Genomic DNA, 288,358 nt, shown 5'->3' on the forward strand with positions numbered 1-288,358 from the left:
GGCACTCGGTGCCGCGCTGTGAGCTTGTATATCTGCTGTTTTTCAATAGTTAAAGCATAAAATAATGATACACAATAATGTGTACCCGTTCTAAATGGGTTAACAAGAGCTTTTGTGACTAATAACTACATTGGAACATTCTACATTTGGACATACAATGTTTCCACCCAGCAGCAATGAAATGCTGTATATATATTAACTAGACCTTACCCGTTCGAATATATGTGCTGCAAAATATGTGCAGAGTGTGGGTTTTGGGGAAAGTAACTGTAACTGCATGGTGCATTCCTAACTGTGAGAGAGGTGTGTGTGTGCCCGGGGCTACAGATCCCATGGCCTGGAGGAACGGACCGTAACCCTGACAACAGGCTGTAGAGCTGTAGAGTGAAGAAACGCTAAGAAATCGCTAGAATTTGGGAAAAATGAAATTCGGGCTCCGTCATTGTGTGTATAATGCTAATGACCAATGCCATGTTAAATTTGAGATCAGTCGCTGAAGCGAGTGAATAGATAATGCATTTTGTGACTGAGTGACTGACTGACTGACCTCTCTCTAAAATTATATGTTAGATTATATTTGTATGAGGGAAGGCTGAGGTTGAGGGGGTGCAACAGCTTGTCAGCGTGGGCAGTGGCACTGACGAATACACTGGTCGTACACTGACAAATGTATGACCCTTCTGCAGTAGTGGTGGCAAACGTACTCAAATATAGTATAGAGTAAAAGTACTATATTTTCCTCTTAGATGTAGTGGAGTAGAAGTACAGTAAAAGTATTGGAAATTGCAAATACTCAAGAAATGTACCAAATACCTCAAAATTGTACTTAAAGGAGGACTTCACGACTTTTCAACCAATCTTCATATAATAGGTCCTCACTAATGTTCATGCTAAAATATCACAATTTTTGAAGCGGTGAAAGCCGCTTCCAATGAGTGGCTTTGTGTGTCCCATGTCCATATATGGTCATTTCAGTCCAGAATAAACAGGTTTTTTCAAAAACAAAATGTGTGTCCCATATCCATATATATATGGTCATTTCAGTCCAGAATGAACAGGTTTTATCTGTCCCGTACGTCCAGAATATGTGTGTAGTGTCCGTCGGTCTGATGATTGGATACTTTGAGGATTGGTCAAGCTTCACATGACAATTTGGCCCTCCAGATAAAATCATTCATTCATTCATTCAGAATATAAAGAATGTACAGATCACAGAGTTCATAACTCTAGAACACATAGAATAACAGTTCACCGATTCACTTCGAACCGAGGTTTGATTTTTTTCTACTCAGTCTGGGTCTCATAGGAGAGCTGTGGGTGGGTCAAATCCTTCCACCGGTGACATCATCAATGGGAAATGCAAGCTAATAGAAACTGCAGACTTTCTATTCCTGAAAACTTTTTTTTTTTTTTTTTTTTCAAAAATATGGTTTAAAAAATATCTGTCAAACGATGATGTCACCAGTGGAAGGATTTGACAGCTCTCCTATGAGATACCCAGACTGAGTAGGAAAAAAATTTGCTATTTTATTATGAACATCAGTGAGGACCTATTATATGAAGACAGGTTGAAAAGTGGTGAAGTCCTCCTTTAACAAGTACAGTACTCAAATAAATGTACTCACTGTAGTTACTTTACACCACTGCCCTTCTGAGGCCCAGTTACGAAGTGTACGGTTGCGGAAAAACAGAGTGTGTTTTCTTTCAGCGTTACAGATTGATATAATACTGAAAACAAGTTGCCCTGTATGTTTCTCGGCCCACCTCAACAACCTGAGTGCTGTGCATTTTTATAGCGTCGACATTCTTGTGCCAGGAAATGTGTGTCCAGGAGTGAAAAAGTCTCAAGCTGTCTTTTTTCCTTTTTTACAGAGAGCTTGTATCGTTGAGGTAGAATGTCAAGGAGGCCCCCGGGTATCCAGCTCTGTCTCTTTGAATAAGCAATGAAGAAAAGTCAAAGGAGTCACTCTTAAGTGTGAGTGAGTGAGTGAGTCAGTGAGTCAGTGAGTCAGTGTGTGTGTGTGTGTGTGTGTGTGTGTGTGTGTGTGTGTGTGTGTGTGTGTGTGTGTATGTGTGCAGGGGCGTCACAAGGGGGGGGGGGGGAAGTGGGACTGAGTTACTAGGGCCCAAGATGGAGGAGCCTTAATTATTTTATACTTTAACACAAATTTTCAAGATTTTTCTAAAAATAGCAGATCTACAAGCTCGCAGCGTGGCACTCGGTGCCGCGCTGTGAGCTTGTATATCTGCTATTTTTCAATAGCTAAAGCACAAAATGTGAGTGAATCCTTGTACCCAGGGCCCAGAATTTGGTGCAACACCCCTGTGTGTGTGTGTGTGTGTGTGTGTGTGTGTGTGTGCGTGCGTGCGTGCGTACGAGTGTGAGAGAAAGAGGGAGATATATCTGAGTGCAGATGTGACTGTGTAGTGTGTATTTAGGGTTTAGAGTCAGCTCCACTCTTTGCCTCCCCCGCTGCTTAGGTTGTCTTTATGGCCCCCAGAGAGGCACAAAAGCACAATATTGACTTATCCCGGCATTTGCATGGGGGGCCTACTTCAATGGCCCATGAAGGAAGTTCCTGAACATTAGAATGGTAAAAAAGCTGCAGTGGTAACATTAGCCGACTAGCTTCCTTAACCGGTCTAATCCTGACAGACTTTTTTTTGCCAAATTAGTGGCAAGGCTTAGAGCCAGCTGGATTGTCATGGAAGTTGACCTTTCTGTGCACCGTCATGCTCCCTGTATGAATGATGAGCCATCAACTGTATGAGTAGTTTGATGTGAAATAATCGCTGGCGTAATCGCTGACGGATTGTTTATTCATGACGCTCCCGGTGTGCAAAGACCTTTAGGTCGGAATTTCCACCTGCACAAACCAGCTCTCTTAAGAGGCTTTTCTTAACACAGGTGCTTTCCTACTTGGTTGCGCGACTGCTAGTGCAGCTCTGAAAAGAACTGATCTACATGCTCACCAGTCACCACTAGGCATCGCGCTGTGACACATTGTGGGCTTTTAGATCAGATATGTTTGGTGCACACAACTAAAATTGAGCATTACCGTCTGGCTCTTTCCATCACTGCTCGTCTGGTAACAGGCATAGCAGCGGCAATTGCTTAGTTTTATTTCCTGGATTAATGAAGAATCAAGTGCTTTAAATGCCACCTCAATTGTTGAACGTGAGTGATGAAGTGTTGTTTTTTACAGCAAATTTTGATTTAGTTTTAGTCATAGTCTTTTGAATAAAATGTCATTTAGTTTTAGTCTAATTTTAGTCGACTAATTATCATAAGATTTTAGGCGACTAAATCTACAGTTGATTTAGTCAACTAAAATGTATTTTGGCAGGCCTTGATGACATTGTAATGGCTGATTTTTACGCTCACAACGTGTCGCGCTGCGACGCGTTGTGAGCTTGTAGATCGGCTATTTTCAGCAAGCAACACCTGAGAGCAACCAAACATAAAATGACTCTTCTCCACTAGTCCCTCCCTAACGTTTTAGTCTAGTTTTTATTTTGTTGACGAAATTGTCAATATATTTAGTCTTTGTTTTAGTCATCACAGCTTAGTTTTTATTTAGTTTTTGTCAGTGAAAAAAACTCAGTCGACAAACATTTTTTGTCATAGTTTTAGTCGACGAAATCAACACTGGAGTGATGAAATGGAATGAAACGTGTTGTGCTTCTGCTTTTGTTACTTGCGCCAGCAGAGCCCGCAAGTACTGTTTGGTGCTGTCTGTAAAGGCAGTGCCAATGAGCGTTCTCGACACGTTCTCGACACCAACAAGTGTGACCTGATATAATTAACAGGAGCAAGTTGGCACCAACAGAGTGCCAACTTGCCCACCCACATACAGTACATCAGGGTTCCCCAATTAGTTTTCCCCAAGGGCCGAATTATGTCTAGGGTACCACTACCAAGCCGAGGGCCACAACATTGCAGGGGGCGACGGTGGCGTTCCCGCTACTCCAGCGACAGTTCAGATATCGTCGTTGTCTTATATGTCCAAAACCGTTTGTTTTGCATTTATCATTTAAAAAAATATTTAAACTAGTGAAAACAGCCGATCTACAGGTGCAAGGCGTTGTGTGCTTGTAGATCTGCTGTTTTCACTACTTTTGTGAGACGGCCTTGTATGATGAAGCAGGGCTTTACTTTGCGAAAGAACGTTCAAATTTGGAGATACGAGATTTCCACCCGACAACGACGATATACTCGTGTTGTTGCTGCCCTTATACCACCATTATTACTGGGGTTGTTGGGGGCCAGACAGTAGCCCCCCGCGGGCCGCAAATGGCCCGCGGGCCGCCTATTGGGGAACCCTGCAGTACATACAGACAGCACTCATGACCCAACTTGCGCGCTCTGCTGGTCGCACTTGTCGCTTTCTTTGGAAGGGAACTATGAGTGCACAAAGCGCAAGTTGGCACCTCGACAGAGTGCAGTCTAGCTGCCTGTAGCTCTAATATCTCCTCATATAAACCTAAGTTTGGTTTTGTTTTTAAACAAGTCATTGAAGCATGATGTAATGCACGGAGTGTCCTTGTGCTGTGTAGATCCTGACGAAGCACCTGCACCTCACAGCGCCATGTGATGATAAGAACAGGTTGGAGCTGGTCTTAACTTGGGAGCGTGAAGTCTGTAGGAAGACTAGAATTGCACCCTAATCTTGCCACACCACGCCTCATTTTAAAACCAACACACCCCTACGCGCAAAATCGGCACATGCTGATGTGGTATCTAGACGTGGGCCACACAGCAGTTCCGCGTGGGGAAAATCCCATGGGCAAATCTTTTTTTTTTTTGGTTTGTTTAAAGGAGCTATAGTCAACTTTTTCTTGAAAAACTGAAGCTAAAATAAAAATGTCTATTCTTTGATAGTGTTAGACTAGGATGAAAACAATGTGTCGGCCCGACAATGGCCAAAATGATTATTTTATCATTATTTTTTGTGGTCATGTTTGAATAGAAACACATATATGAAGCTTATTTTTTTATAAAATATTTTCGAACAAGAAAAAGTTGACTATAGCTCCTTTAAGTAAAGCTTAAGAAAAACACCACAAGAGCATACATTCTGATAAACATTTTCCCCATTTTATTTTTTAAATATAAAACCTTTCCCAGTTGGACAGGGCTGAAAGAACAGAAACGGAAAAAAAAAGAAAAAAAAAACAGATAAAGAAAATAAAACACTATGGTGAGTGTGCAGTCATTCATACCGTTACATTTTGTCCAATAATAAATTAGCCCATGGCCTGTTAGGGGCTGGACTAATAGCTGAGGAATGCTTAACCCAAATCAAGAGGAGCACTGCAATGGTCCTGCCTACAGCGACCGTTAGGCGACGAATGACCATAGAATAGAATTAACGCAACCCTTCAACTTTATAATTAGAACCCACTGGAATTTTGAGATATCTATCCGTCAAACCTGTAGAAAAGGATTAGACGATGGTGCCAAGAAGACACCACAGAAGTGAACGAAGAACCGCTATCGGTACCAGAGTTCTTTTGACTACGACCGACCACGACAGTTTTTTATTCAAAGATTAAAAAGGAACTCATTAAAAAGAGAGAATGATGCACGTGACTCAACCTGGCACTGGTCCCATGTTAGCCCAACAAAACCTGACTCAACATCATCGTTAGAAATCCCCACAAATGCTCATCGGTATGGTCTGGGAATACAGTTTGCTCACTCACTCGCTCACGCCACTTTACAATAATTTTCATGTTTGTGCCTGCACCACCTAGAAAACAAGACACACACGCACACACGCACACACACACACACACGCACACGCACACGATGATACCTAAAGCAGACTGTGCAAAAACTCTTTGGTAATAATGAGAATGAATGTGGGAAAAGAAAGCTAAAATAAAAATAAAAAATGCTATTCAATGACTGAGATGGTTATACAATCTTTCTAATATACATATTCCAACAGTCAGAGAGCAGAGAAATGGAGCCTACAAATTCAATAAATTAGACAGCGGAAGATGAATTGCAGATATTAAATCCAGCAGTTGGGTTCACAGAAATTAATCATAAATGGAAGTACAAGTCCAGGAGGAACGATAACAGTGTTATTCTGTATTATTAAAAAAAAAAAAAAAAAACATTGCAAATCAAAAGGAATCAAACGAAATGGCCCTCGGTCATAATTAAGATAGCTGTGATTTAAGTCAACTTTTTTCATTGATGAAATGTTGTTCATAATCACCCTCTTGTAAACATTCACAATCAAGAGTTCAGTTTTCTTTAGAGCACTGCTGGTCTTAGAATACATCATCATAAAGTCTATTTTCTCCACACAAGACAAATGTAATACTTAAGGACCGCATGGGTGTACTTCATTGAGGTACACATTAATAACCCCTGGTATTCCCCGTCCCCCCATTGTCTTTACAGATAACACACAATGGTCTGGTTACAGACTTCGGAGGCCTCCAGGCCCCCCATTTTAAAATCAGGCTCACATCCGGAGGAAAATTGGTCATCAATATTCCTTCTTGTATTATTAATTAAAAACATACTTATATGCTAGGGTCAGGCTGTTCAAGTTCACTGTTCACCGTGGAGTGTTTTTTCTTTTTCATATTTTCTTAAAAAAAAAGACACATTTTCAAAATATATCCGTGTGAAGTCTTTGATTCTCGATAAAAAATAAATTAGGTAGTCAAAAAAACACCACTAGGAGGAGGGAGAGAGAGAGAGAGAGAGAGAGAGAGAGAGAGAGAGAGAGAGAGAGAGCCCGGGCCGGGCGGCTCCGTGTCCTCGACTGTTCTAGCGGCCGGGGCCGTTCTCTCACGCTGTCCTAACCGAGCCATTATTGGGGCTGCTCGCCAGCCTCCGGAAGCCATGGTCGTTCTTCTCGAGCCACAGTTCAGCCAGCTGCTGTGTCGAGCCGTGCGACGAGGCTTTGGAGCCCAGGCACATCTTGTACTGCTTGGCCTCCAGGTTGGGGTCGCACAGCACCGGGTGGTGCACGTGCACGATCCCCGTGTCCGTGCTCCGAAACAACTGGAGCCCCGACTGGACGAACTTATTAAAGAGGTCCACGTCCTCCAGGCCCCAGCCCTGGATGGACGTGTCGAAGCCGCCGGCGCGCACCAGGTCGCCCTTGTAGACGCAGACGATGCCGAAGCCGTAGTGGCGCCACAGGCCCGTCTTGGCGGTGAACACGTAGTGGTTGTCGCTGGGCACCTTGCCCGCGTACACCACCTTGGGGTCGTACTGGCTGAAGATGATGGGGAAGTACGTCCGCTCGCCCGGCGCCGTGTTCCCGCGGCACCGGTTGAGGAAGTCGGCCGTGAAGAGCAGGTCCACGTCGCAGTAGAAGAGCAGCGAGTCGTTGGAGAAGTGCGAGGAGCCCACCTCCAGCGCCAGCGCCCGCGAGAAGGAGCCCGACACGGGCTTGATCTCCATCTCGGCGCGGGGGTACTTCATGTGGTACTCCCGCATCAGCTCCACCTGCTTCACGCGCTCCGTGTTGTTGTCCGTGCTGAAGAGCAGCACCAGCAGCTTGACGTTCTGGTTGGGGATGAGGCACACGCGCTCGAAGTTGGCCATGAAGCGCACAAAGATGTCGTAGCGGCCCGACAGGGGCACCAGGATGTTGACTTTCTTCTCCTTGGGCTCCCGCTGGTCCTGGCCCGAGTTGGACAGCTTGAAGGGCACCAGCATCTTCAGGGAGTTGGAGATGAAGGAGAGCGAGTCGGAGTCCTGGTTGATGCGGCCCGCCAGGGACTGGGCATCCATCTCCTCCTCCTCTCGGAACTGGATCTGGCTGAACGTCTGCTGCAGGTAGGCGTGCCTCCTCACGGGCACCGTCATGGTCTTCCCTTTGTGCTTCTTGTAGAGCAGCAGCAGGTCCAGAACGTACTCGGCGCCGTACATGGGGTTGATCCTCCGATAGCCGTACTGGATCTCCTTGAAGTCGATGACGCGGCCCCGCGTCTTGGCGTTGGCGTTGATCATCTCCATCACCTGCATTATGATGTCGTCCAGGGCCTGCCTCTGGGAGGAGTCCATGCCGCGGCGGGGGGGCTGCCCGTCAGACGAGGAGAACAGGTACTTCCCCGTCAGGAACTCCCACTCGAGGACCTCCTCCCTCTGCCGCGGGTGGAAGCGCATGAAGGACGGCGGCATGCCCAGCTGGAGGTCCTCGCGGCTGGGCTCCGCGGCCCCGTAGCGGCCCATCTGGACGATCTCGCGGTGGAGCTGGATGGTGCGGTGGCGCAGCTCGGCGATCTTGCGGCTCAGCATGTAGCTGTGCAGGCGGTACTGGTAGGGAGGGTTCTTGTTGGGGTGGAGAGTGATGGCGCGGTGGATCTTGCTGTTGTGCAGATCTCGGATGTATCCCTTCTTGTTTGGCTCGTAGTTCTCATAGAACAGCTGCTGCATCTGTGGAGAGAGAGAGGGAGAGAAGAGGGGGGAGAGAGGACAGGATTAGGAGGAGATAAGCATTGCACATTTTATGTCTAGGACCAAGGACTACAGTACAGTTCATTGTTAAACAGAAATCCACCTGCGACCATGCAAGTACACTGGTAGATGCTTCAACCCATGCAGAAACCTTTCCAGCCATGACCCAGAAATATGAATCCAAGTACGTATTTATGATGACAAATTGTTTGGTTGCTGACATAGCCTGCTCTTAACAGTTCATACTATTCATACGTATTAATACATACTGTATGTATTGTATAGCAATGTTCCCTTTTGACATAAAATAAATCTCAATGAGGTTTAAAAACAAACATGTGACTAAAACTATTACGTGGCTCATGTAATTGCATTGCCGTTCTAAATCTGCACACAATTCTGCATCGCGATCCAAGGTCTGGTCCCAACCCACAGTTTGTGCATCATTGCCTTTGTATATTGACCCAAGGTGCCACAACTCTTGTCTGATTGCAAACACAAATATGGCTTTTGTGTATTAGCCAAGTGTGCGCCAAGATACCGTGTTTAATATAATTCAACTAAGGCAAAGTACAAATTATGGGAGGGCTCAAGGAGTGCACTTAGTGACTTAGCTCCAGCACTGACGAAGAGACTCGCTTCATTGAGTGAGCGAGTGTTTACCGCGGACCTGTTGAAGCTTTATAAACCTAATGTTCCCCAAAATCACAGGAGGCCGAATGTGTAAACAGTGGGACAGCTGCTTAGGCCCCCGTTGGCAGCGGCTCAACCATGGTCAAGAAGGCAGGGTCTGTGTTTGTTGCCTTCCTAATGAAGGGAGCATCAGAAAGCCAGAGGTTCTATTTACGAACGACGGCAGCCCCCAGAAAGCCCAATTTGGGAGGACTGCTCTGGAATGCAGCCACAAGCCCCCCTCCCCTGGGGAAAAGCGATACATAGAATTAAGACAGGACAGGCACAGAGGCCGGGCTGAGCCGTGGAAAGCGATACCCAAACCTGAACACGGTCACAAGAACTGCCTGAGTAACTCTCTTTGCTTTTCCACGGGCTCTGCCCCCGCGTTCCTCTGCAACTAGGAGCCGGCACGCTGCCAACCACAACAGGCTGCAGTCTGTCATCAATGGAAGTCTTGAGCAAACCTGTGCTGGTTGAGTGTGAGGGGGTCAGCCCATTACATCAGAAGCCAGAGCGCCGCATGCATGGCCGTTTTTAACGGGAATCTGTGTAGTGCGTTCCGGCCTGCCCATATGAAACATGCATGTGGGTACAGCATGCTGCTGCATGGTTTCGCGCAGAGAGCGCGAGCCTCGCCGTGTGTGTGGCACGTCAAAGGCTCCCCGCTAAAACCTTCCCTCCGTGTCCGTTCCGTCAATATTCCTTCCCTTCATCCGCGCCAACAGGAAGCACTTCGAGGGAAAACCGGCTATCTAATTTCTCAGAAGCGTGACAGGTTTTTGTTCGGGTGAGAAAGATGTGGGGAGATGAGAAGGGGCGGGGGGCCGCGGGGGCTGGAGAGGGTTTTGGGAGCGCTACTTCAGCCCTGCTCAGAGGCAGGCCAGGTCACAGGCTGCGTCCAGCTGGGAGACAACAGCAGCCAGTCAGGATGTTTATGCCCCTCTCTCCCATGGCTCCCATCGTCATTAGCACCCCCTAATTATCTGACCTCTGCCGCTTGTGAGCCACTGCAACGTATGACTCATTACCACGATTTTTCACAGTCATTAGCCCCACCACGCCGCTGCCCGCCTCCCTTTCATCTAATCGCCCCGTAATGGCTTGTTAACAAAAAGGAGAGAAAAAGATAAATCAGGAGTTATTGCCGGGAATTGAAGCCTCGTGCTTCAAACGGGCCCCATTATGTGGATTGCTTGGGGGATCGCTGCTGATAAGCAAGCGATCACTGCTCTGAAGCCCCGACGCTCTTATGTGTCCCACGGATACAGAATGTTCCCTGGGACATCACCACAAAACTCTTACTACAGTGTAGCAAAGGTGATGTGGGTGATTACTCAATCTCTATGGGAATTTAACATAAGACCATGAGTTCTGACATTGGAGACCTAATTCAGCGGTAGAGTATGTCGTCGCTGTCGGGCAGAAACCTCGTAGCTCCACGTTTGAAAATGTGTACGTTTCTTCGTAAGGTAAAGCCCTGCTTCATCATAGAAGACTGTCGCATAAAACTAGTGAAAATAGCAGATCTACGAGGACACAACGCCTCGCGGCGCGAGGCGTTGTGTCCTCGTAGATAAGCTATTTTCACTATTTTAAATCATTTTTTAAAAGGATAAATAAATGTTTTGGACATACGAGGTTTCCACCCGACAACAACGATATTATGACTAAATCAACCATGTCCATCTTATCTCCCCACCGCACCACATTAGCCCATAGCCTCAAGTGAGTCAACACACACACACAATATCAAAACAAAGTAAAACTAACAGTATTATCAACTGACAAAACAGCCGACTGCAAACACACACACGCGCACACACAAACACAAAAGTAAAGTTAACAGTGTTATCAAGCGACAACGCGGTCAATTACAGAGGACAAAGCTATCTCGGAGAAGGTAGATGATTGCCAACCGACTAGAACGCGGTGGTGAAGTGATACCATTATCCCGTAGCACGCCGAGGCCTAAACAAACACATTACTACAGGCCAGAGGCTCGCGAATGCACTGAAATAGACTAGCTAACACAAAGGAGCCCTCTCTCCGCAGGGATGACTCCTCGGCCTGGCTCTCTTCAGAAGTAACTCACTGGAAGTCTCTATTAAACCCACGATAATAAAGCTACAGCGCGGCCCAAAAATAACAACACAGGCCGCTGACTCAATTAACAGTCTAATGGATATCGAAGATGACGAGTCGTCTGCAATTACCGTTAAGCATGCAACAGCATGTGATTGATTGTAATGTGGTCAGTCTTTCTGTAATGTGGTCAGTCTTTCAGGTATTGGAACGTGTGAATGGAGACGGAGTGCCACTTGCCTGATGCAACAGATACATGGCCATGGTGCCGCTTTGAATAATGAATGTGAAGATGAAGACTAAAGGCCTGGGCGAAGAACCAAGGTACAGATTGGAACATGTTGGGAGTTTGGTACGTGTGTTCATTTGATATTGATATCCAGATATTCCTGCTCTTTGTACAGTATATGACACATTCATTAGCAATAGCAGGCGGCGGCACACAGGCTCCATGGGAAAGAAGCATGCATTTCATCATTAGACTTCATTAAGCCCAGGCCTTTTAGTGTCGAAAGATTTAAGTAACAGGCGCATGGCTCGAGTTGATAAACCAGCTATTTTGAGTTTTATTAGCCTAATGTGATTTCTGATTACTGTAGCTAGGTGATTACTGAATCTATGCGTGTCTTGTGTGTGTGTGTGTGTGTGTGTGTGTGTGTGTGTGTGTGTGTGTGTGCACACGCGTGTGCATGCATGCTTGCTTGTGTGCGTGCGTGTGTCCTTTGTGTATACAAAGTGTGTGAATATCAAGTGTGTAAAGGCCATTTATTGAAAGAAGAACTGTTACATTAAATTATATATAAACGCGTCCCGCTGTCGAGTCAGCATGTGTACCCTGGCCAGCTGCAATGCTAGCTCCCAACCAGCTGAGTGTGTGTATATATACGTGTGAAGGGGTAAGTCAAATCAGACTGACTGGAATGGGCCTGTTGCAGTGAGCAGGAGAAGACCAGGAGAGAAACCGTCATGGCGGGGGCCTTAGACGAGCAGAGTAGCGTAACCTCTGCCTCGGCCGCGTTTAATCTGGAGCACAAAACCCGGCGCCTGCTCCCGCATGCTCCATGCAAATCTAATTGGAGCCGCCATTATGTGGCTGTAATTGGCTCTCTTGTAGTGGAGGGTGGTCTGTCCAAACTCATTTCTCTGCCCAGCACCTACAACCGGCTAGCGGCTTCGTTGTGACAGCAGACGACTTCATCAATATTAGCTATATAGCCTATTCACTGCAGGGACCGCGGCGTAAAATGAGAACTGAGCGAGGCTGTTTAAATCAATAGCTCTCTGGTTTGTCGGACAGCATATAGCAGGGGTATTCAACAAAATTGTTCAGGGGGCCACATTGACAGAAAACCAAGGGGCCGGGGGCCGCACTAACGTACCCCCCCCCCCCCCCCCCCCCAAGCTATTAATCTAATGAACACTTGAGACAACGGGCACGACCACATTTTCACTACTACATTTTCACAAACAACCACATTTTCATCTACTTTTCATGTCAATGTGCTTAATTTCTGTTCAACAAGTTGACAACTGTACACATGCTTTCTTGTTTAAAACCTAGTGCTAACTACATCACACTAGTGATGGCCAACCTGGCTTTGATGCTATCTTAGAGTAGATGTCGACCTTATTGCAGTGCACACACAATTGCCTTCTTTGATGCTTTAACGATGCTCAACGAGGATCAGGTGGTCAGACACACACACACACACACACACACTCCACTCTGCTGCAGTGCTCTGACTGGAGTCTCTTCACTTGACTATGATGGAATATGATTAGGGATTACTGTGATTATGGTAAGATGAAGCTCACGTTTCATATCGCGCAAACCATACATATAACGTTCATTAGTCTCCACAAAAAAAACGATTTTGGATTTTTTTTTCTTTTTTTTTTTCAAAATTTTTTTTTTTTTTTTTTTTTTTCAAAATTGCTCCAGGGGCCACAAGGAAGGTCCCCGCGGGCCGCATTTGGCCCGCGGGCCGCCAGTTGAATACCCATGGCATATAGCCTACAAGAAGTGGATGATGGATATGCAGGGCTTACTGTATGTTATTTAATCAGCGGCTTTAAAGGTGGGCCAATTCAATTTTACCTGCCCCATAAGCTGCTCACATTTACAGAATACACAATCATCACTCCCTCCCTTTCAGATTCAGATTGCACCTGCTTCCAGGTCTGGTTTGACAACAAACCTGATGCCACTATGCTACACCATAACGAAGTGATAAACATACTGTAAAAGGAGGATCATATTATGTACCAATACAGATAAAAACATCCCTATAGACTACCTCAAGGGAATGATTGTGTTTCAGCTGAGCCAGCAGCACAGGAAGTGAGAGAGGACGGGTCATTTGACTAAAACACACACAAATACCAACAAAAGACTTTGACTCGGGCTAGTTCAGGATATTTGAAAGGCAGCAGGCAGGATATGAGAACAGCCCCAGAACCTGACAGATGCCAAGCCCAAAGACTGCTGCAGAACAGAACAATATTGTTATCCTATCCAAACTATTGTATAGGAAACAGACACGCAGTAGTGTATTTCAAATGTTCGTTTCTTCATAGCGATGATATAAGATACAAGTACACTTAAAAAAATGTCATGCAGTGAGTTGGATATTGGTTGCGACCGTCAGGTCGCAGTTACTATCAAAACCTCGACCAGCTGTCAGTCAGTCACACGTCACACGTCACACTTTTCTCCTGCTCATAATCCGCAACCGTTGCCCTGATCCAAGCCACATTTTGCACCTACACTCCTTGCCTGCCAAACCACAACCTCCACCCATCAATTCTCACATGACCCTCTTCTAGCGCCACCATGAGGCCGGTTCTTGCAAAACACATTTATGGACACAGCTCCTACAATCTTTGGCCAAAGATCACGCAAATCGGTACACAGTATGTCTACACTCATGTCATCAACATGGATCTGTCACATTTAACGCCCCCTTCAGGCCGATTTTTTAAAACACATTTTTGGACACGGCTCCTACACATTTTGCCCTAAAATCACGCTGCGGCCTGGCGGTCGCTTATCTCCTGATTAGGGAGTCTTACTGGTAAATAATATGTTGACTTGACACACAAAGAGAAGACTTTTTCTAAGACTGCAGGGGTTGTAGGGAGCAGGCCTTGTAGTGTAGGGTAGAATTATCTGGGGAAATGCCTCGGCATGCACTGACACGCTACTGACAGTACTCTGGAACACTGCAGAGACAGTGGCACTTAACCCACAATAACTTTATCTAAGATTACATCAATCCGCCATGGCCCGTTTGAAGTCACAAAGTGCAGACTGAATATCTTGCGACGACATCAAAAGCACATCTATAAAAATCTAAAAGAGGAGGAGGCATTCCAGAGGAACAGTGCTACTTCAGAAAATCGGAATCAGATAGCACAATTCTGCAGTAAAAGTTACAAGCACAGACAATCACATCCCAGGACCAAGTCCGTCACAGTTCATTAATCCACAACCTTGGCCCATCCTTTTTTTGCTTTCAACTGCTGTCGCAGATCCCTTCTCTCGCAAATTTAAAACGCAGCCATTTTGTGTCCCTTCAAAGTAACAGGCTTTTTTTTTTTATATAATTCATTTTGAGATGGAAAATGTTTGCCTGCCGGCCCGTGTCTGGGTAGATGCCAAATCAGGTGGAGTGACGAGTGCTCCACTGAGTCACCCTCTGGGAAGTGAAAGGGAGAGTACACACTCATGCCTTTTCTAGTCCATCACAATGGCTCTCGCCACATTCCCTTGTATTAATGCAAGGTGGGAACACAGAAAAAGCCTTGCCAGGCAGCGTGCCATGTCCAAAATACTCCACGATTAAATGGGTTTCCCGTTATACTGCCTTGACTTCATCTTGTTATCTCGGTCGTAAATAATGAAAACAGCCTAAACGGAGGAAGGAACGGAACAGCAGAAAGTGAATATAGTCTAGCTGCCAAACCCCGCTGGCCTGATAGCCTTATGTATACTGCATACTCCGGCCTGAAGACATATACAGTATATACACCTTGATGTGGGCCTTGTCACTCAGCGCTGCCAATTGGTGTCGAGCTTCGGCTCTTCCAGTGTCCTGAGAGGACCGGCGATGCAGGAATGTAAAAAAAAAAAGCCCCCTTGGTCTGAATCTCCCACTGGGGGCTGGACGGAACTGGGTGACAGAGAGCAGAAAAGGCCCTTTGTTCCCTGCAGCCGTTCCCTCTATCCACCACCACCAGTCCTCTTTAGCTAAGGCTCTCAGGGAGAGCTGGGAGATGCACAGGGCTGACAAGCAGGCGAGCAACAAAGCAACGAGGACATTCCAAACCACTGCCTTTCATCCCCAAACCGAACTTAATTAATCGTAGCCGCAGTCACTCCAGAACGCAATGATTGTAATTGGAGGGGAATGGACCCGCCCCCCCCAAGCAACATTTCAGGGAAACTAGAAAGCCAATCTAGTTTTATTGTCCATACTGTTTTGACAGCGCCATGGCTTGTCCCACGCCCCGGAGTTGAGTAAGCAGGACTGAACATGCCTGATGACCACATAGCCGTGTCACTGAAGTGTTTCTGTTGTCTCCTCTTGTGGCGTCAGCATCGCCACAGCTGACGCAATTGCACACGCATGGTGGAAGATATGCTCGCTTTTGGTACGCAGTGTTTGTATCATTGACATGTGTCATTGATATACACACAGAGTAAACTTGTTGGATTGGGGGCATTCTGTAAACCAGTCCACTTGATGCTGGAGGCAGCCATTCTGTTGGTGTTATGTTTGTGGGAGAATAAGCATAAAGCTCTTACAAGATATTTTCATTTGTCAATACAACTAAAAACACACAACATCACACAGAGCATTCACCAAGCTACATTTTAAGCGAAGCCAGCTACATTTTAAGCGAAGCCAGCTATATTTTAAGCGAAGCCAAAGTTGAACAAAAGATTGTACTGACGATCTAACCATGCGTGGCAAGCCAAATTAAGGCTTCCACCCGCTGCAAATAGTTTATTTAATATTTAGAAAAGATAACTATTTATGCTATCCTCTTCAAAGCCAACGATTGGTTATAAGTCTCAATTTCTTTATCACTCTGATATCATGTCTTATAATTATTGGGTAACTACATGAACTTAAGAAAACATGACTTAACCTAACCATTTCAAAGAGGCTGTCACACTGGCTGTTATTTGCCAAACACCACGCCACCCAATCTGGATTTGTCATTGGGAATACAATAAATTCTGCTCCAGGGCCTGGCATTGATTTGCTGTTAAACCCCCTTTGGCAGCCTGATGAGAGATAAAAGACAGAATAGAGTTGCAAAAGCAAAAGAAAGGCCTATAGCGAGGGTGGGATTTGATTGAGAGGCGAGGACAATAAAAAAAAGAAGCAAAACAATATTCTTATCTTGTTCCAGAGCTCCTATCGAAAAACTTTAAAATAAATACAATGGGGGTGTTATCTGGAGAGATAAGCGGGTTACAGCAGAGACATTTCTGTCTCAACTTAACTCGAGTTGAGGGCTCCAAGTGCACCCCTTACGGACCCAGCTCTGCCCTCATATCACAACCCCCAAACGTTAACCTTCCCCTGGGGAGACCAGCAGGATGGTAGAGGGACAGCTGATAGCGTATCCAAACACTCCAGGAGGGGATTAGAAACCCCACTAAACTGTGCAATAGACCAAAAATAAACAAAGAGCTAATCAGGAGACTATTCCCAAAACCACTTGAGAATGAACAATCGACATATCTTATAATAAATAAGCTCATCATAGACCTAGAGGGTATATGCAGCATGGATCAAGTGAATGGCAAATCGAGTGGTTAAGTGAATTTAACGTTGTTTAATGCAATCGGATAGGACTTTTCTGTTTGGATGTATGGGCTGTCAAGGCCAGAAAGTCGTTTTTTTTGCCACTCGGTAGGCGTTCCTGCATAACTTCTGGGTATGATGAATCATGATGATGTCACGTGCATACCTTCTATTGTATGTGGCTTCATATAACCCTTACATGAAGCCACTTTTCATTTACGTAGACCAGGTTTAACCTAGTCTAGGTTTTTAATTAGAGAACCAAAATGTGTATTTATGTCAATTACCTAATTTATATGCACCCCGAGAGTTTCTTTCCTGCTCTGCTGAATACGCCCCAGCCCCCAAGGCGGCCAACCTAGCGGAAACACTCGCCGACTGGTATTTGGTATTCCATACAACCGAATAGTAAGATAGCTTTATAGTCTTTCAGGTGCAGTATGAAAATGAAAAGATCAACAACATCTAAAATCCATATTGTTGCTGTTTGGCAGAAACCTTGTATCTCCATATTTCAACTTTTGATGTTTTTATATTTGATAAATGAATGCCCTACTTCGCTGTACAAAAGTACAGAAAGTGGTTTAAGTGTGTCTAAATATTGAACCAAAGAAAGGCATTAACAAGAGCTTAAATAATATACACAATTACATTATTATTATATTCAATCTTTTCCATTTCCTGAAAAGTGCATGAACCGTTTTGGACATATTGCTTCTACCAGGCAGCAACAACATGTACAGGTACTGTAGTGTTATCCAACCTGATTTCCCCAGATTCTACAGACTGAACAAGGAACACAGCCAACAGAAACAGAAACAGAAACAGTAGCTCTAAAGTGTATCACAACAGCAGCAGCCATTCAAATCGCTGATACCCAGAATGCATTGTCCCATTCCTGCATTGAAGGGGCACTTCTCTGCGCCAAAACAGGAACTCGTAAAATTAGCAGGGGGCTAATATATCTCCAGAACACTTAATAAGCCAGACCTGGCCACCATCGCGAACCTGTTGATGAATATCTCATGTGACTCAAATGTTCCATTATCCAATATATACAGCGAGCGGTACCAGAGAAGGATTATCCCCAGTATGACAGCAGTAACTCACAAAGTAAGAAAAACGGATGAACATCAGCAGTAGTGGAATGCAGGCAGATGGAAACAGATGGTGAATCAAAAATAAAACAAATAAATAGCCCGACGCGGTCTGTTATGCGTAACGGTGTCATAACAGTTTCGATAAACGCCATTTTTCATCAACGCTGTGGGATGTGCAGCCAGCGTTGGTATCGTAATGCAATACATGGCGGCGACTCAGGCCATCAGTCAACGCAGCACGGCTACTTCAGCGGTGCTGGAGGAATCCAAAGAGGACAAGATGCCAACCGAGAGGCGTCACCCAAACGCACGACTAGAACCACTCGCCTCAAATCCTTCCAGATTAATAAGAATCAATTATTTATCCATCCCTTTTCCGTGTCAGAATTGATCAATGTTGTTAGAAACCGCCTCGGTCTTGGGACTTAACCCATTTAGGCCTAGAATTAGAAGGATTCAAAAGACACTTATAGAATCGGGTCAAAATTCTAATGTTCACGACTTTTCAAAAATAGCAGATCTACGATAGCTTGTATATCTGCTATTTTTCAATAGTTAAAGCATAAAATAATGATACACAAAATGTGTACCCGTTCTGAATGGGTTAATATTCCAGCTCAACAAAAATATTTCCCTGCTAACTTGAGTGTGAGGTGACAGAGAGAGTGTGTGTGTGTATTTCCAGCACATTGTTTATGCGGGAGCCTTGTTGATCCTGTAGGGTAGATACGACAGCCTTGCAGGCTGTTCTACCCACAAAGAGAAACAGAGAGAGAGAGAGAGAGACAGAGACTTCACTCTCTAGCATGTCCCTCAGGACCACGGGAACACACAGGCAGGCTTGCATCACTCTGGGCTCTTTCTGCATGAACAAGTCGTTCCAACCAAGTCGGCAGGAGACGACTGACTTCTGCAGCGTAATTGTCTTAAATACTTGGTTGCGTGCCATATAGTGCGCCGATGCAACACGTTGTGAGGTTGTACATCTGCTATTTTGGGCATGCGACACTGCTGGCGTGCAACCATGTATAAATAAGCTTTTAGTCCAACACATACTAATAGACAGATGTCATGTATTCGACAAGTGGCGTCGAAAATACGTAATGTTTGGACAAAAGGGTCAATTTGACAAAATACAAAATAAGCATTAGTGCTGGGAAGAAAACCCACTGGTAGTCTGAAGTCATGACTTGAGGTTCACGCCTGCTGTGCAGGCTGTCATGGTGAGCCCGGAGCAATGAATTAAAAATAAATGTGCCATTGCAGTCCATTTTCCCAGGAAGGCCACAGCACAAAAAACGTCACAGGCCGTACTGCTGAGTAATCAATCAGAGAGGGAACCAAGAACGTGTGGAGAATTAATGCATCTGTTACGGTAGATGTTAGAAGATACTGTCCTACCCCTTATCAGAAAAACAAACAGCTGCTCAAGGTGAACTGGCACGCATGCAAAGGATTCAGTCGAGACATTACGATACCGTGCAGCAGGAATAAATGAATACTAATGAATGAGCATGTTGAAAGACAAGTATTCTGTGGGCAAACACGACTGCAATTTGCATTGCCAACGTGTCTATCTAATATTGTTGCCCATTTCTGCCCGCAGCGTGTCACATTAATCATACCGCGCTTCCCTTTCAAACAAACTTAACAAACTTCAAGAATCAAACAGGAACTTGAAATGTAATTGCGCTTTCGTCTCGTATTCAAAAACAACATACCAGAAATGTCCACCCATGGAGAAGCTCATAAAGGATCTAAGTGAAGGCTGGGGGGGTCAATGATTCTCGCAGCATTCTAGCTGTGTGTCTGTGTCTTCTTCTACAGCCACAGACAACACCAGCCCTGGCATGGGGTGGTGCTCATCTGACAGATGTACAAACATTCACCATTCTACAGAGAACACTGGTAAGGAAAAAAGAAAAAGCTGTCCAGCTGGTCCGGTGAAAGAAACGCTAATGGAACAACGCCAGGTCTTTCAATCGACCTTCAAGCACCTCACTTCAAATTCTGAGTCCCTATAGGACTGAAGAAGGCTAGTTGTGCATCCACACACACACATTGCCACACACACACACACACTAGGGCATTCACGAATAGTGATTTTTAGTATTCGAAGTATTCGACCTCAAGTATTCGAATAGTCGAATATTCGACAGGACTGGCCACATTGCAAGTAGGCAAGAGGCAAACATTGTGAAAATAGCCGATCTACATGCTCACAACGCCTCGCAACGCGAGGCGTTGTGAGCATGTAGATCTGCTATTTTCACAATATTTATCTGTGGAACCGAGTCACATTAATACCTACAATTCCAAGTGCTTGTCAGGGTGGGTGTCCCCAGTTCAAATATGTTTATTTTGGGGGTCACAGCCTAAAAAGCTTTGAGAACCCCTGGTATAGAGCATTAACAAAATTCATCCACCAGGGGCACTGACAACTCATTCTTATGACTTCCCATCTAGCCAAGCTTTATAAACTATATCTATTTTAAAGAGAAAAACAATACAAAAATAAAAATAAGCGGATATTCGACTTCGGAGAACAACGTCGAATAGTGACTTTGATATTCGAATATTCGAATAGTTGGTGAATGCCCTCACACACACACACGCACACGCACACACACACACACACACACACACACACACACACACACACACACACACAAGAGATACAACCAGAGTATTGTGTTGGAGCGGTGCATGAAGAGAGCAGCCACAAGAGACTCTTCCATGACTGTGACAAACCTGGCGGGGCTCGGGGAGGGACGTGTCATGTCAGGAGGGCGAGTCTGCCCTCGACCAGAGCAGCCTGGCAAGAGAACAAAGGGATGCTACCCTCCTTCTATCTCTCCTCTCCGTCCATCCTTCACCACCCCTCTAAAAATACCCAGCAGGAGCATTTTGCTAACTTTGCCTGTGTGGTATCTGTAATTAGGGCTGTCACAATCATTACATAATCGTCTAATCGTGACATAATCGTGATTATTTTTCATAATCGTCATAATCGTTTCCATGTAAAAAATAGTGGAAATAGCAGATCTACAAGCTTGTAGATCGGCTATTTCCACTATCAATGTTCTTTTTTAAGTATAAAGTTGTCAAATATGTCAAGTAATTTCTTTGTATATTTAGGTTATGTGTCATATCTAACATGTGCGACTTCAAAGCCTAAAAGCCAAACAGAAATGTAATTATCAACGACAAAAACACAATTAAATCGTTAATCGCAATTATTTGAGAGAAAATTAATCGTCATGTAAAATGTCATAATCGTGACAGCCCTATCTGTAATACCACAGGCAACACAAACAATTCAAACGATTAGAATTAACTAATTATAGGTTCCCCGGCAAATGGGAAATGTGTATGCACATTTCGCAATGCGTCGTGAATGGCCCTCCAGCCTTTTCTTATGTACACAATAAATCAGACCTTAAAAGAAACACTCAAGGCATGAGTAAATGCTATGTGTACATATCACACACACACGCACACGCACACACAGGGCTGTCACGATTATGACATTTTATATGACGATTCATTGTCACTGAAATAATTGCGATTAACGATTTAACTGTGTATTTGTCGTTGACAATTACATTTGTTTGGCTTTTAGGCTTTGAAGTTGCACATGGCAATTATGACACATACCTTAAATATACAAAGAAATTACTGACATATTTGAAAACTTTATACTTAAAATAGAACATTGATAGTAGCAGATCTACAAGCTCACAAGCTTGTAGATCTGCTATTTCCACTACTTTTTGAAAGTGTTTGAAACTATATTAACATTTCTCAACATGGAAACGATTATGACGATTATACAAAATAATTGCGATTACCTCAAATAATTGCGATTAGACGATTATGTAATAATTGTGACAGCCCTACACACGCACGCACGCGCGCACACGCGCACACACACACACACACACACGCACACGCACACGCGCACACACACGCACACACACACACATGCACATACATACATACGTGCACACACACACACAGACACCACACAATGTTTTGCATTAGAGCGGATGACAAGGGGGAAAGTCAACATAACACAATCAGGGAGCCATGCATCAATGGCATGCACTCACATCTCAGCCACACCAACTCAAAACGGCCAAAGACGGATTCTGTTCGGCGGTTCCCGACATTCGGTCGTGTTGGAAGTCACCATTATTACAGAAATATATACTGCATGCTATGCTGAACGTAATCCACTTAGTGTCATCTTTTCAAAATGCATATTTACCGTACAGTTTGTGTTTGTATGCTTATTTCGCAATACCTATTGCGCAATCCTCTGTAGAGTGAGTTTGTCATCATGGTCACAAGAGTATCGGGTTTCAAGAGGGAAGGGGGGGGTTAGAGAGAGAGAGAGAGGAGAGAGAGAAGAGAGAGAGAGAGAAAGAGAGAGAGAGAGAGAGAGAGAGAGAGAGAGAGAGAGAGAGAGAGAGAGAGGTACAGTAAGATACAGTAGATTACAGTACAGTAAGATACAGTACAGCAAGGTACAGCATAGTACAGTACAATACGGTACAGCAAGGTACAGTAGAGTACAGCAAAGTACAGTACAATACGGTACAGCAAGGTACAGTAGAGTACAGCAAAGTACAGTACAATACGGTACAGTCAGGTACAGTAGAGTAAGATACAGTAGATTACAGTACAGTAAGATACAGTACAGCAAGGTACAGCATAGTACAGTACAATACGGTACAGCAAGGTACAGTAGAGTACAGCAAAGTACAGTACAATACGGTACAGCAAGGTACAGTAGAGTACAGCAAAGTACAGTACAATACGGTACAGTCAGGTACAGTAGAGTAAAGCAAAGTACAGTAAGGTAAGGTAAAGTAGAGTACAGTACAATACGGTACAGTAAGATACAGTAGATTACAGTACAGTAAGATACAGTACAGCAAGGTACAGCATAGTACAGTACAATACGGTACAGCAAGGTACAGTAGAGTACAGCAAAGTACAGTACAATACGGTACAGCAAGGTACAGTAGAGTACAGCAAAGTACAGTACAATACGGTACAGTCAGGTACAGTAGAGTAAAGCAAAGTACAGTAAGGTAAAGTAGAGTACAGTGCAATACGGTACAGTACAGTACAGTACAGTACAGCAAAGTACAGTACAATACGGTACAGTCAGGTACAGTAGTGTACAGCAAAGTACAGTAAGGTAAAGTAGAGTACAGTAGAGTACAGCAAAGTACAGTAAGGTAAAGTAGAGTACAGTAGAGTACAGCAAAGTACAGTAAGGTAAAGTAGAGCACAGTAGAGTACAGGACAGTAAGGTAAAGTAGAGTACAGTAGAGTACATTAAAGTACAGTACAGTAAGGTAAAGTAGAGTACAGTAGAGTACATTAAAGTACAGTAAGGTAAAGTAAGGTACAGTAGAGTACATTAAAGTACAGGACAGTAAGGTAAAGTAGAGTACAGTAGAGTACATTAAAGTACATTAATGTACAAAGTACAATACAGTAAGGTACAGTAGAGTACAGTACAGTAAGGTACAGTAGAGTACATTAAAGTACAGTACAGTAAGGTACAGTAGAGTACATTAAAGTACAGTACAGTAAGGTACAGTAGAGTACATTAAAGTACAGTACAGTAAGGTACAGTAGAGTACAGTAGAGTACAGTACAGTAGAGTACAGTAAAGTACAGTACAGTAAGTGGATGGATGGATGTGGATGGATGCATGGATGGATGGATGGATGGATGGATGGATGGATGGATGTGGATGGATGGATGGATGGATGGATGGATGGATCGATGCATGGATGTGGATGGATGGATGGATGGATGGATGCATGGATGGATGGATGGATGGATGCGAATGGATGGATGTGGATGGATGGATGTGGATGGGTGGATGGATGTGGATGGATGGATGGATGGATGTGGATGGATGTGGATGGATGGATGTGGATGGATGGATGGATGGACAGACAGACAGATGGATGGATGGATGTGGATGGATGGATGGATGTGGATGGATGGATGCATGGATGGATGTGGATGGATGTGGATGGATGGATGGATGTGGATGGGTGGATGTGGATGGATGGATGCATGGATGGATGGATGTGGATGGATGGATGGATGGATGTGGTTGGATGCATGGATGGATGGATGGATGGATGTGGATGGATGGATGGATGGATGTGGATGGATGGATGGATGGATGTGGATGGATGGATGTGTGGATGGATGGATGGATGGATGGATGGATGGATGTGGATTGATGGATGTGGATGGATGGATGGATGTGTGGATGGATGGATGGATGTGGATGGATGGATGTGGATGGATGGATGGATGGATGTGGGTGGATCACTGCTGCAACGTAGCTGTGAGCGCCTGCGAAGCAGGCGCGATCTCTAGATGTGAGCGGCCCGAAGGGCCGCGAACCTCTAGTAATCTCAAACAGTGTGCACTCAATCAACGGGACATGAAGGAGGACTGGTGTGATCCACTTGTAAATATCAAATTAGGATTGAAGTTTGATCAGGTGCGATCAGGGACTCGGCCTGCAATGTCAAGGCCTCACCTCCAGCCCAGAGCACTCAATCAGCATCACAACTAGAAGGTAAGGTAGTGGCTGACATCTACTTCATTACTGCCTGCCGGCGCGCACAGGAGGGTGGATTCCACGCCATGATAAAATACTCCCCGACATCAAGGCGCAAAGGCCTAAATTAAAACCCTCCGTAAAAAACGAAGGGCAAAGACTAGCCGATATTGGTTGAGTTTTTTTTCTTATTTTTTTTATATCGTCGATGGTAATTATAGTTCTGTGGCGGGCACAAGCATACTTGTGGAGTCCCGGTGGTCCGTGGAGCTAGCATTTAGCGAGTGCCGCCCAAGGAAGCCGGAGGAAGAACAGGAACTGGGATGTGGGCGTAGGAAAGGAGCGCAGAGACGAACGTTTATACACACAAACTCCAATGACTGAAAGTGAATATGTTTAAGTAAGGCTATAATCTTCGCCCAAGTCTCTGCCCTAAACAACTCCCCCCGTTCCGAAGCCACTCTCTCTTTGAAGTCCAATGTTTCAACTTGGCAATGTTTACAGGTTTTATAACGGTGTGTAAACTCGGTGAGGAGGGGCACAAAACGGCACCAATAAAAGCACCAAGACCAGCTGGGCCCCCATGTGACAAGCAGGGGCCACCGCAGAGATTCTCCAGCTGGACCCCACCAATCAACCAATAAAAAGCTACTTAGGCCTGCATGGGGCCCCCCCCGGGGGCTGGACAACCACGAGAAAAGAGAAGACACAGGAACACATCATCTGATAAACACAGATGCAATCTTTGATATGGGCCTGGCCCCAGGCTATACTACTATGCTTACATCTGTTTTACTAAATGTTTACAAAACATCCATGCCTAAATAAAGGGTCCATGAAGACGAATTACACTCATCACATGAATCGCCTTTACCACCCTTACTACTCAGTGCCTGCCTTCCTAAATATTCCCATCAATGTTGACACCTCTTGCTGAGTCAGCGCTGACTGATGCACGTCTCAACTCGGAAAGTCTCTTGTTTACTGAGAGGTGACGGTGCCCTGTGTGGGCAGCTCCACCGTCTGAGGCAGAGGCCACACTCCACTACGCCTTAAGAACACGGAGTTCCCCCCGAGAGCTTTATTCAGGGCAACAACACCTTCGACACCCTTAAACTTTCATATCTCCATGGCTCAAGCATGTCAGCCCAACCTCCGGAGGAACAGGCTTAGTTCCTGGAGCATGAAGCCTTGTCTTAGCAAACAGACACCACTCCTACTGTAGGTCTCTTCCCACGTGAACCTTGCTGGATGGATCGGATGGAACGGTTCAAGCAAAAGCACTTGGTTTGCTAGTAGTCACAGTTCAGGGCATGTATACTGTATAGCACTGTTTCCCAAACACTGGGTCGGGATCCATTTGTGGGTTGATTTTTACGAATTGAAACAATAATTTTACTTTTATTTCATTAATAAGAAATTACATAAATCAGAAAACAGATGTTTAACCCATTTAGGCCTGAACACATTATGACGCAATATTTCATGCTTTAACTATCAAAAAATAGCAGATATACAAGCTCACAGCGCGGCACCGAGTGCCGCGCTGCGAGCTTGTAGATCTGCTATTTTTGAAAAATCGTGAAAATTTGACTTTTGACCCGATTCTATAAGTGTCTTTTGAATCCTTCTAAGGTTTTTGGAAAAACCCTATGTTTCTAGGTCAGCAATCTGGCCGGCCATCGTCAAAGAAAAGGTCCTTTTCACTTAACTGGAGCTCAGTTAGTCTGTTCTTGAGAGACTACTATGTCAGTAGTTCTCCAAATTTTAGGTGAAGGACTCCCAAAATGATATTTATTTGGCCACGGACCCCCATCTCAAAATATCTAGTTCCAGGGACCACCCAGAAGCAAAATTTGGGTTACAAACTTTTGCTTTGAAAATACATATATTCAAAGATTTGCACACATTTTCACGACTTTTTCAAAAATAGCAGATCTACAAGCTCACAGCGCGGCACTCGGTGCCGCGCTGTGAGCTTGTAGATCTGCTATTTTTCACTGGTTAAAGCATTCAATAATTCTAGGCCTAAATGGGTCCTGGGCAAATGTCTAATGTCTCTTTTGGTAACCACTGCTGTATTATGGGGGGTGGGGGGGGGGGGACTTCTCAGTTGATACGGAAGAAGTGCTGAGTGCAGCTTTCAGTCCGTCTCGAAAATGAAAAGTGGACAAGACAAAGTAGTTGCCAGCATAATTATGAGAATGACGGGGGAAAAAAAGGAGTGCACGAAACAGCAAGTGTTTGCAAGCAATGCGCAACACGAATGCATTAAATGATAGCGGAAATACATCCAATGTTATTCAATATTCAAGACGCACAAGAGTAAATTTAACAATACAGAAGTAATTAATGGCAAAAATAACTAAATATATACAGTACAATAATAAAGACTGCACACTGTGAGATGCCTTTGTTGTAGGTGTTGTGTACGTGGGTCCTACTTCTAAATAGTATGCACTGTATACTGTATGTACTATACATACTATATGTGTATCTGTATGTGTGTCTCTATATAATTGTTGTTTATAAGTATAATTATAAATATAAAGTGCCAGTTGTTTGTGTGTGTGGGGTGTGTTTAACGTGCGATTGTGTGTGTCCACAGCTGCCTCTGCGTGTGTGTAATAATATGATGAACCATTTATGAAGACATCATCCCAGTGTGTCCGTTCGTTGACAGACCAGTGCAGGCAGTAGAGAGTAGCTCTTTTCTCTCCATAGCATTCAAGCAGCCTCTCCAGTCTCCATGCATATTCAGGTGGGGCAAAAGGCATAACTTGTGCCCCTGTAATGTATATGCATGCGTGTAGAATTATTGAATGCTTTAACCAGTGAAAAATAGCAGATATACAAGCTCACAGCGCGGCACCGAGTGCCGCGCTGCGAGCTTGTAGATCTGCTATTTTTGAAAAAGTCGAGAAAATGTGTGCAAATCTTTGAATATATGTATTTTCAAAGCGAACGCTTGTAACTCAAATTTTGCTTCTGGGTGGTCCCTGGAACTAAATATTTTGAAATGGGGGTCCGTGGCCAAATACATATCATTTTGGGGGTCCTTCACATGAAAAGGTTTGAGAACCACTGACATAGTAGTCTCTCAAGAACAGACTAACTGAGCTCCAGTTAAGTGAAAAGGACCTTTTCTTTGACGATGGCTGGCCAGATTGCTGACACAGAAACATAGGTTTTTTTCCAAAAATCTTAGAAGGATTCAAAAGACACTTATAGAATCAGGTCAAAATTCTAATTTTCACGATTTTTCAAAAATAGCAGATCTACAAGCTCGCAGCGCGGCACTCGGTGCCGCGCAGTGAGCTTGTATATCTGTGTTGTTTTTGACAGCAAATTTTGATTTAGTTTTAGTCATAGTCTTTTGAATAAAATGTAATTTAATTTTTGTCATAATTTAGTCACCTGAAAAGTTTTAGTTTTAGTCTAATTTTAGTCGACTAAATATCATACGTTTTTAGTTGACTAAATCTACAGTTGATTTAGTCAACTGAAATGTATTTTGGCAGGCCTTGATGGCATCGTAATGACTGATTTTACACTTGGTTGTGTGCTGAAAATAGCAGATCTACAAGCTCACAACGCGTCGCGCTGCGGCGCGTTGTGAGCTTGTAGATCTGCTATTTTCAGCACGCAACACCTGAGAGCAACCAAACATAAAATGACTCCCTTCTCCACTAGTCCCTCCCTAACCTTTTAGTCTAGTTTTTATTTTGCTGACGAAATTGTCAATACATTTAGTCTTAGTTTTAGTCATCACAGCTTAGTTTCTATTTAGTTTTTATTTAGTTTTCGTCAATGAAAAAAACGCAGTCGACAAACATTTTTAGTCATAGTTTGAGTCGACGAAATCAACACTGTTCCCGGGGTTGGGATTGCGTGATTATAGATTGTTGGGAGGGAAACTCAATCCTCCGGTGTCAGTTAGAACAGTGTTTCTCAAATGGGGGTACGTGTACCCCTGGGGGTACGCGGTGGTACTGCAGGGGGTACTCAGAAAATGCCCCCACCAATAATAATAGAAGTAGGCCTATACAATATGTTATGTTTAATGATGACACTTGGAGAAACGTGTTGTGAGCCTGATAGTTGCTAACCCAAATGACATGGTACCAGGCAACTGGGATGTGTTTGAATGATCTTTGAATGTAAGTTATTGACATGAAAACCGGACTGAAATGTTATGGCCACAGTGTTGAAAGTAAACCTGTTCAGGAGGCACCGTTTCAAACTCTCACTCCCTTTCTTATTTGCGACATTATATTCTTGAAAGGGGGGGGGGTTATCATGGCATCATATACCACTAGTTATGGTTTTAATTGCAGTTTTATAAGGAAAACGTTGTCGGGTAAAAGGGATACTTGGATTCAAAAATCTGGGAAAGGCGGTACTCAAGCCAAAAAAAGATTGAGAAACACTGGGTTAGAAGAACGTTATACATTGAACAGTCGAGAGTTGATTGCATGGGCGGTTGTCAAGAACGCTGCAAGCATCACTTCCAGGGATGAAGCAATGGGACCACCGCTCCAAACGGGCGTGCGTTCTTCCGAGCAGTCACATGACTGCCTGGAGCCAAGCGATTGGCCCGCTCCGAATGGGCGCTGCACTAGCACGATTAACCCATTTTAGGCCTAGAATTATTGAATGCTTTAACCAGTGAAAAATAGCAGATATACAAGCTCACAGCGCGGCACCGAGTGCCGCGCTGTGAGCTCGTGGAAATGTGTGCAAATCTTTGAATATTATGTATTTTCAAAGCGAACGTCTGTAACTCACATTTTACTTCTGGGTGGTCCCTGGACCTAGATATTTTTAGAAGGGGGTCCGTGGCCAAATAAATATCACTTTGGGGGTCCTTCACATGAAAAGGTTTGAGAACCACTGACACAGTAGTCTCTCAAGAACAGACTAACTGAGCTCCAGTTAAGTGAAAAGGAGCTTTTCTTTGACGATGGCCAGCCAGATTGCTGACATAGAAACATAGTTTTTTCAAAACATCTTAGAAGGATTCAAAAGGCACTTATAGAATCGGGTCAAAATTCTAATTTTCACGATTTTTCAAAAATAGCAGATCTACAAGCTCGCAGCGCGGCACTCGGTGCCGCGCTGCGAGCTTGTAGATCTGCTATTTTTCAATAGTTAAAGCATAAAATGATACACAATATGTGTACCCGTTCTAAATGGGTTAAAGTACTTAAGCCGTGATATAATATCACACGACTGTGAAAAAAATACATAAATTCAGACCTCTACAGGGATACCAAGGACGACCTACTGTACAGTGACAGCACAATACTGTACATCACTTCGAAGTGGGAGATAAAAAAGCTGTTTTGCAGACACGCCTGCTTTATGAGAGCCACAGACACAACTGAGCAATCTCTCCGACAGCACATTGGAAACAGTGAATGAGGGAACCGCGTAATCCTGTCACCACAGACAATACAAAGACCGCTGTGAATAATGTCACTGAAACAGCTGGACTGGAGCCTCAGATTGGGTGCTTTGCACATGTTAGCACTAAACCAGGTATCCTGCCTCCTGGGGAAGGTGGTGGCGGTAACCTTTTTCCAACGCAGGCAGCACAACAGCTGCTCAAGCCCTGAAAAATCACACCCAATGTGAAGTGAGCGGTGGTCGTGCTTGCATAACATCTTCAGACTAGGATTTAAGTCTAGGATGTACAGGCTATGCTACACACACACGTTTTGCTATGGCAAAACGCTGAGGAAAAAGGCTATCTATCTAGTGATGTCATATGTCGTATGTCTGTAGCCTTTTTCACACACACAAACATGATGCTATGTACACACATTTTACTATGGCAAAACGCTGAGGAAAAAGGCTACAGACACACGAACAGCCACTCTTAGGAGCGGTTTACCACCGCTCAAAAATACAGTACTAAGTAATAAAGTAAACCTAAAAGGTGTGGTGAGTGACCATAGAGTAGGTATAAAAGGACATTGAGTATTGTCCTTTCATCTGTCCGTATACATCTAGATTCTAGAGGCTCGCGACATGTCGAATTGTGACAAGTTGTGAGAGTTTGCAGACCTGCTATTTTTGCAGAATCATGTCAGCCCCAGAGAAAAAGAGGGATGCTCAGGTTCAAGTGATCACGATTCTTGAATCTCTGTAGACTGTGACAACGCTCATGGGCATAGAGATGTCCTATGTCATGTGACATCTGTGTCAATGATCATCTGCAGAAATGTATACCGAAATCTGTGACACCAAGAGATGTGGTAAGCTCCACCATCTAACCCAGGGGTGGGCAACTTTGATGATGGCGAGGGCCACTATATTTCCACCTTCACTCCAGAGGGCCACAATGCATATTGCCGTGTCCTATGTCATTCTAGTATCTCATACAAAATAAGCAAAAATAGCAGATCTACAAGCTCATAACGCATCGCGCTGCGATGCGTTTTGAGCTTGTAGATCGGCTATTTTTGCTTATTTTGAATTGGAAATCTGATTTTTTTTTTGTAATTTTTTAATTGGAATCCTGAAATGTAACATTTTGATTTAATTTCAAACGCATTATAGTTATATACTCATGTTAACTTTATGAACCTAAATACAAATTCATTGGACATAAAAAAAAAGTAAATTTTAATACTACTAGTCATTAAGCTGACAGAATTAAAGCAGGTCATGTTTGGAATTGTAATTGTAAATCAATACTATATCAGTATTCCGGTATTAACCTGCAGGCCACATTAAGCGAAGGTGGGGGCCGCATGTGGCCCCCGGGCCGGCCAGGTGCCCATGTATGATCTAACCCTATCCCTAATGACAAGGCAGTCATTATTTACGACATGAAAGGCAGATACACAAACCCTAATTCTCAGGACTATCTGCACAGAGCAGACAGCTCTGGATCCAAGATTCAAGTCCCTGTCTTAACCTGGAATCATGGAGGAAGCCTCTCATCAGAAAATATACACATCACCAAAGAGATTCTGGAAATCTAAGTGCAGAATTGTTTTATCGTGAACGCAATTTTAATGCAAGCATGACGTATGTTTTAAACCAAATACAACATAATGCATTACCGATCCTTTCCCCATGAAAGTGTTGTTTAGAGGGGAAATTCAGTTGTGAAAGCGGAACGGCAGTATGAAAAACAGGACAGGATACCGTACACATAGTGCTAAAGAGTTACATCTAAGCTTCAATAACAGGTAGACTGTACAGTACAGGGATAAGAAACAAACAAGGTACCAAAATCCTATATTTAACCCATGGGAGCCCAGATGGACAGTTCGTTCAGACGGAGACGTCATCTTCTCCCATGACAGAGCTATTAGGAGAGCTCTCTACAGAGGAGAGCATCAACTAGACTTTGTCCGGGGCACCCGCTGGCATGGTGGTCAAGGCGCATACCACATACTAGGCTATGATGCCTGCTGGCGTCGCTGGTTCGATTCCCGATCCGGACGACCTTTGCCGCATGTCATTCCCCATCTCTCTCCCCATTTCCTGTCAGTCTACTGTCCTATCGAATAAAGGCATAAAAAGCCCAAAAACTAATCTAAAAAAAAAAAAATACTTTGTCCAGTATCATAGCAGGAAATCCAGACGACATCATACAAGTCGACATACTGTGACTCCAAAACCATGATATAAACTGAGACCGTTCCACCCATAGTGACAGCGTAGTATACATACTGTAAACCGTTGCATCTGTAAGCCACGGATACGAGCCAGAGAGATAGCAAGCAACCGGACGATTTGTGTCTTTGGGGGACTTAATGGGGTCATTTTCTTTCTTTGTATTCTTTTTTAGTTAATGGGGAAGTTGAGGCATGCACTGAGCGGCCAGCTACTCAGAACACCCTACCACCCCCCTCCTAATCCCCACCCAACCCCACAGCTTGCCCCGGAGGGAGATGCCGGGATTGGGAGGCGGCGGGGCGGTTGTAATTACAACCCCTGTCCCCGTTTGATCCTGCCGACAGCCGAGGCCATCCGACCCTCCGGGAAGAGGTAGCAAACAGCTGCAGGCCCCTGGTTATACTGCCCCTGGTCCAGATGTCACCGCTCGCACGTGGAGCAGGCCAGGCCGCCTTGGGAAACAAACCGTGGTCTCTCTGGCCTGGTGGTGCCTTCGTCCCTCTCAACGCTTCTCACACCACCCGGTGTGACAGCTAGCAGCTTGCCCCGCGCTCGACACATCACACCCAGAGAGCCAGAGAGAGAGAGAGAGAAAGAGAGCGAGGCTGCATGCATGGCCTCAGTGGCGTCGGTTCAGCAAAAGCTAGGGTATGGCAAAGATGGGAGTCCTCGTGGAAAAGAGGCATTACATTTTGGATAACACGGTTCTATTGTGAAAATAGCCGATCTACGTGCTCACAACGCCTCGCACGTAGATCGGCTATTTTCACAATGTCTGGGAAAAAACTAGTATTTTCATTTTTTTTACCCAGGTTTCTACGGTTTCTTGGGCTGGATATGGCAGCCTGGAACGGTTGTTCAAGTGCAGCTAAACTTAGCATGTTAGTAAACGTGCCACAATTAACAATAATGCGTTGCACCTGTGCAGCTGACCTGCGGAACCTGGGAATATACCATTTTGTCAAGCTGGGGAGAATAAAAGTGTGGAGAATATAATTATAATACCTTGTTAAAGTGACCATTATGTAAAAATTTGCATTTGTAGTTTATTTGACTGTAATTTAACAACATAATAACCAGCGCAGATAGACAAAGAGACATTCATGGATTTATATTTAAAAGTAACTTTTATGGACACAGGGTATGGCAGCTGCATACCCCTGCCATACCCAATTGACGCCCCTGCATGGCCTGCTGCATGCGCAGGGCTGCCCTGGACAGAGTGGTGGTGAAGGATAGTGTGACGTTACCATGGTGATACTCAATTAAGCTCATCAGACTTAGTATCATCATCATCATCATCATCATCGTGTTTGTCTACTTTTGTGAGGGAGATAATATTTCAGTGGGCTGCTTGTCCTCGAGAAACCACTTAAACACTGGTGCTGAATACTTGGCCTAATAAGCAAGAAACCTTATTTCAAAGATTGGACCACACACAGACACGGGACAATTAAGTGGGTCCAGGATGAAATACGCTTTGGCCTTCAGCCTATGGTACGGTACCATCAGAGGGCCCCATTTTTCCTGCCAAATGACCAGCAGTGCTCCTGACACATGCACGGTAGGGAGGCAGGTACAGCAGGGTTTTGGAGCACAGCCCTGGCTAAAGCCTGCAGATGGTCCGAGGAGGGCTGCTGAGGGCTAAAGGCTGGCTGGCAGGAAGGCTGAGCATTTGGGAGGATGAGAGATGGGGGCTGACAGAGTGAGGATTTACTGAGCTCTTCCTCCGTCGCGGCAGAGGAGAAATGAGAAGCCACCGTTCTCTCTCGCACACATGCACGCGCACACACACACACACTTCAAATACACGTGTCAGGTGCTATTGCTCAGAGAAGAATACTAAACAGAAGGCTAATGGAGGACATTCAGCACGACTCCGGAACACTCATTTTGCAATCATGACGCCTGTCACCAAGGAATTTCACTGGCTCCCGAATCAGTCGAGGACTAACATTGTGGAATGTCTGACAGACAAATATATAACCCCTATTCGTCCCCCTCCCTTCCTACTTGATCAAGTAGCTTTCAGCAGAAGACGTGGAGTTATGACCAGTGGCGTCAGTTCAGAAAAAGCTAAGGTATGGCAACAAGACTGGTGTCTTGCGCGCGTGCAAGACACCAGTCATGTTGCCATACCTTAGCAACAGGCATGATTCATTTATTTTAAGAAGTACTATTTTTTTCCCCCAAAAAAATCTATGGTTATTGGGCTGGATATGGCAGTCTGGAACAATTGTTCAAGTGCGGCTAAACTTGGCATAATAGTAAACGTGCCACAATTAACACTAATGAATTGCACCTGTGCAGCTGACCTGCGGAACCTGGGAATATAGGCTACTATTCTATTAAGATGGGGGAGAGAATAAAAGTGTGGAGAATATAATTATAATACCTTGTTAAATTTTGCATTTGTAGTTAATGTAATTTAACAACATAACCAGCAGTCCAGCACAGATTAGACAGAGACATTCATGGATTTATATTTTAAAGTAACTTGTATTCTCCCCCCCTGGACCAAGGGTATGGCAGCTGCATACCCCTGCCATACCCAATTGACGCCCCTTGGTTATGACTGAGCTCTGGCTCTTGCCGTTCCTGTTCACGAGATAATGAGGTTTAACGCATTCAGAACGGGTACACTATATTGTGTGCATCATCATTTTATGCTTTAACTATTGAAAAATAGCAGATATACAAGCTCACAGCGCGGCACCGAGTGCCGCGCTGCGAGCTTGTAGATCTGCTATTTTTGAAAAATCGTGAAAAATTAGAATTTTGACCCGATTTTATAAGTGTCTTTTGAATCCTTCTAAGGTTTTTTTTGAAAAACCTATGTTTCTACGTCAGCAATCTGGCCAGCCATCGTCAAAGAAAAGGTCCTTTTCACTTAACTGGAGCTCAGTTGGTCTGTTCGCACCAGGGAGATCCTCATCTAGCTACGGGTGGTGGTCTTAGCACAAAACTCAGCCTAATTAAATGTGTTTATCAGTTGTCGGGCAGGAAGGCATGACACGGGGCTGTACAGAGGACCCCATGCTGTGCCCAGTCAGGGGGAGTGCCCAGTGGAATTGGCGTGGCCCCTTGATAAGCTTGCTGACTCTCCCCAGGTCAGTACCACCACGTGCTGGAGAAAAAATAATTGTTGAAGGATAATGTTGTTGCCCCCGTAACGAAGCAAGCTTATTAAGGTGACGGGAGAAGCAAAGGTGTTCAGTAAAAGATGTCTTCTGTCTCAGCATGGCAACATGTTTAACCCATTTAGGCCTAGAATTAGAAGGATTCAAAAGACACTTATAGAATCGGGTCAAAATTCTAATGTTCACGACTTTTCAAAAATAGCAGATCTACGAGCTCGCAGCGCGGCACTCGGTGCCGCGCTGTGAGCTTGTATATCTGCTATTTTTCAATAGTTAAAGCATAAAATAATGATACACAAAATGTGTACCCATTCTAAATGGGTTAATTGACTGTGGGTTGGTGTGCGGGGGTGTGTGCACAAGGCACGAGCAAGTGTGTGCATGCTGTTCAGCTTTGGCTAAAAAACGAAAGAACTTTGGGTTAAAAGTTCCATCTCAGCAACAGTGAAATGATTTCCAAATGTCTGAGTGAATGCAGCACTGGTCTGGTAGATGGGAAGCCACTGTTAGCATGTGGGACTGGCAGAACCAACCAGAAACAAACACACACACACACACACGCTTGATAAATGTTATGTCTGCGTGTGCCACTGCGTTGTATGTGTGAACAGTTTGTTCCTTATGGAGCAGCTTAGACGCCTCACTATCGAGGGAGGTTAATTGGTAATTCAATTTTGTAGGTTATTATTATCCGGCATTAGCAATGCCGGTTGTTCTGCTTCACTACCACCCTCTGTCTTTGACTATATTCACATTTGCAATCGAAGGCTCTTTAAGTGAAATCATAATCTCCATTCTCCGCCTGAGGCTACTATAAACAAAGCGGCCGAGTCCATTGGGCTGCAGTGAGGTCCCTCCAGTTCCTAATGAAACATTGTTTCTCTTCCGAGGCAGAGGAAACACATTGTGAGGAGCAGCGGTGCCAGCGAGTGCATTAGCCAGCGGCGCAGAGCAAAGAGGCATCTCATTGTTTAAGTCACTAACCAGCCCCACCGCCACCACAGCGAATGCATTGTACCGTTGCGTCTCAGAGGATTTATCAGCTTGACTATTGATATACTGAACGGCACAATGACAGATGTTTTCTGTCTCTCCATTAGCTGTACCCCCAAGACGCTGTCTTTGCTTACATCTATCCCACTGCAAAAAGATGGCCCATGGTCTCATTTGGACACATGATGGGACGAGGGGGTCTGTCATCTCACTCATCTGTGCAAGTGTCATGACTGATGTGGGTCTTCTGGAAGTCAGGAAGACCCTTTCAGTGCACTTCTGTCAACGTTTTAACCAACCAGGGATTGGTTCACTCACTCACTCAATAAATTAATAAAATTAGCATAAAAAAGGAGCCCTAGAGTGCCCTAGATTCTTAATAGATAGATTCCTAAATTCAACCAAGCCTACCCATACTTACTGTACACACGCAGACACACACACACTCTCACATGCATACACGCACAGACAAAGACAGACAGACGCACACACACAGGCACAGATGGAGGACTCATCACTCCAATGAGTCCTCATCATTCGGTCAGACATTGCCCTTTAAGGATGAGGGACGGGAAGGAAAGGGAGTCATTAAGCAGCACACGCTATGGGTCCTACTACTTCCACTGTTGGGAGGTGGTTTGAGTGCTAAAGGAACAAAACAATGGGCCTCGTTTGATAAACAAGTGAGAGTAATGGAGAAGATTAAAGCAATAAACCCCATTGTCACAGTCAGAAGACATGGTGGACTTGGCAGTGGATTAAAAGAACATTTGGGACTCAAATTTAACCCTGCAAGACCCGAATTAATTTCTACTGGCCAAAAAAAAATCAAAAAAAAAATCAGATGGTGTTGTAGGAGTCCTAATCACAGGAAAATGTAATGTTAAAAAATGAATAATGTTTTTGTAAGGTTTTATAGCCATAAATCATAAATCATGCTCTAATTTGCATTTTGGGGATTTTTTTTCACAATAATAACATTATGTACATGTTCTAGACATTCTAATGATCACGAAAAACAATATTACAGGCATTTTACTTATGTTTTAGTGAGGAATAGCTTCAGTTAAAAATTGAGATGTTGTTCGTCCAGACGCTGGAATTTCAACTTCTCTGGGAGGTGTGAATGTCAGTCTCTGTGGGGGGTATTTATATGCAAATATCGTGGCCAATGGCATTGTAATACTAAACAATAGGATTTAATGGTGATGTTAATGTGAAAAAAGAACAGGAAAACTAATTATAACATTTTTTAAAAAATAATTTAAAAAACGTTGCCAAAAAGCAACGCTGGGCCTTGCAGGGTTAATGGGCCAGGCACTGCAGGGTTTTTACAGGGAGACCGAGCCCCGACAGGCGGTTTAACAACCCATTCGAGAGGATTAATAGGTAAATTGTACGAGCTTAAAAGGGACATGCAGATGCCGCCCTGACGTTCCTGTTCACGAGATAATGAGGTTTAACCTATTCAGAACGGGTACACTATATTGTGTGTATCATTATTTTATGCTTTAACTATTGAAAAACAGCAGATATACAAGCTCACAGCGCGGCACCGAGTGCCGCGCTGCGAGCTTGTAGATCTGCTATTTTTGAAAAATCGGTGAAAATTGGAATTTTGACCCGATTCTATCCACGGGTTTCCAACGCCCCATAGTGCATTGCGCAGACGTCTGCGTCGAGCTTCCGCCACCGATTTACAAGCTCACAACGGGTTGCATCTGCGACGCGACGTGAGCTTGTATGTCTGCTGTTAAACCCGGAAGTTTGGTCCTGATAGTCTCCAGTAAACTCCCGGGGAAACTTGTGGATAAGTGTCTTTTGAATCCTTCTAAGTTTTTTTTTGAAAAACCCATGTTTCTATGTCAGCAATCTGGCCAGGCATCGTCAAAGAAAAGGTCCTTTTCACTTAACTGGAGCTCAGTTGGTCTGTTCTTGAGAGACTACTATGTCAGTGGTTCTCAAATCTTCTCATGTGAATGACCCCCCAAAATGACATGTATTTGGCCACGGACCCCCATCTCAAAATATTTAGTTCCCGGGACCACCCAGAAGCAAAATTTGAGTTACAAACGTTCGCTTTGAAAATGCATATATTCAAAGATTTGCACACATTTTCACGACTTTTTCAAAAATTGCAGATCTACAAGCTCGCAGCGCGGCACTCGGTGCCGCGCTGTGAGCTTGTATATCTGCTATTTTTCACTGGTTAAAGCATTCAATGATTTTAGGCCGAAATGGGTTTTAAAGGAGAAAACGGTGCTGAATCGCTGGTCAAATAACTTTCTGCTCAAAAGTAGGTCTTCTGCCATTAAAAAGGAGCCAAGTCTTTCCCATGACGATCACGCTCATCTCCCAGTCCAATTAAAACATGGTCTCGTTGAGGTGGGCGAATTAGTGGGGGGAATAATGTGACTTGCCTTGAAGAGGAACATTGACAGGCGTGTCACTTTGTAAAATCGAGCGCACGCTTGAACGATGCATCGCGGTGTCGTCACATCCAATCTGGGCTGTGACCAGTAACTCGTCGTAGCACAAATTCCGACGATCAAGTATAAACAATAAAGAATCGTTTGATCCATTGCCTTGTGCTGTATGTACTATTCTGGGAGAATGCTTTTAGGAATGCGTTGAATGCAAGGCAGGTTGAAATGGGCAACACAGCTACTGTAGCTACATTTCATCACATGAGACACTTTGCTAGGGGGAAGATTATACACCGCCAGAGAGCCCCAAATGGATGTCTTGGCCAGGAGGGTCGATACCACAGCAAACAGTCTCTGCTGGTGTAACTACATGATAGATTAGAGAGGGAAGAGGGACTTTTGATGTAGCAGAGAGCCAGATGCAAGCTTAAATTCAACACAGAGCATAAAAAAGCTCTCGCTGGTGCACTGAAATACTTCAGATAGAAAAGCTGTGCATCAGACATCACAGCATCACATCATCCACCCATGGTGTGGTGAGTGGCCTTTAGCCTGCCCATGAGTCACACAACCCTGATTCGACACAACTGGCCCAAACCAAATAACCATAGGTAGACAGGAATAGGTTTGGTAAGAGCAAATACAGGGCCAACAGCTTGGAATCATATGTCTGGCACGTGACGGAAGCCTTTCCTTTTTCAAGTAGCCTAAACAGTAGAGTGGCTAAAACAACGGCAAAGCAACCTGAATCCTTAAGCTGTCCTGCAAACATTAGGGGATGTTTAAAAAATAAACCGTCTGAAATTAAGTCCACGCACCTGGAATTAAAAATAATAAACGAATTGGAGACGTTTCTCCATAATTACTTCCTGGCTACTAACAGGCATCAGGAAGGAGGAAGAATTTGATACACTGAACTAATGTAAGCTCTTACTACAGTTTTATATAATCATAACTACGGGCTGCTGCTGCTTCTTTATTTATCTAGTAAGGCAACATTTGGGAGGCAAATTCTGATGCAAAGAAAGTTACATAAAAAAAATATAATAATGACCACAGTATATAGCTGTTAGGTTTTGAACCGTTTGGCAGTAGCGTTGTTTCATCTCCTGCCTACTGGCAGACTGACAGCAAGGGAATACTGACGTCCCGGAGTAGGCCAGATGGGAATATCACCACCAGGCTAATGGAAAAGTGAGAGCAGAGGAGAGGGGAGGGGAAAGGGGGGGGGGGGTGTCCTGGATTTTTGAACAGGCTCAAGTTTGGGGTTTGAGGATTTGCCCCGTCATAACCGAGGATTTGGTGAGACAACTCTTTTCCGCTGAGCAGAGCAGCGGGGAAGAGAATGAGGAGATGGAAAAAGTGAGCTGCTTCTTCTAGATGGCCAGTACAGGTTTGGAACGGATCTAGACTGGAGGGAGAGAGACGACGAGGGTTGAACCACTGGTGGACGGCCCGTTCTGGACAGCAGGGCCAAGGGGCATGATTTAAATGACATCTCCCGTTTGAAAAATAAAAATAAAATAAATATCTGTTCACGGTTAACCTTTTTTCCCCTTTCCTCTGCCTCTAGTTATTACTGTGTGTGAGCTTTGTTCTTTGCAGTCTCCATATACTCCAGGGTTCAGCTCGGTGCCTCCCAGGCTGGCTAGACTCCTGCTATCTGTGATAGAAGGGGCTGAATTATTAAACAGAATCTCATACAGCAATATCAATAATTGAAGATGTTTGATGTGGCTTGACTCTCAAGCAGTTTAAAGACATTGAGAGACTATTCAGGCTTCAACAATATGTCACCCCTGACCCAACTGCAATTAGAGTCTAAAAGCCCCACAAATAGCCCCCAGAGGCCGCTACTACCTCAAAGGGATGGCACTACAGAAAAGGCCTTGGGTTAACCTGGAATCAGTAGGGAATGGGGATCATCCATTGGGAAGCACGAAGGTGCACAACTAAGTCCATAGAAATACACTCATCTTGTTTGGAGTAAAGTATTGAACGGAGAGCCCCGTCGCTAGATGGAGAAAAATAAAAAGTCACAAAAAGTCACAAACAGCATGACAGTGTTAACTAGGGCTGTCGCAATTATTACATAATCGTCTAATCGCAATTATTTGACATAATCTTGATTATTTTTCATAATCGTCATAATCGTTTCCATGTTGAAAAATGTTCAGATATTTTTCTTAAAGTCAAAAATAGTGGAAATAGCAGATCTACAAGCTCACAACGCGTCGCATCGCGACGCGTAGTGAGCTTGTAGATCGGCTATTTCCACTATCGACGTTCTTTTTTTTTTGTATAAAGTTGTCAAATATGTAATTTCTTTGTATATTTAGGTTATGTGTCATATCTACCATTGTGCAACTTCAAAGCCTAAAAGCCAAACAGAAATGTAAGTGTCAACGACAAAAACACAATTAAATCGTTAATCGCAATTATTTGAGTGACAATTAATCGTCATGTAGAATGTCATAATCGTGACAGCCCTAGTGTTAACACAAACAACACATAATCAGACCTCTGCACAGCGACTAACATCGCCAATGAGACCATCATGCTTGCATGATATCAACAGAAAACAGGCTGTAACTGCTGAATGTGTGCTGTAGTAGCAGTGGCAGCCAAGTGCCCTCTGCCATGTCTATGGCCCGCATCTCAGCCAGCAGTGACAGTTGGGGGACGGTGATGAATCACTATGCTGGGGACCATCCAGACTGAAGCGTAGGCATCAGGGCACAGGCTCAACAGCATAGTCTGGCTCTCTCTCCTGCTCAGCACAGAGCCAGCCCCACGCTCCACAAGGCTTAATGAGTTTCCAGTGGCCTTCAATCTCTCCCTGACGGTCTCCCTCGGCGTTGACGACGGAGACGGTCTGTACTGTTCACTAGCATTATATTACCTCCTTGTCCTTCACACTGGATGGCCTTTTAACAAGGTAAGTCAGTTATGTTGGGTAGCGGCCCATCTCTAATGTTTTTCTTTTTTAATCAACGTTGACCTTTGGTAGAACACCCTCTTAGCTATCTGGGCATGATATAATGCAACATATTGTCCAACATCCTTATCTGTTGCGGTGACACTGTATTTTGAAACGGTGCTAAATGATTGGCATGAGATAATAAACAAAAAGCCGAATTATCTGTCCATTTGGGGTTAAAGTGACATCTTTTGGCATCAAACCTTCAGTGCTTGCTGCTGCTCATTGCTGCAAGCAGTCAGGTGAGCAATAGTATTGCTATTAAATGTAATGTAATTGACGGCAATCAGTGCTGACTCAGTTTTAATTGTTTATGTTAATTTATGTACTTAAACCTTTCACTTATGGAACTGTTCCACCAAACAATGAGAGTGAATGGAATGGAATCGCATCTCCCGGTTCCTTGTTGCAGAGAATAGAAGCAACAAAGACGATCGACAATATTTTGACTTGTGTCACGACCAGGTAGGTACAACCCAAGGAGGGCCTAACTAAATGTTTTACATAAAATTGAAGGTAGGTCTGTGTACAATTATGCTACTGTCCCAAGGACTCTTTCTCCGGGCCCTCCCTCCCTCCTCTCTCTCTCTCTCTCTCTGTGTGGCATCCTTTCCTCTGGCCTCCAGTCATCCTACCAGAGGCAGGTCCCCTGGGACGTTACTGCATAGCCTCTGCAGCCTGCAGCACAGAGCAGCAACCTGAGCCCTGCCTTCACACAGCTCCAACCTGCTTCAGCTCAGAAACAAAGACAGCTTTCTAACCAGAGCCCCACACACACACACACACACACACACACACACACACACACACACACACACACACACACACACACACACACACACACACACACACACACACACACACACACACACACACACACACACACACACACACACACACACACACACACACACACACACACACACACACACACACACACACACACACACACACACACACACACACACACACACACACACACAACTTGGAAAGGGAGTAAGGAAGTCCTTCCTTCTTCGTGCACGTATGCACGTACGCGTGCACACACCTATTTGACCCTCGCATATATTTTCCAGTGCCGACATACTGAGGGGAACTGTGTTCTACACATGCACAGGTCCATTAAGGCCTCAAAATCACATTAAACCCTCCAGTGATTCCTCTGCCCTCTCAACACAAGGGAGGAGGGTAGGAAGGGAAATGCCCGGTTGGTTCGCTGTTCTGTCACCGGCTAGGCTAGACACACACACACACGACCAGACAAGGTTACCCCACCCCCACAACCATCAGCCTAGCAATGACAGTAATTCATCTAAAGAGGAACTTGGGGGAGAGAGGAACCAGGGCTAAGCTGCTGCCTATATAGCAACTCCCGAGAGTCAATCCCTGGAGAGAAGAGGCTCCGCTGTGCCCAAAGAGACGACCACAAAACCTCGGGCTGTGACCCGGAGCGAGCGGAGCAGCCATAACAGGACGGAAACGGGACATGGAGCTGTTGTTCTCCGGCAGCAGCAGCAGCAAGTTAATCCATTTAGAACGGGTACACATTATGTGTATCATTATTTTATGCTTTAACTATTGAAAAATAGCAGATATACAAGCTCACAGCGTGGCACCGAGTGCCGCGCTGCGAGCTTGTAGATCTGCTATTTTTTGAAAAATCGTGAAAATTAGAATTTTGACCCGATTCTATAAGTGTCTTTTGAATCCTTCCAAGGTTTTTTGAAAAACCTATGTTTCGATGTCAGCAATCTGGCCAGCCATCGTCAAAGAAAAGGTCCTTTTCACTTAAATAGAGCTCAGTTAGTCTGTTTTTGAGAGACTACTATCTCAGTGGTTCTCAAACCTTTTCATGTGAAGGACCCCCAAAATTATATGTATTTGGCCACTGACCCCCATCTCAAAATATTTAGTTCCAGGGACCCCCCCAGAGGCAAAATTTGAGTTACAACCGTTCGCTTTGAAAATACATATATTCAAAGATTTGCACACATTTTCACGACTTTTTCAAAAATAGCAGATCTACAAGCTCGCAGCGCGGCACTCGGTGCCGCGCTGTGAGCTTGTATATCTGCTATTTTTCACTGGTTAAAACATTCAATAATCCTAGGCCTAAATGGGTTAAATTTAAACTCATTATGTTCCCCATCGGAAACAATAATGTGTCGTCTGGCCATTCTGGGAGACGCAGAGCCAAGACATCAGTGTTTGCATGTTTTTCCTCTTTTCATTTCTCCGTCTGTCTGGACGAAGAGAAGGTCACTGAGTTACACACGGTAAAAATAACGTAAAAAAAAATAATAACATATAAATAGCTACCTTGAAATGGCAATGGTATGGCTCGCCTGGGAAGACAGCGGAATTCAGAGAATTTCTGCCCTTGTCCTTTAGCGGAGCCCTCACGCAATTGAGACATTTCTTTTTACTTTACAGAGGAGCTGCGATATGGCCGTGACAGTCGGGATAGTTTTATCAACGTGGCCTACAGAACAACAGTGGAGACATTCATCACGACGTGACCTTCACACCTGAAGCAATGGAATGTTGAGCCCAGGGACTTCTGGATGCTATACGAGGCATACTCGTGGTGTAATTGATTTGATGGCATCTTGTGAGCTAAAAAGAAAACTATTCCTGGGGAATTTCTACGCGAGCCCCGGCCTCGAAAACACAATGATACGCCGTGTTCTTTTTAGTATGCCGGTCTATATCAGAGAAAGGTGCAGTGAACCGAATCATTTTCACTTGCATCTTCCGGAACGCATCGACTCGTATAATCAATAAACTGTACTGGCCATGCATTCAAGTTGGCTATTATAGTCCATGTTCTTGTGGGCTGTACACTGGCGGTGTGACAGTTTAAGTTACCAGTAAGACTCCCTAATCGGGAGATAAGCGACCGTTGGTCGCTTATCTCCATAAATAGAGCAAAAATGTGTTTTTCCAAAATCTTCCTGATCCATGTTGTTGACATGAGTGTAGACATACTGTGTAGTGATTTTCGTGATTTTAGGGCAAAATCTGAATCGGCCTCATGGTGGCGCTAGAGGGCCATGTGAGAAATGAGGGGTGGGGTCTCCTCGCCGCCAAGGCGGACGAATAGGTACCGGCCCCGGCTCTCCCGGTCGCTCCTAGCCCGAGTTACGGCATTTTATGTGAGCTGCAGTGGCAGGGGGTCCTCCACTGGGGGCGCCACCACTTTTGCATCCGTTCTGGAGCACCAGGAGTGGGTGGTCCCCGGGAATGCCCCGTGAGCAGCCCCGTTGGGGTGGTCATTTGGTCATTTTTGCACATTTGGTAATTTTTTACACCTGGGGGTCCCCCAGGGACCTGGGGGTCCCCGAAACTCCGGGGGTCCTTGGAGGTTGTAGTTTGGCAGGCAAGGAGTGTGTGTGCAAAATCTGGCATGGATCGGGGCAACGGTTGCAGAGATATGAGCAGGGCAAAAGTGTGACGTGTGACGTGTGACAGAGGGAGTGACGGAGGGACAGCCGGTGGAGGTTTGGATAGTGTGCAAGTAACTGCGACCTACGGTCGCAATCATGGGAAGCTTGTTACTCACAAGTTCAAAGTAAAAATGAACCCATCCATTTTTACACTCACTTAACCACTTTCAACCAGGTGTCCCTATTTTAGGCATGTCATTATCGGAGAAGATTTTCATTTCATTTCTTTACCCAAAGACATTTCAAAGATTTTGGGGGAGCAATGTGATGCAATGCATTGTGAGCTTGTGATCTTAATTATTTTGGATTTTTTTGTTTTTAATTATAGTAAAGCTTGAATAGTGTTAAATTAACACCTTTTTGCTCTGTGGTGCACCTCTCAAGGTCTACTTATGTGACCACTGACCAGGGTAGGCATAAGTCATGCAATGTTTAGAAACAATGATGCAATGCATGCACATCATCACACCAAATGCTGTGCAGGTCAAGAATAGGATGTATGTCAACATACAGCATATCGATGGCAGCTCTTCTTGCATGGTCCGAGTATCTTTAGGAAACACATGGTGGATTCTCGTATGGTCTTTATAAGGCTCTTACAGACTAATCCCCTCTAATTGGATGTTTGGGACTTAACTCTCAAATACCTGGAACGCGCCCGAGTCGCGTTAGATTTTAACCACTTTAACCATTATTTCATGTTTTAACTATTAAAAAACAGCAGATATACAAGCTCACAGCGCGGCACCGAGTGCCGCGCTGCGAGCTTGTAGATCTGCTATTTTTGAAAAATCGTGAAAATCTCTGCAAGTCTTTGAATATCTCTGACCCGATCTTTTACCCGACTTTTAAATCCTTCCTCTAAATCAGTGGTTCTCAAACTTTTCCATGTCAAGGACCCCCAAAATTACATTTATTTGGCCGCGGACCCCCATCTCAAAATATGTTGTTCCCGGGACCCCCCAGAAGCAGCGATTTGAGTTAGAAAAGTTTGCTTTGGAAAATATATATTGAAACATTTGCACAAATCTTTCAAGATTTTTCAAAAATAGCAGATATACAAGCTCACAGCGCGGCACCAATATGTTTCAATAGTTAAAGCATTCAATAATTCTAGGTCTAAATGGGTTAACCACGGCGCTGTGATCGACTGTGATGGGTGTCGCGATGGATCGAGCATGGTGAATGGGCCAGCCACAGGGTTCATGGCACCTTCTCTGCCAACCCTTATGCCTCATTCACACACAGAAAAGCCAAGCCAATGGTTGGCTCGGTAATTCAATGTAATCTCTATGCAAACCAGCTTTTAAAATTTCCATGCTCAAAAAAAAAAAAGCTTGGAAGTTTTTAAAGCTGGTTTTCATAGAGATTACATTGAATTACCAAGCCAACCATTAGCTTGGCTTCTCTCGGTGTGAATGCAGCATAAGAGGCTGCTTGACATGCTGCGGACCAGGGCTGAAACAGTTAATCAAGCTAATCAATAGACCATACTCACACGGTGGCCATTTTGCTATTAAGTCAATGAGATGCCACCCCGTTGCCATTTGCCACACTGTTTCTTCAATGCAAAATGCCAAAATGGCCACAGTGTGAATATGGCCTATATAACTGAATTATAAAAGAAATCAACAATTGATCATTTAACAAAATACATTACTAATCGGGCAGGTCATTATAGGCAAAAGGTTTTTAAATGTTCAAAATGTCTCAGAAATGGTAAAACAAACGTGAAGGGTGAGAGAAGAATGTTTCCCTTTTCTTCTTTTTTGCCTCACCATAGCAGCTCCTGGACTTTATAACTACCGGTAGGTAACTTTGCGAACCGCTGCCCAACAAGGTTACTTGTTTTATTTGGTATCCAGGTGAGGAATCAGAACAGAAGTTCATTCAATGTTGCTATCGTTTGTCCGTTTGAAACCACCTGTAACACAATCCATTTGATATATTTTTGCAGCACGGCCTGCAAGGTGGACAGAGCGAGAGAACAAGGGTCGGCATCAAAGGTTTCTTAAGCCATTTAGGCCTATAATTATTGAATGCTTTAACTATTGAAAAATAGCAGAGCTACAAGCTCACAGCGCGGCACCGAGTGCCGCGCTGCGAGCTTGTAGATCTGCTATTTTTGAAAAGTCGTGAAAATTTATGAAAATCTTTGAATATTTATATGTATTTTTTAAGCGAACGATTGTAACTCAAATTTTGCTTCTGGGGGGGGGAACTAAATATTTTGAGATGGGGGTCCGTGGCCAAATACATATCATTTTGGGGGACCTTCACATGAAAAGGTTTGAGAACGACTGACATAGTAGTCTCCCAAGAACAGACCAACTGAACTCCCGTTAAGTGAAAAGGACCTTTTCTTTGACGATGGCTAGCCAGATTGCTGACATAGAAACATAGGGTTTTTCAAAAAAAACCTTAGAAGGATTCAAAAGACACTTATAGAATCGGGTCAAAAATTCTAATTCTCACGATTTTTCAAAAATAGCAGATCTACAAGCTCGCAGCGCGGCACTCGGTGCCGCGCTGCAAGCTTGTATATCTGCTGTTTTTCAATAGTTAAAGCATAAAATAATGATACACTAATACTGCGTACCCGTTTTGAATGGGTTAAGCCTAGGATTTATAAACAGTGGAGTGATTTTCAGCGGCCAGGTGAAAGGTGGCATGGGGAAGCGACGGGGCAGAGCCAGGCGGCCCTGACCTCAGGTCACCGCGATGCCCTTCTTCAGAGGGCTTTACGCCAATCAGCCCAAGGGTCAGGCCTTGTGCCTGACCGCTTACTGTTACTGGGGATTACCGCAGCAGAGCCGTCGTGATTTAGGCCACCAGTCTCGGCCGTCCCCTCCAGAGACCCCAGCCACCGCCTCCGCTGGAATTTAACCCGACCGACATACCTCGAACCGTAGTTTCTTGAATCTATAAAAATGCCCAAATCCACTAAATCCGCTAAAACCTGCAAGCTGAGATCTGATTGTCTACCACCTCGATGGTGTAAGAAGAGGTACAGAACTAATGTTGGCTATTGTTAATTAGTGATTTAGCTCTTTTATAATGGGGGGAAAATTATATATATTTTGTTTTTAAACCTGCGTGCCAAAAATAGGGACACCAGATTGAAAGTGGTTAAATTATTGTTCCAGTATTTGGAAATGAGTGAGAACAAAGTACTGATAGAGTATATAATAATAATACAAAATCACACCCAATGTGAAGTGAGCGGTGGTCATAACGTCTTCAGACTAGGATTTGAGTCTAGGATGTAGAGGCTATGCTACACACACACGTTTTACTATGGCAAAACGCTGAGGAAAAAGGCTACAGACAGACACCCAGCTACTCTATGGAGCGGTTTACCACTGCTCAAAAAAGAATCATAACTTTTTGTATAGTTGTATAATATTGCAACAATGTGCGGTTGTCAAAAGATGCCAAGGGTTAGGGTTAGGGTGTGCATCGACACGCCATTTGGACCATTTCTCTAACACAGAACAGACACAGTACAGGCCAGACAGTGAACCAGTGGCTAACACAGAGCTTTCCGGCAGGGAGGCAGAGGAGTGCGGAGTTTAATTTGCCGGCGACAACAAGACGTTTCGAGTAGCACGCCACACTCACCCTGTAGACAATAAGCCTTCCGGTTGGTTACAAGATTTCTAGCGGAAGTGCTGCGTTTAACGGGCGTTACGCCATGCGATGCGGGTCTGTTTACATTCCCCAGCGAAAAAACTAAAATAGATTGTAGCTCTTAATAGGTGTAACATTGCTTGAATCAATGTTTTTGTTTGTATATTGTTTATTTGCGAGCGCAACCGACGGAGCAGGAGACGTAGACCAGATTTTTTCGTGCAGGGAATACGTTTGCAGGAACACCGCACTGTGAAAAAAATACAGCTTTCGGGGAAAATTCAGCCCCACCTCCTAGAACGGTTTCTGCCTTCTATTGTCACCAGGCTTTTCTCTTCGCAGATGAGTAAGCCTGGCTACGCGAGGCTACACCACACTACACTACACCTGGGTGTTGATTGGGTCATGGAGGGCACATTAACCTGCAGCTCCAAGTCCCAGACAGACAGACAGACAGATTAAGGCCCGTTGCCTGCTACCAACGCCAACGCTCCCTGTGGAGCCTGACGTCAGCAGCATGGCGATCAAATAAGCTTTATGTGCTGGGCTGACAAAAGAGCAGCACATACTCTGCGTGGCTGTGTGTATCGGTGTAGGGACGGGACCATAAGCGATATTATCGTTTATCGTGATAAAAAAACACTCACGATAATCGTATCGTGGAGATTTAATTTATCGCGATATCGTCCTCCATCATGCACTGGAATCAATTCACCTTTGATTTGCCGAGCTGCATCTACGACTTAAACCTTCTATAATTGGTAAAAGGTATTTATAATATACTTACTTGGTAATATTTTTTTCACTCTCTATCAAATGTCTTTGCCAAAAAATAGCCGATCTACAAGCTCACAACGCGTCGCAACGCGACGCGTTGTGAGCTTGTAGATCGGCTATTTTTTGGCAAACGTTCCGCCCCAGGATAACGGATTTTGATTATCGTGATAATATCGTAAATTTCGATTTTATTTTGTCACAATAATCGTGATATAAAATGTTCATATAGTCCCATCCCTATATCGGTGTGTCAACCAACGTGACAGAACAGACCCCCCCCCCCCCCCCCACAACAGGGGGCCAGAGGGTACTCAGTGTGACCCTGAGGTCACACTGAGTCACAACCCAAGGGGGGGGGGGTCCACGTGTTCTGTGCAGAAAGGGGACGAAAGGAGTGACGAACCGGCAGGGGGAGGACAAGTGGGCAGGGTTGAAGAAGCTGTGAGGTGATAACGGTTTAAACAGTGGAATGTAAGGCATCAGAGAGGGAGAAACATGTTCTGGGAACATCAGGGTCAGAACTCCACCTTTTACGCAGGCACATCACAACTACCTGAGATGACTGCTGCTGAGGGACAACCGGCATTCCTGCCATTCCAGACATTATGCATGTCCTTGGAAACAGCTGAAGCAGCAAGACAACGCCAGTCGTGGACACACACACACACACACACACACACACACACACACACACACACACACACACACACACACACACACACACACACACACACACACACACACACACACACACACACACACACACACACACACACACACACACACACACACACACACACACACACACACACAATTTTCAAATATCAAAGTCACTATTCGGCGTTGTTCAACGAAGTCGAATATTCCCTTTTTTTTTTCTCTCTTTAAAAATATATATAGTTTATAAAACTTGGCTAGATATGAAGTCATAAGAATGAGTTGACAATGGTTCTCAAAACTTTTTAGGCCGTGACCCCCAAAATAAACATATTTGAACTGGGGACCCCCACCCTGACACGCACTTGGAATTGTAGGTATTACATTTAATGTGACTCGGTTCCGCAGATAAATATTGTGAAAATAGCACATCTACATGCTCACATTCGCCTCTTGCTTACTTAATATTTGACAGTTTGGCCGGTCCTGTCGAATATTCGACTATTCGAATACTTTGAGGTCGAATAATTTGAATACTAAAAGAACAGAGCCTTCTGCAAACAGTCTGGTTAGCTAGATGGACAGGATAGCAATGATACTTCTGTCAGATGAGCAACGTACATAATAGATAGCCTGGCATTAGCCAGACTGATAACGTGGATTTCACCCACACATTCCTCCCCGGTATATGTCTGGACCTCGGCCCATAGGGAGCGAGTATGAGAAATCAGAAAATGACCGGGCCAATCAGTGACTGCATTTCAACTGAACAGTGTAACGCAGTCTAGACTGATACCGTGGAGGAACGTTTGAGTGAATCCACGTTATCGGTCTGGCTAATGCCAGGCTACATAATAGATAGATTCCCATCCCAGAGTCCCATATGTTTGTTTTTAAATGGCCAGACAGATAAACCTAAATACCCATTTGGCAGTTTTGCTAGCCCGTCATGTTACGTTATCCATGTCAACTCTTAATTATCTGTCTGTCTCCCCCTCTTAGCCGACTTTGTCGTGCTAACAACTGTACACACACAGAGACCTGTGTGTGTACAGTATATGTATAGCCTAGCACCACCTTCCCAAAACATCTCCTAAACAATATTTTGCCTACAGATGGTGCTTATAGTCTACTACATAACAAAGAAAGATGAACCTTCAAAGCCCAAGTTACAAAGAAAGATGAAACTTCAAAGCCCAAGTTCCACTTCTGTACTTCTGTATTTACCAAACACAGAGTGGCATTTGCCTCCAGGTTGTTCCCTATATATAGCCGTGGTTCTCAACCTGTGGGTCGGGACCCTGAGGTGGGTCCACACATGACTTTAATACATGGACAAAAATGCCAAAATATCAAATGTAATCAACAAACTAAAAATCACACCCAGTGTGAAGTGAGCGGTGTCTTTTACTAATTAAAGCTCTGGGGTATGGACATAGGGACATACTGTACATAAACACAAAGCCAGATGTAGGAGCTGTTAGTACCGCTCAAAAACTGGTCAAACATTGTCCGAATTGGGGCGCCCGCTGGCCTAGTGGTCAAGGCGCATACCACATACTAGGCTATGATGCCTGCTGGCGTCGCCGGTTCGATTCCCGATCCGGACGACCTTTGCCACATGTCATTCATTCGCTCATCTCTCTCCCCATTTCTGTCAGTCTACTATCCTATCAAATAAAGGCATAAAAACAAAAAAACAAATCTAAAAAAAAAAAAAAAAAAAACATTGTCCAAATTGTCAAATATTATAAGAAAGAGGCAACATTTTTGTTGAGGAAAAAAAAATGTAATGCCTCAACTCCCTACTTTCCAAGTGCTTATCAGAGTGTGTGTGTGTGTGTGTGTGTGTGTGTGTGGTGTGTGTGTGTGTGTGTGTGTGTGTGTGTGTGTGGGGGGGTGGGGGGGGTCCAAGTTTCACATGTGATTATTTTTTTGGAGGGGGGGGGGGGGGGGTTGATTAGTGTTGACTGACTCATGTGTCCAAGCTCAGCACGACAGGTTGAATTGAGGACACAAGGAGTACCAAGACCTCATTAGTCAGTGTGATATAGCTTTGTTTGTCTCTGTTGACAGCATCCTTAAGATCCCTACTTTACGTAGATCACACGATAATCTCCTCTCTTGAGGATCTTAAGCCCCTTCTTCACAATGCATGGAGGAAAATTAAAGTTATGTTAGAAGAAACACGTTGCGTCATGGGGAAATGCCACCGGCACACATTTGTGTTCGAGATGAAAAAGGATTCAAATTATAAAAGAACAACACTCATTTAAACAGCCACGCTGACTAAGACTTATTTGCCGTAGTTACGGGGGGGGGGGGGGGGGGGGGGGAGGAGGGTAGCACACACTCGCCACCTGAGAATAGCCTTGAGCAAATAGTGACAATGACAACAATCACTAAGCAGGTCCCTGGGGTAATGTAAGACCTCGCTCAAAAGGAGATGAGATGCTTGCTGAGAGATGCTTAACATTCCCCTGCCCAGTTTGTCTAAAAAACAAAGCCTCAAAGCACGCATAAGCTTACTTATCAAAAGATTACAGACACATAGGGGCTGTTAAGTCTGACATCATTTTGTGAATCTTTTTACTATTTACGCATTTTTCTTCTCTTTGTTGTTGAAAGGAAAGTGTTAGAATTATACTTTAGTCGTTATTTTTTGTCTCGGATCTGTTGAAATAGCGAGGGATCAGATATTGATAATAAATCTGCTTGGAGGTCTGACTACAAAATGATGTCACGGCTTAAAAGCCCCATACACACAACCCCATTTCCTTCTACACATAATATACAAACTTTTTACACGTGTCTCCTGTTAAGAGGACCATCCAAAAAGTCTTAGACGTGACTGCGAGTAAACAGTGTATCACATCACTGGTTACAACATCGACATCTGTGAGTGAGAACACAGTTTGGCTGGAAGCTCCAAATGTGATAGTAGCAGCCAATGACTGCAGAGGCCAGGTGTTTTCTAAGATGAGAAAACTTTATTTTTGAGAAATTACAGATTTAGTTCTAGATTTGCTATGGCATTTATACGTGTGACTGCTCAACAAAAACATTAACAGGTCTGGAAGAAGGAAACAACAAAATGGGAGAGGAGAGTTCATTTCACATGAGACTGACATCTAAGAAGACAAATATAGAGGCTTTGAGGAGAAGCAGAAGTATAGAGCAGAGAACAATGGGAACGTTTTTTGGAACTCAGGCCAAAGCAACGAGACTTCTCTGTGTAAGGGCTCCAAACCTAGCCTACAACCCCATATGTTGGACATGTGCATTTAATGATAACATAATATGTTAAAGCATATCGTCGTTGTCGGTTGAAAACCTTGTATGTCCAAAACTGTTCGTTTTGCATTATCATTTTAAAAATGCTTTTGTGCAACGGCCTTGTATGATGAAGCAGGGCTTTACTTTGGGAAAGAACGTACAAATTTGAAACTTGGAGATACGAGTTTTCTGCCCGACAGTGGCGATATAGTAGTATAACCCATTTTGGGGGGGGGGGGAGGGTAGCACACACTCGCCACCTGAGAATAGCCTTGAGCAAATAGTGACAATGACAACAATCACTAAGCAGGTCCCTGGGGTAATGTAAGACCTCGCTCAAAAGGAGATGAGATGCTTGCTGAGAGATGCTTAACATTCCCCTGCCCAGTTTGTCTAAAAAACAAAGCCTCAAAGCACGCATAAGCTTACTTATCAAAAGATTACAGACACATAGGGGCTGTTAAGTCTGACATCATTTTGTAGGCAGAGGAGAACTTTTGGGGCCAAAAGGCCCCAGCGCCCGTGAATCTTTTTACTATTTACGCATTTTTCTTCTCTTTGTTGTTGAAAGGAAAGTGTTAGAATTATACTTTAGTCGTTATTTTTTGTCTCGGATCTGTTGAAATAGCGAGGGATCAGATATTGATAATAAATCTGCTTGGAGGTCTGACTACAAAATGATGTCACGGCTTAAAAGCCCCATACACACAACCCCATTTCCTTCTACACATAATATACAAACTTTTTACACGTGTCTCCTGTTAAGAGGACCATCCAAAAAGTCTTAGACGTGACTGCGAGTAAACAGTGTATCACATCACTGGTTACAACATCGACATCTGTGAGTGAGAACACAGTTTGGCTGGAAGCTCCAAATGTGATAGTAGCAGCCAATGACTGCAGAGGCCAGGTGTTTTCTAAGATGAGAAAACTTTATTTTTGAGAAATTACAGATTTAGTTCTAGATTTGCTATGGCATTTATACGTGTGACTGCTCAACAAAAACATTAACAGGTCTGGAAGAAGGAAACAACAAAATGGGAGAGGAGAGTTCATTTCACATGAGACTGACATCTAAGAAGACAAATATAGAGGCTTTGAGGAGAAGCAGAAGTATAGAGCAGAGAACAATGGGAACGTTTTTTGGAACTCAGGCCAAAGCAACGAGACTTCTCTGTGTAAGGGCTCCAAACCTAGCCTACAATACCTAGCCTACAACCCCATATGTTGGACATGTGCATTTAATGATAACATAATATGTTAAAGCATATCGTCGTTGTCGGTTGAAAACCTTGTATGTCCAAAACTGTTCGTTTTGCATTATCATTTTAAAAATGCTTTTGTGCAACGGCCTTGTATGATGAAGCAGGGCTTTACTTTGGGAAAGAACGTACAAATTTGAAACTTGGAGATACGAGTTTTCTGCCCGACAGTGGCGATATAGTAGTATAACCCATTTTGGACTGAAGATGATTTGAAAATGAAGTAACTTTAAGCTTCCTTAGAGCACAAATCACACATCACATGTGCCTGACTACGTGCAAAATGTGTATAAAAATAGAATCTATTTATGTAGATCTCTGTATTCACAATGGAAATGGCGATGCTCCAATGTGGACCTCAGACTTCATGTGGCCAGCCCAACCAGACCATTATGAAATTAAAGTTACATAAATAAAAGATTGTGGGGGGAAAAAAGCCTGGATATACTAAATTGTCCAACTGGCAGAGTGCATACACAGTATTTTAGACGGCTAGCCTCCCCGCAGAGCCACATTATATGAGCATTCCATTATAGGCCACCCTCCTTTTTTTCCCCCCTCTACACCATTTTTTTTCCCCACCGAATGCTCGCTCCCGGAATATGAACGCTAGGGGTCATGTGGTTAATGTGCGACAACGCTTCATTTAACGCAGGGGTCGGCAACCCAAAATGTTGAAAGAGCCATATTGGACCAAAAACACCCAAAACAAATCTGTCTGGAGCCGCAAAAAATTATAAAAGCCTTAAATATCGTCGTTGTTGGGTGGAAACCTTGTATGTCCAAAACTTCGTTTTGTATTTATCATTTACAAAAATGAACTAAACTAGTGAAAACAGCCGATCTACAAGCACACAACGCCTCGCACCGCGAGGCATTGTGTGCTTGTAGATCTGCTGTTTTCACTACTTTTGTGCGTCAGTCTTGTATGATGAAGCAGGGCTTTACTTTGCGAAAAAAAAAAACATACAAATTTGAAACTTGGAGATAACAAGGTTTCTGCCCCAAAGTGACGATAAAAAAAATCGTTAAAACAAAAAAAAAAAATTTTCCCCCCCATCTTTTTTCCATTTTCATACATCTCTGAAAAAGCTCCAGGGAGCCACTAGGGTGGCGCTAAAGAGCCGCATGCGGCTCTAGAGCCACGGGTTGCTGACCCCCGATTTAACGGAAGTGAGGAGCCGCTGAACTGATAGAAAACGAATGTCTCGTATTGCAGCTTGAGATACGCACGAGTCGCGTAACCTTCTCTTCTTTCCGAGTGAGGTTTTGATCCCTGGGGAATCCCCGCTCTGCTGCCATGATCAACATGGGAATCACACCGGCCACCTTTGCCAGCTTCGTCCAGTCGGGATAAAATGGCACTGTAAATTCTTGGATCAGAACTTCACAGTCGGTTTGAAATCGTTCTCCTCTTTAGCCCATGAGAGCGGTCGGCATTGGAAAACATAGGAAAACGAAAAAAATAAAAAATAAAATATTGTCTTTATTCATAACCACCCCCCCTGTCAAAACCAGCATTTGCCAGTCTAACGTGACCCCTGACACACACACACACACACACACGTGCGCTAGGGTGGCTCAACAACAATACACGCAAGACAGTTGTAGAGATGTGCCTGTGTGTCCATGTGTGTGTAAGACTCGCGTGATTCCTAAACCCACCAGGATTGAGTTAAGACCCGCCTCCTCTCGATAATCTTAAATATGAAAGTGCCCATGAACGTTAGTGCTGCTGTGCTCGCTCAAGTGCAAAGTACCTACTACTGATCCATTACAATAATACACGCTGCATAATATGCCCAAAGCCATATCCAAACCATAACAATTTAACTGATAATCAGTAAGAGTTTTTATTTTGAGCACAGTAGTGACAAATTAATAGCTTTCTCAGTACGTTTTTCTCTTTAGAAAAGTTACAAAGTTTTCCCTTTATTACCACAGTACAATTAAGTCATTTTCAAGTTTTTTTTTTAGCACAGTTTATTTTGAGCACTGTAGTGAGAAATTAATACCGGTAGTTGTGCATTGTGCAAATGCAGGCTTTTCTCAAGTACAAGTCTTCATGCCTCTGACTTTATCCACCCTCCATGTGTCAGGCAGGGATTCAGCCACTCCTGGAAGTCCTCGCGTTTCCGCGAGGCGGGTCTTAACTCAAGCCTGGTGGGTTTAGGAATCACGCGTAAGACTCGCATGTAATACCCCCACGCTTGTTCCTGTGGTCCTCTTACGCAGCAGAGCTGCTGCTGACTGACTCACCCAGTGACCTGGCCTTCTCTCCACAGCTCTAAGCTGGATTCTCCCCCCCCCCCCCCCCCCCGTCCCAGTGACCAGCCCCTCTCTCCACACTACAGCTTATAGCCATCATGCTCCTCCCAGCCCCCAATGGTAAACAAACAGAGGCCCGTCAATCCGTTTCCACTGATTTTGTTACTGACATGTCCTCTCTCACTCACAAGCCTGAGCACTAGTCGCCACAAGCCAAATCAGCAGATGTGTAATCGGAAGCGTGCATGTGCGCGCACACACACACGGCGCGCGCGCACACACACGCACAGCTGTGGCCATCTGGATGAGCATATCTTGCAGTTAACCCTCCCTATCCGTCACCCAGCTGGGCTCCGAGGCGAGCTATTAAATAATGCAATTCGAGTCAATAAAAGCACATTGCAACGTTAACGTCAGGGCTCCGGTGAGTGGTGACTCCAGTACGTTACTGGAGCCTACAGGGTAAATCAAGTTGAGTTCACACAGAGGTTTAACTAAAGGCCTGGAGATCTCAAAGGTTAATTAGCACTCCAGATTTGAATGTGTAAGGCAAGCTAAGTGTCTTCATTTATTTTAAATGTGCCGTGATTTTCTTTGGTGAAAACAAAACGTTTCCTTTTTCTTGTTGGTTTTGTTAAAGAGTTACAGCTCTGCAGTATATTCCATAAATAAGCATTACTATCACTATAGTGTTTGCTCAGTAAGTATAACTCATATCCCATATCCCACACATAATCCCTCCTGATTAGATGAAATTGATATCCAGACATGAACATTTATTTTCTGTTTAATAAAGAGCTGGAGTGACAGGGCTATTGAACACACACACACTAGCTATGATTGTTATGGGAATATAGAGCTATTTTGCACTTCTTTAACAAACAAAGAAAGAAAAATCACTTGGAGCATCTTTAAGTCCAAACGGAAATAAATGATTTTCTGTAATCGCTAATGAAAGACATTATGTCCTCCCAACTTGAGTCCAATCTAAACTAAAGCTGAGAAAATGAGAGAGAAGCGCAGCCTGGTCCTGACAGCTGCAGTTCAGTACCGTCAGGTTCAAGCATACGTAGGGCTGTCACAATTATTACATAATCGTCTAATCGCAATTATTTGACATAATCGCGATTATTTGACATAATCGCGATTATTTTTCATAATCGTCCTAATCGTTTCCATGTTGAAAAACGTTCACATATTTTTTTTAAAGTAAAAAATTGTGGAAATAGCAGATCTACAAGCTCACAACGCGTCGCATCGCGACGCGTTGTGAGCTTGTAGATCGGCTATTTCCACTATCAGTGTTCTTTTTTTAAGTATAAAGTTGTCAAATATGTCAGTCATTTCTTTGTATATTTAGGTTATGTGTCATACCTACCATGTGCAACTTCAAAGCCTACAAGCCAAACAGAAATGTGATTGTCAACGACAAAAACACAATTAAATTGTTAATCGCAATTATTTGAGTGACAGTTAATCGTCATGTAAAATGTCATAATCGTGACAGCCCTAAGCATATAGTCTAGTAGCCAGCCCATAGAGCCCCATTGTAGACCCGGACATTTTGAGTACCCTAAAGTTTTATGTTAGAAATGTTGAGTATGGGTCCCCAGCATGTAAAAACCACCGGATGCTAACTTGTATATGTTGGGCAATTTTCATAATCAGCCGCTAGAGTTGGTGTCCCATTAACTTTACATTACAGGAAAAATAAGCAAAAGATTAATCTGCTTTAAGTAGCATATGAGGGGTCTAACTAGGGGTATTTCATGATTCTGAATCCATTGCAAGCATCCGTTTTGCACGAAAAACATTCCTTGGCGAAAAATCGGCCTTGGTTTAGTGATGAAAAGTGCAGAGTCATCACTTTTCACATGTTTCTGGGGTCCGTTTTAGCCCAAGGAATGTTTTTCATGCAAAACGGATGCTTGCAATGGATTCAGAATCATGAAATACCCCTAGTTAGACCCCTCATATGCTACTTGAAGCAGATACATTTTTTGCTTATTTTTCCTGTAATGTAAAGTTAATGGGACACCAACTCTAGCGGCTGATTATGAAAATCGCCCAACATATACCAGTTAGCATCCGGTGGTTTTTACATGCTGGGGACCCATACTCAACATTTCTAACATAAAACATTGGGGTACTCAAAATGTCTGGGTTCACATTCTGGCTACTAGACTAATACGTTTCAGGCTCTGCACAGAAGGGCTTTCTAAATATGGTCTCACTCATTGTGGTGCCACAACATGTTCTTGAGCATAGCTTCAAGAGGAGAGGAGTCCATTCATCTTCACAAAGCCGCAGCATGAATGACATAAGGAGCAAGGGCAGCCCGCCCCACCGATACCAAAGAAACAGATGCTCAGTCCAATTAACCAAACTGAATAGCCTTAAGTTGCTTCTTCATCATAGCAAATAATAATGTGGAAAATAATGACCTGCCTCCCGAGTGTTCCGTTTGGTACATTATATTTGATCTTTAAAGCCTTCAAAAATATAGATGGACTTTTGAAAATGCTCTTTTTTTAAGTACTTAAAATGATGGTGGGAGATAAAACAACATACAGTTCATACCAAGACGAGAGACAGAAAGAAAATACGGACATAGCAGAAAATTGCAATAGACATTTTGTCTTGGTGTTGCATTAACAACGCTAATTGTATAAACTATTATTCCAAACAAAACAAACAAACTGTGCCATTGTGGCTCAGGCCCCATTCTTCCACTGACCGGTTCGTCTCATTACCTCATATAGGCTACTATGGTGGCCTGAGTCGCCTTCTGTGCAGTCAGCAGAAGGCATGCACAGAGAGAGAGAGAGAAAGAGGCAGAGAGAGAGCCAGAGAGAGCAAGAGAGAGACAGAGAGAGGCAGAGAGAGAGCCAGAAAGAGAGCAAGAGAGAGAGAGAGACAGAGAGAGGCAGAGAGAGAGTGAGAGAGAGAGAGAGGGAGACAGAGAGTGACAGACAGACAGACAGGGAGAGAGAGAAAGAAGGGGGGACAGGGCTGCGGGCCAGAACATTAACAGCCTCATTTACTAGAGTGGATTCATCCACTGTACGTGTTCTGTTCAGGCCAGCCATGGAGCAGCAGCGCAAAGAGACCCAAACCCCTGCAGACAACTTAGGCCTGCTGCAACCTGGACCTAATCTCCCCCCCCCCCCCCCCCCCACTGCATGCTGGCACGCACACACACTCACTCACTCTCTCTCTCTCTCTCTCTCACTCACACACACACAAACACACACTCACACAGAGCTAACAGTCTGAGCAGCCACGGATAGCTACATACCTATGGTTAAACCTTCTGCCACATGGCTATGCATGACGCAGCCCAGGCGTTTCTCTACTGCTTTATCTAACCGCCGCATGAATGGGAATAAAAGTGTTACAGTCGATTCACTTCCACGTGTAGAAAGCAGCAGCACACGCTTCTGGTTTCTCGTTTCACCCCAAAGACACTCTGAGAACGACGAGGCAGAAGAAAGTGCTCAGAATGAAAAGAACCGAATGAACCCGAAAGGAGAGGGGGGGGGGGGGAACTAGGCAAGGAGAGAGTGAGAGAGAGAGAGAGGGAGGAGGCAGACACCGGGAGCATGACGAGTGGCTACGGTGGCATGGCGGAGGGCCAGTAGTCACCAGCCTGGCCAAGCGTGCAGAGGCAGAGAGAGGAAGGAAAAGACGAAAGGGCCGAGATATTGGACGCCGTGGACGGAACGTAGGAAGGAGAGACTGAGGGAGGGAAGAGAGGGAGGGAGGGAGAAGGAGGAAGAAAAGAGACACACAGCAGAATTGACCAAACAGATGGAAAGGACAGGAGAGGAGAGGAGCAGGACAGGCAATATTAAGGCTGAGTTGTCTGCAGGGCAATAGAGAGAGAGAGAGAGAGAGAGAGAGAGAGAGGGGGGGGGGGGGGGAGGAGGAGGGTAAAAGGCTGCCGTCTGCTAAACGATTCCTGGCAGAGCCGGTAAGGGAGGAGAGGAGACAATTAGAGAGGAGGGAGAAGGGGAGAAAGAGAGGGAGAGAGAGAAGCCCGAGATATACTTAGTCGCGCCTGGTTGTCGTGCAACCGAAAATAGCCGATCTACAAGCTCACAACTGGGGTGCAGTGCACCGCGTTGTGAGCTTGTAGATCTGCTATTTTCACTGGCATACAACAGAGTATAAATCAGGCCAAAAGAGAGAGAGAGGGGGAGAGAAGGGGGAGTTAAGCGAGACCGTGAGCTGGCAGTGGGCTGGGGAACAGTACAGTACAGTACAGTAGGGAGGAGTCTGACTGTGGCTGCTTTGACTCAGCTCACCCTGGCTGGGCCGGGCTGGGGCACTGGGGTTAACCACAGCCATACAGCAGCCGGGCTTTCCAAGAAGAACCAGAAGATCCAGCAGCTCCATGCCAGAAATGGAAAAGGGCCAAACCTGACTCTTGTCTTTGGCGTCTGTATTTTGCATTCAATACGGTGGACAGATTAGCTTATAGCTAGAGGTCCTTCCTTAACTAACAAGATTCTACCGTACCTTATTGGGGCATGGTAGCTTTCGGTCTTTGGTGATCCAGAAAATAACTTTGACGGAGCTCAAAAAGCACTAAGCAGTCATCATCCAAAAGAATTCGCAACAGTTTACAAATTAGGTATGTATCAGTCATTGTTGTCCAGAACGAATGACTAAGTGCAATATTGGAGTAAAGCATTATGAACCCTAATGAACAAACAACAGGGTAAATGGTCAAGTAAATACAGTGCAAAGAAAACTATTTAGTGCCAAGTAAATATGATACCAGGTGAAAAACATCAAAGCTTGCATCGATACCGTCTAAATAACAGCTGATCAATCATTCTAGGAATCTCCGTAAGTATGTCTGCTTGCTTATCTCAAAAACCGTTTCATGCAATCAACTTCACACATGGTGGGTGTATTGCTGAGCAACCCAGGCCAGGGGAGTGCTGTGCCAGTGAAGAGTGTGAAGTTTATTGGATGAGCGGTTCTGCAGAAAGTTCGGAAAGCATGCTCTAGTCTTACTGTATGTTGATGAACGGGCGTGCGCATTTCAGCATGCATTCTGAATAGTGGCCACACCCTGAACGGGCACTTCAACTTTTCGATCTGTCGATCTATTCATGGAATCTGTGTATGTCTGTAGTCTGTGCTTCGCATAGCTGTAAGCAGCCACAATGCTGCGAGCTGCAGATCAGGCATGCTCTCCAAACGTACACTTGCTCCCAACGGGCACTACAATCTAAATATATTATGTGAACAACTAACCAACATACAGTACATCTGCATAGCATACTGTAAATAGCATCAACAAGATGTGATACAGAAGGGAAAACAATAACAGGCCTAGTTGTTGTTCTGAATCTGCACCGTGACAAACTGCCCCCATTGCACACCAAGGCTACAGTGCTAGTCAGGGGCGTCACCAGGGGTAGGAAAGTGGGACTGAGTTACCAGGGCCCAAGGTGGAGGGGCCCTAGTAACTTTAGCTATTGAAAAATAGCAGATATACAAGCTCACAGCGCGGCACCGAGTGCCGCGCTGCGAGCTTGTAGATCTGCTATTTTTGAAAAGTTGTGAAAATGTGCGCAAATCTTTGAATATATGTATTCTTTAAGTGAACTTTATTTTTTTTAAGTGATCAAATTTTGCTTCTGGGGGGTCCCTGGAACTAAATAGTTTGAGATGGGGGGGGGGGGTCCTTCACATGAAAAAGTTTGAGCATCACTGACATGGAAACATAGGTTTCTTGGCACACATTTTCACGATTTTTCAAAAATAGCAGATTTACAAGCTTGCGGCGCGGCACTCGGTGCCGCGCTGTGAGCTTGTATATCTGCTATTTTTCAATAGTTAACATTCATGGGGGGCCCGCAGTGAATCCTTGTACCCAGGGCCCAGAATTTGGTGTGACGCCCCTGGTGCTAGTCCTTCCCCTTCTGCCGTTGATCAACAGGCTCACAGTTTATCCCCTGAAACCGCCAGTCTTGAAATGTGCCACAGGAAGTAGCGTCAGCACCTTTTCGAAACCGTCATCGCAGTCTGTGGTCTAATAACCTACCTAGTACTGGCTGCGTGACGCAAACCGGGCCAGACTGAACCCCCGCCTCCCCTCGCTTTCGCTGCATTCCATTTAGAGACGAAACGACAAATCAATCATCGACACAACACCGTGTCTTCTCCCCCTCCTGTGCTACACGCCGCTGGGGCTGAAACTTAATATGCATCAATGCATATCCCAGACATCCTACCCGGTGACGGAACAAATAAACCCTGGTGATTATATAACCACTGTTAGGCAACATATTCTCATCTCTACACTTTCGGCTATCCTTTTTTAATGGAAAGGTGTATTCCCTTTCCAAGTCAGATATTTAAGTAATACAACCAGTAAGACTCCCTAATCGTGAGATAAGCGACCGTCAGGTCGCATACACAAAATTTAGAAGGCAATCGTAGCCAATCAGGAGGGAATATGGGACAGATCCATGTTGATGACATGACTATAGAGATGGTGGTGTACCGCTTTGTGTGATTTTTAGGCCAAAATCTGTAGGAGCAGTGTCCAAAAATGAGTTTTGCTAACATCTGCGGTAAAATGGTGGTGCTAGAAGAGGGCCATGTGAGAAATGAGGGGTGGAGGTGATTTGCCATCCAGGAAGTGTGTGTGCAAAGTATGGCATTGATAGGGCCAACGGTGGCAGAGATATGACTAGGGCAAAAGTGTGACGTGACGTGACGTGACGTGACATGACAGACTGACAGCCGGTGGAGCTTTTCATAGTAACTGCGACCTGACGGTCGCAATAAAGCTCAACTCCACAACTTTAACATAAATCAAGCTCTAAAAGCTCACTTGTATATCGGCTATTTTTGGAGAAGAGATCTGGTGCCGAGGGGAAAAAAGAGCGGGTCAGAGTATAGAGCTCTGGGGACCTCGTCAGCATATAGGGTTTAGTAGTAGCCTGGCATTAGCCAGACTGATAACGAGGATTCACTCACACATTCCTCCACGGTATCAGTCTGGATTTCGAGAAGTCATACTGTCCGCATTTCAACTGAACAGTGACGCGCAGTCACTGAATGGCCCGGTCATTTTCTAATTTCTCATACTCGCTCCCTATGGGCCGAAGTCCAGACAGATACCGTGGAGGAATGTGTGAGTGAATCCACGTTATTAATATTATCAGTCTGGCTGATGCCAGGCTAGGGTTTTAGTGGTTAAAAGTGGTCGTGAGGAACCAGCAGGGATCACAATCCAATAGCATCCCACCTATCAAGAGCTTACCTCGTCTTCTCAGCAATTTCACGAGACGGCTATCAGAGAAGCTAAGTGGTTTTAGATAATATTGCCCTGTAACTGAATCACAAGTTTTATCAATTTAACAGTCTGATAACAATCAAATCCCTTCCATAATACACTTAATCACTGCCTAGTGCCCGTTCATTATTAGTATAGGCTCTGAAATTCTGCACGGAATAAGGCTCAGAACGTAGGCGTCGAAGCATGCCTAATTCGCCTCTCCACAGCGCTGCAGAGCTATGAATGGCAGTAGATTAGACGCGGCTCAGTCAAGAGCAGTCATCATCAGAGCAACAAAGATGCTTCCAGGCAGGGACGTGCTGGGCCCCTGATTCAGCCCGGGAAAAAGAGTTGGAGAGGCCCTCATTGCGCGCTATAGAGAGAGAGTTCTCTCTCTATAGCGCTGCTGCTACTCAAAGATTTGCCATTTCAGATCATGACAAGTGACAAGCCAGTGGGCCAATTACATGAGTTATATTTGGTCATTGTCGGGTGGAAACCTTGTATGTCATTTAAAAAATGATTTAAAGTAGTGAAAACAGCCGATCTACAAGCACACAACGCCTCGCACCGCGAGGCGTTGTGTGCTTGTAGATCTGCTGTTTTCACTACTTTTGTGCGACAGCCTTGTATGATGAAGCAGGGCTTTGCTTTGCGAAAAAAATTACAAATTTGAAACTTGGAGATGCGAGGTTTCTGCCCGATAGTGACGATTTACTTTGTTGGCCGCCCAGCCCCCAAAATGGAACGAAGGCCGACATTTCATTTTTATTTTTTTCCTAATGGCTGGCCTGGACCGGCCAGGAATGAACCGGCCGTTCGGGAGTTGTCCCGCTTTTCCCAATGGCCAGCACGTCCCTGCTTCCAGGACAGCTGCAAGAGAGTCACTCCACGTCTGCATCCTTTTTTCCCAGCAATTGATGTGGAAACCCGGGCTCACACGAGCACAGGGTGTGGCACGGGCAAGGAGGAAGGTCCGTGTCTGCCATGCACACATGCACACCTGCACAAACACACACAAACAAGCAGGTATGTGCCGACTTAAGCAGACCACTGCCCCGCCTCTCTTCACATCACACAGGTGCCCCGAGGAGGATTACAGCACAGCCCGGGAGACAGCCAAGAACGGAAGACGAGAAAGAGAGGCGGAGTGCGAGAATGTTGGTCAATAAGAAAACGAAGATGCCTCTATGATGATGCATGAGGATGCTAGTTTGAAATAAATCATCCACACCCTCTTGGACGTGTCCCATGTTGTTATTGTCTGTAATGTAAACACATGCGTCAATGGGATGATGCATTAACCAACACCAGAGCCTGGAAACAGCCCAGCCAGAGAGATAAGACAGAGGTCCACAGGGAGAGGGAGAGGGTAGGAGACGGGGAGCAGCACCCGAGTTATAGAGGGAGGGAAAGAAAGGGAGAGATAAGTGATGGTTTCACGATGACGACTATAAGAATACCCATTCCTCACGAGAGAGAACCAACAGTCAAGGTCGCGGGCATTCATTCTGTCTGTCAACGTGATCCCGAATCAGACATTTCTTCCCCGCTGGCGCATGCCGACGTGCCATCGGCGGGCACCGCGGAGAGTCCATCATTTACCGAACACAAACGTCTGTTGCTGCTGTGCGCCGCTGGCAGAGACCCCAATTTAACAGAGATCTATGAAAACAAACAGTTGGGGAATCGACATCATCATACAGCCCCCTAAGGCACTGGTTCCCAAACAGTGGGTCGGGACCCATTTGTGGGTCGCGGACGAAATGTTATGGGTCCCTTTATTTTTTGTTTCCTACATATTATTATTATTCGATGAATAGACTTTTTTGATATATTTTTTCATGAATTAAAAACTAAATTCAATTATTTTTTAGTAATTTCAGAAAAAAAACTAAGAAATTCCATACATTTGAACACAAATGTTTAAGAAGTAGTGAAAATGGTTGATCTACAAGCCCGTACAAGCTTGCAGATCTGCTGTTTTCACTAGTTTGGGTCCCGTGCAAACATCTAATTTCTCCATTGGGTCACAGGCTAAAAAGTTTGGGAACCACTGCCCTAGGGGATGCTTATCTCTGGAATCTGGGGGGCGGCGGCTGCTGGTGACTGTGCAGCACTGACCAAAAGACGAGGAGCGCAACCGTTTTTCCCACCCTCCTCCCCCTCCCCCATGGCAGTGACTGTTGCCAAACGGACAAGCTACTAGAACAACACGTATTACTTCCTATTCCTTTGTACTGTGTTTAAAATCAACTTCCTCCGAGTCTGACCTTGTGTGGCTGTGTGCGCATTTTAAGCAGGCGAGTTAAAGAGAAGAGATGGTAGCGGAGCCTACATTGAGTGGATTCCTTTGACACAGTGACAGTAGCTTGGAACCTGCAAAAGGGCTGACTCTTAAGCAGAACAACTTTAAAGTAACTCAGAAACACAAAAGGTGTCAGTCAGTTACAAAAAATAAAAAATAAAATGAAAAGGAGTACGGAATGAGGATATCTTATTTCAGATGCTTGCATCAGGCTATGCAATGCCAACCCAGATCCGTATTCCACCCAGTAAAAACACTGTCCGTTATAGCAGTGGTTCTCAGGCTGTGACCATCATCATTTTAACCATGACACTTTGTATAACACGGTTATAATGTGAAAATAGCAGATCTACATGCTCACAACGCCTCGCGGTGCGAGGCGTTGTGAGCATGTAGATCTGCTATTTTCACAATTTCTGCCTCTAATATTTGATAATTTGGCCAATGTTTAATTTGTCATTTTAGAGGTATTAAAAAGTCCTTAAATTGTCACTTTAGAAATGTGCAGATAACCTCTATAAACTTAAACTTTATGTTGGTTTGTTTACTGTTGAGTGAGAAAACAATATTTCACATTAAGTTAATCATCTGGGGACCCCCCGGTCCCGACCCACAGGTTGAGAACCACTGCGTTATAGAAGAGTCAGTGGCGGAACTTGAACTAACCGCTGCTGATAAAGATCTATAAAAGACACTGCATCACTTCAGCCAGTAGCCATAAAGACGTCGGCAAAAAGCCAGCGAGCGTGAGATGACAACAAACGCTGCCCTTTGAGAGCATCCTCTAAAAGGCCTGTGTCAGATCACATCCCACTTCAATCACGCTCCCCCCAGGAGCTGAACTGAGGTCAGTTTGGTGCCGTTCCTCTAATCCAAGTAAAGGGCAACATGTCTGAAGGAGAACTGCTGGGTAAGCCACTTGCTTTCTCGCCTCACTCATGGCGGTGTTGTTCAGCCGAGTGCCCTTGAGGGCGTCATGAAATCTAGCCACGGGTCCTTTTTCACTCATGCACGCCACAGACCAGACCCACCCTTTCTGTAAAAATGCATCAAACTGTGACAAGTGCAGGGTTATATCAGCTGGAGTGACAATTCGACCTACAGCACCTCTTGGTCACTGACACTTCCGCTGACCCACGGTCTGCTTTCTGCGGGAACTACTTGACATTGAGACGAGAAGACAGGTGGGGTTCAGAGAGAATAAATGATACGTAGCCTGCGAAGTTAGTTCAGGCAGGTGTACTCGAGAGGGTACATTGCATTGCAGTTGTATAAGGACACTAATACACACTATTATGCCAGACCCTACGTCATTGGCCGACGTGGCAGTCAGCTGATCAATTGCCAACTACTTAAGCCCGCCCAGTCGGTCATTCTCCCTGCTGCTCTTGCCCGGACGGTTGCTTGTGTTTGCTTGCCCCCACCGCCTCCCCAGCACCACCAGTAGGCTCTGCTAATTCTGTTCCCTTCCCCATGGGGGAGGGGGGGTTGTTTTATATATCTATTATCTCCCTGCTCATTATGGTTAATGATGTTCTTCTTCTGTGCTGCTTGCTGCTGAGCAGGGAGGAAGCTTAGCAGAGCCAAACGCCAAATTAAATGTGACATACACACTTGTATACTCATTACTAATAAACATAAATATTGTTCAATATATCGTGAGTTACCTGACTGAACTTGAATGTTTTTTTCAATTCAGAACCAGTGCCCAATGCATGAAAGAAGCAGTCATGGTTTTATTTTTACTTTAGCTACCGTTGGCTGTCACGGAGCATGCAATGCTAATTTAATGGTTCAGTTAATGGTGTGCTGCTGTGCTGTGTGGGGTGATCATTATGCAAGCTATGTTACTCCTTGGGGAACCCAAAACACATGTCAGAAATAGAAGCCGACACCCACGACAACCACCTTAGATGAACCATCCTAAATCTTCACAGATTAAAACAACTTTAACATCAAGCACAGCAACCCCCCTGAGCTCAGAAATAATTAATGGCACCAAATGCACCCAGTTACACAAATGTGTGTGCATGCGCGAAGATGGGTAAAAATACAAATCTGTCTACAAATTAAATCGCAGCTACTGTAAATATACATGATAAATATATAATATAATGGGTTCATCACACACAAGGTGTGTGCAGTGAATTATTTGGATTCATGATTAGCTATGATCCAAATACGATTTCCGGCTTTTATCAGCATCCTGAAAGGAATATATCACAATTTGATTAAATACTGTATATATTGAGTTACAAATATAAATAAAGGGTTTCCTTTAACCAATACAGGAACAAACTGTTAGTAATTTAACACGTGAAAAGAGGTTTTCCCATTATGTCTTACTCTTGCAGGCCAGTATGAATTCAAATTTGATTATGTTATATATAAGGGCACCAGAGGTTAATGCACAGTAGTGACTAGATAATGTTGTTTAAAAAGGACATCCTGTACCATCTGCTCTTAATAACAACTAAGCTACATCATTATACACATTCCACACTGGTCCGGCCGGGCGGAGAACAAAATGATCCAATCCAACTGGCAGGATCAGTGTCCCAGTTTGTTTTATCACTGCATAGTTCCCCCAGACAATTACCAGTATTAGGCTAATCGACTAATACTATAATATACAACAACAAAAAAACGTTCTTTGCATATTAGCATTTGTACGAAAATACTTTTTCCAAAGGCAGTTCAACACATGTTTCAAATCACGTAAGGGTCATTTCTGTCTGCTGGCAGGCCAATTTGCTTCTGTACTTTTTGACACGTTTCTCAACTTCTACCTCGTGTAGAAAGAGGAAAAGTGGCAAAGATGCCACATTGATCAGATCACACACGAGGCATGTGCAACAAGCCATGAACACAGAGTCAGATTAACTCTCAAATACCTGGAACGCGCCCGAGTCACGTTGGATTTTAACCACTTTAACCATTATTGTATGCTTTAACTTTAGAAAAATAGCAGATATACAAGCTCACAGCGCGAGCTTGTAGATCTGCTATTTTTGAAAAATCGTGAAAATGTGTGCAAGTCTTTGAATATCTTTGACCCGATCTTTGACCCAACTTCTAAATCCTTCCTCTAAATCAGTGGTTCTCAAACTTTTTCATGTCAAGGACCCGCAAAATTACAGGTATTTAGCCACGGACCCCCATCTCAAAATATGTTGTTCCAGGGACCCCCCAGAAGCAAATATTTGAATTACAAATGTTCGCTTTTAAATAGATATATTCAAAGACTTGCAAAGAAAAATCATGATTTTTCAAAAAATAGCAGATCTACAAGCTCGCAGCGCGGCACTCGGTGCCGCGCTGTGAGCTTGTATATCTGCTATTTTTCAACAGTTAAAGCAGTCAATAATCCTAGGCCCTAAATGAGTTAATATGGACAAATTGAACCGAGGTATAGGCAGGGGAGAAGCAAGGAATAAAGCCTGCCCTGAAGGAAAAGAGCCACGGAGACCTGAGCACAACGGCGCTCTTGTTCCCCAGGCTACAGCGCAGGCAACAGTGCACAGTCCCAGCAGGGACGTGCTGGGCCCCTGATTCAGCCCGGGAAAAAGAGTTGGAGAGGCCCTCATTGCGCGCTATAGAGAGAGATCTCTCTCTATAGCGCTGCTGCTACTCAAAGATTTGTAGGTGGGCCAATTTAATTACATGAGTTATATTTCGTCGTTATCGGGTGGAAACCTTGTATGTCCAAAACCGTTTGTTTTGTATTTATCATTTTAAAAATGATTTAAACTAGTGAAAACAGCCGATCTACAAGCACACAACGCCTCGCACCGCGAGGCGTTGTGTGCTTGTAGATCTGCTGTTTTCACTACTTTTGTGCAAACAGTTTAATCTTTACTTTTGTGCAAACAGTTTAATTTTTTCCTAATGGCCGGCCTGGACCGGCCAGGAATGAACCGGCCGTTCGGGAGTTGTCCCGCTTTTCCCAATGACCAGCACGTCCCTGAGTCCGAGAACCCTGCCACAGGTTTGGCAGGCATGCAAGCCACTAAGGAGAAATTAGGATTAGGCGGTGGACTCATAGCTCTCAGAAATGTAGGCTGCTTGTGACTTCCATTAATTGTGTTCAAACTTGTTTGTGCGTGGCATGCAAAGAAGTGGAGATGTAAAATAGTCTACTGTACTGACTGAGGGAGGAGCCCAGCTGACTGTGAGGACACCCAAAACACACTACCTAGTACCTAAAAAGGGTATAAATAGGTCAGGGAAATAGGCCAGGTAACAAATTACAACACAGTAGGGCTGCAACAAAAGGATGTTGACATTTTTTTATTTAAAAAAGAAAATTGGTTTGGTGATGTTCTATACTGTCACAAATAGCTTTGTTTGCATTCGTTTACAAGCTGGAAAAGAGCCAGCCGAGTGGTCTTGCCGTACAATGTCAATGAGGAGCATAGTTTGAATGATCGATTTCTGTCAATAGATACATTATTTTTGATGTCTTGCATATCTTTGGTAGCCTAGTTCCAGACCCTGAATCGCTAGCCACACACCCCTTTAAATTTTTGTTTTGGCGATTCAGGGGTCTAGAATTGCTCTCATTGAAGAGGCTTTCCTCGTTCGAAAATCCGTACGCCGAATCAGCGTTGTGAATCAGTGTCTAGTGATCAGCGTGGGTGGGGATTTCCCAGAACTCATGTGCAATTCGCCGCCGCCGGACGAGACCGCACACCTCGCGTCGCGGTAAAATGCGGTAAAATGCTATTGTATCGATCTTGCTATGAAACATCAGTAGCAGACATGTTATGTTGTGTTTGATTACTAATTCGTTGTGCTCCTATTCCTGCTGTTTCTTTGGTCAGCAAGTAGCACTAGCAAGCAACAGGCTAGCCACTAGCCAGCCACACATAACACTGCGTCATCTGCTTTGCTACTGTTGTGTTAGTCAGACGGTGAACCAATCGCAGAAGACTGCCTCTTTGGCAACGCCCATCCCAGAAATCGCCCTGGGTGGTAGCAACTTCAGACTGAATAATGGAGTGAAACGAAATGTCAATTCAGGCTGAGTGTCAGGCTAGGACTTTGGAGTTACAGTACATCATGGCAAGGTAACTAAACAACCCAAACCTCCGCCAAAGTGGTCTTGCCCTTTAAACATAATGTGATAAGTCATTGAATAGCACCTTGTGTTCCATCTGGGAACAAGGGGTGTCAAGCAGAGACATCCCACTTAACTCATTGACTGCCAAGGCACGAGTTTCACGAGTTATTACAGTACTCCCAGGCTGCCACAGCCCGAGTTTCCCGAGTTGGAAGACATTTAAAAAAAAAAAAAAAAAAAAAAAAATCAAAACATTTTTTTATAAAAAAAATTCTAAAAATGCCTCAAATGTATTAGGCATGATCGCAATTGCGAAATTGCATGTTTAGCCCCATAACAAACACATCTTTCAAAATGTCAAAAATGGCTGTTTTGTCTGACTTTGAAGGCTTGTATCTCATGAATGCCTGAACGGATTTCCAAGCGGATTTTTTTGTTTGAAAGCTGTTAAAAAGTACTACACATATGGTGCATGATCTAGGCATGGGCGTGCACGATCCGTGCACTAAACATTGATCCGTGCACTAGAAATTTAGGAAGGTGGCAGTGTTTGTTTTGTCTGACTTTGAAGGCTTCTATCTCATGAATGCCTGAACGGATTTCCAAGCGGATTTTTTTGTTTGAAAGCTGTTAAAAAGTACTACACATATGGTGCATATATGGTGCATGGGCGTGCACGATCCGTGCACTAAAAATTGATCCGTGCACTAGAAATTTAGGAACGTGGCATCCTGGTACTTGGCGGCCATCTTGAAAAGGGCATTCAATGAGTTAAGAGCCTGACCGATACCAGATTTTTGTATTATGGATTTTGAAGACTTCTAACCACCGATTAGCGATGTTTGACAACGTGTCGCAAATGCGACACATTGTGAGCTTGCAGAAAATGTAGGTTATAATAATGACATGCCCAAAAAAGTGGAAATAAAATCGGGACACATCGGTTGCATTGTTGCCTATATACCAATGTTGTCAAATACTAAATGAATATACTGATATACTGGTCTGGCTGTACTTTCAAAGCACCTGTCAGCCAGTATGGGATTGGTAGGCTTGTGATGAACTGGTTGAATACTGGAGCATACAAACACTAGCTGAAACAACTGAGTGTCCCTATAAAAGGCAACATTATCCGTGATCCAGGAGTAGCAATCGATCTCTGCGGCGCTCGAATGTGGCAGCAGCTTACAGCTGTATACGGCCTGACGGAAGCAAAATTGCACACAAAAGCGGAGCAGCGGGTAATAGAAAGGCACAGCTGAGAGTACTCATGTGTCTCCCAGAGAGAATGTAAAACAAGAGGCATCACCAAACAAATGACACCGTAAAATCTCTTGATTCTGCGCCTGGGAGCTAAACATACCGGCAGGTGTGAGGGCACCACCTGGAAAACGACAAGATAGACAAGACAGCAGGAAGCGAGAGGTGCAGCAAACAATCAGTCTGTTGAACGAACGGTGGCGCAGGGGGCGTCCGCTTCTGCGACGCAAACAGATGAAGAGACGGCATGGAACCCACAGACAGAATAAGAGCATATGGGGCCACCCGGGGCGACAAAGAGGCTAACAACTTGAAGTCGTTTTTACCCGTGGCTCTTGGTAGACACACATACCGACGTCTATCACATTAACCCAACGCTTTTTTTTTTTGACTCAAGTGTCACTGTCCCACATACCATTTGGATCTGTGGGAGTCAAACAGAGGGTGCATTTCATGCTGAAGAACAGTAATTCATGCAAAGATCCATCTCTTTTGGCCTCCGTTTGTGTTTATTTTTGAGTTGCACTCGTAAACATTTGTTTGCTCATTTGGGGCCCTAATTTTAGCGCAGTGCGAGGCATTGCTGAAAAGAGACAGAATAGCGCACACATACAGCGGCAGCCACAGGATGTCTCAAAATACACAAGGTTCACCGCATACTGGGCTGTCTGAGAAAGAGAAGATGGAGTTTAGAGACAGAGAGACAGACTGGGGACCGAAAACCTTCTCTCAGTCTATCCATATCCCCATAAAAAGGATAGGCTAATCCTTCTGGTCAAATTAAATTAACCTACCAATAGCCTAGTACTTAGTAATTTTATAATGATGACTTCCACCGGTTGTAAAATCTGATGTAGCTTATCCAGTTAAACCCTATACACTTAGTTCACTTGGGTCCCTCAGGGATCTGTGTGGTCTGAATCTTTTCCCCCTACACCACACCTCTTCTCTGATAAAATAGCAGTCTACAAGCCCTCAACATGTTGCTTTGTGAGCTTGTAGGTCTGCTATTTTCACTGTAATGTTGGTCCCAGAATAGCAATGCAAGTGTTCATTATGGTTAACAGGAGAGGCAGGAGGACAATGTTCTGTCTGAGCTCACATGATGGCTCTGGGGAAATTGATACAGAAGCAGTCCAGACTCCAGGCACAAACTATGCACTGTATCTGGTAGGTAAACAAGCCCAAATTGAATACAATAACAAAGATGACTTGAACAGAGCATACAGAAGGAGGAGGGAAGACAAACAGGGACGAGGTGGTAGCAGAGTGAGAAGGAGTGGGAGACAGTGAGATGGAATGAGTGCGAGACGGGATAGAGATAGAGGCAGACAGATGTGGGCTAAGAGACGGTGCGTGTTGAGACATTGCATGGGGGAACGCGTGTGGGCGGCAGACTTCCTGTGAATTGGTGTAAGCATGAGCAAGCTAGTCTTATCTAGAAATATAGGCCTAGTGAGACCGACCACAGGGTGACGCGCGTATCCTGGATTGACAAGCGGGCAAACACGTTGTGAAATGAAATGACAGTGTGAATCAGAGGTCTTTTTTTTCTGGTCTTCTTAAGCCCTATTCTGGTTCGATGGGTTGATAGGCCACGACATGTTGCATCTCAGAGGCATGAGAACATTGATATCACCAAGACCCTGGACGCAATCCCATCAAGAGAGACAACTGGGAAATTCCAAAGCCAATATCAGCATGAGAAAAAAATGAAAAAAAGAACTCTGGGTCACAATATTATGCTCGTTTTTCTATCCCTCAAAGATTTTCCAGAGGAAGTAAGAAAAATGGATTTAAAATAAAATAATAATGTCGATTAAAGGTGTCAGTGTGAGATAAGCATTATAGCGTATGAGTGTTCTGCAAAAAAAATGCAAGAGAAGAGTGTTTTTTGGGGGGAAAGAACTTCTGGAAACAACATCACTGATATCAGTGGTCCGTAACACTGTGAAGAGTAGACTAAGATAGGCCTACTTAGCAGACATCAGTCAGAAATCCACTCTAAACAATGGCACAACTTTATCTGTTTGTTTAAAAATACAGAAAGAAAGAAAAAAAAGGAGATTCTTTGTTTTACGTTCCTGCTGACAGACCACAGCTGCGTAGGAGTACGTGGATAAAACATAAGAGGCCGTCTGCCGGAGGCGAGCATAATGATACGGAGAGCCTTGTGTGTGCTGCTCGTCTTGATGAGAGCAGCAGCTCTTTGTTGTGTGGAGTGTAGGAGAGGAGAACGTCTCTTTGCTGAAGAACAGTGCTCAACAGCTCTCCATCTTTACAAGCAAACTTTAAATGGAGGGGACTCAGCTGCCATAGCAACTAGCTCACGCACTGGCACATGCTCGGGGTGGACGCCGAGGCCTTCCGAGGCCAATAATGTTTCTATTTCCATTGCGGTAGCGAAATGATGGCTCATTTAAGAGCTAAGTCTCGAATCACTGGCAACAGCCAAATCAATTGTAAGGTTACAAAGAGTAACCGCACGCCTGGGGAACCAGCTCGATGGGAAGAAGCGCAACAATATACTGGCGAGTAAGTGGTAATCAGTATCACATTCTCGAGATAGTAAAACCTCACAGAGTTATCAAAAGAGTTAGGATTATCCCGAAACACTAATAGTTCAGCCAGTATTATACATTTGTTTTACTCAAGTCAGAATCTGTATCAACGGTGCAAAATGAGAAACGTACATCCCTGCTCCCCCTCCCTCCCCGTCTCAATGGGGCAGCACATAAGATGGAACTGCAGATAATTTTAAAAAGCCCTTTCATCACTCAGAGGTCAAAACTTCAGAATCTTCTCTTCTTGTGGAGTTGGTGCTCCACAGTCAAACTAAGGCTTTCATCCTTTTCACATGCATGTCAGCCATATGAGCCATACGTCTACGGCATAGCTGTGTCTAGACATGTCTCAGAAAAGGCTACTTGGAATGAATACCCTCCTCAAGGAAAAAACACCCATGAACAGGAGAGTCACCACTGATGACTAAGCAGCAGCTTGTCTTTTATATCAAGCCTGTGTGTTTGGTGTTTTATTAATTTTTGGTTTGGTGGGATGTGATAGCATACTTTCCCACAACCAGCTGTACCTATGATGACAACATCGTTATCAAACCATGTCTCTCCTTCAAGTCTCGACAATGACTAAATGCTATGCTATGACTCAAATTAACTACTTTAGGAACAATTAAAGATGTGGTCAAGCATAGCATTCTGTCAGGAACATCTCTCCAAATTCTCTGTCAAAGTAAGCTCCGTGAGCACCATCCCATTGACCATGCGCAGCGGGTTAAAGCCAGGGTTACGTTAGCGAACATAAAGCCTAATTAATGTTACAATACTCTGTGGTAATATGACAGCCTTGTGTGCGGAAAAAGAAAGAATCTACATATTAGGTCATAAGCTGGAACCTTGCATTCAATATTTGTATGTAAATTAAGATTTTGAGTTAAATATACATGCCCACACACTACATACCTCATGTATATACATATAACCTACCGTATATATGCATACATATTCTTATATACTGTACATGCATACACTCACAACGCCTCGTGACATGACACGTTGTGAGTTTGTAAATCGGCTGTATTCAGACATTTCTGAATAGGACTTAAGTGGTTAAAAGCAGTGCCAGTGGTAAAGGTGGCAAGGACTGAACGCTGGCTGATGCAGTGCAGGTGCCAGCTCATTCTCATTTCAATTGCCAACAAAGCATATGAATTGCAATCTTTGAGCAGAGCAGCATATATGCTGGTTCAGCCAGTTTACACTCAATCCCTTTTATTATATGCAGATTTATATGGATGGAAGATTTAAGTCTGGAACGGCATGTTGCAACAGTGTCTATACGGTGCAAAGAATGATTTATGGATATGCGATTAAGGGAACTTGGTGGAGAATGCGATAGGGAAGCAAAATATGATAAGCAAAATGAGACTGTGTCACACAAACATCACAGACTGGTGCAAGCAGAACAAACTATACCCATTTACAAAGAGCCTTAATGTGCGCACTGCGCAGTGCCAGGTGAACGGTCGGGCCTGAGGTCAGGGCTACAGGCACATCAATACACATGGAAGAATAGTTCTGACCTTGAGGACAGATCTACAATGACCATGATCACTGACACACTTGCACACACATCAGCTGCGATGTGTGTGGACAGAAATAACGGAGTTTCATTAGGGCAGCATTTTCTCTTAAGCTAACCTCAGTCTAATGCTTATAATAGCTTAAAAGCTGAAAATGTGTTCCGTCAAGAACAAAACAACAAGGGTTCCCAGTTAAAAACAGACAATGTTTAACCAACATACAATTTGCGATACCCAAAATTATGGCTCAAAAACTTGTTAAAGCCACTGATTTGAAACAATGCAGCTTAGAGAGCAGAAGTCTGGGATGAGGAATTTTGATTGTAGCTTGGAAGGACATCTTTCCTAAAGCAGACATTGGTATGGCTGAGAGGCAAACTTTCCTAGGGCCAGTCAATCTGCACACATTGATTTAGTGACAGAGAACCATTTTGAATGCATGGGATGCCAAGCAATGGAGTGCCTAGTAGACTTGTTTATACACATTTCTATTCTTGGTGCTCTATAGGGCTGCCTCTTTATTAGTCAATTAGTCGATTAATTGGTTGGTTTGGTCTTAGTTGGCCAAGTCTTTGTTTGTCAGTTAAATTCATTTCCTGCATTATTTACTGGAAAATGATCAGCGCATTTGGCATGTACCAGAGGGGTCCTTGCATTATTGCATGTAGAAAACAAAAATTTGATTGATGAGATAAACAAATCAAGTTGTCAACAAATCCTATGGCTAATGGCTATTAGTCGATAAAGATTTTCTTCAGTGGGGGACAGAACCCATAAGAAAATATCACTGGCCTGTGACAAGTCTTAAACTGCTGAACTGGGCGCCCGCTGGCCTAGTGGTCAAGGCGCAATGGCGCATACCACATACTAGGCTATGATGCCTGCTGGCGTCGCCGGTTCGATTCCCGATCCGGATGACCTTTGCCACATGTCATTCCCCATCTCTCTCCCCATTTCCTGTCAGTCTACTATCCTATCAAATAAAGGCATAAAAAGCCCAAAAACAAATCTTAAAAAAAAAACTGCTGAACTGACAGCATCTATCCTGGTGTCCATCCGGTACACACACAATCTCTTACCTCATAGGACCAGACGCACTGGACGCCGGCGAACCTCCGGACGCAGCGGCCCACCTCCACGTCCTCGTGGGTGGTGTACATCTCCTGGATGCACTCTCGGATGTGGGGGACCATGCGCTTCAGCACCTCGCGGCTCATGATCACCCCGGGCCCCCCCATGCAGAAGTTCTCGCCGGGCTCCAGGGCCAGCTTCCCCAGCTCGTCCCTGGCCCCCATGCCCGTCTGGCCCAGGAAGATGGCCTCGCTGCTGTTCAGGCTGCGCAGGAAGCTCTCCAGCCTGTCGCTCTTGATGTAGACGTCGTCGTCGGCCCTCATGAACCACTCGTACTTGTCCAGGTAGTGGTCGTGCATGTACTTGAGCATCATGAAGGACTTCTTCTGGGGCGGATACGAGTCGTCCACGTTCCTCAGGGCCACGATGGGGATGGGGATGGAGGTGTCCGAGCCCTCGCTGGAGAAGAACTCCACGCGCCCCGGAATGGTCTGAGCCCACGTCCTATAGAGACAGAACGGCGACATAGACAACGGGAGGAAATGGAAGTTAGATGCTTGATACCAACACCTAGGGCTGTCACAATGATTACATAATCGTCTAATCGCAATTATTTGACATAATCGTGATTATTTTTCATAATCGTCATAATCGTTTCCATGTTGAAAAATGGTCATATATTTAAAAGAAAAGTCAAAAAGTAGTGGAAATAGCAGATCTACAAGCTCACAACGCGTCGCGATGCGACGCGTTGTGAGCTTGTAGATCGGCTATTTCCACTATCAAGGTTCTTTTTCAAGTATATAGTTATGTGTCATATCTACCATGTGCAACTTCAAAGCCTACAAGCCAAACAGAAATGTAATTGTCAATGACAAAAACACAATTAAATCGTTAATCGCAATTATTTGAGTGACAATTAATCGTCATGTAAAATGTCATAATCGTGACAGCCCTACAAACACCAGAGACGGGCAAATACAGATTGGTCAATGCATGCATATTATATAGGCTAACTACATAACATTGAGACATAAAGACAATCTATTGGTCTCTCTAGCATTATTCTGCTCTTTTTGCCCAACATTTCCCAAAAGGAGATTCACTTCTGTGTAAAAACTTTCTGTCAACGCATCTCTCACACACATATGGTGTTTCATCTGTGATCATGTTTAACATAAGCCAGCAAAATCAAATAATGACTATAGCGTGCCCACAGCAATTTGTGCTGAATACCAATAAGTCTGCATGTGTGTGTGCATTGACAGAATATATATTTTTGTAACAGATGTTAAAGATCTGCACACTAAATATATAAGAGGGAGATCAAATAAAACTGTAATTGATGGTAAATACGTGTGTAATTCATTGCGTGCTCACAGCAACATGCTTTTTGCAGATGTGCAGTGCCAGTACACGCATGCTGTTCTTCCATAAAAAAGGCCAATACTGTATCTCCCACTCGTGACTCGAAGCGTGACAAAACAGCACTATTTGGATCTGCACGATCTTGGTACACAAGATTTTATTAAAGTCTATTTAAATTATCATTCAGTGCATGTTTTAGGTCACATGTGTCAAGATGATTATATATATATATATATATTATATAAAATACTGTACAGACACACAACTAGCACCATTCTTTTTCAAACAGAAACCAACTGGGTCATCTAGGCCAGTGGTTCTCAACCACATGATTATGGGAGAGTCCACACGTGACAGTGAAGTGACAATTTTAGGACTTTTAAGACCTTTTTAATCCCTAAAAACCATTACTGCATCAAAAGTAATCAACAAACTATACTATAAAACTGGTCAAACATTGGCCAAATTGTCAAATAATATAAGGAGGACAAAAATGGCGAAAATTGCTGATCTACAAGCTCACAGCGATTCCCGGTACGAGGCGTTGTGAGCTTGTAGATCTGCTATTTTCAAAAAATGTTTATCTGTGGAACAGAGTCAAACTGAATGTAATGCCTCAACTCCTACATTCCAAGTGCTCGTCAGGGTGGGGTGGGGGGAGGGGGGTCCCCAGTTCAAATATGAGTATCTTGGGGGTGTCGCGGCCTGAAAAAGGTTGAGAACTGTTGATCACTAGGCCTACTACTTAGGACTGTGTACCCAGAGCCTGGGGCTAATTCAATGAAAGCGCACAAGAGAAGGAGAGAGAAGTCACAACCAGTAAACACACTGCTGCACAAAGATCAATAGGGCTGTCTGCATCCTAGCCTTGGAGGACCTGGATGGCTTAGGCCTTGATCCAAGACTTAATCAAAGGGTTCTTACATTTCAAGGAGATAACTGGAGGGAATATTGCTATTTTAACTGTTTTCTGGTGTTAATGTACACAAATGGAATTTTAAGCGTCAACTGAGTTATATTTCCATATGCCGACTAAGAAGTAGGCTTAATCATACACACAGCGAATTACAATGTCAGTGATGTCATGTTTCATAGATACATGTCACAAGTGTGTTATCCTCAAATAAGCAATAAGGCGGTTAGATATGGAATAAAATGCAGTCCCTGCCTGAGGGATCTTTTCACCAATGTGGGTTAGGATAATACCCTCTACAAAAACACAGGTATTGACTTGACAGTTGAATTAACACCATAATTTGTCAAGACTCCAAATGTATCTCCAAATACAAGAGCCAGGGTGTCGACAGACAGAGAGTGTCTGTCTATGCACCTGAAGCATCTTCCCTGATGTAATCATCTGGTATGGCAGGCTACTATCATCACTGATGTGTTGTTGTACCCAAAAGCTTGACGTGATGATTCACTCACTGTTTGGTACAATGTTGCTTTAAAACAAAGTGCTGTGAGTGGAATGTGGATACAGTAGTCTGACTGGCGATTGCTCCTTTAACGCAATTTCCACGCCAGCAGAAAATTAGAGAGCAAGCTATATAATGAGGGCTGAAATTACAGTTACACAGCTATAGGGAGGAGGACAGCACTCAACTGACGTGTACAGAAAGCACACTGAGATTTATAGAGGAAAAGAAAAGGCAGCATTCCTTCATTGTCATGCCATGGGGTGGGACGCTCTGAAAATGTCATGTCACGGTTATTGTGACCTAAATAATTACGATTTATTATATTATCGCGATAAAAAAAAAAGTGGCATTTAAATACTCTTAAAATGCCACTTTTATTGACCACTTGAATACCCTGCATCCATATCTGGGTGACTGGATCGGAACGTTTGCCAAAAAATAGCAGATCTACAAGCTCACAACGCAGATTTGGTAGAGTGGAACAAAAGACAGTATCAAGTATGTTTACAGGTGTGTTTAACCAATTGTAGAGGGGTTAAGTGGATCAAAAGGTGAATTGATCCCAGCATATGACGAACTAAGGACAATTTCAAGATATATTACAATCTCCGCGATACGATTAGGTCGACTGTCTGCGAGCGTTTTTTTTAATCATGTAGTTAAACGATACTAACGATTATCGTCCCATCCCTACGTCGCACGTACACACACGCACGTACACACACACACGCACGTACACACACACACACACACACACACACACACACACACACACACACACACACACACACAAATGAAATCACCACACATACCTATGCGCGGCCACAGCTCGGTTGTTCAGGTACTTCTGGGCGGTCATGACACCGACGAACAGAAAATTGTTGGACCTCGACACGGGCTCCTTCTCCTCCGTGGCCGGCGAACCGTTATCCTGCGGCGGCCACAGCACCCCGGCGTAGTCCTTCCTCAGACCCCCGTTCAGCCCGCAGCCGGCTGGGTTGGCTTTGCGCTTCTGGCCGGCTTTCTTCAACTCGCTCGCCTTGGGCAGAATGAGCCTGGAAGCCAGCGTGAACCCGACGACCAGCCCCAGAAGAACACTAAACCATGCTCTTCGGCTTCGACCTGCCATTCCCATTACTTGAGCACAACTCCGATCCCCGTTGTCTGTTCTCGTCGGAGCCTCTCTGATGATAGTCTTTGGGGGGGGGATTAAAAAAAAGACTTGTCGTTTTCAATGCGTCTTCTTGTGTCCCTCCAGATGAAACCAGGGCTCACACTCTCTCATGGTAGGAAAGCGTTTTTCTCCTGCTGCCCGCTGCGTTGGTCTCGATCTGCTCCCAGCTGCATACGTAGCATCACAGCAGCCTCCATAAAGCCGCCACCTGAACCGCTCCTCTGCCGCCGATCCCTCTAATCGTCAAGCATTCTGCTGCGACACATCCAGTGGCCGAATCAAAGGCATTCGATCGCATTTATAGCTTCTCTGCCGCCGTGTACGCCGTCCCCCATTCTCTCCGTTATCTCGCCATTGTGAGAAACTGAGAATTGTCGAAGTGGCGACGAGAAAGAGAGGGCTGGCTGCCGACGGACGCACAGTGATTTGAGCCAATGGAGCCGCCGTAGAACTATCTGGGCTGTGAGTGGCTAGCGGTGTACATTGACAACATTGACGCACCCGTTATGAACGAACGTACTTGTTTTTTTTGGGCCATCAGTCTAGTCTAGAGCGCCGCTGTGTGACTATTGAGTGAAGGGCAAGCAAAAACTATGATTGCCGCAGATTGTGATGCAGTTTGCCTTGATCTGGCAATGGCAAATATGACCCCCGTTTTCAGTGGATTGATTGATTGATTGAAGACTTTATTAGAAGTTTGCATAGGAAAAGGTACAGTTTCATGACGGTACAGTTCACTGGTACAAGGTCTACTAAAAGGAGATCCATGAAAAGACTAAGCTTATTTCCACTGGAAACCATTGAAGTATCTCATATAAGGAAGAATGCCAAGAGCACGCAGAGTGAGTCCAATAAATGATACACGTAGCTCGTAGATTTGTAAGACTTTGTCGCCATCTAGTGGAATGTCTGATAACACCAACAGGTGTCAGTGAGTTGTATGTGAACAGTCACAGCTTGTCCGTGTGTATGTACAGTATTAGCTCCTTTCGGAACCCCTCACTTCCGAAAGGAGCTAGTACAGTATCTCTGTCTATAACGCCTGACACTGTGGTTCTATGGGTTTCTCGCTCTGACATCATTGTGGCAAACTCTGTTCTTGTTTTTCTTTTATCTTTTTCTTACTTCTCTGTAACTTTGTAAATAACCTTGTACTGCCTCTGGGCAACTGATTTCCCCCCTTGGGATAATAAAGGTATCTATCTATCTATCTATTGTGATGTCAGGGAAACCACTCTTAACAGAATGGGTTTGCCGCTCTGACATCACGCTCTGGCTTCACTGCGACGTCACACTAACTAAGAATCCCTTTTATGCCCATATATGGAGTTCCCTGATGTCATCAATATTAAGCCCATATCTAACAGGACTTCATATGGGAATGCCCATATATGGAGGCCACATCGGCCACATACCCCACTAACGGAGCCTGTTCTACAGGGCCATGTATGGGCATAAAAGGGTATGATGTCAGATGTCATCTAGGAATTTCACATAATGAATAACTGGGTAAGCATGTTTGGGCTCTCACAGCATATGTCCATTATACAGTACAGGGATCTCCATATATGGGTACCAGGGGTCTCCATATATGGGTAACTGGTTCGATATACAGCACTGGCCAGATGGCCAAGAACTGGCACGACCTCGCCCTTTAGGGTGAGGTTGCATGTCGCCCTAAGGCGTCTTACTTATTTGAATTACTTTAAAATTGAAATTATGATACATTTCACTATCACTTGAGGCAGCACACTAAGAGGATGTATATGTAGCATAAGAACGAATTACATGTTTTGTATTTTTGACGACTACAACCGAGTGGAATGGAATCATATACAGCACATCACTCCTTCTAGCGTAACATTTCTTTAATAAAAGAAACAAACCATGACATCTTGGAAGATTCCTGACAACCTGGGACATCATAAAACAGTGGAGTGACAAGGATTCATGGGCCCAAAGCAAGCCCACAGTATTATGCTGCATTCACACTACAGATATATAGTTGAACGTTTAGCTTGCTTGGTCAATGTTATCTCAATGGAAACCAGCTTTAAAGATACAGGACACACACAGAACGAAGGTTTGGAAGCTTTAAAGCTGGTTTCCATTGAGATTACATTGACCAAGCAAGCTAAACGTTCAACTATATATCTGCAGTGTGAATGCAGCTTTAGTCACCATAAATACATTTTAAGGCCAAGCATAAGTTCACAGGGCCCAACATTCATGTTAATGGGCTGAGGCCCGGCTGAAAACCAAGGACACTGACTTGAGATCTGTTAATATTAATATTTTACCCTCTACAGTCTACACAGGTGCCAGAGGTTATTATAGAGACAATGTCTAATAACATGTTGCTTATGGCTGCCATAGGTCTGGTCTCATTTTTTATTTACCTGTTCTTGTCTCACAGCAATACCTCCAAATTATGGCACAACAAACCTTCTTACAAAAACACACTGTAATTAAGTGTTGTTAATTGCAACTCTTGCTTCTGCACTCAATTCCCTGGGAGACATATTCAGAGAAGAGAGCAGACGGGCCTTACACAAATCATCAAATATAAATTGAAACAACATTCACATTGTTGTCACTACAACATCTTTATTGCATAAAAAGTGCATTACAATTTCCTTTCTTCCCTTGTATTTACAATGAGTCATAACAATAGAGCAATATGAAAATCTCAAACTATATTTGAAACGTATTCTTTTGTGCATTTAATTGTATTACCACCATTTACTACAAGATCACTGCAGTGAAAAGCAGAAGCAATCTGCCAATACCTACTGTAAGCTATGGTGGTACTGTACACCGCCACAAAGATAATAAAAAATATATTATAAAATAACACACAAACTCTGAAATTCATCAGCCAAACCCAGTGGTTAAGTTACCATTTACAGGAATGGCATCATTAGGAGCTTACAATTCCACAACGCCAACACAGTTACACTTGGCAATATCACAGACAATATTCTCTCTTTTTCCAACATTCTTTTTTGTTTTGTAGCATAATCAAAGGCCATATCATCAAGGCAGAAAATAACAATAACAGGGTTCCCACACATTTTTACCAATTAATTTCTCAAACTTTTCCAGAATATTTAACCCAATTTCCAGGACTATATAACAATAATTCAGCTCAATAACAGGTTGCTTAGTTACATCTATGCGCAATGCCCAAAGACATGTAGTGTATGCCAGTGGTTCTCAATCTTTTGAGGCCGTGACCCCCGAAATAATCATGTTTTAACTGACTAGCACCCTGACGAGCACTAAGAGTTGAGGAATTTTGTATGGGGCTTTTAAGCCGTGACATCATTTTGTAGTCAGACCTCCAAGCAGATTTATTGTCAATATCTGTCCCTCGCTATTTCAACAGATCCGAGACAAAAATAACGACTAAAGTATAATTCTACCACTTTCCTTTCAACAACAAAGAGAAGAAAAATTAGTAAATAGTAAAAATAGTAAAAAGATTCGCTTTTTTGGGGGACAAAAGTTCTCCTCTGCCTACAAAATGATGTCAGACTTAACAGCCCCATAACACGGTTCTATTGTGAAAATAGCCGACGCGAGGCGTTGTGAGCATGTTGATCGGCTATTTTCACAATTTCTGCCTCTAATATTCGACAATTTGGCCCATGTTTAATTTGTCATTTCAGAGGTATTAAAAAAATCAATAACCAAAGACAATGCATAGCTATTTTTTCCAGGACCCTTGATAAATTCCCAAACTTTTCCAGTACAGTACAAAATATTTCCAGGAATTTCATGACCGTGGGAACCCTGCAATAAACATTAGCAGTTTCAATTGGATGGTGGGTATTTAAAAAAATAATGTGTAGGCAACTGTGAAGGCAAGGTGATATTTGCCAGCTCCATTCAGTAGATCAGTGTGTTGTGGGCATTATATCATTTGGGTTAGAGTTGACCGGTCATAGTGACCAGTGTGCTCCAACCTCCTTTAACCTCATCCACCACCACCAGCAGATGGTCCTCTCCTCCCAGGTCTCCATGAAACAGACCCTCCTCCATCACCAGTCAGGGGGTTGTAGTCTAATAGATAAACAGGGCACAATGTATTAGTTAGTAGAACAAATAAATAATAAATATGTCTAAAACAGAATGATGGATGACCAACACAACATCCAAGGGTCAATTCCAGCTGGAGACCGGTTGTTTCCCCGTCTCTGTCTCGGTAGCGAGGAGTGGAATCGGAGCGGGTTGTTGCCAAAGTAAGTGTTTCATTTTGTATTTACACTACTACTGTGCTGTCTGCAGAGATGCGCTTGACACAAGAGGTCTCCCTTCGCCTCCCTTCTGCATCGCCCAGTGACTGGGGGGCGTGAACTTTGGCAATAACCTGCTCTGATTCCACTCCTCGCTCGTCTGTACTATCCCAAGTCTAAATAATGCATAAGGTGAGCCCATAGATATCACTCAAGTCAATTTTCAAGCTTTGCAAAAGGGTTGTACTGGTGAAGGAAACTCAAAATGCCATCTTTATATGAGCTACTCAAAATCTGTTAAGTCTAAAATATGCCTATGTGCCATAGAGAATAGGTTAACTCACTATTTAGGTAGGGCCAGGCAGTGACGAGCAAGAGGTGGCTCTTTCATGCTAAGGTATGTATGCTTATTCTCGTGTACTTCAAGAGGAATTGAAACTAAATGAGCCAACAATACGACAAAAAGTGTGCGGAGAAGTGAACATTATCTGTAATGGCCAGACACACTGCAAGTGTCAGACGCTCTAGTCACCCATTGCTTTTGCAGTGTGAACAAGCGGTTTAGCCTGACGTGTCAGTGACACTAACATCGATGGGACTTTCAGTGTGTCAGGGTCTGTCAGCCCGGTGTAGTTCCAGCTTTAGAAAAACAACACCACCAATGCAACTGGAAACAATTGTGTGCGCCAGATTGCTTTAACAAACCTGAATGAATTCACTACATACCAGTGCTCCTTAGAGACTTCTTGTCCGTCTTGGGTTTCAGCACTGTGGTTGAGGAGCTCGCCTCTTCAGTGTTCTGCCATGTTATACACAGGGAGATTCATTAGCGTGGTAATACATAGCTTTACATTTTAGATAACTTCAGTATTATTGAGCCTGGCTTACCTGAGTAGACTTTGCTTTGTAACTCTTTCCCTCTTGCATGCTGTCCCACATTTCTATTTTCTGCCTCCTTTTCTCCTCCTCTTGCTGTTTGGGGCACAAGAGGAAACCAAAACATTTTGTGGTGAGGTTCAAGGACAGTATTGGTGGTATGGCATGTTTAGACCATTGACTATGGCTCACGGTGTACTTGACATTACTGACAATCTTCCCAAGCATACCACATTATTTTATTTTTGTGCATGCCAACGGATTCCGTTCATTCCTATATGCAATGAAAATAAGATACTTGCTTGAGATAGGTAATTCAACACAAAATGTAATTTTGTGGTTATTTTTTTGTCAAAACAATAATTTTCAAGTGCAGCTTTATTTTTCAATTCCAGATGAAAATAGTACCTGGAGAAAAGCTTTTTTTTTTTTTTTTTTTTTTATGAAACGTCTAACATTCATAACCTATCAATTACACAATTATGTTTACCCAACATTTATTCTATTATCAAGTTAGATTTTGCACAATAAGGGTTATTTTATTAGTTTGTAATAATAATAATAAATGCATTTTCTATAGCGATTCATACCTGGTAATTGGTAAAGTATTGGAGAACCTTTTCCCCTAATTTTTCACATCGGTTTGTTATAGCGCCACCATATATTACTCCTACAAATATTTTCCATACATCATGTTAATTGGTATCTCTATAGGGCATACCAGTGGGCATGGTTTACTGGTGCCAAAAAGAAAATACAAAAATATTTATATAAATTATTTTAAGCATAGAATCAAGCCATCCAGGTCCGGATCCTGGTGAATCATGACCATAATACCTTTGATTCTATGGGGGGGGGGGGGGGGGGATATTTAATTGCATATATACTACAATAAATACCCTTTGTTTAGCGGTTTTGCATTTTTATTTTCACAGAATCAAAGGTTTTATGGTCATGATTCACCAGGATCCTGGATCAGGGGCGTCAATTGGGTATGGCAGGGGTATGCAGCTGCCATACCCTGGGTCCAGGGGGGGAAATAAAAGTTACTTTTAATGTAAAATTCATGGATAAACTCCATGAATGTCTCTTTGTCCATCTGTGCTGGTTATTATGTTGTTAAATAATTACAGTAAAATAACTACAAATGCAAAATGTAACAAAATGGTCAATTTAACAAGGTATTATTATTCTCCACACTTGTATTCTCCCCATCTTGACAAAATGGTATATTCCCATGTTCTGCAGGTCAGCTGCACAGGTGCAATGCATTATTGTTAATTGTGGCACGTTTACTAACATGCCAAGTTTAGCTGCAATCCAGCCCAAGAAACCATAGAAACCTGTGTAAAAAACTGACAAAACTCGTTCTTTTTTTTTTCAGACATTGTGAAAATAGCCGATCTACATGCTCACAACGCCTCGCAGCGCGAGAACAGAGCCAGGAACTCCGTCAACAGACCGCTCAGTTACACTGTGGTGTGGTGCACTGGTGTCTGTTTCCTGGTTCTCTCCTAGGATTAATAAGAGAAGGATATCACACTGGGCGTGTCCCAGCGTGGTGCCGGGGTATTGCACATGCGCAGTGTTAACAGGAACTGCCATGGTGGAGTGTTCCAGCAGAGGCACTAGATAAAAAAGATCATGATCCGTTCTCAGTAGAGCGAGGTGTGTGTTTGTTTTGTTCTCTCTCCACTCATCACCTAAACAGCTGCAGGTTTTCTTATATTTTCTGCATAGTGCTGTGTTTTATTTTTTTTAAAGGACCCCAATTGAAACAAGCCCAAGGCTCTTTGAAGGTGTTTATCCTTTTAGTTGACCTTGTACCAGCTGTTATGAAACTACCTTTTCCTATGTAAACTTCTAATAAAGTTTTAAATCAATCAATTGTGGGAAATAATTGGTCTTCAGAGGGATGCTTTTATATAATCCTGTACTTTGAAGTATATGTCAGTCTAACTTGTACTGTGTGCCGTACTTGTAGTCAGACTAATGTATGGTGCAAAAAATTCAACAGACGCACAATTTAATTTATTTATAAGCACTTACACAAAAATCAGTAAAACAGCAGTAGATGAGAATCCGATGGATTTCTATAACTTATATTCATTCAGGATATGCAACAATAAGCCTACTTGTTTTGTGGCATAAGAACATTTAATTTGAGCAAATAGCAAGTCCCCAGCAGGCACTTAAAGTAGGACAAAACAAACACTACCATTTAATGGTCACACGCCGCCATCTACTGAGCCAAAGTGTAGGAGCGGGCCAGATTGTACTGCACATGTGCCATACCCCGGTACCACGGCTGGGACACGCCCAGTGTGATATCCTTCTCTTATTAGTCCTAGGTTCTCTCTCTCCAACACAAGTCAGACAGTTCTTTAGATTTTAGGGTAGTTTCTTCGTATTTGGTGTTTTATCATATTAGTTTTTCAATGGTCGTTGACTCTTTCCGAGCCGAACGGCTGGAGAACGTAAAAAAAAAAACATGGATAAAAGCTCAGACAGCTTGTTTGTAAAATACTTTTTCCACCTGCAGTGCCTAGTTTTAATGGTTTCCTCCCCCCAAAACAACGGATAACCACGCCCCTTTTCATATTCAGAGGCGGGGTGTCTTGCTTGGTCAACATTTGTAGGAGTAAATACAAAACGTGTTTTACAAAAAACAGCCTCCTGGTGGCGCTATAACAGACTGAGGTGAAAAGTTTGGGGCAGAGGTTCTGCCCTGACCTCCATCCTTGCAGAGAAAAAAATAGACGGCTTATCGTGTAAAAAAAGAATCCTAAAAATTACCCGAATGCCCCCGCCCCCCAAATAAAAATCGCTAGAACGATAGAAAGCAATAAAAATAACCCCTGTTGTCCTTTAACTTGACAATTACTGACAATGTAACAATGACTATGGATAAAATATAAATAACTAACTCTTTCATTAGGCTGAAGACTATTGAAACACAGATTCACCTGTTGCTGTTTCTCTCTGAACAGTGCTGCTTTGGCATCAAGCTCATCTTGCATTCTCTTCCTGGCTGCTTCCAGGGCCTCTTGTCTTCTCACAACAGACACAGGATCTTTACAGGAAATGAAAATAGATATTCACTAACATATGATATGAGGGCGAGGCACACAAATGTTTCTGATGTTTTTGTGGTTCCAACTGTAACATTATCGCCTAAATGCATCTGGTCCTTTCGCCTGGCACTTTCGCCGTGGAGGAGAGTCTTTTCACCTACCCTGTCTGGCCGATTCGCCTACCCTCAATTCTGCTGTCAGACTGACTATGTTTGCATATTATCCCTTTGTCGTTTAAATATTATAGTGACAGGGGGCACGGTGGTGCAGTGGTTAGCACTTCGCCTCACAGCTAGAAGGTCCTGGGTTCGATTCCCGCCAGGGGAAGCTGTGGGCGCCGGGGGCGTGTTCCTCCACCGTGTCATCAGCACCCACACCCTAGGTGGGGTTGGCGATAGGGCCTTTCTGTGGTGAGTTTGCATGTTCTCCCCGTGTCTCCTTGGGCATAGGCCCTCACACAAAAACATGCAGTAGTCCTGGTTTCTATACTACCTCCACCTAGCCAGCCGGGTGCTCCCCAATGTCCCCTGGCGCGGCAGGGGGAGAGCGGAAACCAGGACTACAGGTTAGTTAGTCACCGGGTGAGAAAAATGGGTTGCAAAAACCGTGGGATAAAAAATATTAAAAAATATATATATATTATAGTGACAACATCTAATCTGCTATTTTCGTTCTGGAGTCCTGTGTGCTTTTTAAATGTTCTAGCCTCTAGGGTCCGTCTTTTTTATCCATTTTGCCTTAACTGTCCTTAAAACGTTAAGACGGGTGTCTTTAACTAGCCTAGTCTTTAACTAGGTAACGATGACATGCAGTGCAGTCTGTCTGCCTGCCACGCTGTGGGCAGGCAGACAGAATTTGGCACCAGAAACAGCCACGGAAAGTTTATGGTGAATCGGCCAGACAGGGTAGGTGAAAAGACTCTCCTCCACGGCTAAAGTGCTAGGCGAAAGGACCAAATGCATTAGGCAAATATGTTTTAGGCGAAAGTGCTGGTGACCAGTCCAACTGGTAGATGCTGTATCTGTAACAATGCAATTTGTAAGTTGAGTGTTTTGAAAAGGGCACTTACCTATAGTCTCTGGGGCTGAATTCCTGTGGCTTGCTCTCCTTTTGCTCAAGTACTGGATCAACAGGTACACAGCCACAGTAAATACCAGCAGGTGCCAGCCATACTCAGACAGGATTTCCCCCGCTGTGGATGAGAAATACAATAATAAATTCAACAGACAACTTGTACCACGTCCACTTAACAACAGCCACACAATCTCTGAATGATTTTCAAAGTAGCTCTGACTGACTGTAGCAAATTAGCTACAGATTTATCCAACCAGCCACAATCAGAATTAAACAGCATTTGGTCCAAATGCCTGTGTTGGAAAATAGCAGATCTACAAGCTCACAATACATTTTGAAAACTTAAAACGTGGCATTCTGCCTAACGAGTAAACGTTCTACTTTTAGTAATTACATTTTGATTCCAATACTTTCGTACTTTTACTTTTAAGAATATTTGCAGCATTGACACTTTAAAACATTGGAGTACTTTTTCCACCACTGTTCAACAGTTATTAAGAACGGAGCGGTTTAACATTACACTGTTAATAATAAGAAGAAATGAACTGATGCAACATAACATCGGGTTACACTTCCTGGTTTTCAGAAAAGTTAGCAGGCTAGCTGCGTCGATGCTACAGTAGCATGTCGCACCTGTCTATTATAAACCAAGAATAGCCGTCTACACATCCCATTATAAATGACTGAAAGCGTACTATTAATGTTAACAACAAATATATCAGAAAAACAATAATAAAATAGCACACAGCTAGCATGGCGTACCAAGTTGCTGTAGGAAAGTGAGGTCCTGGTTCTGCAGTGGTTTCGGAGCCCTCTGTTATGGGAGGCTGAGGATCACCATGCTCATCTACATCGACAATCTCCACGTCGTCCATTTCTGTCAGCCAACTGCTTCTTGTGTGTATTTCTCTCCGTTCGTTGGCTATACAGCCGTGTCGTCTTCTTCAGCCGTGTTTTTTATTTATCCGTGGTGACCGAGCGCTATCCGTCAACCAACCATCTTTGTTGACATCCTGTTCGGTTTCTGAAGGATGACGTGGTGGTCTCTGAGCTTTAGATACACCACCCGCGCCGTAACAAACACTGACAGCAGGGGGCGATAAAAGTGCCATAACACATTTACAGCTGGTCCGGAGGAAAAGCACTCATATTACTTGATGTTGATGCATTTAATTTGTCCGTTTTTTTTTTTTACACCTATACCTGAACAATATACCTGTGCATACAGTGTGTGTGTGTGTGTGTGTGTGTGTGTGTGTGGTGTGTGTGTGTGTGTGTGTGTGTGGTGTGTGTGTTTGAAATATTTATATCACACACTATATACATACAGTATTGAATATATAACATGATAGTATAGCTATATAGTGTGTATTCATTATTTTTTACCGTAAACTATTTACATTCTCATACTCTCATGGTGGCACATTGGTGACCCTAGCCTAGCTCTTAATGCCATTTGCAATACTAACCCTTGACATCCCATTCATCCCAACATGACTCAGATCTGATTGTATTAAACAACTTTAAACTCACATACATTGCAGCTGTACGGAGAGCTTGGATTAGTCTCTTTGTATCGGTCAAGTAAATCCACTGTAGACATGTTATGAGCTACAGTACTTTCTGACAATAAATACTGTGTGGGTGATTTTTCAGTTTGGAACGTCCTGCTGCCTCCAGCAATATGTGCAATATCAAAACAGGACCATTGACTTATTTCCAACAAGCACTTACCAACTCGAACACTTGCACCTGCACAAAATGTATTGACAAAAAGTTGCTAATAACATAATGGTGTTTTTTTTTCCCCGTAAGGCTGCACTGTTGGTTAGTTAACGTTTTAAATTTAATACGATCATTCAGATCAGACTTTTGTTTGGATGAATGGGCTGTCAAGAGGTGCCACATATTAAAAACGGCATCTAGGCGTTGCTAGCGGCTGAGGAGATAAGTTAAGATAATAAAAAAAAAAAAAAAAAAAATCACTGACAAAGTGAGCTAAACATTGTGATCATCATACCACAAGTTATGCGGGAACGCCTACTGAGTGGCAAAAAATATATACTTTCTGGCCTGTTGATAGCCCATACATCCAAACAGAAAAGTCCAATCTGATCGCATTAAACAACGTTAAGTGACATTTTACTAACATTGCCAGTCGATTTGCTATTCACTTTATGCATGCGCATACCCTCTATATATATACAATTTAAATAACATTGAGAGTCACTTGCCTAATAAAAATGACATTTTTATTAGAAGCCGATAGAATTTACAGTACATACATAATATCAAAAAAAGGGTGACTGGATTCAATTGTGAACTTTCATTGTAGAATAGTAGTTTGTTTAAAACAAATTGGGTCAAATAATTAACAAAAAGACATCACATCCAGCTTCGGCAAAAACAATTTTGTCACGCACATTTACTTATGTTCAATTGGAAAAGAACAAAAAACAAAAACATTTCAGTCAGGGAATTCAGGAGCCATTCACCGGTGCCCCTCATCCATGTCATCTTCATCATCTTCCGCCTCCTCTTCTGGTTCTTCCTCGTCCATCTCCTCTCCCACAGCTTCCCCCATTCTGGGGCTCCATCTGCACCACCTCACTCTCCTCATCCTCCTCTTCCTCTTCCTCCACCACTTCAGGGTTGGCCTATGGAAAGAAACCACGCTCCCACAATGAGTAGCAGCTAAAGCAGGGGTCTTCAACGTGTTTCAGGCCAAGGACCCCTTAGCAGAGAGAGAGATGACGCAGGGACCCCCCCTCTACATATTGTATAAATGTGATGGAGATTCTCATCGATCTTCATAGATAGATTCAGACTTTTTTGACACTTAAACTCATTCCCAGCCATTTTTACAATATGCTTGTGCGCTTATAAGCCAGGAATATTATTAATTTTTCAGAGTCACAGTAGATCGCCCTAAAATGCATGAATTTATAGTAGGCTGTAGTCTATATAATGTACACTAGATGTCACCAACGATTAAGGTCTCTGGCGATTCCTATAAGGCACCCATGATAGCAGCCTGCCATCCACTTAACATTAGCGTTAGCATGGAAAGAGCGTGGGGACCGTGCACGCCATACGCGCGCTTTGATGGTCTAAAAAAACGTAGCGACTATCGCCTGGGGCACACAATAGACGCACAGACACTTCAAACGGATCAAAATCCAACGTATTGACGCTGAGATTTAGCGGAGCTGCTGTAATGGCTTCCAATGCAAAAATAACATGTTTACGTCTGAGAGACGATACATTTCCTGTTTCCGGCGATGACATCATTTCCATCGCAAAATCATTGCTTAAGCCTATATGAACCTAGAATGGTCAGTTATAGCTCTAAAATGTCAAAAAAATACCCAAAAAAATCAGAAAATGATCCCAAGGCGATGTTTGGCGATCATGGCTGCCTCAGCCCTCTGTAAAATGGCGATGGAAGGCGATTTGGCTGGCTAAGAGTTAAAATATTAAATCGTCGATACTTAGTAAACTTGACCTTTCACTCTGTACTTGGTCTGCTCTTTTTTTTACCTCTACACCAAACCTATTTGGCAAAAATAGCTGATCTACAAACTGTCAACGCCTCGCGCTTGTAGATCTGCTATTTTTGGCTAAAGTTCTCCTCAAGAGTATAGGGATGCGAGGGTTCAAGTTATTCAAGCATTTAAATAATTATCCTATCACACAAGGAGTGTGTGTGTGTGTGTGTGTGTGTGTGTGTGTGTGTGTGTGTGTGTGTGTGTGTGTGTGTGTGTGTGTGTGTGTGTGTGCGTGCGTGCATATATGTGTGTATGTGCATGTATTATATATTTTTTTTCTTACCTGCCTAGGGACTATGGATGCATTTTTGCTAAACTTTATTATATTTTTCTAATTATGTTGTTCATTAACTCTGTACCTATAAAATAAACAAATATAAGCAAAGCACCTGAGGAGCAGTTAGGGATTCAGTTAAGAGTCTTGCTAAAGGACACTCCATCACAATGTTAAGGGTTAGATCCTTCAGATTCCCAGGCCACTAATCTACTCCTGAGCCACCAACGTCTCATTGAGTAAAGCTAGAAAATGAAAGCACACAACAACAAAAAAAGGACTGAAGGGAAAAGTCTGATGTTTTTCTTTTCTAGACACAAGTAGAGAAAATGAAAGCGGATTTCTATTATATTATGAGTACCAAAAACAAACCTACAGGTGGGAAATCAGCTGCCGATGCCTGAAACAACATTAATAGATTGCAAAACCTAGACGGAAAAGGACATCCTAGGACATGCCAAAACTGTTACAACACTGGAACACGGTGGTCAGAATGAAAATGAAAGTAATTTTGTGTATCATTATTTTATGCCTTAACTATTGAAAAATAGCAGATCTACAAGCTCGCAGCGCGGCACTCGCTTGTAGATCTGCTATTTTTGAAAAATCTTGAAAATTCGAATTTTGACCCGATTCTATAAGTGTCTTCTGAATCCTTCTAAGGTTTTTTGAAAAACCTATGTTTCTATATGTCAGCAATCTGGCCGGCCATCGTCAAAGAAAAGGTCCTTTTCACTTAACTGGAGCTCAGTTAGTCTGTTCTTGAGAGACTACTATGTCAGTGGTTCTCAAACCTTTTCATGAGAAGGACCCCCAAAATGATATTTATTTGGCCACGGACCCCCATCTCAAAATATTTAGTTCCAGGGACCACCCAGAAGCAAAATTTGAGTTACAAACGTTCGCTTTGAAAATACATATATTCAAAGATTTGCACGTATTTTCACGACTTTTTCAAAAATAGCAGATCTACAAGCTCGCAGCGCGGCACTCGGTGCCGCGCTGTGAGCTTGTATATCTGCTATTTTTCACTGGTTAAAGCATTCAATAATTCTAGGCCTAAATGGGTTAAAGCCATACTGTCAAAATAAGTAGGGTAGGCCTACTTTGTTTTTCGAACTTCACATGCAACTCTTAATGCCCTTTTCCTTATACCCAAAGTTTAAACTGTGTGTTTTCTTGCACACTGTGCAGCAGGCTTCACATTTGTTTTGTTCAATTTGCTTCAACCAAGTCAATGTAATGTCCAGAGCTGGTTATTGTTTTCATGTTGGTCTGTTTTGAAGCTTTGAGTTGTTCATATGAATTGTTGAGGGGAAAAACTACCATGTGGCACTATAGACCACAATACAAACATTGCAGCCTGTACAGCCAAACAAATGTCAAAGAAAGACATAAGTAAATTCAGCATTAAAGTAGTACATTATTTTTGGTGATTTAGGGTTAGGGTTATATTTTTTACCGGGGGTAGCATGGGACCTTGTGTTTTGAACAGCTTTTTATAACGCGTCCCAAAAAGTATTTATCCAATGAGCACTGGGGTAGGTGCATTGATTATCCAATCAGTGCCATTGGACTGTTGTCAAGCTGTGCACAGCCAGGAATTGACAGCTGAGGTGACTGCCAAGGAGTAATAACCTAGTTGTGGGAATTATCATTCCTTTTCAGTACAGTTCACCAAAAAGTGCTTGGCTGCCTGTGTTGTCCCTCAATGAACTCAAACCGACGGGTCACTAGATCAATCATTGCAACAAGTTCAGCTGAAAAGTCCCTTCAGGCCAATCATATTTCAATAATGTAAACACATCTATACTATAATTTTGGCGAATGTCTGAGTGAGTGACGTGAGTGAGTGAGTGTCTGTCTGTCACAGCGTTTCTCCTCAGTGGCTGGAGCAATTGATCTGACAGTATCTCTAGTAGCCATTAAACGAAACAGGTTTCTTACATTGATGCTCCTACATCATGCAAGCACCAGTTAAAGTTACTTTCCATCCCTCATATACTGTGTGCACAGTGCACATCCCATAACCCACACACTGCACATCATTTTGGAGCTCATATCTTTGAATGGGTAAGGGCTAGTTTACTTAATTAACAAAAGGCCCAAAATTACAAAAAGAGAGATCCTAGCACTAAATAAAATATAAAAACTTCATTCATACAAGAAGGTTAAAAGCCAACATGTTTCGACCCACTGGTCTTCATCAGGGCAAATAGGACTTCTGGTCTGTAGCGAACAAGGTCTAATAATACTAACCCAGTAAGACTCCCTAATCGGGAGATAAGCGACCGTCAGGTCGCATGTAAAAATCGGCCTGATGGTGGCGCTAAATGGACAGATCCATGTTGATGACATGACTCTAGACATACTGTGTACGGCTTTGCGTGATTTTAGGGCAAAATAACACTAACCTTGTCTTAGATCACGTCCTGGGATTTGACCAGCCTGAAGCATCCCCTTCAACCTCTCCACTTCTGCCAATGACGATGCATTAGCTATAGCATTCTGAAATAAAAAGAAATTAGTGATGTGCTGGTTAGTGATCTGAATTCCTGCACAGCCCATTATGAGAGCCAAACCGCACAACCCGCAAAAATGGGTTCATCTCTCTAATTTAGCAAACTAGTGTGTTGTGTTCCTGAGGTTCCATTCTCGCAGACATCCTTAACACATATGGTGCCAACCCCGAGTTTCCCGAGTTTGTATTGGTACTAGTGCTGTGCCAACCCCGAGTTTCCCAAGTTTGGGCCGTTTTTGAAAAAGAAAAAAAAAAAATTTTCAATTTTTTTTTTTTTCAAAAATCTTTTTTGGACCTCCAGAAATGTATTAGGCATGATCGCGATCGCGAAATTGCATGTTTAACCCCCACACCAACCCATTCTTTCAAACATGGCAGCCATGTTTGTTTACATCTGTAGAAAACATAATGGCTGATAAATCATGAATGCCTGCACGGATTTCCAAGCGGATTTTTTTGTTTGAAAGCTGTGAACAGCATCTACACACGTGGTGCATCATCTAGGCATGGGCGTGCACTTTTTACACACTTGCACAATTACATGGAAGTCTATGGTAACCATGGCAACGCGGGACATTGGCCGGAAAAAATCATTGCAACATAAGTGTTAACATATTAACGGTGAACCTTATCAAATGAATAGCCTTAGGCTATGTGTAGGTCCCTACTGTAGCAATAGTCGCAACAGGACAGCTAAAGATATGGCAGTCTACAACATTACAGGACATATTCAAAGATTAAGCAGACACAGCTGTAGACCGAGAAGGTAGCGACAAATGCAGCTGTGCAGTGTGCCTAACATCAAAAACCCAGCTTGAAGTGAGCGGTGCATTTTGTTTCAATACAAAGGTTTCCCCCTTGTGTTTAATAAATTACTACCTTGTACGCTGAAATGCGTGCGGCTTTAATCGTCCAGGGCACTCAATGCTTGTTCCACACGCTGAAATGCATGGAACCAAATGGACTTGTACGCGTTGTGTGCATCATGTGTGTGTGTGCTCAACAGCACCACTTGAAGATGGATATAATGAAATCGATGTATGTACATCCAGGATAGGAGAGACAGACAGGACCGCATAGAGAGAAGAATTAGAGGTAGAGAGCTGAGTGTGAGAGAAATCTACAGCAGGAACCCGACCGTTGTGTTTGTGAGTACTTTGTGAGTACGTTTCTCCTTTTATAAATCTACTGACTCTTGGTGGGGAAAAAAAGAAAAAAAGAAAAGAGTATAATAGAATCTTCTGCCGACTTACTAAAAGTCTGCCCACCTGGTCCCTCAAAATAAGCTAGGTTGAGCCATCTCTAGATCAGTGGTTCTCAACCTTTTCAGGCCGCAACCCCCAAAATAATCATATTTTAACTCTTAGTGCTCGTCAGGGTGGGGGGGGTCCCCCCACCCTGACGAGCACTAAGAGTTGAGACATTTTGTATAACACGGTTCTATTGTGAAAATAGCAGATCTATGTAGATCGGCTATTTTAACAATTTCTGTCAATAATATTTGCCAATTTGGCCAATGTTTAATTTGCCATTTTAGAGGCATTAAAAAGTCCTTAAATTGTCACTTTGGAAATGTGCAGATACCCTCTATAATACACTTCAACTTTATGAGGGTTTGTTTACAGTTGAGTGAGAAAACAGTGTTTCACATTAAGTTAATCATCTGGGGACCCCCCCAAAAAAATTTGGGGACCCCCCTGGAGGTCCCGACCCACAGGTTGAGAACCCTACCGTAGGCCTTAAAAAGATCCAGCATAATAGTATCAAAGGGTTAGCCTAGGATAGCGTAATAGATAGATACCCATTTCCTCCCTTGAGGGAAATTCTGTATTTTCAGCCCAACCCATCTGATTCGCTGCCCACAAGGAGCGGGTGAGCAATTAGGGGTTAAGAGTCTTGCTCAGGGACACACAGCCACATCGTGTACCTTGATGGCCTCGACGTCTGCCTGAGACGGCCCCGTCCTCTTCTTCTCAGGTTGAACAGCTCCACCGGGGGTGAACCTGAAACAGACAGAAGTGTGTTAGACATCACGAACGAACACGCTGCTTCTGCAACCTTTCAACCAGTGTAGCATCTCAGGTGTAGTATCTTTTCTTAGGTCAAATAAACTGATACAAAAAAGGGAAATGTCCAGAGACAGCAGTCCTAAGAAACACTGTTGTGAAGAGCTGTGACTAATAGTGGAGTGGGAAAAGAATTGAGCCTCTTTTGGACACCATGGTTGGTGGCGGCTTTTATGACAGGTGCTGCCAGTGTTCGGTATTTCTGCCAATTCCACCCCCCACCGCCTCCACCTGTCGGGATCCAGTGCTTCTAAGGAGCTGCTGTCTATCAGGAACTTTAATCTTACGTTTTCGTGCGCTTGGCAATATCCTTTGCAAGCTGAGCACCACGTTTGCCCTTGAACATTTTCTCTGCCTCCTGGCGTTCCTATGGCGATACATCACACAGTTAAAGTGAAAGCTTATCCTTAAAACGGGAAACCCACATCCAAAGGTACCGTATATAGGCAAGCAGCCAAACAGACAATTATTTTAAATAATAATAAGAGTAAAAGAGTCAAGCTTAAACAATTGCTTTCTAATATTCCCCTCTATGATAATCATTCACAACTTTTAGACAATATAAGGACATGTCATAATAAAAAAAAGGTACCTATAATAAATTAGTATATATTTCTTAATTTCAGGCAAATTACATCCAAGTAAAAAAAAGTTTCTATAAACACATCTCCCTCATACCCAGTAACACTACAGGCACAAGCTTTGTCAACAGGGTAAAACTTGAACCCAAGGACAATGAATGTAACACTTCAACTAGACAGTTGCAGGTAGACAGTTAAAAATCATACTGCAGGGATTATACAAAAGACATCAGAAAAACATAAAAACGTGATTCATCCCCCCCAAATATAAGCCCATCCCTTGAGACAAAAACTCATTTCTCAGTAACCATGTGCACTTACTTTTTGCTTAACCTTCTGGAAGTCTAGAACACGAATCTGTGGGATTTTGTTGATGACATAGAGCCTGTAGTGCTTCTTGTTTGTCACAGGATTCCTTAACAGACTGGATAATGATATTGAATTGAATTATTAAGACCATGTATGTACACTCACAATGGCAGTGCTGGATAACATAAAAATGCACATATATAGTCATCATATGCGGGTCTTCATGAAGCATACCTGAGAAGAGTTAAAGATTTCACTGTGGCCAGAGGATCCAAGTCCCCCTATGGATAAATTATGAATAATTAATGTGCATTATTAATACAAGTAAAAATTACACTTCCCAACAACAACAAAAATCTGAATTGCAATCGCATGTAATCAGGGGGGGTGTCGCACCAAATTCTGGGCCCTGGGTACAAGGATTCACCCACATTTGTGCTTTAAATGTTGAAAAATAGCAAATATACTGTACAAGCTCACAGCACGGCGAGGTTGTAGATCTGCTATTTTTGAAAGTCTTTGAATATTTCAAATCCTTCTAAGGTTTATTGAAAAACCTATTTTTCTACGTCAGTGGTGCTCAGACTTTTTCATGTGAAGGTCCCCCAAAATGATATGCAGGCCACGGACCCCCATCTAAAAATATTTAGTTCCAGGGACCCCCCCAGAAGCTAAATTTGAGTTACAAATGTTCGCTTAAAGAATTCTTGCACACATTTTCACGACTTTTCAAAAATAGTAGATCTACAAGCTCGCAGTGCTTGTATATCTGCTATTTTTCAATAGCTAAAGTATAAAATAATTCCAGGCCCCTCCACCTTGGGCCCTAGTAACTCACTCCCACTTTTCCCCACCTTGCGACGCCCCTAGTAATCAGTGTTCCATCACATCAGCTACCAGCAGCAGGTAATGACTCACCAGCTCCTGGATGCTGTTGCTTGTAAGAATGAGTTCTGTTAGACATGGCAGAGAATGCTCCAGATTCTCACCGATGCGGCTGTGCATAAGAGACAAGGAACCACACGGACAACCAAATAAAATTCCACAATACAATACAAGCACCTCCTCCTGACATTATCACATTTCACATACATTTGTGTGATAGGGGTGACTATTATCCTTACAGGTTTCCATAAACGTATTCGAATTAGGGAAGCGAATTATCAGAAATGCGTATTAAGACAAAGCAAATTTAGCCCGTTTCCATTTGCGGGTGTCATTCGAATTAGCGACGCTCGCATGGTTGACAGAGTGCTCATCCTGCAAGTTTCAGCGTCCTCTGGAAGGTGGCCGATCTGCAAGCTCACAGCGCGGCGCGGAGACGCGGATGCGAGCTGCTGTGAGCTTGTAGATCAGCCACTTTTGGCACGCAACACTGGCGTGTGATGACGAAGGGTTAGCCACGGATGGCTTGACTCCGGGAGGTGAAAACAGGAGGATTTTACACACGGTCTGTCACTCTGTGTGTAACAACAACCGGTTTGTTTTGTGGGCTATAAACGCTATACAATGGACGTTAAGCGGCAGAGTAAAGTGTTAAGTTGGCGGACAATATGGACCCAGAACGTCATAATGTAATGTATTCATTTATTGTCTGACCCGTTTCCATTCACATTTTTTTGCGGATAATTAAAGTTTATTCGCATTTTGAAGTGTTTCCATAAAAAGATTTTGCGAATAAGCCGTAAATGCGCATTAAGAGGCTTTATGTAAACACCACTATATAGACACTGTGCACAGTACAGTTATTGACTTACCATATCCTGTTGTTGTTCATGAGCAGCGTTTTGAGCCTCCGGAGCAGGGGAAAGCCATCCAGCTTTCGGATTTCGTTGTCAGAGAAGTCGATGGTATCAAACTGGTCAAGAGTGGCTCCAAGGTTTTCAAGCACCGGGACCTTGTAACCTACGAGGGGGGAGATGGTCGAACAACTTAAATAGCAGATCTACATGCTCACAACACCTCGCAACGCATGTAGATCGGCTATTTTCAAAGGACAACTTTGTTTTTTTTACAACAAGGGTTCATATTTTAAATTGTAATTAGGGAAGAAAAGATGAGTGTTAAAATGTTTTCATTTACTGCTTTCTATTGTTTTAGTGATTTTAGTATTTTGATTTCAGTGTGGCTAAATGTCTGTTTCAGTAGATCAATAAGCCGGCAATTTCTTTGTTACTATTTACACCAGCCCCCTTAAGTCACATCTGCCATTGAAAGATTGCTGTGCATCTTGGGAATGGGCTTATTGCGTCTAATAAAATACATATTTAGCCACTTGCATGCAGCAGGCCCCCAACCTGGGGCCTGGGGGCATTTGCATGCAAATCAAAATCATTGAAATCACTAAAACGATAGAAAGAAGTAAATGAAAACATTTTAACACTCATCTTTTTTTCTCTAATGACTATCTAAAATACGAACACTTATTGTAAAACAACTAAAGTTGTCCCTTTAACGCTGCAATGCAACTTTTGTAGAACATCTTTCATACAAATCAGTGGTTCTCAACAAGTGGTCCGGGGACCACCACACACCAGTGGTTCCTAGCTAAATGATGGAGAGTTGGTAGGCCTAACCACACTTTGACCCCCTAGATCTTTAAGTCTTGAAAATGAAACCAAATGGACCCTGGAGTTCTTTAACTCTTTCTTGAGTGTTTACTCTCTCAATAGTTAAATTATTGTTAAACACCTGCATTAATTAATTTACAACAAGTCTACACATTTCGAGAATAATAATGTAACGTTGCCTGTCATCTCTCCTATGGCACCAACATCAATACAGTTTGGAATTGTATCCAAAAATCGTATCCAACAATAATCGATAAAACAATATTCAAGTTTTAGGTCTGAGAGGCTACATCTCATCAAATGGTGGTCCTTAGCTCAAGTGACTGTAAAAATATAGCTCAAATGCAGAATAAACGCTTGATATGAAAAGGGTTGAAAACCACTGATACAAATGGTTGTGGTTTAGTCAGCAGCCTTTAGCAAGCAAGGCTAATTGTTCTCAAGAGCTATCAAAACCGCGGGATGAAATCTATCTAATAATGTGATTTACCTCGCAGGTCCAGCTCTCTGTCTCTCACGGTGTTGGTGTACTGAGCAGCCTGCTCAATCAACTCCGCCGTTAACTTCACCATGTCGACGGTGAGAGGAAAGAACAAGATTGTGAAGTTGTTTTTAATAAAAAATGTAGCAACACGCTGGCTGCCGACCGGAAGAGACACTGGCTGGCTGGCTGACTGCAGCCGCTCAATGGTACAAATTGATTAGCAATTTTGATTGCGCCCCCTCGTGTTTGGGGGACGCAAAGCAGTAAAGCGCAAACCTTAGAATTAGATCCTTTCTATCTATCCATCATCAGCCTAAAACTATTTATGATTTTTTTTAAAGGACCATGAAAATGCGCGGAAAATATCACATCATTACAATTGTAATCATTAATAGGGGTCTCCCTCTTTACTAAATAGAACATATTTTCAGGTGGTTTGCCAATCTCATCCAAACAGGACCCATTTATCGGTTCCTATTTTGTATGATCATTTGTTTCATCAATTCCAATTTCACGTTTTCTGTATCCTGTATGAGTTCTTTCTCCTGATTGGGTAAAATTAGTTTCCTTATCCAGTAGCCTACCAGTGCTTACATTACCTTACTTCCTGAACCCCTTTTCTTGTCACGAGTTGGCTCTGACAGGAGAACTTGGGCCATGAGCTCCAGGTGCCTCCGGGTCCCTGAACCCTAGTGTTCATATACTGGGGCGAACATTTGGCAAAAATAGCAGATCTATTCAACTTTTATCTATCTTTATACACTGTATCTTCCTGCATTCAGCCTCCACTTGGAACAGTCATTTTTGCATCTGTGCCACATAATCAGAGAGCCGGAGGTCAAGACCTCCTTTGAGAACTGATAAATCCAAGCTTGGTCTCCTCCCAAGTCCAACTGTGGCTCTCCACACAGTGTGAAGGACCAAGGACCATGATGAACAGGAAAGAGGCTAGTCAATTCAATTTCATTTCAATGGAGCTTATTGGCATGAGAAAACATACGTTTACATTGCCAAAGCAAGTGTCACAAATAAAATAAAAACAGTCGAAAATGGGGAACATAATATATACAGTTGGAGGGGGCACAGCATTGTATAAACAGAGCTATGTCGCATTGTGACATTTTACAGGGTATAAAGCTTTTCGAACAAATAGCATTATTTCTTCTCAAAATGCATGTAAAGGTAGCAGCTCTGTTCCATAGGCTACTGTATGTGCAGTATAGGTCTAAATGTCAAGCAATGGTTTGCATTGTGCATGGCAGACTGACTGAATTACCTATGCTATACCTGGCAACTTAAAAATCTTGCAATTTACACACCCTTTCAACATGAAAGCGATTTACATTTAAAAATGTAGGCTGGCATCTAACATCTACCTGCATACACTTAAATGTACACAAGACAATTTTGAAGACGGGTAATCTCTTCTAATGGCTTGAAGTCAGAATTAGGCTGTATTGTTCCTCTGTTCTGTGGCGTAATCATTAATTTCAGGAAGCTGCATGAAGAGCTCCCAGCAGAGAGACTAGTCTCCCTGTACACTGAGATGGTCATGGACCAGTAACTTTAATAAGATTAATACTGTATCGTTGAGACTTCCCCAGCCATAGCATTTATCAGACTGAGAAATGGGTCATTGCTGAATGATTCAGACACCTGCAAAGTCATTGCCACTGCACAGCTATATCAAACACAGACATCATTTACAGAATCAATAATTATGATGCATCTTTCTGTAGGCTACAGAAGAAAGCACAGGCAGACACAAAAGTGTAGGAATGTATTGATTACCATGATGTGTGTTGGATGGATAATTAAGCTCACAAGGAATAAGGATAAGTGTAGAAAAGCATAGGTTCTGATCCTACAGTACATGTAAAGGGGGTCAGAAATATGTGAAATACAGATGAAAAGAGCACTTTGAAGTAAACTGAAGGCTGTAAGGATTTTCTGCACAGCTCACCCCAGGGTCCATATGCATTACGTACTGTATTTAAGTATGCTTTATGGGCATCCTCAGTGTCAGTTGCCGGTTGGTTTACAATTGCTTCATTTGCTATTTTTAGATCAGTCGTTCCACCCCAATGTAACATGCTTTCTGAGAAAACCTTATGGTGCCTCTAAGTGAAAGCTATTTGGATAAGCTCCAAAGCTTTACACTAGATCTGTATTGTTTGTCAGACTCTGTTTATGCACACTAAAAGGAATGTATGTGAATAATCTCTTAACCAAATATAAGAAGGCCTTAAAAGGCTATTATGCTCAGTTTTAGGAGTCATAGTTCTGGACAAGGCTCACTGCTTCCAAGAAAAAAACTAATCTGAAATGTGAGATACAGTACATCATCCAGATGTAAAATGTGGAGCGGCTCCACTGAGAATAAATTAGGGATGAAAGCAAAAGTTACTATAGGGGTACCCAGGAGGATTTTTAAAGGGAGATGGGTACATTGTCCAGCTTAGAACCCTTTAACTACCTTAAAATATAAGGTCTAAAACAACAAACAAACTCACAAAATCAGTCTTCCAGACGGAGCAGCTCCAAAATCTACATTTCAATTACTTTGGTGCATGTTCAAGGCTTATTTTGTGAGGCTTAGTTCTCTTGTTTATGACTTTGAAAGAGAGTTGCTCAGGTCCACAATTATCGACCCTTGGCTGCCCTAGATTATTCAAATAATTAGTATAAATCTTGTTTTGCTTGAGCAGTGTCTTATATTGCTTGCCTTTGCTCAAAGGGAGATGTATTTTCCCACTTGGACAGTAGAACAAACAGCAAATAAGTCATGTTAAAATCTTGATAAGCCTGTATGCAGTATCGACATTGCCTGGAACGAGAATATGAACATTACCAGGAAAAGCTATAATCCATGTCAACATCTCAACCAATGGGGAAACACACATTCGACGGACAAAAACAACCAGACTTGCAGTCACTTACTGAAAATGAGAGTGCCTTGGACATTTTCCAACGTATACACATAACAAGAGCACATCACAGTTCAAGCAGTCATCGCAAGATGTTATCTCTCAGAGGTCATTCACCACATAACAGTTGTTGTCCTTTTCCTAATTTGATATATTTCAAACAACAGCAACACAACTTTACTGGAGAACAGAAATGCTTTGCCTATGTCTGGCCTATGTCACTTCTCAACGCATAGATCAGTGTGATCATCAGGTTCACTCTCCCTCTCTCTTGATGAGTGAGCTCTGGTCTGAAATCACACACTCCCTTCTTTCCCTCTCCCTCCCCTCTCTCTCTCTTCCTCTCTCCCTCTGAGACCAGATTTTAACTCCCCCCAGGGCCAGCCTGATCAGCCTTATATCAAACCCTATGGATCAAACCAGTTAGAGGAGTCTTTATTGTGCCAAGCAGGAGAGATCTTTTATATTGCTCCTTATTGCAATGTAGGTGTAACAGCCTGTTGCCAAGGGAGCTTCTCTGCCCTGTCAGATTCCAAATTCTGGGCCCTGGGTACAAGGATTCACTGCGGGCCCCGCATGAATGTTAACTGATAAGATTAAAATGTTTAATATGGTATAGATATCATTTTCAGTGTTAAAAGTCAATGCCATGATGTTTTGAACAAATATCTAACGGCCGTGACGAGTTGTTGTTACTACAGGAGAATGACGCTGAGAGATGCCAATCAGGTCATAATGGTCAGGACACTGGATAACAAAATGATATTACCAAGCCATGATATCTGGCCTTGCTACTGGGACCAACAACACGAAAACATCTGATGCCCACTGTTATGCTTAATTGTCCAATCATAATGTGACTAATGTATTTTATGCTGTACACTCACTTATATATGTAAAATCATTATGCCTTGTACTCAGAGATACTATGGGTGAAAATGCTCTATACTGTACTTGTACAGTACAATTTAAACTCTGACTATATTTTCAATATAACTTATCAAAAAACGCATATTCCCCGGTGTGGTCTCCCTTTATTGTGTCTTCAAATCAATATGGGATATTCATTGACTCTGACAAACTGTGGTTTTACTCTGTGGGTGGAAACGTCTTCTGGAAAAGGAATTACAAATATGGGAATTAAACCAAAATCCCATCAGGATATTCATTGACTCTGACAAACTGTGGTTTTACTCTGTGGGTGGAAACGTCTTCTGGAAAAGGAATTACAAATATGGGAATTAAACCAAAATCCCATCATTAACTATTGAAAAATAGCAGATATACAAGCTCACAGCGCTGCACCGAGTGCCGCGCTGCGAGCTTGTAGATATGCTATTTTTGAAAAATTGTGAAAATGTGTGCAAGAAACCCATGTTTCCATGTCAGTGATGCTCAAACCTTTTCATGTGAAGGACCCCCAAAATGATATGAATTTGGCCACGGACCCCCATCTCAAAATATTTACCCCCCCCCGAAGCAAAATTTGAGTTACAAATGTTCACTTAAAAAATACATATTCACTCGGTGCCGCGCTGTGAGCTTGTATATCTGCTATTTTTCAATAGCTAAAGTTACTAGGGCCCCTCCACCTTGGGCCCTGGTAACTCAGTCCCACTTTCCTACCCCTTGTGACGCCCCTGCCTGTCAGTGTTGGTGGTACCAAGGAGACAGAACCAACTTTCCTGATAAGCTTGTTCAGCCTACTGCAGGTGTCACGTTCCTTGATGTCGACCCCCATCGTCGCATAGAGCACTGCACTGCACTTCGTTGAGCTGACCAGCACTGAATGGCAAAACATGTTCAGCAGATTCCCGCAAACGGAAAAGTCTGCTCAGGTAATAAAGCTGTCTCTGACCCCTCTTTTTTTAAGATTTATTTTTGGGCTTTTATGCCTTTATTGATATAGGACAGTAGATCTGGCCCCTCTTGTACGGGACATAATGTCCAGTCCAGTTTATTGTTCAAGTGTACCCCAGATACTTTCAGTATATCAGATATAGATAGATAGATAGATAGATAGATAGATAGATAGATAGATAGATAGATAGATAGATAGATTTTCTTAACTTTTTGTCACACATTTACAGGGTCAACATTTTCATCATCATATTACAGTCCATTTCAATCCTCTGCGGTGTCATTCTTCTGGGTTGTGTATTCAGTCCATTTCTCCCATTTTTCAAGAAACAACAATTCCTGTATCCTGAGTCTATATGTAAATCTCTCCATTACATACATTACCTCCACAATGCACAGTTGGGGAGTCACTTCTATACCACAATCTCGTTATTGCATTTTGCTGGCTGCTAGCAGCACCTTGACCAGATACATGTCGTCTCTGTGTGTGTTTTCCTGCGTCAAGTTTCCTAAATATAATACCACACTTGTCTTTTTTTTCTTTTTCTTTTATTATTATATATTTTTATTGTTTTTTTTTTTTATTGTTTTTTTTACATATAACACACAAAGACATAAAGACATTCACATTCACACACATTCACACACATACCACCTGCACATGCCTATTTTTTTCTTCTTTTCTTCCCCTTTTCTCTTCAACCACATATTGTTCTTGAGCATCATCCCCAAGTGTTTGTTTCCGTAGCATTCATATATATTTCCCAAAGCTGGTCATACTCGTTCACTTGTCTTTGGTATTTCATATTGGTATATCTCTTTTAATACTGACCACACTACATCCCAATATTTGTACATTTTTGGACAGTTCCAAAATATATTATGTTCGTGGTCAGCGTCCATGGTTGTTTCTCTGCTGCGACCTTTCCTCTGATCTTTGGAGTTATGAAGTATCTAATAGCGTTCTTCCAGCAAAACTCCCTCCACACTCTAGAGCAGGGTCATTTGCGGCCCGCAGGGGGCCCCTGTCTGGCCCACACCAACCCCAGTAATAATGGTGGTATAAGAGCAGCAACAACACTAGTATAACGTCTTTGTCGGGTGGAAAGCTTGTACGTTCTTTTGCAAATCATACAAGGCCATCGCACAAAAGTAGTGAATACAGCTGATCTACAAGCACACAACGCCTCGCGGTGCGAGGCGTTGTGTGCTTGTAGATCAGCTGTTTTCACTACCGGTAGTTTAAATCATTTTTAAAATGACAAATGCAAAACGAACGATTTTGGTCATACAAGATTTTCACCCGACAACGACGATATCTGAACTGTCGCTGGAGTAGCAGGAACGCCACTGTCGCCCCCTGTAATGTTGTTGTGGCCCTCGGCTTGGTACCCTAGACATAATTCGGCCCTTGGGGAAAGAGCTGATGTAGGCAAAAATATAATTTTCCAAAAAAATTACATAGGTCATTGTAAAATAGCTACTCAGAAGGAACTGGTTTCTAGGGTTAGGACCCGCCGCAGTGGTGTCCGGTAAGAACTTAACCGAGATGCCTTGAATCGTATGAGAGGCTCTGAAGTCTTGCTGGGAGAACTAGCTGAGTATCTTGAGATGGTTGGAGGCGATGACAAGCCATAAGCTTAGGTGATCCTGGCGATAAGGTCTGAAGAATGCTTCTGGCTTCTCCGGTGTCAAAGGCTCCTATTTATAGGGCTTGTTTGTTTATGAAGGTGACATCAGCATGATGTCATCCTGATGAGGTCACTAACTAGACATTTCCATATATGGGCCGCTCCTTTGTGTACGATGTGATATCAGCGTGATGGGTGACATCAGCATGATGTCATCCTGATGAGGTCACTAACTAGACATTTCCATATATGGGCCGCTCCTTTGTGTACGATGTGATATCACCCTGATGAAGTCAGCAGCTAGATATCTCCATATATGGAGATATCGAATGTGAGGTGAGGTGAGATACGTCAGTCATTTCCATATATGGAGATTCAACTTCAACGGGTAACTATGGCTACCTAACGACTAGCCACGTGATGCGAAGATGAGTGAGGGTCTTTGTAACAGCCACCCCCAGACTTTCCGTGGAAATCTGTACAAGATCGAGAAGGCCCGAACGGAAACCCTTAGTCATCTGGCCACCCCATCAAAGATAAAAGGGACATCTTGTCAACAGGCTGGAGTTGGCCACCCCGTACCGGTTCTGGTCTGAGGTGATAGCCTGCCACCCCGTCAGTATGTAGGGGTCCAGATATCTGCTTTTCAGGTGGGGTCCCATCCGGATGATAGACGGGTCTCTGCCTATCCAGACCTGGTCTTACTGGGGATCGAGACCTACTCCTCTATCCCGATGGCTGATCATCTCCAGGATAGTCGTTATGATCGATGACTTCGATGTTCTGGCAGGTCGGGATGAGCTGAGGTTACAGTCTCGTGCCGCCGCCCCGTTGGGAGGTAAGAGTCCTGATGGTCCTGTACGCTTGGTGGATAGGTGTTTCTCAAGTGGGGTCCCATATCCTCAAGACCTGTGTATCTTGATCCCTGATGCCTAGGACCTCCGGAGCCCTCAGGCTCTAGAGGTAAGGGGGGACCCACATCTTCGGGACCTGGGCTAAGGACCTCCAAGGCCAAGGACCTCCAAGGCCCCCAGGCTCTGGCGGCAACTGAGGTCCCACATCTCTGGACCAGGTCATCTCAACTCCTGATGACTAAGGCCTCCGGAGCGCTCAGGCTCTGGAGACGAATAAGGTCACACATCGTTGTGACCTGATCATCCCATACCTTTACGACAAGGACCTCCAAAGCCGTCAGGCTCTGGAGGCAAATAAGGTCACGCATCTTTGTGACCTGGTCGTCCTATACCTTGACGACAAGGACCTCCAAGGCCCTCAGGCTCTGGAGGCAGTAAGGTCACTCATCGTTGTGACCTGGTCGTCACATACCTTGACGACAAGGACCTCCAGAGCCCTCGTGCTCTGGAGGCAAATAAGGTCACGCATCGTTGTGACCTGGTCGTATAGGTCTATTAGAGTAATGTTTTTTCTTTTTTTCCTTTTTTTTTAAAAAAAATTTTATCCCACGATTTTGTAACCCATTTTTCACCCAGTGCCAATTGCCTATGTAATCCTGGGCTCTGCTCTCCCTCTGCCACGCCTGGGGAGACAACGGACAAACCTCATGCCTCCTTCAATGCATGGGTAGTCCAAGTTGTTTCTTTTCACCTGACAGTGGGGATTTCCCTGGGATGTACGTAGCGCGTCGAAGGAACACGTTATTCCAACCAGTTCCTTTCCCCTCCATCAGGCGCCCCGGCTGGCCAGGGGGAGGCATTATTGAGACCAGGATTACTGCATGTTTTTGTGATGGTACCTACCCTAGGAGACACAGGGAGAACATGCAAACTCCACAGAGAAAGGCCCTTTCACCAACCCCACCTAGGGTGTGGGTGCCGATGACACGGAGGGAGGAACACACCCCCAGCGCCCACAGCGTCCCCCGTCGGGAATCGAACCAAGGACCTTCTAGCTGTGAGGCGAAGCGCTAACCACTGCACCACTATTAGAGTAATGTTAACGCCATAGACACCTGTATACAAAACTATGGCCATGTAAATGCACCATTCAACATTTACAAAGCCACTACGTGGAAGAAAGTATTTCTGGAGGGTTTAAGGAAGTGCCACCTCCTGGTTGTCCACCTTCTGCCCACACAGGGGACAGGTGGTCTTCTTCATGCCACTCAGCCAGGGGTCCAGACACCTGCTGTGGTAGGCATGAGAGCACGGCAGCACCCTCAGCCCGTCCCCTTCCTGGTACTCTGTGAGGCAGATGGAGCACACGTCGTACGGGTCCCCCGTCTGGAACTTGCGGGATTGCTTCTCTCGCAGTTCCCTGCGCCTCCAGGCGTCCACAAACATCTTCCAAAAGGTTCTGAAGAGCACCAGGATGACCAGGTCCAGCACCAGCATGGAGAGAGCTGTCCACACCAACTCTGACAACCAGCCATGTGCCCGCGCAACCACTAGCCCTAGCATGGTGAAGATCATTAACAGGTTAATGATCAGGTTACAGGTTAACCGCCGGGTTTGGCTTGACGTATCCGACTGTAAACCAGCATTCCATATGGTTACTGTCACATACAGTAACCCACAAATTGGGTACCAGGCCAAACCCCGCGAGTTCCAGACCCAACAAGTGAGAATTAACCCTAGAGACATTGACATCAACGCTACCGGGTGTAACAGTGGCATGTTTTTCAGTGCCATGCCGACTGAGATTAGACACACTGTGGCGATGATGACGGTGCCCAGCAGGCAGTGGCAGCCCACAATCTCACCGAGGACAGCGACCATTCTCTCCTGAAGGGCGTCTGCCGTGAGGACGACATGGCCGCCCTTGTCGTGGGTATAGTGGCGTTTCAGAGAGTGGGCGGTCTCGCCGCTCACAAACACGGCAGGGATGCGTATCCGCATCCACGTGCTGACGTCCCAGGCGTATCCCATCCTGACCAGAGCGCCAGGCGACGTCGAGTTGACGTTGTGAACCACGGCGGCCGCGTACCCAGCCCTCTGGGCGTTGAGGACCTGGGCGGCGAAGCCACAGTCGCCCGAGCGCTCCACGAGGGCGACGAAGTCGTCGCCGCCGTCGTCGGTGCGATTGTGCGGCGGCGGAGCCACAGGCTCACACGCGTTCTCCGGCCGCGCCACCACAAGGAAGCCCTTCTGTCCGTCTCTGGGCAACGGGTCACCGAAAAGCGCAGAGAGTCCGTCGAAGCTCCTGTTCCCGCCGTCGGCCGAGTAGGCGACGATGTCGCCCCCTACGGGCGACGGCGGGTGGAGGACGGCGAAGAGCAGGAGGGCAACGATGACGTTCTGTGTGATCGACAGCATCGCTGCGAGCTTCGCTCTGTAGACTCAATGGAACAACTTTATGAGCTTCGCTGTAGAATTGCTACTCCAAAGGGACTGGTTTCTAGGGTTAGGACCCGCCGCAGTGGTGTCCGGTAAGAACTTAACCGAGATGCCTTGAATCGTATGAGAGGCTCTGAAGTCTTGCTGGGAGAACTAGCTGAGTATCTTGAGATGGTTGGAGGCGATGACAAGCCATAAGCTTAGGTGATCCTGGCGATAAGGTCTGAGTCGAAGAATGCTTCTGGCTTCTCCGGTGTCAAAGGCTCCTATTTATAGGGCTTGTTTGTTTATGAAGGTGACATCAGCATGATGTCATCCTGATGAGGTCACTAACTAGACATTTCCATATATGGGCCGCTCCTTTGTGTACGATGTGATATCAGCGTGATGGGTGACATCAGCATGATGTCATCCTGATGAGGTCACTAACTAGACATTTCCATATATGGGCCGCTCCTTTGTGTACGATGTGATATCACCCTGATGAAGTCAGCAGCTAGATATCTCCATATATGGAGATATCGAATGTGAGGTGAGGTGAGATACGTCAGTCATTTCCATATATGGAGATTCAACTTCAACGGGTAACTATGGCTACCTAACGACTAGCCACGTGATGCGAAGATGAGTGAGGGTCTTTGTAACAGTCATTATTAAGAAGGTGATGATAAAAAAAACTAAAACCAAATAATCCAGTAAGCATAACACATGAGAGATACAGTATAAAGTAAACAATGAACATATTTATTTCAGTCCTTGAACACAAACGTAAAAACATCACATACATACTCTAAATGTACAACAGCTTTTGAACGGCATAGTTAATGTTTTACAGATTTCTCTTTAAAAAAAATCTAATTGACATTCTTTCTGCTCTTGGAAAAAAAAGAGAAGGAAAATCAAATGCTTTATCATAACTGATTAATAGGTTATGAGTTTTTTCTTTTTTAAACATCCACAATGCACTTGTACAATGATGCAGTCTTGGGGTACAAAATGATTTGCACATGATTTGTTCTATACATGATGCATACGTTTATAAAAATGACCACTTTAAAAAATATATCTTATGAAAATCACACAATATCCTATGCAGCTTGCAGGATGACATTTGGGGAATCAATTTCAAAAACAGCATGAACCCACTTTGTAAAAAAAGAAAAGAAAAACAAATCAACATTCAATATCTCTATATTATTGATAGCATTATCTTTTTGCCAGCTGACTCAACTAGTGCATTATTCTCGAATCCCTTACACCCTAAAGTATATTTTTTTCCATCTACACCAAATCTCTTTGCCAAAAGTATTCGATCTAAAAGCTTACAACACGTAGCAACGTTGTGAGATTGTAGATCTGGTATTTTTTACAAAAGTTTGCCGAATGTTTTCCTATTATGGCATATACCCAGAATAATGTGGTACATTTCTATTTCTTTTATTTTGTGTTATTGACAATTTGTCAAGAATTATGTTGTACTTCTTTTCAGAAAATTAGTAGATATTTATTTTCAAAAGGTTGTCAGCTTTTCTTTTCCTCTTTCTCCAAAACAGAATGAAGCTAAGTGCGTAGAGTTCATGGGAGATAAGGGATCTTCTCTTCAGCCTGTCAACAGACACATTTGGCAGCAGAACTGACGGAACAACTTCTTTTCACACAGGCGGTTGGACTTCACCATCTCGCAGAACACCTCGTCCGCTGAGAGAGAGAGAGAGAGAGAGAGAGAGAGAGAGAGAGAGAGAGAGAAGAAGAAATAGGCTGTTATTCTTAAAGTTTTGAATTTCAAGGAGCCTCCTTTTGATATGTAATTAGGCCATTGACCCCCATTTGATAAAAGCAGGGTTCCCACACATCTTTACCAATTCATTTCCAAAACCTTTCCAGAATTTCTAACCCGATTTCCAGGACTATATAACAATAATTCAGCTCAGTAACGAGTCGTTTACTCCTATGCGCAATGCCCAAAGACAGGTAGTGTATGCCAGTGGTTCTCAACCTTTTCAGGCCGTGACCCCCAGAAATAATCATATTTGAACTGGGGACCCCGGCACCCTGACGAGCAGTTGAGAGTTGAGGAATTTTGTATAACACGGTTTTATTGTGAAAATAGCAGATCTACATGCTCTACATGCGTTGCGAGGCGTTGTGAGCATGTAGATCTGCTATTTTCACAATTTCTGCCTCTATAATATTTGACAATTTGGCCAATGTTTAATTTGTCATTTCAGAGGTATTAACAAAATCAATGACCAAAGACAATGCATAGCTATTTTTTTCCAGGACCTTCCAGGACCCTTGATCAATTCCAAAACTTTTCCAGTACTGGAAAAATATTTTTATAATTTCAAAATATTTCCAGGAATTTCATGACCGTGGGAACCCTGTAAAAGGTTGAAATATATGGAGCCCCAATCTTCAGGATAATATCCACAGTGTTAATTTAACTCACAGTGACTCAGAATGTAATTACAGTCCATTTGATTCCATGTGTACACTCTCAGAGTTACAGACCCATAAGGGTCCATTTGGACCCCCTGGTGGTAGAGACAGAAAATCCAGTCATACCTTGTTCCAAACTCCTAACATTTCTTTCCGCTCTTTCTCATTCGACACGCCTGCCTCATCCCATCTCTGTTAGCTATGTCCTCTCTCTAAAGAATGTCGGAATGCCGGCATTGCCCTTGTGTGCACCGGTGCACTTGTTGTGATGACGTAAATCTGCACCTGGTGTGATGTACTGTAGGCAGACAAATACTTCTGGTGGACTGGTGGAGCAAATGTCCTCTTCTGTACAACCCATGCCACATCATCTAATCTTCAGTCCACAATACAATCGACTGGCCTTGTTTGGATCGAAGTTCTTCTCTTCCATTCTGGCACAAAAACATTTAGAGGAAGCCAGTTATCTGGCATACAAGACCCCGTGCCCCATTACATAACACCATGGGAGTACGGTCAAACCAAACAGGCCACTGTTTACTCATAGTAAGATTGCTGTTGCCCTGCCAATACTTGCTTGCCAAGTCCTGCTAAACAAACAACCGGTTAAAAATAAAGCCAACATTGTGCCTACTCTTTTCATTGACAAGTCTTCTGTGCAGCCCCTTGCTCTGGTCCATCGCGTCACCTCCCGGTGACGCTCTGACAGACCCGTCGGGAAATGGCTAGACCCCAGTATCTGAGCCCCTCCGAGCGCTCAACATCAGTCAAAATAAACAAAACTATTTCACTACTCACCAAACCAAAGGTAGTTTTGCGTTGTTGAAACTCTATTCTCCGCGGTGGTGAACCCCTCAGCACCCCACCTACTCTGTAAAATACATTATTTTTGTCATGAAATAAAACGCACCCACCTCGAGCCACCTAGCGGCCACCGCAGATACAATGGTTCACAACCCGGAAATAAGCGGCGGTCCAGTTGGATGCTCTTTATTTCATGCCAAAAATAGTGTATTCAGCAGAGTGGGTGGGGTGCTGAGGGGTTCACCACCGCGGAGAATAGAGTTTCAACAACGCAAAACTACCTTTGGTTTGGTGAGTAGTGAAATAGTTTTGTTTATTTTGACTGATGTTGAGCTCTCGGAGGGGCTGAGATACTGGAGTCTAGCCATTTCCCGACGGGTCTGTCAGAGCGTCACCGGGAGGTGACGCGATGGACCAGAGCTATGCAGCCCCTACTACAGTATGTGGGATGTCCATCTATAGCTTTATAGTCTCCAGCCCATGGCTTACAGTAGTAGTAGTAGTCAGTCACCCTCTGAGTCTGCTAGGAGTAAGACAACAATAAACTATTACAAATCAAGAATACCTTGCCTGCCAGTTGAGCCAGACTTATGTCCTACAATAGTTTTGAAACAGGGCCAAATCAAACTAACTTCATTGTCCACTGCTTCAAAGGGAAGACAATAAGCAATATAATTGGCAGTGTAAAAAAAAAAAAACCTACACGCTTGTCGAACTTCTACACCCCAAGTATATATTACAGTACTATGCTTTTTTGTCATTCGTTTTTTTGCTGCATAAAGCCTGTGCTTCACAGATTAGGGGTTGTTATACAGTAACACACTGACCTTCTGAGTGACTGAAACATTGTATTCACTACCAATATATCTTTTTTATAAGTGAAGACAGTGTGCAGGATTCCCCCTTTGTTCTGCTATTCAAGTTCATTATTCCGACGCACCTGGGTAAAAGGACTGTTTCTTCTAGGGTTCAAGCAGCTTGCAATGCACAGGGCCACAAACCCATAGACAAAAGGGAAGGTAAAACATATAAAGAGCCAATAGACTGAAGTTATTGTTAGATAAAAGAAAAACATATTTGTATCTATCTGGATGCTTCCATTCCAGATTGAGGACAAATTCTAATCAATACAATAGCAATGCTTGATTGACAAAAAAGCTTTGTATGATTAGAATGTGCATACTTTTGTAAAAGAAAAAGGTATTTGAGGGCCAGACAAAGCCCAATCGTGTGAGAAAGGCATTTTAGGCCTAGAATTATTGAATGCTTTAACCAGTGAAAAATAGCATAGCTTGTAGATCTGCTATTTTTGAAAAAGTCATGAAAATGTGTGCAAATCTTTGAATATATGTATTTTCAAAGTGAACGTTTGTAACTCAAATTTTGCTTCTGGAGGGTCCCTGGAACTACATATTTTGAGATGGGGGTCCGTGGCCAAATACATTTTGGAGGTCCTTCACATGAAAAAGTTTGAGAACCATGCACTGACATAGCAGTCTCTCAAGAACAGACTAACTGAGCTCCAGTTAAGTGAAAGGGACCTTTTCTTTGACGATGGCTAGCCAGATTGCTGAAATAGAAACATAGGTTTTTCAAAAAAACCTTAGAAGGATTCAAAAGACACTTATAGAATCGGGTCAAAATTCTAATCTTCACGGTTTTTCAAAAATAGCAGATCGAGTGCCGCGCTGTGAGCTTGTATATCTGCTATTTTTCACTGGTTAAAGCATTCAATATGTCTAGGCCTAAATGGGTTAATTAATTAATGGGAAGTACATCTTTCCAGATGCAACACTTGCTTCAGGATGATGCACCAACCAGGTTCATGAACAGCTTCCACCCGGCTGCCGTCAGACTGCTGAACAAGGCATGGGGCCTCGTTCAGCAGTCTGGTGACAGGCAGCCGTGTCGTCAGGCTGCTCTCAGACCTTTGCTCTTCCTTGGACCTACCTGTGGATTATACGGTACCAGGGACAAAGTCACTTGGACTTTTTCCTTTGCTCTTTTCCTCAAGGACCTGTACCTGCGGTCAGTCTAGTCCAGTGGTTCTCAAAACCTTGAAATTTGAAGGTCTCCCCTTAACCTTGACAGTGTACAAATCAGTGTTGTTTTTGACAACAATTTTTGATTTAGTTTTAGTCATAGTCTTTTGAATAAAATGTCTTTTAGTTTTAGTCATAATTTAGTCACTAAAGTTTAGTCGACTAAATATCATAGGATTTTAGGCGACTAAATCTACAGTTGATTTAGTCAACTAAAATGTATTTTGGCAGGCCTTGATGGTATCATAATGACTGATTTTACACTTGGTTGTGTGCTGAAAATAGCGGATCTACAAGCTCACAACGCGTTGTGTGTAGATCTGCTATTTTCAGCATGCAACACCTGAGAGCAACCAAACATAAAATGACTCTCTTCAGCACTAGTTCATCCCTAACGTTTTAGTCTAGTTTTAATTTTGTTGACGAAATTGTCAATATATTTAGTCTTAGTTTTAGTCATCACAGCTTAGTTTTTATTTCGTTTTTATTTAGTTTTCGTCAGTGAAAAAAAACGCAGTCGACAAACATTTTTCGTCATAGTTCTAGTCAACGAAATCAACACTGGTACTACAAATGGAACCAAATGGACCTGTTAGGGTCCATTTGGTTCCATTTGTACACTGTCAAAGTTACAGGCTTGTAAGGGTCGATTTAGACCCCGATAAAGGAACCTAGAGAGTCCCTGAAATCCACTCTGAGAACCACTGGTCTAGTCTACCTGTGGATTATGTGCTGACATTTTGCACCGTAATACCATGTACAGTACAAAACACTGACTTTTGTATTTTTTGTGTTTTCTAGCACCTCAACTAACGTCCATAGTAGGCCTGTATCATGCACAGTATCTGCTGCTATGCTCACATACCTTTATCTGTTGATAATTTGTTTGTTTTCTTTGATTGATCTCTTTTCTCCCTTCCCCCCCTTCCCTTTTCCAGCTAAGTCTTGCCCCATGCAAGATCTCACTATTTCCATAGATAATGCATTGGTGACTTCAGTTCCGACTGCTAGAAACCTTGGTGTGGTCCTGGACACCCAGCTATCATTTAAGGCACATATTGCATCAGTCACCCGGTCCTGTAGGTTCACACTCTATAACATCCGTAAAATCAGACCGTTCCTCACCCAGGAGGCAGCGCAGCTCCTCATTCAGACATCTGTCATATCAAAACTCGACTATTGTAACTCTCTCCTCACTGGTCTCCCGGCATGTGCACTCAAACCTCTCCAACTGATCCAAAATGCCGCGGCACGACTGGTCTTCAACCAGCCTAAGTTCTCACATGTCTCTCCCCTTCTCCGCAGCCTCCACTGGCTCCCGGTTGCGGCCCGCATGGAATACAAAACACTGATGCTGACCTTCAAAGCAGCCAAAGGTATGGCTCCTCCATACCTCCAAAAGCTGATCAACCCCTACACCCCCACTCGTTCACTTAGATCAGCCAACACAGGGATGCTGACCGAACCCTCGCTAAAAACTCCAGGGCAAAAATCCACTCGTCCGATACAGTTTGCCCTCTTGGCTCCCAAGTTGTGGAATAAACTCCCTGTCGCACTTAGAACAACGGACTCACTCGCTACCTTTCGCCGTGGACTGAAGACTCACCTTTTCAGACTCCACCTAAACCCTTAGCACTACAGTAAAATCAATGACCATACATGAAGCTAGTTAACATTTGTTTGTTAGGTTTCTTTAGAACTTGATTATATTGTGTTTTTCTCTAGATAGATATCCATTTACATTGTTATATTGCTGTTAATGTACTGACCTATTATCTTGTTTATTATTGCGATGTTGTATCTGCTTATTGTAAGTCGCTTTGGATTAAAAGCGTCTGCTAAATGCCTAAACTGTAAACTGTGATATGACAATACGATAGAACTTGCATGAAAACAAATGTCCCTTTTTGAAGCGGTGAAAGCCGCTTCCAAGGTGTGGCTTTGTCTGTCCCGTACATTTTGTCTGTCCCGTACATTTTGTCTGTCCCATACATGTCCCATGCATGCCTGACCAATTGAGGATTGGTCAAGCTTCACATGCCAATTTGGCCCTCCAGACAAAATCATTCATTCATTCAGAATTCATAAAAATATAGAACTAAAGAACATAGAAAGTATAGAGTTCTAGAACACATAGAATAAAAATTCACCGCTTCACTTCGAACCGAGGTTTGATTTTTTACTTCTGTAAAAACTAAAAGACGATTCTGATTCTGATATATACTACAGTAGTATATATATCCACCGCTATGACAATGTAAGACCTACTGTATCACAGCTAGCTATGTCTGCCATGAGTGTGATCAATACACAAACTCACCATTGTTACAGGTGGCATTCGCGATGCACATCCTGCTGACCAGATTGTAGCCATCCTTGCATTTGGTACAAGTTGTTCCAGGGCCATCACAGGTCAGACAATTCTCCTCGCACCTGCACACCAAAAGTAAAGAGAGAAAGGTTCATAGGGATGTACTGGACTGTAATCATCATTCTAAATAAAAAACACTCTTCCTTGATACTCCTCCTCCATTGCCACAGAATGGGCTGAATATGTCCTTCCACACATCAAGCAAGGACAGAAAAGTTCTTTGAGAGGGAGGATTCAGTCTCTATGTCAATATGAACAACAATGTCTAAAAATACACTGAATAATGTTCTGAAGTTAGAGGGATATTCCACTTTCAACAGGGAGCAGTGGAAGGGCCTCTCTCCACATACACGCCCATTGTAACTTTAAACTCCATTTTAACCATGATAGATTCATTAAAAACACCCATTATTTTTCCTGGTGACTCATACTACCCTCCTAATACGTGAGCAGGTCGTGTTTTTTCCATTAACTTTTTTTCATTTATTTTTAATAATTATTTGGGAAAATGGAAAAAATACAAAAAAATAATAATTAAAAATAAATGAAAAAAGTTATCGAAAAAACACGGCCTGCTCACATATTAGGAGGGTAGTAGGAGTCACCAAAAAAATATATGGGTGTTTTTAATGAATCTATCATGGTTAAAATGAAGTTTGAAGTTACAATGGGTGTGTGTGGGGAGAGGCCCTGGGCCTGGAGGGCCTGGTAACATTTACATCAAATATCTAAATATTCAATCAAGCTAATTAAAAACTGTTCAGGGTGTTCATAAAAGCCTGATTAGATGATAAAATTACCAAAAGTTTTTTTGAAAGTGAAATATCCCTTTAAATATCCTTTTCTTCCTTTTCAGTAGTAAGATGTGCTGATGTTCTCATATACAGGCTTTCTATCTTTCTTTCCTTCCTTCCTTCCAGACATTGCTTGATTTGTTGAAGAACCCTTTCCTCAAACCTGTGGACCTTGGTGTCCCCCCTCGTCCCTGTCCTCACCATTTAGGCCAGTGGTCCTCAACCTGTGGGTCGAGACCCCCAGGGCAGTCCCCAAATTATTTTGGGGGGTCCCCAGATGATTAGCTTAATGTGCAACGTTGTTTTCTCACTCAACAGTAAACAAACCAACATAAAGTGTATAGCACATTTCTAAAGTGAAAATGTAAGGACTTTTTAACACATATGGTGCCAACCCCGAGTTTCCCGAGTTTGTATTGGTACTAGTGCTGTGCCAACCCCGAGTTTCCCGAGTTTGGGCCGTTTTTGAAAACATTTTCAAAAAAAATTTTGGGACCTCCAGAAATGTATTAGGCATGATCGCGATCGCGAAATTGCATGTTTAACCCCCATACCAACCCATTCTTTCAAACATGGCAGCCATGTTTGTTTACATCTGAAGAAAACATAATGGCTCATAAATCATGAATGCCTGAACGGATTTCCAAGCGGATTTTGTTGTTTGAAAGCTGTGAATAGCCTGCACACACGTGGTGCATCATCTAGGCATGGGCGTGCACTTTTTACACAATTGCACAATTACATGGAAGTCTATGGTAACCTGGCAACGCGAGACATTGGCCGGAAAAAATCATTGCAACATAAGTGTTAATACCTATGAAATGACAAATGAAACATTGGCCAAATTGTCAAATATTAGAAGCAGAAATTGTGAAAATAGTCGATCTACAAGAGCATGTAGATCTGCTATTTTCACAATAGAATCGTGTTATACTGTACAACATGTATTGCTTCAACTCTTATTGCCCAACGCTGCCCCAGCAGAGGGAGGCAGGAGAATCCATTCCCCTCCACGATCGCAAACCATGACCTTCTTTAAGAGCCTCTATTTGCCACTGACGGCCTCCATAAAGCACCGGGATGATTTATGAAACGCACGTGTCAATAACAGGCTCCTGCCACCGAGCCGCAGCCCTGCGCGCAGTGCCATTAATGTGAGCTAAAGGAACACTGATGCGGCCATCAATTCTCCCCTAGTGGCGCAGGTGAGAGATTTACGTCCTCAGTCACTCCTCCCTGTTGTTCCTCCTGAGATTAAAACTCTCAAATACCGGGAACGCGCCCGAGTCGCGTTCGATTTTAACCACTTTAAACCATTATTTTATGCCTTAACTATTGAAAAATAGCAGATATACAAGCTCACAGCGCGGCACCGAGTGCCGCGCTGCGAGCTTGTAGATCTGCTATTTTTGAAAAAACGTGAAAACGTGTGCAAGTCTTTGAATATGTTTGCCCCGATCTTTGACCCGCCTTCTAAATCCTTCCTCTAAATCAGCGGTTCTCAAACTTTTTCACGTCAAGGACCCCCAAAATTACATGCATTTGGCCGCAGACTCCCATCTCAAAATATATTGTTCCAGGGACCCCCAGAAGCAGAGATTTGAGTTACAAAAGTTTGCTTTGAAAAATATATATTGAAATATTTGCACACATTTTCACGATTTAAAAAAAATAGCAGATCTACAAGCTCGCAGCGCGGCACTCGGTGCCGCGCTGTGAGCTTGTATATCTGCTATTTTTCAATAGTTAAAGCAGTCAATAATTCTAGGCCTAAATGGGTTAAGCCCCAGCGCTGATTTATAGGCAATTATGGAAACGAAAAAAGAGAGACGAGAACAAACAAGAGTATATGAACATGGGCTTTTGTAATGGAGAACGGTTGCAGTCTCCCTCAACATCACCACCGTTAAGTCACATCAGTAAACTGTCATAAGCACACAGAGATGGACAGAGAAGAGAGAGGGAGAGGCCTGTCATACATTCAGATTTAGCTTCAGAAAGGCCGGATGACAGACCGTGATTGAGCCAGTGTGGAACCGCTGATGGTGATTCATGGGGTAGGAGTTGAGTGGACAGTGGTCTCGCATAGCCAGACTTTCATAGAGCTCCGCCTACTCCACCTACTTCTCAGGCAGAGTTGTGAATCATCTGGCTATGCGAGACTAGGACAGCAGAGAGAACAGTCCACGATGGTTCATGGACCTTCTCAAGGGGAGCTTAAGTTAGGATTTCAAACATTGTATTTTCAAGGAACACCATAACTCTGAGTGTGTGCAAATCGAAGTGTCCATTTTATTCCAATTATAATTATTATGGGTGTGGGTGTTAGTTTGTATGCAACGTTCAGTCATTTGTTGAAGTATGTTGAAGCAGTTTGTAATGATGAAGCATTGTTGACACAGACGCTTGTTGACGCCCATTTGTGATGTAAATCGCATCACAGGACAAAGCCGCCTACAGGCCAAAATTTGGGGAAATATTTTAAACATTTGGGGATTATGAGAAGTAGAGACACATTTGAAGGTGATAAAGTTGATGTTGGGCAAGGTACATGCGTTATTGATTTTTGTATTATGTTTTTTAGACAATTGAACAACTGCTGAACGTGGAGTTACAGATGGAAACACACACAAACACACAAACACACGGGGCGATTCTAATTAAGGTTGTGGGATAGTTGTTTTTGGGTTATGGTTATGGGTGTGTTGTTCTTTGCTTTGGTGTATTTGTTTGCAATTTAAATGGATTGGTTTATTGATTATTTGCTATTTAAATGAATTGGATTGAATCACTGCATTATAGCACAGATTGTATTTGTAATATTCAAATTTTGTCTTATTTATTCTAAATTTCATACAGTTTTCACTGTGTTCAACGAAGCTTCATCCTGTGTGATAAGTAAAAAATAAAAACACCCGTTGAGACCATCCGACTTTGTATTCATTCAAAACGAGGGCCGCTACAATTATATTTAATGTTTTTCATTTTCCCCAAAACATGATTAAAAATAAATAAAAAAAAGTTATCAATCACACAGCCTGCTCACGTATTAGGAGGGTGTCAAGAAAAAAGTACAGGTGTTTTCATTGAATCTATCATGGTTAAAATGGAGTTTGAAGTTATAATGGGTTTGTTTGTATATGAAGGGGGAGTGTCTGATAAAATGAATATCAAATATCTAAATACTAAATCAAGCAACTCAAAAACTGTCCCGGGTGTTCACAAAAGCCTGATTAGACAATAAAATGACCAAAAGTGTTTTTTGAAAGTGAAATATGCCTTTAATTATGCCTGTAAACCTTTTTCGAGCGGTGCATGCATCGCTCCTAGGAGTGAGTGTATAGTAAGTACACTCACTATGTCTGTCAGTGGCCACACACAGCGCCCCCCTCGGGAGACCGGTTGCAGCACAAATGCCATAGTGCTTTTTCATATTATATTGTAAGTAATGAACTTGATTTTAATACTATACAAAGAAAGATTTACAATGCGTTTAAAGTTAGCAACCCCCCCGCTGCAACCACCCAGAGTGCTGTTGCGCACACTGCACCGCTCAGTTCACACTGGTGTGAATTTTATTAGTGTCCCTACCTTAACAGGAGGGTAACCAGACTATAGTACTTGTTGATATTATTAATTTATTAGTGAATACATTTCCCCCCATTGACTGAAAAAGCGAAGACTCACATTCAAGTATTTTTCTCAGAAACCGTAAGGCGTTATGACATCACCTTTTTCCGCTCTCTGATATGGCCCATAATTGGCTATGGGCATAAACACAGACACACACAGATTTGGCTAATTTATGTACGCTCCATATATGGCCTTTATGTACGATGTCATGATGTCATCACCCAGTTGGTCAAGCTTCTGCTGCTTCCTCATTGGCTAAAAGTTACTGTATAAAGTAACTATTGACTTGAATTGTAACATGCAAAGACGGCAACCACACTTGCAATTTCCCCAAATGTCATTGCCAGACCCATGAAATGGGTAGGCCTACATAAGCAAATGTCTGTCCGGGTTTTCTATATAAAGGGTATATATGATGATGACATGATGATGACATGCCTACAAAAGGCATGATGTCATAAATGATGATGACAGACAGGGGGGTCTGGCACAACCAGGTTGACCTGGTCTAGTTTTTACTAGCGTGCAAGTATTGTGTTCGGCTACTTATGTAGGTAGATAAGTAGGTATGTGTAGGTAGGTAGCTGGGTGTGTTTTAGCCCAATCAGGGAACAGCATTTCTGGCAACATCATCATTAAAAAAACAATGAGGGACCAGCTTTCTTGGTGATGCCAGTGGTGATGCCAGTGGCGAGCACACATCATGGCGCACTCAGCTGGCGCACAAGTAGGCTATACATGGCCTACTTGGGCATAAGGCGCAAGTTGCAGTTCTAGTTCCTTTTTAACTGACTTAAGTCAGTCGAAGGAACATTTTTAGTCAGTTTTAGTCGATGAAATTAACACTGGATTGTTCACCAATCGTCTAATTCTCCTCGTGCTTCTTCCCTGGTCCCTGATCTTCTTCTCCATCTCTGCATCTGTTAGGGTCTCCAGTAGGGGGCACCACTGGTCAGAATCACCTGTGTTTCTCATGGCGGTCACCACTGTGGGAAGGCGATTCCCACTGATGTCATATGTCCTCTGGTGCCAGCTCAGCTGCCCTCGGATGCTGTATGCGACGGCGGTGACGAACTCTCCACCCAGCCCCAAATCGGAGCACAGTTTCAGGGCAAATGTCTCCGGAGGGTTCTCCTTCTCGGACATGTCCCACTCAAACTGGTCCACGAGAGAGACGTTCCCGACGTGGATGTTCAACTTGATGATGACCCTCTGGTCCGTCTGCTCCTCCGGGACGTCGTCTGACGGATAGGAATCGATCTGCTGTCGAATCGCCGAGGCGAGGGCTGGGACGAAGGCCAGGGGGTTGAGGTCCAGGTCATCGCAAAGGATCTCAGCAAACATCTCGGGGCTCATCCGTTTCTCGTTCGCGTTCCACGTGAAAACATCTCTGAGCTTCTGCCCCTCTATCTCCATGTCCAGTCGTATTGGCACCAGCACTTCAGACTGAGCTGCGTCCTCGTGGATCACAGCCGGGTCGTGGTCATCAAAACACGAGGGGAAGGTCCTCCTCTTCCCGTCTCGGCCCAGTTGACTATAGTTGATAGTCGTAGAGCATGGGACAGCATCAAGATGATGAGAGCTGGCCCACTGACTGTTTCTCTTCGCTTTCTGTTCTCCGAGGCTGGCAGGTGGCTCTGTGCCGATTGTGCCGTTGTACTTTTCAGCATTTCCTTCAAATATCTCTTCTACTTCCGAGGCTTTTAGCAGGGTCACACTAGTAGCCAGGGTAGTGTAGCCACCACGATCATGCGATGATTCAATTTTCTTTTTTTCCTCTACTGAAGCCGCTCTTCTCCATAAAGACGGGTACCTCTTGTACAGCGAGCCTCTGAACATACGCAGGTAATTTCCAACGTCCGATCCAAACATATAAAAGTCCCCACCATCCTCGAGCTGAAATTTGACAGGTTTCAGTCCAAATGTCTTGCTAAGCGCCATATCGAAACCGCTGCGTCAGCACAAAACGACCCTGCCAATTCCGCAAATATAATGTCTGTCTGTGGGTTTGCCAACTATGGAGATGCTTGACATCATATTGATGTCATCATATTATTGCAGGAACATCCACTTCGGTTGCTGCATCAAAATAACGTATTTGTTTTCATCTCAATGCTGCAGGACCAACTATGCTTTCCTCCACAATAGGCTTTTGAACCTATACCATTTTCTTTTAGGACTTCAGTTTACTCCACATGTGTCTAGCCTCCACTACTTGCAAAGTGCTTCTAAACATGGTATGGCCTTGAGTGAGCAATCCGACCTCATGCGGTACACATCACGCAATGTTGCATGGAACACCAGGATACAAACTGTATGTACCAAATTAAAATCAGTCTATGCTTGTTCAAGTGGATGTTCATACAAATGCCAAGAAGTTCCTTCAAGGCGTGTCTGAGACATCGCATTAAGAAAGGTTGGGAGGGATGGACAACATGAAAAAGTCCAGCCACGTCTCTTGTGATCCAAAGGCGTAAAAAAGAAAATCGCACCTAGTGAGAAGTGAGCGGTGCTGTTTATGAGTTAATTTCATAAGCGTCCCGCGAAGCTTTGCCAATGTGACCCTGGGCATACAACAAACTGAGCGCTTTGTGCCGAGCTTCACGTTCCGCAAAGCTTGGCCAATATGACCCTGGGCGTATAACAATCTTTGGACAAAGCCAGATGTTGGAGCTTAGCTCTTTTCAGGAGCACCGTTCGAAAATCTCACAAAAGACTATTCAAGGATTTAATTCCTTAGCCTAAGCGCAGTGTCCACAAGACATTTGGTGCTAATCAGCCCAGTTGGCCTGTGGGATTAGTGATGGACAGACGAATGGACGCAAGAATGCACATTCTGCCTATGCCGAGCGCGTTCGTCCTTTTACGCGCCTTCTACACTGCCACGGCGACTGTTCGTTAAACCTGATTTGGGCACGGAAGCACAGGGAAGCACAGGGGGTGTGTGATCCAAACAGCACCGAAGGAGAATGCAGCCAGAAGTCATGTGATTTGAGCTAAATCAAGATGGTTTACTTTTGTTAACAAAAAACTAAAGATTTTTTTTTCTCTGCTTTGAGCTGACTTGGGTGGAAACAAGCAACAGTCAACTGCCTCCATTGCTGCACTGGATAATAGCGTCCGGCAGATTTTTTTCCCGACGCTAGGAGAGCTGTGTCGGTCTTTTAACAACAAAATAATGGATGGATAATATTTTATGAAATTTTAAAGGTACGTGAAAACACTTAGATTTGCTGGCAAGAGGAGAGCAGATGATTAACCTAGCTTAGCCTACATCTGGCAGTAAAATAGTTTAGAAAATAAATTGTCTTTCCTCAGTCCTTCCTCAGTGGGACCGTGTCCTCCTTGATGCCGTCCTTGGTGACGATAGAGATCCTAAGAGCATCTCCAGTGTAGCAGTCTCTCTCTGCGGCTGAAATGAACACGTCTTTGACCAACTGGAGTGCCTTGTCCAGGGTCAGAGGAACATGCTGCACTCCCTCCTGGTTCTGGTTCTTAAAGCCAATCTGGTTGTCCAGCAGTGGCTGTAGCATAGCACTGCCCGATCCCGCGGCCCTGTAGGCGTCTCGCTGGTAGGAGCCCACGGGGTCAAAGCTGTAGATGGCTCCCTTGCCCTCCTCGTCCAGGCCTGCGATGATGTTGTACACGTAGTAGGGGAAGAACCTCCTGCCATACAGGATGGTGGACAGCATGGCTGCTATGGCTCCGCTGGTCATCGTCTTGTTGTTCGAGTGCTTGTACAACTTCAGGCGGGCTTCGATGACCTTGACCAGAGTCAGGCAGTCGCCGTGGAACCCGGTGGAGGCAAGGACAGTAGAGGGGGTTAACTTGTAGGACTTTGGAGAGTCACGACTGTGAATCTTATAGCTTTCGCTAAGCCGGGTGTCTGAAGCAACGATGGAAAAGTCCTCTCCGGCAACAGCAAGCACCGTACCTCCATTGTAAGTATATGGATCAAAGTGACGTTGTACTGGACCTGGGTAGCCTTCCATTTCTCCACTATCTCCGAACTGTGTGAAACTCATAGCTATCATCGACACTAAGCACTATTATAACTGTCTGCTCCTTTTATAACCCCAGCACTAGAATTATTTCGCATCATGCTGACGTGGCAGTTGTATCAGGATCAAATCGTGCCTAAATATGGAGGTGACCGATTTCATAGTACTGACATTGTATTACATCAGAGATTCACACGTGGCGTCAGTTCAGCAAAAGCTACGGTATGGCAACATGACTGTTGTCTTGCACGCGCGCGAAGTTAGCAACAGGCATGCTGAATTTATTTTAAGAAGTACATTTACATTTTTTCCCCCTGTAGCCAAGGTATGGCAGCTGCCATACCTTGCCATACCCAATTGACGCCTCTGGATTCACATGGACGCCACACCATTATTAGACCCCATCTAGTGTGGGAATAAAACACAACACACGTGCATATCTCCTTGTATGGGCCGTTCTGTCTGTGACGTTAGTTATATCCAATACTGTACATGGAGTTCTATGCTATACAGACACTCATACGGACACTCATACATAGGGACCTACACACAAAGCCAGTCATAGGAGCGGTTAGCACCGCTCAAAATTTGTGTTAAAATACATCTATTCTAAAACGGCTAGTTCCATTCCCTGATTCTGATTGGCTGGTTTCCCTTTAATTGCTGTGGTATGTGAGACTAAGCCGGGTGTCTGAAGCAAAGGTGTGAGGTGTGAGACTATAACCCACACCTTTAATCAGTTTATATCAAACCCAGGTGCGTTATTTCTTTCCACAGTGTTGTGAAGCTAGACTAGAGAACTTGATTGCAAGTAACAGGTGTGTTGTTTCTGCAGCCTGGCCGGGAACTATACTTTCTTGTAGCTGGGGACTACTTTCTTGCAGAGCAGACCTTATAGTGAATTATTAGTGACATAGAACAGTTTTAATTGGTACATGTCTATGACTTTTCATGTTGCCATATTGTAACCATTTTAGAAAAGCAATAAGCCACGCGAGGCTTGTGGCCACCGGCTGAGATGGTTGGAGATGCCTCTCAGCCGGTGTAAAATACCAGGTAACCACTCGCCTCTTGTGGCTTATTGCTTCAACAAGAGAGGATTGTACTAAACTAAGCTATTGTGGTCTGCATGTCTGAAGTATTATCATGAACACAGCTTATAAAGGCCCCTACATAATCCAATTTAACCATCCACCCCACCCTTTTAGGCCCCTTGGGTTTCTGACAATGTGGCCCCCTGAACAATTTAGTTGAATACCCCTGCTTTATTAGCACGTTTTTGGAACCCGTACGGCAGTACGGGTTAAAGCTAAGCTATTTATTTATTTTTAACTGGGGTACTTGTTTACATCGAAGTCCTTTGTACTCAATTCATCAAGACATACAATACATACAATACACTACAGTAGGTCAAGCAATGGCTAACCGTTGGTTATTCTGGGGTCATATTCATAGACTGTAAAACAAATATGGACGAAGCGAAGCCATTGGTCTCTATGCTGTGAAAATGATGTTTTTTTGGTCCCTTGTATGGGTGTCGCCATCATTGTTTGAATGGTACCCCAGGAATCATAAGGAATGCTATTGGCGGCCAACGGTCACATGCAACCGCAGGGATACATGGGAGAATGTGGTCGGAGCCTCCCGAAATAAAGCACACAAAGAAGAACACAGCCGGCTGGTATCAGTTTAGTCGGCCCCCGCAACTTTATCATCAATTTTAACATAAATGGGACCATATTTGCACAAAACGCATATCATGGTGATTGAAAGGGAGTTTTTCACTAGCGACAGGAACCATAAAGTATGTATGACAACGTTTATTAATCAAAGGGGAAAGCGAATGGGGTCCAATGTAGACACATTCTTTTTGGTACCTCGCGGGGGGAAAACAGCGCAACTAGCGGCCAAACATAGGAAGTTTTAGTTCCGTATTGGATTCGTTTTAAATCGGCGGAACTATGCCCCTGGTCATATTGTACCTACATTTAGGTTGGCTCTGATCACTCTGGCTGTGTTGTGCAATGCATTGTGGGTATATGATACTGCTGGTTCAATAAATTCCATTTGAATGCCAATGCAGAGAGCAAGAGTAACTCACCGGCGACACATTCGCTGGGGCATCCCTGGTGACTCTCCGGCGTAGTACCCCCCAGAGCATGTTTGCACACACCACCAGTCCTGCTGCAGATAGCCTCTGGCACACTGGATGCACTCTTCCTTCCCTGGCCCTGGGAGGAGATGGACATAATACAGTATGTCAGGGTTCCCAAATAGGCGGCCCCCGCGGGCCATTTGCGGCCCGCGGGGGGCTACTGTCTGGCCCCCACCAACCCCAGTAATAATGGTGGTATAAGAGCAGCAACAACGCTAGTATATCGTCGTTGTCGGGTGGAAACCTTGTATCTCCAAATTTTTATGTTCTTTCGCAAAGTAAAGCCCTGCTTCATCATACAAGGCCGTCGCACAAAAGTAGTGAAAACAGCAGATCTACAGATTTAAAACATTTTTTAAAATGATAAATGCAAAACGAACGGTTTTGGACATACAAGATTTTCACCCGACAACGACGATATCTGAACTGTCCCTGGAGTAGCGGGAACGCCACAGTCGCCCCCTGCAATGCTGTGGCCCTCGGCTTGGTACCCTAGACATGATTTGGCCCTTGGGGAAAACTAATTGGGGAACCCTGGCCTACAGTAATACATATCAAACGGAGGCTCCTTGAAATTCAAAACTTTAAGAATAACAGCCCATTTCTCCTTCTTTCTTTCTCTCTCTCTCTCTCTCTCTCTCTCTCTCTCTCTTTCTCTCTCTGTCTCTCTCTCCCTCCTCGTCTTCTCTGCCTCGGTCAAATATCAATCACTCAGTAATAATAACGGACAGAGGTGTTCCCGTTTAGCCCTTCAATAGCTTTTGACACCATAGTTCCAGGCAAAGTCAACTTATTCCTATAGCTCTCCCCTAGAGCCCCCTCAGGGCGATCTGTGCATAATTTTGGCCAAATCCAAAGCTGGTCTCTAGACACCTAAATGTCAGCCTAGAATTAAATCACAAAACAACAACCTTGCCTGATCATAATGGATATAAACCCACGTCATCACAGTTGTAATGATTCCCTAACTGGACATTGTGCAGTGATTTCCCCCCCCTACAACATATGATTATACTAGGAAGATATGTTTAATTTGTATCAGTCTATAAGTTTTAACATTCTATAGTGTTTCAACATTTTATAGACTGACTATAAACTGCTGATGAGTCTACAAACAGTTTTAACAGTTATAACTCAACAGGAGGTTGCTATGAGATGTCAATATCAGGTAGATTCTTCCTAACACTAGGAAGACATATAATAGGATCAACCCAAGTTGAAAACAACTACAGCTCAGCTCAGAAACGTGACATGTGTAATGTAAAACATGATAAATGTGAACCATAAGTACTACAAACTGTATCGAAAATAACTCTAGAAACATAAACAAGTGCCTGAGAATACACTAGTAAGACACCTCAGGGTGACTTGCGACCTCAGGGTGACATGCGACCTCGCCCTAAAGGGCGAGGTCGCGCCAATTCTTGGCCATCTGGCCAACCACAGCGTTTCTCTGACGATTCTAGTTGTTGTCATTCTGGGGGGAGTTTGTTCATGTTTTTTGTGAGGGTATCAACCCTAGGAGACACGGGGAGAACATGCAAACTCCACACAGAAAGGCCCTATCGCCAACCCCACCTAGAGTGTGATGACGCGGAGGGAGGAACACGCCGCCCATATATGTCCTTAATATTGATAACATAATATCCAAAATAATGTCCTTAATATTGTCAATATAGGAATCTCCATATATGGGCATAAAACGTAATGTCAAGCAGGGCCTTGGTGAGTTAGGGCCTTGGTTTGATGCCTGTGGATCTCCATATATGGGCATAAGGGGGTATCCTAACATTCTCATTTTCGGCCTGGGATTTATGACATCAGAAATCTCCATGTATGGGGCATAAAAGGTTTTTTTCTTTTTCTGGGAATGACCATATATGGATAATTATTTTAATAATAATAATATGTATCCATATACATACAATATATGTTATGCCCATACATGGAGATGGGCATAAAAAAAACGTACGTTAATTAGTAATGCCAAGCAGGGCCTTGGTGAGTTAGGGCCTTGGTTTGATGCCTGTGGATCTCCATATATGGGCCATACGAGAAATCTTGTAGCTTGTCTGACTGTCAGTACAGGAAGTGATGTCACGTGACATCCTTTTTATGCCCATACATGAGTCATTCTGTACCACATCACTGTGACTCATTGACATCACACTGACATCACTTCCTGTACGGACAGTCAGACAAGCGACAAGGTTTTTCAGGGTATAATGCGACCTTCGGTCGCAATGAAAACATATCCCTATAGTAGTAGGTCAAAAACATGTCTATATAGAGTTGCCTCTAGTGTATCTGAAATGGAAAAATAATGTAGTAGTTTTCCAAAGTGGACAGACAGACAAACTGTAAGAGTGTAAGCGACATGGTTTCAAACCTCACGCTTTGGTGAAATAAACTAAACACATTCATGAAGGAAGTTTCCCAGTATACAAACATTATTTTCAATTTCATAAAAACAATCTTATGGACATACAGTATGTTTTGTAGGCCAGCAAATTAGCAAACTGAAAGCTGTTGTTTCTCAGACTAAACTAGTAGAACAATTCAATAGAAAGACATATTGCTTAAAGAAAATCAAACCTCGGTTCGAAGTGAAGCGGTGAACTTTTATTCTATGTGTTCTAGAGTTATGAATTCTGTGATCTATACATCTATACAGTTATGGACTCTGTGATCTATTCATTCTTTATATATATTCTGAATTCTACATTCTTTATATATTCTGAATGAATATATAAAGAATGGAGGGCCAAATTATCATGTGAAGCTTGACCAATCCTCAAAGTATCCATTCATCAGACCGGGAGGGACACTACACACATATTCTGGACGTACAGGACAGATAAATCCTATTCATTCTGAACTGAAATGGCCATATATGGACATGGGACACACATTTTGCTTTTTGAAAAAGTCTATTCATTCTGGACTGATATTCTGGACGTACGGGACAGAAAAAACATGTTCATTCTGGACTGGAGTGACCATATATGGACACGAGGTGACATACATTGTGTTTTTGAAAGAGCCTGTTCATTCTGGACTGAGATGACCATATATGGACATTAAACACACATTGTGTTTTTGAAAAAACCTGTTCATTCTGGACTGAAATGACCATATATGGGCGTGGGACACACAAAGCCACTCATTGGAAGCGGTTTTCACCGCTTCAAAAACGGCTGGTGAATTGCAGAGATTTATTGCAGTACCGTTTACAGCAGATCCAGAGAATCAACAGGCACACTGACCTGTACACGTCCAACAGGAGGAATGGCACGGGCTGCACGTCATCTCTTCCAGGTGGAAAAAGGTTCCGTTTAAACATTCCGGAACACAGGTCATCCCTGCCAGACTGGACGCATACAAAAAAAAACACACTCAGCCAAACCATGGTGTTGGTCTCAAACAAGGGTGGCATAAAGCAATATGCAACTGATGCAGCCTAACTGTTGTTTAATCATTATAGTCTGATAGTAATCATTGCTATAGACTAGACAGGGGTCGGCAACCCAAAATGATGAAAGAGCCATATTGGACCAAAAAACCCCAAAAACAAATCTGTCTGGAGCCGCAAAAGATTATAAAAGCCTTATAAATCGTTGTTGTCGGGTGGAAACCTTGTATGTCCAAAACTTCGTTTTGTATTTATCATTTAAAAAATGAACTAAACTAGTGAAAACAGCCGATCTACAAGCACGTTGTGTGCTTGTAGATCTGCTGTTTTCACTACTTTTGTGCGTCTTGTATGATGAAGCAGGACTTTACTTTTGAAACAAATTTTAAACTTGGAGATACAAGGTTTCTGCCCGACAGTGACAATAAAAAAATTGTTAAAACAAAAAATACATTTTTTCCCCCCATCTTTTTTTTTTTCATACATTTTTTAAAAGGCTCCAGGGAGCCACTAGGGTGGCGCTAAAGAGCCGCATGCGGCTCTAGAGCCACGGGTTGCTGACCCCCGGACTAGAGTGTCTCTCCAGCTCAGAGAATCAGGGTACCCATTTATCACCTTCAGCTAGTGTTCCAGTTTCAATTATGTCTGCTCATTTCTTTGAGTCATCACTTTCTAATTCACTTGTTTAGTGTGCCGTGTGAGTACTCTCTCCTGATAAAATTGGTATCCCGATCCGGACGACCTTCGCTGCGTGTCTGTCGTTCCCCATCTCTCCCCCCATTTCCTGTCAGTCTACTGTCCTATCCAATAAAGGCATAAAAGGCATAAAAGGCCCCAAAACAAATCTTTAAAAAAATATATATATGTATATATATATATATATATATATATATATATATTTGCAGGGTACAAAGGAACAGAACAGGAAGTAATTCAGCTGTTTTTCATTTGTAGCTATTTCTGAATTTGAGTGGCTGCTTTGTCCTTCTCCATCCATTTGTTTTGAGTGGATTTTGCCCATTTTCCATCTTCTCAAGCCACTTGTAGGTTTTACACAGTCCTCTCGTCCTCGTCCTCAATCCTGGGTTGAATGAATGTCTGTCTAGTTTAGAATATTGCTCTTATGAGCCAGATGCTCAAAAAATAATAATAATAATAATAATGATGCGAACAAACACTTCAACTTGCCAGCCTGCCTCCTATATATTCTTCTTCTCACAAAGATACTTCCATGCCAGGGAGGTCTGGGTATATTAGTATAATCAGATTCTGAAATATAATTCCAAATCAATTAATGACATCCATCCATCCATCTATTATAAAGGACTGGCAGAGAAATTATCATATCAAACATTAAAAGGCATGAATGCATGTATGAAGCAGGTCATAATAATTTACCATAATGAACATAATATGTCCATTGTTGTCAGTGGTGTGTTCTAGATTTTTTTGGAGGGTATACGATAATGCTGACATGCGTGTGGTCGTACATTTGAAGCAAATCAGTGCTATGGTTGTATCACACACACACATGAACCACCAGCAAATTAGATCGAAATAAAATGTGTCTTTCCCCCTACAGTCTAAACCCTTGAATGTTTAAAATGTGTGCATTTGAGACTTAAATTAAATAGAAAATGTATTTTGTATTTCAAATACAGAAAATACTAGACCTGAAAGTATTTTGATACAAATTATGTCAAATTTTTCCATCCCAGCCAAATACAAATGACAAAATTAAAAAAAGTATTTCAAATACGTGTTTCAAATACATGTATTTCAAATACTGCCCATCTCTGGATGTATCGATTATTGAGCTATCGATTATTGATATAGTGATTATATATTCAATATTCATCTTACTTCGGTTATATTAATATATGACTGTATGCTGTTGTTATGAATGTAATGGAAGTAAATTAGTATGATAATATGTCTTGTGAGTTTAGTCCACCCTCAGTCAGTGTACTGTACGGTAGCTATGCAGCAGCAGGCTCATACAGCAAGGTCAAGTACACTAGCTATTCCCCTGTAGGCAAGTGGCAGACCCAGACAGCAAGACGACAAGTTATAAGGTGTTATGAACGCAAGGAGAATGTTTCTTGTATCAGGCGTCAGTATTCTGGCTAGGGCTTGGGCTTATAGCAATGGGCCTTCCATTCTCAGTCGATAAGAATGGAACACATTAGTTATTATTTGGTCAGGGTAGTGTCGCTGCTCTTGGGCACAGAGCGTTGAGCAGCACATTTCATAGCCAGGCAGAATTGACCTTCCATACTCAAGTGCTGAGAGAACACATCTTTTGGTCAGACAGAAGGAATGTCAGTCCTCAGAATTATTACACCCCCTGCCATAACAACCATACACCAATCAAATCAATTGTCTGATGTCAAGTACATTTGTGGCAAGAAACATGTGCAGCCATTGGCTGTTAAACCTTTAAGAGCTCAGAGCTAATTGTCTCAACCCTAAAGTGGCCCATTTTAGCTGATAAAGTGTCCCAAATTACCTGAAAACTGCTAATCTAGAAAATGTTTCAAAAGCTGTAGGGCCAAAACTATTTCATCGTATTACATAAATGTAACTCAAACATGTTGAAAACAGTCCTTATTAATCATAACTAGACCAGGTCAACCTGGTTGTGCCAGACCCCCTGTCTGTCATCATCATTTATGACATCATGCCTTTTGTAGGCATGTCATCATCATGTCATCATCATATATACCCTTTATATAGAAAACCCGGACCGACATTTGCTTATGTAGGCCTACCCATTTCATGGGTCTGGCAAAAACTAGACCAGGTCAACCTGGTTGTGCCAGACCCCCTGTCTGTCATCATCATTTATGACATCATGCCTTTTGTAGGCATGTCATCATCATGTCATCATCATATATACCCTTTATATAGAAAACCCGGACAGACAGACCGACATTTGCTTATGTAGGCCTACCCATTTCATGGGTCTGGCAAACACAATTCAGTGGCATGCATTGCTTTTTCTTAGTTTTCAAGGCCAGTTATCAAAAAGTGGCCCAGATTACCTGACACCACCCCTAGCAAACATGTCAGAAATGGTATCTATTCAATCTGACCAGAAGCAGGGAAAACAGACTATAAAATAGAATGACCTGTGGTGGATATCAAAAGCAGAGGCATGCACAATCTCCCCTTCCCCGCGAAACAAATCTCACTCCTCCTACCTGTAGCCATTGTTGCATGCTGTGCACCTGTCTGCATCCTTCAGGCATTCCATGCAGGCGTCATGGCACTTCAGACACTGTCTTTGCACTGGATTAGACACAAGGGGGGGATTTTGAAAAGTGATTGAAAACATGTCATGGATTCAAATGCCAGTGATGACCAGAGGCCCGAAGCAGTGTTGATTTCGTCGACTAAAACTATGACGAAAAATGTTTGTCGACTGCATTTTTGTCACTGACGAAAACTAAATAAAAACGAAATAAAAACTAAGCTGTGATGACTAAAACTAAGACTAAATATATTGTCAATTTCGTCAACAAAATAAAAACTAGACTAAAACGTTAGGGAGGGACCATAGTGGAGAAGAGAGTCATTTTATGTTTGGTTGGTCTCAGGTGTTGCGTGCTGAAAATAGCTCACAACGCGTCGCAGCAAGTGTAAAATCAGCCATTACAATGTCCTCAAGGCCTGCCAAAATACATTTCAATTGACTAAATCAACTAGATTTAGTCGCCGAAATATCTTTTGATATTTAGTCGACTAAAATTAGACTAAAACTAAAACTTTTCAGGTGACTAAATTATGACTAAAACTAAATTACATTTTATTCAAAAGACTATGACTAAAACTAAATCAAAATTTGCTGTCAAAAACAACACTGGCCCGAAGCCAGAAATGCAAACTGACAAGAAGCAGACCCAGTCCTGATCACACACTGAATGTCAAGGAGCTCAGAACTAATCCTGCTGAGCTTGGATAATTACACAGATATATATAAAAAAAAAAGAAACAGCATGATCCTCCAAACATCTGTCTTATTTGCAGGACAAGCTGGACATTAACAGTTCTACTGCCAGATTTATTATTTATTTATTGGAGCTGGTGCCAGCAAAAAGCAGCTTACCTTTGCGATGTTATAGAAAATTATCTATTGATTATTTCCAAACTAATTCGTTTTACAATGGACGCTCATATGTGTACTTTAGCCAAAGTGGCGGCAGAGGGCAGCCTTATGCATAATGTGAATTGGGCCGCTCCGCTTGCCATCCATTCAGAGCATAGAAATGCATTTTCTAGATCAGATCCACAGAAAACAGCCAGGAAGTGATTTGGGACTCCATTATTGCTAACGTGCGGTGGATTTTTGAGAGCAGCGTTACGGGAGATATTTTTACTGTACACGGCGGCGCGACCCCTCATCAGCTTACAGTCATCAGACAAGGTAAAAAGAACAAGCCGTATTGGCAGCGCGCTTGGGGCAAAATTGGGGCGAACGGGAACGTCCGAAGCAGTTATTATTTAGATCCCTGTGTGTGTGTGTGTGTGTGTGTGTGTGTGTGTGTGTGTGTGTGTGTGTGTGTGTGTGTGTGTGTGAGAGTGTGTGTGTGTGTGTGTGTGTGTGTGTGTGTGTGTGTGTGTGTGTGTGTGTGTGTGTGTGTGTGTGTGTGTGTGTGTGTGTGCGTGCGCGTGCGTGTGCGTGTGTGTGTACGTGTGTGCATGCGTGCGTGCGTGCGTGTGTGCGTGCGTGCGTGTGATGGTACACCAACACCAGATCTGTATTTGCGTAATGAAATGAATGGAATCCAATTGCTTTCTCTAAAATCAAACAAACCACTTTGTGCTTTGGAAAATGGTCAGCACTAATGTCAATTATATGGCGACATACAGACCACTGGTATGGCCCTTTTTACCAAACTCACGCAATTACATTTGTGCCTGTGCAAGTCTTTTTTCCAATCACACACAAATAAATGTAAATGTAATCACAGCCTTATCACCCTGGCCACAATATGATTTCCGGTTGGTTCTAGCGCAAGTGCTGTGTTTAACGGAAGTTACGTCATGCGTTGTAGTCTTCCGGCGAAATTCTCATGGCGGAAGTTGAACGGTCTCTGCCTGATATTGTCACCAGGCTTTTCTCTTCGCAGATGAGTAAGCCTGGCTACGCGAGGCTACAGCCTTATTCAATCCATTGTGAAATTATGCGACGTACTGTCATCGGCAAAGTATCCGGCAGGGCAGGCGTCGACGCAGGTGGAATTGAGAGCGTTGAAGTAGAGTCCTCTCCTGCAGGACAGACACTCTGTGTCTGAGCGGCCCACGCACCTCTCACAGCCTCTGTGGCAGCGTCTGCATCGACGAGCCCCTGAGTCCTCATGGTACCCCAGTGGACAGTGGCTCACACAGGTCCTACATTCAGACACAACCCATGTACATGGAGGGACACACTTCATGATCAGCGGTGGGAAAAGTACACATTTACTTTGAACACATTCAACGGGTACACAGTATTGTGTATCATTATTTTATGCTTTAACTATTGAAAAATAGCAGATATACAAGCTCCCAGCGCGGCACCGAGTGCCGCGCTGCGAGCTTGTAGATCTGCTATTTTTGGAGCGGTGAAAGCGCTCCCAATAGACAGGTATGTCCGTGGGTATGTCCGTGGGTGGGTGGGTGGGTGGGTGGCTGGGTGGCTGGCCGTGTCCGTAGCCTGGCAATACCTTGAGTGGCCACACACAACACACTAGTTAAAGGAGGGGCGCTGTTTTGTGCAGGCCAGGCACACTCACCACTCACTCACAGGCACAGTTTACAGTTTACAGTTTAGGCATTTAGCAACACACACAGGGTATAGCTGCTCAGATTCACCGCTCCACTTCGAACCGAGGTTTGATTTTTTTTTTTTATCGTGAAAATCTGAATTTTGACCCGATTCTATAAGTGTCTTTTGAATCCTTCTAAGGTTTTTTGAAAAACCTATGTTTCTATGTCAGCAATCTGGCCAGCCATCGTCAAAGAAAAGGTCCTTTTCACTTAACTGGAGCTCAGTTAGTCTGTTCTTGAGAGACTATTATGTCAGTGGTTCTCAAACCTTTTCATGTGAAGGCCCCCCAAACTGATATTTATTTGGCCACGGACCCGCATCTCAAAATATTTAGTTCCAGGGACCACCCAGAAGCAAAATTTGAGTCACAAACGTTCGCTTTAAAAATACATATATTCATATAAGATTTGCACATATTTTCATGACTTTTTCAAAAATAGCAGATCTACAAGCTCGCAGCGCGGCACTCGGTGCCGCGCTGTGAGCTTGTATCTGCTATTTTTCAATAGTTAAGTATCAATACTGCAATTTAGAAAATACTCAGTTACAAGTAAAAGTCTGGCACTCAAAATGTATTTGAGTAAAAAGTACAAAATTGGCATCAAAATGTACTACCCATTATGGACGGGAACACATTTTTGTGCTTTTATCCCTCAGGCCGGGAACACATTTTTGTGTATTACAGTACATGTGCAGTATGTAGCAACGTTTTAAAAAATATGTATTTGAAGTTTTTTCGAAAGATGTTCTATGAAAGCCAAAGGTGTAAGCTATCAACTAGTTTTGGAATTTTGTTTCTAGCTGCTACAGTGAGTAATAGTTTTCCAGAAAAACAGGGGGTAATTTTCAAATCGGACATACCGTAGGTTTTTAAGGCTTTTTTTTAATCGGACTTAGGCCTAAATGGTTTGTTGCGACCATAGGTCGCACTTACTATCAAAACCTGCACAAACTGTGAGTGAGTCCGTCAGTCCGTCAGTCTGTCTGTCACACCTCACCAGACAATTGGACTCAAGTCATGATGACTCGACTTGACTCGGACTCAAGTCATATTTTTGACGACTTGCGACTTGATCGGACATAAGGACAAAAACTTGAGACTCGACTTGACTTGGAAGACAATGACTCCCGACTCGACTCGACTTGAGACACGCTGACTCGGACGACTTGCCGCTACGCCACTGAACGCCACGCTAGGTTCACACTTTTATTGATTGATTGATTTGATTGATTGGAGACAGGCATGTAAGCAAGAGCACAAGCACGGAAGCAGACAAACACTATGATCAGACTGGGCACCAGACACACACAGCACGAATGGCTACTGCTGCCCCCGAGCCCTCCACTGCAGTTCCAAAAGTAGTGCAGTTTGCATATAAAAACTTCCACTCCGATGGTAAACAGAGTCAAACTTTATCCACCAATTGAAGACTGCGCATGAAGACAAGTGAAACCAAACATAAGAAGATAACATTAGAACTAAGTGTGTGTGTGTGTGTGTGTGCGCGCGTGTGCATGTGTGTGTTGGTGATATACTGTCGGTCGATCGTGTTTTGAACATTAATAAGACAACAATGTCACTCACCACTGTCACGAACGTTGATCTGTGACTGCATAAATAATATATCCATTCATGGTAGCAAGCCTCCTTCCAACACTTTCTCACTTTTCATAACATACATCCAGTCGTCAGCAGGGTTAAGAACTTCACTAAATAACTCCCACGCAAAAGCTTTATTCCTTTTCATTTAGCCTCCGACAAGTTTTCCACTCCACTGTTATTCTTGGGAGCTTTTCGCTGGAGCGTCAGGAGCCTGAAGAGGCATGCATCCGCGCAACATGGCCCGTAATGTTACACAGACAAATGTGACCGACCAGAAATGTGTTGCCAGCCTGTGGTGGTTGCGTAGTCATTCTATAGTTTACGACGGGTTACGAAATTTGGTGTAACTTGGGGTTACTTGCGGTCATGAATGGGACCCCATGCCAGCAAAACAAATGATGCACGTGTCGTGGAGTAGGCAGCTAAATTTGTGCCTGATGAGAAATGACTTTAAAATACAGTACTAGTAGTACAAAACAAAGCATGCACGTTAAGATTATTGTGTCTTGTTTGTTTTTGTTTTTAAAGCAATAGGCCTGTAGCAGTTTTGTAGTCTATTTTTTTTTTCTTTTCTTTTTTCAGAGGATATACCAGGGGTCTAAATTGACCCTTACAGGTCTGTACTGACAGTGTACAACCAAATCCATTTGGTTCTAGGGGAGAGAGACCTCGGAATTTAAAAGTTTGATAACCTCTGCCATGATAGATTATGGTCAGAGGGTAGGCTTGGTGTTAGGCTACTGTTTTTTTTCCTACTGAATGTTAATTACCTAATAGTTATGGTCACAGAGGTATCATTTACTCAACTTGACAACCTTGTGACTTGACTTGACTTGACAACCTTGTGACTCGACTCGACGCGACTCGACTCGACGCGACTTGAAATGACAACCTTGTGACTCGACTCGACTTGACTTGACATAACCTTGTGACTCGACTCGACTTGACTTGCCCACAACAGAACAACTTGAGACTTGCTTGAGACTTGGACCAAATGACTTGTGACTCGACTTGGACTCGGATCAGAGGGACTTGTACAATTGTCTGCACCTCACACGTCACACTCTTGCCCTGCTCATATCTCCGCAACCGTTGCCCCGATCCATGCCAAATTTTGCACACACGTTCCTTGCCTGCCAAACTACAACCTCCAAGGACCCCCGGAGCTCCAGGGACCCCCAGGTCCCTGGGGGACCCCCAGATGTAAAAAATGTCCAAATGTGCAAAAATGACCAAATGACCACCCCAACGGGGCTGCTCACGGGGAATTCCCGGGGACCACCGACTCCTGGTGCTCCAGAACGGATGCAAAAGTGGTGGCGCCCCCAGTGGAGGACCCCCTCCACTGCAGCTCACATAAAATGCCGTAACTCCGGCTAGGAGCGTCCGGGAGAGCCGGGGCCGGTACCTATTCGTCCGCCAAGGCAACGCGGACACCCCACCCCTCATTTCTCACATGCCCCTCTTCTAGCGCCACCATGAGGCCGATTCTTGCAAAACACATTTTTGGACACTGCTCCTACAGATTTTGCCCTAAAATCACACAAATCGGTACACACTATGTCTACACGTCCCCCTACACTCAGGAACCAATGCCACTTACAGCCCTCTTTGTGTATACATGTCACCTGACGGTCGCTTATCTCCCGATTAGGGAGTCTTACTGGTAAGTAGAAGGTACTCAATATGAGTAATATCCCATCCCAAGTTCTCAAATGTATAAGAATCATTTAAAAAATAGCAGTTCTACAAGCTCACAATGTGTTGTATCGCGATGCATTGTGAGCCTGTAGATCAGCCATTTTCAAATGGCTGAAATGTATATAGGGCAGAAGTGGGTAATGTGTTATGTAATACATTATAATAAATCAAAATCTACAAAGTAACTAGTAACTCAAGTTTTCAAATAATTGTAGTGGAGTAAAAGTACAATACATGCCTCTGAGATGTAGTGAAGTAGAAGTAAAAGTACAGAAAATGTGAAATACTCCAGTAAGAGTACTTTTGAGGTATTAAAAAATAGCTCAAAATTGATGACATGAGACCTCTCCCTCCTCGACCAAGTTCCATCCTTTACCTGCCACTCTTCAAACTGCCCAGGCTGAAGTGAATACAGTTGAGACAGTGGTCAGCATCTGGTCCGTCACAGCCCTGGTCCCCACACTCAGTGTGGCACGGCCCTGCATGACAGACACATTTCACATAATACTATATCATCATCATCATCATTATCCTCATTGTCGTCATCCTCGTCATTATCATGTTACCATCATCACTGTTATCCACTTTGTAATCAATCATCATTATCATCATCATCATCGCTACCATCATTGTCGTCATCATTGTTGTCATCATCATTCAACATCATCATACAGTGGTCTGTAACCAAGTATATTTACTCAAGTACTGTACTTAAATTAAGTACAATTTTGAGGCACTTTTACTTAATACTGGGGTATTTCCTATGTCCAATACCTTTAATATTGTACTTTTACTCCACTACATTTATTTGAAAACGTCAGTTACTAGTTACTTTGCAGATATGAATTATAATATTATAAAACACACATACCGGTAAACAACTTTAGCCCTGTTTTATACCGTGGCTATTTGAAAATAGTCGATCTACAAACACACAACGAGTCGCATCGCAATGTGTTGGGAGCTTGTAGATCTGCCATTTTCAAACATTTTGTACTTTTACTTTTGGAACGTTAAGTACATTTTGATGCCAACACTTTCATACGTTTACTCAAGTACATTTTTAATTCCTGACTTTTACTTGTAAGGGTGCACATACACCAAAATATCTATGAGAGTGGAATCCGCGTTCCGCCAATGCATTTCAATGGGAAGGCGGCGGTTTCATGTCAGTGGAGGATATCTGCGCGCCGCGCTGACCTTGCGTTTATGCTGGAGCTCCGGTTCTTCCCCTCTGTCCAATCGGGTGAATCGAAGGCGGAATGGGGAGGGTTCTGGAAGTGACTGACTGTCGCAGTACTGGCTTTGGGACAGAATGCACTCGCTGCGTTTTTAGTCAGCCACACACAAAAAGATTTTATCCGCTGGCGACCATATTTTGGTGTGTGCACCCTAACAGAGTATTTCTATTCACCATATTCCTGGCCCTCTCTATGGAGGCTCAAAAAACATCTTTTCACTTCCTCCCAAGTAAGGAAGTGACACGGAATTGTCTGTTGCCAGATTTTGCCAAAGAAATAAGCCCAACAGAAGCAACTAGGCTATACTACTTTACATTTACAATTGAAAATAGCAGATCAGCAAGCTCACAATGTGTCACATTGCGACGTGTCTCCATTCCGACATTGACTTCTTATTGTCGGAGTGGCAACACTTCCATATAGGGTTAGTTAGGGATAGGGTTAGTGTCGGAAAGGAGACATGTCGGAAAGGAGACATGTCGGAATGGAGACATGTAACCACATTGCGACACATTGTGAGCTTGTATATTTGCTATTTAAAAAATATTGAGGGGAAAAAAAAGAAATTTTCATATTTTTGAAACATTTAACAACATAAATCTGTGTGGAGGTTCCTGGCACCACAAATTGCTTATTATAAGCAGACATGGCAACCCAGGTACATTCAGAGCCCAGAGCCTAGAACGCCTAGAACTACTGACACTTTAATGCAAGGACAACAGGAAACCAAATGATGTTTTTCAGGCCAGCTTTTTCAGCCTCCGCCTCTTTCAGGATATGAACAGGAAGCCGGGGGCGGGGCCAGGAATAACGTGAATATTTCAATATTCCCACCACTGCATACCATTATACTCCTCTTCCTCCTCATCCTGATGCTCGGCGCCCTCTAGGTGCGGTTCTGGTGTCTTGGGCTCCTGGCTGGTGCTGGGGATCTCCAACATCCTGGAGCGGGAGTGCTGAGTGCCATGGGATTGGTAAGGATGCTCAGCGGTGCCATAAAGAATCAGGGCCCACTCTTTTAGTTTGCCTGTTCCAGAAAAGTGTGAAAAGGGACAGGGTTTAAACCAGAGAGAGAGTGTGTGCGTGCGCGTGCGTGCGTGCGTGCGTGCGTGTATGTGTGTGCGTGCGTGCGTGCACACTCATGTGCATGTGGTCTAAGCATAGACTGTAAAAAATATATGGACAAAGCGAAGCCATTGGTTTCTATGCAGCGCAAATGACACATTTTGGATCCTTGGCATGGGTGTCGCCATCATAGATTGTAAAGGCACCAGAGGATGCTATATTGGCTGCCAACGGTCACGTGCAACCGCAGGGATACATGGGAGAATGTGGTCGGAGCCTCCCGAAATACAGCACACAAAGAAGAACACAGCCGGCTGGTATCAGCTTAGTTGGCCACGCCCCCCGCAACTTTATCATCAATTTTAACATAAATGGGATCGTATTTTCACAAAACGCATATCATGGTGATTGAAAGGCAATTTTTAACTAGCGATAGGAACCATAAAGTATTTATGAAAATGTTAATTAAGGTTAGAAAACGAAAGGGGAAAATGAATGGGGTCCAATGGAGAACAATTCTTTTTGCGATCGGCCGGGGGAGAAAACAGCGCAACTAGCGGCCAATCATAGGAGGTTTTAGTTCCGTATTGGAGTCATTTTAAATCGGCGGAACTATGCCCCTGGGTCTAAGTCAGTTTCTAACAACTACACATGATCATCAGGTAACACAATGGGCCTCACTCACAAAACTTTCAATAAATCCTTCTTATTCTTGAATAACCTGTGAAAAACCAACACTTTTCATGCTCTGAAATAGAAGCTTTATTGCTGTGCATGGCTGAAAAAAGAAACGTGGCAAGAAATATGTTGACCTGGACAAGAGAAGTCACTAAACAACAGAAAGGGTTATAAGCTTGTGCTGATTGGTCAACTGCTATATCTTCCCTGGGGGTTATTCAGCAGCTGACTAATCAATGCAAGCTAAAAGCTGTATCTAGGGGTTTCTTTAGTTCTATTCTATCTTATACAACCGTACAATGCTGGTGCTGTGCATAATTAGCGTGGTTGTTCGTTCGCTGTAACCCCAAAACTTTGCCAGGCTACTACAGTTTTGGTGGCACACACAATAATTATGTCAAAACTACCGGCTTCATCAGGAATGGTGTGTTTCCATGCTGCTAAGCAATAGGTTGTATAGTTACATTTATATTAATTTATTTGTGAATACATTTTTCCCATTGACTTGGATGGGAAAATGGGAAAACTCCCATTCAAGTATTTTTCTCTCAACCCACGACTTGCATCAGGTCAACCACACTTACAATTTCCAGAAATTGTGCCTTTTTGTATGTTGCTCCAATGTCTAGTATACAGCATCTGACCAAGTTACAAGCTGGGACAAACTCAAGCAAACTCAGCAAGATTATATTAGAGACCCACTCTCCCCATTTTTACCGTATCAGATTGTAGAATACAGCCTGTCAATATCTCCACCAAACCCAACTTTCCTAATTTTCACTCCCTGTCACACTTAGAACAACAGATGATGAACCTTCGGACTAATGAACCTTCGGCCCATGCCATGGCACCAGCCAATGAGGAGGGCTATTTTCCCTCATTTGCATTGTTCCCCTCACACTTAGGGTGTGGAAGCCTAGGCTATGGGGTAATATTGAAAGCGACTTTCATTGGCGAGGAGCGTATCTATCACAGGTTTGGGTAAAACAGTCACGCCCCCACTCACTGCTTCACCAACAGGCTCGCAATGTAGAAGGGAGGCAAAGGGAGACACACGCAACTCTCGGATGGAACGTGATAGAATTCTTGGCACAGGAAAGACTGGAGTTTATCCCAGTGCAAAGGAATCAAAACACAGAGCAAAAAACAGCAACCTTTGACAGTTCTCAGAATGGTATTGGCGAGGCTGGCAGCCAGCAGCACATGCTGTGTTTTCAAACAACTCCCTCCCTACACTGTGAGGAAATCCCAGCGGGACAACCTTTTGGTTTGCCAGAGCGGTCAACCCAACTTGGCAGAACCAGGGGTCCAGCAATGAGAAGGCACGGAAGTACAGGCATGTGACAGTATTTATTCTAGTGAGGAAGACTAAAGTACCATGTTGATTTATGATCTAACCCAGCGCTACTCAACCTGTGGCCCGCGGGCCGCATGCGGCACATGGTCATGTGTAAAAGAAAGATTGCAGACGAACACAGAGTCTTTGAACAAAAAATGGGAATTATCAAGTCAAAACAACGCAACGTTCTCACTGACTTCGCACAGCAACCTCCAAATACCAGCCATACCTGGGGCGATTAGTGGCGAATATCACATGTAAGTAGGCCTATAGCTGATTTATGAAACTATTCGTTTTTAATATTCAAGCAGTAATATGACTGAACGTCAGATGATGTCATTTTCTCTCCAAAACCCATTTTATTTCATTTTATATTTTATTTTATTTGTTACAAAAGAAGAAATACTTAATTTCATTTCAAGGATATCATTTGAGTCATAGATTTGAATTGTTGCACTCTGACTGTTACAATCTGTTCAATTCAATTCAAAGGAGATTTATTGGCATGAGAAAACATACCTTTACATTGCCAAAGTTCACTAGCCTCACATACCAAGACAATAGAACTGTGGATATTAGTCTGTTCCTTCTCAGTGTTATTTATTTCCAAGGGGCGGTTACAACAAGATTCAACCAGATCTTCTGTTCATTTTCACTTCACATTTTGTGACATAATTTGATAACATTTGATAATTTCATCATTCCATCCATGACAATCTTTTGGTTCAGTGAGGTTTGGCCTGGCTTACTGTCTGTATATAGATGGAAATGTGGCTGTTTTCTGTATGTTTCCTTAATTATTAGACTTGTCAGGAAGTATGTTACAAAATCATTGTAAACGTCCAAAATAGGACCGTCATTTTTTGCTTGCGGCCCTTTGACTTTTGATATTTTGTGAGTGGCCCCTGAGCCATCTTAAGTTGAGTAGCCCTGATCTAACCACTGTTCAGTAAATAAGAAATGAATGGTTAAATGAATGTTCACAGCTTAAAGGCTATTTTCTCATTCTCAGAGTGAATAAATAAGGCTATGGGTACAGTATGTGAAAAAACGAATCAATACCTGGTATTTATTGTTGCTGAGTAGGCTACATACTGTACAACTGTGTAATTAATGCATTGGTGGGGGTGAAGTAGCTGTGATCAAGGTCAAATACCTGATAATCTATATTCAGTATATCACACCAAACACCTTGGTAACAGCTTTGGCAAGAAAAAAAAGGACAAGAAGGTACAGTTTATTAGCCACAGGTGGAGCTGTCAGATTTAGATAAAAGATTGGTGTAATGTTTGGCTGCACTGTCAGGTTGTCCAGTAGTAGTACTATAGTAGTCTAGTAGATGGAAATGAACACATCACAGATTAAACAACACATGATTTGGGTCGCAAACTTATCTAGTGATTTCAGAGCTAGGCCTTAACGGAAATGTATAATACTCTATATGGTATTATGTAGTATGCAGGAGCTTTCTGCCTGTGGTATCCAAGTATTTCCATTGGGCTTTCACTATGCCTGTGATATACCGGTATGCTTATAATCAATCAATCCAAAAAATATAGCAAAATTCAGGTGGGTTCCACTTCATTATATTGTGTGTGGTATCTGAAGAGCATATTATGACCGTGTGTGTGTGTGTGTGTGTGTGTGTGTGTGTGTGTGTGTGTGTGTGTGTGTGTGTGTGTGTGTGTGTGTGTGTGTGTGTGTGACCGTGCATGTGCTTTTAATCTTACCCAGTACTTCATGGTTGCGTAGTTGTGAGGGTGAGTCGATGATCTCAAGAGTCCATGTGCCCTCTGCTCGCTCCCCCCAGCAGTGAACTGTCATGAACTCCCAACTCCTAAAGCCTTCATTAGAATTGTCGAACAACCTGTAACAAAACAATCCAAACAGGGTTGAGAAATGTGCCGGGTTTGTTCATGGTATTGTCTGAGTCATGGTGGCATGATGCCTGTATATGGGCGTACTGTGTCAGAGTGATGTGACCACTATTTTCCTCATTGTACAATGGTCAGCAAAGGGGAAACTGTAACAAAAAAAAAACAAAAAAAACACTTGAATATATAAAGGAGAAAAAAAAGATCTGTATTCAAGGAACACTGATATTTTTCGGACAGCTTCACAGCCAACCCCTCTGACTGCTGAAAACTAGTTTCCCATTCCCAGGGGTGTATCTCCCAGACTAAACTTAACCCAGTGTACAACTGAGAGAGACAGAGCTAGTGAGGTGTGAGAGAGAGGTGACCAGATGTTGTTCCTTCCAAGAGCATACAAGCTTTACCAGAAGTAATAGAAACTCTTTTATTGTTTTGATGTTTGATTACGGTATTTGTTTTTGCTTTTTTATTTTTTAATAGAGTGGTTGAATTGTGAGAAACATCATAATTCATACAGTTTTGCAATTTGAACATGACCAATAAGACAGAATATACGTACACCAGTAAGACTCCCTAATCGGGAGATAAGCGACCGTAGGTCTCGCTAGAAGAGGGCCATGTGAGAAATGAGGGGTGGGGTCTCCGCGTTGCCTTGGCGGACGAATAGGTACCGGCCCCGGCTCTCCCGGACGCTCCTAGGCCGAGTTAGGGCCTTTTATGTGAGCTGCAGTGGAGGGGGTCCTCCACTGGGGGCGCCACCACTTTTGCATCCGTTCTGGAGTAGCAGGAGTGGGTGGTCCCCGGGAATTCCCCGTGAGCAGCCCCGTGGGGGTGGTCATTTGGTCATTTTTGCACATTTGGTATTTTTTTTACACCTGGGGGTCCCCAGGGTCCCTGAAACTCCGGGGGTCCTTGGAGGTTGTAGTTTGGCAGGTAAGGAGTGTGTGTGCAAAATCTGGCATGGATCGGGACAACGGTTGCGGAGATATGAGCAGGGCAAAAGTGTGACGTCTGACGTGTGACGGACGGACTGACTGACTGACGCATGGACACCTGGTGGAGCTTTCTGTAGTAAGTGCGACCTATGGTCGCAATCATCCATAGTAACGAATATTAAGTAATTTGAATGCCCACCAAAAAATACAGTTCAATCTGTGTTTGCAATTGGGAGAATATAAAGTACAACAGCTAGCAGTTTGATTGCAGCAGAAGTCTCCGTGGTTCCCTTCTCGTTCATTCTCACAGGGGATAATAACGAGTGGCGGTGCCAGCAGTAAATACCGTACATCTACACTCTGGCAGGCAGCCCCGAGTTGCAAATGAGCTCTGTCCGAGTCCAAATGACTCTGCACAACACTAGCTATCTATTTTGTTGGGTGACACAGGGCAATCTATGCAGCGGCGTCACACCAAATTCTGGGCCCTGGGTACAAGGATTCACTGCGGGCCCCCCATGAATGTTAACTATTGAAAAATAGCAGATATACAAGCTCACAGCGCGGCACCGAGTGCCGCGCTGCGAGCTTGTAGATCTGCTATTTTTGAAAAATTGTGAAAATGTGTGCAAGAAACCTATGTTTCCATGTCAGTGCATGCTCAAACTTTTTCATGTGAAGGACCCCCAAAATTATATGTATTTAGCCACGGACCCCCATCTCAAAATATTTAGTTCCAGGGAAAATTTGAGTTACAAATATGAGTTAAAAAATACACATATTCAAAGATTTGCACACATTTTCACGACTTTTAAAAAATAGCAGATCTACAAGCTTGCAGCGCGGCACTCGGTGCCACGCTGTGAGCTTGTATATCTGCTATTTTTCAATAGCTAAAGTTACTAGGGCCCCTCCAACTTGGGCCCTAGTAACTCAGTCCCCCTTTCCTACCCCTTGTGACGCCCCTGAATCTATGTGCTTTCACTGTGCAGCAGAGGATATGGAAACCATTCTGCTTCATTGGGAGAAAATGAATAGGTAAATCTGTCTGAGAGTTTGCAAATGGTTTTAAAGGATTAGCTCTAATTCAAGGCAAATGACGTTCCAGACAAGGCTCTCGTGGAATGAAGAGGATGCTTTATCAATTCGACTGGAGGAGCAAGACCAGAAAACATTGCCATCCTACATTTTATTACAGTCTTAGTGGTTGAGTCCCGAGTGCATGTATGCGTGTGTGCATAGGCGATTCTAGCCTCTTCTAGCAGGGGGTGCAAGACTGGGTTCCTCAGGCACGCACACAAACATTTTCGGATTTTGTATGGTTTATCCTGTTGTTTTAACGGGTTTCTAAGGTTTATTTTTTTACCTAATTGTAACACAATATAAATTGTGCTTTTATAGACACCATGAGCATATGCCTACATGATTTATTTACTTATTTTTGCAACAACTTCTGTGTAAAATACACTTAAGAGAGAGGCTTTAGGAGCAGTTCACCACCAAATTCGCCACCAGAGCTAAATAACAGGCACTTTTTTGCTAAATTGAAAATCGGTTGCTTGTCATTGCAAGCTAGCAATGACTTTATGAGGTTGTTCACACCCCTGGCGGCCAGGGGGTACAAGTGCACCCATAGACACCCCTTAAAATCGCCTATGCGTGCGTGCGTGCGTGCGTGCGTGCGTGCGTGCGTGCGTGCGTGCGTGCGTGCGTGCGTGCGTGCGTGCGCGTGCGTGTCTGTGCGTTTGCGTGTGTGTCTGTCAATAGAAATGTGTGCACATAAACGGGTCAGAAGGAAGTAGTGGTGTTTGTTCACCGGAAAGGATGAAGGAAGTCAATTCTAACAGTCTCGGAAGGTGACGGTATAGTGGTAGAAGTAACAACCAAAGCTTTCACAAGTGCCACCAGAAGAGGCTCAAGGGGAAAGTAAAGGGTGCAAGAGAATTGCGCAGCAGGAGGAGAGATGGCTTTTGAAGCTTACTGCAACCATTAGGACCCTGGCGTAATGAGACTAGGCGGGTTGTCTTTGAACCACCGATATCTGACTTTGAGATTTCCCCACAGACAGGCATGGAACCAAAAGTGCCTTCTACAGTACACACTCCAAAAGACTTTTATCCTCCGGTTTTATTCATGAACGCAGGGGCGGCGTCACACCAAATTCTGGGCCCTGGGTACAAAGATTCACTGCGGCGGGCCCCCCACGAATGTTAACTATTGAAAAATAGCAGATATACAAGCTCACAGCGCGGCACCGAGTGCCGCGCTGCGAGCTTGTAGATCTGCTATTTTTGAGAAAATCGTGAAAACGTGTGCCAAGAAACCTATCTTTCCATGTCAGTGATGCTCAAACTTTTTCAAGTGAAGGACCCCCCCCCCCCCCATCTCAAAATATTTAGTTCCAGGGACCCCCTAGAAGCAAAATTTGAGTTACAAATGTTCACTTAAAAAAATACATATATTCAAAGATTTGCACACATTTTCACGACTTTTCAAAAATAGCAGATCTACAAGCTCGCAGCGCGGCACTCTGTGATATACAAGCTGTGAGCTTGTATATCTGCTATTTTTCAATAGCTAAAGTTACTAGGGCCCCCCTCCACCTTGGGCCCTGGTAACTCAGTCCCACTTTCCTACCCCTTGTGACGCCCCTGCATGAGCGTATTAGAATAACAATGCTAGAGTCCCCTGCATGACTATGACACCGCTGGGAGAATATCAACGACGAGGTTTGAAGGTTCATCAGGGAAAGCGGGAGAGAGAGCGAAAGAGAGAGAAAGGGAGAAAGAGAGAGGGATATAGGCGAACTCTTTTGAGTGATGGAGAGATGCTCCCACTGTGACAGGGTTTTTGAGCTCCAAGATCGGTATGTGTCCTTCAGAGAGCCAAGCCCCGCTGAGCGTGTGTGTGTGTGTGTGTGTGTGCGCGCGCGTGTGTGTGTGTGTGTGTGTGTGTGTGTGTGTGTGTGTGTGTGTGTGTGTGTGTGTGTGTGTGTGTGCGTGCGTGCGTGCGTGCGTGCGTGTGTGTGTGTGTGTGTGTGTGTGTGTGTGTGTGTGTGTGTGTGCGTGCACCCCGCGCGCTTGAGTGCATGTGTGCATGTGCTAGTTCCACATCTTATTTGGAACAGATGACATGGCACCAAATGCCACAGCATAAACAAACATGCTCCTAATTAGTTTAACAAACATCTCATAATAACAAATAAACCCACATGTAAAAAAATTGAATCAATTTACAATTTAGGCATTCACGCTCTTCTCTTAGTCCAGAGAGACTTACAAAGTGCAAGAACGGAGTAAGCACTCCATTAACTCCAGCAACCAACGAGGGTAAGTGGTTGAGTAACTAGAATGTCAAGAAAACAGATACAGTAAGTGCTAAAAAGTAACTAGGACAGCAATAGACGTCCGAGTCGATTGTCTCCGAAACGGTTATATCTTTTTGACGATGTAGGCACGTTGTTGGTAGGAGCTTATGAGTTCGCGTCTGCGTCTGGCAGGCAGAAAAGCGAAAAAGAGGAAGATAGACAGGATGTCACCGGTTTTGTAGGGGCGACGCCCTCAACTTGAGTGACATGCCCTTCGGCCAATGAAATTGCCCTTCGGGAGCTAACGTGAGACGTTTTCTGTGATCTGGGCGCCGCAGTAGCGCCACCCATAGGATGGAGTACTGAACTGACAGAACGAAGATAAACATACAGCTGCATAACTAACATCTACGGTATCTAAATAGGCAACAAGTACTAATCCAAGGAAGTTAAGGACTGCTAAGGGATGAGGTGGAGTCTGAAGAGCTGAGATGTGTTGTTGTTGATCATTTCCTTTTACTGGTGTCCCTGGTGTCCAAACCATGGTCGGATTGGGACTCATTTTCAGCCCGGTAATTTGCATCAGACCAGCCCTGCATGCGAGCACGCGCAGCGCGCAATATCTTTTTTTTTGCATTATTTATTAATATAAACAGTAACAAACACCTATTTTCCCATCTACTTTCATTAGAGATGGGCCCTGACAGGAGCAACTGCTCCTGTCAGGGCCTGATTAACCCTGTGTGGTGCCCCAGGGTGACCTCAAATTGAAGTTCCCCCCCTCCTTACTCATACCGGCCGCTGGTGGCACAGCGGCCGATCTGGAATTCTCCAGAGTCTCCAGATGGCCAGTCCGAGCCTGGTCCAAACACTGATAGCTAACCATATGCAAAACGAGAGAGAGTGTGTGTGTGTGTGTGTGTGTGTGTGTGTGTGTGTGTGTGTGCGTGCGTGCGTGCGTGCGTCCGTGTGTGTGCGCGTGTGTGTGTGCGTGTCACCTCTTGGCCAGCAGCTGTGAGCGTGTCCCAGAGGGAGAGATGAGGTTGATCTCCAGGTCTCCGCGTCTCGGGTGGACGATGGTGATCCTGACGACCACGTGCTCCAGGTGGCCCACGTGCTGCACGGCCTGCTCTGAGCACCCTGAGGAGGTGATGGTGCTGTTCAAGCTCTGGTCAGCGCGGATGTACCTGGCAGCAGCGCGGTCCAAGGCACGGCAGACGAAAACACACAGAACAAGAGACATATGGTTAAAGCAGGGGTCGGCAACCCAAAATGTTGAAAGAGCCATATTGGACCAAAAAAAAAAAAAAAAAAAATCTGTCTAGAGCCACAAAAGATTATAAAAGCCTTATATATCGTCGTTGTCGGGTAGAAACCTTGTATGTCCAAAACTTCGTTTTGTATTTATCATTTCGAAAATGAACTAAACTAGTGAAAACAGCCGATCTACAAGCACACAACGCCTCGCACCGCGAATCTGCTGTTTTCACTACTGCGTCAGTCTGTGCGTCAGTCTTGTATGATTAAGCAGGGCTTTACTTTGCGAGAAAAAAAAAAAAACATAAAAATTTGAAACTCGGAGATACAAGGTTCCTGCCCGACAGTGAAGATAAAAAAAAATGTTAAAACAAAAAATACATTTTTCCCCCCATCTTTTTCCATTTTCATACATTTTTGAAAAAGCTCCAGGGAGCCACTAGGGTGGCACTAAAGAGCCGCATGCGGCTAGAGCCGCGGGTTGCTGACCCCCGGGTTAAAGGGATATTTCACTTTCAAAAAAACTTTTGGTAATTTTATCATCTAATCAGGCTTTTATGAACACCCCGGACAGTTTTTAATTAGCTTGCTTGAATATTTAGATATTTGATGTAAATGTACCAGGCCCTCCAGGCCTCTCCCCACAGACACACCCATTGTAACTTCAAACTTCATTTTAACCATGATAGGTTCATTAAAAACACCCATTATTTTTTTCTGGTGACTCATACTACCCTCCTAATATGTGAGCAGGCCGTGTTTTTTCGAAAAAAAAAATTGTATTTCATTTTTTCCATTATCCCAAATAATGCGAAGAGAGTGGAGAGAGGCCCTTCCACTGCTCCCTGTTGAAAGTGGAATATCCCTTTAAACGTATGTATTATTTATTTTCATTGTAGCCGACTATGTATTTTAAATACAGCAGCATTCTGTATACTGTAGCATATTGCATTTCTCTCCCCCTCTGTCAGCTGACACCTTTTCTAAGGCTACAAAAGTCACAGAGTGCGGAGTGATGTTGGCCAAAAAAAAAGCGCAAGAGCTCCCTGCTTTTTTGTACTATTCCGGTCAAAATGTTGCTCCTATAGTAGAATATGAAAAGTGTAAAGATGTAAAGAAGTCGGTAACCTGACTCCATTGTCCAAATGGATAAAAGTTTATTTATGAATGAGGGAATTAAGCTTTAATCTCAAGCCCTATTTTATACTTTTGGCAATCTTTACGTTGATCCTACATCACATAGATCTACATTACATTGTATACGTTGTGAGTGCTTTGAAATAGAACTATTTTGCCTATAGTAACATGCCCAAAAGATGGACATCAGGGTTAAGGTCGTTAAAACATTACTGCTTTTAGTGAAGGGTAGCCCATATCAGAGAGACTGGAGAAAAGGGATAGAGCGGTGGGGGTGGAAAGACAGTGGTTTTAAGCTGGATTCAAGCCCATGCCGTCGTGATTAGTGTCAAGATATTATTACAGAAAGGTCTACATAAAGTGTTTGAGATATGGATCTGAAACCACAGATGGTTATAACAAACTTGGTACAAAGTCATGTCCGAAGAACCTGTCATACATCTCAGGGAATGTGCGAGCATGCCTGCACACATGCGCACACAGAAATAAACAGAGATGCAATGAGTGGGTAATTTCTTTCTCATGAACATTCAGACAGGATATTTTCCACTTCTGGAATGGACATAGCATTCATGTGTTCAGTATAGCAATATGATGGCACCTCTGATGGCAAAACAAGACAATATTAACAAAGGACCCGTGCCAAAGGACATTAGCATTTTCATTATTACAGTCTAACGTAACAACTTTTTACAAGGATGCAAAGGACAAACGAGGCTTTGTCTCAGAGTTTTGGGAGTTGAAAAAGGAAGGTCTGAACTCACTCTTGATCCTGATTAGCACTTAACATAATGATAGCCTATTACAGTATCTCTACTGATTACACATAGTCAGCTACACAGAACCAAAGTAGAATTGTATTCCTTGCTTTATAACACAGCATGAGGTGCAACCCAAAGACTATCTGATGATACTTGTAAAGCCATATTTGTTACACTGCAGCCCTCTGGGGCTCATGTCAATATGATCATCTATATATGTGCACTTAAACCTCTCCAACTGATCCAAAATGCCGCGGCACAACTGGTCTTCAACCAGCCTAAGTTCTCACATGTCTCTCCCCTTCTCCGCAGCCTCCACTGGCTTCCGGTTGCGGCCCGCACGGAATACAAAACTCTGATGCTGACCTTCAAAGCAGCCAAAGGTATGGCTCCTCCATACCTCCAAAACCTGATCAACCCCTACACCCCCACCCGTGCACTTAGATCAACCAACACAGGGATGTTGACAGAACCCTCGCTAAAAACCCCAGGGCAAAAATCCACTCGTCCGAGACAGTTTGCCCTCCTGGCCCCCAAGTTGTGGAATAAACTCCCTGTCGCACTTAGAACATCGGACTCACTCGCTAGCTTTCGCCGAGGACTGAAGACTCACCTTTTCAGACTCCACCTAAACCCTTAGCACTACTGGAAAAATCAATGACCATACATGAAGCTAGTTAGCATTTGTTTTTAGGTTTCTTAGAAACCTTTTTTTTACAGATTATATAGTTTTTTTTTCTAGATATATATTCATTCACATTTGTTATATTGCTGTTGATGTACTGACACTTAATCTTGTTTATTATTGTGATGTTTATTTGCTTATTGTAAGTCGCTTTGGATTAAAAGCGTCTGCTAAATGCCTAAACTGTAAACTGTAAACTGTATAACTCAACTGACACTGCAGTATGTGCAGCCACTGGGAGGCAATGGTCCACATTGTAAACCAAGGCAACACGAATCAAAGTGCTGCAGTCATGAATCATTAGGTTTTAGAAATTGGGAAAACATAATCTTTTATTTACCCTATAGGCTAAATTTATGATGTAAACGCTGGGTGCCATAAAGAGAGCAGCTCCAGGAACAATTTTCCAGTGGTGATGTTAGATGATTTTACAACACCTCCCCTACCGTTATTTCCAGCCAAATGGGGCTCTGTCAGGGGCGTCAATTGGGTATGGCAGGGGTATGCAGCTGCCATACCCTGGGTCCAGGGGGAGAATAAAAGTTACTTGTAAATATGTAAATATGTTGTTAAATTACAGTAAAATAACTACAAATGAAAAATGTTACAACATGATCACTTTAACAAGGTATTATAATTATATTCTGCCCACTTGTATTCTCCTTGACAGAATGGTATATTCCCAAGTTCCGCAGGTCAGCTGCACAGGTGCAATGCATTATTGTTAATTGTGGCACGTTTACTAACATGCCAAGTTTAGCTCCACTTGAACAATCGTTCCAGGCTGCCATATCCAGCCCTAGAAACCGTAGAAACCTGTGTAAAAAACCGACAAAACTCGTTTTTTTTAGACATTGTGAAAATAGCAGATCTACATGCTCACAACGCCTCGCAGCAGATCTGCTATTTTCACAATAGAACTGTGTTATACAAAATGTAATGCCTCTTTTCCATGAGGACTCCCATCTTTGCCATACCCTAGCTTTTGCTGAACTGACGCCACTGGGTTCTGTTTTATTGCCGTTTTCCAGCTACAACCTTTTGCATGGAGATGGCCACACTGCAAATTCCTAATCAGCTAACCAATCACCATCCCCCTCGAATGGCTTTCTGAAAACCATGAGCACTGTGACACACAGCATCTCCCCCGTTGTCTCAGTCATGCCCCAGCGAGCGCCATTAAGCCACATTTCTGCCATCAACATTCCCTCAATATTCCTCTGAGACAGCGCGGGGAGAAGAGACTCTTCATCATTTCTATCACGCTCACAAACTGCGTTAACGGCTTCATTTCAGCTCTCTTGTACTGCAGTGGAACACAAACAATACCGCGTTAGGGGATAGAGGACAAACACAAAATCATGAAGATTGTCTTTTCACCTGTAAATTGAGTTCTAGTTGTTGATTTTCCTTTCTTTTTTCTTTTTCTTTTTTTTTTAAACTCAGCAGCCACTACAATAGATCAACTTACTGCACACAAAGACATCAGGGCCTGCAAAAGCCCAAATTATGGAGTGGAATACACAGGATTTAACTGTTTTTTCCCTGGCAGCACAAAGCCCAACAATGACTAGAAAGAAGATGAGAAAAATAAACATTAAATGTGCAATGTGTTCCGTGTCTGTCACGACTAACATTTCTGAGGAAATTTGGCAACCATTTGCCACTATGAAGACTCCGGGTGGAGTACAATGTTGTCTTTAAGAGGCTATGAAAACAAACATCTCCACCCTTTTGTTGTATGTGCAAACCAGCGAATGAAGTCTAATGTCCTCTTAGAATCACTTTGTATACAATTCATCTCCATTAACAAATTTACAGAAAACGCTGCATATTTCTTCGACACTACAACACTGAGAATCGTTGTGCAATAAAGAGAAAGAGAATCCACTGTGAAACTTGTTGTATCCACATGAATTGAACAAAAGGTTGACTTCAGATCAGATGGGATTATCCTTTAGAGCTTTGAACATGGTATAAATTAAGTCTTGAACTCTCAAGAGTCTTCACTAACAGTATGGTGGCATACATTTCCCAAATAATGTTCAGCGGGAGAAAGCTTTAACTTTCATTAAAGAGTATCAATGAATGGCTTTTTGGACACTTAAGCCCTGGCCTATATACTACTTCATACGACAAATAGTGAAAATAGACGATCTACAAGCTTACAATATGTCGCATGACATCACGTTCTTGTGTGTGGATATACACAACCCAATGGAAATAATTTCTTAGGTTATGCAAACTGATAATTAAGTATTCAATCAATCGATCAATCAGCCATTTTTGCTATTATTTAATTAAAAAAATATATGGATAACAGGGTTAATGTGGTTAATATACATTTTGTGAGGTTATCAAATATGGAACATACAGTATCAGACAGGCTACATTTCCCAAAAGGAATTGCATGTATTTAGTTCAGTCTGACTAGAAGCAGGGATAACAAATACCGCCGGTGCCCCCAGTAAATGTAACCCTGCCATCAGGGACGTGCTGGGCCCATGATTCAGCCCGGGAAAAAGAGTTGTAGAGGCCCTCATTGCGCGCTATAGAGAGAGATCTCTCTCTAAAGCAAACCAAAGCTATAGAGAGAGATCTCTCTCTATAGTGCTGCTGCTACTCAAAGATTTGTGACAAGTGACAAGCCAGTGGGCCAATTACATGAGTTATATTTCGTCTTGTCGGGTGGAAACCTTGTATGTCCAAAACCGTTTGTTTTGTATTTATCATTTTAAAAATGATTTAAACTAGTGAAAACAGCCGATCTACAAGCACACAACGCCTCGCACCGCGAGGCGTTGTGTGCTTGTAGATCTGCTGTTTTCACTACTTTTGTGCAAACAGTTTAATTTTAACTTTTGTGCAAACAGTTACATTTTTTCCTAATGGCCGGCCTGGACCGGCCGGGAATGAAGCGGCCGTTCGGGAGTTGTCCCGCTTTTCCCAATGGCCAGCACATCCCTGCCTGCCATGCACCACACCCCAGTCCCTACCCCTCTCTTCCTTGCTTTGAAGCTGGAGCTACAGCACGTCTATAAATGGTGTGAGCTCATAACATTTAGACATGCTCCAATTACTTACAATGGCCTCTTGATGGAAATAAATTACTCTAATTACAATACATAACAGTCAGATACAGTCTCTCAAGTAAATGAGACCGGAATTTATGACAAATGCATCACATCACAAGCAGTTATATGAGGGTGTGCAACGAACGCCCAAGGGGATGATGCGAGGGAATTAATTCATTCCAGTGATTGATTATAATAGTGTACTTTTTCGAGGCTCAGTTTAGCCTCAGGTGTCTTATATTATTAAGTGAAGGACAGACAATACAGTATAGGTTTTATAAAGGTGACGCATTATGAAGATACAACAGCAATAAGCCCTAAGCATTGTGTGGAAAAAAATCAGAGAACCCTATTAACAAAGTTTGTTGTTTCTATTCCATTTTTATGTCAACTACAACAATGCATCATCCATAATAGGGTTTGTGGGATTATTTGTTAAGAGCTGACAAATGCTAAGGCTTTTCAGTAGGAAAATGCACCATGTCAATTAAAAGAACAACATACATTTGCTGTTGGTAATATTCACAGCAGCACCAAGATGCAGAAAAAGGAGCAGAAGTTAAGAAGGACGGTATAATGTCAAACAGATACCCACCCAGAACTCTAGAGCGCTGCACTGGACCCACCTGCATGATTAGTGACCAGTCACACACGCTCCCACAGAGATTTCTATCTGAAATCCTGCTGACTATTAATTGCGACCGTTAGGTCGCAAGTTACTATGAAAAGCTCCATCGGCTGTCTCTCCGTCTGCCTGTCACATCACGTCACGTCACACTTTTGTCCCTACTCTTATCTCCGCCACCGTTGGCCCTATCGATGCCAGAATTTGCACACACACACTCCTTGGATGGCAAATCACAACCTCCGCCCCTCATTTCTCACATGGCCCTCTTCTAGCGCCACCATCAGGCAGATTTTTGCAAAACACATTTCTGATCAGATTTGAACGCACTCGGTTCAATGGAGAACAAAGCATGTACACACACACACACACACACACACACACACACACACACACACACACACACACACACACACACACACACACACACACACACACACACACACACACACACACACACACACATATATCGTCACTGTCGGAAAGAAAACTCGTATCTCCAAGTTTCAGATTTGTATGAAGAAGCCCTGCTTCATCATACAAGGCTGTCGCACAGAAGTAGTGAAAACAGCCGATCTAAAGCACACAACGCCTCGCACCTTTTTTTAAATGATAAATGCCAAACGAACGGTTTTGGACATACAAGGTTTCCACCCGACAACTCTCTGTGGTGGTTCTCACCTGGAACGTCGGTCAGACATGCGCGTGCAGACGTGCTGCGCTGGAACACTCCTCCACTTCTTGGCCTCCACCACCATGGCCTCCGCATCCACCAGTCCAAAGCCATACAAGTGGCTCACTGAAAGAAATGACCCACACAGATTACACAGATCTGAAACAAGGTAAGCCTACTGTGTGTCAGAACTTAATTTCCACAGCCGTCTCAAATATTGTACATCAGCATGGTGCGACGTGCGTGCTTGATTTAGTAGAGCAGGGTTCCCCAATTAGTATTCCCCAAGGGCCGAATTATGTCTAGGGTACCAAGCCGAGGGCCACGACATTGCTGGGGGCAACACTGGCGTTCCCGCTACTCCAGCGACAGTACCGTCGTTGTCGGGTGAAAATCTTGTATGTTCAAAACTGTTCGTTTTGCATTTATCATTTAAAAAATGTAAACTAGTGAAATTTAAACTAGTGAAATTTAAACTAGTGAAAATGTAAACTAGTGAAAACAGGCGATCTACAAGCACACAATGCCTCGCACCACGAGGCGTTGTGTGCTTGTAGATCTGCTGTTTTCACTACTTTTGTGCGACGGCCTTGTATGATGAAGCAGGGCTTTACTTTGCGAAAGAACGTACAAAATTGGAGATACAAGGTTTCCACCCAACCACGACGATATACTAGTGTTGTTGCTGCTCTTATACCACCATTATTACTGGGGTTGGTGGGGGCCAGACAGTAGCCCCCCGCGGGCCGCAAATGGCCTGCGGGCCGCCTATTGGGGAACCCTGTAGTAGAGTGTACAGTGAGTGAAACATCCAGAAGGCTGATACGATTATTTAGGATGAATACCATCCTTTACTGTGAGTTCAAGTGCAATATATTAGTTTCATGTCTGTTTAACCGTGTCAACAAATTCTTATAGTAAGGACAATCCTAACCTTTATATTTTACCATCACTTATAGTTCACAATACATTATGATATGACATGATATTTGGGAGCCTTTAGAAGCCAAGATGTCCCCACTAGTATTGATTAAGAGAAAGAAGATAGCAGGGGCGCTACTGGTATCCCTCAAACCACCGGTGCTCATGAAAGGGAATACAATGAGCAAAAAGAGGACAAAATGTGCCAGAGAGACACAAAAATCCAGGTCCAGGCACTCAGGTGGATTTTAGAAGTAAAAGGCCTTTATTCAACGGGCTAGAACAGGGTTCCCCAATAGGCGGCCCGCGGGCCATTTTTGCGGCCCGCGGGGGGGTTCTGTCTGGCCCCCACCAACCCCAGTAATAATGGTGGTATAAGAGCAGCAACAATACTAGTATATCGTTGTTGTCGGGTGGAAACCTCGTATCTCCAAATTTGTACGTTCTTTCGCAAATCATACAAGGCCGTCACACAAAAGTAGTGAAAACAGCAGATCTACAAGCACACAACGCCTCGCACCGCGAGGCGTTGTGTGCTTGTAGATCGGCTGTTTTCACTAGTTTAAATCATTTTTAAAATGATAAATGCAAAACGAACGGTTTTGGACATACAGTATAAGATTTTCACCCGACAACGACGATATCTGAACTGTCGCTGGAGTAGCGGGAACGCCACCGTCGCCCCCTGCAATCTTGTGGCCCTCGGCTTGGTACCCTAGACAAGACATAATTCGGCCCTTGGGGAAAACTAATTGGGGAACCCTGGGCTAGAACAATATAATGGGCTAGAACAAAGAATGGATTTTTGTGGCACCTCTGTGGCACATTTTGTCCTCTTTTGCTCAGCGTATTGATTAACTTAGTGATTAACTTTATTAGGAAAGAAACACAATAAACTAAGTTATGTCTACAGGGTTATCAACTTATCATCATGCTAAAACTATAGTGCAGATGTTATCGTTTTAGGAGTAGATTCCGTTATCATAGCAGGACATCAGTAGTAAACACAGGACAGATACAAACAGGGGTAGAGAGATAGATCTAAGCTTCAAGAGTAAAACAATAAAGAAGTAAACATTTGGTAGCACTCAATGACCATACAGGAAGCTAGTTTTAGGTTTTTAGAATCCTTTTTTTTCTTTACTGATTATATTGTTTTTTTTTTAGATTGATATTCATATGCATTTGTTATATTGTTGTTGATGTTCTGACATGTTATCTTGTTTATTGTAGTGATGTATTATCTGCTTATTGTAAGTCGCTTTGGATTAAAAGCGTCTGCTAAATGCCTAAACTGTAAACTGTAGCATACAGGGAGTAGAAATAAGATACACGAAGCAAAGTAGAGGTCTTGCATGGTTGAGTGGTTGGTACTTTACCTCTGTGTCCTGCTGCGTTGGTCTTCCAGTCATTGGCCTTCAAATGGACCGGTCTGGAGGTCTTCACTAGCAGGTGCTGTACATCCCTCCATGTGATCAGCGGGCTGCGGTACACAGTAATACTTTAACTCAACCAACTTATATGATTGGTATAATAAAACATCATTTTTAACAAGCCTGACAGCTAGGTCATGATGCTGAAGCTTCAAGGATGGTGTACGCTTTTTACAGCATGCTTCTGCACTCTGCAGCAGTGTCGGCAGTTCAGAAAAGGTATGGCAACATGACTGGTGTCTTGCACGCGCGTGAGGGCGCGCGTGCAAGACACCAGTCATGTTGCCATACCTTAGCAACAGGCACGATGAAAAGTACATTTTATTATTTCCCCCTGTAGCCAAGGTATGGCAGCTGCCATAGCTTGCCATACCCAATTGACGCCTCTGCTCTGCAGTAGTCTAGCCATCTAAATTATAAGAGAGTATGTCTGTCTGTCTGTCTATCTGTCTGTCTGTCTGTCTGTCTGTCTCTCTCTGGCAGACTGTCTGTTGCTACGTTCACACTAGTAGTGACAAAGCAACAGGCTACAAGTTGGTTTCAAAGGAAGCCAGCAACACGACAAACTGACGTACGACACTTGACGCTGCGTGACCAGCTACAAAAGTTACGAAATAAAGTCGAGCGGGATTAAATGTTTTTCAGCGCTCCAATGACACTATAAAGCGTCATGTGTTTCACCATTTACACTGCCCTATACCGTCATACAATCTATCAGATAAACCACCAAACTCAGTCACTCACGCTCTCACGCTCTAACGCTCTAACGCTCACGCTTATCTACGTTTATCTATTCACTCGCTTCAGCAACTGATCCCAAAGTTCACATGGTATTGGCCATTAGCATTATACCAACGGTGACGGAGCCCGAATTTCATTTCTCCCAAATTAAAGCTGTTTATTAGCGTTTTCTACTGTCTGTTGCCAGGGTTACGGTCCGTTCCTCCAGGCCATGGGATCTGTAGCCCCACACACACACACACACACACACACACACACACACACACACACACACACACACACACACACACACACACACACACACACACACACACACACAGCTCCCTCTCTCACAGTTAGGAATGTGCAGTCTCTCTCTCTCTCTCTCTCTCTCTCTCTCTCTCTCTCTCTCTCTCTCTCTCTCTCTCTCTCTATCTCTCTCACACTCACACTCACACTCACACACACACACACACACATATGCTTTCACCAGGTGCGTTTGATGTGTGTCTCATCTTCCAACGGGTATATATACACTCCTCCATGAGCTGCTCCTTACATTATGATGCTCCCGCACATATTCTCACGCACGCACCAGTTACAGTAACTTTCCCCACAACCCACACTCTGCACATATTTTGGAGCACATATCTTTGAACGGGTAAGGTCTAGTTCCTCCTAATTCTTGCGAGGTGGTCCCTGTTAACCCAAGTAAGTAAGCCTTGCAGAGCCATGAGGCCCATATACAGTAGGGCAGGAGCCCATCTCCTGTTTCTGTAGCGTGAGGCAGCTTGATGTACAAGTACACCCCCTGGACATGACGCTAGTATGTCGCAGGGACTTACCCCTAATCCAACCCTTGATGCTGAGTGCCAAGCAGGGAGGCTTTGGGTCCCATCTAACCACAAGACCACTGAGCTGGTCTTAACCCGAGCCTTTTTCCTTCATATCTTTCACGTTTGTCGCGAGAACGTTGAGGAACACTTCGATGGCGACTGCGACGGCGTAGCTGATCACGCAAGTTTGTTTTGTAGCTTTTGTCGCTGGAAGAGTGAATGCATGAGTCAAGAGCTAATCTCACATACCGCTGTATACAGATCCAAATTAGAATGGAAGTCAATGGGGGCAGGGCACTGATCGGACTGAAATGTTGCCCAAATTAGGAGTCAAACGTCATAGATTTGTCATCATAGTGACATTGTGATTTAATTTCTTGTTAAAGCTGAAATGCAAAACATTTATGTCCTACCTGGTATATGAACCCAGGAGCCCTGTGCGAGTGCCAACAACTGTTCAGCTATAACAGAAAGCCCATTTCGAAAGAAAATGTTCGATTTTACCTTCAGGCAATAACACCCTTTTTCAGTACAAGAGCAGGAAGGCCAAATACAACCACCACAGTTGAGTTAATTAGATTTTATTAACATACTCTACAAAATTGGTAAAAATAGAAATATATTCGCTAACAAAGGCTAGTTATGGATTGCAGATTTAATTAATGTCATCCACAGCAATCTAACAACCCTTGAACTTTACTGTGTTTAATTGATTAATTTCAAACACAAACAAACTGGCTAAGAATGGATTTACTCTGAAAGTTATTGCTACTTTATGGGTTTCATAATTAGTGGCCAAGGCCACGAAGTGGCAAATGGCCACTCATTGATATTGGACTTAGTCATTATTATTCTTCCGCCACTTTTGCTCTAGCGGCTAGACCGTGCAGTCGCTTTTTACGAAACTCGGCAGTATGGCAGAGGACTATGCCAAACGGCTAAAACGCGAAGCTCGCAACAATCGGCCAAAGGGTGGCGCTGTAGGAAGCCTTCGAAAGTGCAAACTTTGAACTGGTGTAGCTCATGCCCTGTTTCAGGTACAGCAATGAAACCTGTATACACTTATGCGTCTCCTCATGCCGAACAACTTTTACGCTCTGACTTTTGACCTCTGACCTTTACTTCTCCCACAATTTTGAATTATATGAAAAACAGTCAAAATCTATCTCCTCCTGGGATTTTCGCGTAACGTGCGCGAAACTTTTTTTTACATGAAGTTTGGACCAATGCGGTCATCGCACAGCGGCCGGATTTCTTTTAAAGCGAAACATTATTTTTTAATAATTCACTCAATGTTGCAGTTTTATGCAAATTATTCTTCTGCCTCTAAATCATACATGCAAAGTGACACGTTCATGGCATTTGGCAAATATGTTGAGGGTTAGTCCAAATATCACTGAAAGCAATCTTACTCCAATTGGCCAAAGGGGGGCGCTATACGAAGCGTTTGAAAACTCAAACTTTAAAGGGGCATAAGTCATGCCTCGTTTCGTTTAAAGACATGCAACTTGGTTACACGCGTGCCTTGACTCAAGCGGAAGCCATCCATGTCTTTGTTAAGTACGCTCCGTCCTTAGATTTTCTGCCATTTTGAGCAGTTTGTAAAACACTTAAACCCGCTTTTATTCCGGAACTTTCGCGTCACGTGCACGGAACTTTTTTTACATGAACTTTGGACCAATATCTAAAGATCTGTTAGATCGGATTTTTTTTAAATTGAAACATGCTTTTTTAATAATTCATCAATATTGCGGTTTTATGCAAATTATTCTTCTGCTTCTAAAACAAACATTTAAAGTAATATTTTCTCACTGTGCAGAGCTGTGCATAGCTCACCTGGTAAGGCCTTTGTCTATCATTCCAGAAGTCCCCTGTTCAAGCCTTACCTCATGCATTTAAAATGCATTTCACAAAATGTTGCCGTGAAAACCCTGGTATTGCAAACATGGCAACCCAACCAAATATGGCAACCCTATTAAGCAAGAGAGTATAAATAACGGTTGAGGTGAGGCCACTTCCTCCTCACTCAGTTTGTTTGGAAGCCGCATGCTGCTGGATGATTGCATTCTGCGCCCATCTACTCAGCGGTAAGTTGACAGTGCAATGGTTTATTGTCAATGGCTTGGTTGGTTAGTTTTGCTAAAGTGTGTTGAAATGTGTCTGCTAGTTGTTTGGTGATTTAGCAAAAAGGCTAACTTTAACATGGGATTTAACATGGAATGGCTCTGCATTTGTACAAGCTCAAACCGCTTGATTATTTCATTAGACAAAATGGAGAACAGTACAAGTATAGTCAATACAATAGTAATTGTAACCCAGGGTTCAGATTGTATATTCATTTTATTTTTCAAATGGAATGTTTTCTTCATTTCCACATGCAATGTTTTGGTCCCGGTCCCCAAGTCACAATCCGTCACACAGCTGCTCAGCAATTGGCAATCATCACCACACCCAGTATAAAACCAGTTGCTCAGTGAGGTGCACATCACTGGAGCTGTTGTAGGTCTGTACTGTTTATTATTTCAACAACTATTCTTATTTCTAACAGCTTTAATTCATTCATTATACTTACCCATACAATAATTTGTTTTTTAGATATACCTCACCTACCTGATCCACCTGATCCACTCGATACACTTGCTGTGTGTGATAGAGGAACAATGTGACTTGGTAAGTTTGCTTTGAAATGTTATGATGTTTTTGGTTTTTGGGATCTAAATGTAAAACAATTTCTTTTGGAATGTAATGCTTGTATGTAAGCTACTAAGTTGACTTTTGAATTGATGTGTTTTAAGTTTAATGACAAGCCTGTAGTTGGGTGGATTAGTAGAATATTTTGTTTCAAGCCTGTAGTGCAGCAGATTATTTGAATTTGTTATTTTTGTATTCATTTGGCCTTTCCTTTGATCCAGGCCAGGTTTTATTGCCTAAGAACTGAAACTTAAAGATGGCCAGCCTGCAGAATGACTGACCCAATCCTGTTCGATTCCTGCATGATCTCAGTGCAGTCCTGATCTATGGTTATGGGTAGGAAAAAGCAGCAGTGACACTCATACACCACATTCCCCCCAGTTCTCTCTCTGGTTTCATTTAATGTTTTTCATCAATTTAATTCCTCCAACCCACACCTACTTCTGCAATAACTGGTCCATTAGCAATGTATACTTTTCATTTACAAAGCATATGCTACATAATGTACAAGTAAACACCCTGCCTAAATGGAACATCCCAAATAAGACCTAATATTTTTTTTTACATTGGACACCCAACTGTATTTAATTCATGGGCTTGAATTTTGATTATTCACTTCTGAAGTATTCATGTTTTGAAGTAATGACGTTTTTGTTTCAGAGCTGGCTGGAGAAGGCAACGCCCACCCCTGGGCCAAGTGATGGGCCAATGTACCTGTTCAATCAGCCTAATCTAAGCACACCTGCAGAGAGCAGGGCTGGGCAGAAGTGCCTTCTCTGCTCCACTTTCCACTGACTCCTCCATGCTGACAGGGGCTGACGGTAAGAGAATTATACACTCCACAAGTCCTTTTAAATGCCATATAGTTAAATGAAATCCTAATGTTGCGTATCTGTCATTTCAGGCAATATAGGAGAACATGCACAGTGATGGAACGAGCATGCTTAAGGACTGAAAGTACGAATCAATTTGACTAGACTGTTGGACTGTTTGACTTTGACCTGAGTTACTTGGCTTTATTGTTTAAAAGGAGTAGTTCACCCCCAAAATGACTTTTTCTATTGATTAGTCATGCCATGGAGACTTGAGTTAAATAATTATTTGTTTGTATTGAAACATTCCAGACAAAAAAATGGATTCGTACACCCCCATTGATTCCGGATGGGGACCCATTTGGGGAGCCAATGGGGGTAAATTTATTGAAAGAAAATTGTTTTAGGAATGTGAATAAACTAAACATATTATTGAATTCAAGTCTCCATGGCCTGAGTAAAGAGTCATTTTGGGGTGAACTACTACTACTTAATTCCTCATTTGATTATCTACTTCATTCGTACTTACTACTTACCTTACGGAGTGGAGCTCCGCTACTGCTTGTCCTCCTTTTTTCTAAATAAATGTGCCAGTGTGGCTACAATGTTCAATTGTTTTGAGTGTCGTTTTGGTCTCAGCCCCCACAATATATATTAAGTATATTACATGGAACCTTTTTTGTTTCTAAACATGACTGCCTATGCTGAATGAAAGAATACGATCACATAAAAATGTCAAATACTCAGGTTACATTTACTCAGATTACTTTTAGTAGCCTCCAAAATATGGAAAATCGATAAAATACTGTGGCAATGGCTATTGAATCATTGTTTAATCGAAGGCACTCAGCCTACATGGAACCTTTTTCTTTAACAAACATGACAGTCACCAAATGTGTGGCTGTCTAGCGGTTAGAGCATATGCCTTTTATGCAGAAGGTTGGTGGATCAAATCCTGTCTGGGGTTGATGGCATAAAACAGTTTGGGTCCTTATGGAGCCTTTCCAAAAATGCCCCTCCTTGATGCATATTTTTATATCCGCCATTACTAAACTATGTGATGTCTACACCTACTGTATGTTGTGATGCCCAAGGATTACAATGATATCATGTACCAGCTCAGTGGTCTAGTGGTTTGAATGTCTGCCCTGAGACTGGGAGATCGGGGTTCAAACCCCAGTCGGATTGTACCAAAGACTCTAAAAAATGGGACCCAGTGCCTCCCTGCTTGGCACTCAGCATCAAGGGTTGGATTGGGGTTAAGTCCCTGCGACATGCTAAAGTCACGTCAAGGGGGTGTACTTGTACATCAAGCTGCCTCACGCTACAGAATGAGCCTCATGGCTCTGCCAAGTCATATGGGCCTCATGGCTCGGCAAGGCTTATTATGTACAGCACCATAAACTGTCCAGGTGAATAGTATCACAGTATTTTATTGCGACCGTCAGGTCGCACTTACTATCAAAACCTCCACAAACTGTAAGTCAGTCCCTCCGTCAGTCTGTCTGTCACACCTCACACGTCACACTATTGCCCTGCTCATATCTCCGCAACCGTTGCCCCGATCCATGCCAAATTTTGCACACACGCTCCTTGCCTGCCAAACTACAACCTCCAAGGACCCCCGGAGCTCCAGGGACCCCCAGGTCCCTGGGTGACCCCCAGATGTAAAAAATGACCAAATGTGCAAAAATTACCAAATGACCACCCCAACGGGGCTGCTCACGGGGAATTCCCGGGGACCACCGACTCCTGGTGCTCCAGAACGGATGCAAAAGTGGTGGCGCCCCCAGTGGAGGACCCCCTCCACTGCAGCTCACATAAAATGCCGTAACTCGGGCTAGGAGCGTCCGGGAGAGCCGGGGCCAGTACCTATTCGTCCGCCAAGGCAACGCGGAGACCCCACCCCTCATTTCTCACATGGCCCTCTTCTAGCGCCACCATGAGGCCGATTCTTGCAAAACACATTTTTGGACACTGCTCCTACACATTTTGCCCTAAAATCACACAAATCGGTACACACTATGTCTCCACTCATGTCATCAACATGGATTTGTGTATACATGTGACCTGACGGTCGCTTATCTCCCGACTAGGGAGTCTTACTGGTGTCTGTTATAGGCCTACAGTCTTTTGCATACATGTTGTGTAGAGGCCATTTTGTGCTTTTACCTATAACCACTGATTAGTGTAAAACTTTGTATGCACACTTCCCAGAAGCCAAGGAACAACCTGTGCCCTGCATTTTTCACATCTGCCATTTATAGCGCCACCAGAAGGCAGACTTACAGTATTAAAACACATTCTTCGATATTACTCCTTCAAATTTTATCCGAAAATCACACAAATCAGTACACAGTATCTCTACAGTGATGTGATCATGACGGATTTGTCCGATATCATATTCTATCTAATTGGCTAAAATTGAATTCCAAGGTTTGCAGGATTGCTCCTTTTTGAACAAATTGTCTCAAACGCAGCCTGCTATGTGTGTGAGATTTTGCACACACGTTCCCACTAGGCCAAGGAACAGATGCCACCCTTCTCACATTGGCCTGTTATAGAGTCACCAGTAGGCCAAAAAAAACACCTGACCTGTTCGGAAGAACACTGCTTCTAGTTTCTCTTTGATGTCTTCTTTGCTTTCCCTTGATGCTTTTGCCTTGGCCACTTTATCGCTGCTTGCAGCTATATTTAATGCTTCATTCTGGTTGTTGTTGCCATGGAAGCAGAACTTGCCACACTGCCATTCAACACTTGAAGAGAAACTGCTGCTGTATATTTTCTGTCATGGGTAATGAAATACCATATTATTTTCCATTGCCCTTGACAGAAGCCTGAGAAGCATCAAAACACATATAAAACTTAAATGATGCATTCAGGCAGAATGGAACAAAAAAATAATACTTAAAGAGGTGGTGCCATGATTTTTTCCCCCCTCTAAAACATGATTATCAGGTATTATGATTATACTAGGAGGAAGATCTTTTCCAAAAAAGTATACAGAAAGAGTTAAAATTGGGTTTTTATGTGGCCACACCCCCAGTTCATTAAGTATGCATGGATGTCATGGTGGGTGGTGACCCAGCTGAAGTTAGCCACATCCCACAGTGTTGGGTGAATGGCAATTAGGGGAGGAGTTGATTCTGTGATGAAAGTATCTGTGTTTTTTAACTGACACTTTTGACCACAAGGTGGCAGCCTCCAAGAGAAATCAAACAAATACCAAGAGAATACATAATTGCTCATAAAAACCACACCAGGGGGTCCAATGATGTACTTTCAACCTCCTAGACACATGAAAAACAGAAAAAGTACAAAACTATGGCACTACCTCTTTAAGGCTAAAGGCATGAGCAGGGATACGTTTTACAAACATTTAAGTAAGGGATTGGGGAAATGTGCTACATTCACAGAAGATGAGGAATTGTCTTTGAAAGCACCACACATAAAGCAAGCTTGACTTAATCTCATCCGTTACAAACCCGACATGAGGGCCTCAGAACATCATTCATATCCACTGAATATTAATAACCAAAGGAGTTACACTGACAGACTATAGTGCTCTATGAATCATGGGTCTGCCATCGCCATTCAGACATAAACATTCCATGAGCATCTCCCTAAACTCATTTCTCCACTAATTAAGGAGACAGATGAGTGATCGCGAGATGTGGCGACAATCTCAAGCAGGGACGTGCTGGCTATTGGGAAAAGCGGGACAACTCCCGAACGGCCGGTTCTTTCGCGGCCGGTCCAGGCCGGCCATTAGGATTTTTTTTTAAATAAAATGTCGGCCTTCGTTCCATTTTGGGGGGTGGGCGGCCAACAAAGTAAATCGTCACTGTCGGGCAGAAACCTTGTATCTCCAAGTTTCAAATGTATACATTTTTTCGCAAAGCAAAGCCCTGCTTCATCATATAAGGCCGTTGCACAAAAGTAGTGAAAACAGCAGATCTACAAGCACACAACGCCTCGCAGTGCGAGGCGTTGTGTGCTTGTAGATCGGCTGTTTTCACTAGTTTAAATCATTTTTTAAACTAGTTTAAAAGAGAGATCTCTCTCTATAGCACGCAATGAGGGCCTCTCCAACGCTTTTTCCCGGGCTGAATCAGGGGCCCAGCACGTCCCTGATCTCAAGATATAACACTTCATAAACAGAACAGCGGAAGACCAAAACAGATATAAGGACAGAGACAGAAGACAGATGGTGCGGTGGTGAGGAGGAGGGTGAAAGTACTGACTTGGCCTCCAGAGCGAGAGCGATGACCCCAGCCACGATGGGAGCGGAGACAGACGTTCCAGTGTGGCTGTCAGTGCAGCGATGCCGCAGATCTGTGGTTACCTGCATTACAAAAACATTCAGACTTGTTTTAGACATTGTTTTGCACATGTACATTTTCACTGTAGGTATGTATACTGTATTTCAGGCAATGTTGTCAACCATGTACATCGGTGGAAATTCGTAATCTTTCAAATACTGTATGATAGGGACACTATCAGGCTGTTGATGTCCATTTTCTTTTAATTGTTGATGTAGCCTATACATAAAACAATATTATGATACAATCTATACTTTTTCTGCAATCCTACATTTTCATGATGCAATTCATGGGTAAGCATCGGCCTGGCATGCCCATACGGCATGAAGTCAAAATCGATATTTGGCCATAAATGCAGTGAACAAGGGGAATGCCACAACCAGCAACTAAAAACCGAGGGTTTTTAGTTGCTGGTGAAAACGAGGGTGTCGTTTTCAAATTCACAGATCTTAAACCTTGTGACATCACTAGGGTAACCTTTTCGGCAGTCGGCACAACATCATCGGTGTCCAAGAGTCAGAGATGATTGTTAGACGTTATGCTGCTGATGGAACATTAGCCCTACAACAAATATACAGACACAAAGTTGAACATCGGGACTGGGTTCCATTAAGGGCCCTACATGGAAAATACTGCAGTAAAAGTCTGTTTATGCTGGAGCACATAACCTCTGCTTGTTAAAAGTCATGACGGATGGGAGAAGGACAGCAGAGAGACACTCCGTGTGTCCCTCCACCAGCCGACCATACTAATGGCAGCTTCACCATAGATATTGTACTAGAGAGCAGATTCTGCTGTACTCTGTAAATATTATGTTTTGGTCTGTGTGTAGAGGCACACACAGAGTAGGCCTGGACACAGGAACACAATGCCTCAAATCATGCATGCAGTGTCCGATTGCCATGAAAGGTCTAAGGTGAAGAACATATGAAAACCCTTTTTACATTGGCCTATTATACAGTAGCACCACCAGGACGCCTGGCCTGGTGGAGACCTGTGCTCGGAAGAGCACTGCTTCTAGTGTTCCATTGCCCTTGACAGAAGCCTGAGAAGCATCAAAACACATACGGTATAAAACTTAAATGATGCATTCAGGCAGAATGGAACAAAAAGATTATACTTAAGGCTAAAGGCATGAGGCATAAGGTCAGTTTTACAAACGTTTAAGTAAGGGATTGGGGAAATGTGCTACATTCACAGAAGATGAGGAATTGTCTTTGAAAGCACCACACATAAAGCAAGCTTGACTTAATCTCATCCGTTACAAATCCGACATGAGGGCCTCAGAACATCATTCATATGCACTGAATATCAATAAGCAAAGGAGTTACACTGTATAGTGCTCTCTGAATCATGGGTCTGGGTTGTAGTACAGTCTGGCACCGATCGATTGAGATTCTATTTCCTCAACCAGCTTCAAGGGTTGGCCAATCAGGGTTGTATGCTTGGGGCACGTGGTTTCTGTAGGCTTGGGGCACGTGGTTTGGGGCAATGACGTAGAAATGAAAACTCTTCCTGAAATCCCAGACTCTCTTCCCAAAACGAAGTGTGTGATAGAGGCTGGCAACGCCAGGCAAGGCCTGTGTGGCAGTAAAGCTCTCTACGGCGGTGCTGGAGAAGAAGATCCTTGGCCTCAGTGATTGTGGTGAAACTTTGTACGCACGCATAGTCAAGTGATCAAGACGGATCCGTCTGATTTTCTCATATTTTATCCTGCAAGATTGGCAAATTACAAACATTGCTGGCCCACAATACCTGAGGAGCTCCGAGGAGCACCTTTTCTAGTTAGAGCATTATTTCATGTATTCGCACTGGTGATGTTACCATCATCTGGTGTTAATGTTTTTGTTTTGTTTTCATCTGGTGTTAATGTTAAAAGGGAATGTGCTTGCATGTTACTGTACATGCAGGTGTACGTTTGCACGCTTGAATGTGCATGCATGCTTGATACACCGATTGCAGCTATGTAGATGTCAAGGTATCACCTTTTAAAGCATTCTGTACACCTTTGTATACTGCCCACTTGTGGAGCAATTACAAGGCTAGCAGTATGCAAAAGCTAAAGGTGGCTTACAATGATGCATTAAGGTTACTGATGGCACAGTGCCAGCCAGCTGTTTGTTAACTTGGGGGTGCCTACTTGTCAAGCCCTGTTAAGAAACTTAATGTATAAATGTATGTGTCGTCTAGAAGAGTCTGAAAACAGCATCATTGTGATCTTAACTAACCCTGTGAAGTGTTCCAATCGGTTCTCGTCCATGCTCAGGAGACATTGGCGTAATAGCCTCTAAAGACTGTGAGCATATATAATTTATATATTCTCTTTTATCTGACCTTTGTAATTTTTTTTATGATTTTATTTTTATGTTGTTACCGTTTTTATGTATGTTTTATGTTTCGTCATTTCTGTGTTATATGGACCTGAGTCTGAAATAAAGATTGATTAATATATCACCCATCCGTTACGTATCCAGTATACTCACGATCTTCCGGTCGTAGAACTCTCCGCTGCTGTAGGTGGTGGCCAGGGTGGAGCTGCAGACCTCCAGGTACCAGGGCCTGTTGCCGTTCTCTGTGGTGCTGGAGATGGAGATGGTATAGATGCTGTTGATGTAGCCGTCGCATGAGCAGTGGTCACCCAGCCGACCACCGTTCCCCGAGGCCCAAACAAAGATGGACCCCAGGCCTTTCCGTCCCTGTGGGACGTAAGTAATGTGATCCCACACAAACCAATGTTGTTTCTGACAGCACATTTTGATTTAGTTTTAGTCATAGTCTTTTGAATAAAATATAAATTATTTTTAGTCATAATTTAGTCACCTGAAAAGTTTTAGTTTTAGTCTAATTTTAGTCGACTAAATATCATAAGATTTTAGTTTGACTAAATCTACAGTTGATTTAGTCAACTGAAATTTATTTTGGCAGGCCTTGATGGCATCGTAATGACTGATTTTACGCTTGGTTGCGTGCTGAAAATAGCCGATCTACAAGCTCACAACGCGTCGCGCTGCGACGCGTTGTGAGCTTGTAGATCGGCTATTTTCAGCACGCAACACCTGAGAGCTACCAAACAAAAAATGACTCTCTTCTCCTCTAATGTTTTAGTCTAGTTTTTATTTTGTTGACAAAATTGTCAATATATTTAGTCTTAGTTTTAGTCATCACAGCTTAGTTTTTATTTCGTTTTTATTTCGTTTTCGTCAGTGAAAAAAACGCAGTCGACAAAAAAATGTCGTCATAGTTTTAGTCGACAAAATCAACACTGACACAAACCTACTGTATCAACAGTTATGCCAATGCCGTATACATACAGCACAAATCCTCAGTGTTAATGAGAGTGTGATTTAAGAGTTTGCAAATCGTCTTTGGGTCGGGTGGAAACCTTGTACGTCCAAAACTAAAAACAGTGAAAATAGACGATCCACAAGCACACAACGCCTCACATCGCGAGGCGTTGTGTACACAGATACAAGGTTTCTTTCTGCCTGACAGTGATGAAACGCAGGGCCGGATCTAGTCATAGGCAAGGGGGGGGGGGGGGGGGGGGGCCCTAAATGCCCTGTCTGCCCCACCAAACATAATGGCATGCGAAAATCTAAAATTTCAAAAATATTAAACTATTTGAAATACTGTATTATGCTACAACTAGGTAGATGGATAGATAAACTGATACGATATGAGAGAGAGATAGATAGGTGTAAGACCTGTTGTTTGTATTGTGTGTTATAGGTATAAGTGTGCCAAAATGCTTAATTTTCTATGCATTTCGGCTTCGCGGCATGGGCTGGAGGTGACCCCCCTATCATTTCTTCCTGCCCCACCTAGTGCTAAAGGCTAGATCCGGCACTGATGAAACGTAACATCTGTAAACTGTTTCAATTGATTTTTTAGATTTAAATGAACATTAAACGGTATACTTTGGGACAGGTGTCGTTACTGCATGAAAACCTTTTTGATGCCCATCTCGAAAGCTTGTTTGGCCAGAGGCCCGGGGCCGTCCACGGTCTTGCCGTCGTCATCCGGCCCCCAGCTGGCGCTGTAGATGTCAATGTAGTCAGGTCTGATCCCCAGAGACTTGGCCTCCACAATGTCAGTCACATCTCCATCCAGCATACGAATACCTGTGCATCATAAGCAATATATTGAGGACTGCAATATGTAGCCTGCAGTAATCCCATTTTGTTTTATACATTTCTTTTGCAGAAAAAAGATACATACAGGTATGGAACCAAATATAGAGTTTTCTCTGTTGTTGTTGCTAATCCTAATTCCTAAACACTTTATTTAACCACTTTAACCATATCTGAAGAATCTTAGATAGGGATCCATGGCCAAATACACACTGTATCAGTGTGGGGGTCCTTCCTTGGCATGAAAATGTTTGCGGACCCTCAGGACCACTGTGTTGCACTTATACATTTGGAGTAGGGGTGTAACGATATAGTAACTGTATCGAAATATCGTTTTTAACTTAAAAAATCGAAGTATATCGAAATGAAAACAGCTAAAATCGAATCGTATCATTTTATTTTGTATCGTATCGAATCGGCAGTGCAAAGAATCGATTGTATCGATACTACCTACTTGTGCATTGTATTTAGTAGAAGAAAAAATGAAAAGGAGGGGTTTAATTACTTTTCCTTTCCATATAGCTACACTGGTCTATTGATAAATGTGTGTAATCTCTGGGTTCATGTCAAGGTGCAGGTTTGTCAATATACAATGTCCATGTATTTGGCAGATAATCACTGTGTTTACTTATTTATATCCATAATAATACATGTTTCCTTTAAAAACCTGCACTATCCACACCTTTCACACAGATTTAATTTCTTTGCTAAATAGTTAATATATCGATTTTAAATCATTAAATCGAATCGTATCGTATCGCCATGAATGAACCAATATCGTCCATGTATCGTATCGTCAACCATGTATCGTGATATGTATCGAATCGCTATTAAAGTGTATCGTTACACCCCTAATTTGGAGTCACAGTCGCTTCATTTCACTTGACAGTGAGGCGTTTCACTGGGAGAATGTAACTCATGCAGAAGAACTATATACTGTATTCCCCAGTTCCGCTCCCGCTGAACAGGCGCGCTGACCACCCTGTAGGACAGGGGTTTTCAGTGGGTTTCAAGTGGGTGACGACGGGGCACCCTGGGGTGCCGCGACGGCAGTCCAGGGGTGCCGCGAGATAATTTGATAATGTTTGGAATTTATTTGGACACTTGAAAAACTATTAAGTATCATTTTTATTAAGTACAAAGTTATTTTCAGTCAGTTCTAACCAAAATGGCTATTATCTCAACGTTTTCCTTGCAACATAATCACTAAAACATCGTCACTGTTGGGCAGAAACCTCGTATCTCCAAGTTTCAAATGTGTACGTCTTTTGGTAGAGCAAAGCCCTGCTTCATCATCATACAAGACTGTCGCTCAAAACTAGTGAAAACAGCCGAGCAGGTGCCTTGCTGGAACCCCTGCTGTAGGAGCGCCCAATGCAGCGAAATACTTGCCTGGTTAATAAACCAGACTCTATCACACACCAGGGGGTGGTGTTGAGTGCAGTCTGGTTTTAACCAGGCAAGCGAAATACATCGCCCTTCTGGCCTTCTCAACTGGCTTCCCGCTCTTTGGAGTGCCTGACCAAGCCAGATGCACTGTGGCGGAATCGAACACCATTTTCCACAGTGGTGGGAAGAAACTTTACCATCTGAACACCTGCAATAACTCACATACTTAACCAGAGAATAATTCAGAGAATAATTGCCATAAAAGCTGTATGTTTCGTGGGATATCTTTTTGCCAGTCTTTGTTTTCTCTACAACCACATACACACAGCTATGCTCTGTTTTGATATTTGTTCTGGGATCCTCACTTGCTTTAAGTCCTCAAACACCAACCCTGCAGGGATTGTTAATCACTTTATTTTACTGTGTTTATTTTCACCAAGCTCCAGGAGTACACACACGCGCACGCACGCACGCATGTGTGAGCGCGCGCGCACACACACACACGCGCACACACGCGCACACACGCACACACACACACACACACACACACACACACACACACACACACACACACACACACACACACACACACACACACACACACACACACACACTACTCTTGTTGTGCTTCTCTTTTCTTTAAAGAAGAGGAGAAGAAATACTAAGAGAAGAAAACTAGATTGAGGCATCTTTCTGTTTTTGAAAAATTATTTTCTGTCAATTACAGACAGTCCAAAACAGTGAATTTGATTGATTACCTAATACCTATAGGCCTACAGTAAAGGTACAGTACCTATAGCCTTTGACGACAGCTGCTACTCTTTCTCTTCACTGATTAACAAAAATACTTCTAAAGGAGAATTTACACGAAATAGTTAATCAAAAGCATTAGTAAGTTGCTATAGCACTAACATAGTATGTGTGGATGTGTGGATGTGTGTGTGCGCGCGTCTGTGCGTGTGCGCACGTGCATGCATGCAATCATACCATAGAGGCATGCTTGTCCATTAATAAGCTGTCTACTGTAAGTAGAGCAAATGTCATGGTGCTTATATTTTAGGCTATGAACTACACTGCCGCTTTTATCCATTTGATGTTTGAACACCTTTCTGAACAGGCAGCAGATCAATGGACCTCTCTATTAGACCTAATTCCGTAACAAGCTCCAGTTCATAGCCCCAGTTCAAAATTGGATGGATTGGATTCAGGATTTCCAAAACAGAGCAAAGTAAACAGATTTCACACAGCCTTGCCAGTTAGGTGACCGAGTCATGTGTATCCAAGGCTAATTATGAGAGAGACAGTGATGTAGAACGAGGATCACCTCAAATGGAGCTTTTTCCGACTGAGTAGAAAATAGTATTAAGCTATAAAGTATGAAACCAGATCTGCCTCAACAATGTTAGTTTTGGTCCTTGGCCAGCCCTTAACACAGTTACTCTAATGATTATTAGGATGCAAATGAAGTATACATCAGATCTGAGCATGTTACTGACTGACTGACTGACTGACTGACTGACTGACTGACTGACTGACTGACTGACTGCACGCAACAGACTAGCCAATCGCAGAGCAATTGTCCCTCCAGTTTGAGTGAGTGGAGACAACTAGAAAAGGTGCTCCTTGGAGCACAGGTCTCCGCCAGGTCAGGTTATTGTGGGCCAGCAATGTTCGGAATTCGGCAATCTGGATGGAATATGACAAATCGGACAGATCCGTGTTGATCACTTTACTAGAGATAATCTGTACTGATTTGCGTGATGTTTGGACACATTTTGTGAGAGAATAATTTAAAAAAAATGTTTTGCAAAAATCTGACTCCTGGTGGCACAGTACATTTTATGTGCGTGCAAAGTTTCACTGAAATCGGACGCTGCGTTCATGATTTGCAGCATTTTGATCAAGACGGCCACTCCTGAAAACTTCAGATGTCAATCTTAGCCAATCAATATGAAAAATCAAACAGATCCGTCTTGATCACATGACTATAGAGATCATCTTTACAGATTTGCATGAAATTTCGATACAATCTGAAGGAGTAATATAAAAAATGTTTTACAGAAGTTGGCCTCCTGGTGTGCTATAAAAGGCAGATGTGGAAAAATGCAGGGCAAAGGTTTTTTCCTTGGTTTCTAGTAGGGAGTGTGCTTACCAAGTTTTACACTGATCGGAGTTATAGGTTAAAAAAAACAAATCAGCCTGTAAAAATTGGGTCAGAGGTTCTGCTCTGGCATCCAGGGAGTGCGCATGCACAGTTTCGCTGTCATCAAGCCAACGGTGCCGGAGATTGGCAGGCTCTCTCCATTCTGACATGTCGCCACTCCGAAATTGACTTCTTATTGTCGGAGTGGCGACACTCCCATTGGGGTTCGGTTTAGGGTTAGGGTTAGAGATAGGGTTAGTGTCGGAATGGAGACATGTCGGAAAGGAGACATGTCGGAGTGGAGAGATGCACTCCCGGAGATTAACTGTCCACAGATGGACGGACACACGGACAGGGTGTAACATAGTCTTGGCCATGCCTTTTGGCCTGGTGGAGACATTATATCCACAACTTGCAACAGAGACAGAAATGTGTTTACTCTTTAGGTTGTCTAGCACAGACACCAACTGCAAATCTCCTCACCACCTGCAAACTCTCCCGTCGAACATGACGGGAGCTGGAATGAGCTGCCTGGAGCTCACATCGGACCACAGTTCACCTATTAATGTCAATATATGAATAGCTGGATTCCCTCCAGGCTATGGGATATTGTGTGTGGAGTACAAGTTATCCACGGTGGCTTCTCTAGTCTAGACTCTAGAACACCCGGTGTGGTTAAATGTGCGAAGATGTTTTGCCTGTGTATCTTTGCTTTTGCAAGACGCAAGCTTCTCTGGCAAATAGGAACAAAAACAATATTGAAACACGTTGCTCAGAATAACAATTGTGTCATCAATCGTTCAAAGAACAAGTGGACTGATTTTAACTGATTTCAACATTGTCATATTGGCATTTCAAATGTGTTGATGTGTCAACTCATGCTTTTGAGTAATATACAAGAATATACTACACACCACCAGCACCGGTAGCCTTTGACAGGCGCAGAGAATTAAATCAAAAGAACATTAGCCTGTATAAGCTTATATTTACCGTTAACTAGTAAAGCTGAAAAGGCCACGTACAAACCATCCTTGCATATGTGGAACAGTTAAAGGGTAAGACACAAAACAGCCCTCAATCCATGTGCCAAGAGGCATGAGGGAGAAGGCATAGTTAAAGGAGACATCCAGACCAAAACACATATAGGGTTAAATCTGCCTTTTATCATACCCCTTCATAACTGCTTTAGTTGATTTTTTTCATAGCTGCCCCTGTTGCTAGATTTCGGCTGCCCCAGATTTTCTAGCCTCTCCTCTCCCTGCTCTGGTGCAGAGCAGAAGCCGTTTGACAAGTAAGGGTGCCTGTGAGGTCAAAACAGCAGTTTGGTTGGTCTCAGGACGTTGTGTAAACACAATCCAATAAAAAAATACTAACTTTGAAGCCAAAGAAATAACCGCACTAGCCTAAGGACAATCCACTGTGTTAGTTATGAGAGAGCCCGCAAAATCTAGCAACAGGGGCAGCCGAAATCTAGCAACAGGGGCAGCTATGAAAAAAATCAACTAAAGCAGTTATGAAGGGGTATGATAAAAGACAGATTTAACCCTATATGTGTTTTGGTCTGGATGACTCCTTTAAAGGAAGCACCCAAATAACAATCACTCTGATAAAACAGAGTGACAGAAAACAACATACAGTACATCCACAGATTGAAACAAATCAAAGAGCAGGTTGTGTCAACAGAAAATGTGCGCAATAGGTATCCTCAATTAATAAGATCTCTTTCAAATTAAACGTTTCTCCGGTGAATGTTAAAGAAAACATCCTCTGTCAAACAAAAAAGCATGAAATAGAAGAATTTAAGTTATTATTATAAGAATTAGGATATCGTCGTTGTCCAATGAAAACCTTGTATAAACCGTTCGTTTTGCATTTATCGTTTTAAAAATGATTTAAACTAGTGAAAACAGCCGATCTACAAGCACAACGCACAACGCCTCGCACCACGAGGCGTTGTGTGCTTGTAGATCTGCTGTTTTCACTACTTTTGTGCTTTTCTGCTCGACAGTGACGATATGCTAGTCTTTGTTGAACATCCCTGATGTGATAAGGACAACGAGACAAAGCATTCAAAGAGGAGTTCTGTATCTGTACACAAGTCTTTTATGGCTCGGTGACTCAGACTCCAACAAGATTAGAATGCAAACACATCAGCCTTAACAAGCTGCACCAACAGCAGCCGGGGCTCTCAGAGGACACACAAACAACGTAAACAATGCCACCTGCTACTACAAAGCAAACGGCAAAAACTGCCCCGCTACAGGCCCTCCAAGCACCTTTGGTAATCAAATACCTTACTTGTAGAAGTCTCTTTTTATTTCTGGATGACAGCAGGACATAACTGAAGTTGTGCCTTGAGAAGGGGTTTGCGAGAGAGAGAGTGTCTGGGGCTGGGCAGGGTAGAAGTACGACAAATCAGTTACTTTCACAAAGTAACACCTTTTCTCATTCGGAAAAACTTCAGCCTAAAGGAAGAACACTTCACCTTTCCCCTCATAGCATTAACAGTGTTGGGGTCTAAGACAGGCAATCAGCCTAGAGGAGATATGGCGAATCAAGGCTGGGGGTTTAATGAAAAAGGCTAGGGCGCAAGAGTGAAGCGTTTATGAGTTATAAATGAACACAAAGTCAGAAATGGGTCGAGGCTCGACCCCGTCTGCAGAGAACTCAAAACCATAACAGAGGGAGCAGCAGATCCGAGATTCTGTCTTTTGATTAAAAGCCCTTGACATTTGACATTACTGAAGCCATGGGGGATTAATGTCTTGTGAACGCATTCATGTGCACTGGTTCGCTGGTCACCAGCTTAGCGCTTTCAGTGAGAGAAACCTTGTTCCGCCACGCAGAGCAGCACAACCCAAGGTTAATCCTGTGCACACATGCAGAATAATGCTGGCTATAAGAAGAGAGACTGGGAAATGAGAAAGACAGACACGCAGAGATAGAGACAGATGGAGAGAGAGACACAGACAGACAGACGCATGCAAGGCGTACACACACACACACACACACACACACACACGCACACACACACACACACACACACACACACACACACACACACACACACACACACACACACACACACACACACACACACACACACACACACACACAAAATACAATTTTAGAGGAAAAAAACTAAGAACTCCACCTCCAATTCTTGCGTTGTAGGCAACTCCCACAATGCAATGAGAGTTATTGGCCACAGCTGCAACTTCACCTGCACACCGGGTCCCATGTCTAGAGGGCAACAAAGAGAGAAGAAAAGAATGGTGCAATTATACATCCTCCCAGTGTCTGTCGAATACTTGTATGCTGCTGCATATTGCTAGCTGAAGTATTCGAACGCGATACTGAAATCTTGCAAGGTTCTGGTGAAAAAGCACTGATCACTACATGTCACATGGGCAAATTATGTAATCCCAACACCAAGGCAGAGAGCTAAAGGTTAACCTTAGTTCACTTGCCCAGCAGGGGAATCATTACTGGTACTCTCGCTCTCTCTTCACTGTCCCCTTTGTATCATAGACGCCTCAGGGCGACAAGCTTGCCTGCCATGTCTTGGCCATCTGGCCAGTGATGTATATCGGACCAGTTACCCATATATGGAGACACCTGGTACCCATATATGGAGATCCATGTACTGTATATGGAGATGTGCTGTGAGACCCCAAACATGCTTAATTCGTTATGTGGAAATCCTATTACGTCTATCACATCTGACATCATACATACAACCCCTTTTATGCCCATACATGGAGATCCCTGTCTGAACCAGCCACACAGATATGGGCTGTCTTCCTCCATATATGGGCATTCCCATATGAAGTCCTGTTAGATATGGGCTTTATATTGATGACATCAGGGATCTCCATATATGAACCAGCCACACCACTGTGATGTCACCTGTTTATGCCCATATATGGAGATCCCCGCCCTCCTCAATGTGATGTCACCTGTGATGTCACCTGTGATGTCACAGTGATGTGTCAGGGGAACCACAGTGTCAGGCGTTACCTGTCCTGGCGGATACGGTCAAGATGTGACGGTTCTGACAGTAAACTGCGACCTACGGTCGCAACAAACAACACCTGAGAAGTTAATGCAATCTAAGGGTGCCTGTCTACAGCAATGGTTCTCAACCTGTGGGTCGGGACCCCCAGGGGGGTCCCCAAATTATTTTGAGGAGTCCCCAGATGATTAGCTTAATCATCGTTAAACATTATTTTCTCACTCAACAGTAAACAAACCAACATAAAGTTTAAGTGTAAAGAGGGTATATCCATGTTTCTAAAGTGACATTTTAAGGACTTTTAATTCCTCTAAAACGACACATTTAATATTGGCCAAATTTTCAAATATTAGAGGCAGAAATTGTGAAAATAGCCGATCTTTGCGAGGCGTTGTGAGCATGTAGATCGTCTATTTTCACAATAGAACCTTGTTATACAAAATGCAATGCCTCAATGTACATAGCATTAAAATGTACTGTATTGCTTACCTCACCACAGAAATACCACTCGTCACCACTAGTGTGAAGAAGTGGTCCTATCTTTAACAGCCACTTAACAGGTGACGTGAAATGCATCATTATACAGACAAAACAAAGAGCAAGATGGCAAGCTGCAGTAAGATGCAGGTGACGACTACAAGGTTGGTTGTTTCAGTCAGAAGAGGGTATGCAAGTGCCCCTGCAAGTGCCCCTGCTGTACTATAGGGCATTCACCATTCACCATATATTCGAATATTCGAATATCAAAGTCACTATTCGACGTTGTTCACCAAAGTCGAATATTCGCTTATTTTTTATATTTTTTATTGTTTTCTCTTTAAAACATATATAGTTTATAAAACTTGGCTAGATAGGAAGTCATGAGAATGAGTTGTCAATGCTCCTGGTGGATGAATGTGTTAATGCTCTATACCGGGGGTTCTCAAACCTTTTTAGGCTGTGACCCCCAAAATAAACATATTTGAACTGGTGACCCCCACCCTGACAAGCACTTGGAATTGTAGGTATTACATTTAATGTGACTCGGTTCCGCAGATAAATATTGTGAAAATAGCAGTTGCGAGGCGTTGTGAGCATGTAGATCGGCTATTTTCACAATGTTTGTCTCTTGCTTACTTAATATTTGACAGTTTGGCCAGTCCTGACGAATATTCGACTATTCGAATACTTTGAGGTCGAATAATTTGAATACTAAAAACCACTATTCGTGAATGCCCCTGCTGTGCTACTGCAGTGGTTCTCAACCTTTTCAGGCCTTACATTTTGTATAACACGGTTCTATTGTGAAAATAGCAGATCTACATGCTCACGTACACCTCGCAACGCGAGGCCTTGTAAGCATGTAGATCGGCTATTTTCACAATTTCTGCCTCTAATATTTGAAAATGTTACCAATGTTTGACCAGAGGTACTAGTAAAAAGGTCTTTAAAGTCCTTGAATTGTCACTTTAGAAATGTGCAGATATACCCTGTATACACTTATACTGTATGTTGGTCTGTTTACTGTTGCGTGAGAAAACAATGTTAGCATTTAGCTAAACATCTGGGGACCCACCAAAATAATTTGGGGGCCCCCTGGGGGTCCCCGACCCACAGGTTGAGAACCACTGTGCTACTGGACAGCTCATTTTAAAGGGAACGTGTGGGCATGGGGCTGTTAAGTATGACATCATTTTGTAGGCAGAGGAGAATTTCTGCCCCCAGTTTCCGTGAATCTTTTTACTATTTTTACTATTTACACATTTTTCTTCTCTTTGTTGTTGAAAGGAAAGTGTTAGAATTATACTTTAGTCGTTATTTTTTAGTCGTTTTTTTAAATAGCGAGGGACAGAAAATGCTCTGGGGGCAGATTCTCCTCTGCCTACAAAATGATGTCACGGCTTAAAAGCCCCATTGCAGGGATGTCCTAATGAACAAGAGTATGAGGGGAAGATGGGGTTGTGAATACTAAAGGGCTGTAATCCCACCCCAGGCCAGGTGCTCCGAGTAAACTCATCCGTCTGAAGCCCGGCGACAAACTGGCGCAGAAGCCTTTCTCCTTTAATTGATTTGTTTTCTCTTTGCTAGAAAATGACGGCTACCTCGGCACTGAGGACAGCACTCGAGCTGTCAAGCTCGGAGTGAGAGCTTGAGGGGGGGATTAATCAACAGCTTTTTTTACATTTGTGTATTTGACAAAGGCAATTCGCATGGGGAATATAAGTATGCTGCATTTGAAGGTTGTTAGAAAGTGAACTCGGTGAGGTGATAATAGCACGATGAGGACTGAATGTCCGATCGAAGTGAGATTAGGCATTAGAGAAATATGTCAGTTCAGATGAAAATGTGCATTTATCAATTCACTGTACTGGCATTCTAATTTAACCGGTACCCTCGTATTTATATCACAGATCTCAAAAGATGAGAAGACAAACTCAACAACTTGGAATGGGTAAAATAATTGTGCCTGTGGGGATTGGTGACATTTTACCATCATTAAATTTCAAAATCCTCTGCATGACTGATAGTGGTCATTACCATGCCCGTAGGTCTCCACCAGATAGATACACTGCAGTGCGCAAATGCTCTTACACGGTCAGCATGAAAGCCATCGTATGTCATTAGGGTTTATATTTATGTCATTATGATTACCTTTGCACAACAGAAGGTGTGCACAACAGCAAGACTATGAAGATGGTCTATGAAGAAGGAGCAACAAGACCATCTGGATGGCACATACACAAGATAAGACTCCTTAGAGTCGGGGGACATCTTAAAGTCCTATATAAAGTCCTGGAATACATTCTTTACCAAAACATTTCTTCACCAATGTGTTTGTAAAGACTGAAATTCAGTTTACCTAGGAGAATCCTTGACAGCTGCTGAAAGTTGGGTTCCCATTAAATTAACTATACAGGATAAAACACACCAAAATAAATATGCTTTAAGTAGCATGTGAGGGGTCAAACTAGGGGTTTTTCATGATTCTGAATCCACTGCAACCATTTGTTTTGCACGAAAAACATTCCTTGGGGTAAAGGCGGCTCCCCCAAAACTGTGAAAAGGGATGACTCGTCACTAAACCATATTTTTGTGGGGGCGTTTAATTTAATGGGACCCCAACTTTCAGCAGCTGTAACGGATTCTCCTAGGGAAACTGCATTTCAGTCTTTGTGAGATGTGTTACTAGACACCTTTACAAACACATTGGTGAAGAAATGTTTTGGTAAGGAATTTATTCCAGGATATGACACTATTTCTGAAGATATCCCCCGACTAGAAACATCTCTCTGAAAAATCATCAAGTACAGATTTGCAGAGAACTACCACCAATAACAACTGTAGCACATCGAAGAGCACTTTTTGCTGGTCACCTCTATACCGTGCAAAGTATCAAATAATCTGATATCCTGCTATGGCGGCTTCCCCAATCGCCCAGAGGAAACAGGCCTCTTAAATCTCCTGACACAATCTCCAGGGGCACAGGACTCATGTTCCAAGAACTGGCCCGACAATGTGGTGCCAGTCAAAGGATGATGATGATATAGAAAATCATATTTTATTGCGTCACCTAAATCATTAGGCCTGAACACATTATGACGCAATATTTTATGCTTTAAATATAAAAAAAATAGCAGATATACAAGCTCACAGCGCGGCACCGAGTGCCACGCTGCGAGCTTGTAGATCTGCTATTTTTGAAAAATCGTGAAAATTAGAATTTTGACCTGATTCTATAAGTGTCTTCTGAATCCTTCTAAGGTTTTTGGAAAAACTATGTCAGCAATCTGGCCAGCCATCGTCAAAGAAAAGGTCCTTTTCACTTCAACTGGAGCTCAGTTAGTCTGTTCTTGAGAGACCACTATGTCAGTGATTCTCAAACCTTTTCATGTGAAGGACCCCCAAAATGATATTTATTTGGCCACGGACCCCCATTTCAAAATATTTAGTTCCAGGGACCACCCAGAAGCAAAATTTGAGTTACAAACGTTCGCTTTGAAAATACATATATTCAAAGATTTGCACACATTTTCACAACTTTTTCCAAAAATAGCAGATCTACAAGCTCGCAGCGCGGCACTCGGTGCCGCGCTGTGAGCTTGTACATCTGCTATTTTTCACTGGTTAAAGCATTCAATAATTCTAGGCCTAAATGGGTTAAGTGATCATCCTCTGTGGTTCCTGACACTGCACAGAAATTGGCAACCCAGCCAGTTGTTTCAGGACTTGCATTTCTCAAACAAATGTAAAAATAAATAATAAAACATTTACCCATACTCCACATGGAAGTGACTTAGTATAATGCTGCTTTACTGAAATTATAACACAACCATGACTGCTATCACCACCGGAGCTGAGTGGCAAATCTTCTATTTGGAAAATAAAAATACTAGAGCCAGTATACAGTCGCTGACTTGCCAGTCTCCAGGTTTTCTTCAGAACAGGTAGGACACTGATTTAATTAATGCAGAAGTACCAGTGGTGTAACAAAGTGCAAGTACTTTGTTAAGTACAATACTTCTGTACTTTACTTGATTTTATAGCCTACTCATCACAACTTTCACTTTGACTACAATACGTTTAAAAATGTATTGTATTGTATTTTTGTTCTATACTACATTATCATTGGACACCTCTTTACTCAAATCAAATCAGAATATAATTGCAAGTCACTCATCATGATATTGGATAATCCACACTGTTCATATTTAAAACAGGCATTTTGATTCTATTAAGCAATTTGGCTGAGGATCCCCTGGAACCCCCTCAAGGACCCCTCGGGGTCCTTGGACCCCACTTTGAGAACCACTGGTTTAGGGTGCCAGTACAACCAGAAACACCACTGCTGAGAACCATTGAAAAACTATACTTTCTTCCATGCCAATCTGACCTGATTTTAACTTAACAGGATAAGAGCTTGGTTTACCAAATGTACCTTTGACATTAACACTCTAATAAAGAGCCCAAGATGTCTAAGCTCATGAGTAATATACAGTGCATGATGTCAATATGATCATTCTTGTCATCGTCTCTGATTGTCTGGGGGAGGGGGACAGAGGAGTTAAAGAACAGACTGGAGTGTGGCGATGGTATAATGATATCTTCCTTCTTACTTGTTTTCATTGCTAGAGTCATATCGTGGTGTCGGGTCATGGTCGTTCCCATTGACATCGAAACTCGCAAGCTGGTCCTGGACAGACGAGAGAGGAGAGGATATTTAAGAAAAACACCAGAAATGAGAGAGAACCAGAAAAAAAAGAGAAAAAGAAGAAGAAGAAAAAAATAAATCTAACACAATTCATAGCTTGTGCATACTGTAAATAGGCAAGATAATATATGGCTCAGGTTTTCTGCTCTATTCATCTTGTTTGCTATCAGAGTACATGTGATGAATTGGACTAACAGTGGCCATATATTATGGCTGTAATCCAACTTGTCAGGTGAAGAAATGAAATTACAGTAACGTTGTGTCCTATAAATCTACGGATATGAATTGCTGCCACAGAAGAAAACAAAACACTAAAGGATCATTTTATAAAGTAAAACGTTTGTGTTATAATAACATGATGTTTTTCACATAAGATATTTTCATGTTATTGTGACATACAAACATATCTTATTCTAACAGTATAGTATGTATCTTGTTATAACGTGAAACATTTCATGTTTATAATGTTTGTATTTTTATGTTTATGTCATGGCAGTAATATGTTTCCTTATATAACGGTACCGACTGGGCTTCACAAATAGAAAACCTTTAGAGGCTGTTACGGTTTCATGTTTGTCCATAGCCTTTGTCCATAGTCTTCTAGTTTCTTCTTCTCTGAGCTGTTTTTTTGTTTCTTTCGCACAGATTTTTGACATTGCACTATTAGGTTGTGTTGGTAGTTTCTGAGTATTTTGCTTTGTTTAACAATGACAGTGAGATACTTGTTGCACTAACTAGCATTGACTGCTATGGTCTCTTTTTGTAAGACACTTTATGTATATATTATTCGCCCCCTCTCTTGATGCACCTTCTCTTTACTGGTACTGTACTGCTCTTGTTTTTTCCTCCTATCTTTTTTCTTACTTCTCTGTATCTTGTAAATAACTGTATACTGCTGTGCTACAACTTACTGGACAACTGAATTTCCCCCTTGGGATAATAAAGGTATCTATCTATCTAGCCTATTAGAACAGGACTTCAGAACAGAAAATATCCTGGGAGTTGATTTAAGTTAACATACAGTATAGCATTTTAAAATGTTGAACGTCCCACTGACTCCCACGGTTCTTCTGTACAGTATACAAGAGAATGTGGCTAAAGTTAACTGAAAGCTAACACTGGAACAGAGAATGAAAGGGGGGGTCAGTCGTATACAGTACGTAGTTCTGGGCCAGATCTGGATGATCCGTTTCGATGCCATCATCCAGGAAGGTGACCACCACATTCTTGCCGGTGTAGCCCCGCTGCCAGGCTGCCAGGATGTTCATCTCGGAGCGACAGCGGCCGTTCTTGGCGTCAGCCGTACAATGCTGATGAGAAGAGAGCATGAATATCACGCTAATAGATCAGGGGTTTTCAAAGTGGGTGACGACGGGGCACCCTGGGGTGCCGCGACGGCAGTCCAGGGGTGCCGCGAGATCATTTGATAATATTTGGAATTTATTTGGACACTTGAAAAAATATTATTTAGTATGATTTTAAACTTGAAGTACAAAGTTATTTTCAGTCACTTCTAACGAAAATGGCTATTATCTCAACATTTTCCTCGCAACATAATCACTAAAATATCGTCACTGTCGGGTAGAAACCTCGTATCTCCTCATGTCTTTTGCCCTGCTTCATCATACAAGACCGTCTCACAAAACTAGTGAAAACAGCCGATCTACAAGCACACAACGCCTCGCGAGTGTGCTTGTAGATCTGCTGTTTTCACTAGTTTAGTACATTTTATAGACGATAAATACAAAATGAACGGTTTTGGACATACAAGGTTTCCACCCGACAACGACGATATGCTATAAATATAAGGTGCTGGGAGTGAAAATTATAATGTAGGGGTGCCTCGGATAAAAAAGAATTATGGGTGCCCTGAGACAAAACAGTTTGGGAACCCCTGTAATAGATGCAGTCGTGTGGTGCAAACCCACAATATGTCAGGTAATCATGCGCCAAGAACTCAACATTAATCAGGGACACCATATCGGTCATGTGTCAGATGTGCCACTGCCAACCTTGAAGCCAAATAGCATTCATCTTTATTCAACATCAACACAGCTGATGTCCTTGAATCTTTTTTTTCCTTCTTTTTTTAGCATCCCAATCTTCTACATTTAATCCAACACTGAATTGAGTGTCTTGATGCCTATCCACAGTTAGCATGGAATATAGCTATTTCTTCCTTCACTCTAGGGCATTTGCATTCAGTCATCCTTTTCAGTATGCAGGTTAAACACTCAAAGTTTATTGATGCCTATAGGAAATATATACGCCGTCAGCAATACAAGAGACAGATATGGCCCATCTGTTGTTCTCAAACAGTTTCCAGAATACCTGAGCAGCCCTGCATGCTGGTTTCATTCCTAGTATACTGCACAATCAGGTAATGAATAATTTCCCCATCGGATGGCCAATGTAATCCACACAGCCTACTACAGACTCACCAAGTCAAACAGTCTCACTGGACAGACAACTGCAGTCAGGACAATTTCACACCTGAGTTCAGCCCTAACACCAACTAAATGCATTAATTCCAAATCTTGCTCGGTCACTGAGATGCATTGGTAGAGACACATTCTAGGTTCATAGACAACTGGGGAATGTGTCTGGGGAAGAACCTTAAATGTGGAAATCAATAGTATCAAGGGAAGATGAACATCCAAGAACTCAGTTGGAGGATTAGGTTTTGCAGGTGTAGTCTACTATGTCCGGACATAATCTATTTTATAGCTATAACCACCACAATGGACAAAACAATGCGATGGCTTAAAGTTGGATAAATACAACATTGATTTCAAAGTCAGAGTTGTGTATTTTCCCCTAGATTTACAGTACATACCGGTACAGTACTAGAGAGTGAACAAGTTGCTGTGGTGGTTGAGCAGAGACATGCATGCTTCTTCAGAAATACTTAACACACAGTATGCAGACTTCAAATCTATTATCACATGAAATGCTGTTACATCTCTAACCATCCTTCGAAACCTCAACAGCCTGAAAACTAAGATGTAATTCGAATTTCAAAAGCTATTTGATGATGGCGTACTACTCTACTGAGAATGTAAATAGACACTGTACCGCAACTGACTATGAGTGATAAACGGATCCTTCTTTTTTAATGCACCAGTGAACCTTTGTTTTGGTCTATTACCTTCGGTAACTCTTACATTTCCCCTGGGCATTAATAAAGGGAAATCTAATCTAATTTAAATAAATGAAGGGAAATCTAATCTAAATTGCTTGAACACCTAGCAAATTGCGTTGTTTCCGTTCCTAAAATAGATTAATTAAAACATTTTTTAAATCCCTGTCCTAGAGGCATACCGTTCCAATAGTTTACCGTCTGTGGAAATGGAAAAACAACTAAAGCGTATAGTGTCTAAACATCGCTCAGAAGGAACTAACATTTTTGAATGTTAGTTCCTGAATTCCGGACAATTCCTTCAAAGCACCACAATTAGTGGTTTGTAAACGGTAAACACTTGCAGGTGTTAAGACATTTTATGGGCCTGTTACATTTCTCAAAACCCTCGCTACAGAGTTCACCAGTAGCAAAAGGGTTGGTATACAATGGGTCAGTTTGCAGGACTCGTACCCACCATGTATTGTGCCGACAACACCCAGAGCTGTGTCACAGTGTCCTTACCTAGTGTCCACTTGACCATGTCTTTTCAACCATTATAATTTAAAGCTATACTGTGTAAGTTGCTCAACTAGTGGTCAGAGCTGTATAGCAAACCGCGGTCGCGTCCGCGTCTTTCGGCCGTTTTTCGCCGCGGACCGGGCCTCTCACCACCGCGTCCGCCTGCAGCTCGCCGAGATCTATCTTTAGAGGGGTCCCTGGTTCCTGTGCGTTCAGGCATTCCGGAGAAACGGACTCCTTCACCCGAGTATATGCTGTTGTTATGTTGAGGCAAACTACTTCCTGAGAAGTCAGCAAGATGCGCTGTGATTGGCCGGCAGTGTATAACCCTCGCTGTGATTGGCCGGTAGTGTATGATGACGTAATTTTGCCGCGAAATCCGGTCCCCGGTCAGAATCTTAGGAAACATATTTACAGAAGGCTTTAGGGGATGAAATTCACGGAGCGGGTGTTCTAAAACTTTAGCGATTTAACAGTTAGGACAATTTTAAGATTTGTTTTATAAAAAAAAGTTACATGGTATAACTTTAAGTTAATACCATATCATTTTTTTAATTACTTAACACCTAAATATAAACAAACATTGCTGTACAAAATGTATATCTCCTTCTCAGAATCCAAACCATTGCACAATAATACTGTTAAGCTTCCAAGTGGAACTCGACTGTTTCTACATAGCTTCTGGCTCTGGCTGTTCACATGATGCATGCATTATGGGTATCATGTCCTGCAAGTGGATCCATTATAAATATTTTATTGTAAAATAATTTCAACTTCCTTCAGTTTGCTGGGAGAGGTTAATAGCATTTTGTTATTGCATCGCACTACTTGAGGCATGTTGTTGTTTTTAATCAAGTGGGGTCGTCCCACAATGGACATACGGGACAAGAAATTAGATCTCATGAGACATTAAACTATACTTACAATATACCACATATTGGACCATTTTGGGTCATTGAAGTGAATAAAGTTGGGGTCACTTCTGGTGCTTCTCTTCACTCTGTGCTTTACTACTTGCTGCTGGGCCCAGTCCACCTAAGAGAGAAATGATAGCTGTGAAAAGACTGGTTTACTGACCAGCAGTGGTGTGAAGTAGTATATTTATCGTATATTTTTTATAGTATATTTTATCTTTAATTACATGTTGATACCAATACCTATGTACTTTTACTCAAGTACATTTTGAATTCCAGACTTTTACTTGTAACAGAGTATTTCTATATTGCAGTATTGATACTTTTACTTAAATAAAATAATGTAGTACTTTTCCCACCACTGTTGACCAGAATAATATAATAAATACTAGGTTATCCAATCTTACCGTCTAAAGAAGACATATACGGCAAACATAACACAGCTTGTTTTTGTCATTCTTATCTTCTGCATGTCGTTTTCAAAAAGTTGTTTGAAAACTATGAGGGACTTTCTCTATACTGACCAATACGAGCAGACTAGAGAACACTTTTCTGTGCTCACACTGTAACCGTGAATCTGAGACTGTGGGTACTGATGCCTTTGATTTAAACATTAACACTTTCATTTATACTTACCTCCACTTAAGATTCCCAGCCACTGCTGTGATGTCTTTATGCTTCCTCAAGCATATGGCTTTCTGCCTAAAAGTAATTTACACTGATGCACACTTTTACAGCTCCAGTTTCAAGATCGGGAAATTAACCACAACTACAGGGCACATTCTTTAAGAGACATCGACTTTTGCTTTTCCATTATCTCTGGCTGAAAGTGTGTGTGTGTGTGTGTGTGTGTGTGTGTGCGCGTGTGCGTGTGCGTGTGCGTGCGCGCGTGTGTGTGTGAGTGTGTGTGTGCTAATCTTGCAAACTACTACACCGATCAAATTTCTTGTGCATGGATTCGGAACTCAATCCACAAATATATTTCAAATCAGGTTCATGCTATACCGCTATAACAGCCCATTTTGCGTTTCGGTCTTGAACCATAGGTCATAGACCTAAAGAATCTTCCGGTAATATTGCTATGCATCCCATGTCTATAATTCATTATAATCATACTTATATTATATAGTATTATGAGTATTTCTAATTTCTTATAACTATAACTATACAGTCTTATAAGCAGCATATAATATGTTTATAGAGCATTATTGCCTGGCTCCAGCCCATAGACCCGCCCACTCTCTGAGCGGACTGGTTCTCTTGGTCTGGTGTTGTCATATGACGCTTAACTTGATATGGTATCTTGGCGTACCAGCCAATGAAATCAATGCAAGACGGAGGAGGGGGTGGGTCTAACTTTTGAAAATCAACAGAAACAGCACCCTGTAGACAATATGCCTTCCGGTAGGTTCCAAGATTTCTAGCGGAAGTCTGCGTTTAACGGACGTTACGTCATGCGGTGCGGGTCTGTTTACATTCCCCAGCGAAAAAACTAAAATAGATTGTAGCTCTTAACTCGCTCTTAATATTTGTAACATTGCTTGAATCAATGTTTTTGTTTGTATATTGTTTATTGCGAGCGCAACCGACGGAGCATGCAGGAAACATAGACCAGAGTTTTTCGTGCAGGGAATACGTTTGCAGGAACACCGCACTGTGAAAAAAATACAGCTTCCGGTAAAATTCAGCCCCACCTCCTAGAACGTTTTCTGCCTTCTATTGTCACCAGGCTTTTCTCTTCGCAGATGAGTAAGCCTGGCTACGCGAGGCTACAGAAACAGTGGAGGGGGGAGCTCAGCCAAAGCTCTTAATTGCTCCCTTTGAACTTCAAAGGGGGGTTGTGCACACCTCGTTAGCATCAAAGACAACGACCTGTTTGATGCCTGTCATAGAGGGGAGGGGAGGGGGGAATGTTTTTGTGTACACACAAGTCAAACACAACCCCTCCCACCAGATCTCTTGTGATTGGGAATTTCACATTTCAAATCCCCTCCCCTTTGAAATCTCTTGTCAATGGGACAATGTCAGACTCAAGCTCAGCGCAGAGTCTGAAATCAGGCTAAGAGCATTATAGATATTGGATGCATAGCAAGTGATACCACATAATTCACTCAAGGCCTTAACGATCAACAACCTTTCCCAACGTTGCCCTGTGCTTTTTCATTTCATAATCATTTCACAGCCAAAAGAATGTCATCACATGCAAATCACAGACACAATGATGAAGGGGGGTACGGTAGCGGCGTGTCGAGATTTGTGTTCCACTTAGTGGCACGCTCCTTTCTCATGTATTTATATATTTATACATTTATTTATAATCATTCAACTTTTGCGTTCATTGTTAGTGACCATTTATTGGCTGGTGAAGTAAAAGTGAAAGTGAAACTCTACTTGTAGTTAAAAACATTTTAATGTAAAAAAAAAGACAAATAATCCATGAATCTCTTAATTATTGGCAAAGATTTTTTACAGCTCGCTATTTCCATTTGGCAAAATGATAGGCCATCACTAGTAGATTACACTATATGACATGCACACAAACAATCAGTCTACACCACTGAACACCAAGACATGCTATCTGTTGTCACAATAAAATGTAATTTATACTGCGCTTTCAGAAAAGTACAGGAATTATGAACACTCTCTCTCTCTGCAATTGATGTCATCATGGGCCATACCAGTAATGAAATCGCCACGGATGCGTACAGCAACTCAGCCATCGTCTGACATTAGGGGTGGGCGATATGGAAAAATTCTAAATCACAATATTTTCCCAAGCTGTATCACGATACACGATTTTATCACGATTCTTTTTTCACGTTGGTTTTTATGGTTATTTTTCAAGTTACTTGACAAAAACTAGACTCTCTGGGTTCCTTTTGGGAGGTCTAAATTTAACTTTACAAATATGTAACTCTGACAGTATACAAATGAAACCAAATGGACCCGTAAGGGGAGACCTTGACATTTTAAAGTTTGAGAACCACTGATTTAGACCAAAATACAGGTTTAAATTGAATTCTGCAATGAATCTCTGTATTAACGATTAAACAGGTTTTTTTACAAGGCTCCCTCAATTGTATCACGATATATACGATACCTCTGAAAAGGCATATCGTGGATACATTGTATCGTCTCAACGATAATTATCACCATATCGCCCACCCCTATCTGATACTATAACATTGGTTTGCTTGGCACTGGGACCCCTACTCTACATTCAAACACATGATCTGAGCGCCCTCTGCCTACACACAAACCTAGGCTTTGAGTTTTATTACCCCTCAGATTCCAGCTGTCTAGGGGAGATAATCCCAGCCTTAAGGCCAGAGAAGAAGCCCTGAGAACAGACAGTGCCCGCTGGCAGTCCAGGAGAGACAACCACTGTTTCAAATACCGTATATTATGAAGTGGAAAGGTGGAACATCTTGACTATTACAACGCTACAATCTGCTCTTTCTGAAAAAGATTATCTGCACAAGTTCAAAGAAAAATGAAGGATTTTCAGAAGCTTATTCCATTCATTCCTAACCCAACCTTCCTCCACTTAAAGGACCATACAGGTGGACTGGCGATTTTAGCCCGTTGCAACGCTTTCTCAATCATTCTCAAGACATTTCCCATTGACTAAGACTTTAAAGAAGTCACTGGATCCCATTCATATACAGAATGGTATTAGACTTGAAACTTGCTTTAGCGAGGTCAGGGGGTTTCAACTGATTGTGAACCAGGGACTGCCACCCTGAAATAAGAATCAACCTGCATGGGGATCATTGTTGTGTGGGTGGGGATATGGGTTAAGATTGCTATGCATCCTATAGTACATCCCACTGTCTCTCAACCAATGGTCCACAGACGTCTAGATTAGTGCAGGTAACTGAAATGGTTAAAGTGGTCCAGAGCTTAAAAAAAGGGGGGGAAAAGGTTGAAAACCACTGATCTATTCCTAGCCCAGAGTTACCTTTATTCTCCTACTTTATCCAACCTTCCATTAAACTAGTGTTAACTGATGTACTGATTTGTATCTTATGTATGAGTGAGCAGACACATGTGATGGTTATATGGGTACGTACATTTTGCTTATAATGATGACTCAAGTCAGGCAATCTGGTGCACTTTCTTGAGAACTTCCTTTTCTGTGGAATTTCTTGCCCTCTGACTTCCCAGTAACTGACGACATTGATGACGCATCATCATAAGACACCAAGTCATTTAGTGCACTGTTCCGTGGAAGAAAATAAAAACTAAATCAAAGTCTATGTTTATATGGTCAAAGCTGTGAATAGACGATTTATTGAGAACAATATGGTCCTATAGCACGAGGCCTTGTCTGTTTGTAGGTATAGTCCAGTGTGCGCACTGGTGTTTGTGTTTTCCCATGAGTGTGCTTTCTAGGGCATTCACCAAATATTCGAATATTCGAATATCAAAGTCACTATTCGACGTTGTTCACCGAAGTCGAATATTCGTTTTCTTTTTTCGTTTTCTTTTTTTTAAATATATAATTTATAAAGCTTGGCTATATAGGAAGTCATAAGAATGAGTTGTCAATGGTTCTCAAACCTTTTTAGGCCGTGACCCCCAAAATAAACATATTTGAACTGGGGACCCCACCCTGACAAGCACTTGGAATTGTATGTATTACATTTAATGTGACTCGGTTCCGCAGATAAATATTGTGAAAATAGCAGATCTACATGCTCACAACGCCTCGCGTTGCGAGGCGTTGTGAGCATGTAGATCGGCTATTTTCACAATGTTCACCTCTTGCTTACTTAATATTTGACAGTTTGGCCAGTCCTGTCGAATATTCGACTATTCGATTACTTTGAGGTTGAATAATTAGAATACTAAAAATCACTATTCGTGAATGCCCTAGTGCTTGCATGTGTGTGTTTGCGTGTGGTACTCAGCTTGTGTCAGAAGTAAGAAGGGGGGCTCCAAGAAAAATGGTTGGGAAGATGGTTGTCTCACCTTGGGGTCCATATTTATGAAGCTGTGAACACCTCTGAAGGAGAAAGCTGCTCGACGCACCACTCTGCTGTGGTGGAAATGATAATGGTCCTCCAGGGCTCCTATCTGACCAGATACCAGATACAAACATCAATATGAGACACATACATGATAATATTTGTTCCATTTAAAGTTATTACCAGTAAGACTCCCTAATCGGGAGATAAGCGACCATAGGTCGCTTATCTCCACAAATAGGGCAAAAATTTGTTTTTCCAAAATCTTCCTGATCCATGTTGATGACATGAGTGTAGACATGCTGTGTAGTGATTTTCGTGATTTTAGGGCAAAATCTGTAGGAGCAGTGTCCAAAAATGTGTTTTTGAAAATCGGCCTGAAGGTGGCGCTATATGGGACAGATTCATGGTGATGGGATGAGTGTAGACATACTGTGTAGCGATTTGTGTGATTTTAGGGCAAAAACTGTAGGAGCAGTGTCCAAAAATGTGTTTTAAAAATCGGCCTCATGGTGGCGCTAGAAGAGGGCCATGTGAGAAATGAGGGGTGGGGTGTCCGCGTTGCCTTGGCGGACGAATAGGTACCGGCCCCGGCTCTCCTGGACCCTCCTAGCCCGAGTTACGGCATTTTATGTGAGCTGCAGTGGAGGGGGTCCTCCACTGGGGGCGCCACCACTTTTGCATCCGTTCTGGAGCAGCAGGAGTCGGTGGTCCCCGGGAATTCCCCGTGAGCAGCCCCGTTGGGGTGGTCATTTGGTCATTTTTGCACATTTGGTCATTTTTTACACCTGGGGGTCCCCCAGGGACCTGGGGGTCCCTGGAGCTCCGGGGGTCCTTGGAGGTTGTAGTTTGGCAGGCAAGGAGCGTGTGTGCAAAATTTGGCATGGATCAGGGCAACGGTTGCGGAGATATGAGCGGGGCAATAGTGTGACGTGTGAGGTGTGACAGACAGACGGACAGACAGACAGACAGACAGACTGACAGTTTGTGCAGGTTTTGATAGTAAGTGCGACCTACGGTCGCAATAACTATTGTTTTTTTTGGTACTGACATGTACTTACATGTTTGCCCTTAGAATACATTTCAGTTAGACTGAGTACTGTTAGTAAGGGAAACATATGAAAATCTGCTAACTACATTGTTACCAAGAAATGTCTTTACCAGTGTGTTCATAAAGGTGTGTATTAGGTGGGCAAGGTGAAGAGTTTACACGTTTGTATGTTCGTATCTAATGTTAACTCCAAACGTCCTCACTTTGAATGCCAACCAACTACTACAGCAATCACTACTAAACAATAACTAGGCCTATTTACCATGTATTTTTCCACCAGGGAGTGGTCTTGGAGAAGAATAAATGCCTTCAATCAACTTAAAACCCCTCAAAAGTTGCTCAAGTCCAATTTAAGCACCCTTTAATTTTCTAAAATCGCTAACCCGACTTTGAGGAGTTTTTTATGAGGTTTCCCCCGGGAGTTGAATTTCAACCTTTAGTACATGTCATTACATACCTTTAGAAACACATTGGTGAAGAAATGTCTTGGTAACGATTTAGGCAGATTTGTAAAATATCTGATAAAATTCCCTTACTATGTATATAGGCTACAGCAGGGTTCCCCAATAGGCGGCCCGCGGGCCATTTGCGGATCAGGAATCGAACCGGCAAAGCCACCAGGCATCCATGCCTATATGGCAATGCCTATAAGTGGTATGCGCCCGGACCAGTAGGCCAGCGAGCACCCTATGGGTTTCTCTTTCAAGAGGGTAAGCAATTTAATCTTCAGTGCAAAAGCAATTTTCCAAATCAAAGCATGTGAAGTAACCTGATAAATAGGCCTATCCACATTTTCTTCTCCCTTGACGTTGCACCAAAAATGCAGGCATCCTCATGTGCTCATCTGGCATGCAGGGGCGTCACACCAAATTCTGGGCCCTGGGTACAAGGATCCACTGCGGGGCCCCTGTGCTTTAACTATTGAAAAATAGCAGATATACAAGCTCACAGCTGCGAGCTTGTAGATCTGCTATTTTTGAAAAATCATGAAAATTTTTGAATATTTCAAATCCTTCTGAGGTTTTTTTGAAAAACCTATGTTTCTATGTCGGTGGAGCTCAAACCTTTTCACGTGAAGGACCCCCAAAATGGTATGTATTTGGCCACGGAACCCCATCTCAAAATATTTAGTTCCAGGGACCCCCCCAGAAGCAAAATTTGAGTTACAAAAGTTTGCTTAACAAATACATATATTCAAAGATTTGCACACATTTTCACGACTTTTCAAAAATAGCAGATCTACAAGCTTCGCAGCGCGGCACTCGGTGCCGCGCTGTGAGCTTGTATATCTGCTATTTTTCAATAGCTAAAGTATAAAATAATTAAGGCCCCTCCACCACCTTGGGCCCTATAGTAACTCAGTCCCACTTTCCTACCCCTTGTGACGCCCCTCCTGGCATGCATGCAGTATTATTCTTCTTCAAACTACAGTGGGACCTCTGACTCAAACCAGTCCTCTGCTTTCCTGGTTCCCTTCATTCCCGTTCCTATTCTCTTCTCTGCCCTCTCCGGCCCCAGCTGTTTCCTATACACACACACTCAACATTTCTGAACGATGTTGTTTAAATAACGGTATCCAATATCGAAAAGAAAGGCCAGATGTTGTTTTGCTGCAGTAGCCTATGTTGTTGTGTAACCTACTCCACTCCCAGGCATTGCCTGGGTCAGAGGAGGAGGGTTAGGCTAAAGCTTGCCTGTCTGCTAAAACTAAATGGTAAATCAGTATATAGAGCTTTTATCCAAGGTGCTTTACAGAGATTGTGCATTACATTCACCCATTCATACACACATTCATACACCGATGGCAGAGGAAACCATGCAAGGCACCTGCTCACCGGGAGCAACTAGTGGTTCAGAGTCTTGCTCAAGGACTCTTCGACACTAACTCTTGGGGGAGCCCAGGATCGAACTGGGAACCCTTCGGGAACTCTCTGTGTTCTAATGACGGTTTCTCTACCCCTGAGCCACTGCCGCCACTGGGAAACTAGGATTGCACTCAATTCAGAGCCTTCACTGGCTTAATTGGATGGCCATGGGTGACAATTATGTTGTAGGATAGTGGTTCTCAAAGTCCAGGGACTCTGACGTGGGTGCCTTTAGGGGGGTCTAAATTGACCCATACAAGTCTGTAAGTCTGACAGTGTACAAAATGGAACCAAATGAGAGTTAAGTGGAGACCTTGAAAGTTTAAAGTTTGAGAAACACTGATGTAGGATATGAAAATAAATTAAATATCTCAAGGAGACAAGATATTAGCCTATAGGCCTACTGGGAGCTTAAATCATTTTTGATGGGTCAAATTCATTATTTCCAAAAAACAATTTTGAAATCTATGATTAGCCTACGGTGGAAGTGGAACTGCAATTTATAACTTTGTGAGAATAGTCTTTTCAAATTGCACTTCAAAAATAGCCTATTACCAATTAATATGAAGCCTAATTTCCAAAATATGGTACACTGGCCTATAGCTATAAAGTCTCTGAAGTAGCTCATATTATCCTACAGAATTGATATTCACAAAAAGAGACCAACATTTGACATATTGGAGGGAGAACTTAAACCCAGTGGTTCTCAAACCTTTTCATGTCAAAGACCCCCAAATTGACACATATTAGCCCGCGGACCCACATTTGAAAAGATATGCCAGGGACCCCCATAAGACAGCTATAGCAGTGATTCTTAACCATCAAGGACCCCCAGTTTGACATGCATTAGGCCACGGACCCCAATAGCATTACTATCTCTGAATTTATACTGTAAAATCAATGTTAATTTAACTCTGAGACTGAGTGCGTACAAATGCAACCAAATGGACCCTAATGAATAGGCCTACATTCTCTGATTTACACTCATTCCTATCATTTAGCAGGGAAACCCATAGGGGGAAACCCTTATTGGAACTCCCTCTAGGACCCCTGGGGGTCCCCGGACCCCACTTTGAGAACAACTGCACCAATGTTAAACAAAAATACACTTAATGTGATACCAATTGAAGAACCATTACCTGTCCCAAGTTATTATATCCATATTTAGCGGCCAGTCTGTCCGCTTCTCCGTGACCCCCTGTAACACGCACTGCCCAGTGGTTTGTATAGACATCCCGAGAGGGCAGTGACTGACAGCTCTCTATGACTGATAACATCAACAAAAGGACAAAAAATAGGCGCATTTTGATTGCCATTACCAAATACAAAAATCAAATAAAGTTGCCAAAAAAGTGTTGAATTTAAAATCTCAATTGAGTCAGCATTCCATCCAACACTTCACGGGAATGCGGTTTGTTTTGTCCCATCATGTTTTGTCCCATCGCCGCCAGTGAAATCCTCCGTCTCGCTGAATGCGATTCATTTCACAAAAAGTTCCGAAACATTTTCCATCATCATCATTCCGCCGAGGTGTTCTTCTGCGTTGTGTAGCGACCAAATAGCTCAGTCCACAGAGTGTGTCCGCAGATCAAAGCCACTGATGGGGGATCAGTGGTTGTTCACGCCTCCCCAACCCACTCTCCTTCCAGCCAGGAGACACGAGAAGCAGTCAACATCCAGTCAGTCAGGCGTGACACGGGAGTCGCTGTGACCTGAATTTGGCTTCATTATAATATAGGCTAAAACAAAGAATGATTCAGGGTGCAGACCAAAATGATCTCTTGGGAAATTTGTTTTGTTTATAAACCTAAATCAGGTTTACAAACTTTGTTCACCAAGGACCCCCACATTGACACTTAATTTTAGCTCGCGGACCCTCATTTGAAAAGATATGCCAGGGACCCCCATAAGAGAAGATTTGTAGGGCTCTAGCAATGATTCCAAATCCCAACCGCTTTAATTTCCTCCCAAAGGACCCCCAGTATGGCATTATAGGCTATATGGAACCCCCTTTAAAGGGGAAGACCACCCATTTTCAATATTGAAATATGTCATTAATAGGCCTACACCTCAGAGGAGTTGTGTCGTGTGGAAATATGAAAAAAAATTCCCCCCCTTCTGTGTTGCCTAGAACTGGAGGATTGATTTTGGGGTTTGTATTGTAAAGTACAATGTGTGATGTCATCAAGTTGTAATTTACAATACAAACCCCAAAATCAATCCTCCAGTTCTAGGCAACACAGAAGGTGGGGAACTTGTTTTCTATTTCCACACAACTCCTCTAAGGTATATTAATGACACAGTTCAATATTGAAAATGGGTGGTCTTCCCCTTTAATGTCATTTCTATCTCTGAAACCCCATGCACTTTATATTGTAAAATCAATGTTAATTTAACTCTTACTCTGAGAGTGTACAAATGGAACCAAAATGTATTTGGTTCCATTTGTAGGCTACCCATAAGGGTCCATTTGGTTCCTAACTATCATTTAGCTGGGGACCCCCTGGAACTCCATCAAGGACCCCTGGGGGTCCCCAGACCCCACTTTGAGAACCAATGGCCTAAATAATGTCCCCAGCTGCACGATTTGTCAGTGGAGTGGAGAACAGGCTGATAAATAAAGTTAATAAATGATGAAGAACGAAACCTGTTGGTGGGGTGAGGGTAGGTGTTGGGGTCTGATGCAAGACAGATAGGGTCAATGGCCAAATGGTCAAAATGGCCCTGGGAATTGTTTTCTCAAAATCATGACTGTGAATTTCTACAGAATAGCAATGAAATAGGATATTAAAGACAAACGAAAACATATTTCACCACCACACCCTATCAGTTCCAGCCTCCCTCTGACCACATTTTATTGAGTTTTAATAAAACCCTTATGGGTTGACTTTTACACACATTACAAATTAGTTCATTATATTTTGACCATCTGGTGCAAGGTGACATGGCCTAATGTAAAAGTGGTCATGGGCTTGAGCTTGTCGATCTGCTATTCTTTTGCGAAAGCTTTCTCCACAATACGGGTGCTGGAGTTTAGTTTAGTTTAGTTTATTTCGATCCTCATCAACATCTTCACAAAACATTTCACACTGACACTGAAATCCAACAATTTCTGGCTGATCGAAAGGGCTTAGGCCAAAGCTCAAAGCTTATTTATGCCTATACTTTCTACATAAGAATTACGATTTCCATTTAAAATAAAAGATCATAGTGAATGGGGTTTAAGTGGTTACTGTTAGATATGAATTATTATACATAATTCTATGTTTGTGTATGAGTCTCATATGACCATATAAGATATATATATGAACTGAACGTACAGTATGAGACCACATTTTGGTCGGATACTGTAGGGTCAGGCTAAAGATTACAGGTCATAATAACTTTAGACTATGAAATCATGATATACTGTATAAGTCACGAGTGGTGGAAAATAACCAGCACTACGTGGCACTTTCTTCCTGTTATTTCCTTGTTATGATATGGGAACAAATCAATGAGTTCCTACTACTTCCTTGTTATGATATGGGAACGAATCAATGAGTCCCACGAAGATCTTACTGTCATAACTGTATGTCTTTATATACTGAATGTAACTTCCATTTTGGGAGAGAGAATTCTCGACCTGCCAGCTAGTGGTGGGGAGAGAGATTAGAAAGCATACCACTAGGATGGTATGCCCACTGTCTGTCTTCCTTGTCTGTCTCTCCTCAATACAGCAATCTAAGAATATAGTCCTTTGGTCTCTTTGTCTTATTTTCACTATGGATTTAGAGATCCATAATTTATTTATTAGTTACACACAAATTCTGATGGGTGACTGTTAGTGTGCCAACCAATGTGTCCAGCTTGATTCTAGCCAGAGCCATGTGTTGCATGTCTGTGCTCTCGTTTCCTGTCTCCACTCTCCTGTATGTAATTAAAGCAAAAACTAAAAATTCTGATAAGAACATTTCTGAATGCTATAGTGAGTACAGTATGCTTTGAGGTTTATGTTTTTAATTACTTAATCTTGTCTATTTATAGGCCTAGTCATTCATTCCTAATCTGAACAATTCATACATTTGCCTTGCCAATGCTTCAGTCAGTGACATTTTGAGTGTGTGTGTGTGTGTGTGTGTGTGTGTGTGTGTGTGTGTGTGTGTGTGTGTGTGTGTGTGTGTGTGTGTGTGTGTGTGTGTGTGTGTGTGCTTGCGTGCGTGCGTGCGTCACGGTGCGTGCGTGCGTGCGTGCGGTGCATGCGTGCGTGCGTGCGTACTGTTTGGCAGGTCTCTGCCCTGGCAAATGCCCCGCCGTGTTGGCAAACTGGCAGGGCTGTGTTTGAAGTTCTCAGGTGGGTTATGTGTCACTGACCAATAAATCAGCTATTTCTACAAACGGTCTGAGGCTTTTTATGTCTAGCTGGTGAGCCAGTGTGAATAAATACTGTATGCTGTGTATGGTAGTGGTTCTCAAACATGTTCATGTCAAGTAGCCTACCCCAAAATTGAATTTGGCCATGGAGCCAACATTTGAAAATATTTTGTACCATATAAGAGAGTTGTGGAGATTTTTTAAAACATATAGCCAAAATAAAATAGGTAGACTTAGTGCTTATTTTGCTGGGGACCCCATTTGGAAGCCCCTGAAGGACCCCACTTTGAGAACCAATGGTATGCGGTGGTTCCCAAACCTTTAACCTCGAGACCCAAAAGATACATTTGGTGTCTCCACAGAATACATTATGAACTTAAGCCCGATTTCAAAGATAGTGAAAATAGCCAATCAATCAGATTAGCTATAGAGCGGTGCTAACCGCTCCTATACGTGGCTGTGCGTGTGTCCGTAGCCTTTTTCCTCAGCGTTTTGCCATAGTAAAATGTGTGTGTGTAGCATACCCTATACATCCTAGACTCAAATGCTAGTCTGAAGACGTTATGCAAGCACGACCACCGCTCACTTCACATTGGGTGTGATTTTTTACTATTTGTTTACATTTTTGAAATAATGTTTATTATTACGTTTTTGATTTCTTTATTTTTGGAAACTTTCTGAATCTAAATCTCACAGACACTGTACACTGACTTTCCAACCCCATGGGTTATTTGTCCAAATAAAAGAAATAGCAACTAAATCAACAAATTGCCTTTCTGAAAGGAGATTTGTACAACACACTGTTAGTTACAAATCATTGGCTTGTCATGACACTGCTGCCATCTTGTGTTCAAAACATTTGGGGAGGTTAGAGTGCACAAAACACACAACAGAGTATAGAGTAGGCCTAGATCAACAGTATGAACATTGTATTAATATCATCATTGTGTGTGATCAGTAAGATCTGAACACATTCTGAGTTACATTCATGGCAAAGATGGTGGTTGTTTGCAATTGGATATCTGTTGGATGTATGTGTAGTCTATATAGGCTATCTATCTTCTTAAGTAAGTTTCCTTGTCAAAGATGAAGCCCCTGACCCTTTTATTATCCTTAACCTTAATCGACTTGTCACTTTACAAAGAACTGTAATTCCATACACATGGCGTAATGAAGGCGCAACAAGCTGTCCAGCCTCTCATTCCCCCCGAAAGCCAAACGCAAGTAGGCCTAATTAATTTACTGCACAAGCTAAATCAATGAGAAGTATCGCACAAGGTCAATCAATGATAAATAACACAGGCAAGATGAATTAGGCAATAAAAGAGGTGTTGTTGAGAAATGTGTGTCCCTGAACAACCTATTCTACAGGCTACATCTGCATTCTGCACTGTGCTCAAAATTCTCAAAATAAAGAACACTAACACAAAACAAACGGTGGTTAAAATGACATATGCATGCAGACTGCATGCATTTGACATGCACGTGCACACTGCGTGCATACTGTACCACCTATTTAACTGGCAGCTGTGACTCACTTTACTAACTGAATCTTTCAATGAGATCCTGGTCTTTTAACTTATTTGTGGTGTGTCAGAATGGGTAAGCCTACAAACACTGTTTGGAAACAGAAGGGCTTTTGAGAGGCTCTCTCCAAGGTGGCTGAAATCTGTTGGCTCTGGAGGGGCTCCGCCTCAGCCAGGTTGCCGGGGAATCTCCATGGAAACGCTCAAAAGTAGGGGAACACAGCGATGGTGCATTCAGAGTGTCTGGTTGATATTCAGGGGCGTCACAAGGGGGGGGGGGGGGGGGGGGCTGAGTTACTAGGGCCCAAGGTGGAGGGGACTTCATAGCTTTGTAGATCTGCCATTTTTGAAAAGTCGTGAAAATGTGTGGAAATCTTTGTTTGAATATATGTATTTTTTAAGCAAACATTTGTAACTCAGATTTTGCTTCTGGGGGGGTCCCTGCCTGGAACTAAATATTTTGAGATGGGTGTCCGTGGCCAAATACATATAATTTTGAAGGTCCTTCGCATGACAAAGTTTGAACACCAGTACCACTGAAATAGAAACATAGGATTGAAAAACCTCAGGGATACTTGTTTTTATTCACCAAAGAATCCAAAAATAAGTCTTTGGCTGTAGACAATTATAATTGAGGCCATTAATCCATTTTGATTGCCAGATTTTCTTCTATTCCACAAGAACTGTGTGGTATAAAAGCAATCATCCTGGTAGATAAAATGGTTGTTCCATAATCAATGATAAATTGATAAAAGTGGCGAACCCAGATGTCTATTTACAACTACAATTCAAACTCCTTTAGTTAATTAGTAATTACTTGATTTTGTACACCAATGCCACGTCTCCTACAAGACCTGCATCACTGTGAATTAGCTTTTCCCTTGAAGGCCTAGCACTGATTTGGGGGCAATAATGTGGAAAATAAAACTGCCACTGATGATAATGGCCCAACTTTAAGCTTAGGAACTTTCATGTTAAAGTCTCAGAGCTCAAATTCCTCTTTCTCATTGTGTTGCCTGTATGTTTTCCATTTACTCTCTACACTTTAGCAATGACTGACATTAAGATTATTATAGATGAATATATTATAATATATTTATTTTATTTAAACTAGCATGCATAGGTCATGAATTGGATTCGAACCCACCCGCCGTTCGTTCCTCTAAAGACCTATACCCTGAAGTCACCAGAGGCAGCACAGCAGTTAAAGTACAGATACAGAGTAAAAGAATACTGTAAGATACAGCTAAGATAAGCTACACAATAGCTATAGCTAGGAGCCAACAAGAAGAAACAGCATCACTAAAAACCCATCAACATTGAACAACAGTATACGACCATCTACAATAAGACGCCTCAGGGCAATAAGCGACCATCACGCCATGTCTTGGCCATCTGTCTTGGCAATATAGGCCTATGGATTCTGTTAGTGTGGTATGTGGCCGATGTGGCCTCCATATTTGGGCATTCCCATATGAAGTCCTGTTAGATATGGGCTTTGGTCGCAATCAATACAGTGTCAACAGTATGGTGTTACACTGATGGTATTACAGTCTCCATGCAGTATGTCAGTCCGTATGGTAAATTTACTGATGTTACCCCAGAATGATAAGGCTATTGACTGAGCAGAGTGACCATTGTGTGTGCCTTTCATTGTATATCCTCACCATGGGTACCATACAGTATATTATGGCAACACTATTGTGACCCCAGAGCAGGCAGTTGCAAAGAAGAGGGCACTGACCATTATATTACAGACTTATAGAATCAGCCTTGTTGCATGCACATACCGATGCAAGGACCAGAGCCTTCTCTGAAAGAACAGCCTGCTCTGCTCTCCCAGACCCTTGGTCAGCAGGGGATCTCAAGGCAAGGGAGATAAAATCTCCAGGCAAAGCTATTCTGCTATATTATAGTGACTTACAAGCATCCCACCTCTAAAACTCAGCATCGATTCCACAATAGAACAGACTAACTTTTACTTTCAAGGAAACATAGCTTAACAAGGAGGCTGCCGGATTATATTGCCCATACTTAGTGTATACAGGAGTGTCTCTGGACACAACAGAAACAGTGCCTCGTCAGGGAGGGAAAATATTCAGAACAACACAAGCAATTGCACCCGAAGCCAACCAGGGCACCCGGCACTCATTCAGTACAAAGACTAAAAGACGTTTTGTTTTGCCCTACACTACAGACACATTAGGTTTTAGCAGCCAGGAAACAAGGGAATTTGTGTGCTCAACTTAAAAGTGGTCAGATGGGTGCCAACTGCCAAACTAAAAATGCACATTAAGGACTGACAAAATGCTAATGAAGTTGTCTGCATAATGTAAAACGTGTAATAACACGCAGCAGAAGGGCCAGACCTTCGTCAGTGTTTTTGAGACATGTGGTTGAAGTCCGGTTTTAGAATACATAAATGTCTACACAAATGTGTGTGTGTGTGTGTGTGTGTGTGTGTGTGTGTGTGTGTGTGTGTGTGTGTGTGTGTGTGTGTGTGTGAGAGAGAGAGAGAGAGACGAGAGAGAGCAGGGGTATATGTATTAAGGAATGTAGTCCAGAGTGACTTACAAGTGCAGGATCAGGGTAAATTAACCCTAAACAAATTACAGGATAAATGGTCAAATAAGTATTGTGAAGTAACTAGGATAGGTAAACTTATCTTCTGTTAAACATTCTTAGCATCCATGTACAAGCCAACAGAATGTATATCTGTATCTGTACATATCTTTCTTTCGTATTACTACTCACATACTGTATATGTATATGATCTTTGTTTTGCATATGATTGTCTATTATTTGTTGTTTGTCTTTAAATGTATATGGATGAATTGAATACACAGGACCTTAATGGAGACGAGCCCTGCGGGCTTACCTGGGTTATCCTTTCAGCATTCTTTTGTATAACTCTGTGCCACTGTGCATTGTTTTTGCAAACTGTTAATAAAGTATCCGATCAATCAATATCCAAGTAACATAACTGCATAGTAGCAGCATCTATTCAAAAGAGGCAAAGATGATTGTACACCAGGCCCATTGCAACTTGCAATGGGCCTGGTGTACAAGATACACTACACCACTATGATACCCAAGTACCTGTCAAAATACTTTATAACGTTAAGGATGTCCATAATTACAACACCAGAGGCAGTGCCACAGATCACTTTCAACTCAGAGTCAAAACCAACAAAGGGTCAAACTCGTTCTTCTGCTATACCACCAAAATGTGGAAAGTCTTACCGAAGGCCATAAAGGAGTGTGGATCACTAGCATCCTTTAAAATTGCCCTGAAAAACCACTTACAGGCAGCAGCCGTTCGCAACTGGTAAAAAACAAACCTATAGCCCAGCCCTCCCCTCCCCTGCCCCTTCTTTGTATATACTTACTGTTTGTTTAGACTTACTGTTTTCCTTTTTTTTGTTCTTTCATTTTATTTTATTTACATATCTACTGCATAGTACTGTGTTCTATTCGTCTGTCATTCAATGTTATATGAGATACTTAAATGGTTTCCTGTGGAAATAAAGCTTAGTCTTTTCTAGGATCTCCTTTTAGTAGACCTTTTACCAGTGAACTGTAGCATCATGAAACTGTACCTTTTCCTATGCAAACTTCTAATCAAGTCTTCAATCAATCAATCAATCAATCAATCAATCAATCAATCAATCAATCAATCAATCAATCAATCATACATGGAGAGAGGAGTGCTAGGAATGCCAGAAAAGTCGCCCTCTTTCAAAGTCGCCCCAGACTCGTTTCCCAACGGGTCTGAGGCCTTAAACTTGATGCAGATTAGACTAAAATCAAATCTGTGCTTCTGGGGGTCCCTGGAACAAAAAAGTTTGCAATAGGGGTCCATCCGTGGAACAAAATATTTTGAGATGGGGGTCCACGGACCACGGCCAAAAACACATTTTGGGGGTCCTTAACCACTGATAGGCACATTCTACAAATGTCTTCTAAATCATAACAATTTTCTGAAAAAACCTTATGTTGCCATCAGTGTTTCTCAAACTTTGTCATGTGAAGGGCCCCCAGAATGATATGTATTTGGCTATGGACCCCCATCACAAAATATTTTGTTCCAGGGACCCCCAGAAGCAAATATTTGATTTTAGTCTATTCTGCATCTAGCTTAAGGCCACAGACCCGTTGGGAAACGAGTTTGGGGGCGACTTTGAAAGAGGGCGACTTATCTGGCTACCAGTGCGAATGGTGAGGTGGTTCTCCTGGACTGGAGAGTCTGCAGTTCTGACTGAGGGGAAGGTCAGAGGTCATGCCACAGCTTGGTTGCCAGGAGGGAGACACGGTTTCCCAAACAGTGGGTCGGGAACCATTTTAATGGGTCCCTTATATATATATTTTTTTTTTGTTTTTAAAACGGGGAGTGACATAGGGAGCATCAAAGGTCATCCGGATCGGGAATTGAACCGGTGCCGCCGCCAGGCACCAATGCCTATTATGTGGCAATGCCTAAGTGGTATTATTACTATAAAAAATTACTATAAAAAAAAAACAATAATAAATAATTAAAAAGTAATTTCTAAGTAACTTCATTAAATGAAATAAAAATCCAAGAAATCCCATAAATTAGAATATATATATAGTCTATATATATATATATATATATATATATATATATATATATATATATATATTAAAAAAAAGAAGTAGTGAAAATAGCCGATCTACAATCTCACAACACTGCAGCAAACTGACACATTGTGAGCTTGCCTTGTAGATCTGCTGTTTTCACTATAACGTCTAATTTCTCTTTTGGGTCACGAGCTAAAACGTTTCGGAAACAAGAGAGTAGGCCCGCCAGGGTGTTTGAGGGAAGAGACAGGAGTCTTGTTATCATTAAAGATCCAAATATTGACCATCTTTCTCTCTATGACCTCCTGGCTGGAAAAAACGGGTTCTCAGATTGCTTCAGACAAAATGTGTGGCAATTTTACCTGATGGGTTGACCACTTCCATAGCCTACTTCTAAAGTAGTCTAACTAAGTAAAGGAGAGGGGAGAACAACACAATCTTCCTACCTCGGAGCCAGCAAGTGTGTGAGCATGAACTGACACACATGGAGGACTATAGTGCAGTTCACAAGAATACCCTGTGGGTGGCGCTTCACTGCAGGGTAACTTATGTGGGCCTATGGAAATGATCACAAAATATATAGTTTTGCTGTTGTCAGACTTTCCTGTAATGTAGTTCGGTGTATTTTGTGTTAATGTGGACTGCATTGTGCCATTTTAAAAATAAAAGATAAATCAAACTACACACACACACACACACACACACACACACACACACACACACACACACACACACACACACAGAGAGAGAGAGAGAGAGAGAGAGAGAGAGAGAGAGAGAGCACAGCACATGAGTGAGTCTCTCTCATTCAATAGGCTCTTCTATTCAAGTGTGTCTAAAGACATTTAGGGACTTAAACCGGAAACCAAACTTTTTTTTACTTCGAACTTTTTTTTTCTCGCCTGAGCGCAAAAGAGGAAAAGAGACAGCACGCTATTAACGTCAAAACGCACACAGTTCCTTCTTTCTCTTCATTTACGTGTCATGTTGGAAATGTATCGACTGCCGACGACCTGCAGGCGACAACTACATACTTCTTGGCAAGGAGAAGAGTGACGATCGTCTTTTCACAGTGCACACACATAACGGACCCCGAAGCCCAGTATCATGGAAGATGTGAGTAGCCCTAGGCTATAGTTGTTTTTGTTTGGGGGGAATCGCAATAACCTTAATTAGTGCGATTTGTGTGTGTTAAATGTATTGGATGTCGGATTCTTTAACCGCAGATTATGAAAACTTTGATCGTAGCCTATTGCACCGATTCGACTGCTAACTAACATTAATTACAGGCCTATATAGGGAAATCTGAAGTAGTCGAGAGACAATTTTCTTCCACGTTGTGTTAATAGTGCTTGTTCTGCCTATTATTATTATAATTTTTATTATTATTACGAAAATATGTTTTCAGTGTGTGCCGTGAAAGCGGGTCCGAATGGGTTCTCTCTCTCATCATCACCATACTTACTCGCTAGTGACTTGATGTCAACATCAGTTGGCAACAAGCGCACCTGCCAACCTGCAGCCTCCTGCATCAAGTGGCCCTGACTCTGCACATATAGAACTATATAGGCCGCCTATAGTTCCTAGTTCAGTAGTTCCTCATTAGAAAAACTCTTGCCTCAAACCAGAAGTTTAACAAGCCTAGCCTATTTGGCAATAAGTTCATAGAAAACTTGTTAGAGCAGTGGTTCTCAAACTTTTTCATGTCAAGGACCTCTAAATTGATATACATTCAGTCTGTGGACCCCCATTTGAAAAAATATGCCAGGGACCCCCATAGGAGAAGATTTTTACGGCAGTGATTCTCAACCATTCTAATCATTTCAAGAATCTCCAGCTTGATATGCATGAGTTCATGGACCTCTTTTGATGGTCTTTCTTATCTGTGGGAGCCCAATCTACACTGTACATTCAGTGTTAATTTAACTCTGAGAGTGTACAAATGGAAACAAATTGACCTTTTAAGGGTGCATTTGGTTCCAAAAATAGAAAGTGGAGAAGGTAAGAAAGTAGACAAAAGTTCAGAGATGGCCATAGAAATAATACACTTGACTTTTAGAGCAATTTTTGAAAATGGGTTATAAATTGCTCCATCTACGCCTTCCCTCTCAGCTTTCCCACTTACTGGTATGAGGACTAACCACTCTCCCTCTTTAAAACACAGCATGTGTTCTCCATCATGTCTACATTTAGTATTTTATTCAGGGTAATATTATTGACCACTCCTTTTGTATGTCTGTGGCAAAAATATATTTTGAGGAAAATATCCATCACAAGCCCAGGGGGTTGATGACCCCTGACCAATGCAAGTATAGTTTTTTGCAGGTTTCTTTCACTGCAGATAATCTAAATTTCAAAACAAAATCATCCTTAACCCTTAAATTCAATTAATTCTTTCAATGGACTAAACCTTTTTATTTATTTTATTTGATGGCCTTCCTGCCTTAGCATTTGGCCTTTGTGCCCTCAAAAAACCGACAACACCAAAGGCCAATTGGGCTTGCCCCTAAAACGACAACATTCTAGGCCTGGTTGTTGCTGAAGTCTAGTTTCACCTTCTGACCATGTCAACAGTGCACTTTGATATTCATATTCAACCTTGTTTCCGATGAATGTCATGCCTTTCTTTATAAGGTGAGCTTTACAGGAAGCAGACTTTTGAGGAAAGAGGAAGTTGGCAGAAAGCAGAAACTCCGTACCTACATAATAACATCCCGCACATTGCATCCCCACACCCCTTTATTGTAACATTTGTACACACACACACACACACACACACACACACACACACACACACACACACACACACACACACACACACACACACACACACACACACACACACAGTTATTTGTTTAGATACATGGGATTCCAAAAATGGAAGCTGGAAGCAAAGTTAAGACACTTAGAAGAAGGGATGCTGTCTCAATTAAGGGAAATTCTATTACTAGTTAAATGTGTTTCACTTTCACTACAACGTTACCGGTATGTTACCATCCCATGGGCTCACCCACCCATCACCCAACTTTTAGACCAGAGTCATTTAATATGTTCTAGGCTAGAGGAGTGGACAAGGATACATCTGACCCTCAGCCTATGATCATTGGTAAACAAGACAAGATGAGGGCCCATAAGGAGAGCTCAGTTTTTCTCTGTGGTAGAAGGGTAACACTATTTAGGACGATATTAAGTCAGCATTTGTTTTTCCTCTCCAAAGTTGAATGTTGGGGTGGGGAACAGACCTGTGTTTTGGGTGGAAACTGTTTGGCTGTGAGCGACACCCAACTCCCTGGCTCACTGCCCAGTGCCCATCGCTCAGGCTACCGCCAGCTATTATAGGCTATATCTTTCTTTCATTTCAGACGATTTCCCATCTTTATTTATCGTGCAACATATTTGCGTCTTTTCTCTTTCAGCCACTGAGACCACTCCAGTATAATCGCTTTTGTCTTTGCTCTCTGAGTCATCCTTTCATTGCCATTCCAGTGACCTAGAGTGCAGAGTGTGACGTGTCTGCCTGACCCGTACACACCAGGGAAAACAGACTGGCACATTATCTGTCGGACACAAAACAATTAACCCTCTCTGACAATCGCCGAACCAGGCTGTGCTCCCCACAATGGCGAGTGTGTATGAAACCGAGTTCCAACCGAAGCAGTGTTGAGAAGCTCTCTGGGAGAGTGCTTTTGTGTGAGAAAGAGAAAACCCAGCACATTATTGGGGGGTGAATGAGTGTGTCTCTGGGAGAGCGGGGGGTGGTGGGGGGTGGGGGGGTGTCTGTCTGTCTCTAGAGCAGGGGTCTTCAACGTTTTCAGGCCAAGGACCCCTTAGTTGAGAGAGAGATGAAGCAGGGACCCCCACTACCTTTTCATAGATTCCATATAGTTTCATCGTTTGACAGCGCGATCATCGTGTGTTTTGCATTCATGTCAATTTGTTTTTCAGATATTTAACCACTTGAACCGTCAATACTTAATAAACGTAACCTTTCACTCTGTACTAAGTACAGAGTGAAAGGTTACGTTTATTAAGTATTAAGTCTGCTCTTTTTCCCTTCTACACCAAACCTCTGCGAGGCGTTGTGAGCTTGTAGATCTGCTATTTTTTGGCTTAAGTTCTCAGAATATGGACACTAGGGTTCAAGTTGTTAATATAAAAAGGGACCCGCTGTTGAAGACCCTTGCTCTAGAATAGGCAAGACGTGAAGACAATAAAAGATACAAGCAGCATGCTTATTTTCAGCTAGATACCACTTGCCTAATAAGAATCTGAGACCTCTGGTTCACTTCCTCGCCTGTTAGTTATTTCTCGTCTTTTCTCTACCAGCCTCCGTTCCCCGTTTAGCACTTTCTGACATGGGAAGTGAGGTCAAGGTGTCCTACAAAATGTGCTTGCATGAAGCCACTGAGGTCTTGTGGTGAGTTTGAATCTGGGCAGGTCAGCACGAAACCCAATGAATCCCAGATGCTCTCTCTACACCCTGCTCCCTGACCTAAGACTTTATACGGAACACATGTCCATTATAGGTGTTGTCTTGTAGAAAGCCCCTGTCCGCTTCTTCCTTTCCCTTTAACCCATTTAGGCCTGAACACAATATGACGCAATATTTTATGCTTTAAATATAAAAAAAATAGCAGATATACAAGCTCACAGCTCGGCACCGAGTGCCGCGCTGCGAGCTTGTAGATCTGCTATTTTTGAAAAATCGTGAAAATTTGAATTTTGACCCGATTCTATAAGTGTCTTTTGAATCCTTCTAAGATTTTTGGAAAAAACCTATGTTTCTATGTCAGCAATCTGTCCAGCCATCGTCAAAGAAAAGGTCTTTTTCACTTAACTGGAGCTCAGTTAGTCTGTTCTTGAGAGACTACTATGTCAGTGGTGCTCAAACCTTTTCATGTGAAGGACCCCCAAAATGATATTTATTTGGCCACGGACCCCCATTTCAAAATATCTAGTTCCAGGGACCACCCTGAAGCAAAATTTGAGTTACAAACGTTCGCTTTGAAAATACATATATTCAAAGATTTGCACACATTTTCACGACTTTTTCAAAAATGGCAGATCTACAAGCTCGCAGCGCGGCACTCGGTGCCGCGCCGTGAGCTTGTATATCTGCTATTTTTCACTGGTTAAAGCAGTCAATAATTCTAGACCTAAATGGGTTTTAAAGGCCTTGACTGAGAGGCATTGGTTATACTGTGCACAAGAGATACACCTCGCAAAATGGGATTCATTCATTCAACCACTATAGTTGGTGTTACTGTAGAGTTACTAGAGTACAAAGAAGATATAGATACGTACTGTAGCCTACTTCATGAGTCATCGTTCGTCACACAGTCACCAATTCATGCATACTTTCCTCGCTATTCTTGTATTATTAATCTGAACGCTTTTGTGTGCATCAGAGATGACCTGCATGAATGTTCACACTTTGTTACACATCACAGATGAGACCATCAATAGATTACCCAAAAGTGGTTTCCTTTGTTTGCGGTTTAGTCATAGCTAAAGTGCAGAGCAGGCTAACTTCCTGTGCATGTACAAATTTGGAGCCCATAGCTAAGCTTACCAGCACATAAAGTTTGTCAGCAAGAAGATGTCTGATATTACAGTTCAGACCTACAGTATGTAGTTTAAGGCATACTGAAAGCCAAATAGGCTTTAAGTCATTGCAGCCTCTCCCTGCCAATCTGTTATGAGGATTTGTCAGCACCACACCCAGACACACACTATGTCGAAGCATTCCTCTTTCTCCCATCAGTGTGAGCATGTGTGCGTGTGTTTGAGAGAGAGAGACAGAGAGAGAGAGAGAGAGAGAGAGAGAGAGAGAGAGAGAGAGAGAGAGAGAGACAGACACAGTTAACTACATTTAACACTAAAAATAAAAGGGGGGAAAAATGCTACAGATATGATAATAAAAAGCCAAGCTATATAAAACTGAAATTAACAATGTAAACTAAAACTAATTAAACAAAATAGAATTGCATCTAAGATCATTGTAGTATTAGTTTTTAGTTTTTTTTCCACCATAACATCTGATGTATTCTTTCTGTCATGTATTCTTTCATCCTACCCTTTTCATCTCAGTTTACTCATAATACCTGAAAACTAATTAAACTAGCCAATTCGTAAAACTATAATTAATGATGCACTCCTAAAACTGAACTGAAATCAAACACCAAACTGAAAAACGAAATAAAAACTAAAACTGATGAATATTTCAAAACTGTAATAACACCGATGAGTCAAGATAGAGAGGCGGGTGGTCCATCAGTGTTTTCTAAAGCAAGTTTGGTTTCCAAACTCTTCAGGCCACGACCCCCCAAGATAAGCAGATGTGAATTGGGCGCCCCCGGACAAGCACTTGTAGGAGTTGAGGCATTGCATTCTGTTTGATTCGGTTCCCCAGATAAAAGCCGAACTACAAGAACTTTTAGATCGGCTATTTTCACAATATTTTCCTCTTTCTTACATAATATTTGACAATTTTGCCAATTTGGTATTAAAACGGTATTAAAAGTACTTAAATTTTCACTTTAGAATGTGTAGAATAGATACCCTGTACGTATACTGTTGTATGTTGGTTTGTTTACTGTTAAAGTGAGAAAACAATGTTGCATATTAAGCTAATCATCTGGGGACCCAACAAAATAAGTTGGGAGAATGGGGACCCCACTGGGGGTCGTGGGAACCACTGTATGGGAAGATTGGGAACCACTGTATGGGAAGATTGGGAACCACTGTATGGGAAGATTGGGAACCACTGTATGCCCACCCAGCCATGCCAGAGCCTACTCTGCTGCCCATGCGTCTGTTTCCTGGATTGCACAGAGTTCTGCAGAAGTGTCTGTTGTGTAACTGTATTCTCTATAATCCTTCCCAGGAGAACTGCTCACTAGGCTTGTTGTCCCAGTCTCTTACTCTTCTTTACCTTTAATATTTGTTTACCTATGGGCTTTGTTTGTGTTTTCCTTCTTCTTCTGACAACTGCTGAGGCTCATTTATCTCTTCAGGTCTTCTCTCTTGTACTTGTTTACATCATCTTTTCTCTCCCTGGCTCTAACTTCCTCACAGCTGCACCACTGTGTTGGTGTGTTTACCGAAGCCCTCTTTTCAATGTCAAAGTGAAAGTGTGTGTGGAAAAAACAGTTGGATGACCCACCGAAAAAGATATCCTGAGGAATTTCCTCCCATAGAAATAGAGAGGCTGGGAACTTTACACACACCTTCGTGTGTCAATGTTTTATTCCACTACCAAAAAAGGTGCCGGGATCTTCACTGTGAATTCTTTTAACTCAAGGGGCTCTATTATGAACCAGGTCTTATGCCTTATGCCTTAACTTCGTTGCCTTTTTTTTACTATTTTGAAAAAACATTTTTAAATACTTCAAATGCTGATCTACATCTGCACGTTGTGAGCTTGCAGATCAGCTATTTGAAATATTAAAAAATATGTCTATATAGTAAAAAAAAAGGCAAAGAAGTTAAGGCATAAGGCATAAGACCTGGATCATAATAGAGCCCTAGGACTAGGGTCCATTCATACTCCACTTTTACAGCCTAATTTATTTCAGTTCGGCTCTGTCTAAACTATGATATGGCGTCATTCAGAGGATCGAGGGGCAGGTAATGTCATTAATTCGCCTCCGAATGACTCTATATCATAGTTTAGACAGAGCCGAACCGAAATAAATTAGGCTCTAAAAGTGGAGTATGAATCGACCCTTAGAGAGTTACACATGGATAAGTTAACTCTGATAACTCTGCACACATAGTTTGTTCCACAACTTGTAATAGAGGTGGTTCCATCCTGCTGCTTGTCATTCATTGCCATCCACCCATTTTATTGTCTGCTCTGCCTGGGCTGTAGCTAAAGCGGTAGTTAATAGGCCTATAATTAAGGCTACTTAACAATTCATATTTTTTTCTTTTACTTGCATGTACAGTTTCATTACTTAATACAGAGTTAAATTAACGGTCTGAATGTTGCTGTGTGTAACTATTTTGTGGTTCTAATTTTCTCTTTGCATATGATGGTTACATTTATTTACCGTTGTAATATGAAGATGAGTGTTTGGGCTTCTTTTGCTGAGTCTTTTGTTTTAGTCGTGTCACAACATGATCGGTGAATCCATCGGTTGTTCTTTCGGTCATTTCATGACCATAGGTGAGAGTTGGTACTGGGGATGAAGATTGACGGGTAGATGGAGTTGCCTTCTGGCTCAGCCCTCTTTAAGTCAGTGCGGTACGGCTGTACCGCAGTGCGGTATTTTCGATGAATGTACTGAATGTTAGACTATTAACACATGCCCAGAATAGGGATGCTAGGGTTCGTGTGGTTAAGCCATGACACTAGAAAACGGATGTTGAAATAGAAATTGAGAATGTCTCTGTTCAAGATGCTACAGCCCAATTTCTCCAACACAGTTTCTGTGCTGCAACAACAAAAAAACCCTGCCGGGGCATACTGACTTTCACACTCTTCATGCAAAGACACACTCCAACATGGTGGTGACATGGACATAGTTTCTCTCATAACAAGAGGCAGATTGTTTTTATGCAGATTTGTAGCTCTCCAGTTGTATTTTTCTCAGAAAGCCAACATTAACGGGGTTTGATCCACATGTGGATAGTACAACAGTACAACAGTCAGTCAGTTTTGTAATAAAACCGTTTCTCATTTTATGTCTTCTTCACTTCTCAGGTTCAAGTCAGTTGTATTGGGCAAGATTTCCTAATGTTAACAAACATATGCAGATTTCCTTTCTGATTTTCTCATGATGGTTAGATTTATTTACCATTGTACCGGTAATATGAAGATGACTAGTGTCAGTAGTGTTTAGACTGACCTGTCCTAGACCAAATTAATATAATAGAAAATGCATTTTTAAAACAACACCTCTCATTCAAAAGCATGCACTTCCATTTTAGCATGAATACCAATATTAACCAACTTCCCTTTCTTAGATTGCAGGACAGCAGTGTGTTGCAGCTATAAAGCGCATTAGTATGCACATAACTGAAATACAACTTCTGCACTGTTCCAGTCCCCTGCAGTTGTGTGTGACGTTGATTTCCTTCCTCCCTCTCTCAACATCACTACAGGGTGCAAAAGAGGACACGGTCCAAACTAAAGAGCCAAAGTTCTTGGGTAAAGCAGGCTGGCTAAAGAAGGCCACTGGGAGATTCCTGGGCAACTACAAGGAGCGCTTCATCCATGTGGAGAAGACAGAGATTGTGGTGTATGAAAATGAGGTGTTGTACCAGTTCGTACTTGTTCCAGTTACTACACTACTGTGTAATGTACTATACCAGGGTACTCCAGCGACAGTTCAGATATCGTCGTTGTCGGGTGAAAATCTTGTATGTCCAAAACCGTTTGTTTTGAATTTATAATTTTTGAAATTATTTAAACTAGTGAAAACAGCCGATCTACAAGCACACAACGCCTCGCGGTGCGAGGCGTTGTGTGCTTGTAGATCTGCTGTTTTCACTACTTTTGTGCGACATGATTTGCGAAAGAACGTACAAATTTGGAGATACGAGATTTCCTGCCAACAACGACGATATACTAGTGTTGTTGCTGCTCTTATACCACCATTATTACTGGGGTAGGCGGAACCCTGTACTATACTGTAATCCTGCTGATTAGTTCTTATAATGCAAAGCATATTACAGCATTCCACAAATCTACAAAAAACAAGGAACGGCAGGACTGTATGAATTAAGCCTAGTTTACAATCTGTTGTCTTAATAACAGACATTCAACATTTTCAACTCAATGCAGTCATTATTTACAAGCAACGCCATTGTGTAATGGAGCATTAATTAAGCTTTAGACTAGACTACTTCTTCATTAAACATAAGAGGATTCTCACATTAGATTAGTTGGTGCTTTCATAACCACCCTTAAGGCCCATTCCCACTGGGCCAGATAAACAGATGAAATATATATGTCTTCATTCAAGTTTATGGTAAGATACCAATAAAAATTATCTGTGACAGATATTTATTATCTGTATCTTACCATCAACTTGAATGGAGACAGATATATTTTATCTGTTTATCTGGCCCAGTGGGAATGGGCCTTTAGTAATGTAATTTCCCTATGTTGTTTCAGAAATGTAAAATTCAAGTATTAGAGCTGTATATCTACATGTTCTACCACCAATATATCAGTATAGGCAGAGATAACATGCACTGTGTCACTGGGAATGGATTTCTTCTGTTAATGTAAACCTCTTGTCTTCTGTAGGACCTGAAAACCTGCTTTGAGAGACAGGACCTGGAGAACTATGATAGATGCATTGAATTAAAAGGTCCCTTTAGGAAGAACAGGATGGTTTTGATCAAATCCCCCAAAGTCGTGAACAAGGTGAGCAAAAATGATCTAGCGCATGTTCCTCTTTTTAGAAGCCTAAAGTGGTTATCTGTGTGCGTGTTTGCATGTGTACATGTGTGTGTGTGTGTGTGTGTGTGTGTGTGTGTGTGTGTGTGTGTGTGTGTGTGTGTGTGTGTGTGTGTGTGTGTGCATGCATGCCCATTTGTCAGGAGCTAACCTCACAAATCGCTGGACCAATCAGAAATTATTTATTTTATAATTAAAATCATCGGTCTCGGATCGGGCTGTGCTGACCAATGAATGACCATCAAAAAGGACTAAAGGCTATACATTCATACTCCTGACAAAGGCAGTAAGGACTGGACTGTCTCCCACAGCCAGGTAGCTAAAACATGAATAAGGGAAACCAAAATGTATCCATATTTGAGCTACCTGGCTCATTGCCAACCTTGACCTTTGACTGACAAATTGCACCGTATGTCAGATATTTTGTTAAAGATCTAATATATGTTTTATGGTCTTGTTGTGATTTATGACTTACAGATAAACGTCGTATTACAATAGTTTCATAATTTCTTCTTCACAGTTCAACTAATATACAGTCTATACTCCTATCATCATCAACACAGTGAAAACGACACACCTTAAAATGATTGAAATACCAGATGCACGAAATCCTAGAGTTTCATTTTGTTCTTGACAGTGTTAAAATGGAGATACAAAAAAAGAATGCTGAATGTAAGACTTCAATTCCACCATAAAATGATTTCCTTTCAATACAGTTTTGGACACTTTATACAAGCCTTTGCGATCTCTAGTGTTCATACAGAGTACCCCAGATCTACCATCTGCTGGTTAGTCCATGTGATCTGGGCTGAGTGTGGACATACCGGTACAGTTCATCGGATATGGGATGGTGGTCTGTCTTAGCTCCCATGTGAGCATGGCTGTGGACCTATTGGATATGGGACGTGGTCTGTCTTAGCTCCAGCATCTCTCAGCATTCTCAGCAAAAGCGGCTGCACCAGGGCCAGGAGCAGCTATGATCATTCCATGATTGTGGCTGGCCGTGTGACTATTGTACATAATGCCTAAAGCATCTGTGGATTGCATTTAGAGAGGAGTGAGGAGAGCTTCAGTGACCTCTTGAATGAGATTCAGGATTCTTTGTGAAAAGTCCACGACTCCTGCAGAAAATATTATAACTATCTGGAGTATGTCCAATATGTAATTTGTGTTGTCTGTCTAAGATGAGAATATTCCATGGTCTGTTTTGGAAATCAAGGTCCCGTTTGTGCACATCAGGGACAATGGAAATGATTTGGAAAGACAGTCTTTGTAAGATACCAAAGCAGTGAAATATGCTGTATTACAAACAGATGACGAGACTAAAGTATTGGCCAACGTCGCAATTTAAGCAGATGTCGGCAGAGGGAGGGGAAGGGTATGTAGGGCCAGCAGCTGAATACCTCATCCGTCTCTGTGTGTGTGTGTGTGTGTGTGTGTGTGTGTGTGTGTGTGTGTGTGTGTGTGTGTGTGTGTGTGTGTGTGTGTGTGTGGACACGTGGGCGTGTCTGTGTGTGAGTGCCTGTGCGCATACACATTGTACGATGCATAAGAGCGCACGTGCAACTGTGTCATTTTTTCCCCTCTTTCCCTTAACACAGTGACCAGGCAGGGGAATGAGTGTGTATTACTTTAGGGCCTGCAGCCCTCAGTGTATTGGAAGGCCTTTAGAACCTTACTGTACAGTACACAGTGATGTTTTCACAGAGGTTTAAACACTAGAAATGCCAGGGTGTCTTTGGCTCTGGCGCGCACAAACTGGAGTTTAGTGATGTTTTGATGGGCACCGATATGGCGCTTCAGTGGTCAGACGATGACGACATTGTTAATTGTGGTCAAATAAGCTAAACAGATCCTTTAGTTTGTACATTATGTTGTCGCCTGGCACAAACCTTGTCTCCATATACAATATCTCCATATTTCATGGATGTTATGTTATTATGATAAATGCCCTAATTGTGTCACGCAAAACTAGCTTGTTTAGACCAAAACGTTGTATAAACTACTCCTGTAAATGAAAGTTTTTCACACAAAACTAGCTCACTATGTTGCTATTTTCTTATTTTTTAAAGTGACAATGAAAGTGGTTAAGTGTGTCTGGGTTTCATAAATATTGAACCGATGAAAAGTATTAACAAAATAATAACTAAATTGGATCCATTTGGAACACTGAAAAGTAACGGTTTTGGACATGCAGGTTTCGGCTCGACAGCAACAACATTTGTTATTGTTAAACTAATCGAGACACCGTCAGTGTGGCTAGTGGCTGTGTCCTCCTTTTGGATAAACATATTCCAGGATGCACATGCTTGTTTTCTTCTGCTCTCCAGTTTCCTTTAGTGGGCCTGTGAAAGTCTTAGTCTGAGATAAGCAGTGTGAACTAAGCATTTATTGTTGCAGACAACAGCATACTGACTCAGAACTAATGGGGTTTAGGTCTTAGGTCTAACACACATTTTATTTCTGTGTGTTGGCAGTGGTTAGGTCACCTGACACACCGCAACTATTTAAAGTGCTAGCCACTTTTTTACATTGTCCCTCAGAGCTGAGTCATTAAAATATACAGTAGGAAGTCTACTGTACTAGTATGGACAGTTGTACAAATGTAACCAATAACATTTAATTAGGCTATTGAATACAAGTCTCCCATTATGACAAGTTAGTCAGTATTATCGCACTATTGACTATATGTTGTACTTTTTTGTACCCATTTCTTTACATTGAAAGATGGTGGCAAAATGCCATAACGCTAGGCCTTCTGAACTCTTGTTAGTGGTTTGTGTTGCAGTTTTTGTTGTTCAGGATGAATGGAGTGGATATGACCAGGATGTTAAGAGCTACTTGGCTGGCTCTAGCTTTTCTCCACAGTAACCCGGTTTAGCTCTGGCTCAGCCACACTAAAAGGGACGCCAAACACACAAAAGACTTTCTTCAGGCAACTTGACCGAGGCATGTTCAAGAAATGCTATACTTTTTCAGAATGGTAGTTTTGCCACAGTTCCAGACCAACACAATTCTTTTTAATCAAAGCACAGTGTTAAAAAGGAAGTTAATTGCGAGTACTATAATTATGCATTATCGCATTTGCCCAGGGGTCTCATTTATTATGTTCTTTTGTATTTTTTGGTATTATCCTTCTATCCTCGCTAAAGAAAATCTATTTAAATGACTACTGTGCTTAGACTCTATTATTGTGCTGAACGTTGATAATGACGATGCCGGTATAGTCAGCACTCAGCAAGATAGTCATTGCTGCAAAATAACGACAGGGTATTGCAATTTCAGTTGCCGTCTGTGTCCTGTATACATGTCTGTCTGTTTGTTAGTTTATTTTTTAGTTATTTTGGAGGCTTTTTATTCTCTAACCATTCGGCTGTCAGGTTGACCCATGTCCTGAATACATGTAATCTACTCTGCCATGTGTGCCATAGTGGAAAATATTGTTGCGACCGTCAGGGAGCAGTTTACTATGAAAACCTCCACCGTCCGTCCGTCCGTCCGTCCGTCCGTCCGTCCGTCACACGTCACACCTTTGCCCTGCTCATATCTCCGCATCAGTATGACATCACACCACATGTGTACACAAACCTTTGTGTACGTTGCTGTGGCAACAGTCTGTTGTTGCTGGTTTGTTAGTGTACGTTAGCAACCACCTTAGCAACCATGGTTTTACCCTAGCAACCAACTGTTTACCCTAGCAACCAACTGTTTACCATAGCAACCATGTTTTTTTACCCTAGCAACCAACTGTTTACCATAGCAACCAGATACGCAGAGCAGGGATCTCCATATATGGGCATAAACAGGTGACATCACACTGATGTCAGATACTCAGAGCAGGGATTTCTCCATAATATATGGGCATAAAAGGGATTCTGTTAGGGATCTCCATATATGGGCATAAAAGGGATTCTGTTAGGGATCTCCATATATGGGCATACAAGGAGGGATTCTGTTAGGGATCTCCATATATGGGCATAAAAGGGATTCTGTTAGGGATCTCCATATATGGGCATAAAAGGGATTCTGTTAGGGATCTCCATATATGGGCATAAAAGGGATTCTGTTAGGGATCTCCATATATGGGCATAAAAGGGATTCTGTTAGGGATCTCCATATATGGGCATAAAAGGGATTCTGTTAGGGATCTCCATATATGGGCATAAAAGGGATTCTGTTAGCTGTTAGTGATCTCCATATATGGGCATAAAAGGGATGCTGTTAGGGATCTCCATATATGGGCATAAAAGGGATTCTGTTAGGGATCTCCATATATGGGCATGAAAGGGATTCTGTTAGGGATCTCCATATATGGGCATAAAAGGGATGGTATCCCAGATGATGCCCTGTTAGGAGATCCACACTAACAGAATCCATATATGGTCCTACCGACAGCTGCTATAAGCCAACCCTGGCGATAAGGTCTGAGTCGAAGAAATGCTTCTTTCCTGGCAAGAATTGCCCCTTTATACTGTAGGGCTCGTTTGTGTATTGTATGACATCACGCCACATCATCGGCTGAGGACTGTGTGATGTCATCATATCTCCATATATGGAGACATAAATTGCTCATGCCCAAATATGGGCTGGTGAGGTCAGACTTAGTGTGATGCGTAGGTTATCTCCATATATGGAGATTCAACTTCAATGAGTAACCATGGCAAACTGTCAACTGCCCGTATGTCTTGATAATTGGTAAAACAAACTTTTGGCCTATTTGTGGAGATAAGCGACCAACGGTCGCTTATCTCCCGATTAGGGAGTCTTACTGGTGTATACAGTATGATATATATCACATCTCATGTACTGTATGCGTTACTTGTGTACCTTTCTTTTAAACTTATTTTTTTTTACTTTAAATGTACTTTAAATGTACAATTGTGTGGGAATATTTATCCAGATTATAATTAATCAAATTAAATGTGGGAGAATTCTGTGATATCGTGATTCACTGAGTAATGGAATATAGTTAATTTAGTTGATGATGACTGTAGTCAAACACTTGAGAAGTATGTTATCTATACATAAATAATGTCTTACATTTTTGTCTGCCAGGTTCGTGATATAAAGTTCCTAGCTCAGAATCCAGAGGACAAGGATGCTTGGATGAAGGCTTTCACTGAATGCATCAACAGAGCAAAGAATAAAATCCTTGATGAGGTAATAGTACTGCCTGTGTAGCAGTGCTTTTCTATCCAATAAGGGATACAGTAATGTATACCCTTTACGCTTATATAAATATATTGTTTTAAACATCGTAACACATGTTGGGATCATTCTCTGAGCAATTTGATTAACGATAGAATCACTGACATCTAATAAAAAATCCTCGAAGCGTTCAACATGTTTACAGAACATTTTATACATCAGTGTGGATGCTCACATCATTATCGTTATAGTTATCTTTATAGTCATCATTATTGTGTGGATAGCCCTTACGAGTCATACTATTGCTGAATAAATGGACTCTGTAGAGGCAGTGAATAAAAGCGTCACTAAGGATTTCTGAAAGAGAGAATGAACGACTCTTATTAATTTACAGGTGAAGGTGGATGATGGCAATAATTTAGACCATGTGACACGGACAAGACCCAAGGCAAACCGTAACAGGAGGCCGCCGACCAGAATACACATGAAAGAAGTATGTGTTTGTTTGATTGTGCGCCTGTGAATGAATGAATGAATGAATGAATGAACATTTCTTGTCATAAAACCTATGTCTTATGGGATTATAAGACACTAAAAACATAAATAAACAATATCACATTCACTTCCTAGAAACAGAAACTGCAAAGGAAACATTAAAATGTTTGGTTAATACCCCCCACAAAAAGTGCCTATTGAGATCGGCAGATTTCACCCATACCAGGTTTATTCATCTCACTCACTTCACTTTGTCTGCTGACATCACTCAGCAACGAAATAGAAATAAAATAAACACAAATAAAAAATAAAACAATTCACAGGAGGCAAGCAGTGATCACCCCCTGATGTGCACTGCAGTGTAGTTTCAAATGCACTACATTGCAGGCACGTGTGACGTGTGATCTTGGCAGGTTGCCCCAGAAAATGTGCCGATCTCAACAGGCACTAACGGTTTTCTTTATCCGTTGTGTCCCATGCTTTCTCTAAATATTCTGCAAGTGCGAATGTCTTATTTTTAAAAATCTCTCTGCATCACTTAACCATATCAATTCTAGGTTTTTACACCTATTGGATATTTTTTTTACGCAGCTCATGATACAAGGGGCAGTAGAAAATAAAGTGGAACTCATTCTCAATATAATTTATGTCACAATAAGTGCAAATCTGCTCTTCTTCTATTACTCCTCTATACCTGTGTGCTGTATGTGTAATGATGTACTACCGGTATTTAAATGGTATATTGCACGTTCCAAGTTACAACAAGTAAAAGTTGATTCAGCGCATGATGCCAAATTAACAAGGACTGCTTTGATTGATTGATTGAAGAATGTATTAGAAGTTTGCTATAGAAAAAAGTACAGTTTCATGACAGTACAAATCACTGGTACAAGGTCAACTAAAAGGAGATCCTAGAAAGCCGAGGCTTATTTCCACAGGAACCACACTTTAAGTATCTCATATAACATTGAAAGACGACGGATAGAACATAGTACTTTATCTAGGATAATATCAGTTTCAAAAGCATAACATCAAATACAAAGGCAGAAAAAAGAAAAAAAAGGGGGAGGGGGGGAAAAAAAGGGGGAGGGGGAGCATGGGGGCTTAATCTATTTACAAGTCACGGGTAGCAGCTGTCTGAAGGTGACTTTTCATACCAATTTTGAAGGAGGCTAGGGATTTGCTCTCCTTTAGGGCTTGAGGAAGGGCGTTCCACATGTTGATGGTTGATGGTGCTCTTCTCTCTAGGTGGCCAGTGTTTCATCTGATGGCATCCTGCGCTTGGACCTTGATGTTCCAGATGCCATCATGTCTAATGGGACCCAACATGACAACACTGCCACAGAGATCCCTAAGGAGGTGATAAAGCCCCCCATGCCACCCTCTACAACCGCTGAAGCAACACAGGAGGAGGAGACATCAGAGCCTAGTACTGACAAGGAGCCTCCAGCTGAGAAGAAGATCCTTAAACCTCCCATGCCCCCGTCTAAAGAGAACAAACCTCTGACCACGCCTGAGGAGGAACCCACCCCGGAGGAGAGCTCTGAGAAGGTCTGTGTAGCACTATGGTTTTCTTTATTTTCAGAAGGACTTTGCATGTCTGGTGTTTTTGTGTGCCGTGTTTGCAATGTGCTTATCCCATTTAGAACGGGTAGACATTAATGTGTTTCATTATTTTATTCTTTAACTATTGAAAAATAGCAGCTCTACAAGCTCACAGCGCGGCACCGAGTGCCGCACTGCGAGCTTGTAGATCTGCTATTTTTGAAAAATCTTGAAAATTAGAATTTTGACCCGATTCTATAAGTGTCTTTTGAATCCTTCTAAGGTTTTTTGAAAAACCTGTGTTTCTATGTCAGCAATCTGGCCAGCCATCGTCAAAGAAAAGGTCCTTTTCACTTAACTGGAGCTCAGTTAGTCCGTTCTTGAGAGACTACCACGTCAGTGGTTCTCAAACCTTTTCATGTGAAGGACCCCCAAAATGATATTTATTTGGCCACGGACCCCCATCTCAAAATATTTAGTTCCAGGGACCACCCCCAGAAGCAAAATTTGAGTTACAAATGTTCGCTTTAAAAATACATATATTCAAAGATTTGCACACATTTTCACGACTTTTTCAAAAATAGCAGATCTACAAGCTCGCAGCGCGGCACTCGGTGCCGCGCTGTGAGCTTGTATATCTGCTATTTTTCACTGGTTAAAGCATTCAATAGCCAATTTAGATTTCTTTATTGACAATATTCTGATCCATGGTGGAAGTTCCTCAGGCCTGATATGAATGTGTAGTGAAACAGAGAGGCTGGCTCGCGAGTCTAGGTCTGATAAAGCATAAAAAGTCATAACATCATGCTCAGTGGGTGCATGCTCGGCACACACTGCCGATGTGCATAGTTCACTTTCCACTATGTTTGCAATTTGGTGCATAACAAATTGTGATTGTTAATTTGTTTTGAAGGTGCTGATGCCGCCCATGCCCCCGTCTAAAGAAGCCAAGCCCAGTGTTCCACCCGCTGAAGAACCTGCCAAGGAGGCCAGCCCTGACAATGACCTAGAAAAAAGCCCTGAGGCTGGAACTTCTCCAAGCCAGCCCGAGTCCATTAGTAGCTCGAACGACAACCTGACAGAAGCCTCGAGGTCCAGCCCAGAGCCCAGGCCTCCCACCGTACCATCCAAAGACAAGAAGCCACCTCCGCCTGCCATAGAGCCAAGTGAAGAGGTTGAGGAGTCTAAGGAGCTGGGTGGCACAAGTGTTGAGGACAACAAGAAGGGAAGTGAAGATAAGAAGGAAAATGACAAAGCCATTGACATACGCTTAAAAGAAAACAGTGTATCGGAGTCAGAGACCGAGATGGAGCTGTCGTCCTCCATTGTGTCTAAAGACGCTCTCACTGGTGTCAAAGAGGAGTGTTTGGTAACAGACTCCGCAGAAAGCACCGCTACGGCAGCAGCTGATCCAAAGGCGTGTGAGCCTTCAACTGAGGAGTCTGCCACTAGCAACGCAGCAGAAAAGTCCTGTCAACTGACCCCCGCGGTGCTGACGCCGGAGCTAACCAAAAAGAGCCCCGGCCCTCCGATCCTGAAGAAAAAGCCTGTGAAACATCCTCCTCCCAAGGCAGTGGTTCCCGCTGATCTATGCGAGCCCAAAGCCCAGCCTGTTGAAGAAACCAAGATGGCCGCTACCGTGCCTCGAGAGACGAACAGCACTGTGGCCTCACCGCAAACGGCATCAGATGACTCGGTCAGTTCTCCCGATGCAGAAGAGGAGATTAAACTCCCCGCGGAGCCTAAGAGTGACCTCCCAACAGTGTTTCTCTCTCTGAATGATGCCCCTAGCCTCAGCACACCGCCCTCTTGCCTGCATGCGGAGAAGAGAGAGCGGGAGGAGGAGAAGTCTGTGGACAGCGGCCAGCACTCGGATGACGACAGCGAGGTGTCGGAGAGTGGGGACACAGGGGACAATTTAACTGCTGGGCAAAGAGGACTCAAAGCTGGTCTGGATGCGTTGGATGTGAGCGAAGATGACATTGAGACCCCTAAGGTCGGCTCCAAGCTGCACACCACCTTTATCCAGGTGCACATCAGCCATGCCGCCTCTCGTCCTCCCGTTCCCCTCAAACCCACAGCGAAGAACAGGTCTGCCTCTGTGGGAGATCTGTTGTCCGAGTCTTCAGACATCGGTACGAGGAAGGGGCCAATCGGAGATATGGCTTCGGGCAAAGGGACCACTTCCCCTGGTAACGATGCAATGGACCTTGAGAGCGAAGTGGCCCTAGAGATTGAAAAAACAAAGGAGCTCCTGAGCAGAGTGTCCCAGTCACAGGGGGAAGGCACGCCAGAGGAGCTGCTGACCAAGGCCATGGAGAAGTTGAAGAAGGCAGATAAGTTTCTCAGTGAAGCAAAAAGTCTGAAGGAGTCAAAGCGTGTGCAGAGTCCAAGCAAGAGGACAAGTTGGTGATTGTTGATCCTGATAAAAGGAGAAGAACTGACTCATTGTGACTGATGGAAGCAATCAGGCAGAATGACAGTAGCACATGCAACTGTTTGTGCATAATTAACAAAGTGCAATTACTTCCTACTTTCCCTGAAGGTCATGCTTAAGCCTAATTTATACTTCATCACACGACAGTGTTGTTCACCAAAAAGGACTGATTTTCAAGCGAAAACTGTGTCGCATTTTACTTGCAGTATAATTATAAATTAGGCTATGCTGTTCTGCTGTAAATGTATTTTCTTACATTCCACATTGATCATTTCCTATGATAATTACTTGAATGCAAATCGACAGTTAATCAGCTATACAGTGAGTTGGAGAATGTGATTAACAGCTTACTAATTACCAAATTAACAGCTTACCAAATGAATCAGCCATTTTAATACTTAATCCAAGTTCTCACATGATCGTCACATGGTTTCAAAAGGGATTTTTGCCATCATGTTATGGCACACAGTCGATGCCAAGGGACAACAAGAAAATTATATCTCAGGAGTTTTCTGTAATGGCTTTTTTCAGGATGTTTATGTCTTTATTGCAAAGAAAAACTAAGGTGAGAGAATCCATTTTGGGTAAAAAGAGGATTTGGCTTTGTGTCCTAATAATGCCTTTCAAATAGTGAATGTCAATAGCACAGAACACAGAGCCCACCTGACACCATACCCCCCATCCATACAAGTGATAGTTTGATCAACAAGTGGCCTCGTCCTCTTTGGTTATTAATATCACAAACAGGAACTCAAAACATCCAGACTCTAACCACTCCCCCTTACCTTTCCATTTTCCATGTTGAGCAAGTTTTATCTTAATGTTTAAGTTTTTTTACTAGAGTGTTTTACTCTTTGATAGAATTGTATTGGTCAATACAAAAAAGGACTGGCCCAGTTTGTATGCCTTGAACATGGTACTACCTAATTATAGTGTTCTTAATTATTCATGCATAGTACAGTATAAGCAAACATCAACAATCTTGCTTGTGGGGTTTACATTAGTAAAATACATTTTAATCATGCACATATTTGTGTAACTTGTTAAATAGTCCAAATATAACATTAGAATTTGCTGTTACTATGCCCAGTACAAAGACATGCACTTGCATTACTTCTTCATCCTCTATTAGCCTACATACTGTAGATACTGTACCCGTTCAGTAATCTATTGTGAATTTTGGTGAGTATGAAATTGTAAATAACACACGTTTAATAAATATTAAGTTATTCATTTTCTAACAGCTAAATGCTTATAACTCTTGCAACATTGCAAATGTGTTTGTAATTTCTCTTTGTAATATATTGTATGTCTGTATAAATGTATACTAATTCAACTAATGCGCATTTGCAGTAAACAAATGTTTTATACATTCTAACAAATCGTTGTAAATGTAAAACCAGCCTTAAATAAATCTTGCCATTGAATTGACATTTGTGCCAGCCTTTTGGATCAAGTCATTTTGTACAACTTGTACAACAGATTTCACTTTTGAATCTGAAATCTATTCTATTCTAATCTATCTATTATATCGACATTCATTACCATTTTACTTTTTGTTTAAATAAAGGATTCAAAATCAATTAAGATATTAAAGAGTATAACTATTTAATATAAAACTGAGGCTGATCATTTTCAGTGGTTTTCTTCCAGAAAAGGACTTGCTGTATGATACTGTATGAATCCTTAATCTTTATGGCTACTACACATTTAGAAAGTGAGTATAAAGGATGCATGTATGTATGCGCGCGCATGTACATGCATCCTTTATACTGTGTGTGTGTGTGTGTGTGTGTGTGTGTGTGTGTGTGTGTGTGTGTGTGTGCGTGTGCGAGAGAACTGAACACATGTCTCTGCTGTTGCATAGCCTACAAAGTTTGATATCCAGATGGATTATGAGTAATATTATCATGGAGATGGTTATCTTGGTCACGTTTGCTTCATTTGCTTCAAGAGGTGATGTCATATCCTGGTTCGACCATTTTCTCATTTGTCTTTCTTCAGGAAGCCTTTAATAAACACTCGTCTTTGATAAACAGAAGTTGTACATGCAGAGACCCCAAAATAAGGTTTTGGTGACATTTAACATTGTTGAAGGTATGACTTTTTGCATTGGGGAACCTCTACTGTAACACCAATTGCCTTTTATGTGGTGGAAGATTCAACAGCATGAACCACCAATCAATTGTTAGTTCCCCATTTCCCAGAACAAACAAAGCACAATGCATTTCACAAAGGATTGGTCTAAGTACACTCTCTTACTGTAAACTAGGGCACCAGTAGGGGAACTGATTCACTGCCCACATACCTTATGGGTTGTAGCTGCTTCCACCAGAGGTAATATTTGGAGAAGTAGGAACTAATCATTTACCGTTGGGATATTTGAAAGGTTTCAACAACAAAATAACTTCATTCTATAAAATAGTATATATAGGCCTATATGTATCGGAGGCTTTTGAGGCTTCAGGCTGGGGCTGCGACTCTCTCCGCCACATAAATATAAATTATTACAGCACAGTAATAAAGTAGTAAGCATATTTAACATGGCCTTCACATACAAGCCAGTTCTTCACCCCAACATTTGGCTGCTCCAGACAATATGAAATGTGGTGGAAAATGTTGAAACATCCCAGTTCATTTATTCCTAATGTAAGTTACACAACGATGCAGATGATATGCCATGGTCATTTCTGAAGTGGCAGAGTATGACCATGAAATATATTTTTTTTTTATCTGCAACATAATACATTTGATTACTTGTAATGTACACCTACCGGTATACAATTTAATTAACATTCTAACAGAAATCTATAGAATAAGTTACCCTTTATTTATTTTAACCATTCACCTTTCAACCTGATGCAAAACCTGCAGCTCATGTGTGTCAGTCATGGCTCGTGCATGCTCCATATGGCCAAGACAGAATTCATTTGCAAGTGTGACTCACATCACAGCAACCACACTTGCAAATTAATTCTGTCCTTGTCCCTTTTATGCCCATATATGGAGATACCTGATGTCATCAATATTAAGCCCATATCTGAGAATGCCCATATATGGACATAGTGTGTCAGTCCATCCATGATAACCAGTGTGGTTGTCGCAACGTGAGTCACACTTGCTAAATGAATTCCGTCCTTGACCCTTTTATGCCCGTATATGGAGATCCCTGATGTCATCAATATTAAGCCCCTGCATATCTGTGAATCCTTTTATGCACAAATATGGAGTTCCATGTTAACCATGCCAAATATGTAGATCAGACCAGACTATGACATCAGTACTATTACTTGGTGTTTATGACAACAGAGTACTCCATATATTGGCCTCTGATGGTCGGTTGGTGGACAACATGTTTATTATTTGTATTTAGTTTTTTTAGTTTTTCTTCAAAGCATTATAAAAATAGCACATATAAGCACTTTTTTCCATCACATGACAAAGTCTTAAAATGTATAGGCCTATTATAAGCATAAGAAAAAACACAATAGACTTTGTGGTACAACAGGTTTCTGTTCTTGTAATTTGTTAGTCTACAACACTGTGCAGAAATACATATGGCTGCAGTCTGTGACACATTATGGTTACCGGTTAATGGTGTGACTGGCCCACCCACGCAGAGGGAGGAGGGGAGGTGACAAAGTTGAATTTAACTTCTTCAAATCAAGTGAAGAAACTTTGTACAACTACAGCCTTAAATGTTGACACTGTTTTATGTTAGGACAAACTTTGGAAAGTATATTTAGTTTTTCCCTTGACCTCCCTCCTAAAACAAATGAAGTACACATTTTTTACTTCTAATCTGAAACATTTTATGCATTGTGTAAACAGAGCTATGTCGCATTGTCGTTTTATACAGGGTATAAAGCTTTTGGAACAAATAGCAGATCTTTTTCTCAATACGATTTAAATACCGGTAGTATAAGAAAAAGAAAAACTCTGATTTAAAATGTGTTTAAAGCTAGCGGCTTTATTTAATACTGTATGTGCAGTAGGTCTAGATGTTATTGTCAATCAGTGGTTTGGGTGGTTGTGTTCCAGTCTCTAGCCTTCATTTATCGCAACAGTCCACACATCTTGCTGCTGTGTTTGCACATTGTTGTATTTCTCACAGTAGGTATGGGAGTTTCTTTTGTTGTTGGTCATGTTTTCGAACTCACTTTGGTTGGTAGCCTATAATCAAGGCTTGGTACAAAATTCATAATACACAAAAGAATATTTTCACATGGATATTATGTTTGCAGGGGAGGCATCACATCAGTGTGATCTCTGTTAATGTTGCAATAATGGATAACAGATATCTGGAAACCTATAACAGCAGCACATGTTTAGATGTATTCTCATTTTGACCACCAGGCAGCAGTGTTGGTTAATCCACTTTCTCTCACACAGTCTGTCTGCTTGTTGCGACTGTAGGGAGCTACTTACTGTAGAAACCTCCACCGGCTGTCCGTGGCTGAGTCAGTCAGTCAGTCAGTCAGTCAGTCAGTCACACTTTTGCCCTGCTCATATCTCCACAACCGTTGCCCCCATCCATGCCAAATTTTGCACACACACTCCTTGACTGCCAAACTACAACCTCCAAGGACCCCCGGAGCCCCAGGGACCCCCAGGTCCCTGGGGGACCCCCAGATGTAAAAAATGACCAAATGTGCTCACACGTCACACGTCACACTTTTTCCCTGCTTATATCTCCGCACCCGTTGACCCGATCCATGCCAGATTTTACACACACACTCCTTGCCTGCCAAACTACAACCTCCAAGGACCCCCGGAGCCCCATGGACCCCCAGGTCCCCGGGGGACCCCCAGATGTAAAAAATGACCAAATGTGCAAAAATGAACAAATGACCACCCCAACGGGGCTGCTCGCGGGGAATTCCCGGGGACCACCGACTCCTGGTGCTCCAGAACGGATGCAAAAGTGGTGGCGCCCCCAGTGGAGGACCCCCTGCCACTGCAGCGCACAGAAAATGCTGTAACTCGGGCTAGGAGCGTCCGGGAGAGCCGGGGCCGGTACCTATTCGTCCGCCAAGGCAACGCGGAGACCCCACCCCTCATTTCTCACATGGCCCTATTCTAGCGCCACCTTCAGGCCGATTTTTAAAACACATTTTTGGACACTGCTCCTACAGTTTTTGCCCTAAAATCACGAATATCACTACACAGCATGTCTACACTCATGTCATCAACATGGATCAGGAAGATTTTGGAAAAACACATTTTTGCCCTATTTGTGGAGATAAGCCACCTACGGTCGCTTATCTCCCGATTAGGGAGTCTTACTGGTTATTACTGCTTACAACGGTGTCATGTGCCAAAAATATATATAGGAGAAAATGAACTTTTACACAATAGATTTTGATGGGTCCCATAATTTCCTACACTTTGTTTTTGATTATTTCAAAGCATTTTCAATAAAAGAAATCCCCCAAAAGCTGAAACTTTCATGAATTAAAAACAAAATTCAAATAAATCTATTTTCCTTAGTTTGGGACCCGGGCAAACGTCTAATCGCTCTTTTGGGTCTTGCAGACACGACTTGAGGACAGTCCTCTTATTTTTTATTTATTTAATCAACGCCTGTCATTAATAAGTGAAATAACACAAATTATAATATTGTTGGCTCTACTCTAGTCTAGTGGGAGTGGGATTCGCATATAATCCTGGTCTGCGTGGGCGTTGCCACTTCCTATTTTTTTGGTTTTCAACAGCCAATCGGGAAAAGAAGGCGTTGTCCACATCAGAGCGATATATAAGATATATATCGATTATATTATATATATATATTATATTTACGGGGCAGAGGCTCGCTAGGAATGAGAACAGGCTCCAGTAAGCTAGGCTAAATTAGCTTCCCACCATAGAGTAAATAGGCTTTTCACGCTTACTATGGGAGTCGACGTAAGTGACGTAACTCTCTTATATACACTCTGGTCCACATGTGGTGTGTGCACCAACACATTTTGGAAAGATGTATCTCGTTTTATTGTTGATAATATTGACCCTGACTTTAATCTTTATTGGCAGAATGTGCTGTTTGGCTATGATAGTAATTGTAACAAGAAAAGACATGAGGTATTTATAATTAATTTAATAATAATTCTGGCCAAATTTCATATCCATAAGTCTAAATTTAGTCACTCTAAGCCATTATTCATGGTATTTGAGATTGAAGCCAAGCAGTATATTCAAACAATTCGTGACTCAAAAAATAAGAAGGCTGAAAAAACGACTCTTTTGTGTTCACTGTTTAATATTTTCGTTTAGTAATTCCCCCTGGCTATGATTTGTTTTGTATTGATGTATTGATAACTTGTCGTTTGTGTTTGTATTTGTGTTGTACTGTACTGTATTGTCTGTTTTGTATTGTCTTGTATGTCATGATATTTGCATAAAGATTTAATAATAAAAAAAAAAAAAAAAAAAACATGTGGTGTGTGCACCCGGAAAATAAGACCGGAGGAAAACAATTTCTCTCTGAGCCGATGGTCCGTTGGACTATAATATTCAACGCCCCGGGGAAATAAAGTGTTTAATAAATTACTTCCTCAAAAGTGAAACGTGCATTTGATTATTTTGTAACGTTACTAACTTAACCATGTTGTCGCTGTCATGTTGGTGTATTTGAGTCCCAAAGCGAGTTCAGAGTACATTACTCTTGCATACAGAGGCTGTAGTGTGAGTCCCCAGAGGTATTTTTCAGATGGGTAATCTGACTCCTTTGACACTATGGGAGGAGCGAGATCGCATCTCTGGCATCATCATGCCTTATACAGTCATTCACCTATGACTTCATGTACGACATGCATGCAGCTTTATCATCATGACGGATTTCACTTGCAGGTTCTGTAACATTGATTTACGACAGCACGGTACAGTTCATCATGCTCATCAACTCTTCAAAAGAGGAGACAACACGTTAGTTTCTGAACTAAAAAAAAATAGCAGTTAACGTAAGGGACATTCCCTCTAAATCGCATCGACTCTGCCAGGGATGCTACCGTCAAATACCACGGCTGGTGAAGGCACATGAGACCATCCAAAAGTGGATGGCTGCCGAGGATGTCGTCAGTAACGATGACCAGCAAAGTCCAGCACCACCAGCCCAAACTCAGACTGCGGTCATGGAAGTTGATCAACATCCACCAGCAGCAGCCCAAGCTGCGGTCAGTGATGGTGACAAACAGAGTCCACCTTCTGCCCAGGCCCAACAACAGAAAAGACGCAGTGATGCACTAACACCATCGAAGTCACCTCGAAAGGCTAAAAGAATAGCCTTGCTTACCTCACCAATAAAAAGCAATCCAACCAAGGTGGTCATCAAACTCAATTTCCAGGAGGTGAGCCTATAGGAGTTAGCTTGATATATTTAATTAAACACAATGAATACACATCAGCAATAATGAATGTACTGTTAGGCCGCATTTTCACCCCCTAGACTCGATGGGGGATGGGGTTTTACATTCTTGCATATGTAATGCGACACTGCATGATACAAACGCAAACCTTGCTCTGTAAATATCTCTGGTCGAGGCCATCATGAAGCTTTGGGACACGCAAAATCCCGCAATAAAGCATATATAAAAGCTTATATATTTTATCAAGCTAGGACTATGTCTCCATGTCTCTCGCTTATAAAGTACAATAAATTATCTATCTATGGTCTATATCTTTGTGCGCCCTGTGCGTAATTACGCACGGCGTGGGGCTCGGAGAGAAAGAGGGAGAGACGTGATTATATTATAGCCTATAAACTAACTATAATATTATATTACTGTATGTCTCATCTGAGTAACCAGAAGTTCTTTTTTCACCACTGTAAGTCCCGTAGACTCCTGTGCAATTATAAACTGTCCTCTATATGTTTTCAACTCCTCGCCTATTGTTAGCAACTCCATGTCTCTCGCTTATAACGTAAAGTCAATAAATTATCTATCTATTGGTCTATCTCTTTGTGCGCCCTGTGCGTAATTACGCACGGCGTGGGGCTCGGAGAGAAAGAGGGAGAGACATGATTATATTATAGCCGATAAACTAACTATAATATTATAATGTCTCATCTGAGTTCATATAAGTTATTTTTTCACCACTTGTAGTCCCGTAGACTCCTGTGCCATATTATAAACTGTCCTCTATTAGGCCTACTATGCAGGAGGGAGCTTTAAACTATTTTTTTCCGCCATGCAGGAATGCACCCTTATAATAATTATGTCCAGTTTTAGTATGTTATTCAAATGACTTATAAATAAAAGTCAGAATATCTTAAATTGTGAAGACAGTTCTCAGATTGGCAAACAATGAACTAAAAAGGATGAGTTGTCTATGTACCCACATGTTTAGACCTATTATGGTTCCTCTCCCCCCATCTAATCCAAGGTTGAACATGTCAGTGGGGCTACACAATCCAAAAAGAAAAAGCCTCAAAGCGTGTTATGGTCTCCCACTGCTGTCAAGGTATGTTACTAAAAAACATTCCTGCACTGTTCAATGCACCCCACCCCCCCCTCTCTCTCTCTCTCTCTCCAGGGAACCTCCAAATTAGGGTGTCCAGACGTCCCGTTTTACCCGGGACAGTCCCGTTTTCAAGCTGCGTGTCCCGGTGTCCCGACAAATATCTCTAAAACACTAATATGTCCCGGTTTTCAACATTCACTGCAAAATTGTCCCGGTTTTCGCCAGAATTAAAATAATAGTAGCTGTTTCCAGTGGTTGCATAGACATTTATCATGTTCTTTTCATGAAAGCATGCTCACCTATAACCAATCAGAAAAAAGGAACAAATTCATTGCATGTCTGAATACAATACAACGCTGACGCTGTTTGTCAATCACTCACGCCTGTTTGCAACCCTGCGGTGTGTGTGTGTGTGTGTGTGCGCGCGTGCACGAACGTTAGAGAATGGGCACGCGCGAATTGCTTTGAGCGTCCCAGTTTTAGGCAACAGTGTTTTGCGTCCCGGTTTGAGTGGCTGAAAATATGGTCACCCTACTCCAAATAGACACTGAAATGGCACAGTTAATGTAAAACCCAAGACCTTAATGTGTATATACTGTAGTTTTATAGAATGTTATAACAGGCACCACAATTTATACATATGCAATCTGAGTTTCCAGCAAATGTTCCCATTAATCTGTACATGTACATAACTTCGACAAGCAAACGTGTGCACATGTGTTACTTTCCATCTACAATCTGCAGTGTGCCAGGCAAATGTAGGCATGGCATGTATGGTTGCTTTAATTATTTAAGGCCCCAGAACCTCTAAACTAGACTCATCAGCCGCTTGGCTAGTCTGTGGTTAAGCTGCTGGCTTTGGTGAATAACCACAGGAAAATATAGTCTCCAAAGCTTTCCAAAGCCCTGTCCGGATGAGTCAACTCTTGAGGGGATTCATCTGATTCCTAGACGGATGCGATCACTGTGCGCACCAGTGGCAGTACAAAATGTGTCCTTGAGCAAGACACTGATCCCTATAAGTGCTCCGGTGATCAGGTCACCTTCAAGGATGTACCAGAAAGCTGCAATTAAATAAATATTATTTTAAACTCCAAGGCAACATCCATTCTGTATTACACAAACATTTTATGTTTTTCACAAAATGATAATTCATACCGGTAGCACATTATCTAAGCAAGACAGTCAACTCCCCCTCTATGCTGTTTTAGTCAAGGAACACTGAGGGAAGGTATAGCATATGTTGAATGCAGAAATAGAACCTTTAAACATTTACTTAAAGGACTGGTGTATTAGCTGGACTTTAAACCAAATACATCTACACCATAGAACAATTTCATAAATATATTTCTAATAAATTAAAGTTGCCCTTGTATTTGAATTTTGACAAATATGATGCCTACATCTGTCACTCAGGATGCAGTTGGAAGAATGTCTGCAAGGACGGCTACCATAACTACTGATACAGCTAGTGCAGCTCAGTCCAGTTCCAGCATAGCACCCTCTCTGACACAACAGGTAACACATGAATCTAAATGATTAAATGTGCCCTACCAGTCGAACGTTTTGACACAGCTTCTCAGGTGTGAGAAGCTGTGTCCAAACATTTGACTGGTAGGGTATGAGCATGTATAGTAAGTTATAATAGCCCTTAACATGACGTCTATATATCCCTCAGGAGGCAATTGAGAGACTGTCTGTGAGCACATCAACCGTACGGAGTGATGATCAACCTGCAGTGGCTCAGTCATCTACAAGCATGGCACAAACTTCTGGGAACCCAGATTAGCTCTACTCTAATCTCTCAAGAACAGATTCCAAGCAAAAAACGGCAGAGGGCGCTGTTCCCCCTTCTGTTTGACGATGAGTTCCCAGATTGGCTCGAACTCCGGGAAAGGATTCAGTTGTCCTTTTTGCAGCTCAAAGTGAACACGATGGCGGCGCCCACAGTTTGTTTGGTGTTTTGATCATAAATCGTAATCATGTCTTGACTGTTTTTGCGCAGATTTAGAGTAGACGGGGGTAATCTCAGAATGGAGGCTGCTGATGACGAACCGGAGCCTATAAGGCTGAAATCCATAAAGAACAACAGAACATTTACTGTCCCTCAAAAGGATAGGGTAAGGAAGATAACCAATTGTTTTATTTACTGTCGCCGTTAGCTGAGGAAATTCTGTTTCGCAAGGAACTGTCTGTCTGTTCCATCAGTACCGCTACAGTACCCAACCAACTTAAGTGTTCCTATAGTTTTAGAACCCATTTACAACCACTTAGGCAAGTGGTTCTCAAAGTAGGTTGACGAGGTTCCAGGGGATGCCCAGCAAAATAAGTTAATAAGCTGCATCAAAAATAGCTGCATGACATGACCCAAACGAGTCAAAAACATCACTGACCAACTTGAATGCACCTGGGTTAATATACTTTTCTTTTACTAAAATATGCTTTCTAAAGAAGAAAGTCTTGGGTAACGAAAAATATATACGTAATAACAAAGATGTAAGCTCATTGAATGCAGCAAAAGCAAAACATTAACAGTTCACAGTTCATCTAAACTTTTTAGATGCTTTTCCTTTTTTGTAGTTTTTTTTTTTTTTTGTTAAATGAGTATTTGTTCCTTTTTCATGGGTCTGACTTTACTGGCAGCAGGCATTGCTACCAGTTTATCTAGTATCTTAAAACATGTTGCCCATTTGCTGTATGTTGACAGACTTTTATCATGTGTTCCTTGCTTTTAAAAGGAGGTAATAGCTTTTTTCAGGTTTGGGCTTGGCCTTTTGGGGGTGGCATCCACCCATCCATCTTCAACCGCTTATCCGGAATCAGGTTGCGGGGGTAACAGTTCCAACTGAGACCTCCAGATTTCCTTATCCCGAGCAACTTCCTCCACTCCCTCAGGGAGTATACAGAGGCATTCCCAAGCCAGTTTGGAGATATAATCCCTCCATAGCCTTTTTCAGTTTTGGGCTTGGCCTTTTGGGGGGCAGTTTGTACGTTTTTTTGTGGGAAACTTTATTCTACATTTTGCTTTATAATTAATTTCCCGGCACACTTTCCCTCTCCCTTTTCAGTTTGGGAACTGCAGGAGTGTCAAAGAGTTTGAGAAACTGAACCGAATAGGTGAAGGAACCTTTGGCATTGTGTGTAAGTTATTGTTGGTCAAGTTAGCGTACATTTAATGTACACCATACAACATCAACATCACTGGACATGCCTGATTTGGAACTGTTCATTAGATAACACACATGTTCCTCCCTTTTCCCGCAGACCGAGCCCGGGACACCAAGTCAGATGAGATAGTAGCACTGAAGAAAGTCCGCATGGACAAAGAGAAAGATGGTAAGACCATTGCTGTAAACTTAGATTTCCTAGCAGAATAACCTCAAAGCCCAGAAAGGTGCAAACAATGGAGACGTGTGCGTGCGTGTGTGTGTGTGTGTGTGTGTGTGTGTGTGTGTGTGTGTGTGTGTGTGTGTGTGTGTGTGTGTGTGTGTGTGTGTGTGTGTGTGTGTGTGTGTGTGTGTGTGTGTGTTTCCCAAGTTTGTGCATCTACCATTGTTTGTGTTCAAGAATTTCTTGTTAAATGTAAACGCAGATAAAGATGTTAAATATGTGTGCCTATTTGTGTCTTTATGTGAGTGTGACATTCCTGTATGTGTATTATTGTTTATTGTCTATGTGATGTGTTTGGGATTTCCATTCTCTCGCAGGTATCCCTATCAGCAGTCTCCGGGAGATCACACTGCTCCTGAGGCTGAGACATCCCAATATAGTGGAGCTGAAGGAGGTAGTCATAGGAAGCCAGCTGGAGAGGTAACACACACACGCGCATACACACACACACACACACACACACGCACACACGCACATGCACACACACACACACACACATACTGTACACAAAGACATGTGCAGAAATACACATGATCACTGCACACTAGTGCATTTCAGAGAGAGAGAGACTCCAAAGTAAATCTGTGAGTCACATATGTGACTGAATGTGTATGAGAGAAAGAGAGAGAGAGATCCTGGAAAAACCACTCCCATCAGGATAGAAATGTTTCACGATAGAATATGAATAACCTTTTTTGATTTGCAGAGTGACCTTAAGTGCAACAGAGTGACCCCCTCACTATTGGGTTCAAGCATTCAAACCTGTACCGTTTTCTTGCTTAACGTCACACATGCACTTACCTGCCGGCTGCCTGTTTTGTATTTGTCTCTGTAATGAATCAGGATTTTATACCTGAAAGCTCATTGATGATGTTAGTGTTTTGTTGGGTAACAGTGAGAGTTCTTAGTGAGCTGTTTTTAGCTTACATCAAATCTAACATCAAATCTAACATCACAAATTCATGTTGAGATATAAAATAAAATAAAACATATTTTGTTTGTCTTGTTTAGCCTGTTTCTGGTAATGAATGAGCTACTGTGAACAAGACTTGGCCAGTTTACTGGAGAACATGCAGACTCCATTCTCTGAGGCTCAGGTAGGTCAGAGTGGAAAATGATGTCTAGATCTCTATAAATGACAAAAACTATTGTTTCCTGTCTTTCAAGAGGTATTCATATTTAAAGGGGACATCCAGACTAAAACATATCCCCCCTTAATTTGCCTTTTTGTCACAAATGTTCCTACCTGGTTTGGTGGATTTCTGTTATTGTTGCTCCTCATCCGAGTTTTGACGACCACCTCCTCACATCTAAAATGGGGCCGGATGGAACTCGTCCAAAAGCGCTTATTCTGGCCGCTCCAAAGTTATTTCTTCTTCATTAATCGTCTCTTTATAGTTCCCTGAGACCACACAAAGTGTTTTTAGTCCACCACATATTGACCCGGATGAGAAACGGGATGTGTTTACAGAGAGCTCAGGCGAGATTCTAGCATATGACGAGATTTTTGGTTACTACGCTTTTAGCTTAACTTCTTTACCGCAAAGAAGGCTTTTTTCTGGAGTTATTACAGCCATTATATACACAACAAGGCATTGTGGTATAAATAACTAAAACATGGCAGCAAAAGAATATAATTTAGTTAGTCTGTTGATCGCTAGAATCTAGTAGTATGACTGAGAAGATAACGTACGCTTCTAGTGCTGTAAGCTTCTAGAATAGCCTTAGTTACGTACCTACGTTACGTAGCTACGTAGTTATGTAGCTGCCCTTTAATAGCTGTTGTTTGAGAGTGTCCTTGGTCTTAAGAGCACATTTAGTTTGGGTCTTTGTGTTCAGTTCCACGGTTTTGCTTATTATGACTGTGAACTAATGCTCAATTTACTTTGATATTGCCAGGTGAAATGTATTGTCCTTCAGTTGCTGAGGGGCATAGAGTATCTCCACCATAACTTCATTCTACACAGGTATGGCTGTCACGAATCATGATTGTTGCATTTTACATAGCGATTAATTGTCCCTCAAATAATTACGATTAACGATTTAATTGTTTCGTTGAACATCATGAATAAAAATTACATTTCTGTTTGACTTTTAGGCTTCGTAAACAAAAGGTGCACAGGGCAGATATGATGAATAACATAATTAAATAACTTTATATAAAACGTGCGCTATTTCCACAAATGTTTTTATTCCACTCAAATAATTGCAATCAGGCGATATGTAGTAATTGACATGCCTATTACACAGCCACAGGTTGGTCTCTGACACTCACTGTTATTAGAATTATTGGATAAGTGGATCACAGGAAGGCAAATTATGACAAAATAGTGGGAAAACCAATGATGAATCGAGATTTATCTGTAGGCTAGGCGCCTGGTGGCCTAGTGGACCAGGCGCATACCATATAGGCATTGCCATTTCGGCATCAATGCCTGTCGGCGTCGCCGGTTTGATTCCCGATCCGGGCGACCTTTGCCGCATGTCACTCCTTGTCTCCCCCATTTTTCCTTGTCAGTCTACTGTCCTATCCAATAAAGGCAAAAAGCCCAAAAACAAATCTTTAGTTTACTGTATATTCTGCTTCTATATTTTCAACTGCCCCATCATTTTATTTTTTCTTAGTCAGTTCTTTATTTATTCATATCGGACAATCAAGAGAAAGTTTCCTAACAGCAGAAATAGGTGGACATGCAACACAGGTCGCCTAGTGGAATCAAACCAGGGATGTTGTGTGACTGTGATTATGTGGTCGACTATCCGGTGCCCCCATGAAGTTTTTAATGGTAAATGTTAAATGGTGCATTTATATAGCGCTTTTATCCAAACACGCTTTACAGAGATTGTGCATTACATTCACCCATTCACGCACACATTCATACACCGGTGGCAGAGGAAACCATGCAAGGCACCAACCTGCTCACCGGGAGCAATGTGGGGTTCAGAGTCTTGCCCAAGGACCCTTCGACATTAACTCAGGGGGAGCCCGGATTCGAACTGGGAACCCTTCGTGCTCTAATAACGGTTTCTCTATCCCTGAGCTATGCCGCACATGTATGTATGTATTGACTCTGCTGTATGTCTTGTTACCAGGGACCTGAAGGTGTCTAATCTGCTGATGACAGACAAGGGCTGTGTAAAGATAGGTGAGTCATCATTATAACATAATAACTACCACCATCTCTTAACCACTGGTCCTTGCAGGGGACAGTGGGTGTTGTTTTGCTTCCTTTGTTAAAGACTGTGTGTCATGCCCCAAAAATTAACATTATGATACAGTAGGTCACGTTGTCTCTGTAAACATTCTGAAAACGGGGCGCGCCGTATCGCTGCTCTGGCACTGGCACTCCACGGTGTGGACTCTCGCCGTCGGAATGCTCAGGGGAGACGGGCCGACGGAGCGGACGGACAGAGTACAATATACAGTACAGTTGTACAGCTCTGTAACATCATCATTCATATTAGCTAATGACATACGGCCTTTAAATGTGGGCATGTAAAGCCCTTTGACACTGTAACAGTGATGAAGGGCAGTGCAAATAAACGTGACTTGACTAAAAGGTTTCTCACTTTTTTTCTCTTCACAGCTGATTTTGGCTTGGCCCGTATGAACGGCATACCCATGCAGCCTATGACCCCCAGAGTGGTCACACTATGGTAAGTGGTGTGTGCGTCTGTGTGTGCGTGTATGCATTATGGCATTCACGAATAGTGATTTTTAGTATTCCAATTATTCAACCTCAAAGTATTCGCATAGCCGAATATTCGACAGGACTGGCCAACCTGTCAAATATTAAGTAAGCAAGAGGCGAACGTTGTGAGGCGTTGTGAGCATGTAGATCTGCTATTTTCACAATATTTATCTGTGGAACCGAGTCACATTAAATGTAATACCTACAATTCCAAATGCTTGTCAGGGTGGGAGTCCCCAGTTCAAAATGTTTATTTTGGGGGTCACAGCCTAAAAAGGTTTGAGAACCCCTGGTATAGAGCATTAACAAATTCATCCACCAGGGGCATTGACAACTCATTCTTATGACTACCTATGAACAAGCTTTATAAACTATATATTTTTTTAAGAGAAAAAATAATAATATTCGACTTCGGTGAACAACATTGAATAGTGACTTTGATATCAAACATATCATTTTCCAAATGTCTGTCTGTCTGAGTGAGTGTCTGTCTGTCTGAGTGAGTGTCTGTCACAGCGTTTCTCCTCAGTGGCTGGAGCAATTGATCTGAAATCGCATCACCATTAGCATATGAACACACCTAACATAACTGTGAAGCCCGTTTGTCACTTTCACAAATCATATGCCGTATATTAGCATTTTTATGGTGTATCTATATCTATTCTGCATCTAGCTTGAGGCATATCTATTCTGCATCTAGCATGAGGCAACATGTTTAACCAGCTCTGTGTGCGTGCGTGCGTGCGTGCTAGGGTTTAATGCCGGGAACCGGGACTCCCGGCCTGAGCGCACCTAATTTCCCTCCCGGTTATTGGCTTCGGGAACCGTCATCCCGGAGATTGTCTTTTTCTTATATAAATTAGGCTACTAATTATTACTAGAAAGGCCTACTACAGTGCGTGGGCAATGGGCTGCTTGCCACATATCCTCGCCTCCTTTTTTAACAGGAAAAATATATATCAGAATGAATCAGAACGTCAATATGCCTACAATAATCCAACCAAAAATTAATCTCTCTCTGATTTGCACTGCCTCTTTGATGAGCGCAGCCGCTGCGCAGCGCGCAATCTCGAGAACGAGGGGGGGGGGCTTCTTTATTTGCTGTAACATGATGAATTGCCCAGTTTGGGACATAATAAATATACTTGACTATAATGGACATTTAGTTTGGCTGTTGATATGATATCACGGGAGGGCGGCGGTCAGATGCAGTGGAATTCTAAAAAGCCACGTCCCATACAATAGGCCTACCGCCTACTAAATAAACTTAATTGATTAAATCTAACGTGGCGTGGCACCGAAATTATACTGCGTTCCACTTCCAACAGTCCCTTTACCATTACAGAGAGACCACCTGTATAGCCTATTTATAACGTGATGTTTTCCAGCAGCAGAATGAGCAAAATTATGGAAAACAAGTCTGTTGTTATAATCCAACTGCTGTACTGTAAGTAATACATTTGTGGTCTACCTTGCTTTCTGCCGGTGAACTATGAAGAATGATCTTGCAAGCGTTATTATCCCCCCAAATATATCCGATTGTGTAAGTAATGCAATGCTTTATAATGAGCGATTGAGCAACATTGAAGCGTTGCATTGTGAAGAGCTGTGCGCGACAGCGCATCCAACGGCATCTCCCATTAGCTTGATTATATAGTTTGTCCTGCGAGTGTCATGCTGACAATAGCCGATCTGCAAGCTCACATAGCGTCTAATCTACGACGTGTTGTGAGCTTGCAGATGATCTATTTTCAGTGACACGTGGAAATTCAGTCGATAGGCTACGCAATGTCACCCCCTGGTTGGTTAAAGGGGTACTGTCACCTAAAGCCAAGGCCGTTCCATGGTTATTAAACATTATTAATTATTATTATTATTATTGACGGGAAATACCGGGGAGCCCGGGAGAAGCTCCGAAAAATCCCGGTTTTTAAAATGAGCTAAATTCGGGAAAATATTAAACACTAGTGTGTGTGGGCGGGGGGGTTGTCTCGCCCTGTTACAGATTTTGTCCAAAAATCATGCAGATCGGTACACAGTATCTCTGTAGCCATTAAACAAAACGGGTATTTCTTACATTGATGCTCCTACATATTATCATGCAAGCACCAGTTAAAGTTACTTTCCATCCCTCATATACTGTGTGCACAGTGCACATATCCCATAACCCACACACTGCACATCATTTCGGAGTTCTAATTAATCCATGCTCATCAGCTCTTCTCCCGCTGATTCTCTGATTGTCTCTGCGTCTCAGTCTGACTGTCGCTCATCATTTGAATGCCTGTTGTTTGACTGCCTGTCTTTCTCATTGTAGTAATGAATTTCTCTGTTTGTTGGCTGACTGGCTCACTTATCCAATTGAATGCCTTCCCCCTCATGATACTGACAGCCTGGTTGACTGTGTTATTTGCAGGGTTCCCACGGTCATGAAATTCCTGGAAATATTATGAAATTTCCATTCCATGCCACGATTTTCTAACCTTTTGACGTGGGCACGTGCGTGTCCATCGTGCATGATCTGCATGCACGCCACGGCCCGTTCGCAGCGTGCACGCTTTATTTTTGCTACACTGCCTGTCTGGGCATTGCACATAGGAGTACGCGACTTGTTAGTGCGCTGAATTATTGTTATATAGTCCTGGAAATTGGCTTAAATATTTTGGAAAAGTTTTGGAAATGTTTTGGAAATTCATTGGTGTGGGAACCCTGTATTTGCCTGCCCAACAATTGATCTTTACGTAACAATATTGATATTTGCAGTTCGAGATACACAGCGAGAACTGATCTTCAACTGAAAAACTTGACCACGGCCATTGTGAGTCTTACAGCAAAGTATAATTTAGGCTTTATCTGTCTCTTTCTCACCAGGTACAGAGCACCAGAGCTCCTCCTCGGGACCAAGACACAGACATCAGCACTGGATATGTGGTGAGGCTCCACGCTCTAACATCATTAAAAATCACACCCGTGTGAAGTGGAGCTGTGTGTGTGTGTGTGTGTGTGTGTGTGTGTGTGTAGATCATGTGTACCGATTTTTGTGACATTTGAAGAAAATATGTAGGAAAAGGAGCAAAAAGTGTGTTTTGGAGATAATTCAAGATGGCGGAAAATCTATCCTGGCGCAAATGGGCGTGGCCTATATGGGGAGATGCGTCTTGACCCAAGGAATCCAGGGAAAAAAGAATTTTCCGATCCACGGTTCAAGAGTTACGGGGCAAAACGTAAAGTGGGCCGTTATAGCGCCACCATGAGGCCGAGTGATGTAATTATTTTTCGATTCATTCTTAAAATCATTATGAATCTCCTCTCCGAGGTTTGAAACTGTAGCTCCTATGGTTTACGAGAGAAAAATACTTGAAAGTGATTTCTTGCATTGTCCCATTATAAGTCAATGGGGACAATTAAGCGTCGTTTTTTGCCGATTACGTCGGCATGGTAAGGCGGATCGGAACGAAAGGTAATAGAACACCATTCCCGGCCGAGCCGCACATTTTGATGTATATATTGCGCGAGTGGCGTAAATGGTGCGGCACTAGTTACGCGCCGAAGTCAGGCTACATACACACACACAGACACACACACAGACACACACACAGACACACACACAGACCCACACAGCCACGTATAGGGAGCCTGTGCTTCACACAGCTCCAAAAATCAGACATACTGTATACTGTCTATTATATACTATACTGTAAAATGTAACACAGGGAACCTATTTTTGACTAAAGAACAGGCATTTCAAATAAACATCTTTGACTCTGTGAAGGCCTAATCTTAGGGTGGTGGTGCTTTTCCTTTATTTATTTATTTCGTGTTTTGTTTAGTTTTTGTTTTAGAAAGGCACCAAGGATCTGTTAGCTCAGTGGTGCCCAAACTTTTTAGCTCGAGAAACTTTTTAGAAAGAGAGATTTGATGTTTGCCCGGGACCCGAGCTGGTGAAAATAGCAGATCTACAAGCTCTCAACGGGTCACTTCTCACCGCGTTGTGAGCTTGTAGATCGCTATTTTAACTACTTCTTAAACCTTGTAAAATGTATTTATGGAAATAGTTTGTTTTCTGATTTTTATTCATGAAATGCTTTTGTAACATTTTGGAATTGTTTTTAATTGATGTTTTAAACTTTTAAAAAATCTTTTGAAATAAGATAACAAACCCAAACGAAAAGGGGGGAAGGGATTTTACTCACGACCCACAAAAATTGGTTCCGCGACCCACATACACAGTTTGGGACAGTGTGTTAGCTGATGTTGTTTGTCTGCAGGGCTGTAGGCTGCATCCTGGCAGAGCTGCTGGCACACAAGCCCCTGCTGCCTGGTAGCTCTGAGATCCAGCAGGTGGACATGATCGTTCAGCTGCTGGGTACACCCAATGAGAGCATCTGGCCTGTAAGCATTCAACCCTCTGAATATGGATGATGTGTAATAATAATTAACCTAGTACCCCAAAGCTTTAGTATTTATGATGGTAGATGCATTTCATGCACCATATTACAATTTTCTTAATTCAGAAATAAATATAAGGTTCTGAGTCTGACCCAACACAACGAGGCAGCCCACCCCGTCCCCAATCCCAAAATAATAGAATATTGTGTAAAAGTGATTTTTCTTCTACAGATTCATTCATACATTGGGAGTCGTCCCCCCTCCTTCAGTGTTACCTAGCCTATAACTGGAGGATTGATTGTGGCCCTTGTGGGGTCATGTGAATGTGATCAGTGATCAGTGACATCATGAAGATGTAGGCCGAATACTCTACTTAGGGTATAAGGTTCCGGGCTAGACAAAGGTTTGTACATTTTGTCACTCTCTGGGAAAAAAAAGATATATTTTGTGCTACTAGTGATTTTGAAAAAGACATCATTCTGTGAAATTGTGTGAATGCTGCATTCAGAGATGACTTTCGGCCCCACCCTGAAGTTCAGCTTAAACCCAGATAGATAGCATGCAAATGTGTAAAGTAATAAAAATGCTAATGAAAAGGATTGATTGAGGACTGATAGTGTCCAGGCCTGTGAGGATGTACTCATAGGGAGTGGTGCTGTAGTCCAGGACTTTTTTCAAGTGGATGAAATTGCGTCTAAAACATAATGTCAAATGATGTGTAACAGATGACAAAATTGTGGAAAGTCATGTGGCTTCAAATGTGTGTGGGGCTATATCTGGCCTATAATAGAATAGTTAGTATTGATTTAAACGTAGGCTATTTGTTTCCATGCACGGAAAAATAATCGTCTGCACCAAAATGTCATAGACTCTTATAATAATCATTAATAAATCATGTCAAAGTTGTAGTCCGGCTATTTCCTAAAATTAAACACCATGTCCCACAATCCCTTGCGAACACCCCTGAAATGCGTCAGCAGCGCGGAGGGAAAATCTGCTTCCAAACCTAAACAAACAGCGGTAGCCTAGGTGGATAGTCACACATCTTCGCTCATTTATTGGTAAAATGCCTGTGATTTGAAATAAAAATAATCTAAATGACAATCGGTAAGAGGGCAAACGCCCGCAAGGAAGCATACGTGCTTTGAAAATGAATTGCGTCTGTGGTTGATGGATCTTAAATCGCTAAGTAGCGTAGCATAGTAATCGGCTATCATGCATGATGTGTCATTTCTGCTGCTCCAGCTTCGAATGTAGGCGTCGGATTTCGCTCAAATAGTAAAATCTCAATGAAAGTAAAACATGTGAACACCAAAATAAACTAGCAGAACGAGTTGGAACAGAATGTAAAAAAACAATTGTCATTTCTATACCTTGTTTTCACCATCTTCCCATAATGGCCACTGACTGTTTGCTGTGTTATAGATCATCATTTGACAATGGAGCAGCAAGCACCAAAGGAAGACAGTGGTCCAACTGTGACTCCCTCGACTGTGACTCCCTCGGCTGTGACTCCCTCAGGCTAAAAAAAAACCCAGATAAAGCTTATTATGAGCCCAAAAAGCGCCAGGAAGCATCAAAGGAGAAACCCCAAAGCCAGGGAGAAGCCAAACAGAAACCCAGACCTTGTTACACAGACAAGGCGCGGAAGAATGCTAAGAATAAGAAGAGCAAGGCTGGGGCTGGGGATAAAGCGGCGTCTGAAGGAGCAGGAGAACAGGGAGGGATGCAGAATGGTGATGCCAAACCTGCTGAGGACGCAGAGCGGTTACAGGATGAGACCAGACAGACCGCCTCGGCCGGTGAGGGAGAACAAGCGGAGGATAGCTCACGTCTGGAAGTGGAAGAGGAGGAGGGAGAGAGTTGGGACACGCTGTTCAACGATGATGGGGACTGTCTGGAGCCACATCTTCTTGAAGAGGTGAGTGCTCTACCTACGTTTACTAAAGCCTCTATCAGAGTCCAGGGTGAAGAGCTATTCACTCCACCGCGTTGTAGTTTCCTAGCTATCACCTAGGCTTTGTTATGTAGGCTATTTGTAGGTGATAGCTAGAAAACTACACCGCGGTGAAGTGAATAGCTCTTCACCCTTGACTCTGATAGAGGCTTAAGTGGTGCCAGGTGAAAGACTCCAGTGATCAATCTGACTTATGCATAGTGGAAGAGAAAACTGACCGTAAAACTAGTAGAAAACTAGTAGAAAACGATTTGTTTGGAGGTTTGCTGAACATTGTCTCTTTCTTCATCCTTACAAATTGTATACACATACACATGTCATGGCCCGTTATCCCACACCCCAGGGCGGCTGTGGCTCAGGAGGTAGAGCAGGTCATCAAACTAGTAAGACGCATCAGGGCGACATGCAACCTCGAGGTTGCGCCAATTCTTGGCCATCTGGCCAGTGATGTATGTTGGACCAGTTAACTATATATGGAGACCCCTGGTACCCATATATGGAGATCCATGTACTCTATATGGTACATCCCTTTTATGCCCATACATGGAGGTGGAAATCTTGCTCTTTCGAACGACCGTCATTTCAACAAAGGAGCGGTTGGCAACTCACCCCACAGAGGTTAGGTTTAAGGGTTAGAGTTGGGTGTCGAAAAGATGACACGTAGACCTACGTCACGTAGTAACAGCGAAACGTTCCCTACATGGAGATCCCTGTCTGAACCAGCCACACAGATAGGGCTCTCTTCCTCTATATATGGGCATTCCCATTTGAAGTCCTGTTAGATATGGGCTTAATATTGATGACATCAGGATCTCCATATATGTGCATAAAAAAGAATCTTTTAGATTGGTTCCCATGACATCACAACATACAATCCCTTTTATGCCCATACACGGAGATCCCTATCTGAACCAGCCACACAGATATGGGCTATGTCTTGGCCATCTAGTGGCCAGTGATGTATATCATATATGGGCATAAAAGGTATTCTGGGGAATACCCATATATGGACTTTTACACAGTGATGTGTCAGGGGAACGAAGTACAGCGTCAGGCGTGACCTACATACAGACAGAGATACGCGGACAAGATGTGCCGGTTTTCATAGTAAACTTGCAACCTACAGTCGCAATTAATGATCTGTGGGTGGGCGGTTCGAATACCGACTCCTCCTGTCCACATATCAATTGTTGAAGTGTTCTTGGGCAAGACACTGAACCCCACATTACCTCCAATGCGTAGGTCGGTGCTAGCTTGCCACCATTGGTGTGGGAATGTGGGAAGAGAGGACGCTGGGGTATACTGTTCGCTGCTTCACTTCCCAATGTATGAATGAATGAATGGACCCAAAGCTCTTTCTCAACTTGCTCATTCTCAACTTACTTAGAAAAGCATAATAGAAGTGCAATCCATTATTATTATTACCTGTCCTTTGTTGTCTCGTCATTCATTCAGATGGGTGTGATGGAGGGCAGGAAGAAAAAGTCAATCCAGGAGGCCAGGTTTGACTACTACAACATGGACAGAGATGAAGATGCAGACATCGACCTCAGAGAGGACGAGCTGTCTCACATCGTAGAGATCTGCGACTTCCCAGCTGAGTTCAAGACAGAGGATCTCATCAAGTCATTTCAGTCCTACCAGTAAGTACAAGATGATTTGGTTGTACTAATCGAAGCATTCATGTCTCACAAGGCTTCAAGTGTACGCAAGTGCAGAATTCCTACATAATTATGCCCTCTTTGTGTGTGTGTGTGTGTGTGTGTGTGTGTGTGTGTGTGTGTGTGTGTGTGTGTGTGTGTGTGTGTGTGTGTGTGTGTGTGTGTGTGTGTGTGTGTGTGTGTGTGTGTTGTGTGCAGAGAGGTTTTCACATCATGCACTGGGCCTCTTCTCCAGCCCCATAGCAGGTTGGTTTAAAAAGGACTGAACAGTTACTTTTCGAATGTAACGAAGTGTAATGTGTAATTAATTCTCTTCTATTATATAGTCTTGTAGACTTGTACATGATCTCGAAATGCACTCGTTATATTAAGAGGCACTTAATGATATGTATGATTAATTGTTCTTCTTTGTGTCAGCTCGTGAGGCCCTGAAGTCCAAACATCCGTTGATGAAGGTGCGGCCTCTCTCCAGATCGTCTGCCACTACCAAGGCCAAAGCTCGTAGCTGCTCAGGTTTGCATCACATATTGGTTTAAACATATTCAGAGATTCTCTCTAAGCATATTGTGAGCTAGCTCCAATTGATTAATTTCTATGCCAACTTTGGTAGGAAAGAGTATGTTTTTAAGTGTTAATTGACTTTATATTGAGTTAAGGCTTTTAAAAAACAAAGTATTATTAGTATACTATACTATCCTAATGGTTATTGGTCCTTCAATGCTGTGATATTCTGCTGACATCGAACCTAGACATTGTCATGTGATCATTTTGAGACCCTTTTGGTCCTGGAAGAATTGTATTCTAATACACTAAAACAAAACAAAGATCTATACATGGACATGGTCACAAGATCCAGATAATAATACCATCTGGATCGTGTTCATGTACCAGTATGTTAACTGTGTTTTAGAGTTTTTATTATCTGCTGTAACATAAATTGCCCAGTTTAGGACATGATAATAAACTTGACCTTGACACATTTCATCAAGGTACCTGGTTTTACTTATTCAAGTGCTCTGACATTTGACAGGATCAGGGATTCTAACTGTAATTGAATAAGAATTGTGTTTTTCCAAAAGTCATGGATACACAAGTCTACCTATTCGCCAAAAGTGAGGTGGTGATGACTACAATTTCTTAGATTTAGGCATCATAGCTTTGAGTGTAGGCACCGCCCACGGTTGAATAGTGAAAGTCAAGAGCAAGTGGTGGTACAGGGTTTTGTACATGATTGTTATCAGTGCTCCTGTGTCCAGAGCGGCTCTGCGCTTTTATTGATTTAAAAGGAGGGTGGATCATTGTTTTATGGTGAAATACTTAATTTCTTCAGGACAGCCTTTTGTGTATCGAATATGCAGTACTTTGCAGTGCAGAGTGTTAAGGAACACATAGCAGGAGGTTGAAATTTGTAGCTTGAAATCGCAGCTTAAACGAGGTGCCATGACATGCAACCGAAACAAAACATCAGTTGTTGCACTCTTCCCATATTGACTTATGTGTATTATGTTGCTTTAAATGTATTGGTTGTGACAGTAATGTATTAATCTGTTCCTGTGTCAAAGATTATGAACCTATAAATGATACAGTTTGGCCATACTGATGTACATTTGATTTTCAATGGGTGAATGGGGAAACTATACTATGGGGAAAAATCACAGTGGATGGGACCGTAAGGCCCATTTCTATTTCTATTGCATCACTATTGCATCCGTATTTAACAGCAAAAAACAATCGTATCTTTTAAACCAACCTCCAGACTACCTCTTGCCTGCTAAGGAGCGACCCCAAACAAGTGCAGCGTTGGCCCGCAGGCTGGTGATCGGAGCCCTGCGTGTGAAGAGCAACCAGACCAAGGAGGACCGTGAGTCTGAGAAAAAGAAGCTCCAGGAAGCCAGAGGTAAACATAGACATATCATGGTACATGTTAGAACATAGATATCAAAAGTTAGATACCTCATCCGCCGCTGCAGTTCATTGGCGCGACTGGTAAAAAGGGACTGGCGGAACTGTGCACGCTTGAAACAAATGTATGTTTATTTTATTTTTATTTTTTATTTGGTCAAATGTATCAAGCATATTTGCTTTCAGCTTCTTTGGGCGTATGTTCGGTGAAGAAGAGGAACTGCTTTGATTTTTTAAATGGAAATATAAGTGGGGCAGAAACAGCGGATCATCGCGCAGACCTCGCGGTGTTAAGCTGTTTTTGTGAAAGCCGATCTCTTTTTGTGTGTTGTTGAGTTGAGTCGTCCCGTTAATCCAGTGTCATGTCGCCACTGATGTTTATGATGATCATGCAATATGACTGCACACGCTATATGGCGATCAGCACCGTGGACAGCGACCGTTCTGCTATTCCATCCTCACCAATTCTCTCGTCTGAACCTGTTATGTTAAAAATACAGACGAGCGATGACATTTAATTGGGATTCACAGCTTCCCACCCTTACTATCATCTGTACGAAGAAAAAAATATATAATACAAAAAATAAGAAGCTTTTGTTGTAAAAAATGTTTCGTCAGTTTGTTTAATCCTGTTTTGCTGAATTGATATGTTGTGAGTTGTAGTGAAATGTTGTACCATCTCCTTCCCAGCTTGCTTCCATATCCTGGCTGCCAGAGAGAGAATGAGAGATAAGATAGTATGTCCAGTACTGGGTTCAGGTCCAACACGCAACAAGGCAGAGTGGAGTTCACACAGCTAGAGTAGTGATTGATCACAATGCTGAGTGCTTGTCCTCTATCATCCAATATCCCTAAAGGCAAGAGCATCTGCCGTTGTTTGCAAACATTAAAATTGAATGGGTACGGGGATGGATTCCGTAATACGACAGTGTCACTCGCCAAAAAAGAACTGCTACAATCTAACAACATGTCATGATGCAAACATATACATTTGTGTAAATGTATCTTTCCGGGGATAATGACCTTCAAATTAATTAGAATAATGCTTTCTGTGTGCTGTTTGTCCTCTAGTTCCACAACCTGCAGGAGCTGAGGCATAGTGCATCGCTGGCCAACAAAGTCTTCATTCAGAGGGACTACAGCGAAGGCACCACCTGCAAGTTCCAAACTAAGTTACCCTGGAACTGGAAAGCAGGGTGAGGGGGCGTATAGAGAAAACCTTCGTTTGTTTTCTTTGCAATGGCAAATGTGTGTGATGAGTAGGGCTGTCACAATTTTTACATAATCGTCTAATCGCGATTATTTGACATAATCGCGATTATTTCTCATAATCGTCATAATCGTTTCTATGTTGAAAAATGTTTATATATATTTTTTTAAGTCAAAACTAGTGGAAATAGCAGATCTACAAGCTCACAACGTGTCGCATCGCGACGCGTTGTGAGCTTGTAGATCGGCTATTTCCACTATCAATGTTCATTTTCAAGTATAAAGTTGGCAAATATGTCAGTAATTTCTTTGTATATTTAGGTTATGTGTCATATCTACCGTGTGCAACTTCAAAGCCTAAAAGCCAAACAGAAATGTAATTGTGACAAAATTACAATTAAATCGTTAATCGCAATTATTTGAGCAACAATCAATCGTCATGTAAAATGTCATATCGTGACAGCCCTAGTGATGAGTAGATGTGTGTGTATTTGTGTCTGTAGTGTAGCTCAGAAGTACGATTTTAACCGCTGCTGCTTGTGGCAGGGCCACTCGGTCAGCACTCAGCAGTATTAAAATATTTTAAGAAAAGTGAGGATGTGTGTTAAAGTGTGGATGCATTGAATTACCTACTTTCGTAATAATGATAGCGTCACTTGCAAAAATAAGTTATCAGCCAACAAAACTGTCATACTGCTGGGGCTTCTGCTCAGCTGCTCCACTGCTGTGGAATGCCCTCCCTGACCACCTGAGAGCACCACAGTCAGTCGATGCTTTTAAAAGGGGACAGTATTATTTTAGCTGTGTAATATACGTGATCCACCATGTGCTTTTAAACCATATCTGAGCTGTGTATAATTGTGCACTGTTCTTAATTTACTAATTTAAACTGCCTTTGACCATTTTAGTCCCTTTTAAATCTTCTTGTTTTGTTTTTGCTTTGTTTCTTTGCCTTTTTGAATGAAGCACTTTTGTTTCAAATATATATTTATTATATGATTTCAACCCAGGCCCTAACTTGCCAAGGCCCTGCTTGGCTTTACTATTTAACATATGTCTTATGCCCATATATGGAGATCCCTGTCCCAATGTCATCAATATTAAGGACATATCTGGGAATGCCCATATTTGGTAATGCCCATATATGGGCATGTTTTGACATAACCTTGTTGTCTTTCATGCAGGGGTCTCCATATATGGGTAACTGGTCCGATATACATCACTGGCCAGATGGCCAAGAATTGAGCCCTGAGGCGTCTTACTAGTTATTATGCAATGAAGTGAATAAGGGTTTACTACTCAAGCTTTATTATGAGTGCAAATTAACTACCTATCGGTATCTGTCGACGTTTGGATGCACACTTTACTCGCAGTAGCATAACATATTATACTGTATGCTCATGCTTGTCTCCAGATTGAGCGGACACTGTTTGAGGACACTGTGAAGACGTTGAATAACTACTACACCGAGGCGGAGGGATGCCTAGAGGGATGCCTGGCCTGTTCCACTGCCTACCTCATCTTCCTCTGCATGGAGACACGCTATGAGAAAGTAAGACTTGGAGAAGATGTCTCTTGCTGGCCCAGGATTACCTGGGTTGATAATCTTTTGCCATTTGTTCTTTCATTCTCTCATGTCAACTTGCCATTATGATCTGTCTGTGATTCAGGTACTTAAGAAGATTGCCAAGTATATTCAAGAACAAAATCTACGAGAAGATCTACGCTCCCAGAGGGCTGCTCATCACAGATCCCATTGAAAGGGGAATGAGGGTTGTATCCTTACGTGCGTGTGCGTGTGTGTGTGTGTGTGTGTGTGTGTGTGTGTGTGTGTGTGTGTGTGCCTTAATTATTTTATACTTTAGCTATTGAAAAATAGCAGATATACAAGCTCACAGGGCGGCTCTGCGAGCTTGTAGATCTGCTATTTTTGAAAAGTCGTGGAAATGTGAACATTTGTAACTAAGGTTTTGCTTCTGGGGGGGTCCCTCGAATAACATATTTTGAGATGGGTGTCCGTTTTGGGGGTCCTTCACATGAAAAAGTTTGAGCAGCACTGACACAATGACACAATTTCACGCTTAAAAAAAAAAGAAAATAGCAGATCTACAAGCTTGCAGTGAGCTGTATATCTGCTATTTTTCAATAGTTAAAGCACAAAATAATGCTTAATAATGCGTTACCAGTCTAAATGGGTTAAACCCCCTCCCCCTATGAAGAACATTCATGGGGTGCCCGCAGTGAATCCTTGTACCCAGGGCCCAGAATTTGGTGCGACACCCCTGGGGGGGTGTATGCATGTCAGCATGTATTACCATGTGTGATCATTGATCAACTTTCACAACTCTTATGTCGGCAGCCCTTAACTCCTCTTTCATTAGATTGAAATCTCTATTTACGAGGACCGAGGCTCCAGTGGTTCCAGCTCAGGCAGCAGCACAGCACAACATCCGGTAGCACTGGTCGATGACGAGGCACACACACAACCACTCAACCATACCACTAGGCCTGTTTTTCACTCACCACCATGGATGGTCCACCTGGAGAAGCTTAGACAACAGACACTAGAGCTCTTGGCTGAGTTCCCATAAAGGCTATAGCATGTAAAACGAAACACAAGGCCAGGCATGTTGCTCCTCATCTCTCACTGCTAAAGTTGTCCTGGTCTGACTCATGTGCAGGCTGCTAGGGAGGGAAAGAGACTTCACATGAGAACCCACCTAGAGTCAACCAACAGAAAGCTCATTATTGCAGCTCATTACCATCAACTGCTAGGGCAGGGGTCTTCAACAGGGGGTCCTCAGAGTTACTACAGGGTGTCCTCCAAATCTTTGTGTGTGATAGGAACTTTTTTTTCTCTACACTACCACTTACCCTAGTATCCCTATTATGTGTGGAACGAATATCCAAGCTACAAAATAGCAGATTTACAAGCTTGTAGATCTGCTATTCTTGGCAAAGAGGTTTGGTGTAGAGGGAAACAAGACAGTCAGACTTAAGTTTTGATGGTTCAAGTGGTTAAATGTCTAGAATTACACAGACCAACAACCTACACTGATGATAGTGCTGTCAAACAAGTCTACTCTGTCTAAGAAATCTATGAACATTTTTAATCTCCAACACAATTTTATACAGTATGTAATGGGGGTCCCTGCTTCATCTCTCTCTCAGTTAAGGGGTCCTTAGCCTGAAAACTTTGAAGACCCCTGCATGTGCTAGGGGATTAATGATGTGTAAAAAAGAAAAGGGAAACATTGGCCATACAGTCTTTCCAAAACTTGCTGGAATGTGGAATGTTATTTGACCGAATTATGTTGATATATGCAAAGATTTGATGAGGTCAAGCACATCTACCTACCTGGAACCTAGCGCCCAGATGTGCTAGAGAACAGCAGCAGCCAATCTGCTGAGATTTAAATCATTTTATCTGTCTGGTAGCTATTGAATGTAGGTCAGTACCCCCATGTACATTCTGTAGTTCAGTGGTTCTCAACCAGTGGTACATGTACCACTGGTGGTACTTGAGCCCCCTCTGGTGGTACTCGGAGGAATCTTCCAAAAACAGGAAAAAGGACATAAGTAGTGAAATATTTATATTATACTACATGTGGTTGTGGTTCTTCTGGTTGAGATGGGCTCTCCGGCTGTGCTGAAATGAGCATGAGGGCACACCTAGCCGCTAATAGAATATTTGAGAACGTTTATTATTCACATATCATCAGTTTGCACGGGAAGTTCACAAACATAGTAGCAAAATCTGGTCACCACATTATTGGCTTAGAAATGCAACAACAACGAAAAGATCTCCATGATTATTCAAAAAATAAATTGGCCTCCTGTGTTAACGTGCATAGCTGAATAGGATGGGGTCTACGCACCTGTATTTTAACATTATTTATACATTATTATGGTGGTACTTGGAGAGACAGATATTTTCTGAGGTGGTACTTTGTGTAAAAAGTTTGAGAACCACTGCTGTAGTTGATCTGTAGTCTTTCTCACTTGCAGTTTCCATGTTATTTATTACATAATCTTAAATTACATTCACATGCTCATAGACACAACTGTACAGTAACCTCTTGGTTGTGCAACAAAATATAAATGAGCCTTCAAGAAACACATTTTAATACTGCTTTTTTGTTTAATACACATGGTAATGAGGGGTGTACTGTATGACCAACATCAAATAAATACTGCTTCATCACCACAATATTAAGGTAATCTGCTTTCTTTTTGTGCATCTTTCGATGGCCAGTAGAGGTTTATAATCCCCCTGAAGATGTTGATTGGAACAATTTGAATCGAGTTTGGTTCCTTGTGTTCCAGGAGTGCAACACAGTTGACATTTAATGACAAGCAAATAGAGTAGATTTCCATATCGTCGTTGTCGGGTGGAAACCTCATGTACAAATACAGTTCGTTTTGTATGTATCATTTTAAAAATGATTTAGACTACTGAAAACAGCCAATCTACAAGCACACAACACCTCGCGGTGTGAGGCGTTGTGTGCTTGTAGATCTGCTGTTTTCACGATTTTTGTGTGACGGCCTTGTGTGATGAAGCAAGGCTTTACATCGCAAATAAACATGCACATTTGAAACTTGGGAGATACGAGGTTTCTGCCCGAGAGTGACGATATGCAACATGGAACAAAACTTAAAGAGAGGAGAGGGACCAGAAGGACGAAGGAGTAAAGGAGAAGAGGGGTGAAGGGAGGAGTTAATTTGTTCTGGGCTGAATGGGGTCATCAAAATGCCACCTGGCCCAGAGACCTCCAAAACCTTCACCCATTATTGCATGTGAATTAATAGGAGATTTATAGTAGGAGATATGAGGCTCAAGTTCAAGTTGGGGGCTTTGTCTCAAAAAGGAAACTTGAAGCTACCTATGCACATTAGAGATATAGATATACAAGATAATACATCCTTTTTTATGGCGGAGATCAATCGATTCTAGATCCGTTATGGAGCAAGATATTTAAAGGTAATATACACCTCCAGAGAATGGGGCTTTTAAGCCGTGACATCATTTTGTGGTCAGACCTCCAAGCAGATTTATTATCAATATCTGTCCCTCGCTATTTCAACAGATCCGAGACAAAAATAACGACTAAAGTTAATTCTACCACTTTCCTTTCAACAACAAAGAGAAGAAAAATAGTGAAAATAGTAAAAAGATTCACGGGTGCTGGGGCCTTTTGCCCCCAAAAGTTCTCCTCTGCCTACAAAATGATGTCAGACTTAACAGCCCCATAGATAGTTTTATCCTGTCTTACACACACACACACCAGAGAGGCACTGTGACCTTGCGGGCTGAGATGTGACACACTGTGTCCAGGGCCAGCAGCAGGTCCAGCTGCCCATCGCTGTCAAACTCTTGTCACCGTGCCACCTGTCACCCTGGGAGACAAAATACCTTTCTACGAACCATCTTATGGAACAGTCCAAATGGTATGTTTATCTAGCATTTAGATATACAACTCCCATACCCAGACCTGCCAGGAGGCAGTACATTTAGTTGTGTATAGTCATCAGTCAAACCTCAAGCCTGTAATAAAAAATAAATCAACTGTTATTGCAATCTTCAGTTACTGGAATGAAGCACTTTGCATTGCTTATATTTCACAGTAAAAGTCAAAGAAGAAAAGAACGAGATGAAGCTTGATATATGATTATCAAATAAAATGCATTATTTATTACACAAGCACAACTTAAACTGTATAAGAAAACATTTGATGTATAAAACAAGATAATTAAAAAACAAGTGAGAAATAAAAGATTAAACCATTGTCAATGTACAATATAACACCAGTATTTACAGAACTCTTCAAACCAAATATGCAATAAAAATCAATGTGCAAAAACAAAGGATCATGAAAATATACTTTCTGTACAAAATAACATGACTATACAATTTATTTGATAAATCAAAAGAAAAACTAAGACCCATCTCGTAGTGGTGTCCAATAAGAACTAATAACCAAAATAACATGACTACAATTTATTTAATGAATCAAAAGAAAAACTAGGACCCATCTCGTAGTGGTGTCCAATAAGAACTAATAACCAAAATACCAAAGGAATAACTAGGACCCATCTCGTAGTGGTGTCCAATAAGAACTAATAACTGCAGTGAAAGTCAAGTGCTTGGAAGGGGAAAAAAATAAATAAACAAAACACTCCAAAAATGTAATTGAGTACTCTACTCAAGTAAACGTCCATGTGTGTCCATCAACGCCACTGTGGCTCAAATGTCCTGTAGTTCAGGGATTGGAGATCCTGGCGAGCGGTGCCTGCATCTGCATCAACAACCTCAATCGTTGGCAGGGTCCTGGTGGTCTCTTGGAGGCGACGGCAGCAGATGGTCCCTGTGGGTGGAGAAGAAACACAGGTGTTTTAGTATCAATGTCCAGCTCTTTCTCGACTACAATGCGTAAATATCTTGCCACACGAGTAAATCATACATAGAGTAAGTTATGTCTCGCCATAACTAAGGCAGTTACTAGTTACATACATTATTATATATTCAAACAATGCAATTCACAACTACAACAAAACATTTAATTACAATATTGTTATCCTTGTTTATATTTATTTTAATTTCATCAAGCTTACCAATATGTACATATTGTAGCATTAGCCCTAAAATTAAGCTTTGTTTGGTGCTCGTATAGGTCGGTAAGCTCTCTCATTAAAGAAATTAAAATAAAAACAAGCACATTTCGCAATTTCATTTAGAGTTTGAGTACATAATTTGTGTACAATGTAACCAGTAACCATGTCACTTATTCTATATGAACGTTTTGCCTCACCTTCCTCCTCTGGGCCATCCTGCTGTTGTTGGGGTCATCGATGGCGATGCACGTCCTACTGTTGGCGACGTAGGTCAGCAGGTGGTGTTTGGGTGGCGGTGACCTCTGTCCTCTGCAGGCAACACCTTGGTGGCATTCTCCCTGGCAGGAGTCTCCCTTGCAGGTTCTCATTGTTGGCCTACGATTGGCGCCTGTGGTCTGAGACACGTACTTCTGCTGGAGGAAGCCTTGCATACCCCTGCAAAAAGAGAGAGATGACAATAAGCAGAGGGTTAGGGTTATGAACTCCAGTCAATAAACAACAAGGTAAATAGTCACATAAATACAGCACAGAGTAACCTCGCCCACCAGGCTTTCTGAGGGAAAGCCTGGTGATTGTTGATCCGGTCTAGGCGGAAACCACAAACCGAAGAACTGGCATCGCTTTGTTTTGTTTCCCTCCCCGTTTGTTTCCCCAATCCCTATTAAAATGCTCGAGTAGCCCAGTGTAGTCTTGCCAGTCGCTACGAGTTGGAATAAAAGATGCATATCCCAAACACATTTTTCAAAAGCAAAACTACGCTGCATCAAGGAGTTTGTTAGGTAGGCCCTAAGAGTATGTCCTTGAGCGCAGGGGAATTATTTTGGGTTAAAACTGAATCCGGTTTGATAGTTCCGGCAAATTGTAGTCCTTTGAGTACTACAACATGACTTAAAGTGGTTTCCTCTTCCGACTGGATCAAAGCTCGAAAAGTGAAGTGATCCCAGACTAGCACAGAGAGAACAATGTAGTGCCTCAGGTAACCAATTAACCTAGCATCTGTCTATACAACATGCTAAATACCATCTAAACATGATTCTTAAACATGTGGTCAAGATAACAAAACCATGAGAACAAGCCTTACTTCAACCAGCCAGTCATGGGTGCACGCTTCTTCTTGGCCACGGCAACTCTCTTCCTGGTGGCGACCTGTGGGGGAGAAGAAAGAGGAGAGTCAGTTTCCGTGTCTGAACTGTCGGTCAGACACGGAAACCAACTCACCTGTTGCTTGGCTGCTGCTCCTGCTGAGGCATCCTTCTCTGGCACCCTGGGATTCCGGGGGTCATCGACCAGGGTACACGTCCAGTCGTCCTGAGTCTCCTGACGGCGCTGGGTCCAAACCCTCTTCAGGACCACCCTGGTGTTTGATGGGTTGTTGGGGTCCTGGATCAGGGCAGACGTCCAGGTGAAGCTGGCAGCGTCCTATGGGAGAAAATGGAGACATTAGTAAATTGAGTTGAAGTACTAAATCAATGTCCAAAAGTGATACTTTTCAGGATTCAAATGTAGATAGATAGATAGATAGAAAGATAGATAGATAGATAAATGTATCAAACACGCCGCTTCTTCGAGCTTGTAGATCTGCTATTTTTGATTCTTCTGTTCTGTGAGAAGCTGTATCAAGTATAGGGTAAAAAAAAAAAAAAGTTAAATAGATAAATGTATCAAACACGCCGCTTCTTCGAGCTTGTAGATCTGCTATTTTTGATTCTTCTGTTCTGTGAGAAGCTGTATCAAGTAGGGTAAAAAAAACAAAAAGTTAAGAGGACTCTGACTGACAGCATTTTTGTTTTTAACAATAATGATTAGAAAGAATGTATGAATGAAACTTATCCAGGAGCCATAAGCTCCTTCATGTGGAAAAGGTTCAGGCATCTAGTATGGATGTTCCCGGTGCTGCTCTGGGCATGTCCCACTGGAATAGACCCTGGAGAAGACAGAACCAGATGAGGAGATTATATCCCCCCCCCCCCCCCAGGATGACAAGTGGCTAATGGTGCCAGGGAAGAGTGGTGGAAGACTGGTGGAACTGTTGCACCCTCAACCCGACTCCAGATAAGCAGTTGAAGATGGATAGAACATTATACAGTTGGTTATTTGCACAGTAAAATCCTCAGTGTTCATTTGTAACTCTACTCTAAACGTGTACAGGTCCATTGGTTAGAACTGTAGGGGTCCTTGAAGGGGTCCCCAGCACAATATAGTAGGCCAAACAAAATCAGTTAATACATAACTGATGTACAAACTCACTATGTGTCATGACTCATTATGCTGCTATAGGCATTGTGAGCATGTAGATCTGCTATTTTCAAGATAGCTTGAAAAAAAATGTTGAATTTTAACACAAATCTTAAAACAAAACAAAAAAACAACATATGTTTTGATAGGGGGTCCATAGCCAAATACATAACCTAATAATAATCTGGGGGTCGTTGACATGAAAAAGATAACATCCTCGTTCGGTCGTAAATGGCCGTTTGTAACAATGAGAGTCAGTCAGTTAGCCCCGTTTGAACCTCACTCACTAAACCGACATTAATCTAAACGACATCGAACGAAAACGACCTCATGCTAACGTTTCAAATGAGCCGCCGTTTCAAATGAGGGCCAAAACAAACCGTCTATCAAACAACGTGCTGTAAATAACATAGTTGCCTATATTATGTTAACATAACGTCTCTGCTTGCAGCTAGCATAACGTATCTAAGTTTCAAATTAGTCTAATACCAGATAGGGCCTAAACAAACCGTCTGTCTAAACAACAACGTGCGCTAAAAACAACATAATTACACGTTACAGTACATATTATAATAATGAACGGTTAACATACCATCTCCGTCGTCTCAGGTGTCGTTGTTGTTGAACTCGAACTTGTAGTAGCACTAGACAGTAGTAGTAGTAGTTGTAGTAGTAGGAGTAGGAGTAGTAGGAGTAGGAGTAGTAGTAAGAGTAGTAGTGGTGAAAAATAGTCTAGTCAACTGTTAACTCTGCTTGAAAATATGAACGTCCGGTTCGCAGTTGTCAAAGTGAAAGACTAACGAAATACCATAGATGACAGGTTCATATTATCTGCTGGAAACGTACCCGTCGTCTGATTGGTCCATTTGACAGCAAAGGCCCGCTGTGATTGGTCAGATCGGGAACCGCCCCCGTCGCGTGCGGAGAGAGAGAACGAGAGCGGAGTCAGCAGACCTATAAGCTCACAACACGCCGCACCTGCACCGCTTTGAGAGTCTGTAGATCTCCTGTTGTTGTGTTCTCGGTGCAGTTACCGCGATGTTTGTTTATATACGGAATATATACCAGGCCGGTACGCACTGCTGCCACCATCTGGTGGGGGAGAGTCAGGTTAGCATAACACGGTACTTTTCAACAGGCAGAAGTTCGTCAACATTAACAACACTTGACAACACTGTTTAGCCATTATTATTAGTAGTAGTAATAATACATTTCCCCACAGAACTTTGGATTAAAATGTGTGTCAAGATATACCAAGAAAGTGAGTTGTATGTTGTTTTGAAATTGATATTATCCTAGTCTAGATAAAGTACTATGTTCTACTTCTAGTCTGTCTTTCAATGTTATATGAGATACTTAAAGTGGTTCCTGTGGAAATAAGCATCGGCTTTCTGGGATCTCCTTTTAGTTGACCTTGTACCAGTGATTTGTACTGTCATGAAACTGTACTTGTTTCTATTGCAATCTTCTAATAAATTCTTCAATGTGTATGTGGACAAACTAAACACACCTAGCTGACAGTGACCAGCAACTGTAATTTTCAGTGGTGGTAAAAGTAGGCCTACTCAATGTTTTAAAAAGTACTCATGCAGAATGTCCCATTTCAAGTTTTCAGTAATTATTGTATAATAATCTTTTGAAAATAGCAGATCTACAAGCTCACAATTGTTGCTTTACTCAATGTTTAGTTTGCATTACACACTGAGTAATAATACTAGTTGTTGAACAACGATGATCACAGCATACTGTTTTTTACTCAACTGATGTGATAACATGTTGAGTTTTTAAGAAATCTGACAATCTGGACCTCCAGTACGTGCTGCTGGGTTTCTTCCTATCATGAGGAGCGGACCCACAGTACTGCTGGTTTTGAGCTATGCAACCTCGCCCTTGGCCAGTGATGTATATCGGACCAGTTACCCATATATGGAGAACCCTATGGAGAACCCTGGTACCCATAGCCTGATACTTCAGTCCGCACATCACCACCCCCTTGAGTCTGACGCTTGCAGTCAGGCTATGGTACCCATATATGGAGATCCATACTGTATATGGAGATATGCTGTGAGAGCCCAAACATGCTTACTCAGTTATTTGTTATGTTAAAGTCCTATGATGTCTATGACATCTGACACCATACCCTTTTAGGCCCATACATTGAGATCCCTGTCTGTAGAACCAGCCACACAGATATGGGCTGTCTTGGCCACATATGGATTATGTTAGTGTGGTATGTGGCCGATGTGGCCTCCATATATGGGCATTCCCATATGAAGTCCTGTTAGATATGGGCTTAATATTGATGAACAGGGAACTCCATATATGGGCATAAAAGGGATTCTGTTAGTGTGACATCACAGTGAAGCCAGAGCGTGATCTTCTTCTTCTTTTTCGTTTCCGGCAGTGTGGACGCCGTTCGGCGTATTACTGCTCTCCACTGGTTTGGTGGTTTAATTACTCATATTCTTCCATACAGCCCAGTGTCATGCAGGAACTGCAGTACTGCCTTTGTAATCTTCTGGTGGTTCTCACCTATTTCTGCCATGCTTGTAAAAAGCCCCTGTCTCTCAGTCTGATACTCCCTAGTACACTCCAGGAACACATGAGTCACAGTTTCTGACTGCCCACACTGGCATAAACCAGTGTCATGCTTCCCTATAATAAACAGGCTCCCGTTCAATCCACTGTGCCCTAGCCTGAGTCTACATAGCTTCACTTCGTCCCTGCGAGATGGGGCGCTACAGTTACACGCCTTATTCACTTTTGGCTGTACCTTGTGGTAATGTCTCCCCTTTTCCTCCCTCTCCCAGCCTGTCTGCCACTCTTTCATTAGCCCTTCTCTAATTAGACCCCTCAGTTCCACCCTCCCCAGGGGTAAATTAATATCTATTTCCCTATCTAAACTCTCCTTCGCCAGGAGGTCCACCCTCTCATTCCCCTCCACCCCAGCGTGCCCAGGGACCCAACACAGAGTCACCTCACAGTCTCCTATTCTTCCCATGACATTTTGAATGTCTACAACTATGTCAGGCCGGGCCTTACTTTTTCCCCTTCTCAAAGCCTCTAGTGCTGCTGCAGAGTCTGAGCATATTACTACTTCATTTGGCCTCTCCCGCTCCACCCATCTTAGTGCCCATAAGATCGCCATCAATTCTGCTGTGAACACCGAGCTTTCGTCTGATAGTCGGACGCAGTATTTTTCCCCCAGCTGTTCTATATAGATGCCAAATCCTGCCCTCCTCCTCACTGGATCCCTTGATCCGTCTGTGTATACTATTACCTTACTTGCCCTAGCTACGTTTAAGTACTCCTCAACTCTCCCCCTCACCTCACTCTTATCTTCCTCCTGCAGGAAACGGAGCTCCACTTCAACCTTGGGTACCAACCACGGTGGTGTAGGAGGCCACATTGTTTGTTCTGCTATGCCTACTTGACCAAGTCCTAGTCTCCCTGCCCACTGGTTTACACTTGCTACAAATGGTTCATATTTTTTCCCTCCCTCCTCCTCTAGCAACAGACATCTAGCTGGGAATGCAGGGCTGCTCCCACATACCTTTGACCAATACTGTAGTCCCAGTTTAACACGTCTCATCCATAATGGCATTTCGCCCATTTCGACCAGTAGGGCTGGTATGGGTGACGTTCTGAACGCCCCACAACAGTGCCTCAGCGCCCTGGCTTGGATCACGTCCAGCCTACTTAGTACAGTTCTTGCTGCTGCCCCATACACCATACTGCCATAGTCTAGGGCCGCCCTAATCATGGCCTGATAAATGAAATGCAGCGTGTCCCTGTCTGCGCCCCACTCACACCCAGCCAGGCTTCTCAGGACATTAATCACTTTTCCACACTTCTCAACTGTTTTGCTTACGTGCACTGCCCATGTCATTCGCTCCTCAAACCAGACCCCCAGGAATTTGAACACCTTGACTTTTTCAAGTGGTGACCCATATAGTGTCAATGCCACCTCTGGTTGCTTCCCTTTAAAGCCGAATATGACATATTTGGACTTGGCCGCTGAGATCTTAAATCCCCACGTGTTGCCCCACTCCTCTACTGCCTGTAATGCCTTCTGAGTCTGTTTTAAAATAAACCCCACATTCCGACCCCTTTTCCAAATCGCCCCGTCGTCAGCGAACAGGGAAAGGCCAAACCCTCCTCCTATTTTAGCAAAGATATCGTTAATCATTATATTAAATAGGACAGGAGAAATTACACTCCCTTGCGGGGTACCGTTCTCTATACGTACTACTTTTGATCTGGTGCCTCCCACCCGGACCTGAATAGTTCTGTCCCTTAGGAAGTCCTGCACCCAATTAAGCATTCTTCCCCTAACCCCTAGGTCATACATTTTAATTAGAAGTCCCTCCTTCCACAGTGAATCGTACGCTTTCTCGATGTCCAGGAATACCCCAACAACAACCTCTTTATTTCTAAAAGCCCTCTTTATGTCCTGGTCCAGTACTGCAATTGACTCCATGGTGGACCGCCTATTCCTAAAACCATTCTGGACATTGACAAATAGCCCTCTGGTCTCCAAAAAGTGTACTAATCTATTTGTAACCATTCTCTCCATGATTTTACACAGCACTGCTGTCAACGCTATGGGCCTGTATGACCCTGGGTCAGACGCCTCCTTGCCTGGCTTCAAGATCGGGACCACTACTGCGTGCTTCCACTCTTTTGGTAAGCACCCCTCAACCCACACTGTGTTTATTAGACATATGATCTCATCCTCCACCTGATCATCAAGATGCTTAAACATTTCATAGGAAAGCCTGTCCCGCCCTGGGGAGGTGTTTCCACCGGACCTGATGGCATCTCTCAGCTCTTTCCTGGAGAACTGTATATTCGTTGGACTGTCATTATCTGTGTTATTTTCCAATTTCCACCCATTAGCTGACAATATCTCTGCTCTCCTCCTACACCTCTCTTCTCCTATGCACTTATGCACCTCCTGGAAGCTGTCAACAAGTAAGTCTGCTTTCTCCTTATTAGATACTGCCTCCACCTCACCCTTCTGTAACACTGGTATGGACCTTTTTGGAGCGGTGAAAGCGCTCCCAATAGACAGGTATGTCCGTGGGTATGTATGTATGTGGCTGGCTGGCCGTGTCCGTAGCCTGGCAATACCTCAAGTGGCCACACACAACACACAAGTTAAAGGAGGGGCGCTGTTCTGCAGCGCACACACACACACACACACACACACACACACACACACACACACACACAGGGTATAGCTGCTCAGATTCACCGCTCCACTTCGAACCGAGGTTTGATTTTTTTGTAAACATTTTGTAGACATTTTGTGCACCGCTGACCATAACTGTCCTAGTGGTGTCTCTGGGCCTATCTGCTCACAGAATGCCCTCCAGCTGTTCCTCTTTTCCCCTTTTATTACTTTCCTTGCCACTGCTCTTAACCGTTGGTACTCAACTATGTTTTCCATCACAGGATACTTCTTTAGTTTTTTAAATGCCTTATTTCTGTTTCTTACTGCTTGATCGCACTTTTTGTTCCACCAAGGCACCCGCTTTCGGGCCTTGGGCTCTTTTTTCAGCGGGATTGTACTACTGGCTGCATCATGGATCATAGCACACAACGAGCTGTTTCACTGGTCCACTGAACCGTCACTGTCTAACTCTAACACTAGTGTATTTGCCTTTTCCTTGAACTCCTCCCACTTGGCCTGCTTAAAGTTATACCTTGGAACCGTCTCTCCCTCTTCCCTTCTCAACTCCCTCCATGTTGTGTGTATGTGTCCAGTCTACAAGTCAAAGCTAAAGAGAGGAAAGCCTGAGAAGAAAGTAGTTAGGACATGGACTCATGAAAGCAAGGAAGAACTCAAAGCATGCCTGGACTGCACAGATTGGGACATTTTTAAGAACGGTTCATTAGATGAAACCACCACTGTTACAAATGATTATATTAATTTTTGTGTCCAGTTGGTTGTCCCCACAAGGGAGATAAAAATCTACCCAAATGATAAATCTTATGTGACCAAAGACATTAAAGGATTGATAAATGAAAGGAAAACAGCCTTCACAAACAAAGATTTTGTGGCAATGAAATTAGCTGATAAAAAAATTAAAATCAAAATGAGGCAAGCAAAATTGGCACATAGACAGCGTTTGGAGGATGCTTTTAATGCCAATAATCACAAAAAGGTGTGGGACACCATGAAATCCATGACAGGGATGTCATCCCCCACAAAACCTATTGTGGCAGATAATGAACTTAGCTTTGCCAATGACCTAAACACATTCTTTGCTAGATACGAATCATTGGACATTGGACAACTCCTCAAAGTGCACTGAGATACTGAAGGCTGTAACACCTGCCCCCTCAGACCGAATTACTATCACGGAAGAGGATGTAAGGAAAGTGTTTCAGTGTACTAACACGAGGAAAGCTAATGGGCCGGACGAGTGCAGTGCTTTTCTCCTCAAAAATTTTGCATCTGAATTGGCTCCAGTGTGGCAACCAATATTTCAAACCTCTGTAGATACACACACAATTCCTCTGCCTTGGAAAACATCATACATAAAACCACTGCCCAAAATCCAATGTCCAAAAGAACATAAGGATTATAGACCCATAGCTCTCACTTCAGTGATTATGAAATCACTTGAAAGAATACTCTTGCACCATCTTGTTAGTATGACCAAAGACAAATTCGACCCCTGCCAGTTTGCATACAAGAAAGGTTGCGGTACAGAGGATGCGGTTGTCACACTGGTCCACTTAATTACAAAACACCTAGATAAGTCTAACATGAATCATGCAAGGGTGCTGTTCTTAGACTTTTCTTCAGCTTTCAACACAATACAGTCTGATATACTAGTGTCAAAGATGGTGCAGTTGGAACTGAATCCATACTTAATACACTGGTATGCTGCCTTTCTCACCAACAGGGTACAGAGGGTGAAAGTGAACGGAACCCTCTCCTCAGCAGTAACAACTAATGTTGGGGCCCCCCAAGGTTGTGTAAGCTCAGCTATACTTTTCACCCTTTATACTGACAGCTGTCGTACTGAGGAATGTCTGTCTGAAGGTCGTACTAAGGATCCAGACCAACACATTCTAAAGTACTCTGATGATACAGTTTTAATTTCACTCTTAGATAGTTCCAGTGATCCTGGACTGCACCAACTCAGAGTGAATAAGGTGGTTGAATGGAGTGATAACAACGCTCTCATCATTAACACAAAAAAGACAGAAGAGATTGTTTTTGGTGCACCACCAGATACACACAGATCTCCCATTACTATTCATGGTGAACAGATCAACCAGGTATGCTCGTATACGTACCTCGGAGTAGTAATAGACCATCTTTTGTCATGGAAAGATCAGATTGAATCTGTGTGTAAGAAAACAAAGCAAAGAATCTACTTCCTTCGCCGTTTAAGATCATTTGGTGCTAGTAGACAGATTCTTCTTATGTTTTTCACGTCTGTCATTATGAGTGTTCTCCAGTACTGTAGTACCACCTGGTATGGATGCTTGTCTGCAGCCCTAAAGTCACAACTGCTGCAACAACTGAACATTTGTTCAAAGATAGTTGGACAACCACTTCAGAGGCTATATACGAATACGTATGATAACAGCATTCTAAGGTTGGCAAGAAATATTACCTCTAATAGTAGCCATGTGTTGCATAGAGAATATAGATTGCTGCCTTCAGGAAGGAGATACGAAGTTCCAGCATACAAAAAGGTCAAACTGAAAAGGTCCTTTGTCCATCAGTCGACTTTAAGGCTTAATCAGGAGCTTGGCCATAGGTAGGCTTGGCGGTGGACACTGCTCTCGTCTATATTATCCTTATGTATGTAAACCAGTCTTGTCTTTTTTTTGTTACATGTGTTAAATGTGTGTATATATGTTATGTGTCGCATACATGACCTGCTGTGTCGCAAGACAAATTTCAGTGTGAACTGACAATAAAGTACTATATCATATCATATCAAACCCACTCAGTACTGGGTAGTGGTCACTTCCCAAATTATTTTCCCCTACTGTCCACTCCCCGACACGAGCTAGGCTGGGGGAGGCTATAGTTAGATCCAAGTGACTAGACGAGTTCCTTGCTACATCGTGTCTTGTCGGTCTCCCGTCATTTATGACAACCAGCCCATGCTTGTCCACCCAGTCCTCTACTACCCCCCCATTGCCATCTCTTTGGCTACTTCCCCACAGCGGGTTATGTGCGTTGAAGTCTCCTGCCCATATTACTGGGCCCCTTACCTTCTCCATTACTTCGTCGAGTTCTGACATTATCAAAGGCTTACACGGGTTATAAAAGTAAACCACTGTCAAACTCTTACTACATTGTCATTTCCTGCTCCACTTGCCATGCCACTACTGCTGCCACTGCTCCTATGTTTTGGGTTTTCCCATACCTCCACAGCTACACACTCCAGCTCCCCCTGTATCCCCACCCTTTTATACTGAAGCCCAGTCTTTATAAAGGTAGCGCAGCCCCCATGCATTGTGTCGCCCTCCTCCTTCCCCTTACCTCCGCTCTGTCCAACCTCACACCCTCATACCCTGGAATTATAAAATCCAAGCATGGCCGCAACCAAGTCTCCTGCACACATATTACCTCTGGCTCTTTCTCAAGCCTATCCACAAATGTCTTCAATTCCTGTCCATTTCTTATTAAACTACGTGCATTCCATTGGAGTACACTAAACATGGTTACACTAGTCAGAAACCACATCATAGGCTGTATCTTCTTCCCCAATGTTATCCTCCCTCTGCCTCTGCTCTCTCTTTCGTCCCTCTGAGAAGTACTGGTGCAGCTTTCTGGCTGCTGCTTCACCCCAAGGAACCTGTCTGCTGCTACCACCACCTCCTGTATGATATCCGAGTTATTAGACGTCTCTTTGGCAAATATCTTCTTTGCTGCTGCCAGCACCTCCACTACAAAGGACAAGAATGACTCCTTACTCATGATAAGCATGTCCGGCGGCATGGCCGCATGCGAACCCCTGTTACTGTTGATAGGCTCACTTCTCAGCTGTCCTCCTGTTACTCTCCCCCCCTTCTCCTCCCCACACTCTCTTGTCACTCTTCGAGCTGCCTCTGCATAGGTTACCTTGTCTCTCTCCTTCGTTTCCTGCACCTTCCGCGCCTTGGCCGTGTGTTCACAACCCCAGTATGCTGCCTTGTGCCCACCCCCACAGTTAGGACACTTTGGAACCTCTGCCTTGCATTCTTTTATGCCATGCTCTCCCCCACACTTAGCACACTTTTTCTTGCCCCTACAAGAGTCCGCAATATGCCCGTACCTTTGGCAGTTGTAACAACGTAGTGGCGGTCTTATATACTCTCTTACCTGATATGATACAGCCCCAAGGAACACTCTACTTGGCAGCTGGGCCTCTTTAAATTCAAGCAGGACCGGAGGATCCCTGCTGTCTCCCTCCCGGCTCCTGAATCTCCTCACACTGCCTACCTCCCCTCCTTTGATGTTTTCCAATATCTCTTTCTCCGAGAGCCCGGAAAACATTCCGTACACTACTCCCTTACTGCCCCCGGTCTCTCTTGGCTTTATAGTTAAGAATTCTATCTTATTCACAATTTTTCCTATCTTCTTTGAGTCCTTGAATTGCTTGGTGTTCACACAGATAACTTTGAGTACCCCATTGTGTAGTACTTTGGCCGAAAAACCCCCTCCTATCTGGCTCCGTAAGCTAGAGTCGATGAGGAGTGGGCTAACTGCCCTAAACCAAGGTTCTCCTGGTTTAGCTCCCTTGACTCTGTACAGCACTACAAACTCCTCCACCTGGCTACTGGTACTGGGGCTAGTTCTCCTTTGCTTCTCCTGTATTTCCTCCTCACTTTCATCTCCCTCCCTCTGTGCTGTTCTCTTGTTCTTTCCCTTCTGTACTGTCTGCCACCCCCCTCCTCCTCCCCCATCCCCCCCACCCGCTTGAACATCCATTGACCCCCCTCCTCCTCCCCCCTCCTCCCTTCCCTGGTCTGACACTGTACCCTACACTTCCTACAAAGTAAAGACTACTAGGGACCTAATCAAAATAAAGTGCGCCACAAAACAGAAAACGTACTATAGTGATAAACAAAGGCCAGTGAGAACCACCTAGACTACACAAACTTAAAAGGTACTCATTCAAGTTCAATGTCTCCAAGCGTTCGTCTCGCCGCTCCTCCGTCAAACATCAGCGTCTTCCCGACATGCACCTCTCCAAAATCGGCATGCAATCCCACAATGCTTTTCGATCGGGTTTCTCTCTGGGTGGAGCCCAACCCAACGAGGCAGCCCACCCCGTCCCCAATGAAAACATACAGGACCATCCCAAAATAATAGAATATTGTGTAAAAAGTGATTTTTCTTCTACAAATTCATACATTGGGAGTCGTCCCCCCTCCTTCAGTGTTACCTAGCCTATAATTGGAGGATTGATTGTGGCCCTTGTGGGGTCATGATGTGATCAGTAATCAGTGACATGATATCATGAAGATGTAGTAGGCCTACTCTACTCAGAGGTTCCGGGCTAGACAAAGGTTTGAACATTTTGACACTCTCTGGAAAAAAAAAGATATATTTTGTGCTACTAGTGATTGTGAAAAAGACATCATTCTGTGAATGCTGAATTCAGAGATGACCTTTGGCCCCACCCTGACGTTCAGCTTAAACCCAGATAGATAGACGTAGACTGGCATCTAAAAACAAAAAACAAGCATGCAAATGTGTAAAGTAATAAAAATGCTAATGAAAAGGATTGATTGAGGACTGATAGTGTCCAGGCCTGTGAGGATGTAGCCTACTCATAGGGAGTGGTGCTGTAGTCCAGGACTTTTTTCAAGTGGATGAAATTGCGTCTAAAACATAATGTCAAATGATGTGTAAGATGACAAAATTGTGGAAAGTCATGTGGCTTCAAATATGTGTGTGGCTATATCTGGCCTATAATAGAATAGTATTGATTTAAACGTAGGCTATTTGTTTCCATGCACGGAAAAATAAATGTCTGCACCAAAATGTCATAGACTCTTATAATAATCATTAATAAATCATGTCAAAGTTGTAGTCCGGCTATTTCCTAAAATTAAACATCATGTCCCACAATCCCTTGCGAACACCCCTGAAATGCGTCAGCAGCGCGACGGGGAAATCTGCTTCCAAACCCAAACAAACAGCGGTAGTCATGGGATGTGGATTGCTTGCAGCTGGAGCGACATTCAACAGTGAAGGAAGCGTTGGCGGTTGGCATCGAATAGTTGGCGGTTTTGTAAACATTTATTGTGGTATTGCACTGGTGGAAAAGTTTATTAAAGTATTTGTGTTTAAGCAGGGAGTCACTGTGGGCATAGGTTTAAGAACTTTTTCGGGAAAAGGGTACTAACCGACGGCCTGTAAGGTCCGGACTGGTACCCTTTTCTTTCTTTCCTGTCGTCTTTTCTTTCTTTCCTTTCTTTCTTTCTTTGCTTAGAATATGGATACTGATAGAAACACAGGTATGAGGAAGAGTAAGGATAAGAATAGGAGAAGTGGGGGGGATAAGCGGCGGGCAGGCAGTGCAGGGACACAGGAGCAGGCAAATGCAGGGATTCAGCAGCAGGGTACAGCGAAGAGACACAGAAAGAACAGTTCACGGAGGAGTGAGTCAGAAGCAGAGATGTGTAGTGACACAAGCGAGGACGAGGCAGATGAGAATAATGTAGGTCAGGAGAGGCATAATATTGTGGTGAGATTTGCAGAGGGGGGAGGTGGCATGTTGAAAATGAATCCTTTGAATTTGACAAAAGAGTTAAACCAAAAGTGGGGAGAAGTAAAGTTTGCAAAGGTGTTGAAAGATGGCAATCTACTGGTCGGGCTGAAGGATGAGATCCAGATGGCGGTTGCTAAACAAGTTACTATGATTGGGACACAAAAGGTGGTGAAGGTTGTGCAGGTTGGAGAGCAGGGCCAGAGACCCAAACGGAGCAAAGGAGTGATTAGTGGAATCACAGTGGATGTGCTGGAGGATGAGTTAATGGAGAATTTGGACGGTAGGGGTGTAAAGATAATAAATGTTAAAAGAATGACTAAGGGTCCAGAGAAGAAAGAAAGTGAAACAGTATTGGTGGAGTTTGAAGGGGAGAAGATACCAGACAGATTGTTCTTGGGTTGTATGTGTTATTATGTAAGGGCATATGTACCTAAACCAATGCGCTGTTTCAAGTGTCAAACCTTCGGACACATTGCTAAATACTGCAAAGAGAAGAGGAGATGTCCAAGATGTACAGGAGACCATGATTATGCGGAGTGTACAGCAGGAACACAGCTTAAATGTTGTAGCTGTGGCGGTGCACATAGTGTAACGTTTGGAGGCTGTCCAAAAATGAAGCAGGAGGTAGAAGTGCAGAAAGTTAAAGTGTTGGACAAAGTGTCATATGCAGAAGCTGTGAAGACTGTGAGAAAGAAGGAAGAGATACAGAGGCCAGCAGGGGGAGGGATGAGAAATGAGTCAAGGGTGGAGTGGCCAGAACTACCAGACAGAGAAAGAATATGGGTGGATAAAAAGCAGTTGGTTACTTTTATAGTAGCAGCAATTAATGCAACAAGAGATGCCAAATCAAGGACAGTAAGCACACAGCATATTGTGAGAGCAGCAGTAGACCACCTGGGCATGGTGGGTTTAAAGTGGGAGGAGGTGGACGCTCAGCTTAAGGATCAGACTAGTCAAGAAGAGGCAGAAAGAAGTTTACTTACGGTATAATTATTATGGTTGTACTTCTTCAATGGAACGCCAGAAGCATGATCGCTAATGGACAGGAATTCAAGCAGTTCATTGAAGAGATGTCTAGTAAACCAGATATTATGTGTATTCAAGAAACATTCCTTAAGCCTCAGCTGGATTTTATTGTACGTGGTTATGTAAGTATTAGAAGAGATAGGGTGATAGGAAACTGTGGAGGTTGTGCTACATTCATCAAGGAAGGAATTCAATACAGAGTTTTAGGCAAAGGGCAGGAAGATGAATATATAGTTGTAGAAATATGGTTGGTAGGTGGTCCTATTGTAATTATAAATTTCTATAATCCATGCAATAGATTAGAGATTAATAAACTGCTAAGGATAGAAGGTCAGGATAGAAATAAAATAGTGTGGTGTGGGGATTTCAATTCCCATAATACTCTGTGGGGAGGGGATAGAACAGACATTAATGGACTCATCGTAGAAGAACTAATGGAAGAAAATAATTTAGTGTGTTTAAATGACGGCAGTGGAACAAGAATAGACGTTAACACAGGAAGGGAGTCAGCTCTTGACCTTACCCTGGTATCAAACCTTCTGGCAGAGAGATGGGAGTGGGAGGTTTGTAGTAAATCAACAGTAGGCAGTGATCATTATCCAGTCATTTGTAAGCTTGGAATTAGAACAGAAACAGGATCTGCTGCAGTAAGGGGAGGGAAATGGGTGTTTGGAAAAGCAAAGTGGGATAAATTTCTAATTCTTAGTGAACAAAATATGATGGCAGTTGAAGAGAGTGGTAATGTGGATGTTTTTAATGAAGAGGTGTGCTCAGCAATATATGCAGCAGCTACAGGATCAGTTCCTAGGAGTAAAGGGAAGATGAGGAGGAAGGCAGTCCCTTGGTGGACAGAGCAGTGCAGTGTGGCAGTTAAAAATAGAAATAAAGCATTCAGAGAACTTAAGAAAACAAACAATTATCAGAATTTAATACAGTATAAAAGAGCACAGGCTATAGTTAGAAGAACAATAAGGCAGACTAAAAGAGCAAGTTGGCAAGCTTTTTGTGAACAAATAGGTAGATCGACACCAGTGGGAGAGGTATGGGGAATGGTTAAGAAGATGGGAGGGAACAGGAGAGAATGGGATTACCCAGTTTTAAAAGAAAATGAGGTGGAGGCAGTAGGGGACAAAGATAAGGCAGAAATGATGGTGAAGGCATTTGTTAAAGTGCATAGCTCAGACAACCTGTCAGATGAAGGAAAGAGAGGAAGGGAGCAGACTATGAGAGAGTACGCTGATGTTCTTGGAAGGAAGGAGAATACAGAGGATGTATTAGATGTGCCATTTACTCTGCATGAGTTGAAGAGAGCTATCAGTAAGTCTGGAAACACATCTCCAGGAAAAGACCAAATATGTTACAGTATGATGGGAAAGCTTGGAAGTACTGGCTTAAATAAACTACTGAATCTGTACAATAAAGTATGGCAAGAGGGACAGTTACCAGTTAGCTGGAAAGAGGCTGTGATTATCCCAATAAGAAAACCAGGTAAAGATCCAACAAAGCCAACGAGTTATAGACCTATAGCTCTTACCTCACATATGTGCAAAATAATGGAACGTATGATAACAGAAAGACTAACATATTATTTTGAGAGCAGGGGAATAATTGCAAGGTGGCAAAGTGGTTTCAGAAAAGGGCGAGGTACAATGGACTCTGTTGTATGTCTGGAGGCAGATGTGAGGAAGGCATTAGGTAATAAGGAGTCGGTTGTGGCAGTATTTTTCTATGTTGAAAAAGCTTACGACATGATGTGGAAAGAAGGGCTTTTGATAAGACTACACATATCTGGGGTGGGAGGGAGAGTTTTTAATTGGATTAAGGATTTTTTGTTTGGGAGGGCCATTCAGGTAAAAGTAGGAGCAGAACTGTCTAGTAGGCATGTTGTAGAGAATGGAACCCCACAAGGGAGCGTAATTTCTCCTCTTTTATTTATCATTATGATTAATGAAGTATTCTCAAGAATAGGTCCAGATATGGGTAAATCTTTATATGCGGACGATGGGGCCCTATGGAAGAGAGGGAGAAATATACAGCATATAGTTAAGAAAGTACAGGACGGAATACATGAGGTAGAACAGTGGGGTTATAAATGGGGCTTTAAATTCTCGGTTGAAAAAACAAAAGCAGTGTTCTTTACTAGAAAGAAACTAGATGAAGGTATCAGGTTGGAAATGTATGGAGAAAGTCTCGAAAGAGTAGGGGAATTTCGTTTCTTGGGGGTACATTTTGATTCCAGAATGACATGGGCAGAACATATAAAGAAGGTAGTAGAAAAGTGTAAAAAGATAATAAATGTGATGCGGTGTATAACAGGGACGAAGTGGGGAGCTGCTAAGACATCTTTAAGGACCCTATATGTTGGTCTAATCCGAGCAGTGTTGGATTATGGATGTGTGGCATATGGATCGGCAGCCAAAACGCATTTAGAAAAGCTTGATGTGATCCAAGCACAAGCACTTAGGATATGTTGTGGGGCAGTCAAGACTTCTCCCGTATGTGCAGTACAAGTGGAGACAGGGGAAATGCCACTAGGGGTCAGAAGAAGGCATCTTATGGCCAACTACTGGACACATATAAAGGGGCATGAGCGCTTGCACCCAGTGAAGGAGGTTTTGCAGCCATGCTGGGAATATGGAGGGGCACAGAATTCTAGCTTTGGGTGGGTGGGGAATGATTTAGCTGAAAGTATGGGAGTAAATGGAGTAGAGTTTAGCAAAACAGTAGTGTTTCCAGTAGTGCCCCCCTGGCTGTATGAGACGCCAAAAGTTGACTTCTACTTATTGGAAGTGAAAAGAAGGGAAAAGGGGGAGGTTGACTTGGTAAATGTTTTTAATAATTATGTCGAGAGAGAATACTACGAGTGGGTACAGATCTACACAGATGGATCAGTAGACCCAGAGACAGGAAGAGCGGGAGCAGCCTTTGTGGTTCCTGATAGGAATTATGAAGTATATAGACGGGCACCAGACAAACTCGGGGTGTATACTATGGAGATGTATGGGGTTTTAATGGCATTACAGTGGATAGAGGAGGTTAAAATAGATAAAGTGGTGTTGTTCTCTGACTCAAGCTCAATTCTTAAAAGCCTGCAGACTTTTAGATCTAAATGCAGAGAAGATTTAATGTATGAAGTGCTTCAAAGTCTCAGAAGTTTAGTGCAAATTGGATTAGAAGTAAAGTTTATGTGGGTCCCAGCACATGTGGGGATTGAGGGAAATGAACAGGTAGATAGGTTGGCCAAAAAATCACTTAAAAGCGAGGAGATACAGGTGAACATAAGTATGAGCAAAGCAGAGGCAAAATCAGTTATCTGGAAGAAAGCGGTGGCAGAATGGCAACAGAAATGGGATGAAGATGTAAAAGGGAGACATTATTATCAGTTTCATAGTAAAGTAAATGGAACCAGGACATGTAGAAATGGAAGTAGGAGAGAGGAAGTTATTATAACAAGGTTGAAAATAGGACACAGTGCTTTAAACAAGACGCTACAGTTGATGGGGAAACATCCTACAGGATTATGTGAACATTGTCAGGAGGAAGAATCTGTTGAGCATGCCATTATGAACTGTAGTCTGTATCAGGATGAAAGAGAGGCCATGAAGGAAGAACTGAGGGAGGTGGGAATAAGTGAGATTACTTTTAAGAAGATTATCAGGGCAGCAGAAAATAATGTGGGAAGAGGCACAGTATTTAGGTTTATTAAAGAAGCTGGGTTGTGGAATCGATTGTAAATAGATAGAGACAGTAGAGGGCGGTAATGCAACTTTTTAGGATGCCAACCGCCATAAAACGCCAAGAAGAAGAAGAAGAACAGCGGTAGCCTAGGTGGATAGTCACACATCTTCGCTCATTTATTGGTAAAATGCCTGTGATTTGAAATGAAATAATCTAAATGACAATCGGTAAGAGGGCAAACGCCCGCAAGGAAGCATACGTGCTTTGAAAATGAATTGCGTCTGTGGTTGATGGATCTTAAATCGCTAAGTAGCGTAGCATAGTAATCGGCTAGCCGCAAATTGCAACACTAGATTTTTTTATAATCGGATGAATCTAGGGTTGCAATACCTCCCATAGGGATCCAATGCAAAATGTTGTAATGGTAAGGCAACAGCCTGGAAGACCAGACGTTCAATTCCTGGCTCTGTGTTGGGAATGTCCTGGAACAACACACAAACTGCTTCCAATGAGCACTTTTGTGCCTTTTTAATTCATGTCTGCTTAATGTTTCAAATCTTAACCTTGTGCTTATGTGTTATGGCAAGTGCAAAATAATGTTACAACCTAGAGTCTAATCTAAACAGATGATATCATGTTCACCCATCCATGAAAATACATTTAATATATATATATATATATATATATATATATATATATATATATATATATATTTACTTAGTGAGTGAAGTGAAACATTATTCAACAGGGACATAATTATCTACCCAGTGAAACAAGAAGGGATGGATTACTTTATCACCCCTTTGCTACATAAGTAAGTGAAGTCATTTCGCTTTTTATGCTGTACTGATAAACAAATCAGCTGGAAACACAATTTCACTGTTTCACATTAATTTCTCAATAATCGGCAGCTTTATAGACCCAATGTCAGGAAAGCAAGGTATCTTAAGTAAACAACAGTAATTAGTTGGCTCCTTCAATAATAAACTTTGAGTGCCATCTGCTGGCTAATGCCTACCACTTCTAAAACTGACACATGGGTGCCAGCAGAACATACTATAGATCTGGAGCTCTATTAAGTACAAATTGTCATATCTGTCTTAGGGGTATAATATTTGAACCGTCTTATTATTAAAAAATAAGTAAAGTCTCCTTAGGTCCTAAAGAACAGATGAATGACTCAATGCAAAATACCAAATTATCTGCTATCTGCAAAGTGAAACAAACACTTTGCAGATAGCAAGAGTAAATGCCAAGCTTTGCATAGAGCCACAATATTGGTGAGTTTGAAGTCGTTTAATACAATCAAGATAGCAAAAAACTGTTTTCATGCATTGGCTGCCTATGGGAGGTATTGCAACCCTAGATTCATCCGATTATAAAAAAATCTAGTGTTGCAATTTGCGGCTAGTAATCGGCTATCATGCATGATGTGTCATTTCTGCTGCTCCAGCTTCGAATGTAGGCGTCGGATTTCGCTCAAATAGTAAAATCTCAATGAAAGTAAAATATGTGAACCAAAATAAAGACTAGCAGAACGAGTTAGAACAGAATGTTAAAAAACAATTGTGTAACATGAGATATAATGACGTCATTTCTATAGCTTGTTTTCACCATCTTCCCTTAATGGCCACTGACTGTTTGCTGTGTTATAGATCATCATTTGACAATGGAGCAGCAAGCACCTAAGGAAGACAGTGGTCCAACTGAGACTCCCTCGACTGTGACTCCCTCGGCTGTGACTCCCTCAGGCTCAATGAAACCAGATAAGGCTTTAGCTTATTATGAGCCCAAAAATCGCCAGGAAGCATCAAAAGAAAAAAAAACCAAAGCCAGGGAGA

The 288,358-nt window shown here is 42.7% G+C and overlaps 8 protein-coding genes across 9 annotated transcripts; 2 read left to right on the forward strand and 6 right to left on the reverse strand.

Annotated features, from left to right (window-relative positions):
- Positions 1 to 6,814: 6,814 nt before the first annotated feature.
- On the reverse strand, positions 6,815 to 82,470 carry chsy1 (chondroitin sulfate synthase 1; the record flags this gene model as incomplete). Its single annotated transcript, XM_080729263.1, has 3 exons — positions 81,909 to 82,470; positions 78,316 to 78,811; positions 6,815 to 8,413 (listed from the first exon to the last, which is right to left on the reverse strand). Exons 1-3 carry the CDS (start codon positions 82,229 to 82,231, stop codon positions 6,815 to 6,817), a joined length of 2,418 nt encoding a protein of 805 aa, XP_080585389.1. The 5' UTR covers positions 82,232 to 82,470.
- Positions 82,471 to 84,857: 2,387 nt separating this feature from the next.
- selenos (selenoprotein S) lies at positions 84,858 to 92,542 on the reverse strand. The gene is made up of 6 exons (XM_080729690.1): positions 92,295 to 92,542; positions 91,528 to 91,650; positions 90,351 to 90,457; positions 87,397 to 87,480; positions 87,235 to 87,307; positions 84,858 to 86,335 (listed from the first exon to the last, which is right to left on the reverse strand). The coding sequence occupies exons 3-6, from the start codon at positions 90,402 to 90,404 to the stop codon at positions 86,250 to 86,252; spliced, it is 297 nt and encodes a 98-aa protein (XP_080585816.1). The 5' UTR covers positions 90,405 to 90,457; positions 91,528 to 91,650; positions 92,295 to 92,542; the 3' UTR covers positions 84,858 to 86,249.
- Positions 92,543 to 97,763: 5,221 nt separating this feature from the next.
- snrpa1 (small nuclear ribonucleoprotein polypeptide A') lies at positions 97,764 to 104,040 on the reverse strand (the record flags this gene model as incomplete). Its single annotated transcript, XM_080730613.1, has 8 exons — positions 103,892 to 104,040; positions 102,589 to 102,736; positions 101,750 to 101,828; positions 101,066 to 101,112; positions 100,844 to 100,946; positions 100,229 to 100,308; positions 99,803 to 99,878; positions 97,764 to 97,862 (listed from the first exon to the last, which is right to left on the reverse strand). Exons 1-8 carry the CDS (start codon positions 103,971 to 103,973, stop codon positions 97,764 to 97,766), a joined length of 714 nt encoding a protein of 237 aa, XP_080586739.1. The 5' UTR covers positions 103,974 to 104,040.
- Positions 104,041 to 114,319: 10,279 nt separating this feature from the next.
- pcsk6 (proprotein convertase subtilisin/kexin type 6) lies at positions 114,320 to 205,707 on the reverse strand. 2 transcript variants are annotated; one of them, XM_080730488.1, is made up of 21 exons: positions 205,194 to 205,706; positions 201,143 to 201,247; positions 196,179 to 196,289; positions 192,775 to 192,924; positions 191,520 to 191,596; positions 185,566 to 185,654; positions 178,698 to 178,870; positions 177,233 to 177,445; positions 174,672 to 174,772; positions 165,315 to 165,418; positions 163,023 to 163,140; positions 155,801 to 155,989; positions 150,417 to 150,553; positions 146,449 to 146,631; positions 144,740 to 144,842; positions 140,445 to 140,641; positions 138,451 to 138,538; positions 135,102 to 135,205; positions 131,782 to 131,911; positions 121,202 to 121,314; positions 114,320 to 115,294 (listed from the first exon to the last, which is right to left on the reverse strand). In XM_080730488.1, the coding sequence occupies exons 1-21, from the start codon at positions 205,368 to 205,370 to the stop codon at positions 115,197 to 115,199; spliced, it is 2,760 nt and encodes a 919-aa protein (XP_080586614.1). In that variant the 5' UTR covers positions 205,371 to 205,706; the 3' UTR covers positions 114,320 to 115,196. The 2 variants fall into 2 exon arrangements, with proteins under 2 accessions (XP_080586614.1, XP_080586615.1); XM_080730489.1 differs by lacking the exon at positions 196,179 to 196,289 and having other exon boundaries at positions 205,194 to 205,707.
- LOC308287991 (SWI/SNF-related matrix-associated actin-dependent regulator of chromatin subfamily B member 1-like) lies at positions 126,496 to 127,620 on the reverse strand (the record flags this gene model as incomplete). The annotated part of the gene is made up of 1 exon (XM_080729341.1): positions 126,496 to 127,620. One exon carries the CDS (start codon positions 127,618 to 127,620, stop codon positions 126,496 to 126,498), a length of 1,125 nt encoding a protein of 374 aa, XP_080585467.1.
- LOC308287992 (proteasome subunit beta type-1-like) lies at positions 128,994 to 129,713 on the reverse strand (the record flags this gene model as incomplete). The annotated part of the gene is made up of 1 exon (XM_080729342.1): positions 128,994 to 129,713. One exon carries the CDS (start codon positions 129,711 to 129,713, stop codon positions 128,994 to 128,996), a length of 720 nt encoding a protein of 239 aa, XP_080585468.1.
- Positions 205,708 to 215,624: 9,917 nt separating the features above from the next.
- plekho2 (pleckstrin homology domain containing, family O member 2) lies at positions 215,625 to 235,000 on the forward strand. Its single transcript, XM_080730037.1, has 7 exons — positions 215,625 to 215,648; positions 223,641 to 223,790; positions 224,791 to 224,910; positions 229,999 to 230,103; positions 230,486 to 230,584; positions 231,835 to 232,137; positions 233,045 to 235,000. The coding sequence occupies exons 1-7, from the start codon at positions 215,640 to 215,642 to the stop codon at positions 234,542 to 234,544; spliced, it is 2,286 nt and encodes a 761-aa protein (XP_080586163.1). The 5' UTR covers positions 215,625 to 215,639; the 3' UTR covers positions 234,545 to 235,000.
- A 9,970-nt stretch (positions 235,001 to 244,970) lies between these two features.
- LOC308288566 (cyclin-dependent kinase 10-like) lies at positions 244,971 to 263,731 on the forward strand. Its single transcript, XM_080730038.1, is given in 21 exon segments — positions 244,971 to 245,145; positions 246,094 to 246,166; positions 246,290 to 246,361; positions 246,733 to 246,835; positions 247,427 to 247,439; positions 247,444 to 247,512; positions 248,315 to 248,382; positions 249,509 to 249,561; positions 250,003 to 250,072; positions 252,979 to 253,038; positions 254,376 to 254,499; positions 255,742 to 255,749; positions 255,922 to 256,417; positions 257,909 to 258,096; positions 258,313 to 258,360; positions 258,532 to 258,627; positions 259,871 to 260,011; positions 261,088 to 261,212; positions 262,640 to 262,777; positions 262,896 to 263,001; positions 263,607 to 263,731. Coding segments are annotated over 16 exon segments (1,539 nt in total). The 5' UTR covers positions 244,971 to 245,058; the 3' UTR covers positions 258,539 to 258,627; positions 259,871 to 260,011; positions 261,088 to 261,212; positions 262,640 to 262,777; positions 262,896 to 263,001; positions 263,607 to 263,731.
- Positions 263,732 to 288,358: the final 24,627 nt, after the last annotated feature.

Source organism: Nannobrachium achirus (genome assembly GCF_963921795.1).
Source record: "Nannobrachium achirus genome assembly, chromosome: 7".
Classification (NCBI taxonomy): Eukaryota; Metazoa; Chordata; class Actinopteri; order Myctophiformes; family Myctophidae; genus Nannobrachium; species Nannobrachium achirus.

Bases quoted from the DNA above. Each gene is read 5' to 3' on its own strand.
- selenos (XM_080729690.1), bottom strand. From the start codon at position 90,404: ATGCAAGATGAGCTTGATGCCAAAGCAGCACTGTTCAGAGAGAAACAG. The intron at 87,308-87,396 runs GTAAGCCAGGCT...ATAACATGGCAG, and splicing joins ACAAAGCAAAGTCTACTCAG to AACACTGAAGAGGCGAGCTC. The intron at 86,336-87,234 runs GTATGTAGTGAA...TTTATCTATTAG, and splicing joins GAAGTCTCTAAGGAGCACTG to ACTACAACCCCCTGACTGGT.
- pcsk6 (XM_080730488.1), bottom strand. From the start codon at position 205,370: ATGGCAATCAAAATGCGCCTATTTTTTGTCCTTTTGTTGATGTTATCA. The intron at 177,446-178,697 runs GTTTTCATGCAG...TACGTCCCACAG, and splicing joins TCGAGATGGGCATCAAAAAG to GGACGGAAAGGCCTGGGGTC. The intron at 121,315-131,781 runs GTGAGTTACTCT...TTTGGTGTGCAG, and splicing joins CCCCAGCGAATGTGTCGCCG to GTGCGAGGAGAATTGTCTGA.
- plekho2 (XM_080730037.1), top strand. The intron at 223,791-224,790 runs GTGTTGTACCAG...TGTCTTCTGTAG, and splicing joins TTGTGGTGTATGAAAATGAG to GACCTGAAAACCTGCTTTGA. The intron at 224,911-229,998 runs GTGAGCAAAAAT...TTTGTCTGCCAG, and splicing joins CCCCCAAAGTCGTGAACAAG to GTTCGTGATATAAAGTTCCT.